The sequence below is a fragment of the Anolis sagrei genome, chromosome 2 (genome assembly GCF_037176765.1).
Source record: "Anolis sagrei isolate rAnoSag1 chromosome 2, rAnoSag1.mat, whole genome shotgun sequence".
NCBI classification, from domain to species: Eukaryota; Metazoa; Chordata; class Lepidosauria; order Squamata; family Dactyloidae; genus Anolis; species Anolis sagrei.
In genome coordinates, this window is record NC_090022.1 from 138,244,322 (window position 1) to 138,532,679 (window position 288,358).

At 41.7% G+C, this 288,358-nt stretch overlaps 8 protein-coding genes and 1 non-coding gene across 27 annotated transcripts in view; 5 read left to right on the forward strand and 4 right to left on the reverse strand.

The window, feature by feature from the left end:
• Positions 1-643: 643 nt before the first annotated feature.
• SMARCC2 (SWI/SNF related, matrix associated, actin dependent regulator of chromatin subfamily c member 2) lies at positions 644-35,333 on the reverse strand. 10 transcript variants are annotated; one of them, XM_060764097.2, is made up of 29 exons: positions 35,135-35,333; positions 30,495-30,614; positions 27,472-27,557; positions 26,356-26,437; positions 26,179-26,271; positions 24,615-24,684; positions 22,539-22,608; positions 22,213-22,288; positions 21,739-21,870; positions 19,978-20,093; positions 19,184-19,308; positions 18,837-18,896; positions 18,076-18,113; positions 17,366-17,496; positions 17,199-17,270; positions 16,835-16,948; positions 15,912-16,065; positions 15,400-15,492; positions 14,714-14,833; positions 14,571-14,633; positions 12,752-13,010; positions 11,208-11,531; positions 10,643-10,707; positions 9,913-10,042; positions 8,616-8,782; positions 8,123-8,257; positions 6,698-7,073; positions 4,132-4,503; positions 644-1,134 (listed from the first exon to the last, which is right to left on the reverse strand). In XM_060764097.2, the coding sequence occupies exons 1-29, from the start codon at positions 35,243-35,245 to the stop codon at positions 1,058-1,060; spliced, it is 3,831 nt and encodes a 1,276-aa protein (XP_060620080.1). In that variant the 5' UTR covers positions 35,246-35,333; the 3' UTR covers positions 644-1,057. The 10 variants fall into 10 exon arrangements, with proteins under 10 accessions (XP_060620080.1, XP_067320002.1, XP_067320000.1 ...); XM_067463901.1 differs by having other exon boundaries at positions 4,420-4,503; positions 10,649-10,704; positions 11,370-11,531; positions 35,135-35,324; XM_067463899.1 differs by having other exon boundaries at positions 4,420-4,503; positions 10,643-10,704; positions 11,370-11,531; positions 35,135-35,324.
• Positions 35,334-40,049: 4,716 nt separating this feature from the next.
• TRNAS-CGA (transfer RNA serine (anticodon CGA)) lies at positions 40,050-40,131 on the forward strand. Its single transcript has one exon. It is a non-coding gene; the product is annotated as a tRNA-Ser (tRNA).
• Positions 40,132-45,999: 5,868 nt separating this feature from the next.
• On the reverse strand, positions 46,000-76,569 carry RNF41 (ring finger protein 41). Of its 4 annotated transcripts, none has more exons than XM_060764096.2 (8): positions 76,277-76,569; positions 69,306-69,451; positions 62,299-62,387; positions 60,300-60,412; positions 53,432-53,703; positions 52,665-52,800; positions 50,504-50,607; positions 46,000-49,125 (listed from the first exon to the last, which is right to left on the reverse strand). In XM_060764096.2, the coding sequence occupies exons 4-8, from the start codon at positions 60,387-60,389 to the stop codon at positions 48,774-48,776; spliced, it is 954 nt and encodes a 317-aa protein (XP_060620079.1). In that variant the 5' UTR covers positions 60,390-60,412; positions 62,299-62,387; positions 69,306-69,451; positions 76,277-76,569; the 3' UTR covers positions 46,000-48,773. The 4 variants fall into 4 exon arrangements, with proteins under 4 accessions (XP_060620079.1, XP_060620078.1, XP_067320004.1 ...); XM_060764095.2 differs by having other exon boundaries at positions 62,299-62,390; XM_067463903.1 differs by lacking the exon at positions 62,299-62,387.
• Positions 76,570-85,190: 8,621 nt separating this feature from the next.
• Positions 85,191-98,692, forward strand: NABP2 (nucleic acid binding protein 2). Of its 2 annotated transcripts, XM_060764093.2 has the most exons (8): positions 85,191-85,334; positions 86,711-86,797; positions 89,708-89,812; positions 91,293-91,431; positions 93,471-93,542; positions 94,306-94,387; positions 95,257-95,323; positions 96,592-98,692. In XM_060764093.2, the coding sequence occupies exons 3-8, from the start codon at positions 89,734-89,736 to the stop codon at positions 96,792-96,794; spliced, it is 642 nt and encodes a 213-aa protein (XP_060620076.2). In that variant the 5' UTR covers positions 85,191-85,334; positions 86,711-86,797; positions 89,708-89,733; the 3' UTR covers positions 96,795-98,692. The 2 variants fall into 2 exon arrangements, with proteins under 2 accessions (XP_060620076.2, XP_060620077.2); XM_060764094.2 differs by lacking the exon at positions 86,711-86,797.
• A 3,286-nt stretch (positions 98,693-101,978) lies between these two features.
• CNPY2 (canopy FGF signaling regulator 2) lies at positions 101,979-114,758 on the forward strand. Of its 4 annotated transcripts, none has more exons than XM_067463904.1 (6): positions 101,979-102,338; positions 104,341-104,468; positions 106,722-106,837; positions 108,588-108,785; positions 109,890-109,986; positions 113,643-114,758. In XM_067463904.1, the coding sequence occupies exons 2-6, from the start codon at positions 104,369-104,371 to the stop codon at positions 113,684-113,686; spliced, it is 555 nt and encodes a 184-aa protein (XP_067320005.1). In that variant the 5' UTR covers positions 101,979-102,338; positions 104,341-104,368; the 3' UTR covers positions 113,687-114,758. The 4 variants fall into 4 exon arrangements, with proteins under 4 accessions (XP_067320005.1, XP_067320006.1, XP_060620073.2 ...); XM_067463905.1 differs by having other exon boundaries at positions 101,979-102,334; XM_060764090.2 differs by having other exon boundaries at positions 101,979-102,306.
• A 3,885-nt stretch (positions 114,759-118,643) lies between these two features.
• CS (citrate synthase) lies at positions 118,644-158,600 on the forward strand. The gene is made up of 11 exons (XM_060764087.2): positions 118,644-118,908; positions 140,717-140,764; positions 141,659-141,766; positions 146,491-146,556; positions 146,660-146,791; positions 147,056-147,244; positions 149,862-150,061; positions 153,132-153,261; positions 153,369-153,470; positions 154,991-155,200; positions 157,161-158,600. The coding sequence occupies exons 1-11, from the start codon at positions 118,855-118,857 to the stop codon at positions 157,329-157,331; spliced, it is 1,410 nt and encodes a 469-aa protein (XP_060620070.1). The 5' UTR covers positions 118,644-118,854; the 3' UTR covers positions 157,332-158,600.
• A 3,625-nt stretch (positions 158,601-162,225) lies between these two features.
• On the reverse strand, positions 162,226-182,509 carry COQ10A (coenzyme Q10A). The gene is made up of 5 exons (XM_060764088.2): positions 182,318-182,509; positions 172,440-172,601; positions 170,650-170,842; positions 170,164-170,265; positions 162,226-167,985 (listed from the first exon to the last, which is right to left on the reverse strand). The coding sequence occupies exons 1-5, from the start codon at positions 182,395-182,397 to the stop codon at positions 167,818-167,820; spliced, it is 705 nt and encodes a 234-aa protein (XP_060620071.1). The 5' UTR covers positions 182,398-182,509; the 3' UTR covers positions 162,226-167,817.
• Positions 182,510-204,278: 21,769 nt separating this feature from the next.
• ANKRD52 (ankyrin repeat domain 52) lies at positions 204,279-268,513 on the forward strand. 2 transcript variants are annotated; one of them, XM_060764113.2, is made up of 29 exons: positions 204,279-204,485; positions 213,235-213,318; positions 223,665-223,743; positions 225,039-225,109; positions 227,706-227,906; positions 228,338-228,425; positions 231,597-231,739; positions 236,715-236,927; positions 237,050-237,128; positions 237,558-237,672; positions 238,023-238,105; positions 238,369-238,486; positions 239,382-239,450; positions 240,127-240,267; positions 240,858-240,935; positions 241,518-241,629; positions 242,683-242,754; positions 243,043-243,244; positions 243,402-243,489; positions 244,262-244,345; positions 244,764-244,881; positions 246,095-246,314; positions 246,484-246,571; positions 247,056-247,139; positions 247,832-247,977; positions 248,729-248,811; positions 249,484-249,566; positions 251,455-251,546; positions 252,674-268,513. In XM_060764113.2, exons 1-29 carry the CDS (start codon positions 204,459-204,461, stop codon positions 252,916-252,918), a joined length of 3,306 nt encoding a protein of 1,101 aa, XP_060620096.2. In that variant the 5' UTR covers positions 204,279-204,458; the 3' UTR covers positions 252,919-268,513. The 2 variants fall into 2 exon arrangements, with proteins under 2 accessions (XP_060620096.2, XP_060620097.2); XM_060764114.2 differs by lacking the exon at positions 244,262-244,345.
• Positions 268,514-269,231: 718 nt separating this feature from the next.
• SLC39A5 (solute carrier family 39 member 5) overlaps positions 269,232-288,358 on the reverse strand; it is a 26,700-nt gene continuing 7,573 nt past the window's right edge. For both annotated transcript variants that reach the window (XM_067463907.1, XM_060764085.2), the window contains 11 exons: positions 288,305-288,358; positions 286,503-286,934; positions 284,250-284,466; positions 282,321-282,495; positions 279,970-280,139; positions 279,123-279,281; positions 277,469-277,544; positions 275,541-275,795; positions 274,160-274,240; positions 273,556-273,746; positions 269,232-271,017 (listed from right to left, as the gene is read on the reverse strand). The exon at positions 288,305-288,358 is cut by the window's right edge. In XM_067463907.1, the coding sequence (XP_067320008.1) occupies positions 270,865-271,017; positions 273,556-273,746; positions 274,160-274,240; positions 275,541-275,795; positions 277,469-277,544; positions 279,123-279,281; positions 279,970-280,139; positions 282,321-282,495; positions 284,250-284,466; positions 286,503-286,924 (1,899 nt within the window). In that variant the 5' untranslated portion in view covers positions 286,925-286,934; positions 288,305-288,358 and the 3' untranslated portion in view covers positions 269,232-270,864. The remainder of the gene's footprint in view (positions 271,018-273,555; positions 273,747-274,159; positions 274,241-275,540; positions 275,796-277,468; positions 277,545-279,122; positions 279,282-279,969; positions 280,140-282,320; positions 282,496-284,249; positions 284,467-286,502; positions 286,935-288,304) is intronic.

Here is a 288,358-nt window from a genome sequence, read left to right on the forward strand (position 1 = left end):
TCCTGAACTGGCTAGCTCTTCTGTATTGGGATTGTAAACTCATAAAGATGAAAATACACTCTAAATGCATTTCTCACTGGCAATTAAAAATACTATATCTTATCAGATAAGTCACACTTTTTCCTCTTTTTTTATCAAAAGGGGGTGTGTGACTATTATGCGAAGAAAAAAATCCTGAAATGGCATTATTTGGAGAAATGAGGAAAAAGGAAAGATCCGAGTTCCAGAGATCTCCATTCTGGGTTTTGTAAACAGTCTTGACTTAAAGGAAAAAGTGGGCTCTAGTTACCTCCATTTCATAGTTTTTAAATTGCCTTGGCTTTCAGTGAAAGAAAGGGGGAACCAGCCTCAAATGGTTCTGCGACTATTATGCGAGGAAAGGGAGGGGAAATAAACCTCAAATATTTCTGCGACTATTATGAGAGGAACACAAAAAGTACAAATTTTGCCACCCCAAAAACTGGGATGCGACTATTATGTGGTGGCAAATATTATGCGATAAAATACAGTAGTTTGGCTACTTGTACCAGCCAAAGTTTATTTCACCATTGTCTCCATGCCTGATAATACCTGTCTCTGTAACTTACCTCCTTCCCCTGTAAGAAACATGTTTTTTAAAAAATCTGGCAAATTAAAGAAAACATTTGTTGTAATATTTCTTTATTGTTTTAAAAAAAGAGCAAGACAGACACATACAGGAGGGGAGGAGTCAAACTCCCGCTTCAACCAGGTTTAAAATCAAAGCCCTCTATAAATAGCAGTGGCTGTTTTGATATAGGTTCTTGCCCCCCTCCCTCCCCAATTAGAAACACCTTTAAATAAAAAGTCTTGGTACGACCGGATACAAAAAAAGCATTGGGGAGAAGGAATGGGGTGGAGACACACGGGGAAAGGGAGTCAAAAGAGCGAAATCCTCTTCTGCCTAAGATTGCTGTTTTGAAGCTTTTTAAAAACCCACCCAAACAGAATCCATGTTTAACACGATTTGGGGTTCTCTGTCCTTCCAAAGTGACGAGGGCTCAACCTGGAGACATCACGAAGAGCAGTTCATAGCTTCTCACTGTGTGGGTGGGACTGGTGTGGCCGTGCTGGGGCTGGGAGCAATTGGATCTGATTGTAGTGATGGTCCTTGATCTGGGTTGAAGTAGAGAGGATTGCGACACATTACTGACAGTCCTGATGAAATAAAGAGGGCACACACCTACTGCAGAAATGCCTCGCTCTCATGTTCTTTCTCCTTTATCAATACAAACATTCTGATATTTAAACACTTGTGGTTTTCTCTCCCCCCCCCCCCCCCACCCCCAAACTGGGACAAAATGTCTAATGCAAGAGTACTTGATAATTGTAGCCCGGCAAGGGCCAGAGATTTCTGATGAGGATGATGGTTTTCAAAGTGAAGTGTCTGAGAGCTTGTCGGGAGATTTGCAGCAAACAGGCCAGTCTGAGGCAGGTTGGCCTGACCATGAACCTCCAGATGTTGTGCATACTGGGGAAAGTGAACTTTACCTGGATAAAAGATCCTGGGAAGAGACGGGGGCACAGAGGTCTCAAGGAAGTGTAGAGTAGCTTTTTGGACTCAAGGTGTAAAAACCAGGCAATTAAAACATTCCCAGAGAATTAGATAAATGAGTCTCAGGTCCAGATGTGGCACGGATGTATCATAAATTCTTTGGTGGGTTTAAATTAGCTGTTTTGATTCTCTGCAAAGCAGATAAGACAACTTTGCCGTGGGAAAACTGTCTTCTGCTCACGCTGCCAAGGTACATAGGCAAGACATCAAGATTCTTGTTTCATGTTGATGTCTTGTTATGTACCTTGTAAGTTTGCCTGGATTACGCTTCCTGTGTACATGTAGTTTACCTTGCATTATTCTACATTCTTTGATTTCTAGTTCCTGTGAAGATTTTTAAGGACTTTTACTGAACTCTGACTGCTTTTGTATTTTGCTATTTATATCCCGCCTGCTGCTTTTGGATATAACCCCTTCCCCCATTTTTATTATTCTTTATTTAATAAACGGAGCCCCGGTGGCGCAGCGGGTTAAACCCTTGTGCCAGCAGGACTGAAGACTGACAGGTCAGATGTTTGAATCTGGGTAGAGCACGGATGAGCTCACTCTGTCAGCTCCAAGCTCCCTATGCAGGACAGGAGAGAAGCCTCCAAGGATGGTAAAACATCCCAACATGCGGGCATCCCCTGTGCAATGTCCTTGCAGACAGCAACTCTCTCAGTTTCTCGAGTCGCTCCTGACACGAAAAAAATCAATAAACTTCTTATATTTGAACCATTGATTTCCAGTGAGGTGCTGGGTGAAAAGGTGCCTCAGGGCTGAGGTGCAACAATCATCAAGACGCTCTCCTCCTCATCCTCCCTGGCCCTCTCTTTCTTTCCATCTTGCTCCCATGTCTCACCCTTGTATCACCTGCCATTCCAGTATGACTTAGTCCTACAAGAAGACAACAGGGAATAAAAACCTGACCGTCTCAAATTTCTTCTCAAATCCATTTCCAAATAGAAAAGGAAAAGACTTGACACCCCTTGACAGTTTGGAAGCATCTTCTTCCCGTTCTATACTGAATCGTAAGGACACAGACTTTCAGAGAACACCTGGTTTGCCAATCTCAACTAGATCCTGAAGGAGAGGATTCAACAGGGATGAAAACCTGCTGAAGCCCAGCTTGATGTGCTGTCAGCTTCCCTGATGGCATGTTAGAAACAGAAGAGGTAGCTATTTTCTTTGACCTTCTTTAGCAGACTCTGTCATTAAAGCATATTGCAGTCTAGTCCTGCCCCCTATCTAAGCAAGGAGGTGTCCAAAATTCCTGATTTTCCTGAACTCTGAAAAGGTTACAAATGAAAAGCAAGAAGAAGCAAGCTATCTGTGGTTGTAGGGAAGGAATTCTAAGTGAAATGGCTCAAACAAGCAAGCCATGCAAAACCATGCATAGGAGGGGCACATTCAAGAATTGGCCACTGCACATTATTTACAGCTGTGGGCACCCCTAATGCCTTTGCGTAAAATTGTCTTTGAAAATCCATACAAGATTCAGTAACTTAAACAGGATGAACATAGGAAATGTTATAAATCCTCTGTAAATCTTAGAACAGTAACCTTTTAAAAAACAGCAACCATGTTTCTCATATATGTGCACATTTATCACCAATGTACATGGCATCTACGGTAGTAACCCTGAAAATGTGCACACATTAAAAGTTTAATAAAGGAAAAATATATGCTAACAATCAACCAAACACTTTCTTTCACTCAATATGGCCTCTGTTCCTTGCTCTGCTCTCTTTATTTCCAGCTTTGAGAGCCTTTTCCTGGAAAGATATTTGTCAAAAAGGAGAACACAAATCTCCAAGGTCTAACTAAAGAGGCGTTGGATTCAAGATATGACAGTTTACATCTGTCATATCTTGAATCCAACTCCTCTCTAGTTAGAAACATTAATTTAAAAGCAAAATGAACTTGTACCTAGAACATTGCACAGTGAAGTGCAACTCTTTTTCTTTCCTAAAGAACAGTTTTTATATCCTTTTATTGAGACAAAGATAAGAAAAGTGTGCTGATAGTAATTAAAGTGGTTGGTTCACTTTGCAAACTAGAGCCCCCAGTGGTGCAATGGGCTAAAGCCTTGTGCCAGCAGGACTGCTGACTGAAAGGTCAGCGGTTCAAATCCAGGGAGCAGCGTGAGTTCCTGTCTGTCAACTCCAGCCTCCAATGCAGGGACATGAGAGAAGTCTCCCACAGGATAGTAAAACAGTAAAGCGTCCCCTGGGCAACGTCCTTGCAGACACCCAATTCTCTCAAACAAGTCGCTCCTGACACACACACACACAAACTTTACAAACTCTAGTTTTAAGATATGTTGGGATAAATAAAGGAGCACTGTGGGCATAAATTCTCAGTAGGGAACAACAAACCAAGACAAATACATATCCCCTTCCTGCCACAAAATGTGATTCATTTATTTTGCAATGAGAACTCAAAATGGGGCAATCTCTTCAAATGCCAAAGGAAATATCTTTGAGAACACTAATCACAAACACCCTCTTGGGAATTCCTAATGTGCAATAACAGCTCCCCCTCTCCCATTCCACCCCCAACTCTGGGCGAATTCTCACCTGATCCGAGACCAGCATTTGGAAGGAGGCTGCCCTGCATGGCTGCCACAATAGCTGGGCTCTGGGCAGCTGCGGAGCCGGGAGGCAGCGGGGCCCCGGCCGGAGGGTGCAGGGTGCTAGAGACGTTGATGATGGGCGGATTAGCCATGCTGCACGCAAGGTTACCATGCACTGGATGGATGGGCATGTTAGCAGGGAAGTTAATGCCGATGGAGTCTGTTACGTTACTAGCCATGCTAAATGGGATGGAGGCAGGCATTCCAAAAGGCAGGGCTGAGGGGATATTACCAGCCATGGCAGGGTGAACGGCTGCTGGGGCTGCCCCGGGGAGGATCTGGGATGGAGGCTGCTGGTTGGGGAACGGAGGCTGGGCTTCAGAGAGAAACAGAGGGAGACACAGAGAGAGAAAGCAGCAGTTGAGTGTGATGGTTTAGCAGCAAGCAAAGACTCAACGTGACTCATTAGCATTCACTGGGGTTGGGGGATCTGAAACATTTGATCACATAACGCATACCACATATGACATTTCCCCAAAAGCATCGACTCCAGGCATGTGCCATCATGACAATTACTATGTGTGATGTCTGACCTCAGCTGGCTTGCTTATCTAGTGTGAAACCATCATCAGAACATGAAATATTATCTCCAGTCATAAAATTATGTAAGTTCCCCAAAGGAAACATATGCCCAGAATTAATAAAGGATTGACAGTTATGTTGTTGTAGGTTTTTTCAGGCTATATGACCATGTTCTAGAGGCCTTCGACAATAGATTGACAGTTACTTAATCTTTGCTATCTCCACATTTAAGTCAAAGCCAATTCATTCTTTGCTACAGAAACAAAACTCTATGGTCAGTTTATATGCTACCCAGTAAGATTCATAGCAAATAAATTATCTGTTTTTTTCTTATGCGAATTTCACTTACAGTAATTTTAGAGCTAGGCCTGGATGTTCTGGTAGCAGCAAATGAACTGGGCCTTAATCTTTTATATTAATCCCTATAATCTCCTGTGGATTTGGCTACCATTAATCCTGTTCTGGGGACAAACTGAAAGACATGAAATTGTTCAAAGCCATTGGAGCACCATGACACTCATCCTAACCCAGAGTGAAGCCTTTTGGAGCAGAACAGAACAATTTATTGGTCTGTGCAATCCAATTGCCAAAGCCCCATTCAAACAACAGTTCTTTCTCACACGGATACCTAAAATGTGCTTAGGATCATAGGATCACACAATTGAGCCCCTTGTCCACACTTGATCTCCACAGGAAAAATACATAACAAGATTTCCAGCACCAGCATATAGGCTACATACACCTGTTGCATTCACTCTGTGTGTGCATGTGTAGAGGTAAATGCAAGGCAAGAACAGGGATGGCAATATTGGAGCAGAGCCCTATTTCCCTCCTCAAGGTTGAATCAGTTCTAGATATTGGGATGCTGGGTTGTCCAGCATTGTTTTCTCTGGTTGCCAACCCATCAGAGTTGTATAAAAAGTGACACTTCCTTTAATAATAATGCCTTCAGCACTTGGACTTTTGGAGGCAAAGAACAACTGAATCTCTCTCTGCTGGAATTCTTCCTTTACTCTAAAATGTAGACTTGATAGAGCAAGCATGGGCAAACTTCAGCCCTCCAGGTGATTTGGACTTCAACTCCCACAATTCCTAACAGCTAGGAAATAACGCTGTGACCAAAATGTAGGGGCACAAACCATTTCAATTTAGAGGCCTGGAAAAAAAGGGTAATTCAATTGTATTATCATCAACACACTCGTGGTGACAGCCACAGTAAGATCCCCTCTTCTTTCCATGGAAGTGGGATGAGAACTGACTGGGTATGTTCAATTAATTTCAAATTTATTTATCTATTCATCCTCAGTGACCATATGAAACATAAAACATAGAATGACATTTGAATATAAACATAAAATTAAAACATCAAAAACACAATAACATTTATATTAAAACCCACCTGTTAAACAACACAATTTAAAAACACTTAATAACATCATGCCATCCAAAATCAAATTTGTAATCTTTCCATTGGTCTGTTCACAATTCCTTATAATCTCCAGAGAAGGAACTTCCACCAAGTATTTTCATGGTAGGGAAAAAGATTTGCTGGGTCTGTCACCTCTAGTCTGCTGACAATCACACAACTGAAAAAATCCACTTGAGTACACAACTTTCTTCTAAATACCTACAATATCACCAGCAATGCTAGCCCAAATTTTTGAAGACCTCTAAGGACGGAAATTCCATACTAGCCTCAATAAGCTGATTCCTCTATCGGTTTCCTGTACAGTTGAAGTTTTAGAGCCCAGTGTAAAGATGTAGCTGCCTCAGTCCTAATGGAGCAGGCTCTTACAGAGAGGAGGACAAATATGGCATCTGGGCAGCAAGATCCGCATCTTACTGTCTATAAGGCTATAAGGAAGACCACACTGATCTATTTGTCTATACAGTCTTGAGGTGTGAGAGACTGAACTTAGAGCCACAGAGCCGTTTTAAATTTCCTGACCCATTACATGAGCTGCACGAAAACAGCTGCTCTCACTTACCATGGGAACCCGTGGAAGACTGTCCGGTCTGACCTGCACCAGTCTGTGCTGCTCCAGCCGCTGTCTGCTGTGCCTGGCTTGCAACTGCCTGTCCAATCTGTTCGGTCTGAGCCATACTGCTGGGCTGCCCTGCAGTGCTGGAGGCCGGCACAGGTGTTTGGGAGACAGGCATGGAGTGAGCGGCTGGTGCCAGAGGTGCCCCCGAAGAAGGGAGGGGCTGTGAGGCCCCAGGAAGAGAAGACGGGGGCTGCTGTTGCTGCTGCTGCTGATGCATCTGCTGGAAATGCTGCTGGCGAGCACGCATCTCGGCATACTTGAGCTGCTCCATGTGGAAGGCCTGTCGGTCGGCCAGGAGCTGCTGCCTCTGGTACTCCAGCTACAGTGAGAACAGCAAATAATGAGCAAGGCATGGCAAGCTTCTTCCCTCAATTCCCATCATACATTGTTCCTCTTCCTTGAAGAACGCTCTCTTCCAGTAGGCCTACCCAGTCAATTCTAACTTGTGAATTGTAATCTGCATTTCATCAATGAATTTTAACCTGAATTTCAACTACTGTATATACTCGAGTATAAATCGAACCGAACATAAGCCAAATTTAACATAAGTACCTAATTTATCACAAAAAACTGGGAAAATGTATTGACGCGAGTATAAACCGAAGGTGGTGAATGCAGCAGCTACTGGTAAATTTCAAAATAAAAATAGATACTAATAAATTACATTAATTGAGGCATCATTAGGTTAAATGTTCTTGAATATTTACATAAAACTAATTTAAGATAAGACTGTCCAACTCTGATTAAACCATTATTTTAACCTTCTTCAATGTAAATGTGCTTACATAACCTTCCAATAATAATAGAGTAAAATTATAAATGTAATAAAATAGAGTAAAATTATAAATGTAATAATAATAGAGTGAAATAATGGAAATGTAATAACAGTAAGAATAGAGTAAAATAATAAATGTAATAATAATAATAATAATAATAATAATAATAATAATAATAATAAATAGAGTAAAATAATATAAATAACTTTGATTCAAGTATAAGCCAAGGGAGGCTTTTTCATCCTGAAAAAGGATGGAAAAACTCGGCTTATACTTGAGCATAGACAATATGTGAATCTTGATATGTGTATTAGGCTCAGGCGCAGCCTGCTCAATACATAAACTGTGTAGCATGAGCCTTCAGATTTCTCTCTGGGTCTATAATACAGATCACTGGTTGTTTGCAAACCGTAAGAACTACAGTCAAGTTCCAATGTAAATACTTCCTATACATATAGGGTGGTTGTGGTAACTTCAATGTGAGTAGCCAATCTTTTTAAAAAAATGTACACATATATCAAGGTGCCACTCTGCACTTGGCATTTGTGCAGAGTAAGTGCATTTCACGCTGAGAGGACACAGCTCTACTCACTGCCTCACGTTCACGATCCATGATGGTTTCCAGCTCTTCAAAGTGCCTCAACTTGATCTCAAGCTTCTTCATCTGCGTTTCCACCAACAAGGCAACCAGGGACTTGATCTTGCGTTCTTCCACTGCTGCCAAATGCTGCAGAGAAGAGAAGGTAAAGGGAGTGGATCAATGCTCCAGCAGTGCCATGGCATTCTGAAAAGATCCCTAGAGAAAATGCCCAACAGATAATTGAAGCAGGATTATTCTAAGACACCTTTACATGTTCTTTAGATGTTTCCAACTATCTCATGCCTTATACTCAAGATAGAAATGAGAGATTGGTAGATCAGGTTTAGAATGTCAATCAATTATTTAAAAGGCTGTTTACCCAAAGGACTGAAGAAAAGAGGAGTGCAGTAATGGGAACGTGACTGATTTACTGCCCCTTCTGGCACAAATACTAGCTGGACGCCCAAAAAGACAGTAAGCATTGGCCATTCTCCAAGCCACTCACCTTTGCTTTTACAGCTGCAGCAGCCAAAGCAGCAGCAGCCGCAGTGGAGAGATTCCCTTCTCCAATGTCCCTCTCCACCTTCGTCTTCCGTTCACCCTCTGCCTCTGTAATATCCTTGGGTCCCTCTTCCTGCCCATCCTTGGGTTCTTTCTCCTTTTCTCCATCAGCTAAGAGACAAAAACACATTTAGCCTGCAGTTACCTGGGAGAGACTTGGGGAGGGAAGACTACCGATTAATGTCTGGATTTTTTTCCACTTTTGTTCATGCACTAAGAGGCTGCCCAGAAACTCCTAAGCATTTAAACTCATTGTTTTCTCCTCTCAGCCCCATTTGAAACAAAGCCTTTTCACTCTCCTCTTCATACCTATTAATTCAACTGGTTACAGCATCTTGATTTTGCAATGGCATCTGCCTCAGAATTAGGATCTAAAAAGCAAGTGGTCTACTGTATTGCATGAAATCAAACACATCTCTCTTGGTTTTTCAATGGCAGCGTTCTGTCAGAAATATTAAAAATTAACTAGGTATTTTTAATTACAAAAATGTGAGTCAAGCAGTAGGCCGAAAATGTGAGTCAAGAGTAGGCCGAAACCTGTTAGAGTCAGTGGGCCAAAGCTAGTGTTGTCCTGAGGAGAGTGAGTAGGCCGAAGCCTTTAGAGTTAGTGGGCCAAAGCTAGTGCTGTCCTAAGGAGTGTGAGGTAAAACTCTCTGTGTGAGAGTTTGCCTCAGTGGGAGAATAGGCCTCATTGTTAGTAGGCCTGATTGTGAGATAGGCCTTAGTCTATGAGAAGGTCTGGTGTGAGAAGCTTCAGTGAAAGAAGCCCCAGGTTAAAAGCCTCATGAGTAAAGCTTCAGTATAAAGGCTGCTGTGTGTAAAAAGCTTGTGTGTGAAGCTCCAATGTAAAGAACTTTGTGTTACCCTGCTATTGTAAATAGTGCGACTATACTATTTTACTACAAAGAAAAGCCTCCTAAAGAAGAGATATCATTGGTTTGTGTGTTTTTGTTCTTTTTATAACTTTGGGCTACTGGTGCTGGGTCACGCTGCTGCTAATAAGTACTCTGCTATATGTTTATGAGGACGGTCTTTTGTTAATAAGCACACTCGCCCAACAAGTTCCACATCTGCCTCAGAATTAGGGTGAAAGAAGCAAGTGGCCAACTGTATTGCATGAAATCAAACATATCTCTAGCTCAGGCATTGGGACACATAGCTATAGGACTCCAATCCCATTAAAGCTTCTAGTTAACTAGTTATGGCACAAACTCTGTTATTTCCTGGGAGGTGGCACTCACCCATCGTGTCCCCATCTGTCTTGTCCATTTCCTTCTCGCCATCAACCTCTTTGCTCTTATCCTCCTCTTTCCTAGGCACCTCCCCAAGCTTCTCCTTCACTTCTTCCTCCAGGGCTCCTTCCCTTGGCTCCTGCATCGAGGGAAAGAGCTGACTGTAATCACGGGCTACCTTGCTTCTTTGAAAAATTGTGTGTGTCTCAAGGCACATAATCAATGGCTATAGATTTGGGTTAAATAAAACATTGAAAACTAAACTGGGAAAAGTCCAAGTTGTCTACAGTTTATTATTCAAGAAGCCAGGTAGCCAATTTTTTTTGTATCAGAAGCAACTTGAGAAACTGCAAGTCTCTTCTGGTGTGAGAGAATTGGTCATCTGCAAGGACGTTGCCCAGGGGCTGCCCGGATATGTTATCATCCTGTGGGAGGCTTCTCTCATATCCCTGCATGAGAAGCTGGAGCTGATAGATGGGCGCTCACCCCATCTCATGGATGCAAACCGCTAACCTTCAGGTCAGCAGTTCAGCTGGCACAAGGGTTTAACCCATTGCACCACAGCAGCTCCCTATGCAAAATAAAATAAAGGACTTGGAAAAAAGGCTATATAAGATGAACAATATGATGCAATCATATTTCATGAACATATTGTGACATGCTCTCAGTTTGCCCTGTCTCTGCTTTTGGGATTGTTATCCCCATTACTGTTCAAGGGTATAGCCAAGCCCTCCCGCACCTTCACCTCTTTCTTCTCCTCAGAAGCTGGTGGTTCTGTCCGGTTCTCATCTGGACAGCTTTCTTCTGAAATAAGGTGGGAGGGGGGGAGAGATCCAAAGATACCAGCATTAGTTTCTCCATGTAAGGCTCCAACCCACACCCTACACAAATAAAATGAATGGGAGTGTAGAAGAAATATTCTTCTTCCACACTCAATCAGAGGTACCATATGTTTGGATCATCAGACACTGCTGGACTGCAAATCTCATCAGTCCTCAGTACTGCCCAGTGCTGATGGGAAATGCAGTTCAGCATCTGCATAACCAGATACTCCCCAAATACTTTTCAACCAGACACAGAATTAGAACTGGGACTTAATGAGGGGAAAAGATCCAAAAGCTAGTCTCCCTCTTCCTTCAAAACTCAGATTGTGCTTTAAAAGCGGTTCCCCTTCTCCAAAGAAGAACATCCCAGAAACAGTTCAAATGGCAATAGGGTCAAAGTGTAAGCCACATCCCCAGCCCATGAAGTGCCCCTTGCCTGATAGGGTAGGGATGAAAGGGAGTAACGCGAAGGCCCCTTACCCTGTGCCAGGCGATTGAGAGTGAGCTCCAGGCCGGAAGTCAGGCCGGCTCTGGTCTCCTGCGTCTCGGCGGCCTTCTTAGTCCCCACCGCACACTGGGCGAGGTCCAACGAGGGCGCTTCGCGGGTGGAAGTGCGGAAGGCACCCCGCTCACCCCCCTCACCTATTCTCTCCAGCTCGTCAGACGTGGTCCCTGCAATGCCGCTGCTTTCCAGACCAAATGCTGGGTCTGCCTTGCCTGTCACCTTGGCTGCTTCCTCCACCTTGCGGACATGAGCTTCCACCAAGGCTGTGGGCACCTCTTCCTTCATCTTGGAAAACTCCTCTGCGGAAAACGGCCTCAGAGTCAGGGCAAATGTTCCGATCGGAGTAGTAGTCAACAAAGTGGTGCATACAACAGTATGAGGATATCAAAAGGGCACAAGGGTGCAGATCCAGTAAAGTACTACTTTTTTCCTCCCCCGCACTAGAAAGTAACTAAGATTTTCAAGTGTTACAGATGAGAGTTGTGAGGAGGCAGAAGCTCACTGGAGACACAAGAGCAAAATAACTGGATCTGGCTTTGATAAGTCATTTAGGTACCCACAGCTCTGTTTTGCAGTTAAAATACCAGCAGATAAGGTGAAGATAAAGGTAAAGGTTTCCCCTGACATTCAGTCTAGTTGACCTCTGGGGGGTGGTGCTCATCTACATTTCTAGACCGAAGAGCCAGCATTGTCCGTAAATGCCTCTAAGGTCATGTGGCCAGCATGACTGCATGGAGCGCCGCTGCCTTCCCGCCAAGGCGGTATCTATTGATCTACTCACCCTTGTATGTTTTCAAACAGCTAGGTTGGCAGACACTGGAGCTAACTGTGGGAGCTCACCCCGCTCCCCGGATTCAAACCGCCAACCTTTTGATTAGCAAATTTAGCAGCTCAGCAGTTTAACCTGCTGCACCACCAAATACCAAAGTTTTACAACTTTTTGGACATTTCACATACACTATTTCAAATGCCAGGTTTTCAACAGATATCTACAAAAGATGTGCTAAAACATTAACATATACTGTTGATAAATATTTAAATGCAAATACATGTTAATGGATGCAAAGGCCCACAAAGCAACAAGTCCCACAGCACATACTGCACTGTGTTTTTGTTAAGTAGCACGAAGTGTCCTTTCCTTGTAAGAGGAGGCTGCAGAATGGAGCATTTCAACAACTTGAGAGACATCAACCCAAATTAGGGGATAAGAGGAGGGGTTGTTTGAGAGCGAAAGAGCGTGTTTGGGAATTTAAGTCTTAGTTCTGTTTTAAAACAGTATCAAACACAAACGGTGCAAAATCTCCTTACTGACTCCCGGGATGCCGCCCAGAATGTGGCATCCCGAGACCCTCCGTTACTGTTTGTTTGCTGGTTCTTATTTCCCAGTCTTAGCAACCCTTCCATATGTCTTGATCTGGGCCCCAATCTAAAATTCTATTCATAATCTTGGAAAATCTGGGCTTCCTAACTAGGGATGGTTGAGCAGGTTCAATGTGCTTGTGGACTCCCTGTTAATTACCTAGGGCTGACTTGGCTGCTGCCGATGCCACTCGAGGGTCCACGACGGAGGCGAGGAAGGCCACGGTGCTCATGACCGGGTTGCCCGACTGGCTGAAAGGAATAGGTTGGTAAGCGAGGGGCCCCAGGGAGGCTTCAGAGTCTTCCAGGTAAGGGTCCTCAATGGGAAGACGGAGAAAATGCAAAATACACTCGTCCTGCGTGCGGCTGCCCACGTGCTCAGAAACCTTGTTCCAGTCATCCTTGTACATCTCCAAGGCCTAAAAAGCAGGTCAGAGAAATAACAAAAAGGGATTTAACCTGAATTCAGGGATTTAACCTGAATTTGAGCTTCCTCTTCTGTCTAAACTGCATTTTTCTTTTGAGTTGAGACATGCTTTTACTTATAAACACAGAAAAAATAAGAATATGGCATTTATGTAGAAAGACATTCCATTTTTTAATGACAACCTCAATTGTCTCTCCTCTCCGATCTGTTTATAAACTACAGAACTAAATGAAGCACATGCATTATTCATGTTGGGGTGGGGGCGAATGGGTCATCAAATCACAACCAAGAGAAAGGAAACAGGACAGAGAGAAAAGCAAACCATTCTTTAAAGTGACCAAAATAAATATAAATTAGAAGTTATATTATTAAGATTTAGAAAAGGCTAGAAACTGTTAACTAGAACCATTTTCCTTTAGCCTAGGCCAGAGCAGATATAACTCAACTGTTTTTTAGCTCTCAGCTATGATTTAATCCCACAAGATCTGTTAAGATTCTAAACATTTTTTTGAATTTGTATCCTGCCTGTCTCCCAGCTTGGGACCCAAGGCAGCTTACAACACAGTTAAAACAAGACACAGCAAGAACAACAACAACAACAAAAAAACCCTGGAAAAACAAAAGTTTTTAAAACCAAATAATTTAGCTATCACATAAAGCTCTACTCCTTCAAAAGATGCCTAGCTCTATACTGCCTACTCTGAATCAAATTGTTTCCAGGTGACTCCTAGAAATTGACCCTGGAATCCTTTTTCATATAAAACTATTCTAGCCACTGAACTAGGGCTCTTACTCAGCCCTTAGTCGTGGACTGTAATTTCGATGTTCTATTGAGTTTATCCTTAGCCTGTAGTTTAATTTGCATAATCACAGATAACACAATATCTGTATAAGTTTTCAATGCTAACTGAAAGTGGAAAAATCCTAAATAGCTTTTATCTAAGTATCGAGGTAGGTGCGGGCCTTGAGATCTGCTGGGAAGGCCATTTTCTAGGTCCCACTGTTAGAAGAGTGGTTGGTGGGGATGAGAGAGAGAGAGCCTTCTTGGTGGTGGCTCCCCGGCTCTGGAATGCCCTCCCTAGAGAGATTAGATTAGCCCCAAATCTCCAAACTTACAATTTGAGCCTAAGAACATAGCGATTTACATGGGCCTTTGACCTGGAATAATGTAGTATGGTCATGTGATGATGTCGGCCATTGTTATTTGATACTTTAGTTTGTGTTGAAGAAACCCAATGATCCACAGGTATGACTGTGTTTTAGAATTTTTAAAATTTTTAATTTTATGAACTGATGTTGTCCATTGTTTGTATTTAGTCAAACTGTGTATTGTTTTGATTACATGTAATTCTATTTTGTGTGGCACAATACATCATTCAACATAGATATAGAACACATCCATTTCCAGTTTATTTTAGCTAGTGAAAATACAAATGAATGAAGAATTTAGCAATAAATAAACTGGGGCAGAATCCCTAAAGGAAATGTGCAAGTAATTGTAAGGGACCCCCTCAGAATTCACTGCCAAGCATCAGTTTCTTTGTCCACTCACCTCTAGAAGCAACAAGGTTTCCTGCTCTGTCCACTCGCGGGTAGCACTGGCAGCAGCTTTGCTCTGTAAGGGAAGGACAGGTGTTAGAGCGGATCTGTCTCCGGATGAAGGTGTGAGAAAATCAATTATTGCCCTCTCTTTACCTTGGAAGGAACATTTTTCTTCGTATACATGTCAGTACGAAGTCCAAAGTTTTGCATATCAGGTGGTTTCTCCTTACTCTTGTCAGGGAAGTTCAGCATCTGCTGTGAAGCTGTGGTTTGCTAGGAAGAAAGAATAAGAACTTTGTGTGATATTGAGTATTTTGGATTGAAAGAAACCTTACACTTTTTCAGTGCCAGTGTATACTAAACCCAGAAAGAATGTCTTGTCAGCTTCTCACATGAGTCTACGCTTTCCATGATAGAGATCCATTTTATCCCTTGATACATTTTGACTCCCAATCATGAATGTTCACAGTGGTATGGATGCCATCAAGAAATTATACCAATTGACATCTAAGAAGCCTCTCAAGGCAGTGGTTCTCAACCTGTGGGTCCCAGATGTTTTGGCCTTCAATTCCCAGAAATCCTAACAGCTGGTAAACTGGCTGGGATGTCTGGGAGTGGTAGGCCAAAACATCTGGAGACCCACAGGTTGAAAACCACTGCTCTAAAGTGAAAGGAGCCACAATTCTTTTTTATCCTTAAAAACCTCACAAGATAGATGTAGATCAGATTTAGGCTACCTGGAACTCCACAATTATCCATGGGAAAGTGTACAAATAACCTCATTCTCTTAGCTCCCATAACTACTGAAAATCTATTATTTTCTCTGAAAGCCATCATACCATTTCTGGTTTCCCCTTCACGGTCTCTGTGACAAGGTCTTCAATCTCCTTGCTCTTCCGTCCAGCCTTAGTGTCACTATCAGTCTGACGACCCTGAAGAATACAAGTAAGATTCTGCTCTAAGTCCCATTCTCATTTAGATCAATATTTTACTGTGGGAAAACCAAAAGGGGAGGGGGGGAGATGTTCTAAAGAAGCAGGGAGAACTTGAAGGTAAGAAAGTGGTTCAAACACGTGTTTCATTCTCTGTACAGAAGTTCCTTTTACTCATCATGTTTTTCTTGTTTCTGCTTCTCAAAATATGGCTATTAATTTATTTATTTTTATCAAATCTTTTTTCTAACTTTTCATTGTGCTTATGTATGGTCTTACCTTGTATTTAACACTTGATTTTACTGCTAGTTTTCCTGGAGACTTTTAGTAAGTTGATTAACAAAATTTTAACTGAATAAATGCCATTAAATAAAAATGTTAACATTTCTTCTCATGTTTGAAAAAAAAATCTACTCAACCTGGGGTGTTTTGGGTTGCAGAGGTACCAATCCCGAAGGTGTATCAGCCAAAACGTGGAAATGAGATGTTGGTGGTGGTCCCATTGGTGTTGGACGGCTCTCTGCATCCACTTGGTAATTGATCAGTCCCCACTGTTCCAAGAAGGCATGCACTCTGCAAGAGGCAGAACCCGAGCTCAGAGTCATATCAAGCCATCTGGCAAATTATTTCTTTGCTTTTAAGAGATAAGATATAGTCCCCCAAAAGGGCACAATTATGCCCCACAACTGGAGGATGCACCATACATTTTTTGTTTCTTCGTCAGCAGTTTAGGTCAAGTCTACCACCTTTTCTACAGATAGAGTTATGCTGTTAAATACAATGAGAACAGTAACAGTTAAATAACTCAAGTGGGGGATGATCCTGTTAGTTTAATTGCAGTACTTTATTTCAAAGAAACTACAGCAGATAGCCTCTTTCCTTTTCCTTTTTCATCTATTCCAGTGATTCTCAACCTTTTTCTGACCAGGGACCACTCTCCAACATTAGTACCAAAAGGATTACGAATCAGTTTTTGGTCAACTTTAGATTCATTTTGGTTATTTGAGGTGCCATCCAGTAGTCGCCATCTGCTTGCCCACAGAAAACCATATTTAATAATCTAGAGCTGATGTGGTAGTAGTAATCTACTTATTATAGTGCCAAGGCAACAGGGATGTCGGAAGAGGAGAGGCTGACTACATTGCCTCTCTCCTCCCGACATCCCTGTTGCCTTGGCACTATAATAAGGTTTCATGAGACCAGTCATTCTTGTTGCCGCATGGTTTCGAGGCAACAGTGTAGTAATGGTGAGGGCGTAGACCATAATTTTGTTCTTGCAGACCACTGGTGGTTCACGGACCACAAGTTGGGAACCACGGATCTATTCCGTGTCTTAGCATACCTCATGATGGCACAGACATCCCCAGCCAGGTTCCGACGGCAGGCAGTCGAGGTGAGGTACTCCTGTGGATTGAGCCGGTACGTGTCAATCATAAAATTACGGTATGCCAAATAGCTAAAGTGTAGCAAGAAGAAAAGAGGAAAGAGAATCACTGTTGATTCAATTCATTCGTATTGTAAAATCTTCCACAGAGATCAAGCATATACTTTCTCTGTTTACAATAATCACAACATCAAGGTTTAGAACTTCTACATCTAACTTGACTGAAGCCCTAAACAATAAGGAAATAATTCCTCCAATCCTCTTCTTATCTTAAAGAAAAACACTAGGCTATTTCTGTTGTTATTGGTAAGTGCAGCCTTACATTTCTGGAGTCTTTGACTTATTTTTGCCGTTGAAAAATTCTGGGAGGGCTCTCCGCTCAATGGCATGAACACTACAAAGGACATAAAAAAGAAGTGTTTAGAGAAGAACTAGAGAAATGAGGAACTGAGGGGACCACCTCTCCTCCCCATTCCTACTCCAGCACACCTGTTGTAATCAAACCAGGCAGCATAGCTTGGGATGATAATATGATGGGTCTGCTCAGTCACATTGTCTTCATGCAAGTCAGGGTTTTTGGTCTGCTCTCCTTTGTTCCCAGCATTGCTCTCCTCTTCATCCTGAAACCAGAAGTCTCTTGAAAAGCAGCACTGACTCCCGTGATTTTTCCTCAGTCATTGTTCCTAAGCTTTGATTTAAAATGGATGTCCATGGATGAACTGTTCATCCACAAAAGTACAAAAAGCCTGGGTCCTTGATATGACGCACTCACCCTTCAGTCCAAACACAACTTATAGAATAGGCAAGTGAACAAAGTGAGGCGGAAAGAATCAAGGGACGGTTGCTACCTGAGAGTACTCAAAGTAAATGGAAAATTATGCAAGAAGAGGTTCCTCATTATATTCTCATAATGGATTTATATCAAATTCTGTTGAATCTAGGCTAAATGGAAACAAACAATAATAATATTGGCACACAAGAAGCAAAGCAAAAAAAATTAGCCAAAGGTGCCAAGTGCACCATTTTGCAACTGCCAGCTTTAGGACGTAGTGGGAATGCTGTTCTACCATCAAAGCAGCTAAAATTGGGCAGAAGCATTGCGAGTGCAAGGGATAATATCCCTTTTATGCCACATGTTCTCTGACTTCAGATAATGCCAAGAAACAACAAAGAGACTGCAAAAAGCCTACTCAACTCACCTTGCCTACAGTCTCCATGCTCTCATCCTCTGGTTCATCTGAGAGGAAAAAAGCATAGGTTATCTATATCAGGAAAAGAAACATCTTTATATTCCATTTGCCAGTATATTCCAGCAGGGAAAATTTATCAGCTGTTCTCTAAAAACTTATCTTCATATCTCACAATCGCAATGAGGGAGTTATACTTCCTCACAATATATCATTTAATTTTTAGTCTGCAGCCTACTGTATATATGGCACAGACAGAATTATCAATGTAATATACAAAAATAATCTATGATTCCTATTCATATAATATATAAATAGAACTATGCTGGGAACACAAGCAAAACATTAATGGGTTGCTGTGAGTTTTCCAGGTTGTATGGCCATGCTCCAGAAGCATTCTCTCCTGATGTTTCATGCTGAAAACCTTTTATTATATTCCTCTATCAAGATGGAGGCCAGTTCTTTATACATAACCGCAGAGCTTTGCAAAGAGATATTGCAAGTGAAATAGCTTTTAGTACAGCACCTCAACAAAATGGTCAGAAATCAGTGAAGATTAGTCAAAACAACCACATGTCATATACCCCCAGGGATACAAAATGACACTTGGTTCCTACCAACACATAAACGTTACACAGGAGAAAAGCGTTCACAAGGAGGTTTCACGGTTTAATTCAAGAAACCAATGGCTAACAAAAGGCTGAGGAACTTGTCCTTTCTCCCACTACCAAAAAAAAAAAAAAAAAGATTACGGACAGAAAAATATTTCTTACCCAAATCAGTCATGGTGCCACCTTTCACAGGAGCAGATTCGGAATCTTTCTTGGTATTCACTATATACAATGGAAAGAAGAAACATTTATCCAGGTCAAACTTTGGCTGGACTGTTACATACACCTTGCCAATGACTATGACTACATCTACCCAGCAGATTCATATTTCCCCGCACTAGAGAACAGAGGAGCACTCATATGGAAAAGAAAAATATTGTTTTTTACATCAAAATGTGGCACAGAGCAGTGAAGTCGTTCTTCTTATACCTAAACCCTTGAACTAACAAGATCAAGGTATGGGGTTTGGAAAAGAGAAATGACTGTGGCATGGATCCAGAGGTCCTGACCTGTTTTTGGTAGTGTCACTTCTTCAACATTGGGGACAGGAGAAGGCTCATCCATGTCTTTAGTGAGGTCTTCTTGCTCCTCTTCACGGTAACCACGCTTGGATTTGGTATAAGGAGTAGAAGGCCTGCAGTGGGAGGAATATGAGGAGAGATGCAATAAGCCTTGTTAGAGGGACCTAATACATCCAGAAAAAACTAGGAACCATTGTATCTAATATTCCCAACAACAGACTGTGCCAAGCCACGTTATTTTCAACCAAGGGAACAGAATCTATCTTGTGGCTTAAATATTAGCTCTAGTGAGGAGACATCTAGCTGCTTACACCAAAGGAAGTAAATTAGAGTTGAAACATTAGACGGAAGATGAGCTTACTTGCTATTCTACACAGAGACAGGCACAAAGTAGAAATGTTGGCTAAACCAGCACATGGAGAGTGCACAGGAAGGGCAAAGTTTCCAAATGTGGGAGATAATTCCAAACCCTCATAAAATCATAGGGTTGGAAGAGACCTCGTGCGCCATCCAGTCCAACCCTCTGCCAAGAAGCAGGAAAATCAAAACACCCCCAACAGATGGCCATCCAGCCTTTGTTTAAAAGCTTCCAAAGAAGAATCCTCCACAACCCTCAAGAATGTAAGAAGAGAAATAACTGCAGAAAATTGTCCTGATGGTCATAAACTCGAATTTTTCTTAAAGAGGTAATTTAAGGAACACAGCAGAAAATTCACAAATATATAGACAGAAGGGACTTAGGGTGGCTCATGTCCAGGTGGCACAGGAAAACCTGTCCTCACCCTTTCTTGGCATTCTTCTTTTTAGCTTCTGGAGTTGGTGAAGGGGAGGGAGAACGCTTTCTTTTCTTATAGTTCCCTCCTTTCTTGTCCCGCCGATCTGAGTCAGGGCTGTTAACCTAATGAAATTGAAAGAGGCATCCATATTAGCAAGTTGTGATTATTAGCACACACTGAAAGAACCAGTAAAAGTTTCTCATTTCCTCATCTTCTATTGTAAGCTGTTTTATAACTGGAAGGCCTCAGTTTTATGGATCTCATAGTCAGAGAAGCAGTGCACAGGCATTAGTCTCAAAGCATGCACCTACTGCTGGATTATACCACCAAGATCATTTGAGTGTTTTATTGTGTGCTAAAACTTGCTGTGCATCTTCTAAACAAGCACGATATGGAAAAGATATAGCATAGCTTTCTTGCCGACAGGTTGTTTTCTATATGTAGGAGATGTTTTACTTTTAGTCCACCCTGCATCCCCTTGGGGAGAGAGAGCGGAATATAAAGTATATTATTATTATTATTATTATTATTATTATTATTATTATTATTATATTGTTGCAAGGGGTGAAGTTCAACATCATACCTAATGTCTGACATAGTACATCTCATCAACAGATCCTGCATAAAGGCTTCTGATCATGCAGAGCTGCTCTGTCTAGTTAGAACACCTGTTTTGCATAAAATTCTTGAAATCGACCTATGTATGAAAGTCACTCCGCTGGCTGCCAATTAGTTTCCAGGCAAAGTGCAGTGTGTTGGTTTTGACCTTTAAAGCCCTACATGGTTTGTATCCAGGTTACCTAACAGGACTGCCTTCTCCCATACAATCTGTTCTCTGAGGGTCAGCTACTCCAGCCTGCCAGAACCACATTGATGGCCGCCACCTGGAGGACCTTTTCATTGGCTGCCCCAAGACTGTGGAATGACCTGCCGGAAGAGATCCAACAGCTAAATGAGCTGTTAGAATTTAAAACACACCTAAAGCTCTATCTCTTCCAGCAAGCCTACCTAGCCAGATTTAATCATGAATTTAAAACTCACGTCTTGAATCTGCTATATTTTAATAATTATTTTGGGTATTTTAATATACGTATTTGGTAGAAATATGTTTCAATATGTGTATTTTATATAATGATTGTTATTGTTGATGACGTTGTTATTATATACTTGTTCAAATGAGAAAAAAAACTAAGGCAAACTGCAAAGTTGTCCCTGATTAAATCATATATACCAGTATTATCAAAACCAGGTTGTAAGACTACTTGATTATGAATATGGGACTTCAAATCCTAATCCACAAATACCATCTCTCTATACTCGTAATCTAAAGGGGAAAATATGAATATTGCTTTGTGGAGATTGTGTTTTTTCATGTAATCCCTCTATTCTCACTGATATTTTGAAATGTATATATAACTTTGTAGCCATTAAAGCATAAGTAATCAGGATTATGTAGTCTTGACTACCACCCTCCTCCTCCTCCTTTTTCCAAAAACAGCAATCATCTTAATGGATATCTGATGAAAGTCCAACTAGGCCACAATTCAAGGCAAGACTTTCAGTAACCATCAGGTACTATAATGAAGATGAATGCAGGAGTTCAATTGTTTCCTGGAAATCGGCGTATAGTTCAATAATGAATCATAATCTGTGTTCTGTGCAGCCCCCAATGTATAAGCTGCTCATATTTCAGAAGAGGAATGGATTTCTTTGCCCACTGTCCTTCATCCAACTAGACCCAGAGACTTCTCTGAATGGAGTATCTACCTCATCAGTGAGAGTTTTGGCAGATATTTTCTTCCTACGTGAGACAGGACTCTTCTCATCATTGACTTCATAGTCTTCTTCGTTCATCCACTCGTTAAAAGTATCTGTGTCCAGAATCCACTTAGCATGAACCTGTGCATCAAGAGAAAAGAGGGTCACAAGTGGGCATTTTACACTGCGAAAGAAAGGACCTACCTCCCAGACATAAACAGAGGTTACAAGGAAGAGAACCAAAGGCCTCCTCAGGCTCAGAGAACATAAACTATTCATACAGGAGCTTCACCATATGCTTAAAGAGAGTTATGAATTACCAACTTTGCTTATTGATACATAAATCAAATTCACAACTGCCACGCTTGATAAGAGAGGCACATTAGTTGCTTCTCAAAGTTTCTACCACCCGAGCTTTTACCTAGGAGGAAGCTTCAACAAGCTCCATCTATACATAAGCATCAAATGAAAGCAATCCTTTACCTTACGGGGCTTCTCTGGGGTCGGCGCATCCTCCACAGGGGCTTCAATTTCACTTGCTGGGATCCAGGTGTCATAGCTATGAAGCAAAGGAGGAAGCAGCCAAGCCATCAGTTATAACACTGTAGTTATAGGCACAGCAAGCAACTCAAAAGCAACTTAGACCTCCATCATCCAATAAGGGAAAGAATAGTAAAACTCAAATCAGGTCCAAATTCTAAAGGTTTATTTTCATTTATAAGAACTAGAATGAATAGCAGGAGAGGAAATAAACTGAAAGAGAACAGTAAGGGAAGGAAAGTTCGATGCCAATGTCAGAAGCAGCTTACCTGTCTGGGTAGTAGCCCCAGTGCAAAAGGACCTGCTTGTCTCTCTTCATAATAGGGCGGACCCACTCTTCTAGAGTGAAAAAAAGAAACTTAGGGATAAGAGTCTAGAACTGTTTGGCAAATATTAATTAAAAACAACAACCCCAGGGCCGTCTTATTTACAGGTCATTGAGAGTAATGTATCTTAACTGCTATATATATAAAAAGGAACCATCCCCATCTCTGAGCAGAGCGGCAAAACTCAAGGGCTTAGTCTATCCTGGGAGAATCTCAAAGAAGCATCATCTGCCTCTACCCTCTCTGCTATGGTACTGCTTTTGGCCTTCCTCAATGTCTGTGTTGGGAAATGGCAGTGATGACCATGGGTGGCTGTTCCCAAGATGACATTGGAGCTTTCCCTTCTTCATGGAATTATATATGAGGTTAACTTATATGTTAGTATATATGGTAGTCTTTAAGCATCTATATACTCTGGAAATGCTTCACTTCATATCATCTACATTATATTTTGTTACAATGAGTTGCTATAAGAAGAGTTAAGCAAAATCTCTTTTTGCCCTCCTGATCAGAGGGATAAAGACGTTAACTTAAATAAGACTGAGCCTCATCCATAATAATCGAGTTTTGGATGGTGTGAAAGCCAAGACAGTTCTGAGTCATTGACTTGAAATGAAGTCTCCACCTTCCTTGAAGCAGGTGGCACAGAGGAGGGCTTGGACCTTTCTCGCAGTAAGTAAGGCAAAAAGGGCAGGTATATAGCAGGACAGGCAGCCTTCTGTGCATCTCTACACAGAGGGTCATGCACCACTTAGGTAGGCTGTTTAACCTGCTGAACCAGGGCTGTGGCCATTCAAAGGACCCAATTCCTGAACAATCTCAAATTGTCCATAGGGGATGGTGCATCAACAATCAGTACCCTCATTTCCAGCAAGTGGTCTAGGAAGCAATAGCTTGACAACACATAAGAACCAGTCTCCAATCACGGAAGGAAACAAGGCTCATAGTCCTCATCCACAAACTTCCCATCAAAGGAGTAGGCAGACCTAGCAGGGAAGTCATTATCTGCTAGAGGCATACAATAATGCTTGTGGGGGAGGTGTCGGGTCCTGGTCATTCCTTTCATGGTATTGAGCTACTAATTGGGTCTTGTGCTGTCCTGTCCATTAGTGGTGCAATGGTATCGGAGGGGCTTCAGCTCTGACAGAGAGGTCCAGAGAGGCAGTACACAACCTGATGGGACAGGGACACATCCACAACAACCAGAGATATTGTAGATTGCACCTCAGTGACTACTGCAGGAAGAGTGAGCTCCTCATCCTCAGAACAAGCCTTCCTTCCAGAAGCTGGGTTGATGTGAGACACATCAGGGGTTCACCTTTGGGCCCCTGGTAGTTCAGCAGTTAGGACTGGTGGTTCATCCTGAGACACTCGAGATTCGCCTTTCTTCACCAATTTTCTGGACATTTTCTTTCTAGCCTCTTCAGCTTCATAGGCCTTCCTTCGTGTCAGGAGTTTCTTAGGTGAAGGGGTAGGCTCCTTAGTTTTCTTTGTGTGAGAGGCAGCCTCCTCAACCAAAAGTCTCTCGGGGGCCTTCAGTAAGACCCAGGTTGAGGCAGAAGCCATGAATGATGGCAGCAAGGCCTGCTGGTACAGGAAGGAATGAAGCCTTGCCTTCTGATTCTTCCTCAATCATGCCATGAAAGCCTGGCAGTGAATGCAGGTTTGGATGGCATATCCCTCACCGTGCAGTTAGGAAAGTGGAAAACACCATGATATTGTTGAGCCTCTGTCTCTAATTGTGATTGTTATTGTTTTTGGGAGTTTTTTCCATGTCAGGAGTGACTTGAGAGACTGTTATTGTTGATGATAACTGGCTTCATCACTATCTGGAAACAACATCATAGGCATGTTTGCTGAGGACAGTAAAATCTAACAGTAATGCATTCTCTTTACTGTTCAGAAGCATGCCTAAATGCAAGACATAATCTATCAAACAACAGCCAATTGCTATGCAAGGTTAAGATAAAAATCAAAATTTCACAGTTTCCCTGCCCAAAAGACATACTGAAGTCTCACCTTCTTCCAGGCTACCAGGAACTGGGAAAACAATATGGGAAGCATTATTCTTATCGTCAGTTACTGTTCCCTGAAAAGAGATTGAAAAGGTTCAGACCCAATTAGGACCAGATTTCTAGGAGAGTATGCCTCAGTAGCAGAAAAGTGACAAGAATGGAAGACAACTGTGGTTGCAGCTACACTGCCATATAATGCATTTTCCCACTGAAGTGCATTGATGTGCTATTAATACGCCCCCCCCCCCCATTTTTGTTACATGTTTAAAAATAAGAAAATGTACTCTATAAATAACAAATAATGTATAAATACACATTCACATGGAACAAAATGGTAGAAGCACAAAGTTATGGCAAGGAAGCTCAAAGTGAAGAAGCAGAAGCATCATTTTCTTCATACTGTCCTTATATCAGACTCCCTCCCTGTCTTGTTCTCTCCCCTTCTTTCTTCATGAAGCCAGACATACCAGGAATAAAAACTAATGATAGTTCCTCACAGCGGACAAGAGCAAAGCAGACAGCAATCTCCCAAAGTGGACAAGAACATGAGGCATGGAGGCTGCTCCATTGAAGCCCTAAAGCCCTGTACTCTCGCACGAGCATGCCCTCTGGAGCTAGCTCTTAACTAAAAATACTGCTCATATGTCAAAGCAAAACTCGGGCAGAGCAACAGCTTTTGACTCAAAATGCTCCCAAGTTGGGAAGCTCTTAATTAGGGGTTCACTATACCAATGTTTATGCTTCATATAGAATAAATATTTGTAATTAAGAACATCCTGCTCTGAATGAGGAACTAAATGAGGAACAAAACAAAATTTTAGGTTGAAAAATATATTGTATTCAAATTTTATTCATGTTTTTGCTGTTGATATTGGGAACAAATTTACAAGAAACTCAGGATCCAATGTTTATTTCCTTTGCCTTAAGTAACGACGAAAATAACCTTTACCTGTTTATTATCTGTATTTTCTATTATTAATTGCTTCTTTATAAGATTATATTTTATGTTACTCATATTAATCTTACAGCTTTTGTTTAGAATTGTAATACCAGTAAACATTTGCTTTCAAAAATTTGAAGTTGAATTGTTTGACAATGCTCATCTTTGATGGTGTAAAGAATAAATGTCTCATTATTATTATTATTATTATTATTAAAAGAACATCCTGCTCTGCTCCAAATATTAGAGCTTCAATAAGCTGTTGTGAAGTTACCTGTCTGTGTAACTTTTAATTTCACAGAGAAATAGGGAAAAGATTTAAATGACCTTTAAGTGACTAATCAGCAGAAGAAGGCTACTGAATGATTATGTCCACTTCTGTGAATCAAGTTAGTTTTTTTGTGTTTAATTTTATTTTAAGAAGAATTATGGAAAGGAGGATTCTTGGGGCCCTCTTCCCTCCATGGAAAGTTATTGAAGTGCAAGCTCTTTCTCAAAAGAGAAGTAGGTTATGTTAGAAAACACATCAGTATTCACTTATATATTTTGGATCTCAAAGCCAACAAGTCTGCTGCAAGTTCAGACATCTCCACCTATGCACACTTCACTATTCTACAGTCTCACTCACCTGGTGTCGTTTGATGATGTCTTTCAGCTTGGCCTGCAATTTAGGGTCAATATCTTGGTGCAAATAGATGTTAGGCCTGGAGAGGCAATTGTTCTGGAAAAAGGAATAAATGACACAAATGAGGAGAAGGAACTGATTCTAAACAGTAGGTAAAGAAAGAAAACCAAGTCAGCTTACCTGCACCAGAGATTTTTCAATTGTCATGAACATCTCCACATTGCGGTCCATCCGTGATGGATTCTGGAAATCGAAACGCCGCCTTATTGAAAGAAAATAACATAAAAACTTCGTAAAAGTGAAAATCCACACCTCACAAATAGTCTACTTTATAAATGAGCGGATTGCCACAGAGTGTAATACCAGAAAATGAGAAAAGCAAATAAAATCACAGAGTGGCACTTAGTACTATGCACCCTAACTGGAAGATCCATGTATATAAGGCTTCACTCCACACTCATGGCATCACCTCCAGGCTTACTGCTTTATATATTTAACACAGCAACGTTCAGCATAAAATATGCAATGACACTGTCGCAGCACCACTTTCACTGATTTACAAACTCAACTCAAGTTTATATATTAGAAACAGGAAAAGATCGAAGCGCACCAAATATATTATATAAATATATTTCATAGATTACTATCTAAAATCTTACAACACAATGCATTTGTTGGGTTTTTAAAGAGCTCTAAAACAGGATTGCTGTAACTTTTTCAGGCTGTATGGCCATGTTCTTGAAGCATTCTCTCCTGATGTTTCGCTTGCATCTATGGCAGGCATTCTCAGAGGTTGTGAGGTCAGGAGAGAATGTCAGGAGATAATGCTTCAGGAACATGGCCATACAGCCCAAAAAACTTACAGCAACCCAGTGATTATGGCCATGAAAGCCTTCGACACCACAGCCCTAAAACACTGCAACAAGTTTAATACATCTACTGCTCTTGAAATGGTGAAAGTGGATGTCTATATATTATTAGCCACTAGAGGGAGGAATGTATATTCATTAAGGTTTATTAACAGAATAAAGTAACAAGTTTGATTAAAATGCACAATACAGTATTATATACCCCTTCCCTATGGCAAATTGAAAGGGTGGGAGTGGGAGATAAACTAGTATTAGCAATTCCCTCAACACCTAACTTTCAATATTTGGAAGTCCTTTGCTTGAAAAAAAAAAACTAATAATGCACTTATTCATTTTTGTACAAAACCAACAAATGTAGCCCTGTAGGTATACATAACAAAGCTCCCTGACCTACCATGGGATGTGGTGAGAAAAAAAGAGGGCTTACCATCCTTGGTCACTCTTGAATTTATATGCTGCTGCAAGGATGTGACACAGGGCACCACCAGCTTTGAAATCCAAGAAGCATTTTATCTATAAGAGGCAAAGGAAGCCAGGTTAGATCATATGTTTCTGTTTAACAGAAAACCTCATGAATTACCCAGTAGGGAGCAAAACATAATTCGGAGTACCTTTGAAAATGGGTCTGATGCTAACTATGAAGGATAAATATGTGGCTCAAAAAAGATCAGCATTTTCAAAGCAAGAGGGAGATTGTAAAGCCTAGGAAAGCTACTTGAACAGAGCTGTATTATTTGATGATTGACAAAGTAATAAAAGCAAAACTGTTTTAAAAAGAAACTGAAAAACAGAACCCAACATTTGAGAACTAAATTATCCCTACTGCCTAGAAGCTACGAACTGGTACTTAAGGAGTTAAGAATTATACCCTCACTGCATTCTATACTGTAATGCCTTCCTTCCCTCTGACACACATCCATAAATTTTCTTGCATTTTCTCCTCTCCATTTTTCACTTCAAATCCCCATTTCTTTGGCCCTGCAGAACAAACAGACTTACAAAAAAGTTTCCACTTGCACAAATTGAACTGTTTTTTCCTCTAAGTTTAATTTCCTAGAAGAACAGATAGGGCGTTTTAAGACAGCGTTTCTCAACCTGGGGGCTGGGACTCCTGTGGGGGGGTCATGAGGGGGTGTCAAAGGGGTCGCCAAAGGCCATCAGAAAACATAGTATTTTCTGCTGGTCATGGGGGTTCTGTGTGTGAAGTTTGGCCCAATTCTATCATTGATGGGGATCAGAATGCTCTTTGACTGTAGGTGAACTATAAATCCTAGCAACTACAACTCCCAAAGGTCAAGATCTATTTTCCCAAACTCCACTAGTGTTCGCATTTGGGCATATTGAGTATTTGTGCCAAGTCTGGTCAAAATCCATCATTGTTTGAGTCCACAGTGCTCTCTGGATGTAGATGAACCACAACTCCACCTGACATCCGCTGGGAAGTAGCAGCCAATAGTGAAAGGACCAAGGCAGAGACATCTCCAGCTCATCCCCTGTTTGGGTATCAGCCAGCACGTCAACGACTTAAATCTATAAATAGTTTTCTAAGATCTACAGAGACACTCGCTGGAACACCTCAGCAAGCGAGAGTCCAAAAGTGGCAGGCTCAAACCCAGAACCTCAACCAATGGCTGATACCAGATGAGAGACCCCCCTGGGCACACAGAGGACTGGGCGACTTGGAAGGCGCTGAACAGACTGCATTCTGGCACCACGAGATGCAGAGCCAACCTTCAGAAATGGGGCTACAAAGTGGAATCCACAACATGCGAGTGTGGAGAAGAGCAAACCACTGACCACCTGCTGCAATGCAACTTGAGCCCTGCCACATGTACCATGGAGGACCTTCTTGCAGCAACACCAGAAGAACTCCAAGTGGCCAGATACTGGTCAAAGGACATTTAATCAACTACCAAACTCATAAATTTTGCATTCTGTATTTTTGTATCTTGTCTGTTTGTTTGCTTTGTTCTGTTAGAAATGTAATATAAATGACTGGTTGCTGATGACTCGATAAATAAATAACTCCAAAACTCAAGGTGAGTGCCCACCAAACCCTTCCAGTATTTTCTGTTGCTCATGGGAGATCTGTGTGCCAAGTCTGGTTCAATTCCATCACTAGTGGAGTTCAGAATGCTCTTTGATTGTAGGTTAACTATAAATCCCAGCAACTCCCAAATGACAAAATCAATCAATCCCCCCCCCCCCGCCAACCCCACCAATATTAAAATTTAGGCACATCAGGTATTTGTGCCAAATTTAGTCCAGTGAATGAAAATACATCCTGCATATCAGATATTTACATTACGATTCGTAATAGTAGCAAAATTACAGTTATGAAGTAGCAACAAAAATAATTTTGTAGTTGAGGGTCACCACAACATGAGGAACTGTATTAAAGGGTCGTGGGATTAGAAAAGTTGAGAAACACTGTTTTAGAAGAAATGCAAGACAGAGGGAAAGGGAAGTTCCATTTCCTGTATCCTGAAAAGTCCTACTTGCAAATAGCATGAAAAAAGTTTCCATTTGCACAAATGAAACTTTTCTCGCTAAGCCCAAATGCTCCATGCATGGAAGAGAGAAACAATGGAGGATATGAGCGATATCCACGCACAATGGAGGTTAAATCTGACCTATAGGCCACCCGCTTCTCCTCTGGTGTAAATGTTGGCCCTTGGGAAAGTTGTGTTGCATTAGAATGGTCTACTTTTATTACAACAGAAACAGTTAATCTCAAAGCTTTGAAAGAGGGTGAGAAGCAAAAGGGAGGGGAATGAGAACAATCTCAGATGGTGTTAAATAATAATTCCCACCCTAAAAACATTATAGGTATCCTGCTGGATTGGAACAATGAACTACTGGCCCAGAATTCTGAAACCAGACCCTACTAGAAGGTGCAAGAGGAGCAGGTACCATGTAATCCCACAAAGCTCCAACAAAATGTGTGCTTTGTATGTTCAAACCTTCATTACCTACAGTTACAGGGGCTCAGAGCTGTACATACATTATACAGATAGTAGTATGTTGAGCTGCTAGATTCTGGACAGCATAATGGAGTGTCATGTTTTCTTTTAAGTATTTCCTCATATAATTTTCCCCCACGTGTATTGAACTCTAACATCAGCTAGAAAGGCCACCCATCCATGTATTCATTTTCTGAATGCTAGAAGGTTATTTTTAACTTTGGATAATACTGATAGCTATTGTAAGTATTGCCAAAGTCCAGACAACAGCCTACTACCCCATTCTTACAAAAATAAAGACCAGGGAGAAGATCCATAGAGATTTCTTTCAAAGATCGTAATCTGCCATTCCTCAGGCTTGCTAGGAAAGGGCTAGATGATCCTTTACTCTGTTTAAGAACATAATCCAGTTCCTGATATGATTGACTCAGTAAAAGATGCTTTTCTTCCTCTACCACACAGAGATTAAAAAGACTGAAGCACTCACCGGTAATTTTGTGAGCGGTGCATTGCTGACGTGCTTTCCAAAAACTTCCTCTTGGAACTGTAGTAGCTGCACCACTAGGCTGGACAATGACTTATTGGTAGGTGGTTCTGCTTGGATGTACTGTGGGAATAAGGTTTCAGGCTTTAAAGGAATCCTACCTAAAGCCCCTGAACAAGTACTCACTTACAAGACAGGGAAACATGTATGTGCCACAGGCAGGCAACATGTACAGCGCCTCATCATCAACTATAGTTCAAGATCAGAATATAGAATCATAGAACCATAGCGTTGGAAGAGACCTCATTAGCCATTCAGTTCAACTCCATGCCAAGAAAAAGGAAAATCACATTCAAAGCACACCCGACAGATGGTCATCCAGCCTCTGTTTAAAAGCCTTCAAAGAAGGAGCCTCCACCACACTCTGGGGCAGAGAGTTCCACTGCTGAACAGTTCTCACAGTCACGAAGTTCTTCCTAATGTTCAGGTGGAATCTCCTTTCCTGTAGTTTGAAGACATTGTTCCATATCCTAGTTTCCAGGGCAGCAGAAAACAAGCTTGCTCCTTCCTCCCTATGACTCCCCCTCACATATTTATATATGGCCCTCATCATGTCTACTCTCAGCCTTCTCTTCGGCAGGCAAAACATGTCCAGCTCTTTAAGCCACTCCTCATGCAGCTTGTTCTCCAGATTCTTGGTCAACAGTCTTTCCCAAAGCTGAATCTTGGGAAAGTTTCTTTTTTAGAATATAGTTCTCAAAATTCTCAGTGTTGACAATTACATTTAATGACTAGATTATATTATGACCTAAAGAGGATGACACTAGACCTGCTACCACTGCTTTTTCCTTTGTATTTTGGGTAGGGAAATATGAAAGGGAAGGAGAAAAAACATACAGCACACATAAAAAGGCTATTTCTAGGTTAGAATTAAATGTAGAGAGAGCCTGTTACAAAGCAGGAATCATTTTCCTTTCCTTCTAACATTTATATGTATTAAGTACTCTAAGGCTTCAATCTGAAACACACTTACTGAGGGCAGGAGGGGAAATAATAACTTAACTTCAGCCCAGAGTACAAGTGCTATAATTGTTGGACACAGCTGGTTTCAGCCTCCAGTGGTTTTAAATATGGACTTCCAGCTCTAGATCTGCTCCAGCTCTCTTAGAAACTAATGTCCGGTATGGTGGCACATAAATCGGGACATTTCAGCATTCTTAAATAATTATATAATACTACTATGAGAAAAAATGATGCAGGAGTAAAGCTTTTATTTTCATTTCAATGATAGAATTGTAAATAATTTGACATAATTCAAATATTATTCTTTGAACATTCTGAGCCTAAAAATTGTGTTCCTTCTGCCCCAAAAATTACTTTGGAGTCTCAGGACTCAAAACTCACCAAGGTAAGAGATAAGTAATTACACAAATATAAATGGTTGCATATGAAGATAACAGATGGTGCAAGCACTTCACCACAATCCTGTTGCTTTCATATTTTGCTTTTTCTGCTGCCCTACTATTTCTAGTCTATATCATCTGCATGCTTATTGGAGCAATGCTGGGTGGATGGGAGATTAAGATCTTCCCATCCCTCCTTTCTTATTAAATGGCATGGACACAATTTCAGCTTTGGGGGGAGTGAATGAGATTATTAGCCAAAGCCAGCCACATTCAAGATCAACAATACAATCCCATCCAAAAGAAAGTTGTGCTGTACTCCAAAATGTTTTATTCACATATAATGGTTCAACACACAGCAACCAATTAAGAAGTATTGTTTTTAAAGCATATTTCTTTATCAGCTCATAGCAATATTTATAGCAGTACGTATCAATACTGTATAGCATTATAATCAACATAGACCATCATCTTTCTTAGAGAGGTTTATTTTTTTCATGCATAACTAGTAAATGGGTCCCACTTGTGTCCATAACAATAATGGAAGAGTTTTTTATTAGTATCAGGAGCTACTTGAGAAACTGCAAGTCGCTTCGGGTGTGAGAGAACTGGCCGTCTGCAAGGATGTTGCCTATGATAAGTGCATATGTTTTACCATCCTGTGGGAGGCTTCTCTCATGACTCCCATGGGAAGCTGGTGCTGACAGATGGGAGCTCGCCCCGCTCCTCAGATTCAAACCGCTGACCTTTCAGTCAGCAGTCTTGCCAGAACAGGGCTCCTTAACTCAAGCATGGGGAGGAGCAACCATGGAAAGAAACCCACTACCCTAAATAGCCCTCATTTAAACTTCCTTTTTAATTTGTCTGGAAACACCATCAAAACAGGAAAAGTTGCTCGCTGTAATAGCACAGGGTCTACAAAGGGACTCCATCTTGAGCTAGATCTACACTACTACATAATACAGTTTTAACTGCATGATATGGTCAATACAGACCCATATAATGCAGATCAATGCAGTTCAAACTGCACTGTATGGGTCTACACTAACCACGCAATGCATTTCAAACTGTATTATGTAGTAGTGCAGATTCAGCCTTGAGTTTTGGTGCAAATAACTAGGGCAGTTGACAAGAGATTCAAACTTGCTAGCAGGGAAGTGGTGAGCATGGGGTCAGAAGCTGTCATTCCAAACACAATGAATTGTCTGGGGACTGAGGCATGCGCTCTCTCTCTCTCTCTCTCTCTCACTTGAAAGGTCAAAGGTAAGAGCCTGGGAATCAAGTCCTGGGCAGCAGCATGTGGAACGGAAGCAGCTGTCAAAGTGCAAAGCATTTAAGAGAGGAAACTTGCTGGACCATGCTTCTTCGTGTGACAGCAACTGAAAAGGCTGTGTGGGCCCCATAACACAGAACCTAGCCACCCAAGTCCCCATCTCCTCTATGGAGAAGTGCATGTCTATAGGGGGAATTAAAAACAGCTTTCACATCAGCTTCTGGGCCTTTGGCTCCTCTTAACAAATTACAGAGATTTTTTTTTCGTGTCAGGAGTGACTTGAGAAACTGCAAGTCGCTTCTGGTGTGAGAGAATTGGCCATCTGCAAGGATGTTGCCCGGAGATGCCCGGATGTTTTACCATCCTGTAGGAGGCTTCTCTCATGTCCCTGCATGGGAAGCTGGGGCTGACAGATGGAGCTCATCCTGCTCCCCAGACTTGAACTGCTGACCTTTTGGTCAGCAGACTTGCCGACACAAGGGAGATTGAGAAATACATTGATTCAACATCCAATGACACTTGTTGGCAGAAAACAGCAGACACATTTCCAATACAACCCCATTTGTAAACTGTAATACACAATGCATTTCTGATTTCTGTTGACATTAGAACAAATAAATGAAAGCAAGGTTGGATGCCCAAAAGAGGTTATTGAAACATCTCTCATAAGGGAATAAACCAGCACATCCCATTTCAAAATTGCAAAACTGCTAAGTTTTCTGCTTGCCAAAGAGCACATCTCCAGCAGGAAGGAAAGGGACTGAGGCTGCTCCAGGAGAACGAAAAGCAATTTGAAGGTACTGGGTGGGCCAAAAGTCATGAAAGGGTTTCAATACTTTATTGCTCCTTTATGTTTTGTTTTTAATATACAATAACATATATGATGATAGGTAAAGGTAAACATTTCCCCTTGGCATTAAGTCTAGTCGTGTCCAACTCTATGGGGTGGTGCTTATCTCTATTTGTAAGCTGAAGAGTCAGTGTTGTCCATAGACACCTTCAATGCCATGTGGCCAGCATGACTGCATGAAGCGCCATTACCTTCCCACTGAAGGGGTATCTACAGATCTACTCACATTTGCATGCTTTTGAAATGCTAGGTTGGCAGAAGCTGGGGCTAACAGCAGGAGCTTACTCCACTCTCTGGATTCAAACCACCGACCTTTCGGTCAGCAAGTTCAGCAGTTTAACCCGCTGTGTGCATATATTTAATTTATATATACATTACACAAGAAAAATTCAATCTCATAAATGGAATCTCATAAATAAATGTACATGACGTGTGAAAAATCCAATCTCATAAATGGCAATCCAATACCCCTGCATCACGTACAGGATGCAGGACCTCTTTGTGACTTTTGACCCACCCTGCACTAAAATCAAAAACAAAAAATGCAAGGTCAAGTAAACGCCTCAATGAATGAAAGTTTCCGTGTCAGGTCCTGAAGGGATCTGTAGAGAAGGGTGGGAACTAATGAATGGGAGAATAAGAAGGGCTTGATCTTGGGGCAAAGGACAATAGGGCACCAGGCGCGAAGATGTCAAAGAAACGTGCCTGCCACCCTGCAATTGAGATTATGGCCATTTCTCAAGAAAAAAGGGGGGATCTGTTTTCTAGGAGGTGCTGGTGATCCAAAGAGGGCTGATTCCTGATGGAAAGGGAGTAGGAATAATAAATGGAGGTGCTGCTCGTGGGGCCAAGGGAGAGACTTTGATGTAAGACGTGCAGTTTTAAGGATCCCCTCCTTCCCTCCCTCTCTCCCTCCGTCCCCATGGAAGGCAGGGTGGGGAGGGGGCCCGGTGCCCCTCCGATGCCCATCACCTCCCTCCCTTCCTCTTCCCCCTTTCCTTAAGATCTCCAGTCCCTCTCTCTTCCCATTCTGCTAGCAGGCCGGCCGTGATCCGGGGCGGAGAAGCCCCGAAAGGCCTCTCCGATGGCAGTCCGGCAGGCCCAGGCCCGGGCCTACCTTCTTGTAGTTCTTGCCCAGCCAGACCCGCGCGCTGTCGAACTGGCTGACAGTGTCGGAGGCCTCGTAGTACTTGACGTTGGGGCCGCCGTCCTTCTTCCGCACCGCCATTTTCGCAGCAGCAGCGCCGCCGCCGGCCTGGGCCGCGCCGCCTTCGTCTCTGGACGCCTCTTCGGCCGAAGGAGCAGCAGCCCCGCAGCGCCCTCTGCCGGCACAGGCCCCACCGCGCGCCCACCGCGCCAGCGCGCGCCCAGGCCTTCTCTCCCTCCCTCCCTCCTTCCTTCGCCCAGGCGCGGCCCTCGAGCACAGCGACCCCTGCTGGCCCCGAGGCGCAGGCTCGCCTGAACTAGCCTGAGCGCCTTCTAGCGGTGGAAAGGCGTCAGCATTATCATAGCTCAATGCTGTGGAATATAGGGAGTTGTATTTGGTGACCCCCCCCCCCAGTATGCTGATGACAACGTTGTCTGTGCGCATTCAGAAGATCTACAAGCCACTCTGAACACCTCCGCAGAAGCATACAAGAAGCTCGACCTGTCATTGAACATCAAGAAAACCAAAGTCCTGTTCCAGCAGACACCAGCCAACCCCTCTCCAATGCCAGCGATACAGCTTAATGGTGTAACATTAGATCATTTCCGCTACCTTGGCAGCCACCTCTCTACCAAAATCAACACTGACACCGAAATACAACACTGCCTGAGCTCTGCGAGTGCAGCATTTTTCCGAATTAAGCAGAGAGTGTTTGAGGACCGGGACATCCGTAGGGATACCAAGGTGCTTGTCTATAAAGCTATTGTCCTCCCAACTCTGCTATATGCCTGTGAAACGTGGACTGTCTACAGACGTCACATGCAACTCCTGGAACGATCAGCACTGCCTCCGGAAAATCCTGCAAATCTCTTGAGAAGACAGGCGGACAAATGTCAGCGTGCTGGAAGAAGCAAAGACCAACAGCATTGAAGCAATGGTCCTCCGCCATCAACTCCACTGGACCAGCCATGTTGTCCGAATGCCCGACCACCATCTCCCAAAGCTGTTGCTCTACTCCGAACTCAAGAACGGGAAACGGAACGTTGGTGGACAGGAAAAGAGATTTAAAGCACCGGGATTGTGGCGCAGCTGGCTGAGTGTCAGCTGCATTAAGATCACTCTGACCAAAAGGTCATGAGTTCGAAGCCAGCCCGGGCTGGAGTGGGTGTCCAGCCATTGTGTAGCCCATTGTCGACCTTTGCAACCCGAAAGACAGTTGCATCTGTCAAGTAGGAAAATAAGGGACCACCTTGTGTGGGAGGCTAAATTTAACTAATTTATGAGGCCATAAAGAAAGAAGACTCCGGGGAATGTGGAATGCGGAAGAACTTCATCGGTGTTGTTGATGGACGATGAAAAGCAGCAGCTCCCCTGGCGGCCAGAAAAAAGTTAAATAGCCTTGGTGTATTTGTGTGTTAAATGTTGTTTGTCAAACTGGCATTGAATGTTTGCCATATATGTGTTGACTGTAATCCGCCCTGAGTCCCCTGCGGGGTGAGAAGGGCGGAATATAAGAACTGTAAATAAATAAATAAATAAATAAAAGATGGGCTCAAAGCCAACCTCAAAAACTCTGGCATAGACACTGAGAACTGGGAAGCCCTGGCCCTTGAGCGCTTCAGCTGGAGGTCAGCTGTGACCTGCAGTGCTGCAGAATTTGAAGAGGCACGAATGGAGGGTGAGAAAATGTGCCAAGAGGAAGGCCCATCCGAGACCACCTTCAACCTGGAAACCAATGCCGTCACTGTGGAAGAAGATGCAGATCAAGAATAGGGCTCCAGTCACCTACGAACCCACCACCAGGACACCGAACTTGGAGGACCATCATCCTCAGATATGAGGGATCGCCTAAGTAAAGTAATAATAATAATAATAATAATAATTACTATACAACTTGGATTGATTACAAAAAAGCATTTGACTCACTGACACATTGTTGGATTATCAAATTTCTAGATGTCATCGGGGTTTGTGAAAATATTAGAAAGTTCACTGAAAATGCAATGAAACAATGGAAAATGGAGTTGTTTGTGGGCAGCGAAAGCTATGGAACTATTAACATCAAGAGAGGAATTTTCCAAGGTTACTCACTGTCACCACTGCTGTTCATCATTGCAATTATCCCACTGTCAGTAATTCTACAGAAAACAAACATAGGCTACCAAACAGCAAGAAATTCACCAAAAATCTCTCACTTGCTGTACATGGATGATCTAAATCAGTGGTTTTCAACCTGTGGGTCCCCAGATGTTTTGGCCTTCAGAAATCCTAACAGCTGGTAAATTGCCTGGGATTTCTGAGAGTTGTAGGCCAAAACACCTGGGGACCCACAGGTTGAGAACCACTGATCTAAAGCTTTACGGAAAATCAAAAACTGAAATCAAGTCATTGACCAACACAGTCAGAATCTTCAACACTGACATCAGTATGGAGTTTGGCCTAGACAAATGTGCCACAATGGCATTAAAGAAAGGGAAAATTACTCACAATGAGGGCATAGAGATGCCAAATGGACAAACCATAAAATGCAATCAGCCACCTTACTTGAATCTGCGCGCATCATTCAAAAATACATCACACAGTCCTAGGCGCTTGGGAAGTGTTTGACTTGTGATTTTGTGATACGAAATCCAGCATATATATTTCGTTTGCTGTGTCATACTGTGTTTTTGTGTCAGTAAAAGAATAATAATAATAATAATGTGAGGATATAAAGATCAAACTGCAAAGACTCTGGCACAAGCCAGTAAAGGTGGTCCCAGTGGTGATTGGCACACTGGGGTGCAGTGCCTAAAGATCTTGGCCTGCACTTAAAAACAATAGGCGCTGACAAAATTATCATCTGTCAGCTGCAAAAAGCCACCCTACTTGGATAAGCACGGATTACTAACCGATACATCACATAGTCCTAGACGCTTGGAAAGTGTCCAAAGTGTGATCCAATACAAAAGCCAGCATAGTGATCTTGTTTGCTGTGTGGTAATAAAATAACAACAACAACAACAACAACAAAGACCTTGGCCTGCACTTAAAAACAAACGGCACTGACAAAATTACCATCTGTCAACTACAAAAGGCCACCCCTTCTTGGATCTGCACATATTAGTCGCCAATACATCACATAGTCCTAGACACTTGGGAAGTGTCCAACATGTGATAAAATACAAAAGATAGCACAGTGATCTTGTTTTCTGTGTACTAATCTTGTTATGTATCAAATAATATTAATAATAATCTTTATTTATATTATTTATATTGTATCAGAAGCGAACTGAGGGTACAGTCGTAATGTATTTAAAGCCACAAAGTTAAAAACTTAGCATTATACTAAATGTTCTTTGACCAGTAGCTGGCCACTTGGGAGTGCCTGTGGTGTTGCTATAAGAAGGTCCTCCATTGTGCATATGACAGGGCTCAAGCTGCATTGTGGTAGGTGGTCTGTGGTTTGTTCTTCTCCACACCCTCATGTTGTGGAGTCCACATTGTGGCCCCATTTCTTAAGATTGGCTCTGCATCTCGTGGTGCCAGAGCGCAGTCTGTTCAGCGCCTTTTATTATTATTATTATTATTATTATTATTATTATTAAACTTTATTTATACCCCGCTACCATCTCCCCAAGGGACTTGATGCGGCTTACATGAGGCCGAGCCCACAATACATCAATATAAGCAATAACAACAACAGTAAAACAGATTAAATAAAACTCATAACAAAAAAGCAATATACAATGACAATAATACAACACACAATTACAATGTATGGCTGGGCCAAATGTAATTAAAGTTAAAAATAATGCTAGGCATGAATAAGGTAGGAGAGATGGGGCGTTAGTGGGAGCGTACAACAATCCTAAATCAATGTAAAGTGCATTTGGAGGGCACAATGCTGAGAATTCATTATTCTGGGAAGGCACACTGGAACAACCACGTTTTCAGGCTCCTCCTAAAGACTGCCAGAGTTGGGGCATGCCTGATGTCCTTGGGAAGTGAATTCCAGAGTCGAGGGGCCACCACTGAGAAAGCCCTCTCCCTTGTCCCCACGTCGCGCCTGCGATAGATGTGGGAGCGCAAGGAAGGCCTCTCCAGATGAATGAAGAGATCGTGTGGGTTCATACACAGAAATGTGGTCACGCAGGTAGTCCAAGTCGCCCAGTTTTCTGTGTGCCCAGGGGGGAGTCTCTCATTTGGTATCAGCCATGGCTTGAGGTTCCGGGTTTTTGGCTGACACTTTTGGACTCTTGCTTGCTGAGATGTTCCTGCAAATATGATCTTACAAAACTACTTCCTGATTTAAAGTGTTGGCATGTTGGCTGATATCCAAACAGAGGATGGGCCTTGGCTGGTTGACCCCTTCCTTAAGTTTAAGCGGCTGAGGGGGGGAAAGGGCCTGAGGCTGTTGGGAATGGTGAAAGTCCAAAACAGCTGGAGGGAGGGCCCAAGTTGCCCGGTTAAATTTAGTCAGTTGGATTCTTTACAAAGCGTCAGTTGATGGAACTCTGCACCTGTTCTGGAGGCCTTCCTTCACATGAGATCCCTCAGTTCCCATAACTAGTGACTTGAGGGAGGCCACAACCATGAGGAAGGCTCAAGTACAGTTCTCTGGGAAAGACACAGGCGACTGAGGGCGAATGAGAAGATGAGGGAAGAAAATGGAGTCTGTTGTTGTTTTTGTTGGGAAAGAGAGGGAGAGGAACACTTAAGAGTGGTGAAGACAAGGAGGTGATTCCCCCTCCATCTTCTCCTCGTCGTGAGGAGTCTGAGGCGTTTCTCCTCCTCCTCCTCCTCCTCCTCCTCCAAAAGGGAAGCGAGGGGGGGGGGGAGAGGGTCTGGCCCAACCGCGGGGCGGCTCTCTCTAGCTGAAGCTCCGCGAAGGCTTGGCCCGAGCGTCACGGTGGCCGAGTGGTTAAGGCGTTGGACTCGAAATCCAATGGGGTTTCCCCGCACAGGTTCGAATCCTGTTCGTGACGGCGCCCTCGTTTTTGTGCAGAGGGCGGGGGAGAAAAGGCGCCTCCTTTTAACGGGCGCCGCTGTGAGCTCCGGACGCAGGAGAGCCCGTTAAACGGCGGAGGGAGAAGCAGAACGCCGGGCCAAGGAGGCGCCACACCCGCTGCCCGCTTCAGGAAAGACGGGAGAGGAGAGGAGAGGAGGCGGTTGGTGGGCCCGCCCTCGAAGGCGGAGTCCCAGGCCCTGAGTGGAGCAAGTTCAGGTTTGGAAGGGGAACATCCCAAGACAGGCCGAGGGGGCGCGCCTTGGCAGGCCCTTGAGGACTAAAGGGGCTTTGCCATTCAGGCATCGTCCTCTTCCTCCCTCTCTCCCTTCTCCACCCTCCCTTTCTACTCTTCCTCCTCCTCTTTTTCTTCTCTTTCTACTTCTCTTCCTCACATTTCTTCCCCTTCCTTCTTTCCCCCCTTCTTTTCCCCTCCTTTCCTCCTTTCCTTCCCTTTCCCTCCTTTCTTGTTCTCTTCCTCTCAACTCTTCTCCTTCCCTCCTCTCTTCCTCTTTCTCCCCCACCTTTTCCTTCTCTTCCCCTCCCTCTACTTCTCTTTTTCTCCTTTCCCTCCTTCTTCTCTTCCTCTCATTTCTCCTTCTCTCCTCTCTTCTCCCCATGTTTTCCTTCTCTTCACCGCCCTTCCTTTTCTTCTCCTTTTCTCCTTTCCCTCCTTCTCTTCCTCTGATTTCTTCACCTTCCCTCTTCTCTTTCTCTGTTCTTCCCCTCCTTTTCCTTCTTCCCCTCCTTTCCTCCTCTTTTTCTCCTTTCCCGCCTTCTTCCTCTCATTTCTTGTCCTATTTTCTTCTCCCCATCTTTTCCTTCTCTTCCCCTTCCTTTTCTTCTTTCTCTCCTTTCCCTCCTCCTCCTTCTCTTCCTCTCTTCTCCTTTTCCCTTCCTCTTCTTTTTCTCCTCTTTCCCCCTTCTGCTCTTCCTCATTTCTTCTTCCCTCCTCTCTCATTTTTCCTCTCTTCTCCCTTCCTTTTTCTCCTCTTTTCCTTTCTTCTCTTCTCCTTCCCTCCTCTCTTCTCTCCCACCTTTTCCTTCTCTTGCTCTCCCTTTTCTTCTCTTTCTTCCCTTTCTCTCATTTCTTCTTCTCTTTCCCTCCTCTCTTCTCCTCTCCTTTTCCTTCTCTTCCCCTCCCTTCCTCTTCTCTTTTTCTCCTCTTCCCTTTCTTCTTCTCTTCCTATCTTCTCCTTTTCCTTCTCTTCCCCTCCCTTCCTCTTCTTCTTTTTCTCCTCTTTCCCCCTTCTTCTCTTCTTCTTATTTCCTCTCTTCTCCTTCCCTCCTCTTATTCTTTTCCTCTCCTCCTTCTTTTCCTTCTCTTCCCCCTTCCTCTTCTCCTCCTTCTCTTTCCCTCCTTCTTCTCTTCCCCATGTACTACCACAAAAGTTTGAACAGTCTTTAGTATTTCCCTTTTTTGGTATGGGGATATAAGTGGATTTTTTGCAAACTGATGTCTATTCTTGTGTTTTCCATATTTGCTGGCATATGGCATGCATCACCATGACAGCATCATCTTTCAGGATTTTAAACAGTTCAGCTGGGATCCCCTCATCTCCTGCTGCCTTGTTATTAGCAATGTTTCTTAACGTCCATTGAACCTCACTCCTTAGGATGTCTGGTTCTAATTCATTCACCACACCGTCAAAGCTATCCTTGATATTATTATCCTTCCTATACAGAGCTTTTGTATAGTCTTGCCATCTTCTCTTGATCTCTTCAGCTTCTGTTAGGTCCTTGCCATCTTTGTTTTTTGATCATGCCAATTTTTGCCTGGAATTTACTTCCGATGTTTCTAATTTTCTGGAAGAGGTATCTTGTCCTTCCTATTCTATTGTCTTCTTCCACTTTGATTTGTTTATTTAAAAATAGTTCCTTATCTCTTCTGGCTGACCTCTGGAATTGTGCATTTAATTGGGCATATCTCTCCCTATTTCTTTTTGCTTTTGCTAATAAACTAACTTTAAATCCTGCCCCCTCTCCCCGAAGGGACTTGGGCGGCTTACAACAATTAATGGATACAGAACATAACAACAATTCATGGATACAGAAAATAATATAAACATAAAACAACAGTAAACAGTGTATATATCAATCCCCCATTGCTTGCAATGAGTACCTGACTTTTTCCCTCCCACCACATTTTCCTTGTGAGAACCCCATGAGATGAGCCTAGGCCAAGTGTGAATGACTGGCCCAAGATTATGTTGTGTTTTGTGGCTTGGTTCAAAGAAGAACCTGGATGCTGGATTCACAGGTGCACCTAAGAAAAGGTAAAGGTTTCCCCTGACATTAAGTCTAGTCGTGCCTGGGTCTGAGGGATGGTTCTCATCTCCATTTCTAAGCTGAATAGCCGGTGTTGTCCACAGACCCCTCCAAGGTCATGTGGCCAGCATGACTGCATGGAGCACCTTTATCTCCATAAAGGTATCTATTGATTAATATTAGGTACCTTTAATATTAATCAATATTAGGATTGATATTAGGTACCTAATAAGCGTTACCTATTGATCTACTCACATTTGCATGTGTTTGAACTGCTAGGTTGGCAGAAGCTGGAAATAACAACAGAAGCTCACTCCATTCCCCAGATTTGAACCGCCAACCTTTTGGTCAGCAAGTTCAACAGCTCCACAATTTAACTCACTGTGCGACCAGGGGACTCTCAGGTGCATCTACAATGTAGAATTAATGCAGATTGAACACTTTAACTGCTATGGCTCAGTGCTATATAATCCTGGGATTATTAATTTAGTGAGGCATCAGGACTCTTTGGCAGAGAAAGCAAAAGAACTTGTGAAACTACAACTCTCAGGATTTTATAGCTTGAGCCCTGGCAGTTAAAGTGGTGTCAAGATGCATTAATTCTATAGGGTGCCCTAAGAAACATGACTATAATAAGGTTTGAAATTGGTGGACTTCTCAGTTCTCAAAGAGCTGAAATGCTTATTTTCCCGACCATAGGATTACACCTTCCTAATCCTGTAACTGCTCTGTTTTACCTATTAAGTATTCATCTCAGTTACCATTTTAGAGTGAATCGAGGCTTAGGCCCGTTTCACACAGCTGAATAAAATCCCACTTTATTTATTTATTTATTTATTTATTTACGACATTTATATGCCACCCTTCTCACCCTGAAGGGGACTTAAGTGCTTTGAATTGGAATATATGGCAGTGTGGACTCAGATAACCCAGTTCAAAGCAGATATTGTGGGTCTTCCTGCCTTGATATTCTGAGCTACATGCCTGTGTGGGAGGGCCCCTAATTGTCTGGTGGGAGTGGAAACATTGAAATAGTACAATAGGTGCAATGCATAATACACTCAGTGGAGGGCAGTAGTATGCATAAGCTTCGGTTGTCTTAATCACAATTATCCAAACGTGATATTACGTTGATATCTCTACCCATAGCAAGGAGCCATAAGTGCTGCAGAACAGGCGTATGCAACCTCTTTCTGCCTTGTAACACGTTTTGAAAATTTGAAGGGGCAGGCCATGTTGGGCTGTTGTAGCATGGAACACCTAACCTGTGGGAGTTTAAAGACTAAATCACATCTAATGAAGTGGAGTACAGTACACAAATGATTCTAACAGATAAGTTTTAGTCTTTGAGATGCTAAGACGCTCCTGATCACTACACTGGGTTGCCTCCCTTGTTGTATAAAAGATGCCCCAGCTCAAAAAAAAACATCAACTGATAGGGAACAGAACTTTTTAAACGCCATATTTCAGTCCTTCCCAAGTCCCACCAGCAGGCCCTTGGCCACAGTTTAGGAAGTTGAATTTATCAGTAGTAAGATCAATGTTCCCTAAACTTGGATTTTATTTATTGTAAATTCTAATGCCTGAGTTTATCGCCATCAACCAATTGGCAGGAAAGTTACCTGGTTTGGGTAGTGATTTCCCAGATATACAAACAGCTTGATGCAAGATATGAGACAAGATTGTGGAATGGCACTGAAATAAGAAAAGTTGATGTCACAGGTACACCCTTATTTTTTGTATCCTTTTTACCCAGAAATGGGATTTGATAAAATGCTCCCAGTATTCACGTTTTAATTGAGAACACAAGTGTGCTTTCTAAAATCAGGCTTAGAGGGAAATGACTTAAGCAACGCACTAGCTTCTGAAACTTAGCTATTTGTCCTCTCTACTGGCTTAACCTTGATCTTTCCGATTATTACAATTTAGCCTCTCCATTTCATAAAGTGTTGGTTTTATGACATATCTTTTATTTCCCATTTTTATTATAAAAGATGGGAAGGGAGTTTTGCAGAGTTAACGGAACATCCTGTTAGCAACAATACAAGAGTTATGTCCACACCAGTTTTTAAAATCGAAATGGACTTGTATTGGCATAGGTAAAGCAGTGCTACTCAAAGTGGTTGCCCCTGGAGTAGTTATGAACCCTGGTTAAGTTTCCAGGAGTGAAAGGACCTCTTGACCTCAATAGCAACACAATTGTTACTTACCATTCCCTGGTACAATGGAAAATCATTGTTTGTCCTTTACATCAGATAACCCAAGATTATAGGTGCAGACAGTAAATCCAGTTGGTTTTGCTATAAATAAGTTGGGGGGGGGGGGAGAAAACTATTTTGTATATTTTATAGACACTAAATAAAACTCACCAAAAATGGCTTGCCAGAAAGGTTTCTTGTGAGGAATCCAACCCTGCTCTTTCCCCTTTGGATTTTGGGCACAAATACAGCCTGTCAGCAAGTTTAGACAGAACTGAGATATATTAATAGAATCGTATGAGTTGGAAGAGACCATATGGGCCATTCGGCTAACCCTCTGCCATGCAGGAAAAGCACAATCAAAGCACACCCAACGGATGGTCATACAGCCTCTATTTAAAAACGCCTGGGGAAGAAGCCTCCACCACACTCCGAGGTAGCTCTTCTAGCCTTCAGATGGAATTTCCTTTCCTGTAATTTGAACCCATTGCTCCAAGTCCTTGTCTCCAGGGAAGCAGAAAAAAGATTACTCCATGTGATATCCTTTCAAATACTTAAACATGGTGATCATGCCTTTTCTCAACCTTCTCTTCTGCAGGCTAAACAAACCTAGCTCTTTTAAGACACTCTTCATAGGGCATGGTCTCCAGACCTTTAATCGTTTTAGTTGGCCTCCTCTGGACACGTTCCAGCTTCCAGGAAGAGAAAAACAGGTCAAAACATTAGAGCAGAAAGCTGATATTCTAGGTAGAATTCATTCAGTATCTATTTGCTAAACTCACTCAAGATCAACTAAAAGATTTAAGTATAGCAAACAGTGGCAGATAAGTGGTGCTCCATGTGTAGCAAACCTAATGTTTCTTTGTAATAGCAGGGCCTCTTTCTTTTAATGCACCATGTTTTAAATCTTTCGAAATGGATTAGCACTTTCCCATCTGCCTAAATTATATTTTAGTTATAAGGCCTTTTATCACTAGCTAAGGATAACCCTTTCTCACGTCCTTTTGTATCTATTGAAATTCTTAGACTTGGGGTAAGTAAAGGCAAGATAGGTCAAATTTCATCGTGTATTGGTGGAAACCAACCCATCACTCTGATCTAGAATTAATCTGAATCCCCTGTGCCTACCCCCCCCCCCACCCACCCACCCCAAATTTGGAAGACTAGGGAAGAACATGGCAAGCAAAATTTGGTAAAACACAGGCTAAACTGTGGCATGACATCCACCATGAATATCTACAGGTATATTTTACTCCTACTGTGTTACTGAGGAACCACATTAACTGCTGGAAGAGGTTACTGCAAAAAATAACTAAGCAGCTTTGTTAACTTTTCATGCAGGATGCAATGTGTTACAGAATCTGAAGAAAGCATGTAAAAGATTCAGGAAAAAGGCAATTTATTAGTGCAGTCAATGCAATTGAAACAGCAAAACACAAAATGCAGTCAGCAACTTGCATACTGGCAGTAGACATGACAAATCCTATGGTATACTTTAGAGCACAGGAAGAGTGACAGCAACACATCAAGGGGGAAAACAAAGTCTGAAGAGATGCAGCTAGCTCAAGATGCAGTTGTTAGGTTGGATTTAGCAGCTTTTTTTTTTTCAAATTCCTGAGCAACAGGGACTCAACTGAAAATTACTTCCAGCCAGAAGATCCCCTTTCAAAACCTGTCATATCACTGACAAGAATATGAGCACAACTCATTCCATCCCTAAAACTGATCTAGCTTTTGAAGCATGTTCCTGGTGTTCCTGGTGGTTTGGAAACATGACTTACAAAACGGACATAAACTGCAAAGTTACTTTAAGCAGCTTGCATTGTTACAAATGTGAAAGCTGAAGTACCATTATAAACAATACTGGAGACAAACAGTTTGTAAAGAAAAAATTATTAACAAGGAGATGGGCTGAAGGAGAGAAGCATAGAGCAGTGTGCTAGCACAGACTGAGAGCAAAGGAAGACTATGGCTGATACAGTTGAGTTGAAAAGCAACACCTAAACCTACTTGAACAGGTTTACAAAATGGTAAAGGCCACCAAACTGAATGACTGCTGCAGATTTAGAGACTCCAAAGCACAAGCATTTCCCACAGAATGGAACTTGAAACAGCATCTGCCTGGTGAATAGTTGAGTTCATAAGCAAAGCTAAGCTGCATTAATCATGCACTTTATTCATGGGAATGATGGACGTTTTGTGAGAGCAATGGAAATTCTTATTAGGTGAGTGACATTTATGAACTACACCTTCCTACTATGCCCTCATTTTCCCTTTCAGAAAACAGACCAAGTTGCTGGCTATCAATTGCTGTGAGAATTGTATTTCGATAAATATAGTTCCTCCGCAGTTGGGTCATCATGTAGGACTAGGCTACTCATGACACATATAATACATGATTGGATAAGCATTTCTCTCAAATTGTGCATTTTGCTGCATTTATCCATAGTATGGCAGCAGTAGTAGCATTCCCCAGGCAGCCATTACTTTGGCTGATAGGTTTCCAGGATGTCTCTTTGTCACAGAGATTTTGAAAATGCAATGTCTGTGAAACAGTGGAAATTCTAGACAGGAGACACTACAATTGCTCTGGTCAACTACTATGCAGATCCCGTGCGTTAAAGCATTAACAGCAACTATTTCAGCATGAATAATATTCAAAAGGAAATTGAAGTTTGTTTTGAAGTTTCTGCCTAATGATGTCCAGGGTGTCAAAATAAATGAAAGCTACCCAGAAGGGACTATACTGTCAATGTTTTGGTCAGAGCAAGTCAAACTGCTCCTTTTATTGATGCATTTATTCCTTGCACCACCAACTCCAGCACAAATGTTTAAAGCAAGATATATTTAAAGCAACACAAATGAATACGGGTTGCTGTGTAAAAAGACTGCAAAATAAATTAAATCTGACAGGTCAACTAAACTTGGTCTTGAAGACATTCCTGGCCACTGTATTTTAAAAAAATACAAGGGAAACATACAAAGACAAAAGTAGTACAAAAATACTGAACACAATCATCAAGATGTCAAAAAAAAATATTACACACAGATTTATCAAAAAGTCAACATAAAAGGACAAAGACATTTTCATCCAGGCTGATGTTCTTTTTCTGTTTTCTTTGCAAGGTTGTTAAAGTTGAGACAACCATAAATGGCACACACAATTCAGAGGAGCCTGTATTGGATCAGACTGAGTGAAGGTGTCTGCTTGAAGGCTTGCATCCTGTGATATAGGCATCATCAGCGGCATCATCAGCGGCACTTCAAGGATACAAGGAAGAAGATGATATCTGGCCTTTGTGATGAGAACTTCATTTAATTTGGCGGTGGCAGCAATGGGACAGTCAAAAGGTGCTGCCTCTTGCTGAAAACCACAGCCTCTGAAAAGGCAGGCCTGTCTCCTGTGTAAGGCCACGCATCCCACACTAGTTGCAGATATGGTCTTCATTACAGGTTAGGCTTATTTGGCTCCATCACACCTTGTATGCCAAAACATCACTACTGGTACTGTGTATTTTATTTGGCATTACTTGCACCACTAGTTTGGCATCTGCCTTCTCGTGTTTGTACTCTTACATCTCTTACTCCATTTCTCCCTCCCACCACAAAGGCTGCAGAATTGTGCCTCAGAGGTACTATGTGGAAAGTCTGATCCTAGTGGCCACAATGGAAAAGTGTGCAGCCTGCTCAGAAATACCTTAAAGAATAACAACGGAAGCCCGATGAGGAGAGCTGGGAAAAAGTATTCAGGGCAAACTTTCAGTTCTGGCATTTTTAAAAGTCAAAATCCATATGCCCTTCTTACCCTAGAACTAAAACCAAGCCACCCGGGCCACTTCAGTCATATCAGGAAATCAAACATTTCTTATGGCAGAAGCCCACTGCTCTTTCAGGAGCACAGAGGAATTTCTTGTGCTTTTATGCAGATACTTGGAAATGTGTGTCAACACAAGACCAGGAGTAACTTATCACAAAGGGGAAGGAATGCAGCATGGCATTTTGCATAAGTTGCTGGGCACCTGCCCAGTATAATTAGTAAGTGGTGTTTTAATCAACATAAAGAATAATGCCCTGATGCAGCACACCGGGGGGCAGGATCATTGGGCTTCGACACAGTAAATATTTCCTTTCAAGCAAAGTCTTTCAAGCCAAGTCTTTAGATTTCTTCCACTCCGTGTGCAAATATCATCACCAGGCCTGGCTCCAGCACCATCTCCTCACCCATGTGCTGGTTCTCACAGGCCATCACTACCACAGCCTGCTTGCCTGGGATACGTTTGGCCACATAGTTTTCATAATAGCGGCGGTTCATCTGGCGAGTTTCTAGGGTGGCCAGGCCCTGTGGCCAGTTCCGTTCATGAGCATTTTCAATCAGTTCATTGATGATAGATGTTGGGCAGCCACTTTCCACCAATGAACGCTTGATTACAGCCTGAAGTACAGCATCTGGTGTAGAGATCATACCACCCCATCGCGTCACCCGGGCTGGCTGCAAGGAGTTCACCCATCTAGAAGTAAATTAAGAAAGAAATCAATCAGTGGTGAAGACTGTGAATGAGTGTTATGTTTTTCAGTAAGTCACGTCATCTCATGGCACTATCATGTATGCTGGTACACAAGGAAACCCAGACTATTGCTAATCTAACCCGTAATCTTGAATATTCTCTCTCACATGTAATAACATTGTTGGCCAACTGTCAGATTTATTTAGATCAGCAGTGGCAGCTATGAGTGGAGGGACAGCATTCCACCAAAAGCCATACTGCGATTGCCGGGGGGGGGGGGGGGGGCACATCTTTCCATCAAAATGTTGGTGTTGTGGCATGTATGCACCTGTACATACGAAAGTAAAACAACAGCTTTAAATAACCCAGATAGTAGAGGCATTTAATCCTATTTTCCTAATAAAAATCTGCATACATATATTTATGCAAGCTAGTCCTGCTTTCTCTAATAGCAATGTCATAGTTATTTCATGGCTGCAATTAAAAGATAAGATAATGATCTTAAACACTTAATGAGCCTGTGTTTCCATATTAAATGGGGCCCACAGAATATTGTGTTCAAATAGCCAGGAAAGTCTCATTTACAATACATTCATGATATTTTCATTCCCTGAAAGATCTGTCATACAAAATTAGCTATATTATTTCTAGAGGTGTATAAGAGCTTGCTTCCAGTTTGGGCCTAGATTTTGAAGACACCTAGAATAGTAAGACAGCTAGAATAGTAATGGGAACAGGGAGAGATGTGTATACTGTATGTGTGTACGCACCCACACAAATAAATCAAGATAGTATCTGCTCAAAGCATTTTAAGTATCCACCTCTCTTCAGCTTATTGCTCCTTTGCGTTTTGACCGCCCAGGTAGCAATCAAGTTGTTTATAACAACTTAAGAATCTAAGAAAATCTAAATGTGCTTTATGAATATTTAAATTCATATTCAAGGGTTGTTGAGTTACTGCAGTATGCTACAAAACACTTGCAAACACTGCTTGTGTCTGAAGTATTCATAATTATGTAGCAAGGTCATTAGTTCTTTAAAAATCAATATATATGTTTACAACACCTTCTATTTAAGCTCAAAATCTATTATTTTCCTTAATGAAAATGTGTATAGGGAGGGATGGACACATCTTCCTTTACAAAAATAACTTTTAGTCATTAAAAATGTCATGCCACCCACTCTTCAAATTGTTTTATCCACAGAAGCAAATCTGTATTCCCAAAATAAGATCCTCCTATGAGATGACGCTAGTGATTCTTCCTCCACAGACTCTTCAAATTATTTCCCAGCAAGGTTACCTTGGCTGATACTTGCTCTGGCCATGACTGAATTTTCACTATGTTACCTCACCTAACATAGCCAGGAATACTGCACTTACTCTAGGATTTCATTATATTCAATAGTCTCTTCCAAATTCTGTAGGTTGGGGTTGACGCTACGTATTGCTCGCATGTATGCTTTCAACAGCTGGATGTCTCGTTTCTGTAAGAACCAGAATACAGGTAGATTAAGCAAAAGAGAAGGGAAACATAAAAGAAATCCAAGAATGGAATGCAGAAACAAATGCTTAGATAAACTCCTCAAGCTTTGCAATTCTGAAAGTAAATACTAATTTCAACAAAGAAAACTGAATATGGTGGAAATAAGCAAACATACAGCAACTCTAGCCAGCAAAGCAACTGATGAAAGATCATGGAAGTTGCAGTCCAAAACTCTCAGAGGACCAAAGCTGCCCATCCCAGTTGAAAAAGTTACAGCATTTCTTTTTTCCAGTGTAAAGTTGCACAGTGAGTAATGATCTAATAGGGCGCAAAACTAGCAGTTACTAGCTCTATATATAAAACTATAAAACTAGCAGTCATTAGCTCTTCATCATAGTGAACAACCAGAGGCTTTTGGAAAGTTTGTTAGTATGGCGTGAAGGGGATGCCTCCTACCTGCTTTTAGTCACTCATTTCCTGACCTTTAGCCATTTCTTCCAGTCATACAACTTTGGAAGATGCAGTAAGGCTCTCAGAACAAGTCTAGTCCTACATCACATTTACCCTTATCGTCTCTCCTGATCTGTTCTTTCCTCAATGTCTGCTTGCTTCAGCCTCTCTGGCTTCCCATCACTACTTCCCTCTCTTCACAGCAAGTCCCCTTCTTAAGACTCTATTGCTTATGACTCATTTCCCCATCTTTCTTTAACACTGTTAGACCTCGGGCTCTGGGCCTTGCTTTTCCTTGAAGGTCTCTGTGCCTTGTTCCTGGTTCATTTGGTGAGCCATCCTCAGGCTTCCTTGTCTTGTTAGTTTCCTATCTCCTGAGATAACTCTCAGTTTGTATACCTGATCAGCACAGCACTTATTGCTCCTTAAGACACAGTATGAGATCTTCATTCCAACTAGATCAGCTACTCAGAAGAGAGTGCCTGAGAAAGTTTCACAGAACTCCCATCCACAAGTAATTTTGCTAAAAGAATATGGTAAGCATCAGTGCTATAGGTATTGCTCATTCATACCCAACTTTACCTCTGAAGTTGGTAGTGGGGGGAGCACAGCACAAGACAGGGAGTCAAGTTTGACTGAGAAACATGTATGCACTCTAAAGAGTATTATATTACATTGGCTAATATAAATGCAGAGGCCTCACTGCTGAAACAGCAGGGAAGCAATTCACTTTGCACAGTACACAGTAACTGAATCCCTTTCTGTGCATCACTCTGCAGTACAGGACTGCATTCATGAAGATGATTATGTAGTTATACAGTTAGCGCAAAACTCAGCAGAAAGATTGCTGATTGGGGTACCAAACCCATGATATAAAACTAATTGGCACTAACTGCCAATTCACTCTTGGTCTGAATTCAAATTACTAGTGATGACACTCAAAGCCCAAAATGGCTTGGGACTTTAGATACCTGAAAAGCACTTCACCCTACATATTACTGCCCAGCTTCTGCTATAGGTACATCCTCTGTGTCCCAACAATGGGTGCAAAATGAAGAGTGGGTGCAAAATGCAGGAGTAGGTCTTTTTAGCTGTGACATCCCACTTGCAGAATGCCAACTACTTGAAAGCCCAACTAGTGCCAGTCTTCATTTCTTTCCAGTGCCATGTCAGGACATAGCCTTTTATTAAACATCATTGGTATCTAGTTTATTTTCAAGCATGTTCAAAAAACATCCTCTTTTAGTCTTTTAAAGCAGCTTTTAACTTGTTGAATTGTTAGTTATGTTTTTATCTTGGTTATTCCTTGATTTTAATCTGAAAGTTTAAATTGCTTATATTGTTTTATCTGTTTGCCATCCTGAGATCTCATGACCGAGAGGAAGGATAAACGTAATTTAATAAAAATTAAGTAAAAGTTCAGACCTCAAGATGCATTCAAGGAATGTACAGCGTCTGGGAAGTTTAAGTAGTACAGCAAGATATTTAAAACAGAGCAATTCTGAAGCTGTCTAGTAAAAACTTCAAGTTCTTCTCAGGGGGAAGGGGGTTGTGTCTTTAAAATCTAGCCAGTCAGATGTGTGGAAGAACAACAAATGAAGTAAGTACCTGCTCTGCCAGCTGGTGTTTATGCTCTGCTGATGTCTTCTCCAGCTCAGCTATCCTTGTTTGTTGCTGCTGTACCACTGACCTCAAGTGTTTGATGCAGTTATGATTCGGTAGCTCATCTTTGGGCATTTCCAAGCTGCACAAAAGTAGTAACAGAGACTAGTGAGAAAGAAGCACAATCCAAGTTTAAACTCTGTACTGGACATCTACAAAAGAGCGCTGAAGCAAGAAGCTATGCTCTAAGCAAACTGGGAGTGAATTTAGTTGTCTAAGTTACTGGATGCCAATGCTGTGCAACTGAATTACACATCACGCATCATAAAAGCCATCTCCCATTAAGCTTTGACCAGGTGGACCACACAGCTGCTGTCTCACTTATTATTCTTTCTAGATCACACAGGAAGGTGAAATGCAGTTTATATGAACAGGGTTTGGAACATCTGGCTTATGGGAGGTTCTCTTCGGACTGCTTCTCTGCTACAAAAAGTTATTATGGTCAGAGGGAAAAAAATATTCCCTTTTCTCTTTCCCACTACAATGAAAAAGACCCAAAAGGAGCATTTAATGCCTAACTGGAGCACTGAGGTGAGGACATTTCATGAGAGGGATTACTACTAGGACAGGAAGGGTTAATCCTTCCTGATACTTTCCTTGATAAATCACCCCTCAATGCAATTAAGCTTTAGTCCCAGCCTTAGACCAAGCAATGAATTATGATAATTCAATGGTGCCTTGGGTCAGAACTATCTACATTTGACAGTACTCACCCACATCCCTGTTCACATGTCACAGGCCGCTTTGGATTGTGTTCGCAGTCATTGAGGTGAGACATTAGGTTGTCTAGCCGTACTACAGCAGTACAACCAAAAACAGCATTGTCACATGTGATTTGCAGCTTAGACAGCATATTACGCATGATCCGGGGAACTGGACGCAGATGAGCCACAGTCACAACACTCCGATCCACAGGACAAGTCTGTTGTTGAGAGAACCACTGGGTGATACAGGCATTGCAGAAAGCATGCTCACAGTGAGGAGCCTGTGTAGAGAACAAAGTAAGGCATGCCAATTAAGATTACAAAAGGTTCATGTTACTGGATTGCTGTCTCTGGACACGTGGGCTCTTAATCTTTTTTCCATGCAGACTCTTTCTCCAAGCACTTTTTCAAGACCAAGAAGACCTGGAAGCGGGACAGAACACTTCAACCAATTAGTTTAGTCAATTGAAGTAGCAGTGGCAGATCATGATATTAGCCCACTATACAAAATTCTGAAGAAGCAATGCGGAAGATTTAATTAAAATTTCTGAAAATAACCTTCCACAATTCTTTAGCTACAGGAGAGAGAAACCTTTCTACTTGACATCAACTGTATTATAGATCAATGTTGGCCATTCCCACTCTTATGCTTTAAGGAATCTCATGGAAAACAGGTCAACGAAACAACCTGAAGGGCTTAAATTCAAAGAAGTATGATTTTGTACAATCTATCAGTATGGTAGTATATCTTCCAATTCCCCAAAGTGTCTTCCATTATCTCCAGGTAAAAAGTTTCAATATACTTTTCAATTTAAACAAAAATGTACTGCATTTGAACTACAGGAACACCATTTGCAGAAAAGGCAGAATAAGTTTGGGTTACAAGATCCTCATCTCCTTGGTAAGATGAAAAAGAATCAGTATGAAACCAAGTGATTGCATTGCTGCTATAATACAGCGATATTGTATCTGAAGATATAACAATAACTGTTCCTCAAACCTTTACAAAAATAGTTTGCAATTAATTATTAACAGAGCTCATATTTTGAGCCGAATAAGGGAATGGCCAGCAAAGTTGTCTTTGCTCACTGACCCATTCCCATGTGGGCAGAAATAAAGGCAAAAGACAAGTCGTTCATGTACACACACACACAATGTCCAAACCAACAGAAGATTTTGCTGAAAATTTCTTTTTTTAAAATATCCAAGATGTTGACTCCAGGACCTGCCCTAATATTAGTCTGACCAGGCTTTGAGTATCATGAAAGGACAACAAATTGTAAAGTATTTAATATATTACAGCATTTTCATTGGTAGAAAGGGTGTCAGGGAGCTGTGATATTTCTTCCATGTGCCAAAGGGTGAAACGTCAGGAGAGAATGCTTCTGGGACATGTCCATACAGCCCAGAAAACTCACAGCAACCCAACATAGATGAAGTTTTGATATTAATGATTTAGGAGTGTATATTTTTTGCTGCTCTACATTGGAAAGCCAAAATATCTTGGGCTGTTCCTGGACTTTTGCCATAAGTAAAGTATGCCAAATGTAAGCAAGTAGCAAAAGGCCCAGAGTGCAGTGGGGATGTCAAGCAAAGGATTCACAATGGGAAGGAAGTTAAAGAATGAGTAGCAGTGGATAATAAAAGAAGGGGTTGTCCTTGTGGCTGAAATCAATGTGAGGGTGAAATTAAACCACCAGCTGCAGTTATGTATACTGCTTGCAATATTAAGGTCAAATTATCACTGTGAAGGACAGAGCATTTTAGCTGTGTTCTATGAAATGCAGTGTTCTATTTATCAAGTAATTGGGTTGCTGTGAGTTTTCTGGGCTGTATAGCCATGTTCTAGAAGCATTCTCTCCTGATGTTTTGCCCACATCTATGGCAGGCATCCTCAGAGGTTGTGAGACTATGTTTTTGTATCAAGTAATTCTATCAAAGTAAATACTCCATTGCCTACTTTTCCATGGATTAAATTGTAATTCATCAGCTCATTTATAGCATATTTGTTAAAGAACTTTACTTCTCTCCAAAAGAAAAGAGAAGATACACATGAAAGTGTTGCTGAAAGAATTCCGAAAAAGGCACATTATTAAATTAAACATACAAATACATGAAAACGTTATCTATTCACTTTCAGATGTCCACTGAGCTATCTAGGAAAAATCTGGTTGTTTTTTTTGTTTTTTTGTGATCACAGAGGTCAAAGATGTCACTTCAATTGATACATTATTCAAGTTTATTTGTAAGAAAAATTGAAAATTATTTTAAATCCTAAAAACATTCTGTCATCTTTGCAAAGGATGCAACAATGCAAAGCATTATTGCTTAAGGCAAAAGAGCTGACAAAAATTACCATTATTATCTCAGTCTCTGGCAACCAAACACTCTTAGTGACACCAGGAAACAAATGTCTTGTGAGAATCAAGTGAATAGGATTAATGCTTTGTGTGTATACGTGCCTTCAAGTTACTTATTGATTGATGGAAGGCACAGTACTAGTTGTATACTTCTGCAACAAGCAAGTAACATATTTAGGGGAGCCTAACCATATTTGTTTCATTTGGTGCCTACCTATAAATCCAGGTGACTTCTAAGCAAGCTATTGAGTCCTCAGTTGTAAGATTTTTTCCAATGTTAAAGTTCTGCAGGACAGAAAAATGCCTCAACCACAGAAGTATTAACGAATACAGAATCAAAGAGAAAAATGGGGCCACATTAGGTGGAATATTTGTTTTGAATAGGCATAAGCCCTCCTTTGAAAAATATAAAACAAGGTAACCAATGTAATTTCTGTGCCTTAAAAGTCTCTGTGAACAGCACAGCAGAATCTCTATAACATTGTTAATTCCTCTTCAAAAGCAAATGCTATAAAATGCCTACCTTGTAATTCTAGTTCTTTGTGAACCCTGCAACAAAACATGACTCTCAGAGACTTAAATGGGCTATCTGACTAGACGAGGGTTAAAACAATGAAACATTAACTATTTCATTTACTGTCACTTCAACCACCTTTTGCAATAGGTTATTATATTCCTCAATTACATATGAAATTAGGGGAAGTTAGGGGAATATATGGAGCTCCATATATTGTAGTTTTCAAAACAGGCTGAACTGAAAGTAAAGAAATTAATCTGAAGGAGAAAGAAATTTAAAAAATGTAGACTAATACAGTAGTTCATAAAGACTGGAACATGATCTGGATTTTGAAAGTGTGTGCTTACACACTGTTTAATCCCAAATCTTTTCCATGAATTGAAGCCAGTATAATTGATTACACATGCAAACATATGAATATATATGTTTAAATGCTAACATAAGCTAGCAATCTGTTTGGTAGGAGGAAGGCCCTCCATGGAAACCATTGACCTTCAGTGTGTGAGCAAGCCCGTCCTGGATAAAAAAAAATCTCCATAGTACAGCAATTCCTGAATCAGCACAGAAATGTGACTGAGAGATCTGAAAACATGCTTGGAAGAGGAGTGGGGCAAGAGAAAGCCTCCTATAAGCAAAAAAAGTATCCAAACAGTGAAGAGAATGGCTCCTGCATCTCTGCATGAATCATTGTTCTAGTCTTGCCTCTTTCTGGCCAGCTTCTGCTGAGGGCAGTCATTTCTGTCCTCTTGACACCATTGTCATTATGTCCAACACAGTAGCAAATTAGAAATAGCCCATCTATAGAGGTCATGTTCTTTGAGCCTACCTCCTAGTCAGGAGACATGCTCACAAAAAAGAACATACACAAAGTCCTGTATATATCTTATATTTTAACTGCTTGTGTTTTGCAGCATTGTTATATAGTTTTGCAATGGCCTTTGACCAAAAGTAATAAACTGGCATTACATGTGACACATAGACAATTCTTATCTATCATCATTATAAACCTAATGAAGAATTAGGTGTGCTCCAAATGTTGAATTCAGAAGAAAGAAAGAAACATTTATTAGGCTTTTTGTAGGATACAGTACTACCCTATCTTCTTACATAGCCGAAGTCCTAAACCCAGCATGTAACATTCTGTTGAAATGCAGGTACATTGAAATTGTTGGCTGAGATTGCTAACAAGTGACTGGGGCTGGGGAATAACTGTTGGGTAAAGTGAAGCTTTCAGAAATAATTCTCAGGAAGCTAAAAGAGCCCAACACTTTCAGTCTGCTTCTTTCTCCATTCTGCAAAGCCCAAGATATTTCAGTGGCATATCCACACTGGTAGCTGAGTAGCATATGTGGCATATCGTTGTATAAACCAATACCACAGTGCCTAAAATGTGAAGTACTGTATATTCTAATGCAGTTTTGAAGGTATCACTTTGAGTTCAAACACAAGGCAGCCAATAGGAGTGGAGTACTTACTGAACACAGCGGCCTATCTTGTTAAGTTACAATGTTTCTAGTTTAATCAGAAAAACTAATTAGCATTGAGATTCTTTGTACATATAACAAACACTGCTACCTCTTGAACAATTTACATAAATGGCTGTAACACCGAGGTCATAGCTAGCACACCAATGTATTTTGCCAACAGGCAGGAAGCACCACTACAATTTGAAGGGTATGTTTTATAGGTCAACATGATTAGTTATCAAGCAAAAGGATTTCTTGGTTGTGAAAAAAGAATGTAACCTGGGAGCCATGCTGAGCTACACTGAGGGTTTCATCTTCTGAAGTCTCTTCTAGCAGATCTTCTAGCTTGTGTAATATTTTTTACTTCATTCAGGTATTTGTTTCTTGGGTTTGTAAATATTCTGCTGCCCATTTAAAAGTAAATATATCCATTTTTTAAATCTATATGCTAACTATACCAAACACATAATTTTGAAATTCAAAATGAGATAAAGGTCTAAATAAAGAGACACAGTTTCCTTGGGGAATGTGAGAAAATCCATGTGTTCAAATGGGCAGAAAGTAAGCCACATCACACGTAAGAAATATTTCTTGGTTCTACATGCAGATGTTATATAAGGAGAAAAACTAGGATAAGAATAGTCCCTGTCTGTTCCCTGTGCAAAAATGAGTTTATGCTCTATCACTTTCAGCTTATCAAGCAACAGAAGCTTTTTTCCTCTAAAAAGAGTGACAGCTCCCTATATAAGTAAAACTTGAAGGTCCACCCTTCGTTTTGGACAAAACTTCATTGCAAGTCATGGTTTTGAACTCTTTTTCACTGTTATCTACCTTTCAAATACATTTCCCAGAAGAATTTCTGTCACCAAATGATTTTTCATACATGAGCAATTAATATAGCACTCAAAAACGTACTACTCAGCTTAAATTCAGTGTTTTCCAAGGATACTTTCCCATTAGAAAAATCAATCTTTTACCTATCCAATTTTAGCTGCATAAAGAACTTATTCTACTAATAATAAATGAACTATTAGGGACTTAGGGCCCCCCGGTGATGCTGACTGCTGAACTTGCTGACCGAAAGGTTGGTGGTTCAAATCTGGGGAACGGAGTGAGCTCCTGCTGTTAGGCCCAGCTTCTGCCAACTCAGCAGTTTGAAAACATGCAAGTGTGAGTACATCAATAGGTACTGCTTCTGCAGGAAGGTAATGGCCTTCCATGCAGTCATGCCAGCTACATGACCTAGGAGATGTCTACAGACAAAACCGGCTCTTCGGCTTAGAAATGGAGATGAGCACCAATCCGCAGAGTGGAATATGACTACACTTAATGCCAGGGGAAACCTTTATCTTTACTTAGGAACTTAGCAGTGACTTCATACGTTACAAGATTGCTATACGAACACATATGTATTCACATGTGAAAATCATACATTGTCACTGCCTGAATATGCTTCCTAGAACATATACACATAGTGAAAAATGATATATATGGCTATAGCATACAACTACGTACAAATTGCACCAAATATCTGTTTCTCACAGGAATCTTGCAATTGTTTCATAGAATAGGAAACTGACCTGACATTTGTCAGAATAGCACTGCTTTCTGATTATGAATGGGTGACTAGACAAAATTCTACAGCATTAGCTTGTTTATGATCTTCTAATAGATGCTCTCATGCACCTAATAACTAGGAAAACTGATTCCCATGTTTAAAACTAACCACAATTTTGCATCATAATGGTGAATGTCTAAAATTTTCTTAATTTAGAAACTCCTTTTAGCCAATGTGTTCCTGTTCTAAGAATGTTAGGAAATGTTATTACACATTGTACAAAAACTAAAAAAAACATTTTGAAGATGTACCCATTACCTATATAAATTATTTATAAAGTATAAACTGAGAATCCAGAAGCTACGTATAATATATATATATTACAGTGAGATCTATCTATATCTGTAAAAAAACAACCCCACCCTCAAACCTGCTCAATACAAACTGGATCACACATGTGTATAAAGTGCTCACATATGCAGCTCTAGATTCCTGCAGCCCTAGAAATTCCCAAAAGGGATTACTGCAGATATTAAGAGAAACTGTGTCCTTTGATCATTGATATTAAGCTTCTCGTGAAGTGTTCTGTTTTAGTTTTCAAAAGCTTTGCATCAACTTTTATGACCCTTTAAGAAAGCAAATTGACTATCTACATGAAAAGTAGTCATTGATTAACATATGCTATAAAGATATCCCCAAGCTCTCAAATACCATGATGTTTAGCAGACTCCAATGGAATAATTTTTAAATGCATTTTAAATGTGCTTCTTTGGCTAAATCCATGCAGGTCAGACTGGATTACTGTAATAAAACTTAGCTTTAAAAGAAACAAACTTCTTAAACTAACATACACTTTGCTCAGCTGCATGACTAAGAAAAAATATTTTTAAAAGATATACCATAGAAAATTTCCACCAAACACAAAAAAAAAAAAAACACCTTCAAGAAACTTTTTAGGCTGATCTCAAACACCTACCTGCACTGGCTCCTCCAAGACCCCACTGCAGATGGGGCATATCAGATCTTCATCAACATCCCCTTGAAAACGTGCTACATCATACCCCATTTCTCATCACTGATGCCAAAACCCTGGAAAAAGCAGGAAGCAGAAAAACAATAAAAAGCTGAGCTAAGACATTTGCATTCTTGCCACAAGAGACCGGTACATTCAGAGTTCTGCTTCTGTGGAGTCAGTTAAAAGCCATTCTTCTGGCAATGCTAACCCGATATGGCTGCATTTTAACTCAGAGATTCACAGACAAAGGTCCAAGTCCCTGAAGAGCAGGGTGTGGTACAGAAGAGAGGAGAGCGTTTGACTTGGCCCCATTTCTGTGTGCTGAATTACTGTATTTTACTTGCCTGCTAACATCAAATTAGATACTTCCCTCCACAGTGTTATTACTCATCTCTTCACTTGCATTTTTTTAAATTTACACACCTCATTTTTTCCATTTTTGCAGAACTTGCATATTAGTTATAACAAGAAATACTCAGACTTCATTCCAGGTTACAGAGGGGACAGGATATCTCGCTAACCAGAACAGTGCTGGGGATTCAATGTAAAGTTAGCAAGTGTGTAAGCCTCACTGAAAAACACAGGCAAAGAGTGATCAAATAATTGCTGCATTAGATAAGATAACTCACCCCTAATGGAGATGCACAAGCTGCCCTCACGAGACTAATAAGAAAGCTACACCATGCTCAAAGCAGAAAACATCATCTTTTCTACTAAAAATAGACTACTGTGTGCAAAGAACCAAAAGTGACAGTTCACTGAGTTTTACACAATGACATTTACCCAGCTTGGAAACAAGACATATGCCTTATCCAAAGCAGACTATTGCTCTATTTAGCTTAGGAATTGCTTAGATTTACATCCAGCATTCTAGAAATGACTCTGTCTAAACTCAGTCTCAAAATACCACATCTGAACCCGAACCCCTTTATACAAAAAACATGGGTTCTGACACTGAGGTCTTTCTTGTTAACCACATATTAAAGAAACTTAGGTGCATGATCTAACTAAAGGCATTTTCATATGTCTAAGATACTGAAGTTAATTCACAGCACAAAACATTGATTTCCCTTCAGAGTTGATGAGAAAACACAAGATTCTGTCTGATCATACTCCATAAACTGTTGTGAGCCTTCAAAAATGGGATGCTCCACACACATCTCCATCTCCCACAACCCATACATGCTTAACTTTGTGGCCCATGAGTACTGAGCTCAACTGCAACCTATTCCATAGTCTGTGAATTAACTTCAATACATTAGAAATAGAAAAATGCTTTTAGTTAGGTCATGCACCTTGATAGAGACAAAATACAAATCGCTAAGATATGGGCTACAGTCTATTAAGTTAATGACAGTCCTTAAGGGAAACTTCTTGCCAACAACAGAATAGAATCAACTATCCAGCTTCAACCAAGGCTACTTTACTTGAATTGCAGAATCCCTGAGTACTTCAATAACAACTTTTGATAATTTCTGCTCACTCGGGGACTACCTTTTAGCAAAAGAGCTGCAGGACAGATTACATTGTGCTCTGTCTTACAAGTCATCTTGATGGATATATCTACAACTGTGTGAATTATGACATCAAAGGAGTAGAGAAAACTGACTAACTTTTATTTGCAAAATGCAGTCCTATTGGGCAAGCTGGTTCAGTTTTAAGATTCTAAACTAGATATTCCCAAATCTAGTCTTTTAGATGTTTCGCACTACAACTCCCAGAAGTCTCAGTTGCCTTGGCCAATGATCACAGATTCTGGGAGCTAAACCCTAAAACACATAGAAGACCAGAATTTGGGGACATTGTTCTAAACCAACATCATACCCTATCACAATAGCACAACAAAGCAAAGCATACCATTAGAAAGTAAACTGGGCATAAAACATACAGCACTTTCCAGATGAGAATATAATAAAATCGTGTTAGAGATAGGGAAAGAAGGCAAAGAGAGGTGACTTACCCAAGACCAGAAAGCAGATGGCAAAAGTAGTCCACATTATCAATTTAGCAGCATTATCACCAGTTTAATTTGCCTCTCGTAGTAACGCACTGCTAATAATCAGATATAAAAAGTTCAGTCTGTGCATGAATGGACATTGTTTGTATTGGATGTTTGGACTAAGAAGGAACATTTCTAATGGCTATAGCTACAAGGCTTGCTGTTTGATTATCAAGTCAAGCCTTTCAGCACTTCCTACTACATATCTCTGTTTATCACACATAGCACACTGATAAATATGAGCCCTGAGAGCTCACCTTGAATGGGCAATAGAGAAAAGGGCTACACAAAACAGCAGATAATCGAGCTCTGGAATATACTACTCATCATTAAGCAATATATTCTGGCCAGGACAATTGGTCTGGAAAGCAGGCAGCCTTGTCCAAATGATTAGATGACTTTTTTTTTTACTGCAAGACAGTGAAAAGTTAAAATGACAATTAAAATCTGTTCAACATTAGACTTAGCTTTCCAACCATAAAGAGTTACAAGGATTGCCTTACAACCCAAAATCTGGTCCTTAGAGTTCTTAAAGCCAACTAAAATGGGTGCAATGAAATTATTACTGCCAGGGGATTAACGTATCAACAATATCCTCATTTCCTCTCACAAGCCTTGGATACTAAGAACACAGGTAGTATCTTATCTAGACAGTTCTGAATGTAAGGTTTTGTAGAAAGCAAGTAATGTGTTGCCACTACAGCAGACACAAGAACAGCACTTGCAAATCTGGACATCACTGGCCTAGAAAAAGATATCTGCTTCCAACACTCATTAAATCTATTGCCAAAAATGATATTCTGAATGTACATCAGATGCAAGACAATGCCTGCTTCACCAAAACTAGAAGCACAGTTTAGTTTTGAGTAGATCAACAGGAAACATAAAGCTATAAAAAAAACACAGAGAAAATCTACCCTCTTAAATTCTCAAATAAACTGACACTGAGAAAAATGGGACATTCTTCAAATACTAACAAAAAAAAAACTCATTGATTTTACATACTATGTTTCCTTCTTCTGAAATCTGCAGGCTCTAATGACTCAATGAGCATTACAAAGACACAGAAATAGATTCTATTATAGGGTGAATGACTGTTACCCTCCAGGTCTTTTCAATCTATAACTCCCACAGCCAATGATAACACACTGTGGGAGTTGCAGCTTCAAAACATTACAGGAAGACCTACATTAACTTTCTACAGAAAGAAAGTGATTGTTTAAAATAGCAAAACAAGGAATTCCCTTATTAGTTCCAAAAAATATTTTTCAGGTTTTATTCCGAGCTTCATAGAAGATTCAATCATGCAACCCCCAAAGAAATAGTGCTTTGTTCTATTTTTAATAAGAGAATCTAACACTGGGATGATTATATGAATCCTAAATTAGAATGTATAGAGAAATTTAAGACAATCCAATAACTATCCTCCTGGCTTAGCTGTGTCCTAGGTTTACTAGTGAAAACCAGAGGAACAACAGAGTACAATGTGATGCATACTAAAAAGCAGTGGGAGTCCAAGTGGCACAAACAATACAAAACAAGAGAAACAAGTGTTGGATCAATTAAGTTTTGGGCTTTGAGGAAATCGATGTGAAAACCCTGATGGATGCCAGATAAAACACCTGGAAAGTTGCATTTTATCTGAAAAAACAAATCAAAGCTACTGACAACTGCTGCTTCTGGACATCTAGATATACTGCAAAATACTGAATGGTTTTCACATTAGAATGCACCCCATACAGACATTTTAAATAATGAAAACACCTGTCTAATTTTTCTGTACCCCGCACCAAGATTTCTGAATATAGAATAGGAAATAAATGTTTTAATAAATCAATATAGCTGCACTGAATCATCATCATACAAAAGATAGATTTTTTAGTTCACTGTTCCATGAATGAAGTCAACCTCAGTTTTACAAAAATGTGCTATATGTGTTGCATGTTATTGTAAAGTAGTACAGATAGGCTGCTATAGATTGTAAAATACAGATCACATTCAGAGCGATATTTTCAAAGCTCATTTATCCCTACTTTTTGTTGTCTGAAGCATATCTGAAATGCTTCAAGTACCTAATAATGTAGCATGGACCCTACTCCCCAACTTAAAGTGATTCACTCTTTCCTGGCATGACAGGCTTCAATATAATTTGATACTGCATATTGTCTAATAAGGAATTTAACAAAAACTTGTATTAACTTATATGGAACATATATTGCAATTCAGCAAAAGAAATATGTTAATGCTATTAGAAGAAATTAATCTCTTGATTTTAACACAGAAAAAATATTCTTCCCCAAACCATGAACAATTTGGCATAGCTTGGGCCACACTTATAGTTAAACTACCCCCACAAATGGTATTGTATTTCTCTGTTCTCTATAGTCAAGTTTAATCATGCGACTGCAATCACCTTGCAGTAACTAATGCAATTTAATGCTGGTGCAGCTTTTTGAAGCCTTTTAAATTCTATTTTCATGCCAACAATAGGAGAGAGAGGGATTAAAGAGCTACAATTAAAAACCACAGTCTACTTATAAGTGCAGGGATGCGGGATTATCATCTGAAATACTCATGTTCCCTGAATCTTCAAATAACTGCACTGTCAGTAACTTTAAATTCTAAAGGAAGAGTAGTGATTTGCTTGATCTTGTTAGACACTACAACACTATCGTAGGAGCCGACAGTTTGCAGACTGATGGTGATTTCACTGCATTAGGAAAAAGCTTGTAAGATAATATGATCAACATTCTGACCATATTAAAAGAACGGTTTTTTAAAGTCTAAAGGGGAAAAAAAACTCTTTTGGAACAGCTCTTTAGAAGTCAGACCTCTACAAATAGGAAGGTGCTGGCATCCATGAATACATGCCAAACCCATGATTCCCAAACCCTGATACTCCAGGCGCTTTGAACTTCAATAGTCGGCATTGGTTAATTGTCTCCCAGCCACTCAAGTTCAGATGGGATATAGTGCCTTCTAGGAGGAGGCTACAACCAGTTAATATTAGAAAACAGCCTGCCACAGATCTTCAACTACCTGAGAACATACATTTATTCTTCACATCACTATACTACAGACCAACATTCATACTCTGAAGTGCTAGGAAGAGATGACCTTGTTCAACTTGAGAACAAATCAGTAGAACAAGATGCAGAATAAAACAGCAATTCAACGAATACGCTGGACATGAGCAATTCTTATTCCATATATACATTGTCCACTGTATAACAATGCTTTCCTCATACTTTGATAAACTGACTCAATGCTGTGGAGTCCTGTGATCTGTACTTTAGTGAGGCGCCAGCAATCTCTTGCACAAAAGACTAAAGACCTTGTAAAACTACAACTCCCATGATGCCATAGCATGGACCCATGCCAGATAAAGTGACGTCAAACTGAATTAATTTTACAGTGTAGCTGCACCTCCAAAACATAGACAACATTATTTATGTATTCAAACATTATCTTTTATAAAGTAACAGTATGATTTATTCCCAAGCAGACAAGCATTCATCATTCAGTAGGTCCAGTCCACAATATCATGTCTGGAATGCAATAACAACACTTAGTTTAAACGTGGTCAATATTAAAAATCATTTCAAAATAAGATCACAGAAAGGTATATTCACCCCTGAAAATAAACTAATTTAAATAGTATAATCTTAATTGATGGTCTAGATTTAACACAAATAGAAATCACCTTAAAAGATTAGAACTGCTAGATGACCAATCTTGTGGCTAATTGCTTCCCAAGCAACAACAGAGCAGAATAATAGTTTATTCTACAAAAATAAATGCTCTCTAAGCAGAAAATCTCTTCCAAACATGAACTAGTCTCAGGTTCATTGTTGACAGCGAACATTTTTCATTACTTATTATCTACTTCCTCCATACTAAAAGTGAAGCCTGAGTCTTAATTTGCATTCTATTTGAAACAGAATTAATCCAGCAAAACTAAGTGGGGAATGTTGATTACATGTTTACTCATGAAAGCTTTAGCTCATCTTAAATGCACGTTGTAAAAACAGGTTATTTCTCTCTCTCAAGAAAAATATTGTTATTGAAAGCAAAAACCAGGAGGTCATTTTCTGAACAAATGAGAATTCATTTTAGTATTTCAGCAATCAAAATATTATTTACACAGTGACAAGAAGATTATTGCTGAAGAAAAAGCTTTGTTTTCTAAAACATCATGCTTCTAAACTAATTATGACACCCAAGTTGAAGACTTCAGAAGCTGGAAGGCAAACGAGCCTCTAACAGAAAAGGTAGTTCATCACTGCAAGCCTCTCTGCTTGAGGTTCTTTAAATATTATATATATAAACATATAGACATTAGACATAAGCATTCCCCAACCATCTGTTCTTATTTATATGCCTGTCCATTTCCAGGTACTATTCAAAATGCTGTTTTTGACTTATAAAGCTCTATATAGGTCAGGACAGGTTATCTGAGGGATTGTTTCTTCCTTACAAAATAGCCCATACTTTGAAACCTACTGGGGAGGTTTGTTTCTTTGTCCCACCAGTTTCTGAAGGGAATGTGAGAGGGCCTTTTCAGTGTCTGCCCTCCTATTCTGGAATTCCCTTCCCAGAGAAGCTAAATTGGCATTATTCCTGCTTTCTTTTCCCAGACAATAACGACTCTTCTGTTTAGATAGGCATTAACTATATTCAAGCAAACTATTGTACTGTATCTTGACAACAATAAAGGTTGTGTATAAGATCATCCTAAATTATATATGTTTTAATTTTTTGACTGATTAATCTTGTTTTAATTTTTGTATAAAGAAGAAGAACAACAACAACAAGAAGAAGAAGAACAAGAACAACAACAACTTTATTTTTCTACCCCGCCTCCATCTCCCCAAGGGGACTCGGGGCGGCTTACATGGGGCCAAGCCCAGGCAACATACAGATTAAAAGCAAGGCAACAGCAAATTACAAATTAAAATAGCACAAACAGCATAACAGTAATAAACAAGTATCAAGCAACAGCAAACCGATTTTGGAGGGGGAAGGAGGCCAACATATGAATTGATTAAAGGGTAAATAGTTCAATAAGGTGGATAAGAACATAAATGGCACAGGAGATATCATGGAAACAGAGCAATTAAACAGGATTAGGATCTTCTCAATTTAACTTACATATATGAATAATGATGTAATATAGGAATTCAGGTTAAATGGTGAAAAAAGATCATGGTACAATCATTTGTCATAGGGGTCATCAGTTGAAGGCACAACGGAACATCCACGTCTTTAATTCCTTACGAAATGTGGCTAGGGAAGGTGCCTGCCTAATCTCCCTAGGGAGGGAATTCCAAAAACGGAGGGCCACCACCAAGAATGCCCTCTCCCTCGTCCCCACCAACCGCGCCTGAGATGGGGGCAGGAGCGAAAGAAGGGCGTCCCCAGAAGATCTTAAGGACCGTCTGGGCTCGTAGGGGAGAAGGCAGTCACGTAGATAGGCAGGTCCTGAACCGTTTAGAGCTTTATAGGTGATAACCTGTACCTTGAATTGGCACCGAAAACTTATCGGCAGCCAGTGGAGCTGTTTAAACAGGGGGGTTTATTGGTAAACATAGATGTTTACCAATACATTTTTCAATTTGTTGTAGGTTGCTTCAAGTCCCCTTAAGCACTTTACTATCCCTGACCCTGTTTGAAGAAAGGGAAGTCAAGCTGAGGCAGGCAGTGAAAATGTTGGCACCTATGAGGCCTGGAGATGTGATAATGTTGGCAAAAATTATGGGTTTACCAATTTCAACCATCCAATTAGTTCCACAGGGAAGATATGATGGCAAGAGTCTACAGAGTCTTCTAATTCTGTATTAGATGGCCACAGGTAGGAAGAAACATTATGCAGTAAACTTGGCTGTACCAATTCTGAAAGCATTTCATACATCTTTTCACCAGCAGCATATTTCAAAGTAGTTCACTTTTCTACTTGTCGACATTCTTCATTATATCATATCTGTGCTCAAAAATATGGTGCGGATGAACCATGTCTTTAGTATTCAATTATGAATCTTTACAACTGAATATCTTGAGCAGTTCTTTCATGCCTGTCCTTCCAAATCTAATCCCTGCTTTCTGAACTACAGTTCCCATGCTGATTGATGAACAAACCGAGGTACAGAAAACCTGTTAACTACGATATCTTAATGTCTTCATCATCATTACTTTTAAAGTTATGCAGATTTTTGTGGCCATTATTTCCCCTTTTTAATATTCCTTCTTTCTTAACATTTATCAATCATTCTTCCAGATCTTTGCAATCTTCTGCTTTGAGTAGGGTCTTATCTGCATGTCTCAAAAATATGCAATGCAGAAAAACCAGTGCTGCTTGGTAGCCAACAAGTGAATGTAACTAGAATGTAGATTCTCAAAATACCTTACTCCATTCAGTATTTCCTGAGCTTTCAATTTTAGAAAGTTTTGATGTACACAAATACCAAAACAGAAACAGGACATCAAATACAGTGCAAGAAAACCCAATTTTCTTTAATACACCAATTTTTACATTTCATACATGCCACAAACAGGACCTATCAATCCATCCATTTGATCACAGAGGAGTTGGAAGAGACCACATGGGCCATCTAGTCCAACTTCCTGCCATGCAGGAAAAGCACAATCAAAACACCCCTGACAGGTGACCATCCAGGCTCTGTTTTAAATCTTCCAAGGAAGAGAGTTTCACTACTGAATATCTCTCACAGTCAGTAAGTTCTTCCGAATTCTTCAGGTGGAATCTCCTTTCCTGTAATTTGAACCCATTGCTCTAAGTCCTAGTCTCCAAGGCAGGAGAAAACAAGCATGCTCTCTCTTCCTTATGACAGCCTTTCAAATATTTAAACACCAAACAGACATTTGTGAATTGCAGACCTAAGCCAGAGTTATTTTCAGAAAAAATTAGTGGTACTTTGAATCTTGCAATAGAATAAACAAAGCTGATTTACCTTTTCTATTATAGAATTATTTCTTGAACAGCAACAAGACAATTTTGACCTTGGGTTGCTACTCTGAAAGAGTCTGCCACCGTAGTCCATCTTCATTCCTCTCTTCCCCATTCAGACTAAATCATCATCATTCTCTGCAACCAGACCTGTGGCAATAGGAATAAATAAAAGGAGTTAATATCAGTGTTGATATAAAATTTGACAGTGTGATCAAAACATGTCAAGACTTGTAGATACTCTATATTCTATCTTTAACAACCACAGGGAAGCATATTAAATATTTACACACTAACAAAATAATACCGTAATTATTCAACTTAATATCAGCCATGCAGACATAGCTTGCAAACCTAAGTTATGTTTCCATCTCTGTTTTGTACTAGCAATTTATTCTATACACAGACTTAAAAGGCAGTGAAATACTTTATTAAATATGGTTCATTTCCATGCCCTTGGGCTGTGCAAATTGTTTATAACATATTAATGTTATGTTGGTTTGTTCAAAAAATGATTTCTCAATGGCCTCCTCTGGTATTGAGGTTTTCCCTTGCATAATAGTTTATAGTAAAAACATTACCCTTACATTTAGCCTGACCACAGAATATTAAATAAAATTCATGTTCCATCTGTTAAGTCATATTTTCTGGGGACATAGCAAATTAGTTAGCACCAGAGCGACCAAACACAAGTCCCAAAATGTTCAGCTTCAACTTTAAGATGCCTTAGTATCTTAAAGTTGTAACAATCAGGGATTATGGGAGTTGTAGCTAAACTATAAATTGTCCCATAAGATTATTCAACTTGTGTTACTTGACTCTTAATTTAATAAAGCCTTTTTGCTAAATAGAGTGTGCCCCGAATTAAGAATGACTAAAAAGTCCAAGTTATAAAAGCTGCTGCTTGCTATTCTCTCTAAAAGAGCACCACCATTTCATTTTAAGGCAAAAAAAATCAAAATTCCAAGTTAATGCTCAGTTATGCTGTAAGGATTAGAAGATAAACTGGGCATTGGATGACCTGAACTGGTGAAAGGTGCACCCTTTTGCTTTAACATTTAGCATCCAAAATACAGCTCTTCTGTATTATATTTCTTCTGTAATCTCAGATAACAGCTATGAAATTCTAACAGGAAACTGCAAATCCAAACACACTGTAAAATTATGGAATAAGTTAAAAATGGCATCTTAACCTCAAATCTTAACTACTAATACAACAATAAGCAGAAGTCATATATTGTACTTTGAAACCATATCATGCAAAAATTGCTTTAGCAATCCACTGACTGTTATATTATTGGATCTTGAACAGCTTTAACAAAATAGCTTAGTGTAATTATATTGTTAAGGGATCGAATAAAAAGTGAACAGAAACTATTTATTCAAACAACACAATTATAAGCATGTTTACTCAAAAGCACGCCCCACCACATGCTATAAGGCTTATCCCTAGCAAGTGCATTTAAGATTATAGACCAAATGGCAATTTTGCTTCACTGCTTTCCATACTTACGGATTCTGTAAGTATGACTACAGGGGAACAACAGGACATGCAACAGTGTGAAAGAGTCCCACTTCCACATCCAGATTCTTTAGCTTAGGTTAAAATAGTGAGGCTTGAAATAGCTTAGTTATTCTGTGCTATTGACAACTACAGTCGAATTAAGGCAGAAAAAACCTGCTTTACACCACAAACAAGATTATCTCTCCTGTAGTCATCAGTGCCCTTACACCTCAGTAAAAACAGCTGCCTAAAGTAACAGAGAAATTCTTCGAGCCACCAGCTACAAGATTCTCTCTCCCAGCCTCAGGCAGTCTTGCCACAAGATTATTCATCAGGATGTCCTGTTCCATTCCAATAAGCAGAGTTTATGCGATCCTGCCTGCCATCACTCCAGATTTCTATCACAAATGCCTTCTTAAACAGAACTACCTGTGCCACATTGTTATGGGATCAACAGCAATTATGTCACACATTAAAATCAACCGTCTATTGACATTGTTTCTTCCCTTCCCATCCACATTATCAACTAATTCAGAGAAAGAAAACTGTCATAGCAGTATTTTAGAGCACAGGTTCTCAACCTTTTTCAGCCATGGAGCCCTTTATGAAGCAAAAGTTTATTATGGAGCCCCAATAATTGTTTATATATTACATTATGTGTATGTGTGTGTATGAGAGAGAGAGAGAGAGAGAGAGAGAGAGAATGTATATGTATATATCAGACATGGGCCAGGTCAGTGGCAGATTGATGGAGAGTGCGTGAACTCATTCATTCCAACAGTGCAAAAAAAAAAAAAGGATGAAAGAACAATAGAGTATTTAAAATGAAGAACAATGTTAACCAACATAAATCTTTACAGTATTTCAATGGAAGACCCCAGGGCCATCTAGTCCAACTCTCTTCAGCCATGTGTTAGGGTTATTTACCCAACCCTAACAAGTTAACAGCAACAACATGCAGTGTTTATAGTCAACTCTGCAAAAAATGCTTCAGCTGTACTCCACAAAAAGAAAAATCAGCCTGTTTAGCAAGCCTTGTAAATGCTGGTTTATTTTCAGTAAATGTTTGATTTTTATACCAGTTGAATATACCTATATACTTTTGGTCATATAAACATTTCATGGGTAAAAAGGAGAAAGGGTCATAAATGGAAAGTTTTAAAAGCTCTGATCTAGAGAAAAACATTGCAAGTGCATCTCATTCATGATGCTGCTGCTTCTGTCCTCAATTTCTGCAATACAAAGGAGATCATGGAATCCATGTCTCTAGAGGCACATAAAACATAAGAGTCTCTCTTCAACCTCTGTTCACACTCCGAAGCTACTTTCCAAAAAAGTAAAAAATATTTATCTCATAGGTTTCTTTCAACCCCTGCTTCCTATTAAGACCTATTTTTAACTTACTAGATTGTTAAGGCCAGTTTCCAAACTTTCCTGGTAAATTTCCCTCCATCAAATTTTAAAACAGTTTTATTTTCATTAGAAAATATCAACTATGACAACACGAGTGTATACAGCATCTCATATCTAGAAATGCAAAATTCAAAATTGACCACAGAGGGGGCTGTGATAGTGACACCCTTGTTTTCTGAGGGTTCAATGTATACAAACTCAATTTAAAGCACAAAATTATTAATAAAAATGTTTATCTCCTTTGCGGAGATAACGCAGGGTGTAAATAATAATAATAATCCATTCAGCCTATGTACAGGGTGTTTCAAAAGTTGGACCCAATTTGAAATTGCTATATCTCTGCAACAATTAACCTCTCATCAATTCAACTCTTACAATTTGAAAGAGCGGGGCATGGTTTCCAATGATTACAGCTGCTTCTCCCAGTGCACAAACAGCCTCTGGCCTCAGTCATTCACAAGTCATGCAACGTAAGGCCTAATAAGAGAGCCTCCATGTGTGGAGTTCTTTTTTTAGATTTGTTTCGGTCTCAAAGTGGTTAGTAAAACATTATAACTCATTAAATTGTTTGTAACCTTTTGTGTAATTGTAACATGTTGAAGCAAGAAATATACTGCTTTGAAACTGGGTCCATCATTTTAAAACATCTTATATATACAGTACAGTGCAAAGAAAATGCAAATAAATTTTATATTTAGACACGCACCCTATCTGCAAGATATCTTATTGTAAACACATTTGTAAATAGGTATTCAAATTTTTAAATCCAAATCATTTCTGATCCTAAGTATTTCAGATAAAGTGTACTGAACCTATATAAATGAAATTATTGGCACATAAATGTTGCAAAAATATTTTTCAGATGCCCAGCTAGTCAGCAGTACAGTATCCGGGGAACTGGAATCCTTTGTTTTAATGATCCACCTCCTAAAAAATCCCTTGTGTCTTTCTCTAGGCATCTTCTGGATCAGGCATGGGCAAACCTACCGGCTGTTAGGAATAGTGGGAGTCGGAGTCCAAAACACCTGGAAGGAAAAAGTTTGTCCATGCCTGTTCTAGATCCTCCAGCATGGCTTTATGGTCTTCCTGAGGAATAATTTAGTCCTTCATTTCAATTGGGTGCTATTATCCATGACTCTGCATATCCATGCAAAGTCTGGGAGTTTCCGCTGTGGATAAAGGGTGTGTGTGTGTGTGTGTTTGTGTGCACTGTATCATTAAAGGTTTCCCAAAAGGTCTGGTACATTTACATTATTGGTAAATCGTGCTAAAGTTTCTGGCAATACAATGACATCATCCAGTCTCCATCCTTGTTGCTCAAAGAGCCAATAAACCGGAACTATCTTTCAACACACTTATTGGCTGGTGTTAAACACCATTTCTATATATACTGTTTTTAGAGGGTTAAACAGTTTTTAAAACTGTTATTTATGTTTACACTATTGTGCTATTTTGTTTTATTAATTGATATTTGATCACTGTCTGTAAGTTGCTGAGGTCCTTTAGGAAGAGGGGCGGAATATAAATAAAGCTTATTATTATTATTCATTATATAATGCATTCGTTTGTTTTTCTGTAAGTTGTCCAGTCCCTTTGGGGAGAGGGGGCAGGATAGAACATTAAGATCATCTGGGGAGGCCCTGCTCTCGGTCCTACAACCTTCATAGGTGAGACTGGTGGGTATGGGAGACAGGACTTTCTCCGTGGTGGATCCTTGGCTGTGGAACTCCCTCCCCAATGAAATTAGGTCTGTGCCCTCTGTCTTGGCCTTTTGTAAAAAATAATAATATTAAAACCTGGCTGTGGGTTCAAGCATTTGAGCAGTAAATGTAGCAACTAGGAAGAGAATGTTTGACGTGACCGGCAATAGACTGACCTTGGACTATGATTCTGAACTGGCGGACTGTTTTAAATTGAATGTTTATAATTGTTTTTAATTGCTGTTTTCATTGTAACTGTGTATTTTAATGTATTTGTTTGGCATCTAATGGTTGGCTGTTATAAGCCGCCCTGAGTCTCCCTCCAGGGGTGAGAAGGACAGGGGTATAAATACTTGAAATAAATAAAGATAAATGATGCTTATTATTATTATTATTATTGGATTTCCTCTTAGATATTCCTCATATTCGTGGTCAGTTTGCCGTTTTTCAACAAACAGTTTCTCTTTAGACTAGGCATGGGCAAAACTTGGGCCCTCCAGGTGTTTTGGACTTCAAAGCAAATCTATATATATATAAATGCTTTGTGCATAATGATTACCTTAAAAACAAAAGAACCAATGAACAAAATCACACCAAATTTGGCAACAAAACGTCTCACAACACAAGGAGTGACCATCACTCAAAAAATTATGATTTTGTCATTTGGGAGTTGTAGTTGCTGGGATTTATATTTCACTTACAATCAAAGAGCATTCTGAACTCCATTAACGATGGAATTGAACCAAACTTGGCACACAGAACTCCCATGACCAACAGAAAATACTAGAAGTGTTTGGTGAGCATGGACCTTGAATTTGGGAGTTGTAGTTCACCTATATCCAGAGAGCACTGTGGACTCAAACAATGATGGATCTGGACCAAACTTGGCACAAGCACTCAATATGCCCAAATATGAACACAGATGGGAGTTTGGGGGAATAGACCTTGACATTTGGGAGTTGTAGTCACTGGGATTTACAGTTCACCTACAATCAAAGAGCATCCTGAACCCCACAAAGGACAGAATCGGGGGCAAACTTCACACACAGAACCCCCATGACCAACAGAAAATACTTAAGGTCATGCAATACAACTACCTTCATCAGGGCAAGAAAACGTAATCAAAGTCCTCCTGACAAGGAGCCATCCAGCCATAGATAGATATAGATAGATATGATTCACACAGAGAGAGATATAGTATCATAGATTTGAAAGAGACCCTTAAAGAAGGACAATGATATGTTGCATGGAGGCAAACCAGACACTCTCCACATAAACACTGACAAAGAAAAAGCAAGAAATACTCTTTACCCACAAGCATAAAGAAATTACATATAATAGAAACCAACACTTTCTCATTACTTTATTGTCCAGATCAACAGACTGGGCCACAGCAATGCGTGGCAGGGGACAGCTAGTAAAAAATAAAAATGTATTGTCAAAGGTTTTCATGGCCAGAATCACTGGGTTGTTGTAGGTTTTTTCGGGCTATATGGCCATGTTATAGAGGCATTCTCTCCTGACGTTTCGCCTGCATCTATGGCAAGCATCCTCAGAGGTAGTGACCTCACCTAGTCACCTCACTACCTTGATGCTTGCCACAGATGCAGGCAAAACGTCAGGAGAGAATGCCTCTATAACATGGCCATATAGCCCGAAAAAAAAAAAACTACAACAACCCAAGTAATAAAAATAATGCTTCTTATTATTATTATTATTCCCATTGAGTTTCCCCTTAGATATTCCTCACATTCATGGTCAGTTTGCCGTTTTTCAACAAACATGTCCTCACTGTTTCTATTTAGACCAGGCATAGGCAAACTTGGGCCCTCCAGGTGTTTTGGGCGCCAACTCCCACAATTCCTAACAGCCGGAAGTCCAAAACACCTGGAGGGGCCAAGTTTGCCTATGCCTGCCTTAGACATACCTTCTGCTCATGGTAGTTTCTCATACACTGCGGAGGCCAGAACTGCCTGGAAGTGCTTGTCAAGCCTTGGAAGAGGAAGCCCCACTGTGGGCGCGTCTACACTGCAGAATTGATGCAGTTTGATCTCACTTTAATTGCCATGCCTCAATTGCTGTGGAAGCCTGGGAGCTGCTATTCGGCCAGGCCTTGAGCCTTTGCTGCCCAAGGAGGCCGGTGCCTCACCACACTACACATCCCAGGAGCCATGGCCGCACAGGGGGCGTCGAACAGCCCCGATTGCCCAGCGGGCCTCCCTGGCAACAAGGGCGTCTAAGGCGCGACCGGCGGCGGCCCTCAGGCGCTGTGCCTCCAAACCACCCCCCGCCCCGTGGCCTTTCCCCGCTCTCCCGCTCCCCGCGGCAGGCCCCCGCCCCGCCTCGGCTCCGGCCTACCTCCCGCGGGGCCCGGCTGCGGGTGGGGGAATCCGCCGCTCCGCCGCTCGCTCCCCCACCCCTTTCTTTCTCCCTCACAGCCACCACCGGAAACACGCCAGCTCCAACCCGGATGCCCGTCTCTCTCTCTCTCTGTCTCTGTGCCCTCACAGAGGCGGGGATGGGGAAGACTGAAGGAGGGCGCGCGAGGCGGACCACTCTAGCCACCTGGAGAAAGACGCGACTCGCTCACCCCCGCCCACTCTATGTATCGCCCGCTGCCCGACGAGCCAGGCGGAGAGGCACGCGGCGGCCGAGTGGGAGGGGCTTTGAGGGGTGGGCGTGCCGGAGTGGGAGGGGCTTGTTTGTACAGCTGCACGCCGGAGGCACCCAATGGGTTAAACCACTGAGTTGTTGAACTTACTTACCGAAAGGTCGTAGGTTCGAATCCAGGGAGCGGCATGAGCTCCCGCTGTTAGCCCCAGCTTCTGCCAACCTAGCCGTTTCAAAACATGCAAATGTGAGTAGATCAATAGGTACCTCTCTGGCGGGAAGGTAACGGCGCTCCATGCAGTCATGCCGGCCACATGACCTTGGAGGTGTCTACGGACAACGCCGCCTCTTCGGCTTCGAAATGGAGATGAGCACCACACCCCAGAGTCGGACACGACTGGACTTAATGTCAGGGGAAAACCTTTTTTGCTGTCCTAAGTGCCCTGGCTGAATGCCATGGAAAAATGGGAGTTGCAATTTAAGAAGTTCTGTACCCTTCCCTGCCAAAAATGTGCCTGACCAAACTACAACTCCCAGGATTCCATAACATGGAGCCAATGCAGTTAAAGTGGTGTCAAACTACACCCATTCTACAGAAGGCATGGGCAAACTTTGGTCTTCCAGTTGTTTTGGATTTCAACTCCAATTCCTAACAGTCTACTGGTTGTTAGGAATTGTTGGAGTTGACGTCCAAAACACCTGGAAAGCCGAAGTTTGCCCATACCTGTTCTACAGTGTACATTTAACTCATTCTGTTATTTAGCTTCAGCAGACTGAAAGCCAAACCAAGGTGACAACATCTGTTATAGAACTGCAATATGCTGATGATAATGGAGTCTGTGCTCATTCAGAAGAAGGCCTACAAGTTACTTGAAACACATTTGCAGAAGCATACGAAAGCATGGTTTTTTCCACATTTAGAAAACAAAAGTGCTCTTTCAGCAGGCACCAGCCAGTCTCTCTGCAATGCTGGAAATACAACTTAATGATGTAACATTAGAAAATGTTGACCATTTCCACTACCTTGGTAACCATCTCTCCACAAAAGTCAAACATTGACACTGTAATGTAACACCACCTGAGCTCTGCGAGTGCAGCATTTTTCCAAATGAAACAGAGAGTGTTTGTGGATCAGGACATCTATAGGGAGACCAAGGAGCTTGTTTATAAAGCCATTGTTCTCCCAACTCTGTTATATGCCTACAAAATGTGGACACTCAACAGACGTCACATGCAACTCCTAGAACGATTCCATCAGCGCTACCTCCGGAAAATCCTGCAAATCTCTTGAGAAGACAGGCAGACAAATGTCAGTGTCCTAGAATAAGCAAAGACCACCAGCATTGAAGCGATGCTCCTACGACATCAACTCCAGTGGACTGGCCACGTTGTCTAAATGCCTGATTACCATCTCCCAAAGCAGTTACTCTGTTCTCAGATCAAGAACGGAAAATGGGATGTTGGTGGACAAGAAAAGAGATTTAAAGATGGGCTTAAAGCCAATCTTAAAAACTGGCATAGACACTGAGAACTGGGAAGCTCTAGTCCGTGAGCGCCCTAACTGGAGGTCAGCTGTGACCAAAGTGCTGTGGAATTGGAAGCGGCACAAACGGAGGGCGAAAGTGAGAAATGCATCAAGAGGAAGGTGTATCAAGCCAACCCTGACCAGGACCTTCTTCCATCTGGAAACCAATGTCCTCACTGCAGAAGAACATGCGGATCAAGAAGTGGGCTCCAGAGTCACCTACAGACCCACCACCAAGACACTGTGCTTGGAAGGCCATCCCACTCGGACACGAGTGATCACCAATGTTGACAGTGTAGATGCATCCTTACTCAGGGATTTTATATTAGGCATGAGTGGGGAGTTGTCTTCTGCTTCTGGAGTCAAATAGTTCGCCTGATGTCATTTCCCTTCCACTTTTTTCTCCCTTTGCATAAGTGTGCACAAAGGTATAACCAAAGGCAGAACAAAGCCAAAAATAACATTTAACTTGACAGCAGTACTTTTTGAGGCCTGAATAATCAGATATGATCAATGTTCTTTTTGAAAAGAGAATAAACAGGTTTTTCTGCCTCTTATATAACATCTGTTGCAAGTTAAGAAGATTCTCTGCAACTTCCTTCATTCCTTCCTTCTGTAAAGAAAATGCTCTTCATCCTACTTTCCCCCCCTGTTCTCATGTTACTTCAAGTTGAGGATGGAGTCCCTATCCCTTTTTCTTCTCAAAATGTGTTCAGAAGGGGTTGGCCATGGCCTTTCTCTGAGGCCCCTTCTACACTGCCATATAAAATCTGCTTTGAACTGGATCATATGTTGGTGTACACTATATAATCCAGGGCCTTTCCACACAGCCATATAACTCAGAATATCAAGGCGGAATATTTATTTACCTTATTTATACCCCGCCTTTCTCTACTGGGGGGGGGGGGGGCAGTAACTCAGGGCCGGGACTCAATATCTGCTTTGAACTGGAATATCTGAGTCCACATGCCATATATCCCAGTTCAAAGCAGATAATGTGAGATTTTATTCAGCTGCGTGGAAAGGACCCCAGTTCAAAGCAGATAATGTGGACTATCTGCTTTGATAATCTGGATTATGTGGCAGTGTAGAAGGGGCCTGAGACTGAGGGAGTATAATTAACACAGGCCTCTTCTACACTGCCATATAAAATCCAGATTATCTGTTTTCATAAAATTGATTATATGGCAGTGTAGAATGGGGCCTGATATAACCTATGCAGAAACAGTAAAAAAAAAAAGTAGATTGGCATTTACTTGTTTATCACTGGACACATTAGACTCCCTGTAAAGTTGGTCACCACCTAGGTTGCAGAAAAATTATGCTGGAAGGTGTGGAATTGGGGTGGTTATTTGAAACATCTTATGAACTGAGGCTGGATCAGCACTGCCAAATAATGCACTGTACTACATTATATGAGTTTCTGAACTGACCATTGTAATGCAGTTCAAACTGCAGTGTCGATCCAGCCTCAGTTCAGGTATTGACCACAAATTCCTGGGCAGAGAACATGCCCAGAGGTGCTCTGTTCCTTAGCATCTCTCTGTCTATCAGAGTCACCATCTGACTGGTTGGTGGCGCTTGAGGTTCTAGTAGAAAAAAGAAAAGGAAACCACAAAGTAAAACCTGCAGATTTGCATTCTGTCAACTCTGTACCACAAGCGGGAATAAATCAAGGACCTTGATTGAAATGGTTGAGTCTATGATATTCAGAGCTTGAGGGTGATAAGTTAAAAGCAGTGAAGAATCTCTTTGTGGAGAAAAGGGTGCCATGAGAGTAATGCCCCTTCTACACTGCCCTGTATCCCAGGATCTGATCCCAGATTATCCGCTCTAAAGTGGATTATATGAGTCTCCATTTCCCTATCATCTGGGGGCCCTTCCAGACAGGCCCTATAACCCGGGATCTGATCCCAGATTATCCGCTTTAAACTGGATTATCTGGCAGTGTGGACTCATATAATCCAGTTTAAAGCAGAAAACCTGGGATCAGATCCTGGGTTATAGGGCCTGTCTGGAAGGGCCCTGAGATGAACAAATAATCTGGGATCAGATCCTGCGATATAGGGGCAGTGTGGAAGGGACCTAAGGTAGCAATAATTTATTTATTTGTATAATGAGTTTGAAGTTACTTCCAAAATACAACTTCTTAACAGTCCCCTCCTTCAAAGTTCTGTGTCATTCACCTTCATGTGTGATGTGTCCTCAAGTTGCCTATCGATTTATAACAAATATAAACATATTCTTGTTTTATTTCACCTTAATTTCATAGCGCTTTTTAAAGACCAGGTACCCTTAGAGGTGGGTTTTTGAATTCCTTCCTCTAAATTTCATACATTTGTACCCTGCCCTTCTCACCCCCGAGGAGGGACTCAGGGCGGCCTAAAATACAGCCTAAAACACTTCTCACCCAAGTGCTTGTCCTGCTGAGCTTCCAAGATGAGATGGGATCTAGTGCCTTTGAACTATTTATTAATTCTCATATCAGGCTGTAACGGATTAGTCTACCTTGTAGGGTTGGTGTAAAGGCAGTAAATAGACCTGGCTTGGAAAAGCTAAGGAGAGTAGGGGGGTGGAGTGATCAGTCAGCCTCATAGCTGGAAGTGCGGTCTGATTGGCTGGTGAAATTGGAGGCAGTTGCTTAGCAACTGGAGATGGGTGGAGTCATAGGGAAAGGGAGGAGCTAAGGCAGCCATAGTTTAGTCAGTTGGGAGTTTGGTGTTTAAAGGTTAGGTTAGGAGATTTGAAGGGGAAGGAAGGAAAAGTTTTGGGAACTGTTTGTTAGAAAGATACCTCTTTGAGGAAAAATAGTTAAAGCCTTCAGGGAGAAGGAGAAGAAATATAGTAGGCCTCTATAGTATTAGATCCTGCAAGTATTAGATCCTGCAAGTATAGTATTAGATCCTGCAAGGAAGACTCCAGCAATACATGGAGCGAGAGTTGCCAGATGTTCAAGCTGGGTTTAGAAAAGGTAGAGGAACGAGAGACCAGATTGCCAATATCCTCTGGATAATGGAGAAAGGCAGGGAGTTTCAGAAAAACATCTACTTCTGCTTCATTGACTATTCTAAAGCCTTTGACTGTGTGGATCATAATAAATTGTGGCAAGTTCTTAGTGGGATGGGCATCCCAAGCCACCTTGTCTCTCTCCTGAGGAATCTGTACAAGGACCAAGTAGCAACAGTCAGAACTGACCACGGAACAACAGACTGGTTCAAGATTGGGAAAGGCGTACGGCAAGGCTGCATACTCTCACCCAACCTTTTTAACTTGTATGCAGAACACATCATGCGATGTGCGGGGCTGGATGAATGCAAGGCTGGGGTGAAAATTGCTGGAAGAAACATTAATAACCTCAGATATGCAGATGACACCACTCTGATGGCCGAAAGCGAGGAGGAGCTGAGGAGCCTTCTAATAAAGGTGAAAGAAGAAAGCGCAAAAGCCGGGTTGCAGCTAAACGTCAAAAAAACCAAGATTATGGCAACAAGAATGATTGACAACTGGAAAATAGAGGGAGAAACCGTGGAGGCCGTGACAGACTTTGTATTTCTAGGTGCAAAGATTACTGCAGATGCAGACTGTGGCCAGGAAATCAGAAGACGCTTACTTCTTGGGAGGAGAGCAATGTCCAGTCTCGATAATATAGTAAAGAGTAGAGACATCAGACTGGCAACAAAGATCCGCCTAATCAAAGCCATGGTATTCCCTGTAGTCACCTACGGATGTGAGAGCTGGACCTTCGGGAAGGCTGAGCGAAGGAAGATAGATGCTTTTGAGCTGTGGTGTTGGAGGAAAGTACTGAGAGTGCCTTGGACTGCGAGAAGATCCAACCAGTCCATCCTCCAGGAAATAAAGCCCGACTGCTCACTGGAGGGAAAGATACTAGAGACAAAGTTGAAGTACTTTGGCCACATCATGAGGAGACAGGAAAGCCTAGAGAAGACAATTATGCTGGGGAAAGTGGAAGGCAAAAGGAAGAGGGGCCGACCAAGGGCAAGATGGATGGATGGCATCCTTGAAGTGACTGGACTGACCTTGAAGGAGCTGGGGGTGGTGACAGCCGACAGGGAGCTCTGGCGTGGGCTGGTCCATGAGGTCACGAAGAGTCGGAGACGACTGAACGAATGAACAACAACAACATAGTATTAGAGTGCTGGTGTGGAATGAGGATTCAAAAGGTTCAAAACAACCTGTTTGTATTCCTGTGTGTTTAAGGAATTCAAGTAACAGAACCATTCTCCGTACATGTAAAGCCGGTCAGTTTATTGAAACCATTACGCATCTGTACTGTTCAAGAACAAAATAAACATTCTTGTTTTATTTCACCTGAAGAGTGTGTGTGGCTTCTTAAACATTCTAGTAAAGAGGTGGCCTGTGAACTAATAAATGGTGGCAGCAAAAGAAATCTTAATAAATATTTGGTGGTAGCAAGGAAATATTTAATATACAGTGGTAGCATCCCCCTTTCCTGCATTTGTGTGTCCCTTGTCCCTCACGGCCTTGGCTGGCCAGACCTGTCGTCATTGCACCAGTGTTGATCCAGCCCCAATTTCTCTCTCTCAATATATATATATATATATATATATATATATATATACACACACACACACACACACACACACACTAACTAATAATAAGGCAAAGAGTAACACTAGCTATATATATATATATATATATATATATATATATTCAGTATTACATTAAGTATGGAATAGCAATGGGTTATCTTATGGACATGGCAGTGATAATGTTTAAAAAATAACTTCTCAAGCTCCGGCAACAGTTTCTCAACCAGATTGTCTCTCCCAATACGAAAACAAAAGAAGACTTCTGGTTAGCATTCCCTTCACTATTCGCCATTTAGTCTTAGATACTGTGCATGTTCACATTTCATGTTGGTAGGAATACTGTATGAATCCACTCTGACCATCATTCAGGAAAAAAGCACAAAATAGCCACAACTATAAGAAATGCATATAATTTTCAGACTATGTTTCTTAGGCCTCTTCTACCTGCCATATAATTATCAAAACAGATAATCCACATTATTTTATTTGAACTGGATTGTATAAACCTATACTGCCATATAATTCAATTCAAAGCAAATAATCTGGATTTTATATGGCAGTGTAGAAGGGGCCACAGACTCTTCTTGCAGGACTAGGAGTGCATCTATAGTACATAAACCTATACTGCCATATAATTCAATTCAAAGCAAATAATCTGAATCTATAATTCAATTCAAAGCAAATAATCAAACTCAGTGCCCGTGGGCTGAATGTAGTCCACCAAGTCATTTTATGTGGACCTCCAGATGCTGGATTTCTCATCAATAGACATCATGATTACAGCTGATGGAAGGTGTGATACAATAACATCTGGAACGCTCCAGTTTGTTCTGTTTAGTCAAGATTGTGGTTTTTGGTTTTAGAAACAAGGCTTGAGGGTATGATGCCTGACTTTAAAATGCCCTTTAATTTGTCCCACTCCTTAGAGCCACAAGTGCTATTTGGTTGCAATTCCCATTATCCCCAGTCCACTTGGCAGATAATAAAAAAAATGATAGGAGTTGCCCTTCAATAACATCTGGGGACTGAAAACGGCTAAAAACTAAGGAGAGCTGTCCCTCTGTATCCACAGAACTTCCATCTTAACAGCCCTTTAAAGGCAACCATGAGACGCTCAATGAAAACAAGTTTGACAGTTTGACAGCACTTGAACCGGCATGGGTCAATGCTGTGGAATCCTGGGGAGATTAACACATGACACTGAGACATGACAGTTAAAGTGATGCTGAACTGCATTAATTCTACAGTGCAGATGCATCCATAGGTTTACATATGGTTTTAACTCATTTACGAGGAGCCCCCTGTAATGCTGTCAAAGACTTCAAAAGAATGTGATACTGTGACAGCATTACATAAGGTCCCTCCCAAGAAACCTCCAGTTTCTTCTTAGATCTTGGTTTTAAAACCAGGACCTTTTTATCAATAAACTTTCCTTGTTTATTTTAAAACTCAAAAAGCCTGAGTCAAGTGTGCCATTCGTGGGTATAGTCCATTTCTCAAACAATCTCAACTAGTTTTCCTTTAAAGAAGCAAATAAGAAGACACAGTGCTTGGTGGTCCTTGTAGAGAATAAGGTTGTTTTTAAAACCAAGATCTAAGAAGAAACTGGAGGTTTCTTGGGAGGGACCTTATGTAATGCTGTCACGGTATCACATTCTTTTGAAGTCTTTGATAGCATTACACCCCCGGTGGCAAAATGGGTTAAACCCTTGTGCTGGCAGGACTGCTGACCAAAAGATCAGGGAGTTCAAATCCGGAGAGTAGGGTGAGCTCCCATCTGTCAGCTCCAGCTTCCCATGCCGGGACATGAGAGAAGCCTCCCACAGGATGGTAAAACATCCGGGCGTCCTCTGGGCAACGTCCTTGCAGACGGCCAATTCTCTCACACCAGAAGCTGCTTGCAGTTTCTCAGGACGCTTCTAAAACGAAAAGAAAAAATAATTAATGATTCACTTCAGTTGAATCTACACTGCCATATAATCCAGATTATCAAATCAGATAATTCACAGAGGCATCCATAGCTTGCATGGTGTAATCCTACATTTTCTGCTTTGAACTGGAATATATGGCAGTGTGAACTCAGATAACGCAGTTCAACGCGGATATTGTGGGATTTTCTGCCTTGATTTTATGGGATATAGGGCTGTGTGGAAGGGCCCTGGGATGATCAGGTTGTGAAGCCTTTGGTAGTCTTGTGACAATCTACAAGGCAAATGTTTCAGACCACTCCAATATTGTCCTGATCTGAAAACGTACAGACACATATGCAATATTGGCATCAATTGAGTGGTTGGGTGGCCACTTATATACATCATACATTATTTTGTTAGATTTCTCTTCAGGGCATTTGGCATTTTTAAAGAGAATAGCAAAGGCATCCATAGATGTGGGCGAAACGTCAGGAGAGAATGCTTCTGGAACATGGCCTTCCTCAGGCCAGAGTGCACCACAGCGCCTTCTGCTGCCAAACCGATGAAGTCTGGGAGGCTGTTACTGTCACTTTAATACTCTGCCGGCTTCCCATTGGCTGGAAGATTGGAACATTCCTGCATGTCGAACGGCAACTGGAGGTTGTGATTGGCTGTTCTGAACGCTGCAGGATACTTCCTGGAATGCCTGCGAGCCAACGTTCTTCCAAGGCTGTTTCCCCGGAAAAGTGCTGGGGGACCCTCTCGCATTCAAAATGTGATTGATTGCCTTGGGATTGCTGGTAAGGAAAATGGGCTTCAATATATATGTGTATCTTTAGTATTTGGGAAATAGTGTAGTAGAAAGAAACGGGGATGGTGCAGGGCTGGGCGCAGGATCCATGTTCTTTAAGGGTCAATCAGCCTACCAGCAGGTTTGAATAAGTTGCTTCATTGCAGTTTTTCACCCATTCATTCTCTTATTGTGATTTTGGTCGGGGTGTAGGAGTGCATCTCCATTGCAGAATTAACGCGGTGTGACCCCACCTGAACTGCCATGGCACAGTGCTGTGGAATCCTGGGATTTGTAGTTTGGTGAGGTACCAGCATCCTTTAGCAGAGAAGGTAAAAAAAGCCATGTGAAACTACAGCTCCCATGATTCCATCACATTGAGCCATGGCAGTTAAAGTGGAGTCAAACCGCAGTAAATTCCACAGTGGAGATGCAGCTTCAGCCACTTGGTGCTTTGCACAGAGAGGAAACCTGGAGTCAAAGGCACTCACCAGAAGTTGCATTTTGTTTTCCTTCTGATCAGAATCATGTTGGGAAATTGATTAAATAACAAGGGAAGGTGTGTTGTCAAAGGCTTTCATGTCCCGAATCACTGGGTTGCTTTGAGTTTTCTGGGCTATATGGCCATGTTCCAGAAGCATTCTCTCCTGACATTTCACCCACATTTATGGATGCCTCTGAGGATGCCTGTCATAGATGTGGGCAAAACGTCAGGAGAGAATGCTTCTGGAACATAGCCATACAGCCCAGAAAACTCACAGCAACCCGAGGGAAAGTGTCTTTTTCTCATAGTTATATCTGAATTATCCCCTGAATAATGATGCAGTGATGATGATGATGATTATTATTTCTTTTCATTATATTTATATCCCGCTTTTCTGTCTTGGAGCCTCTGTTGGCGCAGTGGGTTAAACCGCTGAGCGCATGAACTTGCCAACCAAAAGGTCACAGGCTTGAATCCGGGGAGTGGTGTGAGCTCCCGCTGTTAGCCCCAGCTTCTGCCAACTGAGCAGTTCAAAAAAATGCAAATGCGAGTAGATCAGTAGGTATTGCTTCGGTTGGAAGGTAATGGTGCTCCATGGAGTCATGTCGGCCAGATGACCTTAGAGGCATCTACGGACAGCGCTAAGTCTTTGGCTTAGAAATGGAGATGAGCACTACCCCTAACAGTCAGACATGACTAGACTCAGTGTCAAGGGGAAACCTTTATCTTTAACCTTTTGTCTTAAAATAGAATCAAATCAGCAAAAATGCCACAAAAAAACCCAATACAATATATAACTTTAAAATCTGAAACATATAAGCATTAAAATAGAATTAAACTAGGAACTTTTCTCCTCTGAGATTTCTGTTAAAATAGCATCTTGTGTCCTACATTCAAAACAGGTATTTAAAAAATCGCAGTGCGGACAGAACTGGAGTTGCAGCTCTAACAAAATACCAGGATGGGTGTATAATTTGTATCATAACTATGTGAGTATAAATAACTACAGGAATAACAAGCACAATAATGTTTTCTCTGTGTCTGGTTGGGAGCATAGGGCGGAGAGTCTGGTTTTGCCTGTCTCCATCCCTCTGGAATCTGAGTTGGGATCATTCAGCTGACGAGAGCAGAGGGTTGTGACTTCTCCTCCTTTTTTAAATGACTCATGTCCAAGACTGTAAATACAGAACGAGGGAATGTGCAACATGGTTTGATCTTGAGTAAGGATGCTGATTTTGTTTTCCGTGTCAGGAGCTACTTGAGAAACTGCAAGTCGCTTCTGGTGTGAGAGAACTGGCCGTCTGCAAGGATGTTGCCCAGGGAATGCCCAGATGTGTTACCGTCCTGTGGGAGGCTTCTTTCATGTCCCTGCATGGGAAGCTGGAACTGACAGACAGGAGCTCACCCTTTTGGGCAGCAGTCTTGCCGGCACAAGGGTTTAACCCGTTGTGCTACCAGGGGCTCCTAAGGACACTGATGAGAATATGCATTGTTTCGAGTTTTGTAGCCGGATAGTGATCACAACTTCTGTGACACTGGAATGAAGTTCTTATTCAAACTAAAAATAATTCTAGACATTTGTTTTGTTTTACATTCCTTTTTGTAGAGGAATGCTTAAAAAATCCAGAGGTATAAGCTCTGCTGTTATTCTCTTTAAAAATGCCAAATGCCCTGAAGAGAAATCTAACAAAATAATGTATGATGTATATAAGTGCCCATCCAACCACCCAATTGATGTCAATATTGCATATGTGTCTGTATGTTTTCAGATCAGGATAATATTGGGGTAGTCTGAAACATTTGCCTTGTAGATTGTCATTGTGATTAATAAAGGTTTCACAAGACTACCAAAGGCTTCACAACCTGATCATCCCAGGGCCCTTCCACGCAGCCCTATATCCCAGAATATCAAGGCAAAAAATCCCACAATATCTGCTTTGACCTAGACTATATGGCAGTGAGGACTCAGGGCCCTTACACACAGCCCTATATCCCAGAATATCAAGGCAAAAAATCCCACAATATGTCATATATTCCAGTTCAAAGCAGAAAATGTGGGATTTTATTCAACTGTATGGAAGTGGCCCCAGACTGTGGAACTCACAGTCTGTACAAACTACAAATAAGTTATAGTTTGATCTTTGTCTTTTATCTGAATCTTGTTGTATTTGTATTGGAGCCCATGTTGTGAGAAAAGGTGGAATATGAACCAACTGGTATTCAGCTAGTTGCTATAACATCCAAAACAAGTGGCAGATAGTGGCAGTATTCTTTGCTAGATTTTGATTAGATTTCAGATTCAGGCCATCTGTAAAAGCTGCCAAAATGATCCTTGTGGCAAGTGTTTGTGGATTCAAAGTCCAAACTATCTGCAGGATTAAACATGCAATAACACCCAAAATCCACAAAGCAGTGACACCTTTATTGGGCCAACCAAAAATACACAAAATACACCATGCAAGCTTTTGAAACACCACTGACTTAGGGCCCTTCCAAACACACCCTATATCCCAGGATCTGATCCCAGGTTTTCTGCTTTAAATTGTATTGTATGAGTCCTCACTGCCCGATAATCTGGGATAAATAGTAAATCTGGGAGCAGCCCTTGGGATATAAGGCCTGTTTGGAAAGGCCCTTCTACACTGCCATGTAATCCAGATTATCAAATCAGATAATCCACATTACCTGCTTTGAACTAGATTATCTGAGTCTACACTGCCATATAATCCAGTTCAAAGCAAATCTTGATTTTATATGGCAGTATAGAAGGGCCCATACTTATTGAAGAAGCATTTTGAAAGTGTGCATGCTATATTTTGTAAGTGTTTGGTCTGCTGTCCAGATCACAGAGCTGGAGACAAATTTCTTCAAAATTCAGGGTCCTTCTCATGTGCCATTGCAGCATTATCTCATGTATCGGCCCTTCCAGACAGGCCCTATATCCCAGGATCAGATCCCAGGTTTTCTGCTTTAAACTGGATTATATGAGTCCGCACTGCCAGATAAACTAGAATAAACAGAAAACCTGGGATCAGATTCTGGGATATAGGGCCTGTCTGGAAAGACCCTACATTTTAGAAACTGTTTAGCCATCTCTATTTTAAATATAGAGAATTCAACATTTTAATGTATAACTAGACGGTTGGCCTATATTGTTTCCTGGTGATAGTAAAGTTACCATAAGTCAGACAGCTTTGAACTGGAATAAATGGCAGTGTGGACTCAGATGACCTAGTTCAAAGCAGATATTGTGGGATTTTCTGCCTTGATATTCTGGGTTATATGGTTGTGTGGAAAGGCCTCTGGACATATTTTTCATGAGTATTTTTGCAACAGATTTGCTGTTTGAAAAGGGGTTGGGTCCAATTTTGGTATTACAATTGGGAACCTTGTTTTCTTTGGGTGTTTTCAACCTCAACTCCCATTATCTCATACGGCTGGGAGGTGAGATTCCAGAACCTGAAGACCCAAAGTCTTCCTTTACTTTTTATTATTTTAAACACAAAGCAGATTATGAACAAATAAAATATTATTTTCAACCACCACTGTAGGCATACTTTTGAAGAGCTTATGATTCTGTCCAGGTTTTTTTATTGGTTTAGGTTTTTCCCCTGATAGATTAAAAAAGTAGTAAAACTATAGATACTTCAGTCTGCAAGCCAAGAGTACTAGCTGTGGTTGTGGAATTTGTGGAAATCTAAAGATAGAATGAAACACTCATATCTGGGCAGTATGGAATAGAACTTCTATGTCCTTAGTGTAAAAAAAGGGCTCAGGATGAAGTAACAATGATTCAGTGTTAAAATAAAATAAAAACATTGTCTACTGTAGACAACATGATTTTGTTTGTTCTACTTGCTGTTTGTGAAGTCTTTCAACAATCACAATTATTTGTTTAGACACTGGAAATCAAAAGCCATTCAACATGACAACAGAAACACTGGTGAAGGATATCAAACCAGGCTTGAAAAACCTAAATCTTATTTTCATTGTGCTGGAAACAGGTGAGTGCTCTGTGAAAGGAAAGAAGGTGGCTAGTAGTAGTTGGCAAGGTCGTTGGAAACCCAACGTGCTTATTTATTTGTATACTGTCTCATTTCTTTCCTTTATTAATTATGGTTTGCGTCAGGGCTTTTGTCTATCAATGTCATTTTAAGTACAATCATATGCATGTGTACTCTGACGTAATTTCTATTGAGTTTAGTTACCCCTAGGTAAATTAATATCATAACCTATGAGAGAAAGTCAGTGTGGTTTGATTGCGGATAGGATTTGGGAAAGCTAGGAAGCAGATTGGCATGTCATCATGTGTCAACAAGTGGACTACTTCTTACAGAGGAATCTAGATTTTTTTTCTTGTACAGTATTTGTATTTATGTATAGATAGACCTTAGGGAAGGCTGAGCGAAGGAAGATCAATGCTTTTGAGCTGTGGTGTTGGAGGAAAGTTCTGAGAGTGCCTTGGACTGCGAGAAGATCCAACCAGTCCATCCTCCAGGAAATAAAGCCCGACTGCTCATTGGAGGGAAGGATACTAGAGACAAAGTTGAAGTACTTTGGCCACATCATGAGGAGACAGCAAAGCCTAGAGAAGACAATTATGCTGGGGAAAGTGGAAGGCAAAAGGAAGAGGGGCCGACCAAGGGCAAGATGGATGGCATCCTTGAAGTGACTGGGCTGACCTTGAAGGAGGTGGGGGTGGTGACGGCCGACAGGGAGCTCTGGCGTGGGCTGGTCCATGAGGTCACGAAGAGTCGGAGACGACTGAATGAATGAACAACAACATAGATAGGTATAGTACCTATCTACTGGGCACCTTGGTGGTGTAGCAGGTTAAACTGCTGAGCTGTTGAAATTGCTGACCGAAAGGTTGGCGTTTCGAATCCAGGGAGCAAGGTGAGCTCCAGCTGTTAGGCCCAGCTTCTGCCAACCTAGCAGTTCGAAAACATGCAAATGTGAGTAGATCAATAGGTACTGCTTCTGCAGGAAGGTAATGGCGCTCCATGCAGTCATGCTGGCCACATGACCTTGGAGACGTGTATAACACTGGAAGATGAGCAACAACCCCCAGAGTTGGAAATGACTCAACTTAATGTCAGGGGAAACCTTTATCTTTTAGGTTTAGTACAGTACTTTACATTTTGTGTGTATGTGTATGTGCTACCAGTCATGACCCTCACTGCCTGTGAAAATATTATTCGGTTAGTATACATTGAATGTATTAGTTTTATCACATGCCTCTCTGTCTGGTTTTTTTTTGGGGGGGGGGGGTTGGTTTTTTACTTTTTCAGAGAACACTCTCTTCTCCATCTTTAAATAAATATGTTCTTTGTTGTTTTCTTTCTGGGCTAAAGTATGTCCCATGAAATCTTCCCATGGAATGCAATTGGGATGGGGCCATCGTTGCTTCTGCCTATCTTTCTGGCACAAAAGCAGAAATCCATTCTTTGCTGTCTTGACTTATGGTAACTTTACTATCACCAGGCAGAGTGACCAAGACCAAGGATGGTCATGAAGTGCGGACATGCAAAGTAGCCGACAAAAGTGGCAGCATAAACATCTCAGTGTGGGATGATGTTGGCAACCTAATCCAACCGGGAGACATAATCCGACTCACCAAAGGGTATGGATAATTTTGGGTAGGGGTGAGGAACTTCAGAAAGGGATGGGTGATACCATTCTTAATTTTGTTTTTAGTCAATTTTCAGCTATTTTTTAAAGGAAATTTATTGTTTTGGAGTTAACAAACAGGTTTGTTTGAGAGGAGAAAAAAAATCATCCAAATACTTTTTGAAAAATAGTTCAGAGACTGGGGCATTAATGACCCCATGCAACCCACAGCCAGATGTTGCCAAGGCCTGATAAAGAGGATGAAATTGTTCAGATACAGGACTGCAAAATTGGCATTTCCATCTTGCCTTTCTTCCAAGTTGTTTAATACTGTTTAATTTTGGTCAGGTTGAGTGGGATACTAGTCCAAGCGAAACGGGGATTTGAATTGGACTGTTCCTGATCCTATTCAGATTCACTGTGAACTGGCCTGTCTCAGGGCCAAAGCCAATAGGTGATTTGGAATGCAGCTTCCTTAAGGCTCAGTCACTACGGTCTGTGGCCAAGGGAGGTACCGATTGGCAGTTCGGGCAGGTGAAATAGGCAGCATTGTTGCCGTGGTGATAAGAACTTGAGAAGCTTCTTTCTTTTGCTACTTCAGCCTCCAGACTCTGCCAGCCAGCTTTGGTGATGACTGTAGCAAGTGCTTATTTTAAGAGCAAAAGTGTAGCTTGTTGGATGCATACAGCTCTTGAAGCCCCAAATGCAGACCTTGGGATTGCTCAGAAACTCCTCAAAGCCTCTTCATTAAATATTGGACTGATTTTAGAGTGATTTCTCCCCAAACCATCCAAAAGATACGCAGGCCACCCAAAATGTTCCAACACTGCCCAAAAAGGCAATAGTTTGCTCCCCTGGACTCCCCCACCTTTCCAAAACAGGAAAAGGGGGGAAATTGGTCAAAATGTCCACTGGAGGTAACTAATTGAAATGTGCTGCTGTGGTTGGCTAGGCAAGTGCAGAAGAACGAATGGCCACTGCCATGTTCCCAGTTGTCCACCTATTCTAGAGAGCTATCCTTGAAAAACCATTTTTCAGTGATTTGATGTCAACTCTTGCAGCAAGGAAGCTGAACAAAGCACTTCTAAATGTCTGCCCAAAAGCATGTCATACCGAATTCAATGATTCCTACTCCTAAATGAAGTGGCATAAGACCACAGAGTGACTCATCTTGCTTTTAGTGAGACTTAAAGACTTCTGCCTTATCATACACACCTTTATCCAGAACTGCAGAGAAAATGTATTGACTTAAAATGGGAATCCAGGTGGATTAACATGCACAGTGTAGGTGGATGAGAAATGCGGCCTGTGTGCCCTTCTAGATGCCATCCTTATTCTTGGCTGTGCTAGGGATGATGGAGTCAGTATGAATACCACTAACACAGGCATGGACAAACTTGGGCCCTCCAGGCGTTTTGGATATCAATTCCCACAATTCCTAATTGCCTACTGGCTGTAAGGAATTGTGGGAGTTGAAGTCCAAAACTGAAGTTTTCCCATGCCTGCAATAACATCTGGAGGACCAGATGTTGTTATTGTTGTGGTAGCGGTGTGCTTTCACCTCCATCTTTTGGTGACTCCAAGGTGACCCTATCATGGGTTTTCCTGTCAAGATTTGTTCAAATGAAGTTTGTCCTTGCCTTCCTCTGAGGCTGGGAGAATATGACTCGCCCAAGGTGGCTCTCAATGAGCTAGTGGGGTTTCGGTTTCTTGCAGTCCTAGTCCAATACCTAAACCACTATGCCATGCAGATAGGCTCATAGTTCCCTAGTTGTGATCTAGATAACAGTGTTCTGCTCATTTCTCAATGCACCTTGAAAATACATGCTTTGCTCTGAATCAGTAGTTCTTAACCTGTGGGTCTCCAGATGTTTTGGCCTTAAATTCCCAGAAATCCTAACAGCTGATAAACTGGCTGGGATTTCTGGGAGTTGTAGGCCAAAACACCTGGGGACCCACTGGTTGAGAACCACTGTTCTAAATTGAAGTAGCATATTTTCTCTATTAAAGGAGTTTCGTGCTGCTTTTGATTGTGCGTTTCTCCTTTATCAGGTATGCAACTGTTTTCAAAGGCTGCTTGACTTTGTATTCTGGACGCGGAGGAGACCTACAAAAAGTTGGAGAGTAAGTCCTTATCCCGATGTTGCTCAGCAGAGTTGAGGATTGGGCAGGTGGATTTCCACTGGTAGCCATCCTCCCACTAGAGGGGGACCTGATTTGTCATTAGGAGCTGAACCCACCCAGCCTCAGCTCAGATCACAGAATACTGGTGTGAGTTTTTTTTTAGCTGGTTCATTTAAAAGTTTTTAATATCCAAGGATCTTAGGGGGGCATATAACACAGTCAGTTTAAACAGGGAGAATAACTTTTACAGACTGAAATTAAATTAACAGTTTCAGAAGTTAAAATCTGACACTTGAAGAAGCTATTCAAGTAATGGACCTGTGCAGGTTTGAATTAAATAGGTTGACTGCAAAGCTGGAGTCTCAAGTACTAAAAAGTAATGTTTTAGGACAGACATAGGCAAACATCAGCCTTCCCTGTGTTGTGGACTTCAACGGCTGTTAGGAATTGTGGGAATTGAAGTCCGAATCACCTGGAAGGCCGAAGCTTGCCCATGGCTGTTTTAGGGGGTGCCAGAGTGACACCAGTGTGAGTGCTAGTTGGGCCTCCAAGGGGAGGGCTTCCCCCCCCCCCCCAATCTCCCTTTTATTTTATGTTGGGCTTTTTAGATTTGGAGTTTGACTGCAACGACTCTTTTAATGAATCCCTTTTGGCTGAAGTGCAGTGCAAAATGGCTTTAGTAAATAATGATGCATACTGAAAGTGGAAATGGTTTAAAAGTGTGATGGTTGCTTATGTAATTGGTGTTGTCTCTTTGCCTCAGGTTTTGTATGGTTTACTCAGAAGTGCCAAATTTTAGTGAGCCAAACCCAGAGTATGTTGCTCAGCAGTCACAAAACAAAAATGTGAGTATTGCCTTGAATGATGTTTGGGAAGTGGAATGCATTTTGATAGTAGGATTATTTATCATTGCAGACTATTCCTAACCCAGTCAGATAGATCTGCACCACTATTATTTGTATTATTATCATTATTATTATTATTATTATATTATTATTATTATTCCTTGCCCTATGGAAGGGAAAGTGATAGTAGAGTATTGTCGAAGGCTTTCATGGCTAGAATCACTGCGTTGTTGTAGGCTTTTGGGATTTTATTGCCATGTTCTAGAAGCATTCTCTCCTGAAGTTTTGCCTGCATCTGTGGCAAGCATCCTCAGAGGTTGTGAAGATGCTTGCCACAGATGCAGGTTCTGAGGATGCTTGCCACAGATGCAGGCGAAACCTCAGGAGAGAATGCTTCTAGAACATGGCCATACAACCCAAAAAACCTACAACAACTCTGATGGTAGAGTTTTAAGGATTATAAATCTTAACCATGTAGGAATCAGCTCAATGAAGCTGCCTTTTAGGTCCAGAACCTGAGGCTTTCCTAGGAGCTTGCCATGGTAGTTAACATGGATTCTCACACTATTCATGTGTAGTGTGAAAGGATCCAAGATGATAATTTCAAAATTCCCTGGCCTACCTATATTACTATGGACATTTAACAAGTATTTTGTGGATCCTGTATTCCTTTTCCTCTATATGCCCTGATATTCCAAATGGTTGTAAGCTTTTTATACCATTTATCCCTAACTCTGCACCCCATCCCTAATTGTGCAATTTATATTGCCATTCAAACCTATTTTGGTGAGACTTGTTTGTCCAAGTTTCCTCTTGTGTCTACGAAATCTGCATTAATAATGTGAGTAATCTTTGGCTTTCTCTCATAGACGCAGAATGACAACGCAGCCCCCACAGCCCCCCAGACTGCGCCAGGACCCTCCACATCATCGGCAGGTAGGCAGTTAGTCCATTCACCCCACTCATCTGAGGAGAACAAAAATCATGTCTGGTCAATTTGGTTTGTTTCACCATAAGGAGGAGGGGTCATTGTCCTATTGAACACGGTGGACTGTATGCTTACCAGAGAGTAAATCCTATTGTGTACAGAGAAAAGGTGAGCAGAATGCACCAACTGGACTATTTTCGTGCCCTCTAGAGCTTCAAAATACTTTTCTTTCGGCCCAGGGAAGTCCCTTTTTTAAAACAGGAAATAAAAATGCTCCCTGTGCTCCCTAGAAGGCATTTATGGGGGAAAATCTTGTTTTCTATGGGGAGTGCAGTAGAGGGTTGTATATTCCCACAGTTGCCTACTGTTTATTTACCATATTTCTACCCCACTCTTCTTAACCCAAAAGGGACTCAGGGTGGCCTTACGGATAGGCAACAATTCAATGCCATATAAAACAAACAATCAATTAAAATAAACAATTTCATTTTAAAAATAGAATTAAAATGTTTTTGCAGTAACATTTTAAAAAGCACACAGTCCAAAGCCATATTGTTGTCATACAGAGATATGCTTCTGAGCAAAACAGCATTGCATTCTGCAGCCAGAGTTTGTGAAAGTTAGTTTTTTGCACTACAATTCCCAAAATTTGGGAGGTATTGTCAGAAACGGTAACGTATCTCAAACTCTGGCTTTCAGTCTTGTTGCATATTGACCTCAAAATAAATCCCACTGAACCAGTAAACACTTGCCAGTAAACACTTTGACTTCAAAATGGCAGCACTCACCATTTGATGCAGTTTGAAGCTAGCTTCAAAGCTAGCTTTTATAGTTTGCTGTCTGGCTGCTCCGTTTGAAGCTAGCTTCAAACTGGGGCAGCCAGACAGCAAACTATAAAAGCACACGAAATAACACCTTTAATATACATAAGTGTTTCATAGTTTGTGCCGTCACTATCTGTGCCTCAAACTGGTTCCAGGATTTCCTTTGTCATCATCTACACAACCAAGCCACTTTCTTCAATACTGGTTTGAAACTGTTTTAAATGGTGAGTGTACATGGGGGCCATGTCACCATTTTGAAGGAGGGGGGAAACTGTTTGGAACCCATATGGGAAGAGTTGATGTTGCCAGTTGCGTCCACCCTCTGAGTCCAGTTATATAGGTATTGAACCCCCCCCACCCCGCTAAATCCTCCAAACCTATCAAAAACCTCAAATTTTAGAAAAGTTCAATGTTCTCCTTTCTTTTCTTTCTCTCTCTCCCCCTCCTGCCAGCTACAGACAACCAGAATGGCAATGGGTTGATCACCTCTGGCCCCAGCAGCTCCGCACACCCCCCTGCTGCCCCCACGCACCCCACTAGTGGCCGCATCACCCGGAGTCAGCCCAACCACCAGAGCGGAAGTTCAACAGGGACAGGTTCCTCTTCCAATGCTGTCAGCAATGGCAAAGAGACAAGGCGAAGCAGCAAGAGATAACAGGCGAGGGATTAAGGGGTGCTTTTATAGCTCTTTCATCCTCTGTCTGTCTGTTATGCTACCTTTTCTCACCTGCTGATCGGTACTGAGGCCGAGGAGATGGTATGGAATAGAAGAAATGGAACCAGGCTGGTGTGGAGACTGTGAAACCAACTTAAGTTTAGCCATTCAAATGTGCTTTGAACATGTGATGCTGCCCAGGGAAGATATATGATCTTCAATGTATTTCTACAAATGTTCCAGGTCAACTTTGTTATCTCCCCTCCCTGGATTTGCCATGTATGTATTGGCAGGAGAACAAAATGACTGCCCTGCCGTCTTCTTATCCAAAAATGTTTAATTCCTTCTGTGTACCTCCTGTGCTATGGGCATGGCTCCTTGAATCAGTTCCTGTTCCTGAATTTAAAATCGTTAAAACGTGACTCTGGATGCATAGCTAGTTTGCTACATCTATAAAACTGCTTTAGCGTGAGTGGTTTTAGAATTGTGGGCTAAGACGGTGGCGTTTGAATGTCCAACAGTGTCTTAGTCCTTATAGGAGGCCTTGTACAGAGGAGGTACACAGAAGCAAACAAATAGAATTTATGCCAGTTTTCCCAAGGCAGACTTATCAATTGTTAAAACTATGCCAGACTGGGATCATAAGAACACCCTGTGTTTTCCAAAGATGATACTGATTGGTATTACAAGCATGTTTCTATAGATGTAAGTATGTTAAAAGTACTGCAAAACTGCCAAGAAAAAGAATATTCGTTTTTTTAAAGAATTTGTCATAGGAAACACAACATTTTGTTGCTTAATGAGTGGATTATTTCGCTGAGAACTTGAAATGGGTCTCTGTTTTGATTTTAGAAGGCTTCAACATGGCTGGTGTTTTATTACAGACAACTTAAATGTGGCTGGTCTTGAGATTTGGCATTCTCTGGGGTCAGTGATACCATTTTGGTTCTCCTCCATTGCTAGATGTAATTAATCACAGGGGATGTGTGGGTTGGCCAGGTATTTGTATGAAATAAACCTTCACAGACTCCCCTGTGGCTTTATAGAAGTTTTGTGGGATATTTAGGTTTTATACTTCGTGCTCCTCACTGTGCTTCTCCCACACACAACTTAAGTAAAGTGCCCACGGTCCACCAGAAGTCTTGGTTTCAGTTATCTGAAAGATCACAGAAGAACTGCCTGCATCAGCAAAGAATATAATACATGTTTTGAAAGGAAACTACAGTAGAGTCTCGCTTATCCAACATAAACGGGCCAGCAGAACATTGGATAAGCGAAAATGTTGAATAATAAGGAAGGATTAAGGAAAATCCTATTAAACGACAAATTACATTATTATTTTACAAATTAAGCACCAAACATCATGTTTTACAACAGATCGACAGAAAAAGCAGTTCAATATACAGTAGTGTTATGTAGTAATTACTGCATTTACAAATTTAGCACCAAAACATTGCAATCTATTGAAGCAGCTGTGGATCCGGGCGGGAGGCAGGCTGCATTGGATAATACAGAACGTTGGATGAGCAAAGGTTGGATAAGCGAGACTCTGCTGTAGAATGAAATATTAACACTACAACTTTTGCCAAAGTAAACACAATGTCTCCAAAGCCAACAATAGGTCAAAATAAACGTCTTAACTTTTTTTGTAATTGTGGCTTAATAGCCAGTGATGAATTATATTTTAAACTATTCTGAAATGTTGTTTTAACTAGCAGTTCTGGTCCCAGCCTCCTCTGTTCTCCATTTTAAAAAATTCCTTGACTTTCTTAACTGAAGGGTTTTGCTTTTCAGCGTGTTTTTAAATAAAGAAATATCACTATTGTCTGATTCTGATGTGGATATTTGAATGTAGTATCTATGAATGTTTGGAGAATAAATATTTTAATTGCTCTATTGATCTGGTAAAAGTAAATGTGTGATTCCATTGAAACTTAAGGATATGAGTGTTCATGTTTGCTTATAAATCTAGGACAAACGGACATAATAGCATAGCTAACAATATCTCAGTTGATATTGCAGTTTGACATGTAACAACTGTTTTAAGATTAGACAGTCTTAAGGGAAGTAATGTGAGCTATATGCAGCCTCTGGATGGATTTACTCAGTGATATGGAAAGGGTGGGCACATTAGGGGCATATGCAGGTGTATCGCATTTTTCTTTTCTTTTTCTCAAAAGTTATGACATTAGGGACAGCTTGCCTTAGTCCTATTTCATATCTAATTTCAAGTTGGCATTGTGTGTTTGCTGTAATGAAATTGCATGGTGTTGTTTTCATGGGGCCCATTCACACCATATTATTATAGCACTACGATTCCACTTTAACTGTCATGCTTCCATCCTGCGAGATCCTGGTACTTGTGGTCTGGCAAGCGAATTCTGAATGCCTTTCTCTCAACTGCAGCTCTCAGGATTCACAGGATGCAGTCATGGGAGTTGAAGTGGAATCATAGCACTGTAACCGTGTCATATGAATGGGCCCCTGGAGATGGAAATGGTGTTAAAAATGTGTTGTTGAAGGCTTTCATGGCTGGAATCACTGGATTGCTGTGTGTTTTCTGGGCTGACTCTGAACTAGGCCTCCAAGCCACATGGATTTCTTTCAACTGTAAATTCAAAATAAGGAGGATAGCCTGTGTGAGGAGTCCATGCATCAGATGAAGTACACTCAGTCCATGAAAGCTTATCTACAAACTTCTTTCTCTAGTTTCAAAGGTGCGACAAGATCCCTTTGCATACTGATCCAGATTAACGTGACTAGGCTTTGAAGAATATTATACTCTTCAATTGTCCTCATTTGGCAGGGATGGTTCTCGCACTTTTTCAGCTGCTTCTTAAATGTCCACAGTTTCTCTATCCCCCACTTTCCTGCTTTAATTTTGGCCTACTTTCAGTGCTGTAAAGTGAAATCAAAATGGAAAGAAAATTATGTGTTGTCAAAGGCTATTGTGGCTGGAATCACTGGGTTGCTGTGTGTTTTCTGGGCTGTATGGCCATGTTCCAGAAGCATTCTCTCTTGATGTGTCGCCCACATCTATAGCAGGCTTCCTCAGAGGTTGTGAGGTCTCTTGGAAACTAGGCAAGTGAGGTTTACATATCTGTGGAAAGTCCAGGGTGGAAGAAAGAACTCTTGTCTGTTCGAGGCAAGTGTGAATGTTGCAGTTGGCCACCTTGATTGACATTGAATGGCCTTGCAGCTTCAAAGTATGGCTGTTTCTTGCCTAGGAGGGATCATTTGTTAAAAGGTGTTAGCTGGCCCTGATTGTTTCCTGTCTGGAATCCCCCTGTTTATTTACTGTCCTGATTTTACAGTTTTTTTAAATACTGGTAGCCAGATTTTGTTCATTTTCATGGTTTCCACCTTTCTGTTGAAATTGTCCACATGCTTGTGGATTTCAATGGCTTCTCTGTGTAGCCCGACATGGTGGTTGTTTAGAGTGGTCCAGCATTTCTGTGTTCTCAAGTAATTTGCTGTGTCCAGGTTGGTTCGGGTTTAGGTGCTCTGCTATGGCTGACTTCTCTGGTTGACTTAGTCTGCAGTGCCTTTCATGTTCCTTGATTCATGTTTGGGCAATGCTGTGTTTGGTGGTCCCTCTGTAGACTTGTCCACAGCTGCATGGTATCTGGTAGACTCCTGCAGAAGCGAGAAGATCCTTCTTGTCCTTTGCTGAACGTAACATTTGTTGGATTTTCTTAGTGGGTCTATAGATTGTTTATAGGTTGTGTTTCTTCATCGGCTTCCCTATGCGGTCAGTGGTTTCCTTAATATATAGGAAGGACACTTTTCCTCTGGGTGGGCCTTTGTGTTTACTCTCATGGCTTGTTCTCGGTCTTGCAGCTCTTCTGGTGTCTGAGGTGGTTTAGGTGGTTCGGTTCACTTGAAGGAGTAGGGGTTTGCAGATTCCTTTTGCAGAGTCTGCCAGGGCTTTAATTGTGCTTCTTTTTTTTACTTGGGTGGTAGTGTAGTTTCCAACAGACCTCACACCTCTGAGGATGCTTAAGTGGCTGAGGGGGAAAAGGAAAGGGCCTGAGGCTGTTAGGAATGGTGAGAGTTGAGTCCAAAACACCTGGGGGGCCCAAGTTTGCCCATGCATAGTATATACCTTCTACACATAGCCTCAAGGTCATTTTCCCTATGTTATGTTTAACACTTTGTGCACACTGAACTACCTGAAAGCAAAGGTATAACTACCTCGGCCACCCACCTGGATAGTTTCAGACTTTGGAGTATTTTGGATTTCTGATTAAGAGATGATCAACCTGTATAAACTATTCTAGGGTATATAGTTTAAGAGACAACTGGCAAGCTGAACCACAAAGTGTAGAATGGAACACGGTTTCTCAGGGTGCATCTTTGTTGTTCATTCGTTCAGTCGCCTCCGACTCTTCGTGACCTCATGGACCAGCCCACGCCAGAGCTCCCTGTCGGCCGTCACCACCCCCAGCTCCTTCAAGGTCAGTCCAGTCCCTTCAAGGATGCCATCCATCCATCCATCCATCTTGCCCTTGGTTTGCCCCTCTTCCTTTTGCCTTCCACTTTCCCCAGCATCTACACTGCAGAATTAATGCAGCTTGACACCACTTTAACTGCCATGGCTCCCTACGATGGGAGTTGTAGTTGGGTGAGATGCCATCCCTCTTCGGCAAAGGAAGCTAAAGGCCTTGCAAAACTACAACTCTCAAGTTTATTCCATAACATTGAATAACTCCAAAGGGCCTCACCACACTGGAGAAAAAAAATCCACTTCAAATCCGGTTTCTGCCTCCTGCAGAATTCTGGGGTTTGTAGTTTAGGAAAGAGCTATACTATACTAAGAGCTATACTATACTATACTAAGAGCTAAACTATAAACCCCAGAATTCTGCAGGAGGCAGAAACCGGATTTGAAGTGGATTTATTCTGTAGTGTGATGAAATTACAAGTGATATGAAACTGCGTTGATTCCACAGTGTAGGTGAGTGCCCAAAAGAGGAAGGTGAACGAGAGCACGGCTGTCTCATCCACTTGTCGATAGCCACGTTGCACTCCGAAAGGGACCAGTTGAGCTTTCCCAATTATGGAATACACTTTTTTTGTAAGTGGGCGGGAAAAGCCAGTCCTCGGGAAAGGCGTGGCCAACTGGGAGCCCCGCCCCCTAAATACAAACAACCCTTCACTCTGGCCACGCCTTCTTTGCTCTAGCCACGCCCACGTTCCATCGGCCAACCGCGCTGTTCGCCACGCGAGCCGAAGGGACCTTGAAGGGGTCCTCGAACAAGATTGAGTCGTCCTGAACGCGCCTGTATTGCGAAGAGGCCGCTTTTTTTCCTGCGGGAGTGCAACACAAGGTGTTCGAAAAGCGGAAAACCAGGGTGTGTGGAACGGGGCGGGCCATCTTCCCGTGTGGAGCGGATGAAGTCGGACTAGAGGAAGACGTCCGATCAGGCAGGAGTTAGACACCTGCGAAGGAGAGGCACCTCGGTGGCTCTGATGTAGCCGGCACTGAGTTGGGGATCGAGGCGGTCTCGCGGTGAGAGCAGCAGAGTGCGGGGAACCGGGCAGGTTACTGTATGAAGCAGCGGGGGGCATTCAAAGTGGAGAGGAGGCGCAGGAAGGCTGAGGGGTGCGCCCACACTGCACAGTTAACGCAGTTCGACACCACTTTCATGCGATGGAATAATGGGAGGCACCGGTACTCTTTGGCAGAGAAAACTAAGGGCTTGGGAAACTACAACTCCCATGATTCCATCGCGTTGAGCTAAATTGGCGCCAAACTGCATTAATTCTACATCCTGGGTTGGACTTCATCTCTGCCATGCATGGTCTCTGTCAAATGGGGATGAATCACAGTGGGCTCCCTTGCAGGGTTGTTGGGAAGGTCAGAGAGATCCTGCATTACATGCCTTGGGCCCTTTCCACACAGCTGAATAAAGTCCCATATTATCCACTTTGAACTGGAATATATGGCAGTGTGGATTTAGGGCCCCTCCACACAAACCTGTATCCCAGAACATCAAGGCAGAAAATGCCACAATATCTGCTTTGAGCTGAACTATCTGAGTCCACACTCAGATAATGTGGGATTTTTTGCCTTGATATTCTGGAATATGGGGCTGTGTGGAAGGGCCCTTAGATAACCCAGTTTAGAGCAGATATTGTGGGATTTTCTGTCTTGATATTCTGGGTTATATGGCTGTGTGGAAGGGCCCTTGGAAGTATTGTTAGAGAGGATGCTCCTATGGTCCTCTAAGAGTTTTGCACTACAACAGGGATTCATTCCCAAACATTGAGCAAACTGGCTAGGGCTTCTGGGAGCTGAAGTCCAAACCACCGGACGGACCAAAGTTTGGGATCAATTGCACTACAAGTTCAATTACTCCAGCTAATATGTCCATCGGAGGGGAACTGGCAGGTTAAGGCTGGCACAGGATCTGTCAGGGAGTACCAACACTTGCAGGGTGATGGAATATAGAAGAAGAAGAAGAACTTTATTTTTCTACCCCACCTCCATCTCTCCGAAGGGACTCAGGGTGGCTTACATGGGCCCAGGCAGAATACGATTACAATAAAGCAATAACAATTAAAACAGCATAAAACAACATAACAAAAATAGCTAGCAAATATAGTTTTTTGTTGGGGGAAGATGCAGGCCAGGGATGCTGATGGCTTAACAATGCAGGATTATTATACTTCTGGTGGAGCCCCCGGTGATGCAGTGGGTTAAAGCTGCGGCCCTTCAGCTGTTTGGTCCTGCTTGGTCCTGCAGAATTCCTGCTTGTTAAGGCTTCTGGGAGTTGGAGGCCCAAAAAGCTGGAGGACCACAATTTGAGGATGCCTGGGTTAAACCCTTGTACTAGCAGGACTGCTGACTGAAAGGTTGGCAGTTCAACCTCTGAGTGTCTGTCTATATATGTCGTGTGTCTATGGCGTTGAATGTTTGCCATGTATATGTACATTGCAATCCGCCCTGAGTCCCCTGCAGGGTGAGAAGGACAGAATATAAATACTGTAAATAATAAATAAATAATAAATAAATAAATCTAGGGAGCAGAATGAGCTTCCTCTGTCAGCTTCAGCTCCCCATGCAGGGACATGAGAGAAGCCTCCCACAAGGATGATAAAATATCAAACATCCAGGTGTCCCCTGGATGGCTGTCCTTGCAGACGGCCAGTTCTCTTACATCAGAAGCTACTTGTAGTTTTTCAAGTCACTCCTGACACAAACAAGAAATATTTTTGGTATAGAATGAGGAGAACAACTCAACATATATCCCACAGAGTCAGTAAGAGAAGCAGAGGGAACCTTCTAGGAACCAAAAATAACGGTTGCCTTTGGACAGTTGCACAAAGAGCACTTTGTGCTTTAGCCTTGGCAGCAAATGCTACTTTTCAGAAGGCTGCTTAGCATAGTATGTTGTGTTAAAGAAGCCCTGGATGAGCATGAAGGGACACAGGCACATAATTTGAAGTTTTGTGTGGTTTTTCCTTCTAATGCAAGCAATTTGCTTTGGGGTTTCAAGAAACAGCTTGAAATAGCTTCCACAACGTCTGACTTTCTGTGCAGATTGTGGCCCTTGCCCACACCCACAAAGATGAATAGCTGGATTTTGAGCACGGCCTGCCACTCCATAATCCTCCTACTGCTCTTGAGTGGTGCTTTTGCCCGGAGGAGCCAAGATCTTCGCTGTGGAGGTAAACTAGCCTATTTTTAATTGATTTCATTCATAATGTGGAGTACGTAAAATTTGGAAAAAAAGGCGTATACTAAAAAAAATGATTATGCCTGCTGTTTTCAAACTTTCTGTCCTCTGAAAATTCTTTCCATACTGGCCCAGTCTACTGATATTTCTGAGATTTTTCCTGAGCATAAAGTCTACACCAGATTGCCGAGAGAGACTGGTATGTTGGGAAAACTGTCTTTCAGGGAAAGTTATCCATAGTTACTACTAAGTCTCATTTCGAGAAATCCTTGTTCTCCTGAAGAACGTCAGAGCTACTGTACTTACACTACAGTATGAGCTCCCCAAAGGCCATTTAAGGGTCACTTTCCATATTGTCCTTTTCCTAGTTTTTAAAACGAGAGAGAATTAATTGCCTCTCCTAGAAGACTCCAGAACTGTCAATCATCTTTTAAATGTGATAGGCTTTTTGGAGATGGGGAAGTTGCATTATTCCACATCAAAAGGTACTGATATTTCAAAAGGAGAAGTGTACTTTGTACTTGCATTGTTTTGTTCTTCTTTTGAAGCATTTTTAGACTTTGAGAGTTCCAGAGGCAGCTCCCAGGCGTGAATTATTTCTTTTTGTGTTCTGTCTCTCCTCCCTCTCTCTCATTTCACAGTTGCATGGAGCCAAAAAGTAAAGCAAGGGAATGCCTTATGATAAGGATTTATGTATTTACTATATTTATACTGCGCTCTTCTCACCCCAAAGGGAACTCAGAGCTGATCACAGTAGGCAACAATTTGATGCTGCATAAAAATACATACAAATGAAGTAAAAACATTAAAACATGAAGTAAATACATTAAAACCAACAGGTTAAAAACATTTCAACTCAAAATTAAAAGCAATGATGAAAACCATAGTCCGAAGCCATGCCAGTCATCATTGCACTATTCCATAATCACTTATTGCACTGAAAAATTGTTGTCTGAAAGCTTGGGCCTACATCTACATTTTTAATTACTTTCTGAAAGTCAGGGGTGGGGCCGATCGAATATCACTGAGGAGGGAGTTCCACAGTCGAGGGGCCACCACTGAGAAGGCCCTGTCTCTTGTCCCCATTGACTACACCTGCGAAAAAAGCGAGATTGAGAGCAGGGCCTCCCCAGAAGATCTTAACCTCCAAGGATACAGAGCTAGGAGCAGCGGGCTCCACCCACCCACCTGTGGTCTCTCATCTAACTCTTACCATAGACCCTAATCCCAAGGATCTGTCACTTATCATATATATTGCCTGCTTTTTGCAGCAGAATTTTCTCACACTACATATACCTCAGCTGTATACAGTGTGTGTGCGCGTGTGAAGTCCTTTGCTTGTGTCTTGAAATTGAATATCAAGAGGAGGACTTCATTGCTATTCAGTGGAATGAAAAGAGCCCTTTCAGGCATGTCTCAGTTCTGAATATAGCTCCCATACATGCATGGAACAATGTTCTTTCCCTCTCCTAATTATTCAGCTAACTCACAATTATTTAAATAGTTAAGGATTAACTTCTGGGGAGACTGCATAATGGTGGTTTTCAAGTGGTGAGGTGGGAGACATGCATATTGTCCTTCATGGGTCATGAAAGTAGCTGAGGGGATGGAGATTGGCAAGTGGCTAAGCAGAATAAAACATAAAACAGGAAGTGGTCAAACCTCTGCTGAAACCCACTATACAGTAAGACCTGTCTCTCATAATTGATTTCCCCTCACTATGTACAACTCTTGTCTCACTAATGTAGGTTGTAAATCCTCTGTACAGGCCTTGCTTAAATAAATTGTTTTCAGACCTTTCCATGAGCTTCTCCCATATTGTGAGGAAAACATTTGCTTAGTGAACAAACTTGGGGAATATTCCTAACTTTAGTAGTAAATCTCAGAGTTAAAGTTTGTGTGATGGAAGGAAGAAAAGGCAGTTGGATTTATCCCTTAAGAGTCAACTAATGAGAGAAGTTGAAAGGATGAAGTGGAACCTATTAAATGCGAAGTTGAGTAGAAAGGGAATACTTGGTGTATTTTTCCTGAGATCTTTATCTTCATCAGCCTAGGTAGGAGATGAAGTTGATGAGGTTTAATTTTGTGGTAAGGTGGAAATACATGGAATGTTCTTTTTTTAAAAGGTCTATAAACAATTTACCTTGAATGTGCTTTTTATATTATTGCCCTGGATTTATTTTATTTTTGACTGTAACAGCCTTGGTTACTTCCTACATTTTTTTCTTTTTCTTTGTGCTTTAAGCATGCCGGGCCCTGGTGGATGAGCTGGAGTGGGAAATTTCTCAGGTTGACCCCAAGAAAACCATCCAGATAGGTTCCTTTCGCATCAACCCAGATGGAAGCCAGTCCATTGTAGAGGTAAAACTTCTTATACTTGCATTATAATTGAATTTTCAAAGCTTTTAGCTATAATTCTCAAGATGGGAAGTCAGAGACATGGGCCCCATTTCACCTATTTGGATTCCTTTTTAAATCGATCTTTAGTGTGGCAAGAAAGTGCTTCTACTCAGAGGGTGATAGGATAATCCCCAGTACTTTCTATTTAATGTTGTTAAATAGAAATATTTTCCTGTAGTGCTAACACTGCTGAAAACTCTGGTTCAATAACAGAATCCATAAAATTTCAGCATAGGTGTGAAAATATGTCAAAACTGTATTCTATATGCCCCTTGGTTTTAACCGATTTTTAAAATTGACTGATGAATTTGTTTTTAAAGAATTTAAAAACAGATTTCATGATAGGTAGTTTAGGAGCCTTCGTGTGCAGAACAGTGATTAGTAAATACTCGTGATGAATAAATTAATAAAAAAAACAGTAAGGTGAAAATTTAGCAGATACATATTTACTGCAAACGAGCAAAGCTACAAAATAATACAAACTAAAGCATGTTCCTGCCCCTCCAAGCTATATATAAATCGGCTTTTGCATGCTTTTTTAATGCAAACATACAGTTGTATTTGGATGTTGCTTTACAAGATCTTGATAAAATTTTCATGGACTGTGAGTAATAGATAACCTTTTTATTCCAGTCCTCCTAAGTACCTGTCAGACAGGTGTTCCTCAAACGTCAGAGCTCTGTTTGCATCAGTACTTTCATATCTGCCTCTGAAAAGGCTAATAGAAAAACAATTTTAGCTCTTTTTTATATTACTTCTTAGACAACTAATTACATAAGCTTCGAGCTGGTTTCAGAAGGCCCTGCCTTCTTCCTTCAGCAATTACAGGACGCCTTTGATGAGATGTATGATCTTAAACAATGAAGATGTTCATACAGTGATTGAAATGCTCTCTGAGATCTACAAATCCCAAGGGAAGAAGTATTTGAAGGCCAACATTTACATCATGAATGGTTGTACAAGCAACAATTGGGGGTGTAGCTGAATATCTTCAAACTTTAGAGGCAAAGCTGAGAGCATAAGGCAAAGCTGGAGTCAGGATTTCTGGAGTTTTATTCCTTACACTGTATTGTAAAAGTTTCAGCTGGGTTGCTAATGCATTTGTCTACAGCAGAGAAATTAAAAGTTTCATAAGCTCCTGTTGGCTCCTGTTTTTGCGTGTGATGACACTGTTTTTGTGTGATTATGTTCATGTCCAGTTTCTCCAAATGATTGGCTACTCCTCAGTGGTAGGTTGCGTGAAACCGCTCTAAAGGTCATATGTTGAACCTCCAGCAACTGGTAGTAGAGTGGGAAAATGGCTGGATTTGTTTTTATAATGGTAGAGATGGTGAGGAGCCCCCGGTGGCACAGTGGGTTAAAGTGCTGAGCTGCTGAGCTTGTTGACCGAAAGGTTTCAGGTTCGATTCCGGGGAGCAGCGTCAGCTTCTGCTGTCAGCCCTAGCTTCTGCCAACCTAGCAGTTCGAAAACATGCAAATGTGAATAGATCAATAGGTACCGCTCCGGCGGGAAGGTAAGGGCGCTCCATGCAGTCATGCCGGCCACATGACCTTGGAGGTGTCTATGGACAATGCTGGCTCTTCGGCTTAGAAATGGAGATGAGCACCACACCCCAGAGTCAGGCATGACTGGACTTAATGTCAGGGGACAACCTTTGAGATGGTGAAGTTTTTTCAATCTGCCTCTGAGGCTGTGTGCTTTTCCCTGTAGGTGCCTTATGCCAGATCTGAAGCTCACTTGACAGAATTGTTGGAGCGTGTTTGTGAGAAAATGAATGACTATGGGGAGAAAGTAGATCCTTCCACCAACCGGAAAAATTATGTGAGAGTGATCTCTCATGACGGAACCAAGATGGACCTTTCTGAAACCAAAATTGATGGTGATGTGACATCCAGCCTGACGTTTGCAGTGAGTAAGACAGGGAATGAAGTTTGGTTAGGGACTATCCTTGTAGATGTGGGTTACTAGGGAAAATGCCTTCTGTGCTGGATCTTCTTGGTTGTGTGGTCTTTTTCCTGGATTTGACTGTACATTACTTGGGAATGTACAGTCTGTGATCCATGACTGTGCTGGGTGCAGCTGAGGAAATGGTTACAGAAAACAGGATAAAAGGAGTCTATAAAGCAGAGATGGAAAATATGTGGCCTTGCAGACATTTTTGGGATCTGTGTCCAGAATCAGAAGAAATTGTAATTCAATAAAATCCAACAAAATCAGCAGGCACAAAGGCTTTTTCATGGCTGCCAAAAGAACTGCACAAGCATGGGTTACATACAAAGATTGCCTAACTCTTCTGAAAATATAGGGATAGTTTCAAGGGTTATTTGTATTTATTGTGTCAGAAACAAATTGAAAATACAGTTATAATGCATTATAAAAACACAAAGTTAAACTTGGCATTATATTAAATGTCCTTTGACCAGAACCTGGCCACTTGGAGTGCCTCTGATGTCGCTGTAAGAAGGCCCTCCATTGTTCATGTGGCAGGGCTCAGGCTGCATTGTACTAAATGGTCTGTGGTTTGCTCCTCTCCACACTCGCATGTCATGGACTCCACTTTGTAGCCCCATTTCTTAAGATTGGCTCTGCATCTCGTGGTACCAGAGCGCAGTTTGTTCAGAGCTTTCCAAGTAACACAATCTTCTGTGTACCCAGGAGGGAAATTCTCATCTGGATTTAGAGTTCTAAGGGTAATAAGAGACGAATGCTTCTTGCAGTGATTTCAGCCCATTTAAAACGTGAGGGAATCTCTTCTTAATTCAGAGGCAACATTCAATGTGTCTGTGACTGCATATATTTGGTTCCTATAAAGGCTGAATAAGGTCCTACCCAAGCTTTTCCTGTCCTGAACAGTCTCTTATATGTTCCTTTGTGCCCCTTTTTGGTATATTGAAATTCTGATCTGACCTAACATTGATGGGTTGAAAAATGGGCTTGCTTAGTATACCCTTTGGATGGGGAGCAGGGATGTGAAAAAGCTGACTGGCTGATCTCCTTGGATCTTGTGTGCAGTGTGAGAGTATAGCTGAAGAGTATGAAGATGAGCTCATAGAATTCTTCTCCCATGAGGCAGAAAATGTCAAGGACCGACTATGCAGCAAACGAACAGGTAAGCATGAGATCATCCACTGAAAAAATTGTTTGTCCATCATTATGAGTAGAAAGCATACACAGTCGCTTATAGTACCATCTATGTAGTTCAGAGGATAGGAAGTATGGCTGCATTGCTGAGTTGATTGGTCAGTTAAAAACCTCCTGATCAATTTTAAAATGTCACCCAATTAATTTAAATACACACTTGCAATAACAATAACAAAATCTTGGCTGTCATATAATGTGAAGGGAAAGGAATTCCCCTGATTCAGAGAGAAAATAATTATGTTCTAAAATGGCACCTTGTGCCTAGAATAATGTGTCTTGTGTGCATAATATTACATGAAGTAAAGAACATTCTTCTTTGTAGAAGTGTTGTTTGATACACGTGTTTCAAACTTGTCTGTTTAATGGACTAAGATTTCTTTCACCCGGGTGATGGTACTAGACAAGCTTGAGTTCATATTTGAGTTTACACAAGTGAAAGAAATCTTATTTCAATAGATGTGTACATTTCCCACAAGAAATATCTGACTCAAGAACACTGAATAATATATTCTGTTTGTTAGCAGACAGAAATAGTACATTGTTAGCCAAAAAGTCAAATCTGAGCCCTTGCATGCCCTACAGCAGAATGGGCAACCTATAAAATACCTCTACCTAATTTCTTGTTGCCCCCCAGCCTTGTGTGAAAAACCCTTTGCAAGTGATCAGTTCACATATCTGCTGAGTAGTCCACTAGTTAGGAAAGGAAGGTGGTTACAGTGGAACAACAGCTGACAGTGGCAGAAACAAGACCACCAGTTTCTCCAGTTGGGGTTAATTCCTTACCCATCACTTGACTTTGACCTCACCAGACCACAGCATGCAGCTTCAAAACGTTACCATGAGGGGCCTCTAGATATTGTTGGGTTGTAGTTGTCAGTCCTAGCCAGCACAGTTGGGAGCTACATTCCAGCAAAATATGAAAAGCTGTAAGTCACCCAATCCTGAATTACTTGTGGAGAATGCAGCTTTCGGGAGAAAAGAAAGGCTCTCCATTGCTGTCCTTTATTTTTGTTTCTATGTCTAAGTTTAGACATTAAATTGTTTCTACTAACAATAATTTAGGATGTATACTGTGGTTTTGATTTGTAAACTTAAGAATGACACAAGGCACCAATGTGTAATGTTACAGCTGTGGGCTTAAGAACAGGGAAATGAAGGTTTAAATCCTTGTTTGGGCTAACGTTGAGCCAGAAACTCTGGCAGCTTAATCTATATACAGAACAGTTATGAGTATAAATATGGAGGAAGACATCTGAGGTCCTTGGAGGAAGGACAGTGAGATATAAATATGACAAGACAAACAGACACGCCTTTCTCTAGAACACCTTTTTTGGCTTCTGTAGTTTATCCTTTCTGTACTCAGTTTTGTGTATTACCTCTGATGTCCATACTGGGGCTGCCTCTGGTGGCACAGTAAAGTCAGGGCATTAGGATTTTTCAGTTCAATGAGCACAATTGTGGTTTATGAAGCTGCTTCAGGTTGCGGTTTACAATTTCTATTTGCCAGTTAATTTCAAATCTATGATTGTATCCCAAACAATAATACAATCCAACCAAACAATTTGTTTCCTTGGTGTCTTAATTTTAGGACTGTTCAGAAAATTGCATTGGATAGACCAATTTATAATTTTTTTGTTATGAAATAAGTAGATTTTCATGTAGTCCACTTCTTTTATTTTTAATATGTTTCCTTCATACTTAAAAAAATATTAATATAAACACTACATTAAAATATCTTGATTATTTATAGGTGAGCAGAGTGAAGAGTGGTATATGGTATATCTTCTGATGGGGGAAAACTGTTGCAGGTTTTGGAGTTATCAGGTCAAATATACCCAGAAACAGATCTAAAAGTTGAGACACCAAACTGTGTGTTGTAATTAATCTTTGACGGTTTGATGTGATGTTTGCATACTTTCATTTGGAATACTATGGCCTGGTGGCGCAATGGGTTAAACTGCTGAACTTGTTCAAATCCAGGAAGCAGGGTGAGCTCCTGCGGTTAGGCCCAGCTTCAGCCAACCTAGCAGTTCAAAAATGCAAGTGTGAGCAGATCAATAGGTACTGCTTCTTCTGGAAGGTAACGGTGCTCCAAGTGGTCATGCTGGCCACATAACCTTGGAGGTGTCTATGGGCAACACCAACTCTTTGGCTTAGAAATAACGATGAGCACCTCCCAGAGTCGGGCATGACTACATTAAATGTCAAGGAAAACCTTTACCTACTTATGTAAACTGCCATATCATTCTGTTTTGCAATGCAGTTGAATTGCATTAGATGGTAGTGTAGACGGGGCCTGTGACTGAATTATTTGCTTGCCTGGCACTGCAAGCAATACACTTTAAGTAGTGTAATTAAAATATTGCTGTTGAAAAACAGCTTCGTATTCTGTTTTGGGCCTTGGACAGTTATACTTCTTTTATTGTCTCAGTGTGTCCAGGAGACCTACATTATTTGCAGTTGAAAGAATGCGGAGATATTATTTTCTTTTATAAGCCCCTGCAGATAATTTTATGTTGAGTGCCTTTTTCTTCTCCTTTTTTGTCCACATCTCCATATTTTCAGTGCCTGCGAGAAGACTGTCCAGCGGCCAGTTGCCAGCATGCTGTTCAGGAAACTGGCTCTTCCTGTAGCATTGAGCTATTTTTGGACAACAACCCTGACTGTGCTGGTTTCTACCTGACCTTTCCCCTCCAATGTTTGAGGACTGGAGGCATGTGGTGGCAGTACTGCCAAAGTGCATCACCTATTTCTGACACTTAGAATTGTGTGTGATGCTTTCTGTTTCATAATAGGCCTCCTAGAGTATCCAGCCAAGGAATTAACACACAAATCCTCCAGTTTTAGGTGAAAAGCTGACTTAACTGAGGAGGTCTAGACAAAGTCACTTCTTAATAGCCATTAATGCTGTTATAGATCAACAAGATGAGGCTGGCAGCTGCTGTTGGCAGACAGAAGTGGCCTTAATGATTGGCTGGCAGCCAGATCAATTGCATATTCACCTGATCTGTCCATACAGACTGTTTGCCAAAGCTGTTGGGATTGCGTAGCTAGCTAGTCTCATGATGTTCATGGTATTTAGATAAGTTAACCCTGTACAATCCCATGACCTCAATGCAATTGCTAAGTCATCGTTGGCTCAAGTTTCTATTCAAAAGAGAGAAGGGAGGTTAAGCCATATTTTTTCCATCAAGTGAAAAATGATTTGACCCAAACAGCTTTGAGAAGAGGAGCCAGATTGAGAGAAGTGTTTTGATGAAGACAAGAGAATGCATCTCTTAAATATATACACACTTTGAGACCTACTGAAATGAACATAGGCTTCTCTCGCTATCTCTGTTTGGCTATCAGGTATTCAGAACATCTTGTATTTGCTCTCTTGGGATTTCCCACACATATAGATGTGAATGAAAAAACTTGCAGGACACATGACTGCAGGCAGGCATTATGTGGATTAGCAGGTCATACATTTGGTAGGCATTGGATTATGCAACATATAGTCATACTGCTAGTTCATGTTACTATGATATACTGTGACATTGTGTAAACCTGAATCAGCCTGCCTGTCTAGCTGGAAGTTCCAGTACTTGAACTAAGTTACTTGTTTTTCTGCTTCCTTTGTAGATCTTTGTGACCACGCCTTGCATCTCTCACATGATGAACTGTGAAATGCAAAGGCTTAATGGATGGGTTTATTCGTTCTTTGAAGACCACCTCCCCTTTTCCAGCTCCTTTAAGTCTGTTCCAAAAACCTCCTTTCCATTTTGGGATGTGCTCGCTACATTCGGTCTGGAAACCCAACGACTGGACAGGCAAAAGAAAACATGAGCAAAGCTTCTTTGTAGACTTTCTTTAGGAAAACAAAAGATGCTGTGTCCCCACTTGACTTTTTGTAAAAGTCTGCAATTATAAAACCTCTCATTTGGAACAGAAGAAACTTCCATTTCAGGACTGCGGTTCATTTTTTTCTACTGCATTGACAATGATTCTGTGACACGTATGTTTTTTTTAAAAAATGCTATTGTCGTTCTGCAGATGAATTAATCTGTATGTTGAGTCTGGAACTAGCCACACAATACATGGATTCCCTCCAAAGTTCACTAAAACTTGAATTATTGAATATTATTAGTTCTACTATTATTCTGCTACTATTTAATCATGACACTAGGCAGGTGATTTCATTTCTCTATGTAACCTCTTGCATAGGAAGAGTATAATAGAAGAAGGCCCCCACGTATTCATTCCAAACAAGGAGCTGCTGTAAAGAAGATCAATCAATGGCATAAGAGTGAAAAGGTTGACTAGCCATGTGGAGGCCCAAAAAGTTGTTGTCCAGTAACTATTTGACATTGTTGGAGCAATAGATAGATTGCGTTACTTCTTGGATATGTTGTGTGGAAAGTCTTCATACAATATTGCAGTGGCCTTCAGGAATTGTTCACTGTGATATGGGAACCTCATATGAACCAGCTAGGCTAGATTGCAAGCCAGTCTGAAACTGTTTTGTTGGGTTCCTTTTGAATCAATGGGCTGACCTTTGGGGAAGTCCAATGTCCATCTTATAGAATTCAAGAAGGTGCTGGTTTGAAGCATCAAGCATTTGGAAAATTAGGGAAAGGTGGGTCAGATTATATTCTTCAAAGGGCTTTTAAAACATTTGATATCTTTTCCTCTTATTTTCAGAATTTTGGATTAAAAGTCTGTCAGTGATGGCAAGAAAATAAATCATGGTGTGATTCACCTGGAGTTGTAAAAATTATTAAGATAATGGATGGGGTGCATTTTGGATACTCAAAATGCAATACATAAATGCAGCATATTACCATGTAACGAGAGAGGTTTTCAAGTACCTTGCAGAGCTGGATTTTCTTACTGCTTTCTTCCATTATGGGCGTGGTGGTGTTTAGATTCAGAAAACATGTATCTTTGAGTGTAGAAGGGCCTGATTGATCCATAGCTGGGAGCCTTAGGACTTAAAATGTTTGGAGGCAGAAAAACAAATGTGGTTAAATTCCCTTTTCTCACCTATTTATCATTAAGTGCCTGGTACAGCCTGGCACTCTCTGCTTCCTCCACCTTATTTTCCCTTCTCCTAAGCCTTGGATTACAACTCTTGCTACCTAAGCATGTTATGCCTTACTATTTTGCTCATGGAATAGTGTAACATATCTGGTTTCTTTTTAATGTAGGTTGTGAAGGAAGATTAGAACAAATCATGATTGCAAATTACTTATTAATAAGAAACCTAAGCACAACATTTAATACATTTGTATAACTACTGTGTTGCTACAAGCATCCCTCCTCTTCTGAATATGCTCATTTCCTTAACAATAATTGAAACAGTGTTCTTTTAAATGTTAGCTCTCAAAATGCTTCAGGACTGCTGCTTTTGGAGTAAATAAGAAAGCTAATGGAAAAAGCCGATAGTGAATGGATGGTAGGGCAGGTTTGGTAGCAAGAAAAAGTGATTTTTTTTGGGCATATTCCTAAAAGTGACCTATTGAGACACAATTGGAAGACTCATAAAATAAAAATCTGAAGAAAGGTGGAGGAGATCCTATATTGTGGGGATAATTCATTGCTGTAGAAGACTAAATTGCTCTTTAAAAGTTTCCAAAATCTTTGGAAACTTCCATTGGTTCAGAATGCACCAGTCAGGATACTGTTTTGTGTTAAATATTCTACTCATGTGATCTCACTATTGTTTCAGCAGCTTCGGAGTCACATGTCTACTCCTGAGCCCAATTCAAAATGCTGGTCTGGATGTAAGGCTATAAATAGCCAAGGACCAGGATAACCTGAGGGCAGCTTCTTTCCATGTTCAGGAATTTCACCTCTACTCTCAGAATCACACTTGATGTGCATTGAAGCTGTGGATAACATACCTTGGAAGAAAAATAAACTTTCAGGGTAAGATTGATTAACTGCAACCTTCCAGATGTTTGCATTGCAACTTCATAACTTCTTCACTTTCGGATATGCTGACAGGGATGAGAACTGAATTAAATTATAGCTGCCACTTTGTTAGAGAAGTAAAATATTACTTTTGAAGTAGTTATTTGCTTTCTCTTTAAGACTGAAGCTGAAATGGGATGACTACCCCTCCCACCCCACTCCACCAAGTATAGAAAGTGTATAAAAACAAAAACACTTGTCTTCCATACAGAAAAAAAAAACGTGTTTCTATAACTGCCTCAAATGAGACAAAGAGTGAATGAAAATGCCATTTGGACAAGGAATGCTGCTAGAGTGACCTGGTTCTGGTTCAGGTTGAGGACTCTGTACTCTTGTCACACATTCGCGGCATGAGGGCCATCGGGACACAGACTACCAGCAGGATATGTGTTTGAGGATTGGCAGGGAATGCCGCATGGGAAGGCACCGGCCCAAATGGCAGAAGACAGAGTTCAATAGTGTGACACTGCCTGTCCAGCTCATAGAATATTGTTCATTGTTTAGTAAATTTTGTGTTGTCACTCTTATTGACATTTTTATTTCTGCTATGCCGAGCAAGGGGTGGGGGTGGGGAGGATCCAGCATTATGTCAACATTAACATAGTGCCCTCAGTGCTGTTCCAAGCTAGAGCAGTGCTAATAGGTATGTTTTGTATTCCCTTTTATAAAGTAGCCCAGTCTCAAGACTTTTGCTGCCATGAGGAAAGAAAGAATGTAATGTCCACTTGAAGTAGAGCAGAATGGAGGGGCCCATTTTCTTACTTCAGAACTGACAATGGGATTATATTCTTCAGAGAGCTACATACCTACAGGATTCGGGGCAGGTTGCATGCCATACACAGCTCTTGAGTGTTTCGGGTGTTTTGCATGAAATGATTAACCTGCAGGCTAAGCAAGGGGCAGTTCCAGCAGCTTTGTATGAAGTGGAGCTAACTTTCTGTGTACCTTCTGTGCGACATTGCAGATATGCCAGGGCATTATTGTACTCTTCCTTTCCAGTAATACCTCCACAGCCCTTCTCCACTACTAAAACAATTTGCTGAGCTATCACTCCTACTAGAGTAGGCTTCCCTGTAATCACTCATTTCAGTGTGGTAAATGGGTCAAAGGATTGCTAGAACAATTCTGTGGGATGCAGCATATTGATGTGACTAATAGTACAAAACATACCTCTGAGACTGTTCAAGTCTGAGCATTTTAAAGTCTTGTTTCTCCATGCAACATACAAAATCACAGTGAATGTACACTAGTAATACAGAGGAAAGTATTACTAGCGTATATACTGGCATTGATCAGGTGTTGGAGGGGTGGCTGCTATCCTGCTTTCTCCTTTGTCCTTTCTCTCGCCTGATACCTTTTCCCTTTCCTTTCAATTTCTTCCCTTTTTCTTCCCCTTCTTCTTTCCTGTATTTTTCTTTCTTTCCTTCTATTCCTTTTCTCTCTCCTTTCTCCAGCCTGCCTCACAATGTCTCCATTGTAACATGGCTCTTTCTTTCCTTCCTTCATTCCCCTCAAAAACTCCCATCTTTCTATCCCAATGACATCAGAGGGCCACTTCACCTAGCAACCGCTTTTGTGTGACAAACAGACAAGACAAAGTGTTATTCAAGGCTTTAATGGCTGGAATCACTGGGTTGCTGTGAGTTCACCCACATCTATGGCAGGCATTCTCAGAGGTTGTGAGATCTGTTGGAAACTACACAAGTGGGGTGTATATATTTGTGGAATGTCTAGGGTGTGACTCGTGTCTGCTTGAAGTAAGTGTGAATGTTGCAATTGGCCATCTTGATTCGCACTGAATGGCCCTGCAGCTTCAAAGCCAGGCTGCTTCCTGCCTGGGGGAATCCTTTGTTGGAAGGTGTTAGCTGGCCCTGATTCCAGACAAGAAACAATCAACTAACACTTCCCAACAAAGGATTCCCCAGGCAGCAACAGATCAGGCTTTGGAGCTGCAAGGCCATTCAATACTACTCCAGGTAGCCAATTGCAACATTCACACCTGCCTCAAGCAGGCAAGATTTCTTTCTTCCACATATATATAAACCCCATTTGCCTTGTTTCCAACAGACCCCCCCCCCTCAACCTCCATAAATGTGGGCGAAACGTCAGGGCAGAATGCTTCTGGAACATAGCCATACAGCTCGGAAAACTCACAGAAACCCAAATATACGTTGACTTTTCTATATACAAATTCACAGAGATGTTTTTCAGGCACTTAGACCCGAAATCCTATTTCTGAATTCTAAAGAGGTTTCATTCAACTCAGTTATTTACTTGGGAACAGGACTGGACCACAAGGATTCCCCAAGGGCTTTTATTTGGAAGGATAGCGTTTCACTATTAGTCCTGAGCTAACAACTCTACACATTTTAGTCATCATAAGCTTTAACAATACTAGAATTGCTATTAAAAGAGGAGGAAAAAAGCCTTCTCGGAGTGTCACTCCCAGAATCCAGCGATGGCATGTGGGCGACCCTTGGAGTGAAGCGGGGCTTTCAGGCACCTGAATTAGACGCCTAACTCCCCCCCCCCCCGCGCGCCTTTAGGGACCCCGCCCTTCCAGTTCCCGCCTGGCCCCGCCCCTCGCGCCACCGCGCCCAATGGCGTGGCCCCTCTTCCGTCAGGGGAAGGGGCGGGGCTATTCAGATGAACCCGAGCGGCTCTGGGAGTGATTGGGGCCTTGGAGGCGCGCTCCGCCTCGCGCTGCCGACGCTGCGAGGAGTGTATCCGGCGCCGTCTGCTCTGTTCTCCCCCTCCCCCTCCTGCTCTGTTCAACCTTGGTCTTCGCAGCCTGCTTCCTTCCTCCCTCTTTCCTTCCTTCCTTCCCCCTCTCTCTTGAGGCGGCCGCTGGACTCTCCTTCCGCGCCAGTCGCCGCTCGCCATGACCTTGTTGACTGCAAGCAGTAGGGCGGCCGCGCGCCTCTTGGGAGCCAAGGTGAGGGTGCCCCACCTTTCCCCCAATATTGGTCTTTTCCTTGTCCGCCCCCCCTCGATTTCCTTTCTTAGAAGAGAATGGAACAGGCCGCTCTTAAAGGGGCCGCGCCCATTAGAGGGTTTCGGCTCATGTTATCTTAAAGGGGTGGGCGCCTCAAGTGGGTTTTTATGGGAGCCTGATAGTGTGGCGGAGTTTATTATTATGTTCATTTATTTATTATTATTAAGGTTGTGCCTTGCATAGGATTGTGTAGCTTTGGGCGCAGCTTCTCATTTGGCAGGAGGAGCTCTATGCAGTGGTTGGGCCGAGCCAGGCGGGTACATGTGTATTGTACGTGTGAACACGGCCTTGTCCTTGGGCCGGGCCTGTCTTGTGCCTCCTATTTTTCTTCTTCTAGAATCGTTTCAATTGCCTTTTCTAATCCTCCTCTGCCTGTTCTTTCCCAAGTAAAATTCTGCGGAAAGAGGAACAGTTGCAAAGGGTGTATCTATACTGCAGAATTAACGCAGTTTGAGATCACCTTGGGCCCTTTCAAACAGGCCCTATATCCCACGATCTGATCTCAGGTTTTCTGTATAGCCCAGTGGGTATTCATATAATCCAGTTTAATGCAGAAAACCTGGGATCAGATTCTAGGATATATATAGGGCAGTGGTTCTCAACCTGTGGGTCCCCAGATGTTTTGGCCTTCAACTCCCAGAAATCCTAACAGCTGGTCAACTGGCTGGGACTTCTGGGAGTTGTAGGCCGAAACATCTGGGGGCACACAGATTGAGAACCACTGATGTAGGGCCTGTTTGTCAGGGCCCAAGTAAATCTCAAACTGCATTAATTCCCTTAGGAACTTAATAAAATCCCACATTGTCTGTTTTGAACTGGAATATATGGCAGTGTGGATTCAGATAACCCAGTTCAAAGCAGATATTGTGGGGTTTTCTGCCTTCATATTTAGGGTTATATGGCTGTGTTATAGGGCCCCTTGACTGTCATGGCTCAAGAATGTAGAATCCTGGGAATTATAGTTTGTTAAGGCCCCACCACTCTTTGACAAGGAAGGCTAAAAACTTTGTAAACCGTGGCAGTTAAAGTAGTGCCAATCTGCATTAATTTTACAATGTAGATGCAGCCTAAGTTTTTTTTAATGCTGAAAGGAGGGGTTGGGAGCTGGGGCAATAGTCAAACTTCAGAAGCGAGGGTGTGTGCTGCTCTGCCACCCAGTGCAACCAGGACCCTGTTTTGTGGTGTTTTAGGAAGTTTGGGGTTCCTGTGGTAGCTAGGCCTTAGCAGGGCCACACTGACCTTTTTTCCTTTTGACCTCTAAATGGGAAGGCCCTGTCTTTCTCTGGGAGGGTCAGTTTACATATAATATAGAGACAAGTTTGGTATTTAGGGAAAGGTGCATCCTGGGTATCTGGTTCCTTTTTTTAGCCTCTGATTGAATCAGCTAAACTCTTGCCTTAGTGGAAACAGTCGGTGGGACATTGTATGCCCCTTTGCTTCCCTTTTGTTTTCCTTTCCAGTCCCTTCTCTTACTACCCAGCCTGGTGTCTTGAGGAAGCGGTATGGTGCCTTCGTAGTAGGGTGCTATAGTAGGATGACCTGTCTTTCCTTGCTACAGAGCTGGGAAGAGGCTTTGGCTGCATCTACATTGTAGAAATAATGCAGATTGACACTATGTTCACTACCATGACTGAGTTCTGTGGAATCATAGGAGTTGTAGTTTCGCGAGAGACCACAACTCTTTGGAGGAGAAGATAAAGGACTTAGTAAAACTACAACTCCAGTGGTTCTATAACATTGAACAGTGGAAGTAAAAGTGCTGTCAAACTGCATTGATTTGACAGTGTAATAATAATAATAATTTATTTTTAACCCACCCTCTCTCTCCAAAGGGACTCAGGACAGCTTCCAAACATAAAACTGGCAAATATTCAATGCCATCAAATCAACATTAATACGTTTATACCTACAGTTAAAACAAAATAAAATACGTTGTCTGATAATATGAATCGATGAGTCAAACATCGTGAACAAACAATCAGGCAGTTAAAACTGTATACGATATGAATATATAGCTCTACAATAAAATACACCCATTGTTCAGCCTGTGCTGCTTGCTCCATAGTTTGGAGTGGGAATGGAGTATTCCATCACATTAGGCTTGTTACTATGTGTGTCAGGAGGAACTTGAAAAACGGCAAGTTGCTTCTGCTGGAAGTGGTCATAAAAATATCTCGAGACACAAAATCTGTGCAAATCAATTGCTCTTGACTGGCCTGTATCCCAGGGCGATGACACACTGTGGGGTAAAGTGGGCCTCCAAGGATGTTGCCGTGTTGTCTGACTTGCTTGTAAAATAGCTTCTGCTTCCTTATTGTTCTTGTTCTCGTAACTGCAGACTGGCAGTATCGAAATTGGGGAATGTGTCAGAGACATTTAACTCCACCCACCCCATACCCTGCAGCAAGTAGCAGCAGTAGTGGGAAGCATGTTCACTAAAATGGAGATTCTCCTGTTTCCGTTTAGGCCCTTGTGCTTTGTGAATGGCTCTCTGTCTGCCTCCTGCTGATTATTCAGCAGCCACTTTGCTGCTATCTTGCTGGGAAATCTGCCCATGACCTCTCCATAGGGCAAAGGGCCTCATGACAATTTTATTTGGACTCCAGACCCATGAAAGTTCCTTAACATATCGATTGCAAATGCCGGGTACCAAAAGCGTTTATTTCTAGCTTATTTGCTTTTCCCCATTTCTGCTGAGCCAATTCTATCTCTGACAGATATCGTTTATTCATTTGGATGGTGAAGTTAAAATTAGGACATACTTAGCTTGTGTCTGTAACAAAAGCCAGATGAGCTAGACATGCAGTGACCCAAGTAAGCTGTTCAGGGTTTTGCTTCTAATCACATCTCCAAGCTCCCTCCCCTTTCCTTTTACATCACTGTCTTTTTTTTCCTTTCTGCATTAAAAATGGCTTCTTGATGTGCAGCCTGTTCTTGTCTCTTCTAGGACTAATTGCATTGCTGGTGCCCCTAATTCTGTTATGAGGGATGTTTGGAGATTTTCAGCCTTTTCATTGTTGTTGTTGTCTGCCTAGGACATTAGACTTGGACTTGTGGTAACTCTGTCCTTGGATTTTCTTGGCAAGAGACGGGCAAGTCACTCTATATCCTAGGTTCTTGTGAGGGAAAGAAAGAGTGTAATTTGCCCGAGGACAACCACTGAGCCTCCTTGGATGAATGAGAACTCAAATTATGATCTCCCAGAGTCCTAGTCCAACATTCACACCACCAGAATCCTTGGCCCCCATTTCAGGGGATTGAGAAGAAAATAATTATTGTGGGTATTTTACAGCTCTTGGGCTTTATGTGGTATGAATGGATATACTGTATATACTCAAATATAAGCCGACCCGAATATAAACCAAGGCACCACATTTTACCACAAAAAAACTGGGAGAACTTAACTCAAGTGTAATATCCAAGGGTGGGAAAGGCAGTAGCTACTGGTAAATTTCAAAATAAAAATTGATACCAATAAAACTACATTAATTGAGGCATCAGTAGGTTAAATGTTTTTGAATATTTACTGTATTTCAAAGAAAAACAGTAAACTAGCTCTGTCAGTGGAAAAGTAGGGTCAACAAAAACAATATAGTGTCAACAATAACTTTATAATAATAATAATAAAACTTCATTAGTATCCTGCCCTATCTCCCCATGGTAACTCAGGCCAGCTTCCAACATAGTAACAGGCAAACATTCAATGCCTATATAAACAATGCAGAGCTAGATATAGATCTATAATTATATATACTAATTTCACATATGCATTTCCCCTTGAAATGTTTGCAAACCCTCTCTCTATATATGTGCATTTTCCTCCTGCAGCATTTGCAAGCCCTGTATATATGTGTTTGTATCTATCTAGACATCTCTGTGTGTGTGTACATTTCCTCTGAAAGCCCTATAGATCTATATTAAAACTATCTAGACATGTCTATATATGTGTGTGTGCGCATTTCCCCCTTTAATATTTGCAAGCCCTATATATCTATATTAATATCTATCTATCTATCTATCTATCTATCTAGATCTCTCTATATATATAGATAATTACATCTATATAGGATTTGCAAAGACTTTTTCTTCTTCCTGACTTGCAAGGGCTTATCTTTTCCCTTTCCAAAACATTTCCTTCCCTCTCACTTTTAAAAAAATAGTTTTCAAAATAGAAAACTCCGGCCTGGGAGAAGAAGTGGAGTGAGGGAGGCTTCGGAAAAGAAAAAACCCTGTTAAGGGTGTTGAAGAGGAGAGTGAAATATATCATATATTGCAAGCAACAGCTGGAAAGGGGGTGGCGGCGTCAGAGCCTTGATGCCATTATAAGATGAGGGGGCTCTTTCAGCCCCAAAAGGTCTGAAAAACTCAGCTTATATTCGAGTATATACAGCATTTAAAGACTCCAGGAAATCCATTTGGTTTGCTCTAATTTGAAGTGGTAATCTGCCAAAGGGTCTCCCTGGGTGTGTCTTCCTGTAATCTCACTCATTCAGCATTACGTGTTTTCCTTTTTTGACAGGTATTTTGTTGTAGCAGTATCTACTCCAATTACAGGAACAAGGAGAATTGGATTTAGTTAGGTATTTAGCTGGACAGAAGGTTTTACCAGGCCTGCTCTTCCAGTACCTTTGATAGTGTTTCTGAGCCACTTGGAAATATTATTTCGGTTTGTGAGCTGTGTCTACTGATAATTTGTTTAGCAGCAGAAGAAATGCTATTAGTGGAACATATTTTGCAGCCATCATGATGCAGTGGAGGTCAGAGTCTGAGGCCCCACTCAGCCATGAAACCCACTGGGTGACCTTGGTCAAGCTACACACTCTTAACTTCGAAGAAAGGCAATTGCAAACCTCGTCTGAATAAATCTTGCCAAGAAAAGCCTGGGACATATTCTCCTTAGTGTCACCATAGGTTGGAAATGACTTGAATACACACAAGAATAAAACTATATTTCAGAGGATTCTCCAGCCTACAACATCAATGGGATGGAGTGGACATTATTAGGATTGCAGAGGGAAGAGTGGAAAAGCAATTCCGTGACAGAAGCTCGCCTCTGCTCTTGAAATACTAAATGTAGCTTAGTTCCCTGTGCATTTGCATGATCATATGAATGGCCTTGACAAGTAAGAAAGAGACATTGTACATAAGAATGACTCTGCTTGGTACTGTTCTTCAATTTTAAGATGCATTTTTTCCTTCTTGAACATATCTAAAATATGTTTATAAAGGGTCATCTATCAGAGGTGCTTTGAATGCCATTTTCCTGCTTATTGGGAGAGGGTTGGACTGGATGGCCCATGAGGTCTCTTCCAGCTCTATGATTTTATGTATCTTATATATGTTTGGTAGTGGTGGTTCAGTGGCATCTAATTTGAAGAAATATGGTAGTTTTGATTCATGATAAAAGTTGTAACCAGCCAAAATGACCTTTGAGGCACATTTCCCTTGTGCAAAGCCAAACTTTTAGTCCTTGTAGCCCAGTATTATCAATGCGGACTGCCTGTGGCAGTCCAGGGTTTCAAACAAGATTGATTCCTTCAGCTATTTGAAAGAGGCAGATGATGATTGAAGCTAGGACCTTTTTCCTTCAAGGCCAGGGCTTTGTCCCTGAGGTGCCCCATCCATATACAGTTCAGTTGGTTTGGGTCAGTTCTGCATGGGGAGGCTCTTTGTCAGCTCTTTGACTTCATACTCCTTATCTAGCTTGTTAAGGGGCTCCCGGTGACGCAGTGGGTTAAAGCCCTGTGCCGGCAGGACTGAAGACTGACAGATCACAGGTTCGAATCTGGGGAGAGACGGATGAGCTCCCTCTATCAGCTCCAGCTCCTCATGCGGGGACATGAGAGAAGCCTCCCACAAGGATGATAAAAACATCAAATCATCCGGGCATCTCCTGTGCAACATCCTTGCAGGTGGCCAATTCTCTCACACCAGAAGCGACTTGCAGTTTCTCAAGTCGCTCCTGACACGACAAAAATAAAATCTAGCTTGTTTTCTCCAAACCCCATTTTACTTTTCCTTGTTGCTCTTTCTGATTTAAGCAGCAACTAGCAGCAGTTTTGGCTCCTAAGTCTCCATGTCCCATTCCCTGTCACAGCCACTCCAGTGGCAAGAACAGCCAGAACTACATTTTCTGTTCTTGTATTGTTGTAGTTTGTTCCTTTACACAACTCAGAGAAATGTTGGGCATGATCACTGGAAAAAAGGACATGCTGCATTTTGTGTAGTGTCAAACTTTAGTATTGAATGCTTAGAATCATAGAATCAAAGAGTTGGAAGAGACCTCATGGGCCATCCAGTCCAACCCCCTGCCAAGAAGCAGGAATATTGCATTCAAATTAAGCATAACAATGCACAATCTGTATCTTCAAAATTATGTGTGGTTTTTAAAGAACCTGCCAGCGTCAAGAGGTTTCATTCAATTTTTTAATTTGGTCATTGACAGAAATAAGGATTAATTTATTTAGTTCATGGAGGCAGGTGAAGTCATTGTGATCTTCCTGCTGTGTTCTCATGTTCACAAAGATTTATCATATCTTGCAACCCATCGCTCCAGTTGCAAGACCGGTCTCACCTTACCAGACTTTTGAATTACAGGTGACATAGGCAAAATGAGTGGAGTGTAAGCTTTTGTTCCCTGAAGCAATAATGGAGGAGGTAAGCACTTGCTTACCTAGGGTTTACCTAAGATCATCTTCCTGATCTTGTGATCATAGCCTCTGCTGTAAAGATGTGGGAGAGGCTGTTCGTGTACGTGGATAATATCTACAGCTAAGTGTACCTCTTGAGCAATCATATACATATATGATTCAGAGATCCACCCAGTCTCATTCAGTGACTTATGGGTGTGCACCCACCATTTGGAGTGAAATGGCTGAAATTGCAGCTTTGCAGCTGTGCCTCTTTTAAGAATTCTCCCACATATTCTGGTCATCACTCCTCCATTAATAATCCAGTCCTTCACTGTTCTCCTTTACAGGATAAAAAGGTAATTGTGAGTTAGTGCTGTTGGTCTGCAACTAGAAACAGAGGTAACACAAAACTCTTTGTTACTCCACCTGTGGACATTTTTTCTATGCAGGTTGTTTAGCTTCTAGGGGCCAGTATTTAAAAGAAAAAAAATGCCAGGAATCAGCCAAGTAGGTTTGTGTGAGCATATGCTGCGGCATAATCTCATAGTGATCTCTCCAGCTGTTTTACTCTGGAGTTCAACATGAAACATGAAACAAGTTTGACTGCTTTATTTATTGTAAACTTCAAGGCACAGTGATATCTGCGTCCTGTGACTGTAGCAAACCTTGGCTGGAAGATCAAAGGTATGCTTTTACTAGGCCAAATAAGAAACTTCACTTTTGCATTGTTTCTTCAAACAAACAAAAATCACATCTTCACTGTAACTCAGGGCCCTTCCAGACAGGCCGTATACCCCAGGATCCGATTCCAGGTCTTCTGTTTATCCCAGATTATCTAGTGGTGCAGACTCATATAATCCAGTTTAATGCAGAAAACCTGGGATGAGATCCTGGGATATAGGGCCTGTCTGGAAGGGCCCTCAAACTAACAGTACTGCTCTCAAGAGCCTTCTTTATTTATGGCATTTCTGTATTGTGGGTCATTGATTCTCTAAAATGCCTTTTGTGTCTATATCAAAAAAAGTGGAGTAGAAAATAATAAACCCAAAATAAACAAAACTACACAATTTTGCAAAACTGATATATCTTTCAATTGTGTGAATGTGAAAAACCCCTGCACATTCTATTTAAATATCTACATGTAGTCAAAAATATATTGTCACAGCTAGGTAAGACTAACTCCAAGCAAGTTGAGCTTTGTGGGGCACAAGTGGTTGCTTTGATTTTGTTTATTTGTGGGGACTCTTCCATTGATTGAGAGTTGCCTGTTAGATGTTATAGATACCTCATACAGAATTTGTGTCTGATTTCATCTTGGATCAAGCGTTTGTAATCTGGATCTGCTGATATCTTCAGTTAGTGGGACTCAGTGTTGCTGCTGTAGCCAATGATACAGAGGGTACCTTAGGATAAGCACAGTCATGGCATAAGCAGTGGAATGTTGTTTGATTTGGCATCCTTTAAATGAAAGACAGCTCCACGGTAGCACTGTAGGAAAGTGTTGTGATGAGAGAACTGTGCAGCAGTGAAACTCCAAGGTGACTCTTCTGACTCACGGGGGTTCCTCCCATGGTGAGTTAACAGTCTTGTTGAATTGTGCCTAGTAAGGTGGCCAATGGCTGGATTGCACCACCTGGATGCTGATAACAGGGTTGAAATGACATGGAAGTGATTCATTGGCCTTGCCACCGTAACTCCTTACTGTTGACTGAAGGGATGCATGTGATGCTAAACATTAAGGTTTGCCAATAATCAAGAGCGGGGCTAGGAATCAGGACATTTTCCACATGCTTTTGGACTGCAGCTCTTCACCACTAGCTGTGCTGGTTAAGGTTGCTTGGATTTGCGGTCCAACCACACCTGGGAGACTACATTATTCCCACTCTTCATCAGCATCTTTTCCATGTAATCTGTCATGGCATGAGTATAGCTTCAAGTCACTTGTTGATTTATGATGACTTCATGAATTTTGCAGGGTATTCTTAGGAAAGGCGTATCCAGAAGTGATTATGCCAATTCCTTCCTCTGAAATATAGCCTACAGTATTGGGTGTTTGGTGGTGGTCTCCAATCCCGGTACTAACCAGAGCTGATCCTGTTTATCTTCCAAGATCAGATGAAACTGGTGCCCCTAAGGCATTTAGCCCAGGCTGACCTGAGAAGGCAACCTGAGTCCAGGAGTTTGTCTGCACTTTATGGGTTTGAGGAGAAGGTAATCAAAAGGTTAGGTTGCAGAGGTTAGACGCAGCTCTCTCTGGGTCACAGCATTTCCATTTGCTTGTACCTTAAACAGATTTGTCTTTGAATCCCTTAAGTGGATTTGACTCCTGCTGGTAGGTTAATACAGAAGGCAACATTATCTTTGGTGAAGTCTTTTACCTCCTATCTTTCTTGCAAGGCCGGAGTATAACTCTTACCTATTTGCACTGTTATTCTAGCTTCTTTTAGGAACTGCATGAGAAGAGGGTACTTGGGCTGCTAGAATGTTTTTCATTCTGACATTAAGAAAACAGAGCTCCTAGAGAGCCTTCCGCCTTATTAGAAGTCTTCTGTGTAAAACCTAGGAAGGCTATTTTTTCTTGGATTACATATAACTACTTGGATCCTCACTAAAGGACAGAAGAATACTCAGGGACAGGGAGATACTAAAAATTAACGATTGTCCATATATTGTCAGTCAGTGCAAGGTGGCTTTTTAATACTTAGATGGTGCAGAATGATTTGCTGTACTTCTGTATGTGGTTGGCTGCAACTGCCAGCGTTGTTATTTGGGGTTTTTCACTCTGGTGATTCTAAGGAGGGAGCCCTCTCCATGAAGCTTCCTGGAAGGGAAATGGATAGTTGGTACCAGTTCCCTTTACCAAAGGGAATGCTGGTCATTGCAGAAGATGCCTAGGGACATGTGTCACTCACACAGTCCTGTTCCTGGCCTTCTGCAGTTCAGCAGCAGCAGGTATTATTGCATTTAGACTAAAAAAAAAAAAGATGATGCTTGCCATGATGGTTTTGCACCCATGTCCTTCTATCTTTAATCATTCTGTGTATTGTACAGGCATTCTCTGCATATAAAATGTAGTTTGATCCTTATTCTGTGTTTTTGAGGGACTGTTAGGAGGCAGTAGTCATTGCTAACCTTGTCAAGACCTGAATTTTTATCTCTCTAGCTGATTAGTAAATCCAATATAACCCAGACACTCCATATTCCTCAAATGACCTGTTCAGCTTATAGTTTGTTGTCTTTATTTCCATATCCTTTGGAACATTCTTTTATTAGGATTTTTTTAAATATAAAGAATATTAACTATATATAAGTGACTGAAGTTTCTGATTTGCCAGATCAGCAGATTTCACCCATGACTTTACAGTCAAAAATACAGTGAAGCTCTCCTATCATTTGCCAAACAAAAAAAAAAAGAAAGGGGGGGGGCAATGTTGATTTAAAAAAAAATATGATACATTTCTTTTCTTGAGAAACTGGAGGAGTGATCTAGAATTCAGGCTCCATTTCACTTGTATCACCTGATGGATTACTTTAGTTTGCTTCGAGGACAGAGTTTGCATCTTTATAATTCTAAAGCACTGTGCCAAGCTCATGTACCTATAAATATAAGAATATCTCATACATAAGAATAGATGCCTTTCCATAAATATATTTTGGAATGTTTCTTGACGTTTGTTCTTCAGTGAGCACAGCATTCTTTAAAATTGCTTTAAAATTTGCATTGGATGGCTATGAGTGTATTTGCCCCTTTTGGCATCTGTGATGGTTATCTGGTTCTAATTTTGTCTTGATAAGACAAATGAGAAATGCTTAGTTACCCATTGTGCTGTTTTCACCCTTCTAGATCTGAGGGAAAATTGAGCCTTTATTACTAAATTCTTTCATCTAAAATTTGCTGTTAGGTATGTCTGGACTAGGTAATATGCCGGCACTCGTCCCTGTTCGTTTTTATCTGGAAAAATAAGTTTTTAATATTGTACGCCATCTGGTAGTAATGAGCACTTTGGAAGTGTTTGTAAGAAATTAATTTAGTAAGCAATCACTGACATCTCCTTTTATAGTATAAGTGTGTGCCTTGGCAACGAAGAGGAAGAAGGAGGTCTCCAGAACACATAGGCAATTTTAAGACAGAGGAGTAAACAACCTCTGTGGTGTTGAAGCTCATGCTTCTCCCAGTGCTTACAACAGCATTCAGAATGGATACCTAGTTCAGTTAAGTAATTGCTTGAGGAGTTGGGACAGAGATTTAATACCATGGAAAGGAAACATTTTTGGACTACAGTTCCTGAAGTCCTCCTTTGATATGGCCGTAGTCGTACTCCTTTGTGACTTAGCACTTTGTGGGAGATATCCTGAAGAGAGGTTCCCTACTTTGTTTCTCAATTATCACTGTATGGTTTACATTAGCAGCCAGAGTTGGTAATAATTGTACCAGTGGGGAATATGTGTAGTGGCAGAATAGGTCTGTGACAAATGTGTGGCATAGCTTTAACTCTTCATGTTCAATGCGGTTTTTGGTTCTAGTAAAGGTCCTACAGGTCAAGGTTCTGGTATATTGGAAAAGCAAGTGTGAAACAGGTACAAGTAATTGGAAGAATCTTGAAGTCAGAGATGGGTCTGTTACTACATGCATGTGTACACATTTAATGCTGAGCTTTTTCTGCTTCCATTGTAGAAAATCCTGAAAGTAAATACAGCTGGAAGTCATTTCCTGCACTTGAAACAATCTGAATATTTATCCATGTGACTGGCTCACAGGAATCTTCCCTCTGCTGCCCTATTTGTGATTTTTTGTGGTGCTTTTTCAGTATGAGGATAGTGTGTGTGTGTGTGTGTGTGTTGGTTTCTTTTTTCTTTTTCTTTTCTTTTTTTGCACTGATGGATCTATGGACTGTAATAAATTGTAGTAGTATTCTTTCTTGTTTATTTAAAAAGGAGCTGACTTTTCAATGAATGTATTGGGGCTTGAATCCCCCACTTCTAGTTCAAAGCCTAGCCTTCTGTCCTGAATACTTTAGGGAACCACTGGAGAGAACAGAAAGAGGCTACTCCTGTCTGTAGATCTCCTTCTTCCACCAGGAAGGGAGGTTGGCTGCCTTTACAGCACAGCTTTCCATACTGTGTGTCACAGCACAATTGGTGTTTTGGCTGTGGTGTGTAGGTGTGCTGTGTAAATGCAATGAGAAATGACAAAATTCTTGGAAATTCATAAAATAAATCACATTTTTGTAAAAAAAAAAATCTGAATGAAGTCTTTATGAGGTGTGTTGTGTCCTCATACATTTTGTTATTACAATTTGTGTATGTGTTTGAATCTCTTATAAGGGATTGGCTTAATCTCCAGTTTGCTAGTAAACTCAATTACTGTGCTGCGAGATGATGCATGCCTAAAAGTGACTTACCACATAAAATGTTCGGAAAGCTCTGATTTACAGAATTGGGTGGCAAAGTGGGGAAAAGCTTTAGCCTTGAATTGCTACTCCTTCCTTTATCTGTGGTCATTGTCCAGGCTGCTTGAGGCTGACTGGACTTAAGAGACCAGACTTACAGGTGGTTTTAAAGCTGTGCGGATGGTGTGAGTTGCAGTGTTTTGGGCTCCCAGACACACAAGTTCCCCCAGGTTTTGAACATCATCTTTCAGCAAGACTGCCTATGTGGATCCACATGCTGAATCCAAGTATTTACTTAGGCGATCCCTTGTTGTCCGAGTAGGATAATCCTCCAGGGTCAGTGTGCTGGCGGTGAATCCAAGTAGAGCACACTGAATGGGATTCATGCATATTGATTTATAATCCCACGGTTGCTTCAGAGGACCTAACAATTTAGGATCAAGTCTCATCTTTACAAACGAACAGGAGATGTGTGTTATACAGGTGTCTTCGATTGAGAGGGAGATAATAAATTAATCCCTTTCAAATGTTTTCAGTAAGCAAGTATAGTGGTTCATTAACCTAACTCAATTTGTTTGCACAGTGGCTTTCTTATGCCAAAAATTTATCCCAAACCAAAGATTGGAGCACTTCAGAGGAAGACAAAGCCATCAGAGTAGATGAGAGAGAGGGAGGGAGAGCAAAAAAAGGTCATAATGTACTTGGGGAGACGTCTTGTGGTACAAACAGGCTTCTGTAACTGTGTCACAGTGTACCCTGTCTTTTACTGTTCTAGTATTGGGCTCAGCTCTGTGTTGTTGTCTCGCTTCCAGCTGCTGGCACGGTCTCTTTATTATATTGTCTAGTATACCTAAGCCTCTGAAATGAATTTCTGCTGACAAATGGAGTATCACCGCTATTCCTGTTGCTCTTCAAATGTATACACGTTTGTTGTGGGTTTATGAGCTCTCTAAAATGGAATGCCTGCTAAGTTGGTTACACTCAATAGACATTTTCATTTAGGTAAGCAATACGTGGTGTGTGCGTGGGGTGAAAGTGTTGGAATGGAGAAACATTTTGTAGGACTGCTCCTCCTTAAGAAAAACTAGCATCTAGCCAAGATTTGTACATGTACATAGATCTGTATCCGAAACATGTGATTGCTCTAGGTCCATATTAGCAGTGGGAAGGTTAGGTTAAAAAAAAGAAGGTCATGTGAAAAGTACACAGGCTTTCTGACCCACTGAAAACATCAATGTCATATTAACGTAAAATTTACTTGCCATATTTTGTAATTTGGTGGCTAATAAAAATTATTTTCAGGATTTGAGTGGAAACCTGGTGGGGCCTGTTTGAACTCTCACAGTGGGTGGCATGGAATGGCCTTGAGAGGGTTTGGTACCATACAGTCTCTATTGTACTACGAAACACGGTTTTAACAGGGCAGCTTCACCTTTCTCTTGTGATAAGACTACCTGCATGGAGAGTTTAGTTTATATGGTTTTATATGGTTGCTAAATATGGCTGTAACAGTGAATGTAATGATCAGGGGTAGGGGGAGAAATAGGAGGATAAACTAATTCAGAAAGAAGGAATCTCCAATCCGTATCTCACAATAGGCAGTCATCCTGTGCTGATGCCTCGCTGTAATGTAATAAATGCGGCTGGATCCCAGTGCCTTGCTTTGTGGCCAATGCAACCGCTTAACAGGATGGCTGGAGAACTGTTTGAAAGCGTAGCTTTGTGAAAGAACCATATTTCAATTGAACACCATTTGGAATCGGAAAATGTGTGCATGGGATGTTCGGTCTTTTAAAAAAACGGTCTTGAGATTAGCTTTGACTTGGTGCTCCTGACTCCTAATAAAACTGTATTAGTGGATCCAATGGAGCCCCTGGTGGCACAGTGGGTTAAACCACTGAGCTGCTGAACTTGCTGACCAAAAGGTCAGTGGTTTGAATCCGGGGTGAGCTCCTGCTGTCAGCACCAGCTTCTGCCAACCTAGCAGTTCAAAAACATGCAAATGTGAGGAGATCAATAAGTAATGCTTCGGTGGGAAGGTAACGGCACTCCATGCAGTCATTCTAGCCACATGAACTTGGAGGTGTCTACGGACAACGCCGACTCTTTAGCTTAGAAGATGTATGTTAGTTTTATTAAGGGACCTTGTTTAAATTTAAAAAAATGTGTTATTCCTTTTTTACTATAGAAGATCACTAACTGAATAATTTTTTTAAAGTCTCCAACTTTTTTCTTCTTCTCATTGGTTATTACCATCTTTATTTTTAAATGTATTTTTTTCATTTTTCACTTTTTATTTTATTTTCTCTCATTTTTACAAAATTAACAAAATTGTTCTCCCACTTTACTTGGAATACCAACCCACTTCCCCTTCCCCTATTACTATAAATAAAATAAAAAAATATTTTTTTAAAAAAAAGTGCTGGCTTTTTCACTTCTAAGCTGGTGTCTGGAAGCCAGCCCATACAGATGGGTGTAAGGCAGATGTTGCCCACACTTTGCGCATTTTTAACCTAATAACAACCACCCTGAATAAAGTTGCATTATTATTATTATAGTAAAATTTCATTGTCAGCCCCTTTCAGGTCTTACCTGCCTACACCAACAAATATTAAGCATCTGACAAAACATAAAACCACCTTCTCTAAAAACTTCTTTTTTGGGGGGGGGGGGGGTGGTCACCTGGCAGAAACTCTTACGTGTCACAAGGAACAGATGCTTCAATATTTGATAATGCCCGTTCTATGAAAAAGTGGTTAGACTTTTACAGATATGTCTTATGTTGAGAACATACTGGCCTAATTTATTTAATTTTTGTAAAACCCGTAATGTATGCATATTGAAAAGATCAGTGAAACCTATAGCAATTGAACATTGCCAGGATGTTGTATGCAGTATTGAAAAAAACTGGTGACCAGTATTCTTGGTCTGTCAGGAAGGCAGTGAGTTATACAGGTTTGCAACACAAAGCATGTTTGGTTCTGAAACTTACAATGAAAAATAACGATTGCCTTAAGTTAAGTGCTCGATTAGCTCTGTAAAGGTTCCTAATTCAGAAATTTCTGCTAACCCACCTGCTTCAATATCTCTGTATATTTCCTTTGTGTCAATATTAGAGAGAATTTTAACCTGCCCTGGTCTTCCAGGTTAGTGTCTATTTACAAGTCTCCTTGTGTTTGGCTTCTTAATGGGGACTTTTATTGGATACCTAGATACCAAATCCTGAAGCACGTCATAAAAATTAATTTGAAACACTGAATTGTTCCCAGAGAGGAAATTACACTATATTCATGCTGGCGTGGAATTGTAGATTAAATGACTACCGCCCTACCTGAACAGTTACCTAACTCTCACCTCTGAGGATGCTTGCCATAGATGCAGGCGAAACGTCAGGAGAAATCAAGGACTCAGCCCACTTCATAGAAAAAATCAGCAATCTCAAGCTAAATACAAACGACAAACTGATCAGCTTCGATGTGGTATCTCTATTTACCATGGTCCCGGTAGCAGACACCATGGCACTCATCAACCAGAGGTTCCCAGAAGACATCACGGCTCTGTTTCACCATTGCCTCACCACCAGTTACTTTCAGTGGGACAATGAATTCTACGAACAGAAAGATGGAGTAGCTATGGGGAGCCCTCTCAGCCCAGTCATAGCTAACTTCTACATGGAACACTTTGAAGAACAAGCCCTGGAGACAGCAACCAAAAAGCCCACGATATGGTTCAGATATGTGGATGACACCTTCACCATTTGGAGCCATGGAGATGAAGAACTCAACAGGTTCCTGGACCATCTTAACAGCATCCACCCAAACATCCAGTTCACCATGGAAAAAGAAAATGAAGGAAGACTGCCTTTTCTAGATGTCCTAGTCATCCGCAAACCAGATCAACAATTGGGTCACACCGTCTACAGAAAACCCACACACACAGATAGATATCTACATAAAAACTCCAACCATCACCCAAGTCAAAAAAGAAGCACCATCAAAGCCTTGGCAGACCGTGCAAAAAGAATCTGCGAACCCCACCTCCTCCAAGATGAACTGAACCACCTCAACTGGGCTCTCCAGGCCAATGGATATTCCATCTCAGACATCAGAAGAGCTGCAAGACCAAGAACAAACCACGAGAGTAAAGATGATGATCCACCCAGAGGAAAAGTGTTCCTGCCATACATCAAGGGAACCACTGACCGCATAGGGAAGCTGATGAGGAAACACAACATACAAACTATCTACAAACCCACCAAGAAAATCCAACAAATGCTACGTTCAGCAAAGGACAAGAGGGATCCTCTCACCTCTGCAGGAGTCTACCGTATACCATGCAGCTGTGGACAGGTCGACATAGGGACCACCAAACGCAGCGCCCAGACACGCATCAAGGAACATGAAAGGCACTGCAGACTACTTCAACCAGAGAAGTCAGCCATAGCAGAGCACCTGATGAACCAGCCTGGACACAGCATATTATTTGAAAACACAGAAATGCTGGACCACACCAACAACCACCATGTCAGACTACACAGAGAAGCCATTGAAATCCACAAGCATGTGGACAATTTCAACAGAAAGGAAGAGACCATGAAAATGAACAAAATCTGGCTCCCAGTATTAAAAAACTCTAAAATTATAACAGCTAAACAACAGAGAGGAAGAAACCAGGCACAGATTAACACCTCCCAGCAACAGGTTTTCCCAGGTTCAAGCAGGCCTTCAAATGCTAATGAAGGTGATTAGCCAAACACTCACACCTAATTGCAGCAGGGAAGAGCTCCTTGCCCCACCCCAGCCATTCCACAGATATATAAACCCATTTGTCCTAATTCCAACAGACCTCTGAGGATGCTTGCCATAGATGCAGGCGAAACGTCAGGAGAAATGCCTCTAGAACATGGCCATATAGCCCGAAAAAACCCACAAGAACTGAGTGATTCCGGCCATGAAAGCCTTCGACAATACGTCAGGAGAAATGCCTCTAGAACATGGCCATATAGCCCAAAAAAAACCACAAGAACTTAGTTACCTAACTGTTATTCTAAAATAATTGTAGCTTATGTGCCATTGTTTTGATCCTCCAAATAACATATTCTCAAAATAGCACAGATATCTGCCTGCAAATAAGGTAGGTGATGACTGTCTTTAGTGTATTTTCCATTGAATATTTGTGTCTCTTCTGAGTTTTTTCTGAAGTCCAGAAGGGAGAAGAGAAACGTGTTGCTTAGATACTTCTCTGGGAAGCACATCACTTGTTCTGTTTGCATTGAATATTGACCGAGTTCTTGATGATTTACTCTGGGAATAAAGCCATTTCCTTTCCCATGCGGAAGCTGAACCACGTTGCAGCCTTTGTTGACACAATCTCAGTTTTGCACTTGTTGGATTCTGTAGCAGTCTTAAGTCAGAACCCTGGACATTACTCTGTGGGACATCGTGTGCCAGCAACAACATGCCTACTGTCCTCTTCCCCTCGCATGGATGTACTGTGCCTTCAAATCATTTCTGACTTATGGTGGTCTTAAGATGAACCTCTTTATAGCATTTTCTGGGCCTAGGAGTGCATGACTTGCTTGGTGGATTTCTATGGCTGAGCAGGAATGCGAACCCTGCATTACTTAGCGCGGTTTTGGAAAAGTTGAGATAGCACTCCCTACTAATCTTCCAAGAGGCCCCAGGACTGTTTGTTAATGGGATTAGCTACTAGCAATCTATATAGCAGAGTATCTGTTTCCTGTTGTACATGTTAAACCAAGGAGCTCAGTTTCAGTATGGGCAACCCAGGAAAGGAATCATGTTTGCATACACTGCTCATAAGGAGTCACAAGGATGAAGAGTCAAGCAGGTGGAGGGGAAGATATCCTGAATCTATACCTACCTCCAGGACTTGAAGGAGGATCTGCTCACCAGGACTGGCCTCTTGTAATTTGTCTGGGCCTTAATCTGCATTGCTTGCATGGCCTGCTCTTTGGGGGACAGGAGCCTGCGTATTCTCTGGTTCTCCAGGTGTTTGGAAGCTTCTCTTCCAGGAGCAACAACCATCACAGTTGGTAGCTGCTGAGGAACTGAACTGAACCTGTATCTCTTGTTATGGCAGTAGATCTGGAAATCTGACTCTTAGAGAATTGAGAAGCAACTATGAAATTTCATGGAATCCCTAATCAGTGGTAGATGGACATAGGTACTTTACTGGGCCTTTTTATTAGTGCCGTGAAGCCTACCAACCAGAGCTTAGTGAAAAACATGTACACTTAGAATTAAATGTTTTATGAGGCTGGATTTTTTTTTCTGAATTTACTATGTTCTGTAAATTGGGTCTATCTCCAAACTCATTTGCACACGCCTATACCTCATTCATGTTAGGTTTCTTCATTTCTGTATCTATTATAATTTTCGGCAGTGGGGAAAGAGGAACATAATGTTGCTGCTATTGCTAAACAAATTACTGGTGTTAAATCATCCCTGCTGGTCTATTGTATGTTACTAATAATGTTATAGTGTATCTGCCTCTCAACCTTTGCCACGATCAAGGTCCTTTGCCAGATCGGCAGTACTGCTAGTCATGAGTGATGCTTTCATTTTTTATTGTGACTCTGCTTGCTTGCTTGTGTTTCCTGAACAGATACCAGCAGACTTTCTTAATTATACCAGTTCGGTTTAAGAACCCTTCATCTTGATGGGATAATCTCGTATTCATATGAATGCCTACCTCAAATCACCTTTATTGCTAGCAAACCATACTTAGCAGAGACAGAGATGGGCTGGTTCTTGTAACATGAAATTCTCTGCCAGATCTCTTTGGTTTGTTTCCTGTGGAACCACCACTTGATTTTTCTACTATCTTAAACACATTCTCGAACCTGTTTCCTGTCAAGTAGCATGTTGCCCTTCTGTCGCAAAAATGATAGAGACCTGGAGAACAAACCCTTATTTGAGGTGACGAGTTTGTTATTCTGTACAACAGAGAACAGGAGGAGAGATTAGCTTTCAGTGATGTTTTAAATATGCCAAAACTGTCAGATTCAATGTGTGCAATGCATTAGTTGATGTTCTAAGGAGCACCGTGTTAGGTGTTAAGAACAATGTGCTTCTGTCCCTCGGTGATTGATAATAAAAAAAGGCAGATAAGCAGTAATTGCTAAAAACCTTGAATCAGATAGAAAGCCAGTTTCCTGTCTCTTTTTTTCTTTGCAACAGGGGACTTTTTGAAGTCTCCCTTCCCTCTTTTGTTTCTTCTTCCCGTTGGTGGGTATCTGAGAGTCCTATTCCTCCATCTGGTCTTCTCCTGAAGCACTTTGTTTAGAACAGTGCCAGTAGTTTCTGATTATTCTGATGAGTTTCAATCTGTACTTTAAATCAGCTGTCGAAGGGTGCTAAGCCCTTTCTCTGACATACTTCTGCATGTAGGGCATTTAAAGTTAGGGCTGAACTCTGGAGCAGAATAACTACTCCATTGACATTTGTGTCACTAGACACTATGAGAAGAGGTTTAACCTGGAATCTTACTTCATGATATGTTACATAGCTTAGATCCTTGTTTAATGAGAGCATTCTAGCATTTGAGTGGCAGTGAACTCCTCTCAATGCATGTGCATGTATGTGATTGCTTGTCTAATGTATATGCACCCACCTCTTTCTTGGATTTGCTGCACTTTGTGTCTTTCCTTGAGATGCTCCATGTAGAGCAGTGGTTCTCAATCTGTGGGTCCCCAGGTGTTTTGGCCTACAACTCCCAGAAATCCCAGGCAGTTTACCAGCTGTTAGGATTTCTGGGAGTTGAAGGCCAAAACATCTGGGGACCCCGGGTTGAGAACCACTGATGTAGATGTATATGTGTATAGTTTGACAGGCCATTGCTTATTCTCCCCCCCCCCCCCCCACGTCCCAATGACTCAAATCTTCTGCAAAACACAGCAGTTTTGCTTCACTTTCAATTACTCCAAAACATAGACTAAAATTGGTATCAGCCCAGTGGGAAAGGATACGTTGGTGAAAATTGACCCCACTACAGTTGACCAGATTTACTTTAAAATGATGCTTATCTGGAATAATTCAAGTTTGCATGTAGCTAAGAGGTTTTCCATCCAAGAAGCAGGCCCAGGTTATCAATTCCTTATTTATATGACACATGCTAGCCTTTAGGTCTAGAGGACCTAGAGAGGCCTGGCCCACAAATACTTCTGTAAAACATTGGATATTGAATCCATGCATAAGGAGGTCATAATATAATGTATACCAAAAACAACCTGGGAAATGTAAATATTTAATTATCAAGACCAAAGTGCTGTAGGCATTTGGTTACTCCTGTGAAGTGTGAAAATTAAACAATCCCCATGTATTTTTCTGCAGCATGCATCATTTGAGACCTGTAGGGACCCACAGATGCTACACAGGTCTGGTTATGGCCTGTGAGCATTTTTGAGTTGGGTAGATAGTGCTATGAATTTCCAAAAATATCACTTCTCACTTTGGACAACTAAAGCTTTGTTGTCACTGCTTTGGTAATAGATTAATGATTTCTGTTAGCGCCTTTGAACATTGTTGTCATCTGTTTAAGTCAAGCTTGTCTAAACTGCCACATGTGGCCAATACAAAATGATAAACTAAAGCCTTATGAGTTTAAAAATAAACTCAATCATGAACTTCGTAGAAAACAACAGAACGGGACAGAATGATCAGAATATGTTATATCTACAAATATTGGAGTACTATTTGAAGTTCACATAATAGTTGCAAACTATTTAGCCAAAAGACTTGCACAACAATTTTGAAAGACCCTCTGAAGAGGGTAGTGCATAATTAGGATTATTAAGTGAGAACTTTTTTTTGTTTATTTGTTTATCCATGTGGATTTTTGTTTTTGCTCATCAGTTATTGTTAGCATTTTGGTGGCCCAAGACCATTCTTTTCCATTGTGGACTAGGGAAGCCAAAAGGTTGGATATGCCTGATTTACATTTTGCCCATTCTGATAATGGTTTCTGTGCCTCTCAACACAAGACTGGAATGAAACTGCAGCTCTGTCATTCTAGTGTTGACCCTCGTCAGTTTGCAAAGTATCCAATGCTGCTAAGCCAGCAATATTACTGGACTGTGAAACTGTAGCACACTGTGCTTTTCCCTCGTGAGAGGGACTCGTGGCGCTTGACCAGAACTCTTGGCTCTCTGTCTCTACAGCCTTGGTAGCAGGATCTGCAGAGGAGAAAAGAGAACTGTACAAAAGGAAAATGTGTGTTAGTGAGGAGAGTACCCTGAGAGGGACAAAGTATTACTTGTTTCCTGTAGCCAAGGAGTGGTCAATTTGTAGCCACCCAGTGTTACTAGATTGCAACTCTCATGAGCTCAGATCTCACTACCTCTGAGGATGCATGCCATAGATGCAGGTAAAACGTCAGTAGAGAATGCTTCTAGAACATGGCAAACCTACAACAACCCATTGATTCCGGCCATGAAAGCCTTCAACAATATATCATTCTTTTATTCAGTAGGAAGTCTGACATACAAATCTTGAGTCAGTAAAAAATCTTTAAAAACATTTCATAGATTCTGGAAAGGAAGCTATTTCATCATGTTTTTGTTTGTGTTCCCCAAAGTTTCCAGGTTTTTCTCTTTAAATAATGGAACAATTGTGTTTGAAGATGGGATCTATGTGACTAGGTTTTCCTCCTTGCATTTTGTTACGGTGAAGCAAATATTTACCCACCTCCTCTTTTTCCTTACAGAACTCATCATGCATCATTTTTGCTGCAAGACATGCCAGCGCTTCCACGGTAAGCTGTGAGGATTAGATCATAAAGATCCGATTACATTTTTTGTTGTGCTGCAAAATTAATAATAGCTCAAAATCAGTCAAAACTGGATCACGGGCTGATCTGCTATTAAACTGGAAACCTGCTATTAAGAATATTGGTAAATAGTACTTGTGGAAAAGCTGGCATCTACTGTACAAGATGTCTGAAATAGCTGGCCAGCACTAAGCTTGTTTTCAGCATGTTTCTTTTTATTGATTCTATCTATAACAGTTCATACCTCCTCCATGGTAACATTTGTATCTATGGAAAAATGCTTAAGTTGAATGGTAAAGTTATAGTTCAACTTAAGGAGCCCCCGGTGGAAGGAGCCCCCTGTGGCACAATGGGTTAAACCCTTGTGCCGGCAGGACAGCTGTCCAGAAGGTTGGCGGTTTGAATCAGGGGAGCGGGGTGAGTTTCCATCTGTCAGCTCCAGCTTCTCATATGGGGAAATGAGGTAAAACAGGATGGTAAAACATTCAGGTGTTCCCTGAGCAATGTCCCTGCAGATGGCCAATTATCTCACACCAGAAGCGACTTGCAGTTTCTCAAGTTGCTCCTGACACACACAAAAAAAATCATTTTCTCAAGCTGTCAGCTAATGAGATAGGTATTTTATATAAACCATGAAAATCTCACTTTGGAGGTAAAATAATATGCAGTATGTTTATTTGTTCTGCTAAAAGCAGTTACATTAAGCCACTATCTCATATTGCTAAAGAAGAAGAAGAAGATAGAATCCAGTCTATTTGGTTTTCTTCCCTTCCTCTCCCCTTCCCCCCCCCCCCCCCCCCCCCGGTTTTCTTGGTGATGTTCACATAGTGGTTCAATGTTTGTTTTGTAGAAGGTCTGACTTGATTGTTTTGTTTTCAGAATTTGAAAGATGTTCTTGCAAACATGATCCCCAAAGAGCAAGCAAGACTGAAAGGCTTCAGACAACAATATGGGAGCACAGTGATTGGTCAAATCACTGTGGATATGGTGAGTTTACTGGCATGGCTTTAGAATGTGCGTGTATGTAAACATCCTAGTGGTTGTTGCTTGCAAATTAAATTGTTACGACCAGATTAAAGTTTTAAAGAAGCCTCTGTGTTATGCTCCCTGTGTTTATTTCCTTGCAAATGCTTGTAGGCAGATCTGGAGGTTTTGGTCATCTGACTAAATGCCTCAAGGGAAGTGGTGAAAGATGGCCTGGGAGACCTACAGTTCTTTCGGATGAGACCTGAGACTTGTATCGAGGCATTGTTTTTGGTTTATTCCTGGCAGCTCTCCATCCAGAGTCACCTCTGTGCTCTATCCCCCAGATAGCCCTCGTGGCTGCTATAAAATGAGACATTCGTATGAAATCTAGACAAAGGATCACAAAGAACTAGGATGTTTGATGAAAGTATTTTTGACACTAAAGTACAGCTAACAAAAATAAGGCCATGACAAGAGGACATGGTTCAATGCCAGATGGCAGGATGTGCGTAAGAACACTAGCATCTCAAGTGAAAAACTGTCAAAGAGGTTGAGGGTAGAAATGACCTCTGCCAGGTAATTTGAGAGCTGCTATCAGTTGGAGTAGACAGTATGTATCAGATTCAATGAATTAATTGTCTGTTTCACGTATAAATGTTCTTAAGCTTTATTTGTAGTAAAAGTACCTGACTTCAAATGGGTTAGAGTTGCCTTTGGTTTGATACACCAAAATTCTGTTATGGTAAAGTTATGCTATGTTGTGCCCGTCCTGTGCCACAAGGAGAAAGTGACAAGTATCACCTCATAATAGCCCCCTGAAGTCACTATTGTTCCTGTGTTCAGCGGTTGCAATAGTAAGCTTTAGTTAAGGAAGTCTGGTGCTTAGTGACTGAAATTGCTGGAGTCTTAAAATACAGGCATGCTTAAATTAGTTAATTAGTGTGTTTTAAAAATCAAATAGCCCCAAAGTGCATGGTCCTAGGGACTTGCTCATATATATTGTAAGTTTTAGGTATCTTATTTTCATGATCTCTGGACTACTGCTCTGTACATCCTTTTTTTATCAGTACAGATCAGGATTGGGGAAAGGGTGGCCTGCATGCAGACTGCTTGAGTATAATTTATGCAGCTCCTAGAACCCCCAATTTCATGTTTGTTGCAGTGTTTAGAAGAATTTCCACCTAAATACTGTCTGGTTGCTGATGACACAATAAATAAAATAAATAAAATAGCCCAATACTGTGATTAAAGCTCCAAAATGTGTGAACATGTGCAATACATTCCCCAAATTTTAACTGAGATGTTGCTGAAAGGTGCTGCAGTCTTACACGTGAGAGTGGTGGGAGGGGGGAATTGCCTTCCAGCCCTCATGAGACTGACCACCCTTACAAGCAACCTCCTGTTGAGTTAGGTCTTTTCCATTATATATTTATTTCATGCTGTTTTACTTACTGCTTGATTGGCTTGTTCTATCAAGGCATGAATGTTTGCCATTTTTTAATTGGAAACTTCGTTGAGTCTCTTCGGGGAGATAGGATGGGCTATAAATAAAGTATTATTATTATTGTCATGATTTTATATTTAGGCTTTTGAATTTGGAGAGAGGCACAAGGAGCCAGCTGGTGAATTAATCTTAATTTGAGATGTATGTGCCTTTGGTTTTGGTTTGTTGTTTTTTTTTAAGCAAAAAGAACTTCTGCATCTGTTTCAATATTCATCACATTTTGAATTGTGACATGTTCACTGCCAGCAACTGTAATGCAGTAATGTAACTGAGCAAACTGTCAGTGAAGGTCACTGATGTGGGTGGTTGTTTCCTGGTCTGTACACCTCTGAATTTGCCATACTGACAGCCTGACTTTTCCAGGCAGTGATTCAGCTGCACAAGGTCTTGCAGTAATATCCTGCTCTCCCTTATCTCAAGGGTTAGCAGAAATGCTCCATCTTTAGCCTGCTAATCTGCAACCTTCTGCAGTAAGTTCCTCTCTTTTTCCTCTTTTGGCTGTACATAAGGGTTGGCAACTCATCCTCAGAGCTGTGACATCTTCTGGCCGATAACATTTTAGGTACCTGTAGAAGATGTTGTCTTTTTCCTCCTGCAAGGATAACTAGCATAAAAGGAAGGCTTTGGTAACTAGCCTGAGAAATCCACCTACACTTATTTTTTCCTATCCCATATCTTCAAGGCACTTATAAGTGCCAAATGGGCTCCCTGATTGTGTTAGGTGCCAAGTTTTACTGAATGTTCTGCCTTGCTTGTGAGTTAGTTCACCTAGTGAATTGGCACTTTAGTACCCAGCACTAAAAGATTTATGGAATGCTGGCTGAAAATAACTGAGTCTTATTGAAAGGTTACTAGATGCTGGCAGAAAGGAAAAGGGAATTCAACCAAAGCCAACTTTTTAAGAGATATGTCTCTGTTTCTCCTATGTGCTGTTTTTAGAGTCCTGAAGGGGGTGTCAAGGAATAAAGTTATCTTTTTGCCAGACAAAGGGGGCTTTGGAAACAATTTGGTGACATAAGATACTGAAGTCAGGGGACAGGATGTGAGGCAGATGGTCCCTGATGTGTGAATGATTCAGGTTGTTGTTCCTGGAGGACCGTTCCCAGAAGGTGTTGCTGGAGGACACCTGCTCAGTCCCACAGTCTTTGTCTTGTGGGATCCTGCATGGCTCAATATTGTCCTCAATGTTGAAGCTGCTGGGGGAGATCATCTGGAGTTTTGGAGTTGAATGTCATCTGTATGCAGATGACGTTCAACTCAATTACTCCTTTCCATCTGCTATTAAGGAAGCTGTTCAGGTCCTGAACCAGTGCTTGGCAGCTGCGATGATCTGGATGAGGGCAAACAAATTGAAATTGAATCCAGACAAGACAGAGGCATTCCTGGTCAGTTGTAAAGCCAAACAGGGTATAGGCTTACAGCCTGTGTTGAATGGGGTTTCACTCCCCCAGAAGACACAGGTTCGCAGCTTGGGGGTCCTCCTGGATTCATCACTGAGCCTGGGTGGTGGCCAAGGGAGCTTTTGCACAATTCTATCTTGTGCACCAGTTGCGTCCTTACCTTGGGAAATCATACTTGGCCACGGTAGTCCACACTCCGGTTACATTCTGAATAGACTACTGCAATGCTCTCTACATGGGGTTGCCTTTGAAGACTGTTCGGAATCTTCAATTGGTCCAACAGGGGCCAGCCAGACTGCTCTCTAGAACGGAGTACAGGGAATACACAACCCCCTTTTACACCAGCTCCACTTGATGCCAATCTACTACTGAACACTATTCAAAGTGCTGGCTTTAGACTATAAAGCCCTAAACAGTTCCGGCCCAGCTTACCTGTCCAAACGTATCTCTCTCTCTATGAACCATCTAAGAAGTGAAGATTATCCGGAGAGGTCCTGCTCTCAGTCCCACCTTCCTCGCAGGTGCAACTGATGGGGGCGAGAGACAGGGCCTTCTCAGTGGTGGCTCCTCAACTATGGAACTCCCTCCCCAATGAAATTGGATCAGAACCCTCCCTCCTGGCCTTCAGAAAAAAAGTAAAAACTTGGCTATGAGACCAAGCCTTTGGGCATTAAGCAATACAAGGAATGGTCAGGGATTATGTGCAGTTGACATTTGACATTTGGAACAGCCTTGAACCCTGATTTCTTTATTATATGATTTTAACTTTTATATTAACATGTTTTTAATTCCACATTTAATTGTCTAAATGTTGTTACTTTTTATGATCTAGTTGATATTTATATGTTATTGTTGCTATATGTTACATTTTATATGTATGTGAAGCATTAAATTTTGCCATAAATATGTTGGAAACCATTTTGAGTCTCCCCAGAGCGAGAAAAAGTGATATACAAGTGAAATAAATAAATAAATAAATGTGGTGGTGTAACAGAGCTTTGAATGGCACAGATATTCCCTTTCCCAATGTTGCTTTCTCTCACTCGTCTATTATTTCTGACTTTACATGGTTTGTATAATAAAAAGAGAACGTGTGTAGGTGTAGTGACTCCAGATCAGGAGAAATTCACTTGTGAAAGATACATTTATATAAATTGTATGCAGGATATCATGACACATGCTTTCAGAGGCATAAGATGGTTACTTTGGATGTAGTGCAGTCACTACAATATCTGGGTCAAACTGAGTTTCTCACCCTGGTGTCTGGCATTCCAACAGATAAAATGTTTCACACACTCATTGAAACTTTCATCCACCTTGCCCCAGTTACGAGAAATAAGAGAATAATGTAATGTTAGCTGCCAATTTCTGAGAGATTGAAGAAGCATATAAAAGCTCAGTTGGGCAGCTGCTCCCATCTTTCCCTCTAAGGCAAAAATGGTTTGTTTGTGGGCCTTGGGGGGCTCATTCTCTCCCCCAAATGATATGGAAGAGATGTATTATGCGGGAAGGTGGATATGCATCTCTCTACTCTTCATCTTAATCAAGTGATCATCAACGTAGTCAGTAAAATCTTATTTTGCAATAACGGCCCCTTTTGGTATTAGCTGTTGCAGATCTACTGGATGGATGATCATTAAATTGGTACTGCCAGATCCAAGTGGGAAGCTTATCATCTGGACATAACATGTATCTGAGGGGAGCAAAATGTGTGAGAATGGGTACATGTTGCCTGCAGTCTATGTAGCAGAGCTGGTTCTACTTTGTCCATTAGAGATGGCTTGTGTGTTGTCATAGATGCAAGGTTTTCCACTTATTTATCTAGTTCCCTTTCTCTTCAGCTCTACGGCGGCATGAGAGGCATGAAAGGGCTAATATACGAGACCTCGGTTTTAGACCCTGATGAGGTAAGGCACTCCAAGCTTTCTAAGAAAATACATTGAATAAATAATTTAACAGGCTTGTCTGTGAGATGTAACTCCTTCCCATACTTCTTCGCCGTGGTTTTAGGGCATCCGTTTCCGTGGCTACAGCATTCCTGAGTGTCAGAAGCTGCTGCCCAAAGCCCCTGGAGGTGCAGAACCTCTTCCTGAAGGGCTGTTCTGGTTGCTGGTGACAGGAGAAGTCCCCTCACAAGAACAGGTAAGGAGGCAAAAGGGTCCCTTGAATTCTCACTATACACCAGGGATGGTTGGGAAGCTGCCGCTTGTATCTTCTGGCATTGCATCTCGCTTCAATGGTCTTTTAAATAATTATGAAGAATGTTTCTATATCCCAGAACAGATGGGGGTGGAGGGTGAAGCGTTGTTTGTGTGTTTAGAGCTGAGAAGATAACAAAAGAGCTTGGAAGACTTGCTCTATTCCTTTTCAGTTACAATGGCAGAGCACTGTACTTTCTTTGTCCAGGTGAGCTGGCTGTCTCGAGAGTGGGCCAAGAGGGCAGCCCTGCCTTCCCACGTGGTGACCATGCTGGACAATTTCCCCACCAACCTTCACCCCATGTCCCAACTCAGTGCCGCTGTCACCGCCCTCAACAGTGAGAGTACTTTTGCCCGCGCCTACTCTGAGGGAATCAGCCGGACCAAGTATTGGGAGGTTAGTGTGGCATGGAAGGTCAGCGGGTGGTGTATAACCTTCCCTTCTCTATCACGGGTGGACAATTCTGGTGCATCAGGTGGCCATTTTCCACCCTTGCTATGGATTGTACAGGGAAGGAACTAGAGGGCAGCTTCCAATTCTTTGAAAAATGGCTGGCGGGGTTGTGATTGCATTTTGCTAAGACAGAATCGGGGTGGGGGGGGGTGGGACTTGTTTTACAAAGTGACTTATGCCTCATAGAAGTGCAATTTTCTCCTTGTAGCAAGAAACAGATGTTTGGCGGAAGAGATGGGCAGCTCATTGCCATGCTTTTGCCATCCATTTTTAACAAGTTTGTTAGGGAAAACTATTCTAAAATAGCAGAGCATCCAAAAATCAAACAGGATACTACAGTTGAGCATTTAGCTCATTAGCGAGCAGAGTGTAAAGTATCGTAGGTTGTGGTTGTAAAGAATTTAGAGCTGAGGCAGGCAAAGATGCAGAGTCCAATCTTTAAAAATCACAAAAGGTTTATTTACAATAATAAAGAACTAACTACATTTCTTAATAGTTAAAGAACTGGGTCTGAACTACTCTAACACCCATCGCTTCTAAGGTTTCAAAGAGAGGGAAAAATCATCCAACACCACATCTACTTAACTGCCTCCTGCCTGATCTACTTATTGATTTGTCTGAGTCAGGAGGCCTTATCATCCCTGCCTCTCTTCTCTAGCGTGCAAATCTGGTGGACACAGAGCAGATGGTGACAGATGAGATAAACCTGCCTCAGTCATAAATCAGATACTGCTCTGCATCATACCTGCTATAATAACTCCATCCATTCACACTGGCCTCTTTGTGTGCAAAAACCACATTGTTTGGCCTGATTGAGTTGCATAATTATATCAGCCTTGCAATTGTGTCAGGGCACCCAGCTTGGAAAATAACCAGGCAACCCAGGCAGTACACCAGGTATAGACATTACTGAGATGCAATGCCCAACCATGTGGGATAGTTTTGCAACAGTAATAGAACTAATATTGATTGGACGAACCCTGCATTTGAAACTGACGGAAATGTATTATGGGAGAGGATGTTGCCCAGTGAGAAACAAGTTCAGGATTACATAGCTGTCTGGACTCAGTACTCACTAATACTGCGGATCCACATGAGTTTGCTTCTGAAACCCTCCGTAGATTTGCAGAAACACAGATATCCACATCCCATGTTATTAGATGGCCATCCACATCCGTGTGGATGCCATTGCTGCCATTTTGGGTAAGGGCCACAATGATCCATGATCAGTTGAAACGAAAAACTGGGAGGATCCGTTTTATTATTTATTGACTTAATTTATACCCCACCTTTCTCACCCCACAGGGGACTCAAGGTGGCTTACAGACTCCAGCAAAATTCAATGCTTCAGGTGAACATAACAATAAAAACATATCCCATCAACTATAAACAATTAAAATACATGAGCAATGAAACTCATAGAAAAATAAATACAGATGAAAACATTTAAAGTGCTTGATTACATTCATCCATAATCCTTGTTTATATTTTAATATTATAGAGGGGTAAGTAATATTATAGAAGGATAAGTATGGAAGTGGGAAGGTAAGGGATAGGATAGTTTCCCTTGCACAGAGTTTTTACTTTTTGAAATCCTTTCACAAAAAATCCCAAAAGAGGAAATCTAAGGTCCAGAGTGATGGAGTTTTTGATGTTGAGCCCCTAGTTGTCACTACAGAAGAGAAATGCTAATAATAATAATAATAACAACAACCACAGCAACAACAGCAACAACTCAGGGCGGCTAACATGAGGACCAAGCCCAATATAAACAAAGGTTACAAAGTAACACAATTAAAAACATATAGCAATCAACTATATTAAAACATATATATATATATATATATATATATATATATATATATATATATATAATATTTCGACCAATCCGCCACAGCTCTTATTTTTCAGGGCTGAACCCCTTCAATATATTGTGCACTTTTCCTTTCTTTCCTGAAACCTTTTGAGGGTTTTTTCCCCCCCAAGAATTAAAACCAAATAATGGGGGGGGGGGGATATAACATGTAAAACATTATAAAACATAAACCAAGCAAATCAACCAATAGCTGAGAAAAGTTGGCATGTTCAGATTTGAGACAAATAGGGCTAGTACAAACTCAAACTGTAGGGCCGGCGGCTGGGAATAAAGTGCTGGAGATCTTACCAAAAGATGAGGGCTACGCAGACTTGATCAGTAGCTGAACCATTATTCGAAGGCACATTGGAACATCCAAGTCTTCAGGTCTTTCCAAAACTTCTAAACCTATTAGACTGGGTGCTTAGGTGTATTTGCTTCCAGAGCATCTGCTTATCAAACAAGGGTTTTGTAGCACCTTGAGGACATATTTATTTTGTTACAGATATTTGTAGACTAGTATCCCTCTATTCCAGAAGGCTTGTGCATGGAAACAGAGTTAGAAAGAATCCTATTAAAGGCTGACTCATGTCTTTATATTAACTGCTAGCTGTGGCCGGTTGACAAGTAGTGAGCAATTATCTAAGGTGGAATTGGAGTGGGAAGAATTCACTTTTTCTCTCCCCTTCTTTTACTGCTTTGCAGTTCATCTATGAAGACTCCATGGACTTGATTGCCAAGCTGCCGTGTATTGCTGCAAAGATCTACCGTAACCTCTACCGTGAGGGCAGTAGCATTGGCGCCATTGACCCTGCCTTAGACTGGTCACACAACTTCACCAACATGCTGGGTTACAATGATCCCCAGTTCATTGAACTTATGCGACTCTACCTCACCATTCACAGGTAAGTTGCATGGTTTGTGCATTCACAAACATGTCTTGTACATGCATGGACTTGAAGATTCTGGAAATCTTAGGTTCTGTGGCACATGGGAGAATCTTGCAGCTTTCTGAAGTCATTGGAGTGCGGCTCCCAGCATTCATTACTATTACGAGTTGTGTTGGCTAGGAATGGGAGTTGCAGTGCAAATTCCGAAGCATGTGTTATTCTCAATCCTCCAAGCCCAAACTGTGGAGGAAGGAGGATAAGAACAGCCAGATCTGGGGCAGAAAGAGCATTGCATGTACATTGGCAGGGATGGGGAGGCTACAAATGGAAATATTGCCAATTGGTGCTAAAGCATTTACAAAATCAAAGCACTTCAAATGTAACCAGCTCCTGTCTTCTACAGAGAGTCCTAGAGAGAAATGCTGTAGCACAGAGCCTCTGAACTTATTATTTCTGCCCTCTGGCTTTGCCTTTGTTTGAATTGTTCTTTGGTTCATGTACAAAATGAAGGCGCTTTTGCTGGTGGATGAGGAGACAGCAGTGCATACTTTTGTGTGTGGGAACCTTTGTTTCCTCCTGTGTAAAGCATGGATTTCCATGTTGAGCTTTTGGCAATAACAGGATATTCTTCTTGTACAACATGTATCCAACTTTTGACACTCCAGGCTTTTTGGACTTTATCTGGCCCATGATGTGAGTCCTAAGGTCTAGTGCTTTGGGGAGATGGAGATGGAATATAAGATTAAAGAAGTAGTAGTTGTTGTTGTTATTGTTATCACTTCCCTTCTGTTGTGACAACTAGGGGCTCAACATCAACAATGCCATCACTCTGCACCTTAGATTTCCTCTTTTAGGTTTTTCGTGAAAAGATTTCAAAAAGTAACAACTGTGTGCAAGGGAAGCTACTCTATCCTTACCTTCCCACTTCCATATATATCCTTCTATAATATTAAAATATGAACAAGGATTATGGATGAATGGAACCAAGTACTTCTTCCTGTTCAGAGCAGCTTTTGCACAGCTTTTCCAACAAATTGTCTCTGTTCCCAGGTTTGGACACAGGGCTACTGGAAGCCCTTCTGAGAAATTCTTGGGCAAGGAGAGGTGGCTGTTTTGCCAACAGGCTTGCAATGTAGCTAGCTAGTGTCATCTATAGCCTTTCTGAGACACTGGAAATGCTTGGAGAAGCACCACACACAGCTCAGTAGCTATGGTTGCATAAAACCCCACGAACAGGCCACCACATACTGTGATATGTAAAGTGTTTTCAGGAGATAATTCTAAATCTCTTAATTACCAGAACTGGATTTTTCACAGCAAGAGCTGTGAGACCAGAATTCATATTTCCACAGAACCTTGAGTTCACTGGCTGGTCTTTGGACACTTCTCTTGACTTAGCCTTCCAGATAAGCTGAATTACAACTGCCATCGTCTCCAGATAGCATGGTCATTTGTTATGATGGCTGGAGCAGATAGGGATCAAATAAAAAGTGCCAAGTTGAAATAAGGTTGGACTTGGATATTGTTTCTGCCTCAGTCGTCTTCTACCCATCTTTAATTTAGAAATAAGAACAAGCTGAAGATCAATCCTGACAAGACAGAGGTCCTCCTGGTCGATCGTAAACCGGATCGGGGTATAGGGTGGCAACCTGTGTTGGACGGGGTTACACTCCCCCTGAAGCCACAGGTCCGCAGTTTGGGTGTCCTCCTGGATTCTTCGCTCACACTTGAGGCTCAGGTGTCGGCGGTATCCGGGAGGGCCTTTGCACAATTGAAACTTGTGCGCCAGCTGCTACCGTACCTCGTGAAGGCAGATCTGGCCGGGGTGGTCCACGCCTTGGTCACCTCTAGAATGGATTACTGCAATGCGCTCTACGTGGGGCTGCCCCTGAAGACGGCTCGGAAACTTCAATTGGTCCAGCGGGCGGCAGCCAGGATGCTAACCGGGGCTCACTATCAAGAGAGGTCTACCCCTCTGTTTAAGGAGCTCCACTGGCTGCCATTTATTTTCCGAGCCCAATTCAAGGTGCAGGTGCTCACCTACAAAGCCCTGAACGGTTTGGGACCACCCTACCTGCGTGACCGCATCTCCATCTACGAACCCACACGCTCACTTCGATCATCTGGGGAGACCCTGCTTGTGATCCCGCCCTCGTCGCAAGCGCGCTTGGTGGGGACACGGGACAGGGCCTTCTCTGTGGCGGCCCCCCGACTTTGGAATGCCCTTCCAAAAGATCTCCGACAGGCCCCTACTTTAGCAGTTTTCAGAAGGAACCTAAAAACCTGGCTGTTCCGATGTGCCTTCTCAGATTAGGAATCCCCATCCCAAGTCCTAGAAGCACTTTATCACAACCGATGTTACTGCACACAGCACTTTTACTCCTACGTTCCTCCTGCCATCTCAGCATTTTAACCCTGTACCCCATTACGCCGGCCGAACCAGTTTTAATAGTGTCTTGATGTAGTTATTGTTGTATTTTGCTTATTTTGCTTAATTGTTTGATTTGCTTGTTTATTGTTGTGTTATGTTCTATTGTATTGTGTTTGAGGCTTCAGCCTGTGTAAGCCGCATCGAGTCCTGCAGGAGATGCTAGCGGGGTACAAATAAAGTTAATAATAATAATAATAATAATAATAATAATAATAATAAATAATGCATTTTAGATATTTGCCTCACATCTAAATGTGTGAAGTAGTTCAGGAATAAATTCATTTCAGTAGTAATGTACAAGCACTTTATATATGTTTATATATATCTATTTATTGCTCTATGTGTTTATTTGCCCATGTGTTTTAATTGTTTTTATTGTTATGTTGTATGTGGCATTGAATTTTGCCAGAGTTGTAAGCTACCTTGAGTTTTCTCAGAGGTGAGAAATGTCGGTTATAAATGAAGCAAATTAAATAAATCTGCAGTCTTGTCTGTTCTTGTTCAAACTGCAATAGAAAAGGTTGACAAGATGTTCAGTCTGATACATGTGAAAACTTGGATTTGTGCCTCTGTCTACAGTTTTGTAACTCTGTGTACACACTAGGCTGATTTCTCTGCTGATTTCCCCTCTTCCCTTTTTTTCCCTTTCTACAGTGACCATGAGGGTGGGAACGTCAGTGCACACACTTGCCATTTGGTGGGCAGTGCGCTCTCCGATCCTTACCTGGCTTTTGCTGCAGCCATGAATGGTCTGGCTGGGCCACTCCACGGTCTTGCAAATCAGGTAGGGCCCACATTGCTCAGCGTGAACTTTATGTGAAGGAGGAAGACTTTGGAGAGGTGTTCTCTTGTTCTTGCATAATAGCAGCATATTTCATGGGTCTCTTGCAGGAAGTGCTGGTGTGGTTGACCAACCTGCAGAAGGAGCTGGGGGCCGATGTGTCTGATGAAAAGCTGAAGGATTTCATCTGGAATACCTTGAACTCAGGCAGGGTGAGTGGTAGCATCCAGGTCTCTAGCAACTGAAAGAAGGTTTTCGATTAGAGAAACAAGCAGCTTGGTCTGCAGGGTTTGTCAGAAATGGACCTCATTTACTGAGTGGGGCCATTCTGAAATGAGGAGAGACTGTATTTGGTGGTAGGGCACTAAATGACCTCTTTCCACAAAACCTTAGAGTTGGAAGGGGCTGCAAGCGTAACCTAGTCAAACACACTCTCTAATCCTCCCATGTATCAAGTTTTAGGTCAGGGCTTCTTAAACTCTTTCCACTTGTGACCACAGGTATATAGTTATATAAAATAGGTATGCAAACCAATGTAGTGATGATAAATCTGCAAAGCTTGCTAAACAGACTGATTTTCCTTTTTGTAGAGTACAACTGAAGTATCTTCTGCATAGTACACTGTAGACATTGCATGTTGTTGCATGTTTAGGTAGAATTCAGAAACCTTTCATTGTTGCCAAAGTTTTTGTGAGCCCAGAACTCAGTTAATGGGATCCCATTTGGGGTGGGCACCCATAGTTTAAGAAACAATGGCAGTATTGGCTGGAGAATTGCGTTTTGACTGGAGCATACAGTCCTGGACTTAATAGAGCCTTATCTGGTGTGAGACATCTTCCTATGCACCTAAAATGTTCAAGCATGTTCAGCAGGCAGGTGGCAAGTGGAAACAATGTGGATATGGTGGCAATCGAATAGACAGTACAGAAAAAAAACCCTCCCAAGATGGATTAATGAGAACCAGAGTTTGGAAATGTTTACTTTTTTTTGGCCTACAGTTCCCAGAATCCTATTAGCCATACTGACTATGAGGTTCTGGAAGTTGTAGTCTCCAAAATCTTCTCTCTGTTCATTACTATAATTATGTGAGTAAAGTAAAGGTAAAAGTTTCCCCTGACATTAAGACTAGTTGGGTCCGACTTGGGGGGTGGTGCTCATCTCCATTTCTAAGCCGCAGGGCCGGCATTGTTCGTAGACACCTTCAAAGTCATGTGGACTGCATGGAGTGCCATTACCTTCCCACCAAAGCTGTTCCTATTGAACTACTCACATTTGCATGTTTTCGAACTACTAGGTTGGCAGAAGCTGGGGCTAACAGCAGGAGCTCACCTTGCTCCCCGGATTCAAACCGCTGACCTTTTGGTCAGCAAGTTCAGCAGCTCAGCGGTTTAATTCACTGTGCCACCAGGGGCTCCTAATTAATTATATGAACATAAGGAATAAAGACCAAATCAGTGCTGGAATTGTAAAGGCTCAAAATTTCATTTCTCCTGCAAGGACCACTAGAAAACAAAGATTGCAGAGAAGAGTTGGTGGCTTGCAAATAGAGTCCCACTCTAAGGATGGTTCAAGTTGACTTAGTAATATGGAATCAAAAATCCCCAGGGTTTGGGGAGAGAGAACACTGCCAACCTGTGCTAATGGAGAACTTCTGTTTAGACACCATCTGCGTGACTGTCTCTCACTCCCTTTTCATTGTACCAAGGGCTTCTGACAACATCTTGCATTGCAGGTGGTTCCTGGCTATGGCCATGCAGTGCTGCGGAAGACGGATCCCCGCTACACTTGCCAGAGAGAATTTGCCCTCAAGCACCTTCCCAAAGATCCCATGTTCAAGCTGGTGGCCCAGCTGTACAAGATTGTCCCTAATGTGCTGCTGGAGCAAGGCAAAGCCAAGAACCCTTGGCCCAACGTGGATGCACATAGTGGGGTCCTGTTACAGGTGAGTTGCCGTCTCCAAGGAGATTCAGAAGCCCTGTACTCCCTGACTTAATGTGTGCACTGGGATCCGGGTCTCAAAATGTTCAAGAAGGATATGGGCTTTTCTCCTGTTCCTCACTCTTCCATGCACTTATCACTCTGCAGCAAAAGTCCTGTTCGTCATTCTGCCACAAGCGATATTTTGTAGAATGAAGCCTGCTGTCCTCTGTCCATTGTAGAGAACGTTTGGCAGTTATAGGCAGGCTGCTTGGGATGCATCTTGTCCAGTTTCCATTCCTGTGGCTGGGGATCAAAAATCTGTAAAGCACAGGCTGAGAAGTGAACTGGCAGAAGAAGAAGCCAGGCAGTGGTGGTGTGGGGCTCCCCCTAGTGGTAGCAGCCAGGTTCTCCCAGGGCTTTCTCTGTATGGCCACTCAGGAATCAGGCAAGGAAGGCTCTCAACAATTCAAGACCAGGAGAAATATTTCAGGTTTGAGTTGGAATAGGACCCTTTAATCATGGAATACTAACTTGAAAGCAACTTCTTTTCCTTCCTCTCCCTTCCTTTTTTTTTGTTTTGTTTTTGTTTTTGGGAATTGAACTACTAGGACTGTCCTGTACAACCATTATGTTTTTCTCCTAGGGATTTTTTTTTCTTCCATAAGAATATATTTAATCTAATTAAAGAACAGTATATGTTTTGTGGTCTCTTGGTAGATTTCCATTCACCTAGAATTTTTTCAACAATCACCTGCAATAATCTAGGCCTCTTCATTTTGAAATCTGATATCTTCATTGTTTTACTTTTATTTCAATTATAATGATTTATATAGATTTTTAAAGCTTCCCAGTGGACTTATGTTATATATGGCTAATCTAGAATATATTACTGAATCAGATTAAGATCCATCAGTGATGTATTTTATAGCTGTGGCCAAACAGATTTTGCTGGTAACCTCCAAAGCTGTATATGTGATGCAGATACTATGCCTATAGATCAGGGCCAAGTGATTTCTCACTCTGTGGGCCTCCGGGAACTTCTACAGAGCATTCTCGACATAGAAATTAGCAAATATCTTTTTAAAAAATCTAACCTGGAAGTAAAATCCAGGTTTCAACTTGTTTCCATCCAGGATGAAAGGAGACTGGAATTTCTTTTGTGGGAATAAAACAAAAAACAATTTTTCAGAAGTACATACACGATAGCAGAGGACTCTGCTATAGATGGACATTCAATTTTAATTATTTTGGCTAATGTTTTGCATTATGACAAGGACAAAAACCTTTTGAGTAGCTCAAACTGATAAGATCCATACAATATCTGCAAGACTCAGCCAATTATATTTAAAATAAAGATAGTCTCATTGCATAGTTTTACAATTATTTCACAACAAAGAGCCAGAAATAATTCATGGGGATGTTTTGTTTTATATTGAATCACCAAAAAAAATGGGGCTATCAAATGACTTTTCCATGGGACTCCAGGGGTGTTAGTAAATAAAATAAATGTGACCCATTTTTCTCACCGTGGACGTAAAGAGTATGTGTTTGTAGTTTTAGAAAGATTAGGATAGCTTGCTCAGGAACTTTGAGATCCAGGTGGATTTTATCACTTGGGGTTAGTAGTGTTTTCAAAGTGTAACAATTAACAGGGAATGAGAGGATATTTGTCTCCTTTATCTCAGCCATAAGATTGTTTTGTGATAATGTTTATTTCCATGTTATGTTTGTATTTGATTTTATTGCGTTTTGTTTTTATCTATATTGGGCTTGTCCCTTTGTAAGCCGCCCCGAGTTCCCTTGGGGAGATGGGGTATAAAGTAGTAGTAGTAGTAGTAGTAGTTATAATTATTAGCTCTACAAGGCATACAAGGGTGTATTCTCCATAGTTATATATACATATTAGTCTCTTGCCTCCTTTGACAGTTCCTCTTAACCTCTAATTTTCATCTGTTTCTTTCTTTCTCTCTCTCTGTCTGCAGTACTACGGCATGAAGGAGATGAACTACTACACTGTGCTGTTTGGTGTGTCTCGGGCCCTAGGTGTTCTCTCGCAGCTCATCTGGAGCCGATCCCTTGGCTTCCCGCTGGAGAGACCGAAGTCCATGAGCACAGATGGGCTGATGGTGCTTGTGGGTGCCAAGTCGGGTTAGAGCAAGGGAAACAGGGCAAAGGTTAGCTATTGAGGGAATGATAGAGACAATACAACTTGTTTTGTGTTTGTTCAAAGGGCCTTGCAAAGATCCTTCCGTAGAGGCACTGACCATCACATTTTTTCAGGTTATTTATGGGATAAATTCAAATATGTCAAGGGTACTTATTCCCCATCCTACCCATTACCTTAAATACCACCTAAAGTTAGATTCCTGATCACAGGGACCCCCAGGCAACTCTTCCCAAACAGAGCTGATGCCCCAGGCTAGAGGGAGGGGATTGCTTACTAGCCCAGCTTCTTCATAGTTGCCCCCTGTGGCAGGCCAGGAGCAGAGGAAAATGCCCCCCCCCTTTTTACAATCATGTCATATCACATACTTTTTGGTTCTGCCTTTCACCCCCATGCAGATATGTTGTGCTTCTGCATTAGAACAATGCCCTCCTTTTCAGCCGTACTGAGCTGTAGGGGAAGGGGGCTCTCCTTCCTTGCAGATGCCCAGCCCCCTTTTCCTTTTGTTTCTTATGTTACAGTGAAAATGGGATTTGTGTCCTCTAGAGCAAATAGGGCTGCAGCGGAAGTCACCCACTCTATACCAAACAGGGATAGCACACCTCTAGACCTCCCAGAGTCAGTGCTCCCCATGCGTTCTGCTCCCTCACCCCAAACTTGCCACCTCACTTTCTTTGATGCACTCAGAACCCCGTTCCCTGATGTGAGTTGGGGTGTTGCTCCCACAGGCAAAGCAGTTGCAGACTGCTTCTGCCATGAACAAGTACCTCTTTGCCCCTTTTCTGTTTGCCCTGAGAGAGTGAGAAGCATCTGTTTTCTCCTCCCCTTCCTTGAAAGAAAAAAAAAGAGTATTTAAACTTCATGGTCAGTGCTGTGGTATTTAAAAGGTGATGTAGATCCAGTTTTAAAAAATTAAGGAAAGGTATTAGTGTCATTTCCAAATTGGCAGTTGTGGTAACACAGCCATCTGGCCACTAAAATTGACTATTTACATTTTTGAGAGCAGTGATAGTGAAGGATGAAATTTGTCTCCTGGCCTCCTTTCCTCTCTAGAAAGGACTTAATACACTCCTACCAATGTTTTTTTTTCCTCTGTGTGTTTGTGTGAAACCTTCTGTCCTATTACTACACAAAAAAAGGAAAACCCCAATATAAGTTGAAGGCACAGTGTAAGTGGCTGTGTAAGCGTCAGCGTTCCGTTGCAAACTTCAGGTGGTTCTGTACAAACTGCAAAATAAATGTTTTTATTAACAAGTTACAGTGATGGGTTATTTTTTATTGCCTTCAAGGGGGACTGGGACCAAGGTTTTTCAGAGTAGTTTCTGGCAACTGTGCATATCCTCCAGTTTTGATCCCATTGTATTTTATTGGCTTGGAATATTTAAAAGAGAGTCTGCAGTGAAACAATAAACATCACACTCCATCTCTATTGGCTAGTCAATGGGAGGAGCCCCTTATTGTTTTATGTTCTCATAAAACAATAGTAACTGGTGGTATTGCTTCCTCACTGGGAAGGGTGAGATACTTACACAGGTATTTGTCACAAATGTAGGAGAATAATCCTAAAGTTTTAGACATGAGTTGAAATAATGTAGCCTTCCAGATGTTGTTGGGCCTCACCTCCTTTCCTTTCCATTGGCTGTCCAATTTAGGACTGTCAGGAACTCCTCTTCTGATCTAGATTTGCCTTGCTTTCGGCCCTTTATTTATGTATAGTGTTAGTTTATCCAGAACAGCTCTAGGATAGGAAGGAATTATATCTTCAAGCCCCCATTTTATGTGATGGTGGGTGTGAAAACTGGCCAATCAAGTACATCCCTTTACTATACAAGGCAATGGCACAAGTATCAAGAGTTCACAAACATAACAGTGTAGTGGCCACATACTCACTGTATTTTTTCAGGGGGAGTGCACCATATTTCATGTGTGATGGGTCCATTTGGTAAGTACAGGTAGTTGGAAGTTACAAACAAGATAAGTTTTGTAGGTTTATTCTTAAACGGAATTTGTATGTAAGTCAGAACAGGTACATTTGAGTGTCCTGTACATAAAAGTAGAGATTATGATGCATCGAAGTGCCCATGAGTCCAGTGAGTTGTACATAGCTTAACTTTGCATCCAATTATGTTTTGTCAGCCTATATTTTTATATAGGCAAAATATTTAGAGCAGCTGCTTAGCTTTTATCATCAAAAGATGTAATTAGAAGTCTCACTATTTAGGGAGAGTTGTGCTTTTGTATTTCTTATCTACTTTGATTGTGGAGATCAATCACGGAGATGAAACCCTTGCTCAAACTTGGTATTACACAGACTGCTGAACTTCGACATCTGTAAACACAACCAGGGCTTGAGACTACAGTTCCTACAACATTTAAGTGACTGAATTCCATCAGGCAAGATAATGTAAGCTAGGGAACACGCACTACTGACAGTTCCAGAAATCATCTCGCTGCAGACCTCTAGAGCAGAGCTTTCCAAACTGTGTGTCGCAACATGTTAGTGAGCCAGCTGTAGTGTGTCAGGTGAATATAACAAGAAACCTCTCAGTCTCTGTGAAATAAGCAATAAATTGTAGATTTTAAATATATAAATGAAAGGTTTCCTTGAAATATGTTGTTTTCCTGTACATTTTATTACAATTTATGTATGTGTCTATACCTCTTTTAGGGGTTGGTTTAATCTCTGGTTTACCAGTAAAACTAAATTACTGTGTTGGGAAATAATACATGTCTTAAAAGTGTGTCATGAACTTAACATGTTTGGAGATGTCTCTGCCTTGGTCCTTTCACTATTGGCTGCTACTTCCCGGCGGATGTCAGGTGGTGCAATACCGGCTAGGCAGTGTAATTTCTCCAGTGGTGTGGGTCGCAGACACCCCGTGATAATGCGGCATGTCTCATTAAGAGCCACATCCACTGTTTTAGTGTGATGAGATGTGTTCCACACTGGGCATGCATACTCAGCAGCAGAGTAGCATAGCGCAAGGGCAGATGTCTTCACTGTGTCTGGTTGTGATCCCCAGGTTGTGCCAGTCAGCTTTCGTATGATGTTGTTTCTAGCGCCCACTTTTTGTTTGATGTTCAGGCAGTGCTTCTTGTAGGTCAGAGCACGGTCCAAAGTGACTCCCAGGTATTTGGGTGCGCTGCAATGCTCCAGTGGGATTCCTTCCCAGGTAATCCTCAGAGCTCGGGATGCTTGTCTGTTCTTAAGGTGAAAGGCGCATGTCTGTGTTTTAGATGGATTAGATTGGGTATCAGCCAGCACGTCAACGACTTAAATCAAGACATAGTTTTCTTAGAACTACAGAGACACTCGCTGGAACACCCCAGCAAGCGAGAGTCCAAAAGTGGCAGGCCCAAACCCAGCACCTCAATTCATGGGTGATACCAGATGAGAGACTCCCCCCTGGGCACTCAGAAGACTGGGCGACTTGGAAGGCGCTGAACAGATTGCGCTCTGGCACCACGAGATGCAGAGCCAATCTTAAGAAATGGGGCTACAGGGTGGAATCCTCGGCATGCGAGTGCGGAGAAGAACAAACCACTGACCACCTGCTGCAATGCACCCTGAGCCCTGCCACATGCACGATGGAGGACCTTCTTGCGGCAACCCCAGAGGCACTCCAAGTGGCCAGATACTGGTCAAAGGACATTTAACCAAATACCAAATTTACAAAATCTGTGTGGTTTTTTTTTCTTTTTCTTTTTAATCTCTGTGTTTGTTTTGCTCTGTTAGAATTGTAATTCAACGGTTGCTGATGACACGATAAATAAATAACATGTTTGGAAGGCTCTGCTCTAGAGTTCGAAGTCAGGAATCCAAGCCCAGCCTTATTCTCCCAGGTGATGTGGGGCAAGCTCTCCCTATATTTAAGGACACAGAGCACACGCAGCCTTCAAGGGGAAGGGAGACGGTTCTAAGTCCCTCAAGAACAGAGTTCCCAGAAGCATTCTATAAATAACTTGATTGCCTTGTGGTTGTGCCAGGAAATAGAGGCTGTGCTTTGAGAGAGCAGAGCTCTTTCCCGGTGTCAGCCCAGGAACATCCTCACAAGGCCTGCCTGAGAAGCATGCAATGTAGCTTTCAATTCACACTGAAAGCTTTTGGATTTTCTCCCATCCTCCAGCCAGTCTAGAAAGCAGTCAAATGAAGCCATCATTAATTTGAATGACCCTTGTAAAAGGAATATGCTTTATATTTTCTGCATAGAAAGATTAGGTCTTACTGTGAGTTACTCAAAACAATTTCCAAAATTATTCAGCCAGATTTACACAGAATTATGCTGGATTTTGATTCACTTAAACATGTCTCACAACTGCACAGCACAACATATTTGTGGCAAATAATATTAATTCCTTAGGATAAAGGCTGAAAATTACTGGAGCTGGACTTTTCACACTTCAACCCTAAAGCCACTTGGTGATCACTCGTATGTGAGTGTAATTACGGTATGTCTGTATTTCAGGTAATTTTGTAGTCACCTCTGCTCCCTTTCACATCCAGTGTGCTTCCTTTGGTTTTATTAGCATACTGACTACCATCACCCATAGCCATTTGGAGAAGCTAGGTTTGCAGCTCTCCTAACCCAGTATTCCATGCATTGGGACAGACTGTGATTCGCTGAGTGGGAGTATCTTCTTTCCTGGATGTAAATAAGACTAATACAACAGTACTTCATATACTGCTATTCCAGATACAAGGGATATTAACCACACAAGAAAATGCAGTTGTGAAAGGTTAGTGAATGCAGATATTTCTGCTAAAGAACTATGCAAGGATAGAGTCTGTCTCATTTTCAAAAGGCCTAGATCTTTCTGCACCTTTTCTTATTACAGCCCAGAAAAAAAACAACTCGGCCATAAGAAATAGTCAAGCATCTGTATCCTTTTGCAAACAATTTTAATTGGTCTATAAAAATGTTGTGGGATTGGTTCAATCTTTGAACACTCTCAGAGAAATGTCTGCAATTTTCAAATAAGGTTCACAGTTAAAGGGTAGAGAAAAAAACCCCGTGATTCCCTCCCACTGTGCATGACTTCATAAACACTCCATTTTCCCCCAGCAACATCCCCTTTCTTGCAAGCTGAGGTAGCACATGCCAGTCTAAAAAGCCAGTGGCAGCTGGGATTGGTAGGAAAACACACACAACTGGAAGCAGAAGGCACTCCAATATTTGAGACAGAACTGTTTTGCCTATCAGAACAGCAAGACCAGGAATTTAACACAGTGCTGCATAAGAAGCTTAGAGCTCCAGCCTGATGGGAGGAGTGGTTTGGGGATTTTTATTTTTTTTTTTGCAGGGTGGGGGAGGGCAGATGTATTAAACACCAGCTGGCTTTTGAGGGAAGATAATTGCATGAACAAACCACAAAAAGTCTTCATGGTTTCATGCAGTGGGAAAGTAGTTGTGAAGTTCCAGCATGAATTATAACTAAAGCAAATTGTGAGTCAGATCTTAAAAAGCTGAGCAAGGGCTAACAATCTTGAATTTGGAGCCTTCAACTTGGACATGTGTATGTACCACTGACAATTATGTGCCCTACAGCAGCTGAAGTTCACTGGCCTTTACCTAATTTCCCATCACTTTTCATTATACTTCAGTCAGATCAGCATCATGAACTATTTTAATTTGTTTCAGTGCAAATGACAGAAAATGCTTAGGTTTGCCATAATTTGGAGGAACAGTGCAGCTACTAGCCTATCTTCTGCTAGACAGAAAAGATTAATCTGTGTTTAGATCTAGTCTACTTCCCATATTTTCCAGTCGCCAGAAATAACTTGCTGTTTCTTCATCTGTAGACAGCTGGACTGGGTTTGTATCCAGCAAATGATTAAATGTATCACTCCCCCCTCTCTTTTGACATTAGGTGATACTTTAAAAGTTCTCTGAATGATGTTGATCACCCTTCTGGAAACAAAGCTCAGCGGCAACTGACTAGTTCTCTTAAGAACCACAAAGCACAAAGAAATGGTTAAAAGACATTGGCAATGAAACAGTAATATTCAGCAGTCTTTCAGGACAGATCTGCACCAAAGGAATCAGCATCAATAGTACTGAGAACATGGTTTTCAATAATCTACTTTCCAACAAACTATGCATGCAGTGCAACTATGGAGAAAGCAGTGTACAGAAGACTAGGGTAGTTTTGCCAAGGAGCTGCTGGTGGTAAAGGGGTTGCCTCTAGATCACGCATGGGCAAACTTCGTCCCTCCAGATGTTTTGGACTTCATCTCCCACAATTCCTTTCAGTTGGTAGGTTATCAGGAATTGTGGGAGTTGAAATCCAGAACACCTGGAGGGCTGGAGTTTGCCCATGCCTGATATAGATTACATTCCTCTAGGAAGGAAGGGGGATGAGAGAAAATATGCATGTGCATACACTTGTACTGAAAGGTACATTGGAATTTTTAACTGCATAACATAGTCTGATACTCTTACTGATTTGAAAATCAAAAGAACAGGAGCAAGCTGCACACATCATCAGCCCCTGGAAATCTAATTTAACCATCTCTGTCCATTGAGATTTAATGAGGTACTACCTACGTATTTAGTAACAAACTTGTTTTTTGAAAAGTGGAAGTAAGCTAAGACTATCCAGAAACTGAATTCTACACACACATTCTGGAATATGGGAGAAGGGGGATTTGGCATTTCTGTGGAACGCTGCCATAAGGATGTATCACAATCCGGGGAAAAGCAGGACCCCTGAACCTACGTGCTGACAAGCAACCGCTAATCCCTGGCAAGTTCCAGCCCAGTGTTTGGCACAGCTTGACAATTAGTCTGAAGAAGCATAGCCTCAAGCAGTATGTTTACACAGAAGGAAGTCCAACCAAGTTCAATGGAATTTGCTCCCAATTAAACATGACTAAGGTTACAGCCTTCAGTAGAAAGAGGAAGCATCAGTCCCTACAACAAGATTGCCAAAAGATAGGAGAAAGGGATGCATTACTTCAATAAGTTTCAGAAATAGGATTGTAGCTTCTGCCCATAAAGCAGTGATGCCTCTGCCAGCATTATTCCTATGATAAAACAGTATACCAACTACTTTGAAATGTCTGTTAATCTTCATAGCCACTCTTCAGATTTGGTACAGATTTGACCCAAAAACCCCTGAAGTTCTCAGACTTGAAACAGATCTGAAGCTGCAGCTTTGCCAGCCAAATTGAAATTCTCCTTCCTGAATAACAAGAGCTTTACAAGAGTTCGAGCTTGTTTTCATTTCAAGTGTGCACGGGGGAAACAAGATTTTTTTCCCTTTCCTCATGCAGTATCTCTATTCTAGGAGGTATAAGCTCGGGACTGGTTCAAGGGTTGCTTTCCCATATTCACATGCATCCTTGTCCATGCTAGCTACTCCTTTTCCTCCACTTTAGCTCACAAAGGCAATGAAGCCAGAGGCTTAAACATTTATGGTAGAGAAGGACAGGGATGATGACCTGAGGCAACTTTCTGCTCTAGACCCAGAGAGCATGTTTCCTACTTTTCAATGAAAGAAGCTCCTTGCTTGGACAAATATAACAGGGAACTGGGCTTAAAAATACAACACCTTCATTTCCAAAAAAAAAAAAAAGTTAAGAAGAGACTATTGTTGGCTATTATCTTCTACTGTTGGTCTTTCTGCATATAACTGCAGAAACTAGGGTAATGAGCAAGTAAATTGATTCAGTGCCCCCCCCCTCCAAAAGAAAATCTGAAGAAATGGAACCATGTTTCTTTCCATCACTTAGTACCGTTTGGGAGGGAGAGGAGCCTCCGTAAATATGAAATGAGCGATTACAGAAGGCCAAAACAACAACTTAGCAAAGGGCACACCAATGGTAGGGCCAAGTCCATGCAGCTCATGTGACCACAATGCAACTCTGCACAGTGATATCTAACATTCAAAGCCATCCCAGGGGAGCTGTTGACTGACTTGTGGAAGCCACCTTACAACCTCAGCATAGCAAATGGGGATGTGTTTTCACAGCTGGACCACACTTGTAACCTCAACTCTACAGGGGCAGACATAACTAGCAGAGACCCCTGGAAAGAAAGCCAAGCGTAAGTCCACCCTGGCTAATGACTAAACAACAAGTATCAACTTTCTTCCGCTCCATTCATAATAGTTTGGGCAGAGAGCAAAGAAGACTTTTACTGTACAGAAATAGTTTACCTCCCATTACCCAACCAGTGTGGAGATTTTGGTCCCAAAGGAGAAGGCTCACAGAAGCATTGTTTTAGTCACCTCTGCTAAGTAATCCACTCGTGAGAACTCCCCTGGCCCATTTCACTAAAGAGCTTTGCAGCATTACTCTGAAGCAAATGGGGTGGCCTGACTGCTAAAGAGGGTCTCAAGGAGCAGGGTTTTGAACATCTAGGTTCCCCTATAGCAATGCTTAATTACTCTTTATTTATTAATGACATGTATACCACAGCTTTACACAAAAATGTTGCCACACATTCCCTGAACATTAGGCAGAAAGCCTCAGGAAGCCATAATAAATGGGAGTGAAGGGGGGGGGGGAAAGCTACAGTGATTGCTCTCCCTCCCTCATACTTACCCAATATTAGAAAAGCAAACATGCTTAGGCACACTGCCCCAGAATCCCACAGCGCCCCAAGCCCACACTGCATGGGCCAGCCCTTGATCTGGTCTTGCGGGACACAGTGGGAAAGGGGGGGTTGGACTGCCCCTCTTTCTGGGCACCGAGCAAAGATAGAATTCATGCCCAACCCTGGCAATCATGTGCGTGCATGCGGCTTGTGCAAAGTGTGCATCTAAAATAGATAAAACTTCTTTGCAAACCAAAAAGGAGGGCATTCAAATTAAAAACAGCATAAATGGTTCTCTCACATGGGAATGGGGAGGGGATGCCTACAACAGGATCACTGCCTTCTCCAACAATTCTCAGCACACCATGGACAGTAGAAAACACACCGAGGAGTTCTGGGAATTGAAGTGCAATAAATGACTTGTGCTACACAGCTAGTTGAAGAGCTCCAGTTTTCTGGGACAACTATTGGGCAAATAGCAGGCATGTAATAGCCTCGAACTAGAATTTACAGGATACATAACTGTATCAGATCAGGAGCCTCTAGACTACTCTGACCCATGATATGAATGAGGCAGACATACTCCACATTGTGGAAACTTCATTTCTAGAAGCATCACAAGGCATAACGCTTATAAACCATGATTCTAAGGAAATGTCCCTCTAGTCCCCAAAGCTGCTGTCCCAGACTACACTGTTCAGGCCCAAAATATGGAAGAAGTCAAATGAACATTGTATTTGGTTTCACTATGGAATAGCTCCCAAGATGTTCACTGAAGATCCTGAGAGGACTTCTAAGACCTACAGCACTTTAGGTCCAAGAAGCATTATGTATTTTGAACTTAGATTTAAACAAACCAGGAGGTTATGCTAAACTGGATTTTACAGAACATTGTGGTGGTATGCCAGAAGAAAACGTACTAACTGGGGATTTCCATTATCTCATTTCTAAAATAACAAAGGCTCCAAGAGCCATCTCTTCCTTAGCCTTAATTTGGCACACATCTTTCCTTCCAAGCCTCAAAGCTCCTCTGAATTCAGCTATTAGCCAAAAACAGGAAGGCAGACTAGGTGCCAGCCTCCTTTATACAGCCGAATGCTGAGCAAAGCTTTTGATACCACATCAGGTGAGAAAGTAGAGTCCACACCCAATGGTACAGTCTTTATATAATATTTGCTTAATACAGTGTCGGGGCAGCAACTGCAAGACAGTGCTCCATCACTTCCTGTAATGAAGCCAGACCCTGCACTGTTACCCTGCCTTCATTCTGTTACTTTTGCATTCCCTCCACTTGGCTCCAATCCTTCCAGAGCAGTCTGGCAAAACCAACAACCAATGGGAATGTCAGGCAACGGGTATAGATTCTTCCCATTCCTCCATCCCTCCTCCTATTACAAAGAAACAATCTTGGCCAGGTACTTGTTTTTTGCTTTGAACACATGATTTAAGAGGCACAGTTCCCAACAGGCCCTTCATTAGGCACAGAACAAGATCTAGGTGATACGCAAGGGTTTTCGCCGTCTCTCATCCACAACACAGGATTGGCACCGTCTGCATCCGAAGGCAGCCATGCAGGGATAGATATATGACAGGGAGGGATGAAAGGGGAGATCATCTTCAGTGTGGGGATTTTAAAAGAAGGACATTCAAATAAAACTGTGCTACAAAATATATAGATGTATATGGTATATGTATGACCTAGCATAGAAGCATGGCCAGGCAAGAGACAGCAGGTGGAGAGGTTGCTCCGGAGGTAACACAACAGCCTGGCCCCTTCCTTAGGAACAAGTCTCTTTCATCACACCAGGCCCAGTGGATAAATTAGACAGGATAACCAGAAGAAACCAAATAAATAGATAAAAACAGAAAGGCTGGGGAAGCCCCACACTTCCCCGGCACAAAATGTCAGTGCAGCCTCCATAGCAGTAGGGCACGCCTTCACGTCTGGTGCACCTCGTGGAACATGAGCTCTCGAGGAATGCGAGTCTCCGGACCAAAGTTTTTTCCTGCCCGGCGTTCAAAGGCTGCTACCATTTGCTTGACCACCTCATCGAAGAAAACTGTAGCCAGCTGTGAGTGCAGCAGGGAGCGAAACTCAAATGAAATCTGGACAGAGGGAAAAGGAAAAAAATGTTATGACAGAGGAAAGAAAACTGGGCAGACATTAAACTTTGAGTGAAAGATCCAGTAGTTACACTGGTGGAGGGTCACTCTGTCCTTATGGTTACATTGGTGGTCTTGGGGAGACAGCTCCTTCTCTGGGTGCAAGAGGAAAGTCAGCAGCTCCTAGGTGCAGTTGTGCCACCTGCCTCACCACAGCCACTCATTGATCATTTTTATAAAACCAGCAGAAGAATTGTATTGTCGAAAGCTTTCATGGCCGGAATCACTGGGTTGTTGTGAATTTTCTGTACTGTATGGCCATGTTGGTCTGACCTCACAACCTCTGAGGATGCCTGCCATAGAATGCAGGCATAGAATGCTTCTGGAACATGGCCATACAGCCTGGAAACATCATAACAACCCAGCAGAGGAGTTGCAACTGTTTCCCCCTGGGGAAAGATAAGAACTGCTGCTTCATTTTCAGATATGCAGCTAGATAGTTCACACAGCCAGCCAGTGGCTGAATGAAGGATGGAGCTGCATCTGGTGTGAAGGTGTTGTGCAAGGAGGTTCAGAATGCCCCCTTGCACAATTACTTCAAAAATACCTATGGTGGCATGACTCAGGTTTCTGGATAAGATCTCAAAGTCCCATTTTCTGAACAGGGGACACTTGCTGAGATAAACATGACAACACCAGATCTCTGTGGCTTGTAGTTTAAAATGATTAATAATCATCTAGATCCAAGAAACTAGGCTCACAAACCCCTTCTCCCCTCAAATAAATAATGGCAAGAGACAGGGTTACATTTTTCCTTAAAAAATGATCCAATACAGGATATTCTTAGGTCAACCAAAGAAAGTGTCCAATGAAAGGAGTGACTATGGCATTGCTACTTAGGGCAACAGGCAGGAGTCTATGCCTGCTTAGTTCTCCCTTTTCTCTGCTAGATGAGGAAGAGTCTACCAGATAATACAAAAATCCTAGAGTGACAAAATGGGTGACACCATTTTGCTTCACCTTAGAAAAATCTGACCAATAGTTCAAAGATGCCAATCTGACCAAAATAATAATAGTAACAATAATAACTTTATTCTTATATCCCACAACCATCTCCCCGATGGGACTCTGGGGCAGCTTACAGGCAACACAAAGTGCCTAAAAGCAAACAAAGAAGTGAACACAATATAAAATACAATAAAATAAAACACATGCATATATAAAAACATCAATTCAGACTCAATCAAGCTGCGATCCTCTAACCGACCCTGGGGACTCTATCTGAAGAGGAGACGTGGCAGACAGACAAGAAAGGAAAACTCATCCTCTCACTCTCCAGCCAAGAGGGCGTTACCTTCTTAGTGGTTCCTCTCAGATGATGGCACCATCTTAGGGACCCAAGAAGCACAAGAGGAACAAGGAAGCATTGGTGCTTTGTGGATAGTGAGGAAAAGTGGGATTCACAATCTCTCACATTTTTATCTATGAGGCAGGCAGTATGCAAGGCTCTGTCTGAAAATAGGGCTTCATTTCATGAGCCCTGGAGTGTTAAAATCAGTCTACCAAGAGGAGATGGACCAATTAGCTTTTGTCCCACAGATTTGAGTCATTTCTGACTGGAGGAAGAAAGCCAAGCTCATCAACATGCATTACTTGTTCAAGGAAGCTGTAGGGATAGGAAGAGCCTGAGTGTCTCATAGTAAGTATGCACACCTTCACAGAAGGCCACACCTTAGGGAGCAGATTGCTCAAGAGCACACCTAGGAAGCCAAACCAAGAGTTACAGCTCTCAGCCACACTTAGTCTCTATGAGCCAGGAAATGAATCCCAGAGGCAGAATCCTCATTTATCTTATTGTGTTTTAGACTACTTGGGCACAGGAGGAAAACATTTGCTTTTTCGGTTGAATATCATTTTGCTAATAGAACTCTGCTTCCCTCAAATAAGCAGGAATGGGATAAGTTACTTTAAAAAACTTTATCTTACAGTCAATATGGCCATTGACCATGCTGGCAGGGAGGAATTTGGGATTCTATGCTAACTGATTCAAGGTCATTCACAGTGAAGTAATCTTCCCTGACCTGTTTTACAGGGGTATGTCTACATTCAACAACACAGATTTGGGATGCTGTATGCAAGAGATTAAGAAGTTAGAAAGCGTTAGAGTCCCTGTGTGCTTACTGAGAAGTCCACTGTGCACGTGCGAGGATAACCTGGAATGCCTGGGCTGAAACGCCAGTTTGTTTCTAGGTGGTTGAAGAGTTTTCCATCAGTGCAGATTGCCTGGGTGGAGGGAAAATGAGAGGCAAAATCAGTGGTGGCCTTGGCTAAGCAAGCCCGTACCTCCCCTCAAAGACTAACAAAAGAGCCCAGAAGCCCCTGACCTCCCAACTCCAACTGCACTTTTGTGGTTGCAGAGAAACTACACCTGGAAGGGATGGCTCCCTTCTTCCATATTATACTTGAGCAGGAAACAGGTGGGGCTCCTGAGCACCTTAATTTTTCAGTGAGTTCTTGAAGACTGGGTCTCCGAACAGATCCTACCCTACAGGTTCCCACAGCCACTGAAAGCTGTTGGATTATATGGTGGCCTTCACTGCCAACTACTTCTTTTAATGTTAAAGATTCCTCCTTAGGACATGGTCAGGATCCCAGCATCTAGCTCACCTTCACCAAATGGGGCCGCACCAGCGTCACGATGGAAGTATAACGTTCCACAACTGGAGGGAATCCGACTTCCAGCTGGGCTTTCACGTGGCCTGTACGCTTAGAAACCACTGTTGATTTCTTGCACCAGGGAACAAAGTCCTTGTATTCGTCCACATTAGACACAACATCATACATCTCCTGCATAGAGTAACTGCAAGTAAAACAAGAGGGAATACAGAAGTCAGATTCACTCTAATAACTTGAAGACAATATGATGTTGTATTTCATCACTATTATCTATCTGAATGGCTGAATAAATGTGGTGACAAGAAAATATTCAAACACAGAATGAATTAAATAACAAGTACAGATTTGCATGTAAATCTATCATAGGAGCTTAAAATTCTTTTCACACTCTGAATGATTATATTAATAGCATGCCTATTATAATGAGGACTAGTGTTGCCTTCCACTAGGATACCTCCGTTCTTGGAGGAGAAGGAAGGGAGTGGAGAAGAAAAGGCAAGATACATGTCTTTAACTTCGTTCACACAAACAGAGTTTCAGGAAAGGCAAGCAATGCATCAGAGATGGATGGGTGATATCAAATTGCTTGAGGAGGAATTGTAAAGGCAACAGAAGTATAATGGGAAAGGCAGAACCTTCTTCAGAACAACATTGACACTCTCTCATACCCAGTTTTTTGACTTGGATTTGTAGTGAGGTCCCACACAACTAATATGTTAACCTAAACTGAATGATTCCTCTTATGTCACCTTCATGAATGTTTGAGGCCTTCTAGTTTAGAAAACAGTAATGTTATTCTCCCCTCCCCCCACAAAAAATAGCAGAGGAACATGAATGAGACAGAAAATGGAATATATATTTTCTTTTAAAAATTCATTCTCTTTCAGAAAATCCTTATCATTTTTCAGTAATAACTTGTTGGGGTGTTTGGCTTATTTTATTATTTTCAACATATTTTAAAACATTAAGATAGTCTAAAACATCTTCAATCCCCCCAAATACTCTACCAAAAGCAGTGTTTTGGAAGTAAGAAGTCCATTTGTTAATGTAGTGTGCCTTCAAGCTGTGTTCCATTTATGGTGTTCAGAAGATGAGATTTATGGGGTTGAGCGGACGTGCTTTGCTGAAGGTCACCCAATAGGTTTCCATGGTTGAGTGGGGATTGAATCTCTGGTCTCCAGAGTTGTAGTTCAGTGCTCAAACTATCACATCACCCTGAATCTCAAAAATTAATATTACTAGTTAAACTAAAATACTAATATTGCTACCCTATGGCAGTAATTATTTCCAAACTCTGGACAGAGGTGTATAAAATTGTACATGGAATGGGCTACATTATACATGATACCAAAACTCAAGTGTTCTCTAATGAAGCTGAATGGTGCTGCAGAAAGGAAATCCTTCACACCATATACAGGGTTTGGTGATAATTATGTACTGAAATTGTTTTAATAGAAGATTAAACTAACTCATCCAAAATAAGGCTGTCACCAGCTACTAGTAATGACAACTATAATTTACTTCCATTATCAGAGATAGGACAGCTTTGTAAGCAGGACAGCACTATTATGTTCATGTTCTACTTGTGAACTTCCCAATAGTAATCTGGCTAGATACTGAGAGAATACTGGGTTTCATAGGGCTGATACAGTGAGGAAAATACTATATTGGCTAGAAAAGCAAGTTACAGATATTTGGGACAGTCTTATGGAGTGATCATCCAATGTAAGTAATTTCTCTCTAAAAATCTATTCATCCTCCAGTGAAGAGCATCTGCTCACCCAATGATTCTCCTTTCAGAGTATTCCTTTCGTTTGTTGGTGAAAGGTGCTGTGAAGTTGATAAAGCTCCTGCTGTGCTGAGTTGCAAGATCCAAATCAGGACTGCTGATGACCCGGGGGGCTCGGACCATCAAGATCCCACAGGATGGCACGTACCTGAAACTGAAAGAGTTCCTGCAGTTGGTTTGACTCAGTGGTTAGAAAATTCACTGCACCTGCCCAGATCAATTCCAAATACCCAAATCCTGATTGTTTAAAACCAAAACAGAATGATTCATTTGAAGTTTACTCACTACGAAATTGCAACTTTACTTTAACACAGTCTTCTGGATTTCACATCTCCACAGATATAGTAAGGGGAAATTCAGATACCTCTGTCATATTACAACTCTATAATTGAAATTGCCAATAATTTCATAGTTCCAAAAACTTACCCATGGGGTAAGCTATTACTAAATACAAATGCTCCTGCTCATCGGGGAGGGAGGGGGACACGCTATAAATCTCCCAAATTTTGGGGCTATAATTCACAGCAGAACTAGCTACATAACCAAGGGTAAAGAATTGTGAAAATCAAAAACATAAGGAAGGCCAGAGTTGCCTACCTGGGGATGTCCTACACTTTTGTGCAGCCCCTGTCCATTTTGCTGTGGGCTTTCACAACACAGCTTCCTAGTGGACCTTATGCCCTGTGTTGGTCAATGGAGAAAAGAGGAAACATGCATTGGGACTTACATTTAAGCCAATGTAAGTAACTCTTACAATGTAAGTAACTCTTATAAAGCCCGACTGCTCATTGGAAGGAAAGATAGCAGAGGCAAAGATGAAGTACTTCGGCCACATCATCTGAAGAAAGGAAAGCTTAGAGAAGACAATGATGCTGGGGAAAATGGAAGGAAAAAAGAAGAGGGGCCGACCAAGGGCAAGATGGATGGATGGTATCTTTGAAGTGACTGGCTTGACTCTGAAGGAGCTGGGGGAGGTGATGGCCGACAGGGAGCTCTGGCGTGGGATGGTCCATGAGGTCACGAAGAGTCAGAAGTGACTGAACGAATGAACAACAACAAAGTAACTCTTAGGCAGGCCCTTGATTACTCACTCACTTTTCTTTTAGATCAGGCCAGATAAAGTATCTGTACAAAGAATGGGCATTAGATGCTTTGTTAAACTGAAGGTGCTAATGTCCATTTCCACTTTCCCCAAGCCTCATTAAAAATATCACAAGGAGAAACGCCAGATAGGGGTTTGTACTTCCTCCTACTTCAACTAGCCACCATCTCATACGTATACAGTGGTTGCAAATATGCCCTCCCATGAGGTCAGTTGAGTGGCCTGTCAACCTATCCAATTTCAAGTCTTCAGCTGAACCAAGTTTATCCATGGAAGTAGGCATAGGGTGTGCTGGAGGGTAAAGGAGGAAATGTTCCTTTATCCTAATTAACTAACCAAGGCTACAGGAGACTTTCAATCATCATATCTTGATCAAAGAACCAAACAATGAGCTCTACAGTTCTTTCTCCCTGCTAAAGCCCTAGAGGCTCACTGCCACCCTACCTCATTTCATCATGCTCTGCCTCTCTCCAGAAATAGTTAGTTCCACTAGGGCTTCCTTAAAGCAACAGTGCTCAACCTTTTCTATCTCAAGAGACACGTCTGGTGTAGTCTAAGGAGGGTGTACATTCATGTGCATGCATACAAATGCAAGTACACATGTATACAAAACACACAGACATGAATACAACCTCATGTAAAATGCCCAGAGACTCCAATTTACCCATTGCTAAAACAAACCAGGAACAGCAGTCTTCCCTCTCTTCCCAGCACAAGATCCTTTCACAATATACAGTTATAGTGCTATGATCCCATTTCAAGTACAATGGATGTATCCTATGGATTTTTAATTTGACTAGTAGAGGTCCCTTAACTGCAAACCATTATAGGTCAAGTGCAATTATAGCATCATAGTTCTGTAGCTTTGGAAGTACAACTAGTAAAATCCCATTAGCTTTAGGGCTTGCAGAAGAAACAGACAGTTACATCCTCATGAGGACCACAAGCTGTACAATTCTTGGCCTTCAAGCTTTTTCCAGAAATGAGAGAAATGAATCAAGGTATCATTGCTGTGACAGTTCCACTGGTCCTTCAACACATGCTATATGCAGCAAAACTAAGGGAGGCATTTCCAGTGTATCGACATGGAGCATAAACTGGTGGTAGGAAGTGCAAGAGAATGACCCCAACCGAAGGAATGGGGGAAAACTGCACAGCTAAGTCAACCAGGGTCTATTTACCAATGTGACTCAACCCACAAGGAGATGATTGTGGCTTAATCAGGGACAAAGGAGCTCTGGAAGTAATAGGCAGTTAATATTACAATAATAGCTGTTCAGCAGGTTAGCTGGGACACATAGTGTGGATCCCTGCCAAGGAAGTGCTTGTGAGCAGCATTATTACGTAAGGAAATAAAGACCAGGAAATCCAACACACTGTGGCTGAAACTTGGTGCTTTTAATCGGGGATGATACAACTATCAGCCCTTTCTAAATTAACCCTTTCCAAACCCATCAGCCAAGAGTCAATGAAGAATTTGAGGTTCCCATCCTATCCCTCCAGATATGTATGCAAAGCTTTTCCATTTCCGACCTCAAGCCATGCGTCAGAGCTCATGAGAGTTTTCACTGGACCTTGGCCCTTGTTACAAAATCTCAAGCTGGTGCCTATAGTACCTCAGACTTCAACAGACTGGCACAGCAAACACGCACAGGGAAAGACACATACATTGCAAAGCCACTGTTTACCTACCCAACAAAAACTGCAAGACACACATTCCAGCACTTCAGATATTGAAAGCAGATATTGCATACATAGGCCTTTTCAATCTTTATTGACGAACTGTATGACCCGTTCCGAAGTTTTCAGCATTTAGGGAAAGCAACTAGTTCCAAGCAGGATTTCCAGTGCTGAAGACTGACTGATAGTTCTCTAGCTCTCATGTAAAATAAATGGCATTGTTCATCACCACCGCTTAAGCTACTTTCAAAGAACAACTTATACTATACTACAAAATTATTTTGCTCATTTCTTGCTCTATCACTTCCTTCACAATATTACCTGATATTTGCCATCTATTTTTCAACCCATCTTGTTAGCTTAACAGGCTAATGTAATGTAATGTAAGTAAGCTGACATTAAAACATCCAATTTAAATTCATAATACCACCTTTAAAAATGAATGACAAAATCTATCCAACTTTGATAGCTCTGCCACACCTCCTGAAAGATGGACATCCATATCTAGATTAGGAACAAAATTTGTTGTGCTCACAAACTTCCTCACAAATTATTTAACTGTCTCCATTTCATTCTCACAAGGGAGGAAAGAGCAAGAAAGCAAAATCTTCAGGACAGCATCTGAACCCACCAGGTGGGTTATGCAATAAGCTAGTCTGGCCACACAGAACTCAAAGCCTTGTAGTTCTACCACAAAATTCAGGGTCAGGAGAAAGGGACAATTTTGAAAGCCTAGAGTGCACTGGGAAACCAAAACCCAAAGGTGCACCCAGGATAGGAAATCCCCAGCCAACATCATAGTAACTACCATGCTGTACAATCACAAAGTCATACTCATACTGTAGGGTACTTCTGGACAATCACACTCATTTTTTCAATGTGTGGAGATGCTTTTGTGTACAGAGAACAGGGTGTCAGTTGTAAAAAAAAATCCCTTCTTCACTAATATTATTAGATTCGAAGCAGGCAAGCCGCTAATGGAGTGTCCTTCAGGTGATTTCTATTTGAAATAATATTTATTGATTCTGTATGTTTATTGACAATTTATTCCAAAGACATTCACTCAAGGCTAACAATAACAAATAGCACTGCATTACATTAATTATTATTTTGTATGTTCTATGATAGAGAAGAAAAAAGAAGTTCTTATTATGGTTTTCTATTTGTCCAAATGAGTTACTAGAGCATTAATAATCTATTTTCTTCAGTGTCAAGCTATCGATGGGTGCCACTTTCCACCACTCAAGTATACTGGAATACAACTGTTATCATCCCAGGCAGCATGACAAATGATCCAGGATGGTGAGAACAGGGTTCCATAATGTTTTCAAGGCACTGTAGTGGGGAAAAGTGCTCCAATTGGAAGATATGCACTACAATGGAAAATAAATCCTCCCCCAAAAGGAGGAATTTCGGTGTTCCTTTTCTTGTATAATAAAAGAACAAGATTTTTGATTGCCTGGGTGGGGCAACTCACTGAAGAGCAGCCTCTGCTTAAACATCACTCCAATTCCTTTCTAGGACAATACAGCAACTACTCACTGTGGTTGCAACCATCATATTCTATTGCAAAAATGCACAACCTGTGTCCCTCCAGGTGTTTTAGACTTCAGCTCCCAGATCTCCTGACTTTTGGATAAGCTGGCAAGTGTTTCTGTGAGTTGGTCCCAAACACCTGGAGGGTCACAGATTGTGCAGGACTGTTCTACTGCATGCTTTTAATACAAATGCAAACAAAATCTTTCACCAAACAGCATTCCACTATCACAACTAACAGCATGCGCTTCCATACCTGTCCTCGAGACAAGTGGCTATTACTGGGACGAATGCAGAAAAATGGAATGGTTTCCAATTAGCAAAAGGGTATGGCAAGGTTTGTTTATTTATTTTATTTATTTACTTTATTTGTATACCGCTGTTCTCAGCCCTTAGGCGACTCACAGCGGTTAACAACAGAACAGCAAAAATACAGTACACAGTAAAAAACAATAACATCATAACACCTAAACAATCCTATATAATTAACAACAATAGCCATTCACTGGCGTCTCATCACTGAAAACATGATCCAAATCCGTCATCCATTGTTCCATTCCTATGTTCATTACACTCATTGCACTAACTATTCGAACACCTGCTCGAACAACCAGGTCTTCACTTTTTTGCGGAATACCAATAATGATGGAGCTAGTCTAATATCTGTGGGAAGGGCGTTCCACAGCCGAGAGGTTGAATTTTATCACTTGATATGTTTAACTTCCATGCTGAAAATATCATGTGTAAAGCAAGATTATACTCAGAGGAAAGAGAATTGAAAATTGGATGAAGGATGGAGAAAAATTGGAGGAAGGAATATCAACTGTGTAAGATATTTAAATGACACCATACTATTAGAAGAAAATAGCAAATTATTATTATTTCTTGCTTTTTTCTCTTAAAAGAGACTCAGCTAAAGATTTGGAATGATTATTGAAAAAATCAAGGAAAAAAGGGCACAGTTGAACAAAACAAAACCCTACCCTAACCCTAATGACCACAGATTATTGGCATAATTTTAAGCGGATGATTAGAACATTTAAGTAATTCATGATTTTTCCTACTTGTATCAATCATTAATCAGAATGGAGATGCAGTCAAGAAATCAAAAGAAGATTTGGAAGGACAACTATGAAGAAACTAGAGAGGATTCTGAAGTATAAAGATATATCACTGAACATTATAGGATTGCCCACAACACTGTATTTCAAATTTCTACATATGGCTGTGGAAGCTGAAAAGTGAAGATAAAAAGAACATCAAGTTATTTGAAATGTGGACGAGAGTTCTACAGATACCATTCATGTCTATAAAGACAAATAAATGGGTCCTAGAACAAATCAAGCCTGAACTCTCAAGATGACTAAATTGGAACTGCCATATTTTGCTGTATCATGAGAAAACATGACTCACTAAAAAAGTCAATAATACATGGTACTTTAGAAGTCAGTAGGAAAAAAAGGAATGCTGCATTCCCAATCAACAGTCTCAATCCAGAAATCCATGGCTGCCCTGACTCTGTAAGATTTGATGACAGGGTGACTTGGAGGTCTCTGATTTATGGAGTCACCATATATTGAAGTCAACTTGATAGCAGTTATCAACAACATATTGCTCTGGGATGACTCTAAGAAAGAAGAAACTGGATATCTAAGCCTTTGTTCTAATCAAGCATAGCTAGACTGTTCATGACAGGTACACATTTTCTTTGTCATCAGAGGCAACATTCCTCTGGATTGCTGGTCACTTAGGATCATACATTGGACAGCAGTACTACCTTGATATTGTAGCTATGGGTGTCATAGAGGCAAATGGTAAGCCACTGTGAGTAGAGTGCTGGGCGAGATAAAGCTTTGGTCTGATCTAGGCCAATGCTTTTCACATTCTTACTGCACCTTCCATGGATTGGCCACTAGCACCGTTACAGAAAAAAACCCTCTGTGTTTCTATTTACAAGTTTCTATGCATTACGCATACATTTACATTGCAATCTTTCTGTTTACATGCATGTTTATGCTAAAAGTCAAGGTTAAAAAAAACACCCAATCCTAGGAGAATATATTTTAAAAGCCACCAATGATACCAATGTCTTAACAACAGTCCGTTTAGAAAATGCACTTTTTGTACTCCAGCACTCAGGATCCCACAAAGTTTACTGATGATACCAGGGGCTGTGACCTCAAAAAGATCATTGTTTAACCAAGTTCTAGTTAGAAGGAGCAAAAAAATACAATAAAGTATCAGATTTTCCTCATGTCTGAACTTCCATAAAGTGGCATAGCTGTTTACTAAAGTACTAGGCATTATCAGTCATCCTCAGCAAAAAGGAGAGAAACGAACAAAGCAGCATCAAATACTCAGTATTATATGCTAAAGTTGGGGACATTTCTTCTTCATTCTTGCTAGAACCAGTACAAATGTAATGAGCCCTACATTCCAGTGAAAGCGCTTCCTTGAAAAAAGCTAACAGTGTCAAAATGTTAGCTGTCCAAATGTTAGATATTCTCCTTGCTTCCATCTTGAACAGGATACCAATAAGCTAAAAAGAAACCACGCATAAAAGTCTGTGTCCCACATCCCTCATCAGAAATGACATAACTTCAAATAAGGAGTGGTCCAAGGACCTTCTGCAAGTTACATTCTAAATTGTACAGCCTACAGCACAATATAGGTTTACATTTACCCTCCATCAATATAAACCTCACTGTCCTTTTATGCACCTTAATTTTGAGAACAAAATCCACACAAAACAACAAAGTGTATATTGCAGAGCAATTACCAGAAAGACAATTGTTGATGGTGAGAATGTTACTTCTGGCGAAAAGGAGAGAAAAAGATGTGGCATAGCTAGCTCTTCAGAAGTTGCAGAACTACAACTTTCATTAGGTCTAGGAGAAGCCAGGCACTTCACCAATGTCTGGAGAACATGATCCCTATTCCTGCATGATGGTTATGACACATTTGTAAAACACTACCAGTAATAGCAAGTGGCAAAATACCCTCTTTCAAAATAGCACCAGGCTATCATGTGCTAGGGACAGCATCAGAGTAATATGCTTAAAGGAGAAAGATTTCTACCAAAGTAAACACACACACACACACAGAGAACTTAGTGGCTTTAAAAAATCTCACATGAGACATATGTACATTTTTCCATGCACATACTCTATTAGATCAAAACAATACTTAGCCAAACTTTCTGTAATTATTTGAGAAAAATTACTGTCTTTCCTCACTGACCTCTTTGTCCTTCACTCTTTATTACAAATGGTATTCATCTGAATGCACAACACACCACCTTTTGCTATAATTCCCTGCCAGACTTTATTCAATAAATCTCCACAAACTACCATTATATTCTTATACTTCCTTATCCACATATTTAAACCTTCCCTTTAAAAAAACCTCTCCTTTGGCCATCTGCTCCTCTGATGACCTAAAAGCCACACAGACTTTTCTCTCCAAACTTCTTCAATGCCATCCAATCGAAATAGGAGGAATAAAGCACAGCTGCCATTTTCTCTACAGGATGAGTATCCCTTGTCTGAAATCCTTAGGGAATAGTTTAGATTCCATGTTTTGAAATACCTGTATCTACCTATATGAACATAATGAGGTATTTTGGAGACGGCAACTAAGTCTAAATACAAAATTCACTTATATTTTGTGCACACCTCACACACACATATATAGCCTGAAGGTGATCTCATACAATATTTTTAATCATTTTGTGCATGAAACAAGGTTTGTGTGCACGGAAAGATGTCACTATCTCAGCCGTCCATTTTGGAATTCCAGCTAAAGGATGCTCGGCCTGTACTATCCTTCCCAGGTGGCAAGGCTCTCTGCACAATGTTTATAAATGACCCTTCTGATATCTATTTCAAGAGGTTATATAGAAGGAATGCAGTTTGGCACCACTTGAACTGCCATGGCTCAATGCTTTTGAATCGGAGGATGTGTAGTTTGATGAGGCCTCAGCAAGGGGCTAAAGGCCCCTTGTAAAACTACAGATCCTAGGCTTCCATAGCTTTGAGCCATGCCAATTAAAATGCTGTCAAACTGCATTAATTCCACCTGGTAGACTCGGAAGAGATTGGAGGCTGCTGACTCCCATGCTCTTCCTGGGCTTTCAATAGTGGAACTCTCTGCCTCAAAGTGTGATGGAAGCTCCTGCCTTGGAAGCTTTTAAACAGAGGCTGGAGGGCCATCTGTCAGGGGTGCTCTGATTGAGCTTTTCCTGCATGGCATGAATTGGACCAGATCAGCAGTTCTAAACTTGTGGGCCGTGGAACACCAGTGGGCCACAAGGACGAAAATCTGGTTTGTGAGCCTTCTTTATTTTATTTTATTTCCACTCCTTTCATGCCGGCTGCCACTCCTTTCCTGTCGCTGACCAACCCCCACCCCATGGATAGACCACATCAGCTCTAGATGATTAAATATGGTTTTCTGTGGGCAAGCAGATGGCAACTTCTGGATGATATATGTTCTGTATCAGAAACTAGAGCTGATGTGGTCTATCCAATGCAATTTTCTGAATCAGCACCCCAAATAACCAAACCAAATCTAAATGACCAAAAACTGATTCATAACCCTTTTGGTACTGATGTTGAAGAGAAAAGGTTGGCCACCACTGGACTAGATGTTCCATGGCAGGCATGGGCAAAATTGGGCCCTCCAGATGTTTTGAACTTTAATTCCCACAATTCCGAACAGCCTCAGGCCCTTTCGTCTTCCACCTCAGTTGCTTAAGCGGAAAAGGGAAAAAGAAAGGGCCTGAGGCTGTTGGGAATTGGGGGAGTTGAAGTCCAAAACTCCTGAAGGGCCCAAGTTTGCCCATGCTGGTACATGTGGTCTCTTCCAACTCTGGTTCCACGAGTCTATGAAACAGCTGCCTGGCGAATAGGCCAATCCCTTTTGCTCCTGGGGATGGATCGGGGAGCAGAACAGGGTCGAACTGGGTGGGCCTTGCGGTCGCTCCCAACTCTACCATTCTAGGAGGCGAAAGGCAGAAGCTTCACCTGTTGAGTTTACCTGTCCAAAGTGTAGATCGGTGGTTCTCAACCTGTGGGTCCCCAGGTGTTTTGGCCTACAACTCCCAGAAATCCCAGCCAGTTTACCAGTTGTTATGATTTCTGGGAGTTGAAGGCCAAAACATCTGGGGACCCACAGGTTGCGAACCACTGGTGTAGAGCGATTCATAAGAGTTGGAAGAGGCCCCATGGGCCATTCTGCCACGGAGAAGCAAAGCACCCCCGACAGATGGCCACCCTGAGGCTCCGCCACACGCTCTTTTCTTGAGGTCCTTCTACACAGCCCTATAACCCAGAATATCAAGGCAGGAAATCCCACAATATCTGCTTTGAACTGGAATATATGGCAGTGTGGACTCAGTTCAAAGCGGATATTGTTGGATTTCCTGTCTTGATATTCTGGCCTATATAGCTGTGTGTAAGGGCCCTTGGAGAGAACCAAATCCGGGCGACCCCCAGGCCCCTTTCCCCTCCCTCCCGCCCTGCCCGCTTCCCCGGCCCTCCTCCCTCACTCACCCGCCAGCCGGGCCCGCCCTCGGCCTCAGACCTGCCCGCGCTCCCAGGGGCACCAGGTCCCGGAGCCTCCGAGCCGCCATGAAGGAGTGGGGCGCCTGAGGGAAGGGCCCGCTCCCGCCGCCTCGCTCGGCCACCAACCAGGCAGGCGCCGGCTCCGGCCTCGTTGACCTTTCACCCGGCCTGCGTCACAAGACGTCAACACCTCAGCGCCGCCGCCCCGCGTCATCCCGGAAGCGAGCGCGAGGCATCCCGGGAGCTGGAGTCCGGCCTTCCGCTGGGAGGGGCGCGCGCGCCTAGGCGTGCATCGACACTGCCGCAGGAATGCAGCCGCGCGCCTCTTCCCCCTCAGCCCTGGCTCAATGCTATGGCGTCCTGGGAGCTGCAGTCTGGTAGAGAGGGCGCAGCGCCTTTTAAGAACACCACCTCCATGATTCCACAGCGCTATGGCAGTTCAAGTGGGGTCAAACTGCATTCCTTCTGCAGTGTAGATGCAGCGAGTTACAACTTTTGGAGTATTTATATTACTCTCCACCATTATTACTGATTTCTGTTCTGCTAGTACTGTGGTTCCCAACCTTTTTTTGACCAGGGACCTCTCTCCATCATCAGTACCAAAAGGGTTACAAATCAGTTTTTGGTCACCTTTAGATTCAGTTTGGTTATTTGGGGTGCTGATTCAGAAAATTACATTGGATAGATCACATCAACTCTAGTTTCTTATACAGAACATATGCCATCCAGAAAGGTCACAGGTCCAAATCTGGGGAGCAGGGTGAGCTCCCGTTGTTAGACCCAGTTACTGCCAACCTAACATTTCGAAAACATTCAAATGTGAGTAGATAAATAGGTACCACTTCTGCAGGAAGGTAACAGTTAGACCCAGTTACTGCCAACCTAACATTTCGAAAACATTCAAATGTGAGTAGATAAATAGGTACCACTTCTGCAGGAAGGTAACAGTTAGACCCAGTTACTGCCAACCTAACATTTCGAAAACATTCAAATGTGAGTAGATAAATAGGTACCACTTCTGCAGGAAGGTAACAGCACTCCATGCAATCATGCCGGCCACATGATCTTGAAGGTGTCTACAGACAACACCGCCTCTTCGGCTTAGAAAACGAGATGAGCACCACCACCGCCCAGGTCAGACACAACTAGACTAAATGTCATGGGGAAACCTTTACCTAGTCACCATCTGCTTGCCCACAGAAAACCATATTTAATAATCTATAGCTAATGTGATAGTAGTAATCTTTCGTCGGTAGTCAGCCTGTCCCCTCCCGACATCCCCATTGGCATGGCACTATAAGAGGGCTTTGTGAGACCAGTCACTTGTAGTTGTATGGTTTCGAGGCAACAGTGTAGTAATGGTGAGGCTGCGGACCATATTTTCATTCTTGTGGACCACTGGTGGTCCATGGACCACAGGTTGGGAAACACTGCACTAGTACTACTTGCCCAGGTGTGTATGTGGGGGGGGGGGGTTTGCTGCCCACCTGCTTCCTCCCTACGCCAGCTCTGAGGGAGCCTACCTCACAAGGTCTCCATGGCAACACTCCTCTGGCAAAGGTGGGCATGCTCTCTTTGTTGCTGTTTCCTTCCTTCCTTCCCTCCTTCCCCTCACTTCCACCTTGCTCTCCCAATGATTTCACAGAGAGTCAGTTTATCTTAGAACAGCCTTTGAAGTATAGACAGAGACCCCATCTACACTGTCATATAATGCAGTTTGAACTGCATTATAATGGTCAGTATAGGGTCCTTCCACATTACCCTTTCTCCCATGAGCTGATCCTAGATTATCTGCTTTAAACTGGAATATATGAATCCCCACTGCCAGATAACCTAGGATGAACAGATAATCTGGGATCACATCCTAGGATAAAGTGGCAGTGCGGAAGGGCCCATAGACTCACATACTGCAGGTTGAACTGCATTTAACTGGATTTGCCAGTAAAACTGAATTGCTGTATTTCAAAATGATGCATGTCTAAAACTTTGGGGAAGCTCTCTTCTATGTATAAGTGCATTATGAGTGCACATGATGCCAGACAAAGACTAAATCTAGAAAAAAATACAGTTACATGTATGGGAACTGACCAGTGTGCACCAGGGCTTGGAGTGAAGTGTTTGAAAGTGGTCAGCCTGTGCTAAAATCTCTGGCCAGTCAGGATGCTCACACTGCATAAACTTGGGATGCTGCCATCCACCCATCCTAATTGCCTGGGTTGTCATGAAACTATTGCTGTGTAAATCACTGTCAAAGACAGAAGTTGAAAAGATCCAGGTACCACAAAGAGTGTTGTCCTATCTTCCTGTATATCTTTATGCCTTTTCCTTTCTTCACTGCACAAAGTAATTGCCTTTCTTCACTGCACAAAGATTCATTCTAGTCTTTCTTTACTTGTCAAGCTAGGCAATGTTTTATCTCCATGAACCAAAAATAGTGAGAGATAGTACGAGGATTGAATGAGAAATATGCCTCCACCTTCGTTACTTGAGTTTGGATGGGAATATTTTAATAAATCAAGCACAGAAATAATCCTTAGAATGTTCTCTTTAACTACCACTATTCACTTTTTTCACATAATCACCAGACAATTGGATACATTACTGCCAATGATGAACAAGTTTCCTGAAGCTGTCACGGAAGACATCAACATTCTGTTTCCGCAACCCATCATGCACAGAACTTCCGATAGACAAGCAAAGCAATAATGTGACCTACACGTTCTTGTGAAATGCCGATTATGCTTGAAATTTCTCTCTGGTGATACAACAATCATCCTGAATCAATCTGTCAATCTTTTTCTTGTGAAACTCGGTGGTTGCTGTCACAGGACGCCCAACTCTTTGTTTGTCATGTAAATCAGATGTTCCCACCTCAACATCTTTAAACTTACTCACCCAATGACGCACAGTACTCACATCAACACAATCACCATAAACAGCTTACATTCTCTAATGAATCTCCTTTGGGGTGACACCTTCTGCTGTCAAGAATTCAGTGACTGCACGTTGTTTAAGTCGCTGACAGCCTGTGCAGGGTTCCATACTTTGTACTTTAACAACACAACCATTCAATGCTCAGGCTTCCTGCCAAAATGGAACTACTGAGGAGAGTCTACTGAACAAGCCAGTACCTATCGCATACCAGTACTGCCATCTGTTGAGGAGTTACGAAGGTGGAGACATTATTTTCAGCCATCGTATGTTGGGGGGCATACTTGAGCAGGTATGTACAGTCATTTGTGCACATTTTCATATCAATATGTTCACACTGTATACATACCCATGTGTGCACACAATCCTCTCCCTCCATTGTAGTAGACATACACGTAGAAATGCTACCATCATACGAGACAATGGGGTCATGTTGTTCCCATCACTATACCATTCCAATCTCAGTAAAGGTGAGTCATGTGATTTAAATTGAAATAATTGCACTTGAGAATTATTCTCCTTGTGTGCCCTCTTCCCCATTTAAATCATTTTCTGACAGACTGTCAAATTGCTACTTAACAGTCTGTCTTGGGAGTGTGATTATGCTTGGCCATAGGGCAGTGAGGAGAGTGATCCTAGTGCCTTCCTACTTCTGTGGGAGATGATAGAATTTGGGAGCTGTAGAAATGTGGGAACATTGGGCATGAAATGTCCAAAAAATAGTTAACATAAACCTTTCACACTGCCCTGAGAAGACATCCAGAACACATAATAGGCTTCGGAAGAGCCTATTATATTCCTGGGAGGATTTTTTCACCTCTGTTTCTAGATCAGACCCCTCCCTGGGGTCCCCATTGTTCTGGCTGTAACAGAAACATCAAAACTCACAAACACCCATTAAAAACCATTATGCTTTGGACCCAACTGAATTCCTTTCCGCACCCACCCTTCTCCTGGGCAGATCAATAAACAGACAAAGCCTTCAAATGAACCAATGACAGTTTATTACATTCCCCCCCCCCCCCCGTGCCTGAGAGCCAATCATAAAGAGCAATGGACTGTGTGCCTTCACCAATTGGACGACAGATTCTGGCTGCCAGTATTTTGGAACAATCAAAAGCCAATGTGGCAGAATGTCTTTATTTTTAATAGCTGTCAGGGCATTATAAATAAATCTGTATGTTCACAATTGCATTTATGTCAGTTTTTGGAGTGCTGACTCTGCTGGCATCCACTTTTGGCCAAAGGAAAATCAAGCCTTTGATCTTTGCCTTCATCCCATCTGTGTCTCATTTGATCCTTTAGGCTCTGAACCTTCAGTTCTTGTAGTAGCTGAAATCACTCAACAAGCAGACTATCCTGATTGCATCACGGCTTTTTCCTATCTTTATGCCATTTTCCCTATCTTTCTACACCCCTTTCCACACCTCTCTGCAATCTTTTCCTTTTCTCTGTGCCATCTTTCCCTTATCTTTCTGCAGTCCTTTCCTTAATCCCAGGCTATCTTTCCCGTTTCTTTGCAACCTTTTCTCCTATCTCTGCCTTTGAGAACTGGTGTGGTGTAGTGATTTGAGTGTTGGGCTGTTGATACTGGAGTATGAATCCCTTTTCGGTCATGAAACCCACTCGGTGACCTTGAGCAAGTGACATTTTCTCAGCCCCAAAGGAAGACAGTGGCAAACATATTCTGAACCAATCTTGCCAATAAAATCTTGTGATAGGTTCATCTTGGGCTCACCATAAATAGGAATTAATTTGAAGGCACACAACAACAACATCTTTCTCTTATCCAACTTCTGTCAGACAAGCCTCAGTTTTATATCCTTTCTTCCCCATAGGCCTCCCTTTATAGCCTTCCCTGGTCTGTGACTGACTGGTAATAACTAGGATTGCCTTGCTTCTCTCTTCAGAAATCTAAATCCAAATGCTAGTTCTAACTTTTTTTTATCATGTCAGAAACGACTTGAAAAACTGCAAGTTGCTTCTGGTGTGAGAGAATTGGCAGTGTGCAGAGACGTTGCCCAGGGGAAGCCTGGATGTGTTACCATCCTGTGGGAGGCTTCTCTCATTGTCCCCACATGGAAAACTGGAGCTGACAGACATGAACTCACACTGTCCCACGGAGTCAAACTGCCGACCATCAGATCAGCAGTTCAGCTGGCACAAGGGTTTAATCCACTGCAACACTTTGGCTCCTGTTTAAGTTCTAACTTAAACAGATCCACAGAATCAATTCAACAATTGAGTCCCCTTTGGACCACTAGCCAGATACAGAGACATGAGAAGCTGGAGCTGACAGATGGGAGCTCACCACGCTTCCCAGATTCGAATCGCTGACCATTTTAGTCAGCAGTCCTGCCGGCACAAGTGTTTGACCTATTGCGCCACCGGAGGCTCCTACTAATGTCTAATGTCAATTATGTATAGGTCAATAATCAGTAAACAGCTATGAAATATAAACTTATATTGAGTAGACAAGTACAAATTTACAAGTGTAATATTGATGCTCCATACATCAGAATGAGTAACAAACTAAACATAAATTTGCTGCTTGCAAAGTCAGTCAGTTGAGTCTGTAGAGCACACGACCAGTTTCAACATTTTTTAGTCTTCCTCGGGCAAAATTATACATTTCTGTGACAATCACTTAATATTTCTCTCCCAAGTAGTGTTCTATGTCTTTTTTCTTTTTTTCTCTTTTTATGAATTATATCAAGGCATGGTAAGTTTCTATGACTTTATATTTCAAAGATACTCTGCTACCTTCTTTAATTCTTATTGTGAATAAAGAAACAGGGATTCAGTCTCCAATTTATGGATTAACAAAGAATACCAAATGCTGAACTTTTCACAAGCACTGGTAAAGTGTAATTTCAGTTCCCTGTGGTCTGCAAATTTAATAATTTAATTCAACAGAGATTTGAAACTGTTTTCATTAGAATTCAGTTGTGTGAGGCAAGGGTGAGTAAACTATGGCTTACCAGATGTACCAGACTGTATGATTCTTAGCCAGGAATTGCCATCCAACAACATCTGGAAAAGCACCGTTTGCTCTCTCCACTCCTTTACTCAGCTGACCCTCCCTGCGTTGCCAAGCTCTTCTATGACATCAGAACAAACAAACTGAGAGCAGACAATGGGGCCATGAAAGGACCTGCCAATCCCCATTGTGACGTCAAAGCAGGACAGCCATTTCCAAACATTACAGCCTGTGGACATAAGACTTTGTAAAGAAATCAGTGTTAGTAATAAAAATAATACACGGTATTATTGTGTCTCCTGCAATATATGTTAGCTCAGAATAGGATGAACTAATGGTTAGGGATGTTTTGTTGCTATATGCTACTTACATTTTTCTTTCACTAACAACAGCCTTGATTTTGCAGTTCAAAGAGTGGTGTGCAATTCTAAAGGCTTAAGGATAATAATAATTTATTTACTTGACTAGTCATATGACCATTTCAAAATACATCATGAATAAAATACAAGGCAAAAGGAGTGGACAAAATAATCCAGTGATTTTACAAAATGACCAAATGCAACATTCCTGCCTGAATCTATCAAACGGATTATAATCCTAGACGAAAAGCCCCTCCCCTATACCACTCCCTTTCCAAGTAACTCTAGAGAAAAAGTTTAGTGGTGAATGAAAATGTCAGCAACTGATCTTTACGCTGCTGTCATGTCACCTTGATTTCACTGTTAGGTAACATGGGTAAATTCAGGTCCAATAACATGATTATAAATAACCTTGGCAGCACACTCCCTTGATCTGTCTCCCATGAACTCGCTTGAACCAATGTGAAAGCTGAAAGCGGTAGAGAGGAGCTGTCTCATGCCAAGTCACACTACAAGGTTACCATAACTGGCATGCCTTCCCTTGCCCACAGACAGCATCCAAGAAATGTAGGGAAATTTAGAGAAACATTTATATTTCCTTCCTTCCCTTTCTCTTTCATTTTCAATGACTTCAGCAGATGTACTATTCAACTAATGTAGGTATTTTTTCAAGATTCTTATTTGTTTGGGCCAGGCTCACTTTACAACCAGTTTTGTCTCTGAAGTTGAAAGTAACATATACAGGCATATACTTCCTTTAGACTGGAGTTTGTATTTCTAGTGACAGACAGAAATAGAAAATTAAGGGAGGAAAACAGGACTCTCTTCTGAATTTAACACTGTGGAACTGTTTTATCTTGCTTTAGAGTAGGTTTGGCTCTGTGTATAGCAAGCTTTCCAATGTGTTTCCCCCCCTTTCTTTCTGTGAGATAGATTAATCTCACACATGTTTATTTGAAATCAGATCCCATTGTGTTAACTAGTGTTTACTTCATGGAGATTATAAACAAGAATGCAATATCAAGATGTGTGCTCAAGATTATTTCCATTATCTTCTTTTGATCACAGCATCATAGTAATATCCTGCAAATCTCTTGGGAAGACAAGCAGACAAATGTCAGCATACTGGAAGAAGCAAACACCACCAGCATTGAAGCGATGGTCCTCTGCCATCAGCTCAGCTGGACCGGCCACATTGTCCGGATGCCTGACCACCGTCTCCCAAAGCAGTTGCTCTAGCCTGAACTTAAGAACGGAAAATGGAATGTTGGTGGGCAGGAAAAGAGATATAAAGGTGGGCTCAAAGCCAACCTTAAAAACTCTGGCATAGACACTGAGAACTGGGAAGCCCTGGCCCTTGAGCGCTCCTGCTGGAGGTCAGCTGTGAACAGCAGTGCTGCAGAATTTGAAGAGGCACGAATGGAGGGTGAAAGAGAGAAACATGCCAAGAGGAAGGCGCACCAAGCCAACCCCGTCCGAGACCACCTTCCACCTGGAAACCAATGCCCATCCAGCCAGGCTCAAAACTAGGGACCTGTCTCGGTTTTACCGGAAGCGTTCAAACAAAGACATCCCTCCTCCCCCTCCCGACGTGTCATTTTTTTCGTGCCAGGAGGACTGTAAGGAGAGGTTGGTGCTGCCAGAAACCTAAGCGGGGGGCTTTGGGGTGGCTAAATGTCATACCAATTTGACTCAGGATGGCATTTAGCCAACTCCCCCATCCAGAAAAGCCCACATTTGGGTTGGGATTTGGGGACTTATAACTCATTTTGGCGTGGGTTTTCAGTAATGTCTGAAAGTGCCCTGCATGTATTTTCTTCTTTCAGTACCTGCTTTTGGATAGAGGAAGTCCAATGCTATATATTTTGTTAGCTATTAAATATTTGATCTCCACCCTTTGATGTGTCGATCAATACATAGCTGACAAAATGTTACATAGACATCTTAAACATGCAATTGTTAGTTTTCAAATAAGTAGTTTGCACATAATTAGTCAGCAATCGCCAGTGATATATTTTGTTATTAGAGGAAAAACCACATTCTCTGAGGGAAGTGGACTGGCTGAGCAGTTAAAAAAATTTTTGTCGCTGTATAAAAAGCAAAAACTAGGCTTCTTAGGAAGATCAGAAATTTTGAATTACTTAAGATATGATGGAAATAAGGAGGAATAACAAAACAAAATATTCCAAAGGGAATACAACTGTTTAATTATCTGGGCAGAGGTCACAAGGGGTGCTAGAAGGATAGTCCTTTTACAGAGGTGGAGAGTAGGCTGAAGTAGTAAAACCATTTCCCCCATTTTTTTTAATATTCCCCTCACCCATGTAGCCCTCATGGAAATAATTGTCCTTTATTAAATGGGAAGTGTGGTGGGGAAATAACCACTGAAAATGGGGAAAATGGTTTTCCTCCTTCAACTCCCTCCCTCCAATAAAATGAACAATCCTTCTCTCTCTCTAGCGCCCCCTTGTGGCCTTCGCCCAGATAATGGAACAGAACCTGAAATTCATACCATGGATTCTTACCCCAGTAAGGTGACAAACAGGTCAATGGCTTCAAATAAAGGAGTACCTATAATTGTGATACTGAGAAATGGAAACTCCATATTATGAAATATATGTAATTATATTAAATAGAAATATTGACTACACAAAACCTATTGGGTCTGTGCCTTTTGTCTTATATTCACCTTATAGACAGATTGTCTATGGAATATTGCCTGGTTGCACCCAAAACCCCTTCTTTCAATTTCCATAATCCCTTTCCAATTAATTGGGAGATGAGGGGAAATTACTCAATGGATATACATCAGAGATCTCTGGGTACATCTCTTGCTCCCATTGGTAAGACTGAGGCTATCTGTATATTATTATTATTATTATTATTATTATTATTATTATTATTATTATTATTATAAATTGGACTGCTCCAATTACAGTTTATTGAATTTCCCACCACCACCAACCAGGACTGGACATGGATTTTGTAAATGGCTGTCAAATGAAATTAAAAAGATCTGTATTTTCAATTGTGTTATGTCAGTACTTTTGCAGGCCTGTTTCGGGGGGGGGGGGGGGGGGTAATGTTTCAAACCCTCCCCAAATGCTTCAGGTTAAAAAAAAACCTGGTTTACTCATGAATATTAACTGATTAGTAAATTTATGAGTAAACCAGGTTCTTTTATCCAGAAGCATGGGGGGGGGGGTTTAAAACCTTAACTCTCCCCCCCCCCCCCCCGGTCTACAGGCCTGCTTTTTAGTGTTTTATCTGCTGGCATCCTCTCTGGCCAGTGAGACTAAACCTCTGCTTTTGCCTTCTACCGTGTCTGTGTATAATTTGAAATACGGATTAGTGGGGTTGAAATAATTGAAAACATAAAAGGTGCTGGTCATGTCTTGCTAAAAAAGGAAATACAAGCAAGCAATGGGGAAATGTTGAGTCTGCATTTTCCTATAAGCCCTTTCTGATATCCTTGCTGTTTGCTTTTTCAAGGTGCAAAATGTACTAACATGAGCCACTGTGCTATAGTGAAAACAAAAGCAGAAAAGGAAGTAGTTTAGTTATCTGTTGGCTATCACCAGTTGACAAAGAAAGGCAAACACTGATTGAACAATTATCAGAGAAATGGGGAAACTCATCCCAGGGTGTTTAACAAATACTTAATCTGCCAAAGAACAAAGGATGGGTTTGTGGAAAGGGGCTGGGATGGATTTGCTTACATACACAGCAAAACATTACTTTATAAGACATTATAACTAAGACTTTGAAAAACCAAGAATTAACTGTTACACTTACTTTCCTAACATTGCAGTTTTACTCTTAAATGTTGCCACCACTATATACATATATGTGACTATGAAAGGCCATAGAAACTGGTCTCTGGAAGATAGAGGTCAGTAAAGTTTTGTTGACTTGGATTTCATGGCATCACATGGCAATGAAGATCCGCATAGTTAAACCAATGGTATTCCCCATAGTAAGCTTTGGATGTGAGACCTGGACCATAAGGAAGGCTGAGCGAAGGAAGGTGCTTTTGAACTGTGGTGTTGGAGGAAAATTCGGAGAGTGCCTTGGACCACGAGAAGATCCAACCAGTCCATACTTCAGGAAATAAAGCCCGACTGCTCACTGGAGGGAAGGATATTGGAGACAAAGATGAAGTACTGTGGCCACATCATGAGGAGAAAGGAAAGCTTAGAGAAGACGATGCTGGGGGAAATGGAAGGAAAAAGGAAGAGGGGCCGACCAAGGGCAAGATGGGTGGATGGCATCCTTGAAGTGACTGGATTGACTCTGAAGGAGCTGGGGGTGGTGACCGTCAACAGGGAGCTCTGGCATGGGCTGGTCCATGAGGTTACAAAGAGTTGGAAGCAACTGAATGAGTAAACAACAACATGCAGATAGTGAAAGTGGTGATGATAAGCAGAAGAGAATAAAATTAAGAAAATAAAAGACAGTGGGAGCCAGCCTAGTGTAGTGATTTATGTTGGAAATGCAAAAAAAAAAAAAAAAACTCTGAAAAGTGAAGAATACCCCAAAGTGGGCAGTAGCAACAGAGCTACTGAGTCCCCCCCTCTTTTGTCTATCTATCCTGCTTCCTTTGCGATGGAATAAGATACTCTTAGGAATTCTCTGTCTCCGCCTCTTTGCTTTCCTAGGAGTCTTCTCTCATCCTTCCAATATGTAGCTAGCTTTGGGAGGTTCTACACAGACACTAAATCCAAGTTAGAAAGAGATGAAAAGATACAAGTCCGACTGTGGAATGGCTACACAAACATTCCAATAACTGACTAAGGCTGGGATGGTGGCCACAGTATCCACTGATGTTTTTTCTTAACCAGTCAGCTGAGATGCATTGATGCACACTGCCATATCCGTTCCGGATCAGTGCTGGACCATGGCAAGACACAGGAAATGAGAACAAAGGGGAAGAAAGTGAGAAATTATGTGTTTTCCCCTGCAGGATGTGTTTTACCTTCCTGCCAGCTGTGCTTTGGTGTGTGTGTCAACACTAGCACTGCCCTGACAAGCACACTACTTTTTTTCCTATCCCAGTTTCAAGCTCTGGGTGGGATATACTCTGATTGGCTGCAGCATGTTTTCTGGTTAATCCTGGACTTTCTGGTGAGTTTCTTTAATGTGCTGTTTTGGACTTAATGTGCATTGTAGTGTGCATTGGGGACTATGTTTTGTGGATACTGGCTTTGTGTTGCATTATTATTTGTTGTTTTTTGGTTTTACTCTGGTTTCTGATATTTGTAATCCAGTCTTGTTTTTACAGAGGGAAAATAACTTCTCCATGTTCTGCTCATATGTAGTCTATCTGGTTTCTATTTTAGCCCTCAGAAAATGTTCATGTATATGTTGGGTAATTTTCCTTTCAAAAAGGAAAAAGCATTTAGAAATGTAAAGCAGCAACAACAGCAAATGTTTTAGCAGATCAGAAGCTTAATGAGCATACGGTTGTTGTAGGTTTTTCAGGCTGTATGGCCATGTTCTAGAAGCATTCTCTCCTGATGTTTTGCCTGCATCTATGGCAGGCATCCTCAGAGGTTGTGAGCATAGCAGTAGTGTGAATGAGATTCAGCAATTACAGGATGAGAGTCACACTTTAAAAGTTACAAAAGACTCTATTGAAATAACTACATTTCTAGCTAACTATGGGCCCTTCCACACAGCCATAATATCTGCTTTGAACTGGATTATCTGAGTCCACACTGCCATATAATCCAGTTCAATGTGGATTTTATACAGCTGTGTGGAAGGGGCCTCCATGCTTGCAGGAGAAGAACAAAATTGAAGACTCGGGCTTACCATGCAATCTACAAACTTTGAATAAAAAGAGGTATCAGTCTAACAAACAGAAATGGAAAGAGAGACTAGAGAGCCAGGCAGACAAAGAAGGCAATGGGGAAAGGGCTTTCCCTGCCAGCTCATTATTCTGCCTGTCTATTATAGATGAGGACTATAAATTTGTGCAAGGTGTGGTTGCCTGAAGAATATGTTTGCGATGAACAAACTGGTTTACATATTCGGTTTCTTGTTTTACTATGCCTAGGTTCCCCTGACACATGTGTCCCACATTCCATTTTCCTGCCTGTTGTACAGTTTCCAATGTTCCTTTCACCTTTGAACATATCCACAACTGAATCTTCTTTTGGCTTGAGTCCATTTGTGTCATTAGACACAGCACTATGCATACTTGTTCTCTCCTCTTCTCCAGTAGTTCAGTTAATACCTTGTCATCTCGGAGTCTCCTCTTCTGGCACTATCTCTTGTTTAATTTTTGCCAGTCTCAACATAGAGTTTCCATGGTAGAGGGCTTCAGGAGTGTTTTGGAAGACAGAAATGCACCCCCCCCCCCAAAAAAAACATAATTATACAGGAATTGCTGAGTCATGCAAAGAACTTTCAGGCTTCTGCCCTTCTTTCTGCTTTATAAATTGGGTGTCCCAAATAGTGGCCAGTGCACGATTGATAGCTGCTTTTTGCCTGAAATGCTCACATGACCATATTTAGAGAACAGGAAATAATGTGATCAAGCAAAGCCATGCCCTCCTGACCGGACAAGTCAGAGAGAGACAAATAACACACTTTTCATTAGCTAGAAGGGTTGTGCAATGATGATGTTAGCTGGTAGAGATAAGGTGAACTATAAAACCATTGTTCTAAAAGGTGCCATTTGTCCCTCCTATACAAATAGGCTGGTACCCACATGTGTGTTTTGTTTTTCTGTATGTTTTGCTTTACTGTTAGCCTAAAATAAAACATACTCTTGCTCCAAGAAACATCTAGTCGTGTTCATCTATCCTTGAAGCTTCTGAAGCTGTTCATCCTGGTGTGGGGTGACAGGTTTACCACTGTGCTCTTCTGCACAGTACTAACAAAAGATCACTGTGGTGCCATTCTTGTCAACATAACCGTTCGCCTCACAGCAGCATGCAATCATTTCATCAGTAATGTCATCATATGCTTCCATTCTTGTATGCTAGACAAAGGTCCTTATGATACAGTATAATTATACTGTTACCCACTTTGCCATGGTTGCATCCTGTTAAAACAGGGCTTGGTAGTTCAGCTCTCTGGCTGAACATTAGAAATCTTCCTCCCTAAAGTACAAACCTCAGAATTCCATTGGATGGAATCTTGACACTGCAAAGTGGAATCTGGGTGCTTTAACTCTGCAGTATGATAGGGACCTAAAGTTCCACTTTTTGAATTTATTTATCGTGTCAGGGGCAACCAGACTATTGTATTACATTTCTAACAGAAAAAAACCCAAACAGATAAAAAAACACAAAGTTTGCAAGCTTGGTAGTTGATTAAATGTCCTTTGACCTGTATCTGGCCACTTGGAGTGCCTCTGGTGTTGCCGCAAGAAGGTCCTCCATTGTGCATGTGGCAGGGCTCAGGTTGCATTGCAGCAGGTGGTCAGTGGTTTGCTCTTCACACTCACATGTGGTGGATTCCACTTTGTAACCCCATTTCTTAAGGTTGGCTCTGCATCTCGTGGTGCTAGAGCGCAGTCTGTTCAGCGCCTTCCAAGTCGCCCAGTTTTCTGTGTGCCCAGGGGGGAGTCTCTCATTTGGTATCAGCCATTGGTTGAGGTTCTGGGTTTGAGCCTGCCACTTTTGGACTCTCGCTTGCTGAGGTGTTCCAGCGAGTGTCTCTGTAGATCTTAGAAAACTATTTCTTGATTTAAGTCATTGACGTGCTGGCTGACACCCAGACAAGGGATGAGCTGGAGATGTCACTGCCTTGGTCCTTTCACTGTTGGCTGCTACTTTCCAGCGGATGTCAGGTGGTGCAATACCGGCTAAACAGTGTAATTTCTCCAGTGGTGTAGGGCGCAGACACCCCATAATAATGCGGCATGTCTCATTAAGAGCCACATCCACTGTTTTAGCGTGGTGAGATGTGTTCCACACTGGGCATGAATACTCTGCCTATGATGCATTTGACAAGCGTCTTAGATGCACAGCTCCTGATAAGGAACCCATTTCCACCAGAAAGCATTGTGTTCTAATTGTAATGAAACATAATCCTGTATCCTGGAAATTAATACAACATTTCTTATAATTTCCCATATTTCACCATAGTAGTAGTAGTAATAACAACAACATTTCTAGACTGCCTTCTCTCCCCAAAGAGACTTAGGATGGTTTATACATACAAAAAGGCAAGCATTCAATGCCTCGGGTAAATACAAACGTATCAAAATAATTCACAATAAAGCAACAGTACTAACAGTGAGCTTACGACAAAGAATTAAGCATTTTGATGAAAAATGAAACAAAACAATCCAGTAAGACATAGTTAACTAAAACATAAGTAAACATTACAACAAATACTCTAAAAGCATTTTAAAATACAGTTACATTAAAAATGGCTGGCACAAGTGCTCATTTGAAACGTAACTTGGCAGCCATGCTGTACAAGTGGGACTAGCCAGCATTCCAAGTAGTTAAAGTGTTTTAGTCCTCCTCCTCTCCATACACTAAAGTGCATAGGTGAGTTTTTAGAAGTTTCTCAAACGAGAAGACGGTGCGGGGCATTTTTATGTCTTTAGGGAGAGAGTTCCAGAGATGGGAGCCATCACAGAGGAGGTCCCCTGTCTTGTTCCCACCAGCCGGGTTTGTGACAGAGATGGGACCGAGAGGAGGACCTCTTCTGTTGACTGCAGTGCATGGGATGGTCTGTATAGGGAGATGCAATTAGGGCTTTATAGGAAAGCCCTAATTTTTAGGGCTTTATAGGAAAGACCAGCACTTTGTATTTAGCTTGAAGTGGACCAGCAGCCAGTGGAGCTGCCACAGTATGGGAATTGTCCTCTCACGATACGGCGCTCCAGTTAGCAATCTAGTATTAGTCTCTATTGAATTTACACAGCTATATCTAACGGGTTATTATATGAGCAAGTGGAAACGATAACTTACTGTAGTTTTCTTTTGCTTTATAAAGGGAATGACAATATCAATATGAAAAATGTCTCTTAATTCACATATTTTCTGTTTAACGTTTTTTTACTCAATAAAGTTAGAAAACTAAAAAAAGGCAAATATTGTAATCAATATTTTTCCAGTCATTTTAGTTAATCAGCATAAAATAAGTTACAAAAAATTGTCAAATTATACATTACAAATAAGCATCAAATTCTATCAATGTTCTTTGCAAATGGCAATAGAAAACTGGTGAGAAGGTAGCATCACTAATGTTTATCATCATCCTGCCAGAAACAGGAATTTCTCCTAAATTTCATATTGCTCTTGAGAAACATTATATCATTTAGTAGCCTACAATTAACTGAAGAATGTGAGAATGATGTGCATTTATGGTGTTTGATCTGTGGTGGCTAGACATTCACACCATTGCTAGATATCACAGTCATCCGGTGGTAAAAGTGCTTCTATAACACAAAACTGGTGTGTGTGTGTGTGTATTATGGGGTATTGGACTGTAACTCTCTCAAATCCCCACAAGTCACTGTGGCTGGTGGGGTCTGCAGTCCAATAACATATGGAAATCCACAGATTCCCCATCTGTGGATTAAATCATATGACGTAAAACAGGAAACACAATGAAATTTATAGCTGATGTGATTTCTTTTAACATGTCCTTTTCCGGCAGGAACATTCCAGTGGTATTATTAAATGGAGGCCAAATGTTACAGTGTAATTTGCAACCATAGAAAGCAATTAAAAGCATTTCTTTCTCAGTTCAAAAGCTAGTATTTCTCTTACATGAGGGAGGATGTCTCCGCGAAGTGCTGCTTCATACCATCAATAATAATATTCTGCCAGAGAATGAGGAAACAAGTCCGTACTCTTACCAAATGGTTGCAAAAGAGAAAGTCTAATGCTAACCAGTGAAAGTGCTCAATTTCTTATCAGATCATAAGCTGAAAATGAGTCAACAGTGTGAGATGGCAGCTAAAAAAACAAGTGTGGCTCTAGGCTGCATCAAGAAGAGTGTAGTGTCTATACCAGTGGTTCTCAACCCGTGGGTCCCCAGATGTTTTGTCCTTCAACTCCCAGAAATCTTAACAGCTGGTTAATTGGTTGGGATTTCTGGGAGTTGTAGGCCAAAACACCCGGGGACCCACAGGTTGAGAAACACTGGTCTAGATCAAGGGAAGACATAGTCCCGCTCTATTCTGCTTTGATCAGACTTCACCTGGAATACTGTGTCCAGTTCTGGGCATCACAATCCAAGAAGGATGTTGACAAGTTAGAATGTGTCCAGAGAAGGGCAATCAAAGTGGTCAAAAGCCAAACCCATGCCCTAGTTTAGGGAGCTGTGTATGCTTAGCTTGGAGAAAAGAAGGCTGAGAGGAGATGTGCTATCCATGTTTAAATATCTGAAAGGATGTCAAATGGAGGAGGGCACAACCTTTTTGTTTTGTTGATCTGGAAACTAGAACATAGAGTAATTGATTCAAATTGCAGGTAAAGAGATTCCATCTAAATATTAGAACTTCCTGATAGTCAGAGCTGTTTGATTGTGGAAGGCGCCGCGCTGGAGTGTGGTGGAGTCTTCTTCTTTGGAAGTTTTTAAGCAGAGGCTGGGTCGCCATCTGTCAGGAGTGTTTTGATTGTGTGTTGCGGCATGGCAGAAAGGGGTTGGACTGGATGGCCCTTGTGAATTATTCCCACTCTTATGATTCCTTTGTCTATAGTTTCTCAGATACCCATAAAGTGAAGGAGAGGTAATTAATAGGAAGCATAAAGCAAAAACAAACAAACAAAACAAAAAACCCAAAATTTTGGGTGAAAAGGGGTTACAAGTGGGATGGGAGTAGATTAATTGAGGCCCCTTCTACACTACTATATAAAATCCAGATTATCTTCTTTGAACTGGATTATATGGAAGTGTAGAAGGGGCCTCAGACTCTCTCTGGCAAACTGGAATAGCTGAAGGGAATGCAGGAACTCACTTATGCTTTACATTAAATACACCAATCATGGTGTTGCACATTTCTGCATTGTGCAGTATGTATATATTCTGCTGTGTAATTGTAACTTATCTGAGCCTCACAGTCTTACTGTAGAGCTTAGAAATACTACTTTTTGTATTAATGCTTTCAGAACCTCTCAGACAGCATGGCAACCTAAGCCAGATTTACAGTCAGCTAATGACATAATCTTTAGGAAAACACCCTTTGCTCTGAGCTGGCTCATTTCATATTCTAGATACTTTATGTCTGGTTTTAAGATGCTTTATATTATAGGAAGGGTTTTGTTCTTACTGAAAGGCAGTGGTAAAGAGTTTGGGGGAAATTCCCAAAAACAAACTTTGATTTTTCTGCCTCCTGATATGTAGACATAGTTTGCTATTACTTCCTGCCATTTCACAGATCCATAGGTTCTCTCTGACATTCATCAGAGTTGGTCTCCAGTTTAAATAAGTTGTGTTATTCTACTACATCATTGTATGTAAGGACACCTGAGCATCCATGGATTTTGGTATTCACGGGGGGGGGGGGGGGGGAGACGTGCCTGGAACTAAATTCCAACAGATACAGAGGGCTACTCTACTTCAATATTGAACAAAATAAGCACAGAAGGAATATGGGATCTGTCCCGCTGAGGTTGCCCAAATCTTTATTAATTTATTTTATTTTTTTATCCTGCCTTTCCCTTGACAATAGGGATTCACAGCATCTGATATATGAGGCTTGCCTCTTTGTGACTAATGCTGGAGATAGTCTTGCTCCCATTTCACAAAGCAGGCCTCACCCCATCTCACAAGGATATGGTCAAATTGCTCAGCCAACTGTGCTTCAGCTCTTTTGTCTTTCTTCAAAAAGGCCTTCTCTAATATAATTTAATGCTAGAGTTAGCCATGGAAAGCTTAGCCTTCCCATATTAATTGAATAGTATCTTAATCCCAAAAACGATATACGAAGCTTTCCACAGCATCAAGGTAAACACCACTGCTAATATCTGGATAATATGAAAGCGAAAGCTGGCAACCTTCAATCTATTGTTTGCAGTACAGTGGAGTTCTCAATGAGGAGCGGAGAATGCCAATGGAGAGGTATAGCACCCTCTACTGGGTCTCTGCAATAAAGGTAACTTCAGGAACACATCTTGTAAAGGCAACACATGTATTTGAGGATGGGTACTTTGTTGCCAAATAGAAAGGTGTAATAAACACATGTAAATTATTGAAAGCTTGAGTCTGAGCTGAAAAAACACCTCGTTGTTGTTGTTGTTGTAAATGACCCAATGAATGAGAGTCCTCTACATCCACATTGTACAATTAATGCAATTTGATACCACTTTAACTACCCTGGCTCAAGGATAGGGCATCATGAGAGTTGTGATTTCACAAGGTCTTTAGCCTTCTCTGCCAGAGTGCTGTTGCCTCACCAAACTCCAACTCCCAGGATCCCATAGCAGTCAACTAATGATGGGTTTTTTTTGTTTTTGTTTTTGTTTTGCCGTGTCAGGTCTGATTTGAGAAACTGCAAGCCGCTTCTAGTGTGAGAGAATTGGCCGTCTGCAAGGACATTGCCCAAGGGACACCCGGATGTTTTGATGTTTTACCACCCTTGTGGGAGGCTTCTCTCGTGTCCCCGCATGGAGAGCTGGAGCTGATAGAGGGACTCATCCACACTCTTCCTGGATTTGAATCTCTGACCTGTCGGTCTTCAGTCCTGCTGGCACAAGGGTTTAACCCACTGCGCCACCAGGGGCTCTATCAAGGCTGTTAAAGTGGTGTCAAACAAAGTGCAGATGGACATCAACATCCCTGCTCAGATTTTCAGACTCAGGGCCATGGCTTTCTTGACTGAGTTCACCCATCTCTAATGTGGCTTTTCATGGACAGCCATCCAAGGCCTCATAGGGGGTTAATGTACCCACCATCACCTTCCAGAGCTGCCCTCTCCTGCAATAAAACATGGGCAGAATATCAATAGCATCCTCTTAAAATGTCTTGGTTGGTGGGCTCTTCCCACCGATGTTTATACAGTATGTGAAAGATAAATACAACAGAGAAGAGCATCTTTCCCTGCAATAAAATTATGTAATGCATACATTTTCTTGGAAGATATTCAAGTTTCAACATGGTGCAGTCAGCCCTTCACCTTCATTGGAGTTAGGGGCTTCCTGATGTGGGGGAATAGCAACACCCCCCACGTGTTTCAGGATTCAGCAACATATTTGTGTTCATTGGTTACAGCTCTCTTTCTCCTTTTGTTCCAGGAAAACTTGCAGTGGTACGGGAGATGATGGCTTGCAGATTGGCACTTTGCCCCATACTACCATTTTGAGTAATACTGGGTAAAACAATCACTTTCCCCTTTGAAATGAAACACCGAGCCTTATAAAACCTTTCTCATAATTTCCCACTTCCATAGCATTATATCAGACATTGTATCATACATTGCCAGCCAAATACAACTGTGATGCCAGCTTTCAATTTGTAAAGATATATTTTCTTCTTCACAGTATACAGTGTAGTCTGTACAGCCTAATCCTGTGAATGTGTACTCAAAGTTTGTCTTTAACATGGGTAATAGCAGACAATATTAATAGCCCTATATTGTTGTTTATTGCTTTCAGGCCTATGTCTCAAGTATTCACTCTTGAACTGAACATTAGGACCTCATCTGGTTAGGCACACAAAACCTTGGGATGTGACTGTTGATTAGGCTCCATCTACACTGCTATATAATGCAGTTCGAAACCATTTTATATGGTAGTATAGACCCATCTTAATAGACCCATATTAAGATAATTGGGGGAGGGAGTTACAAAAGAAGAAAGAAAAAGAAAAGAAATTAAATAGATTATAGATTTATAGGCTGTTAAGGGTTAGGGAGGAGGGAAGGAATTGCAAAGAAGAAGAAGAAGACCACCAACATTCTGTTTTCCATTCCTGAGTTGGGATTATAGTCACTGCTATTTTGTTGTTGATTCATTCATTCATTCCCTTCCAACTCTTCGTGACACCTCCCCCAGCTCCTTCAAGGTCCAGCCAGTCACTTCAAAGGTACTATCCATCCATCTTGCCCTTGGTCGGTACCTCTTCTTTTTTCCTTCCATTTTTCCCAGCATCATTATCTTCTCCAAGCTTTCCTGTCTTCTCATGATGTGACCAAAGTACTTCTTCTTTGCCTCTAATATCCTTCCCTACAGTGAACAGCTGGGTATTATTTCCTGGAGTATGGACTTCTTATGGTCCAAAGCACTCTCATAATTTTCCTCTAGCACCACAGTTCAAAAGCATCTATCTTCCTTCGCTCAGCCTTCCTTATGGCCCAGCTCTCACATCCGTAGGTGACTATGGAGAATACCATTGCTTTAACTATATGGATCTTCGTTGCCAGGGTGATGTCTCTTTGTTGTTGTTCATTTGTTCAGTTGCTTCTGACTCTTCGTGACCTCATGGGCCAGCCCACGCCAGAGCTCTCTGTCAGCTGTCACCATCCCCAGCTCCTTCAGGGTCCAGCCAGTCCCTTCAAGGATGCCATCTACCCATCTTGCCCTTGGTTGGCCCCTCTTCCTTTTTCCTTCCATTTTCCCCAGCATCATGATCTTCTCCAAGCTTTCCTGTCTTCAGGATGTGGCCAAAGTACTTCATCTTTGTCTCTACTACCCTTCCCTACAGTGAGCAGCTGGGTATTATTTCCTGGAGTATGGACTTCTTATGGTCCAAAGCACTCTCTCAATTTTCCTCCAACACAACAGTTCAACAGTGTCTATCTTCCTTATGGCCCAGCTCTCACATCCATAGGTTTCTATGGGGAATACCCAGGGGCGGCTCAACCCATTACACAAAGTAAGCATTCGCAGTATAGTTGATTTTGGCCAGGGGCGCTCTTGAGGCGCTCTTGGGGGAAAATAGACCTTGACATATGTGAGTTCGGTTGTAGTTACTGGGATTTATAGTTCACCTAAAATCAAAGAGCATTCTGAACTCCACCAATGATAGAATTGAACCAAATATGGCACACAGAACTCCCACAACGAACAGAAAATATAGATCAGTGATTGGTTGGGGTGGGGGGACCAAAATATTGTTTGCTTACGTTGAAAATTACCTAGGGCTGCCTCTGGGAATACCATTGCTTTAACTATGCGGATCTTTGTTGCCAGTGTGATGTCTCTACTCTTCACTATTTTATCAAGATTGGGCATTGCTCTCCTCCCAAGAAGCAAACGTCTTCTGATTTCCTGGCTGAGGTCTGCATCTGCAGTTATCTTTGCTCCTAGAAATACAAAGTCTGTCACTGCCTGCACGTTTTCTCCTTCTGCTTGCCAGTTATCAATCAGTCTGGTTGCCAGAATCTTGGTTTTTTTGATGTTTAACTGCGACCCAGCCTTTGCACATTCTTCTTTCACCTTGTGTATGCAACTTGCCAAGTGTATGCAATTTAACAAGAAGGCTGCTCAGCTCCTCCTCGCTTTCGAGCATCAAAGTGGCATCATCTGCTGGAAGGAGCACAATACACAGATTTGCCGGGTCAGCGCATGCGCACAATGGCTGTTCTCCGAGGGCCGTGAGCTCAGACTCGCCTGCCTCCTTCTGCTCCGGGGCCTGCAGTGGCGGGGCCGGCCCGCTAGGGGCGCTCTCCCGGCGGGGCCTGCTCTCTTTCTCGCCCGCCTGCCTGCCTGCCTTCCTGCGAAGGGAGGGCGGGCTCAGTCCCTCCTCCTCCTCCTCCTCCTCCTCCTCCTCCTCCTCCTCCCTCTGCTGCTGCTCCTGCCTCGGCGCTGCCTCTCCGGGAGCCTGCCTGCTTGCTTGCCTGCGTGCCGCGGCGGCCACTGAAGCGCCATCGATGCCGGGAGCGCGGAGGCGGCGGTGGCGGCGCTCCTGCTGCTGCTGAGCGAGGTGGGGGCGGCCCCGCCCGGAGATGGGGATCCTCAGCATCACGGACCAGGTATCCCGCGGGAACGCCGAGGCCTCCCCCTCCCTCCCGGCCGCGCCCGCCACGCGAGCCTGGGGATGCGCGGCCTAGTCCGGAGCCGCCCCTTCCTCGCTCGGCGGGAAACTCCCCTCCCCGCCTCCCCCAGCCTCCTTGGCCCCGCCGCCCCAGAGGAACCCCCTCCTCAGTGGGGGAAGCCAGGAGAAGGAGAGGAGGAGGAAGGCGGGCCTCGGCAACGCCCGCCTTTCCCGCCCAAGGAGGCGCAGCAGCGCGGCAGGCAGGCAGGCCTCCCTCCTCCTCCTCCTCTCCTCACTGTGGATGGACGCAGTTTGGCCCCGCTCTCGCGGCCATGGCTCGAGGCTAGCGGACCCACTTTGCAAGGCCTTCAGCCCAAGAGGGATGAAAGCGCGTCAACAAAAAGCCACAGCTCCCAGGATTCCATAGCATTGAGCCCTGGCGCCCCAGGGAGAACGCGGCGTCCCTTCTCTTGCTCTTCCTTTCTTCCTTCCTTCCTTCCTTCCTTCCTTCCTTCTTTTCCAGTCCTTGCCGGGTTGCCTTCCACGGCGCCCCCTCCCCCGGCCATGATGCCAAGGCCGCATTCGGGGAGGGAGCCTCGTCGCCGCCACCGCCGCCGCCTCAGGGCGCGTCTGCACTGTCGAACTAATGCAGTTGGACACCGCTTGAACTTCACTGGCCCCATGCTATGTCATCCCCGGAGTTGTAGTTTGGAAAGGCACCAGTTTTAGGAAAGCATGATCTTTTAGAGATCAAATTACTAGAGGTTGTAATTTCCAACAACTAGTATCCTTTGGATTATTTAAAGAATCACGGAATCTAGGTTGTAGATTTTTTTTGGGCTGTATGGCCATATTCTAGAGGCATTCTCTCCTGACGTTTCGCCTGCATCTGTGGCAAGCATCATCAGAGCCTCAGGCCCCTTCCTTCCCCCCCTCAGCCGCTTAAGCTGAGGCTCTGAAGATGCTTGCCACAGATGCAGGCGAAACGTCAGAAGAGAACATGGCCATACAGCCTAAAAAACCTGCAACAACCCAGTGATTCCTGCCATGAAAGCCTTCAACAATACATAATCACAGGATTCCCCATGGTGCAATGGGTTAAACCCTTGTGCTAGCTGAATCCGGGGAGCGCCCTCTGTCAGCTTCAGCTTCCCATGCATGGACATGAGAGAAGTCTCCCACAAGGAGGGTAAAACATCAAAAACATCCGTGTGTCTCCTGGGAATGTCCTTGCAGATGGCCAATTATCTCATACCAGAAGTGACTTGCAGTTTCTCAAGTTTCTCCTGACATGGAGGGAAAAAAAAGAATTACAGAGTTGGAAAAACCACAAAGGTCATCCAATCCGTTCTGGGAATCACTGGGTTGCTGTGAGTTTTTCAGGCTGTATGGCCATGTTCCTGCAGCATCCTCTCCAGCAGCATCCTCTCCTCCGTGATTGTAGGAATCACTAAGTTGCTATCAGTTTTTCAGGCTTATGGCCATGCTCCAGCAGCATTCTCTCCTGAAGTTTCACCTGCATCTGTGGCTGGCATCTTCAGACGAACCTTCAGATGTGGCTGATATCTTCAGAGGCTCATCTGAAGATGCAGCGGAACGTCAGGAGAGAATGCTGCTGGAGCATGGCCATAAGCTTGACAAACTGATAGCAACTCAGTGGTTCCTACAACGGACTGGATGAAGGAAACAATGAAAATGAACAAAATCTGGCTATCAGTATTTTTAAAAAAACTCTAAAATCACATCAGCAAATAAAGAAAAACACTTTGAAAACACAGGAATTCCAGACAAGAAAAATCAGGCCTCTCAACTAAGGATTCCCCCAGGCAGGAAGCAGCCAGGCTTTGAAGCTGCAAGGCTTTTCAATGCTAGTCAAGGTGATTAATTGCACCATTCACACTTGCCTCCAACATACAAGAGTTCTTTCTCCATCTCTGGATCTTCCACAGATATATAAACCTCTCTCACTTAGTTCCAATATACCTCAGAACCTCTGAAGGTGCTGCTGTAGATGTGGGTGAAACGTCAGGCGAGAATGACCATTGGGGGTGCTTTGAATGCAGTTTTCCTGCTTCTTGGCAGGGGGTTGGACTGGATGGCCCACAAGGTCTCTTCCAGCTCTATAATTCTATGAATGCTTCTGGAACATGGCCATGCAGCCCGGATAACTCACATCAGCCCAGGATTGGATGATTTTTGCAATCTTTCCTACTTTGTAATTCTACAAGCTGTAGTTATCTGCAAAACTCACAGTAACTCATCATCCAGTCCAATCCCATTCTGCCATGCACATAATCAAAGCACCCCCAACAGATGGCCATACAACCTCTGCTTAAAAACATCCAGAGAAGGAGACTGCACCACACTCTGAGGTAGCACATTCCACTGCTCTTACCTTCAGGAAGTTCTTCCAAATGTTCAGGTGGAATAATTTTTCCCACAATTTGAATCCACTGCTCTGTGTCCTAGTCTCCAGATATGCAGAAAACAAGCTTGCCCCCTCCTCAGTGTAACATCCTTCCATAGCATTGAGCCATGGCAGTTCAAGTGGTGTCAAATGGCATTAATTCTGCAATGTAGATGCATGCTCTCTTCTCCAGGAAGTGGAGCAAGGAAGATTTTTTTTCTCCAGAGGTCGTTTCTCCTCTCCGCTCCTCTGTTGTGAAAGGAAAATTCGGTACAATTCCTCTATCTGTCTTAAAGGCAGGCTTGGGATCCAAGTGGCAACACTATTTCTTGGGCACTGTCTAGTGCTGCACCTCGCTCTGCCTCTCCCTCCAGATTGAGGGGCTTCCTCTTTTGTATTCCCTTATTTACACATGCCAAAATGAACCAAGTCTGTCATTTCCCAAAATACCTTCTTCTATATAAGAGTCCTTTTTATAGACAAATCATTTTCCCATGATGTATATGTGCAGCATATTAGGTTGCATTTCTGCTGATCGGCAAGTCAAATTTTGGATACTGGTGCATGTTACATTTGCAAAGCTTACAACTTGCCCTGTCTGTAATCTCTCTGTGTAGACATTTATGGGTTTGTCTCAAACTATGTAATATGGGGACAGGCAGTGTTTTTTAAATTGTTGTTATTATTATGTTCTATTCTTACTTTATTTCCTTAAAAGTAGATCCAACACAACTAACAATAAAGGCAATACAATGTATAATTTCAAACCTAAAAATGTACAAACATTAAAATAGAATTAAACATAGATATATTTAAAAGATATAGGTAAAAGCAGTCGAACAATTAAACAAACCTATTAAAATAAATAAAACACATCACCCCCAGGCTTGGTCTTAAAACTATCTTGTTTAAAAGCCTTCCTGAATAGAAAGGTTTTTGCCTGCCACTGAATGGGCAGCTGGGAGGAATTAATTTTGATTTCCTTAATCAGAAGGGAGTTCCAGACTTGAGGGGCAGCCACTGAGGAAGCCCTCCTTCACAAACCTGCCAACTGTGTTTTCGATAGTGATAGGGCCGGGAGAAAGACCTCTTTTGAGGATCTCAGGGCCTGGGCAGGTTTGTACTGGGAGATGCAATCAGCAGAATAGCCAATTTTTAACATTCCAGGGATCGAACCCAAGTTTGTACCCATTGGCTGCATTTGTTTTTTTCCCCTGATTACTCATCAAAAACCATCACCCAATGACTGGTGGACTTCACAAACCACCATTTTGAGCTAAACTTCATTAACTGCTTTGGTAATGGTGTTGGTAATGGTTTAGTAATGGTAGTGATGGCGTTGCCTTCCAGAAGTCATTGGACTACAACTCCAACCTGCAGTGGTAGTGGCCAGGAATGATGGGAATTGCAGCCTAATAACATCTGTAAGGCTACACAGTTCCCATCTCTGTTCTATTAGTACCATTACACCTTTGGGTTGCTGTGAATTTTCCGGGCTATGTGGCCATGTTCCAGAAGCATTATCTCCTGATGTTTGGCCTTCATCTATGGCATGCATCTTCAGAGGTTGTGAGGTCTTCATAACCTTTGAGGATGGCTACCATAGATGTGGGCAAAACATCAGGAGAGAATGTTTCTGGAACATGGCTATACAGTCTGGAAAACTCACAGCAACCCTGTGATTTCAGCCATGAACCCTTCGACAACACCTGATTACACCTTTGTTTGACCGTTTCTCTCATGATCCGCTTTACATTTTCTGACTTGAATATGTCCTGTGAGCATTATAAGATTTGAGCTGTGTTTCATTGATTCCCAGTGGCATGGTGTTTGACTTTCCTTATATGCACTTTTTGGGAGTTATTTTTTGAGTTTATCTTGTACCCTTTTTTAAAAGAAGATTTTTTTAAAGTAATGTAATGATAAAGTATTGTCAAGACTGAGGGCATCAAAACTCCTGTTCATCATTATATTATGCTGTGTAACTTATTGGATGTAATATTCCGAGGTCGTGGCTGGATGCTTCTGTAACATAGCTTGTTTTTCTTATTGTAAAAAGGACTTGCAGTCTGGACCCTGGGTGGCGCAATGGGTTAAACCCTTGTGCCGGCAGACTGCTGAATGAAAGATTGGCAGTTTGAATCCATGGAGTGGGGTGAGCTTCCGTCTGTTAGCTCCAGCTTCTCATGCGAAGACATAAGAGAAGCCTCCTATAGGATGGTAAAACATCCAGACATCCCCTGGGCAACATCCTTGCAGACGGCCAATTCTCTCACACCAGAAACAGCTTGCAGTTTCTCAAGTTGCTCCTGACACACACACACAAAAAACCCAGAATGCCTGGTTTTCATTCTTCCAAGCACAATGCAAATCCCCGTTCTTTCAGCATCACACCCACCTGGAAGAATCCATTCTCTTCTTTGTTTGCAGGTTATTGGTACTTGGCCAGTACAGCTTCCTTGCAGTGTTTGAATTTTAAACTGTTCATTTCAGTTAAACTACATTCCTTTTGTTGGTGCAGTGCCTCTTGGGATAGTGGGTAAAGTGGCCTTTTCATTCAGATTGTCCCAGGCTTTTTTTTTTTACAATGTTAGCCTGAAGGATAGCCTACAGAGATGGCTCTTTTCTTCACACCACCTTGTTTTATAAAGTAGTTTTCTGGGACCTGTGTAGATACATAAACTGGTGCAGTGTTGCTTCCATTTCTAGGAGATGGAAGCAAGAAATTGGAGTGTGTTTGAGAGAGATTAATAATCACCACTATTGTATATTTAATTGCTGAATATTTTGAAATAAATATCATTTATCTTTATGTCAGCTCTGTAAGATAAATAATTGCTCAGTGCTGGAAAATTTCCAGGTTTTTAAGAGACTGCGTTAGAAATTTTATATGATTGGAATTAATTTTTTCCCCTTCTGAATGGATTCTGGCTGGTTGAAAATATTTAAAATTGACTCCTTAGAACTTGCAGCATTTTTTCTAAGATCCCTTAATATGCCAGTTCTTTTGCATTGAATGCTGTCATTAGACTTTCCATGTCCAGGACTTGAACATTCATTAGACACACAGATTTGATGTGGGCTTTTGTAATCAAAGCATCTTGTGAACATTGTGTGGGTGTGTCCTCCTAGTTGTTCAAGGAGCAACACCAAATTGCAGGGGCATGATGATCTTTAAGGAAAGTACTCTTTTTAAGAAGGGATGCTAAGTTCCCTGCATTCCATTAGGCTGATGCATCTCGTCCTTGTCTCCCTCCTTTTGCAGCTTTATCCAAGAACTTGAGTAAACCAGGGGTTATTTCTTGTTGCTGTATGCTCTCCAGTCATTTCTGACTTCTGACAAAATTTATCAGAGAAAGTTTGCCGTTGCCTTCCTCTGAGGACAAGAGAGTGTAATTTTCCTAAGGTCACTCAAGGGGTTCCCATGGCTGGGTGGGATTCAGACCCCAATACTAAGACCATTACATCATACTGGCTCCAAACCAGAGGTTAGCTGGACCGAAAGGTTTCTGTGGGAGGAAGAACAAAGATTGAAGGTTTTCCTGTGGAAGATGAGCTGAGCCGATGAGATAGGCCTTAGTGCTGCCTTGTACTAGTCTGTATTCATGTGCATAAGAAAGCCTACAAGGGCACTGAGTACCACTCTGTGCACGATTTTCCTTTCTCTTATTGGGACTGCAGTTTTTAGCTGTGCCAAGAGGATAAAGGAACGGTTTGGCTTGTGTATTCCTGTTAGATATATGCTTTGCACTCTAGAGTGCCCAACAATGACTCTTAAGTCTTTCAGATCTTGTGTGCTATGTATTGTGCCTGCGTTAAGAAAGGCTTGGTCAAGTTATGCAGTCAAAATGAATTTACATTTTAATCATCATACGGAGAAATAAGCAGCAGGATTTTGAAGTGTGTTGGTATGATGCTGGGTGGTGAAAAGAGGTGTAGCTTCTGATGAATTAACCAAATGGGCATTGTATTCCTGGGTCAGTGTACTTTCTTCTCAGATAAGTTGAGTATTTTTAAGTCAACTTCTAAGCTATCTCAATTTTCCAGACTTAGGTATAAAGAAGAAGATACTTTGAAAAAGTACAGATGTGGCAGATTTTAGATTTTAGTGGTTAGGTTCCTGATGCTCTTTTGTTTGTTTTGTTTTGTTAGGTAGTCTTACCCTGGTTAATGAGATTGAGGTATGGAATCAAGCTGTGTCTCAGCAATAGGATCCCTGTGTAAACATCAGATTTGATTACAGCAATTTTTACACCTCTGAAAAGTCAGAATACAAATTGCCTGTCTACCTTCATGCATCATTAAGAGAAAAAGGAAGTCATTTATTGCCATACCTTGTTTGCTTTTCTCGCAAATAATATATGGTAATCTAAATGAAATTTAAACAATTATATAAAATCTAGAATACAGAGGCTTTTCTTTCTTGGGTTTCTCAATCAAATTTAATTAGTGTAAAACAATTTAAATGTGATGTAACATATTTGGGTCATGATCTTGAATGCAACATGTTTAAATGTGAACGCGCTGGTGAAGTTTCTTGATTGTTCAAGCTATATTTAAACTACATGCTCCCTGTAATAGGTAACTTTTCTTATCAATAACCATCTGATATGTGGACTTTTAAGATATTCTCCCTAGATTCTGAGAAAAAAACTCGGTTAACTTTGGGCTTGAGGCTGGTGGTTGCCATTTTCTCTTTTTCATCATGTAGAGAATCTGTATGGGATGAGCTGCAAGAGCTCTTGTGGAAGGTTCTTCAAAGCTGGTTGTTAAGGCAAAGGTGTCTAGTCTTCTGTGAGCTATAAGTGGACCGTTTTCACAGGAGAACTTCTGTGATGGACGGTGGAGTCTGGTCCTGGAGTCCTGGCTGTCAGAAGCATGCCCAAAACTCCAGCACCAGGGTAATGCAGTGGGGGAGATTCCTTGGACATTTAGCAGACCATCAAAATTTTAATGATGAAAGAGACCATATAAAGCTACAACTGAAGCAGTTGAGAAATGAGGTGTTAGTCCACCAGTGCTTTATCACCCAAATGTAAGAGAGATCCCCCTACATTTGATTAATCCTTACATTGGGTTGCCTTCTAGAAATTGGGAGACTATTACCATTACTAAACATATGTACAGCAATATCAGTGGGTTCTTTATCTACTTCAGAAGTGTACATCACGTGGCTTCCCAGGTTTGGGACTTGCAATTCCAAGAAGCCCTAGCCACCTTGTCCAGTGATGAGGAATTCTGGGAACTGGTTTCCAATACACCTGGATGGACACAGATTTTTCAGGCCTGATCTACTGATTCAACCAACCACGGCTTGATAATGCTTTTAAAAAATCAATCCTTGATGTTATCATTTTATAGAATGGGTTTATTTATTTATTTAGAACATTTATATTCCACCCTTCTCACCCCGCAGGGGACTCAGGGCAGAACACAACATATATACATATATGTGGCAAACATTCAATGCCAAGACATAAATCATAAATATATACAAACATTAAAATCACTTATATCCAGTTTAAAATCAGTTGCTTAAAATGAAACTTGAGCATGTACAGATTTTGGTATCCATGGGGGGTGAGGATGGGGTTCCTGGAAACAAAGCCCAGTTGATACCAGGAACCCACTGTTTTATTCAGGGGCATCCTCATAGAGGACTTAACTGGCAAAACCATCTCTGGATATTACTTGCCTAAAAAAAACCCTATGCAATTCCTAGGGTCCATATTAGGTGACAGGTGATTTGAAGTCACACGCACAAGCTGAACTTTTGGAAGAGCTAAACTAGCCACTTTGTATCTGAAATGGGTGGGTGTGTAGCAGCACTGGGACGGATTGGAAGAGCTCAGGCTGCCTGTTCTTGGCTGCTTGGAAAACAATCTAATAACAGTGGAGCCAGAAGTAGCAAGGAAAATGGTTGCGCACGTTAGCAGTTAAATCAGGGTTGAAAATCTTTGGTCCCGTCAGGTGCCTTGGCCTGTAGTTCCCAGTATACCCACCCAACCAACATGGCTTATGGCAATTCATTATGATAGTGTAGTCCAGAACTTCTGGCAGTCCAAAGATTCCCCACACCTGAACGTGATAATGCATTATGTGAATGAATATTTATAAGTGAAATAAAATATGCATTCACGTAACTAATCTGTAATGAGGAGAAAGGATGAATTCCAGCTACTTGTAATGGCAAAATATAAGCCATTATGTTTTGGACTACAACTGCCATGAGACACTGTCGGGACAATAACTACAGATTATGGAGTTGTAGGAGAAAGCATAGCACATTATGGTATCGCCTTTTTGCATATTAACAGTACTTCATTTTCCCCCTCTATAGCCTCCTCTGGTCCAAGCCATCTTTAACCGCGATATAGAGGAGGTGCGGTCACTGCTGAGTCAGAAGGAGAATATCAATGTGTTGGTAAGTATTGGAGCAATAATTTTTCTTCCACCTGCTGATTCTGCTTCTTTGCTACTTGCCTCACTTGTAACCATGTGGAATGCCTTCTGTCCACAATGTGAATAGAGACGGAATGATCGTTGAGCTGGTGGGGCCCTGCTCACCCCACCAGCTCAGTAGATATCTTGAGCAATGATTAATCAATTTGCCACGAGGAAATGGGAAATTATTGTTTCCATTCAATGTTTGATGTTTTGCCTTATGTCTGTTATAACAGGCTGTGCTTTTTATTTAAGTTTACTTTGTTAAGTTATAATTTGTGTTTATATGTTGGGTTGTATAAATTTTGTTAGTATGGATGTATTGTTGTTATATTTGGGCATTGAATGTTTGTCTTTTATGTTTGGAATCCTCCCTGAGTCCCTTTGGGGAGATAGAGCAGAATATAAATTATTATTATTATTATTATTATTATTATTATTATTATTATTATTATATTCCTCCGACATAAATTTGTTACATGATCAACATCCAATTGCAGTGTGTTGTTTTTAGTGTGTCTTCTCAAAAAGTACATATACAAATACTTACAAGCTCAAATGTTTAACTATTTTTGAATATGGTCATTTTAATGCAGAGCTTGTTTATTAGCATTGGAGAGATCTCTCTTTAGAATTCAGTTCAATCATGCTCTTAGTCAGCTTCTTTCAGTGTGATTTGATTTATTTTGTCATCTGCTCCCCATTTATGAAATAGGAATAGTTGTGGACACAAGGTTGTTCTAGGAGTGTAATTAGGTTGATGAAATACTTTGCATGTTCAGAATTTATACATACAACAGAAAACCTTGCATATCATTAGTAAACGTTGACTTCATTGGGAATTGGCTGTGCCATATGTAGTGGTATAACTACGGAACAAGTGGGTAGCACTGCATCAGCTGTTGTCTTTGGAACTGAATGTGTTCTGGATTAGTCTTGTGGTCTCTGAGTGAGAACAGCATGTGTTAACAGTGGCTTTGAAAAAACCCCTTTCTTGTATTGTCCACAAGTTAGTAATTGGCTCTTTGTATCCCTTTGGCTCATTCAGCATAGGCATATGTAGTATATACCTTGCGCTATCACTAAGTAGCACAGTTGGTGACAAGGCTTATATTATTATAAATTCATTTGGTATGAGAATTGGGGAGGACCAAGAACATGGAGAATCTCTCAATGTCTGCAACAATCCAGGAGATTTGACACTTATGAATCTGAGCTTGTCTTCCTGGCATGCGAATCTAAAGTCTTTTTGGGGGGGGGGGGGTTGACTACATTAGCAGTACTCATGCTTACATATACATATTTGGAGACTATTTCCAGTAGAGTATGGAGGTGGTTAATGTCTTTGTAGAAATCATCAGTAAAACCTCATTTGCATTGATTTATTCTGTTTTGGACTCCATTGTTTCAAAACAATCTAGCATTTGGCTTTAGAGACAATTTCTGTGCAAAAGATATTTGGGTATTTTCTTAAGTGGATCAAATTACCGTACATTGTAAAGTATGATTTTGTGATAAATGTGGTTTTGAAGAATTGGTGCATAGCTTTTTTGTAGCTATATAATTGTCTTTTATATGGAAATACGTGAGCAGATGAATGTAAATAAGATTTTATAAAATATGTTGGTTGCACTAGCTACCCTTCCACACAGCTATATAACACAGAATATCAAGGCAGAAAATCCCGCAAAATCTGCTTTGAACTGGGTTATCAGTTCACACTGCCATATATTCCAGTTTAAAGCAGAAAATGTGGGATTTTATTCAGCTTTGTGGAAGGTGCCTAAGAATGATAGGGTTAAACTGATGACATATAAGCAATCAAGTGAAAAGACTGGCAGCTGTTAAATCTAGTAGGATAATGAGAACACCCTGTTTTAAGACAGCTTTCTAATAGTCAGGATGCAGTTGGCTGCTTATTAAAATAGGAAGCCAGTGATTCATAAGGACAAGAATACCTAGTCCACTTCTTGATTGTAAAGGGGCAAATCATCTCCACATTCAGATAGCAAGTTCACTGGAGGACATTGTTAGCAAAACAGACACATTTAGATAATAAACACGTGAGCAGAGAAATAAACCTACATGGAAAGTAAAATGTTCTATCTATTCTGTATAACATATTTTTTTGTTAGATTTAACTGTGATGGAAAGAAAAGTCAAACTTTAAGGCTTTGCATTGCTTGTATCCTGGTATAATGAAATGATAGAATTTCAGAGGTGCATTCACCTGTAACATAGAACAAGCTGGAATTGCTTAGGAGTTGGGATGAGGAACCAGAGATTAATTGAGTGGGAAGAGGAGAGTGGAATAGCAGTGCAGTGGGTGGGTAGATTGATGTTGTGTGCCTTCAGGTTGGTTCTGACCAGTGATGATAATGAGAGGCTTTCTTGGGAAGATGGGTTCAGAGAGCATTTACCTTGGTCTTCCTCTCAGATGGACAGAAAGTGACTTGCCCAAAGTATGGTGACCAGTGGGTTCAACAACTGAGCAAGGATTTCAACCTTGGTCCTCAAAGTTTTCCACTGCTCAGACAACTACATCACACTGTAGATGAATGTCAATGGATATTTGAAAGCTGAATTTATTCTAAATGGTTTACTGATCAAAATTATTTAGTAACATATGTAGTTTGTAATTTAGTTTGTAATTCATGGCAGTCATTGACCTTGCAAAGGCATTTGACACAGTGAATCGCAGTGTTCTCTGAACCATCCTCCAAAAAATTGGTTGCCCTGACAAATTTGTGAATTACTTGCGGATCCTCCATGCTGACATGATGGCAACAGTCTTGGACAGCAGTGACTCCCAAAGTGACCAATTTAAGATGGAATCAGGTTTCCAATCAGTGATGTGTTATTTCCCCAACCTCATTCTCCATCTTCATCACTATGATACTGCACTTTGTTGATAGCATGCACTTTGTTGATAGGAAGCTACCCACTGGCATGGAAATCATCTGTCGGACAGATGGCAAGCTATTTAAACTCAGCAGATTGAAAACCAAACCAAGGTCACAACAACATCTGTTGTAGAATTCCAATATGCTGATGATAATGTAGTTACACTTGTTTGGACATTTCCCTGAATAGAAAAAGTTGTTCTGTAGCACAACTATTGTTGTTACAACAGGATGGGTACTATAAGTTATCCTTTGATTTTGCTTGTTCACTCTGCATGGTGTGGGGTGGCAGAAAATTGAGAGAGAGTGTGAGAGAGAGAGAGAAAGTGAGTGTATTGGAGAAAAGCTAGTGCCTAAGAAAATAATTAGCAAAGTAAATGGCTAAAAATGGATTGATTCATCTGTACTGAATCATCTTATGACTGTGAGGCTGAAAAACAAAACTACACAAAGTTCGATCTTGTTGGTTTAATTCCAACTTTCTGGTTCTTTTTAACAATTCAACATGTCAATCCATGTCTCAGTCAGTTTTGGCCCATTTCTCTAACAATTTTACCCATTGGCCGATCAAAAAAAAGTTTTGTTTCATATCTTACCATTTTACCAATTTTGCTACTCGATTGCCCAAACTTGGCACCAAGCCCAAAGGAGAAATGTTGGTTAATTTGATTTGGGTTCTAAGTGGTTCTTTCTGCCTCTTGTTAGCCTTTGGCAAATATTTCATGCCTTATCTTAGTTACTTATATTTGGCATGAAACATAAAAGCACACTGAATTGCAAGATCCATATGCTTCCAGATCAAAATTGCACAGCATTTGTTTTTGAAGATGTTTTTCATTCAAATGTCTTGAATCCTTTCTCAGTGTTTACTTGACCATTCAGCCTGGTTCTTTATGCTTTTTACAGTACTATAAACATTTCTGACTCTGAAGGGTAATGATTTTTGGGATAACGAGTGGGCACTCACTTAGAAATCTAGTGTTAATTTAGTTCTTCTTGTTGTAAATGCTTATGCTTGCAGCCCTCAGGCAGTGTAATATTCCTGGAAGTTTTGAAGTTATGGATATTTTTCCCCCTCAGTGGCCTAATTCGTATTATTAGATTTGATTCGAGTAAACCAGTTGAGCTAATAGGATTTACCTATATCTTGATTCACCATGCATCTTCAGTTGATTCCCCCCTCGATGGACTGTCACCTTGTCATGGTGAGGGGGCTTGCGCATTCCGATGAACCTGTAGGCACAACAACTGGAGTCGTGCACACCCAGGAGTGGCCGCGGGGGAGGTTCCAGACCAAGCACAGTCCGAAGACCCAAAGACCTCAACAGCGGAGCAGGCGGAGGATAACATGGCACATATTACAACGGCTGCGAAGGCGGAAGAAGGCTGCAACAGACTGAGAAGCCACGGTCATTGTGTTAAACTACATCACCAGTGGAACCTCACTCTGTGAAGACTGTGTGTTGATTAGTTGTGCACTGACCTCCACACATTAAAAAAACCCACGCACAGGCGTCTTCCAAAGAAAATAAAAACAAACCAACCAAAGCCCCATGGCGATCAGCGAGTGGCGACGGGGGCAGGACTGTGAAATCTGGAAGCCCCTAGTCACAGACTGGCACATGGGCGGTGGGTACGGACTCAGTCGTTCTACCTCAAGGTCCGAGGCAGTTGAGTAGTTCGGCAGCTGTATCCGCGACTGAGCAGCCCTTTTTAGGACCCACTCTGCTCACCCCACACAGGGAGGGGGCTAGAAAAGGTGCCCTAAACATAGTCTGCCTCACTTATCCCTGACTGGACTGCCGCGTCCAGTGGGGTCACCACGCTGCGGCCAAAAAAGAAAAATGAACTTCGGTACGTGGAACGTACGGACTCTGATGGACAACAGTGGCAGTGAACACCCCGAACGCAGAACCGCCATCATTGCAAGGGAGCTGGGACGCTTCAACATCGACATAGCAGCACTTCAGGAGACCCGGAGAGCAGGAGAGGGACAGCTGAAGGAAGAAAAAGGAGGCTACACCTTCTTCTGGAAGGGACTGCCCGAAAAAGACCAAAGAATGCACGGAGTTGGCTTCGCCATCAGAAATGATCTGATGAAACATCTGTCCGAAGCACCCACTGGCATCAACGAACGACTCTCAACCCTCCGAATCGATCTTGCCAAAAACCAATGGGCAACCATCATAAGTGCCTATGCACCAACACTAGATGCTGATGAAGACATCAAGGAGAAATTCTACTGTCAGCTGGACACCATCCTATCGGGGATACCTAAGGAGGACAAAATCATCCTCCTGGGGGACTTTAATGCAAGAGTCGGGCAAGACTTCGACCTGTGGCCAGGGACCATAGGAAAAGACGGGGTTGGAAACAGCAACTCAAATGGCATCCTGCTTCTCACCAAATGTGCGGAGCACAACCTTGTCATCACCAACACGCTCTTCCGCCAGAAAAACAAGTTCAAGACATCATGGAAGCACCCCCGGTCAAAGCATTGGCACCTCTTAGACTATGTAATCACACGCGCCAGAGACCGCCGTGACATGCTCCTCACAAGAGCCATGACAGGTGCTGACGACTGCTGGACTGACCACAGGCTAATTCGATCCTCGATGGCTATCAAGATCACTCCCAAGCGCAGACTCCAAGGAAGGAAGACAAGGCGCAAAATGAACACCCAAGCCCTTCAGGAGCCCTCCAGACGAGCCCATCTCCAAACAGCACTCAAGGACCATCTACCCACAGTACACCCCGAAAATGTTGAGGAACATTGGAACAAACTGAAGACCTCCATCATCCAAGCCTGCGAAGAAACTATTGGATACCAAGCCAAGAAACATCAAGATTGGTTTGATGAAAATGACATCGAGATCCAACAGCTAATTGACAAGCAAAGGAAAGCCTTCCAAACATGGCAGAGAGACATCAACAGTGCTGCTAAGAAAAAGATCTACGCCAGTGCAAAAGCTGAGGTCCAAAGAAGGACAAGAGAACTCAAGAACATCTGGTGGACAAAGAAGGCTGAAGAAATCCAACACCTGGCAGATACCCATAATGCTCAGGGATTTTTCAAAGCCACAAAGGTCATCTACGGACCAAGAAACCATGGCATACAGCCTCTACGCTCATCAGATGGAACCAAACTCCTGAAGGACCAAAACTCAATTGCACTACGTTGGAAGGAACACTACCAAAGCCTCCTGAACTGCAGCTCCAATGTGGCCGAAGAGGTCCTCTCACAAATCCCACAACAACAAACCAGGGACGAGCTTGCAGCACTGCCTAGTTTGGAAGAAGTCAGCAATGCCATCAGCCAACAGAAGAATAACAAAGCCAGTGGACCAGATGGGATCCCTGCTGAAATCTTTAAAGAGGGAGGACCTGAGCTGACACACCAACTCCACCAGCTCATAGAAAAAGTGTGGGTGACCGAGAAAATCCCAGCAGATTTCAAGGACGCCACCATCATCACCCTCTTCAAAAAAGGGGAAAGAACAGACTGCGGAAACTATCGAGGTATCTCCCTTCTAACCTCCGCTGGGAAAATCCTCGCAAGAATCCTTGCAAACCGCCTTCTGCCCCTCTCAGAAGACACCCTCCCAGAATCCCAGAACGGCTTCCGCCCCTCCAGAGGAACTGTGGACATGATCTTCACTGCACGACAGCTCCAAGAAAAATGCAGGGAACAAAACCAACCTCTGTACATGGCATTCATCGACCTTGCAAAGGCATTCGACACAGTGAATCGCAGCGCTCTCTGGATCATCCTCCACAAAATCGGGTGCCCAAGCAAATTTGTGAACATCCTGCGGCTCCTCCACGATGACATGATGGCAACAGTCTTGGACAGCAGTGGCTCCCAAAGTGACCCCTTTAAAGTGGAATCCGGTGTCAAACAGGGATGTGTTATTGCCCCAACTCTATTCTCCATCTTCATCGCTATGATACTTCACCTTGTTGATGGGAAGCTTCCCACTGGAGTGGAAATCATCTATCGGACAGATGGCAAGCTATTCAACCTCAGCAGACTGAAAGCCAAAACCAAGGTCACAACAACATCTGTTATAGAACTCCAGTATGCTGATGACAATGTCATCTGTGCGCATTCAGAAGAAGATCTACAAGCCACTCTAAACACCTTCGCAGAAGCATACGAGAAGCTCGGCCTGTCATTGAACATTGAAAAAACCAAGGTGCTTTTCCAGCAGTCACCAGCCAACCTCTCTCCAATGCCAGTGATACAGCTTAATGGTGTAACATTAGAAAATGTTGATCATTTCCGCTACCTTGGCAGCCACCTCTCCATCAAAGTCAACATCGACGCTGAAATACAACACCGCCTGAGCTCTGCGAGTGCAGCATTTTCCAGAATGAAGCAGAGAGTGTTTGAGGACCGGGACATCCGTAGGGAGACCAAGGTGCTTGTCTATAAAGCTATTGTCCTCCCAACCCTGCTCTATGCCTGTGAGACGTGGACTGTCTACAGACGTCACATGCAACTCCTGGAACGATTCCATCAGCGCTGCCTCCGGAAAATCCTGCAAATCTCCTGGGAAGACAAGCGGACAAACGTCAGTGTGCTGGAAGAAGCAAAGACCACCAGCATTGAAGCGATGGTCCTCCAACATCAACTCCGCTGGGCCGGCCATGTTGTCCGGATGCCTGACCACCGTCTCCCAAAGCAGTTGCTCTATTCCGAACTTAAGAACGGAAAACGGAACGTTGGTGGACAGGAAAAGAGATTTAAAGATGGGCTCAAAGCCAACCTTAAAAACTCTGGCATAGACACTGAGAACTGGGAAGCCCTGGGCCTTGAGCGCTCCAGCTGGAGGACAGCTGTGACCAGCAGTGCTGCAGAATTCGAGGAGGCACGAGTGGAGGGTGAAAGAGAGAAACATGCCAGGAGGAAGGCGCGTCAAGCCAACCCCGACTGGGACCGCCTTCCACCTGGAAACCAATGCCCTCACTGCGGAAGAAGATGCAGAGCAAGAATAGGGCTCCACAGCCACATACGGACCCACAGGGAAATCCATAATGGAAGACCATCTTACTCGTCCAACGAGGGATCGCCTAAGTAAAGTAAGTAAGTAAGTTCAGTTGATTCAATGGGTCTGTTCTCATGGGGACTAACCAACAGAATTTAGGTCAATATGATGACTGGTGTAGGAACAGCTTTGATTCATTACAACAAAAATGTTAGTTTTGAGAATTGTAATCATAAAAGCAACATTCCTAAATTCTAATATTGGAATCTGGCAATCCAGAAGTCCATGCAATCACAGGGCAGATGTGTTACATCCATATTCCCTTCTGTTTCTGAAGCGGGATCTAGAGTTGTACAGTTTTGGGACACCTGTGGCATAGATCCCCAGCCGACAGAATCTTTACTGGAATTATTTATTTATTTATTTATTTATTTATTTACTGCGCTTATATACCACAATTCTCAGCCCTAGGGCGACTCATTGCGGTGTACAACAGAGAAAAACAGGTGCAAAATACAAAACATAGTGTAAAATAATCCACAATTCAACATTATCAGAAAACATCTCATCAAAACATCAACATTACTACAAAGCCATTCCGAGTCGTCTCATCGTCAAACCCACAATCCGATATCATTTCCGTTGTTCCATTCCTATGGTCAAATTACCAGTCATTGCACTTCTTGATCAAATGCTTTCTTAAATAGCCAGGTCTTTAACTTCCTGTGGAATATCAACAGGGAGGGAGCTAACCTGATGTCCACGGGAAGGGTGTTCCACAGCCGAGGAGCCACCACCGAGAAGGCGCTATCTCTCGTCCCCGCCAGACGTGCCTGTGAGGCAGGCGGGATCGAGAGCAGGGCCTCCCCGGAAGATCTCAAAATATCTGGTACTTTGAGTTTGCATTATGTGGTTGTGTTTGCAGGCTTTGCGTGTATTCTCTGAAGATAGGCATCCACTTCTGATTAAGTCTCAAGTATGGATGGAGGCAGAGTTTTGAGTTTTTATTCAGCCATTAAGATTATTGTGTATTGACTGGTCTGGAGTGTCTGTGTCAGGTCAGTCTTTCTAGGAACCTAATTGCTATTCTATTAGCTCCATGGAGGACATGTCAGATTAACTTGTTTGCTACCAAACTTTACCTTTAGGTTAGCCTTTGTTGTGAACTCATCAGCTAAGGAACTCAGACTCCTCTGTCGAGTCTCGCTGTGTTGCAAAGAATGATGGGACACACACTTCCTTAATGTGGGGCCATGGCTTCACCCCTTAGACCTTGCCTTTGCCTCATCTGAATGTCATCTCCTACATCATACCCAGTATACCAGAAATTACACAGCAACATCAGTGGTTTTACTGAGCTGTTTTTCAGGATCTATCTGCCATTGTAGATCTTTCTGTAGATGAACCACTGACAAGCTTCTAAGAAACCCCGTAATATCTCACAGAAACACAGTTTAAAATGCCTCTTGGTTCAGTACTTGTAGTCCTTCGTAGTTGAATTATCTCCAAGATTAATTGGAAAAGGCAGCATCAAAGTAAAAATAAGATTGCATGTCAGGATGGAAGATGACCACATACTTTAACACGATATTCTTGTGAGTTTACAGAGTTAATTTAACCTGGATGTAGTGAAGTGTAGCCATTCCGATTATGATGTGATGTAAACCTTGTGAGCCAGTGTCTTACATAGGTCAAAATGATATGTCAGTATGACCAAGTAATGAAATCAAGCAGGCTGTCTATATTTTGTATTTTACTGGAAATATTGTTAAAAGAACAGGACATATATACTAACATTTTGTAAGTTGTACAGAAGTCACAGGTGTATAAGTTGAATGCATTTGTGATTCCATCTCTGTTCCACTTTTTATTAGAATCATTGGGGCTTTATGGCTTTGCCCAGATTTATGCAGGCACATGGCTTTAAACTGTTATGTTGTAAAAGCTGAGTGGGCATTTATACTGCTTAAATTATTTCTTAAAATCAAATTAATTGATTTATTTTATATGTGATCTTGAGATTTTATGGTACAGATCAAGATGAAAGCATTTTAAGGGTTAAATTCATGTGTATTTTTTGGGGAGGAAACAAGTCTTGAAGAAAATTCATTTTCTAATAAAACACTCTGCTTACAGCAGACAAATTCTTTATGTATAATGAGATAAGGCAAAGGGTGGGATTGGGAGTAGCGGCTCTGTATATACACAGGTTTACATTTATCCTACTTTCTGTTTAAATTCAGTTGTTGATTCAGGCTGTAAAAGTCTTAGGTCACAGTATAGTTCTCCATAGCCATAAACCGAAAGAGTTCACTGTAGAAAAGCACAACAAGATTGTAATTTTTACATGGAAGGTGATCTAAATTATGAAAGGCTTATCTTCGGGATTCTGCTGAAGTACATTCTGATTATCCTTGCCTTGTTTCCCAAATCAGGACCAAGAGAGACGAACCCCTTTGCATGCAGCTGCATATTTGGGGGATGCCCCTATTGTTGAACTCCTTATTCTATCAGGTGAGTATCATTTGTGTATGACTTCAACTTGACAATATATCTTAAGTGTTTTGACAGCAGAAAGCCATACATTGAGGAAGAAAACGAAGCATACCTTTAATTTTCGTATAAGAAATAGTAGTATGCAATTCAGGGTTAACATTACTAGGTAATGACTTCAGGTCAAAGTGAGAAGTTGCTCTGCTTTTTCTAGAATGGAAGAGGAATACTGGATTTTTTATATTGTGATAACCACTGTATTTTTTGGACATATTTTAATATCACTGACTAAATTGTCAAAGATGGCTGGAAAATGATTGTGATAGAGTTTGTGTGGTTCTACAGTTGGTTTCTGGTTCAAACATCAGACTCAAACTCCCATTAAGTTGTAATGGTTCATCAAGTCAAATTCTTTAAAGGGGGATTTGCAATCTGATTTGCATGATTGCAAGAATGAATGAGAAGCTATAAAGTATTTTAGCACTTCAGTCGGGAAAACACTACAGTTAGCAGATTGCTGGTAGTAATATTATTAGTGCTAGCATGATTTTAGAACACAGATTTATGGAAATGTTCTGATTCAGTCAAGTCATTCTGTTTTGAAACTGAAATCTCCATTCATTCTAATTCTTCTGATGTACATTGCAGGACAGTTAGCTTTTCTTGACAAGCACAAATGGTTCTTAATGCATGGCTAAGTTTTCTCAAATTAACTGAAATGGCATATGTTGGCTACTGCTGGTATATAATTTTAAAGCTAGTTTTAATTTTTGAAGACCACTGGTTCCATCTTAAATCTCTTTTCTTCAAATATAAAGATCAAAATGGTTGTGAAACCTAATAGTTAATGCCTAATGAAATCTGTATTTCTTTCCCCCCTTTAAAGCTGTTTTTGTAAGCATTGTTCTTTAATGCATTTCTGCCTTTGAGAGAATATCACATTTTCTACTCCGCTAATCAATTGGGTTGTTTTTGACAATTGAATAGTTATTGTTACTGAAATGAAGCCGAACTTTTCCACTTTCAGAATAGTAACCTTGACATGCATATGATAATAATATACTATGTCTATTGGTTGGGGGAATAATGCCATCAGTAATGTCGTATTTTCACTTCTCAGATAATTTGACAGATAATTTTAAGAATTTAGTGTTAATGTTCCCTACCTTGTAATTTGTGTGCTACAAGAAAGCAAGCACTAACTCTCAAGATATGCACTGTGATTAAGAGGATCAAGCAATCCTGGCGTTAAAATACAAGGACAAGCAGTGCTTACTTTCTGTTGTCCAATAGTCTGTACTTACTTTATCCCTTAGGTGCTAACGTTAATGCAAAGGATACCCTTTGGCTAACCCCGTTACACCGTGCTGCAGCTTCTCGTAATGAGGTAGGTGTCATACTCTCGACTTTGGTCCATCATTAACACAACAGAGGAGATTTGGTCTCCCACAGTAGTATTTTGAAGAAGTTTATTTGTCCCTCGAACTCAATCTCACCCTGAATCATGCTAAAAGCCATGAGGCTTGAGAAACTGGCAGAGCAGTCCAGAATGGGGAGAGTAGTATGGTACTGAAAGAATTCTCTGTAAACTCCATCTACAGAAGGAAACAGAGAAAAGGAGTGTTTAATAAAGTTGAATGCTTGTACATGTTATTCTTGCTTGCTATCAGTGATGAAGTTTATAGTTAAAGGCAAGTATGGGCTAAACTCTGTGCCTGTCAATCTTATCTGATGCTCACAACCAAACTTTGTTGGTGGGACTACAGTGTGAAAGGACAGGTTGGTAGAGTTATGTGCATATTTTCATTTTGATCCTTCTTTTACAAAAAGTTCCACCCATAAGTGATTAAAAATAATTCAGTAAATGGCAGTTAATTTCTCACATAGACTGTCAATGTCTGTCAGGGAATGTAGAACAATCCCTTACTGACACTGACCTTCTGTGCTCCTGTATTGATTCAGTGAATGAGAAACTTGTGTTGCAGTTAATAGGATAACATCTATAAATTGATAAAATAGGATATCTGGATAGTAAATATGATGCTGTAACATCTTACTGGACTTTTCTGTCAATGCAGCAAATACGTTTCTTGTAAAGAAGATTATGGAGTAAGTTTCTGCCATTAATTGCACAAAGGCTGTGGTCCCTAGAGAGTATCCTCCTGGAAAAGCTTCCGTTCTTCTTCACCCGATTCAGTTAACTTGTATAATTGCTTTTTCCTGCTGGCCTCACAGCTTCAGGCCATTTCCAACATCTGAGAAGCACCACTTAAGCTGGCTCGATTAATTCACCTCTTTGCTCTAAAACAGTGTCAGCAACTTTACTGATGGCTGGCTTCCCTCAGTAAGTAGGGGCTTCATCTCAGGCAGAATTTGAGGGAGAGTGGGGGGACTGTGGTATATTATCTTTCTTTAACAGCAGAGGCAGAGAGCAATGTCAAAATGTAGGGCACTGGGCCACTTTTGCCTCGTGCCAAGGTTCTTATGCCTCACGAGTCACCAGAGAGCATTCATTAGCTGTGGCGGCAGCATCTGAATTCCCCAGACAGATTCTGATAGCTTCTTTTGCATTATTTCCTCTTTACTCAGTCATCCTGACCCAAATTTATTCTGGGTTTGGTAAACTATACATTAGCAGCATGTTCGTGTAACTGAAATCACTTCTGATCACATATTTACAGAGCCTTGGAATGATGATGGTCTTGACTACTCACATTTTCTGCACATGCCCCATTAGGGTGTTGTCAAACCTTGTTGCTGCCCCTATTGCCTTTCATGGTATTTGCCAGTGTTCTTACTCTGGATGTCGGGATCTTGAAGCTTTGACCTGACAGTAAGCTGCTTTGAGAGAGCGATCTTCCCTAGAACTCAGACTAATCTCATTAATACAGAGCCTTGACTTTTTGAAGCTAAGAATCCCCAACATATGTGACACATTGGAAGTTTGGACTTATGGAAGTCTTCTTGGTTGTTACTGTGTACTTGCTGTGCCAGTTCGGTGCTTCCCTTAGTCCTTTGTGGGTAGCACTTTTCCATACTTATGAAGTTAAGACTGCCAAAATATTGTGCAGTTATTGGCAACACAACTTACCGCAGTGTATTTCCTACACTTCCTAAATCTTCACTCCTAAATATTTAATTTCTTTGTGCCCATATCTATTCCTGTCATTCTATCTGTTTCCTTTTTTTCTGTTTTATTTACATCTACATGATTTTAGATTTCTTTACTTTTAGAATAATTTCATACTTTTAGAATAATTTTCAGTTCCCTTATCCCTCATACAGGTTCTATTAATATTGCTGTTATATCATCTGCAAAGAGATTGGTTTAATATGTTCTCTACCTATATCATATCCTTCTATTCTTGTGTTCCTCATTATGTCTACTAAGTCTTCTATGCCTAGCACAAATAGTAATGGTGAAAGCGGACAACTTTGTCTAACTCCTCTTTGTACTAGAAATTCCAAGATTGCTTCACTTACTCTCACTATTGCTTTACCTTTTCTATTGGTTTACTTTTTTTTTTACTTTAAAGTGCATTATGGTGATTAATAAGCTTTAGGAGAAGCATATCAACATTTGGGGAAACCCCATACAAAATCGGGAAATCCTGAAACAGTAGTGGCACAGGATGGAGATGTAGCTGGGTTGGGTTGGAACATGGATAAAGTCATATTCAAGTTCCAGGCTTTGATTTTTCCTATCCTTGTTTAGATTGTCATTAAGTTTTCCCATGTCTTCGTTCATGGTTGCCAGGTTGCTGCATGTTTTAGTATCTTCTCTCTTGCAAAGGCTCACTTAGTCCACATCTGTGTAGCTGGGCACTTGGCATTTCTCTCCAAATTCTTCAGGCCACAAGGCTCTTTCCGAATCTCACGTCTGTTGTCCCCCAGCATTACACTGTTGCCTTACTCCTTATTGTGTCATTGTCCCTACAAAGATCCCTTGTCCTGCTCAGCTGTGTCTCTTCTGTCCCTGGCAGAAGGCACTTAACCTCCTCCTAAAGCACTCGGCAGATGTCAACGCTCGTGACAAGTATTGGCAAACACCACTACACGTTGCTGCTGCCAACAGAGCCACCAAGTGTGCTGAGGCCATCATCTCCCTGCTTAGTAGCGTTAATGTGGCAGACCGCACCGGCCGCACAGCACTGCACCATGCTGTACACAGTGGGCACATTGAGGTGAGTTGTGACGTTCTCTTTCAGGGATCTCTGTGTCCAACATGACAGAATAGTAAAGGACAGCTGTTCTCCTTAGGGGAAAAGCAGCTTGTAAGGGGAGTTATTTGGACAGCGAAAGCAGCAGGGAAAAGACAGTTCTTAATCCTTTCTTCTTTTTTTTACTGCACTTCACTTACACAAGTTGCCATTCTGACCTCCCCCTGCCCCTTGTCAAGGATTCAGGGTCGAGAAGAGACAAAAATGGCTCTCTCTCTGCCCATGTGCACTCAGTATGCTGTATGACATGAGTTGCTATATTCCAAAAAGTAGAATGGCTAGTTCTACAACACTTGAGAGGTCGGAGTGCACCAAATAAATGAGTTTGTATATTGACTTGATATAACATTTGGTTTTTAACTTTTGTGACCCTTTGTTCTCAATCTTTTTCCTAGATGGTTAACCTCCTGTTAAATAAAGGGGCCAATCTGAATACATGTGACAAGAAGGAGAGACAACCAATACATTGGGCAGCCTTCCTTGGTAGGTCTTTTTTTGTTCTTATGATCATCCTAGCTGACCTCCGTATTTTGTTTATGGTGTGCAAAGGAATAGAATATTCTAGGCACATACACAGCAAAGAGCATGGAATACCTTTGTCTTGTTATTGTATTGTGCATAACAGAATGAACAGTGAGACAGAATATCTCTACCGTTTAGACACTGAGCAGCAGAGCAGCAGTGACTCATTCTTGTCTTTTCCTGCTCCTGTCATCTGCCCCTTTCTCATTTGGCAAGTTGTCCAGGATTTAGATGTGCTGCAAAGCTAAAGAGGCAAAGGAGCAAAACACAGGAGAAGGTGATGAAATTGGCAGTGGCCGACTTTCTGCATTAGAATGTTTAAATCCATTTGTAATTCTTCTTCCTGGTCTCTGTGAAATCACATAAGGAGTTTTAGTTTCCTACACAGTGACATCTATGAAACATTCTTGAGATATGAAATTTGGCAAGGAGTCTCATCCCCCCCAAACTAAATGAACATGTTGCAGCACACCTTCCCCACATCTCCTCAGTTCCTTTTGTCCACCACATTAGCGCTTTTAGGAATGTTCTCGGGGTTTCTTTTCTTTCCCTTTAAACATATTTCTTTTTGTATTTCTTACTCTGTCTTTTCGGCCATTGTAAAAAGAAAAAAATACCAAGAAAAGAAGGAAAAGTGAATACTTCAGCATCTGTACAAGTTGTTTATTTATTATTTACTTACCCTTTTTATACCTCTCCTTTCTCTACCCCGAAGAGACTCAAGGTGGCTTACATGTAGGCAATTATTTAATGCCTTAAAACACATACAATTCCAGAAACATTAAAATTAAATTAAAATTAATACATATTAAGCATGTTCTTCCCTCTCAGGGGCCTCTTAGATGGCCTCGACAGCATTTTTAAAGTTCCACAAATCAAGGTTCAAGAAGAACATGCAAGTTTTCTATTTCACCACCCTGCTCCCAATTCTGTCGTTGTTGAGGCTTCTTAGCCAAAAAGTGGCAAATCATCTGACTATTCCATTTGCCAGAGAAGGAAAAAATCAGACTGAATGGTGGAAGGTTGTAGTTTTCTGCTTTATTGATGCATGTAAGCAGTCGAGCTTGCACGGCTGCCTATCAGCAACTTATCTGAGGGAAAGTACACCATTGTTTCAACACTTACCTCAAGGACATAGACATGTTGCCAACATTCTCCAAGCAGACACACACCAGTTGGCTACAGCACAAGTTCACACAGCTAGGCATGTGGCTGACTGCTCTTCAAAGGCAATGTCTGCCTCCCTTGTTCTTCACCAACCTATATGGTTTCGCTCCATCACCGTATCTTCTGACACTAGGTCTAACCTTGAAAATCAGCCTTTGAAGGTGAAAACGTATTCCATACCAAGACTGAAGAAGCGCTTGACCACCTGCATAATGCAAGATTGAGAGCAAATAGTCAATGATCTGATATGTGATTTATCACATATGTCAAGCTTCCATGTGACTGGAAGCCACACATACTTCCTTCTTTTGCCAAATATGTGTTCAAATATGTGGAAGAATTCCCTACAAATCTAATGCATTTCCCACATTGAATTTAGATTTGTCTAGAAAGTTGTGCCGTTTGCTGTAGTGACACTGAACTTCCCAGATATGCCTTGCTAGACATTGCTGATTTTTACTCCTAGCTTTGATGCTTCAAATATGCTTTCATTAGGTAATAGCATAAGATTTTATAGGAGTCTCAGACTGAATAACATCAGGTCCAAATATATACATTCTCTCAAGTTTTGACTTATGTTGTCTTCTCTGCCATTCACTTGAAGATTTACTTTTTCCTTCCATTTTTAATGACTCTTCTTCAATGACAGCTTCTTCTTTCTTTTTTAAAAAGACAAATGCAGTGTAATTTGGAGCACAGATGTATATTGTAATGCAGATACTGATAAACCTAATCTATTATTGGGGCTAAATCACATATATTTGTAATGCAGGCGCTCAGAAAATATCTTCTGTGAAATTTACTCTATATGAGGGACCTGGTGGCTCATGGGGTTGGAGAGGACAGGCATATTTCTAAGGCGCAAAGCTATAGTAAATGGGTATCCATACGATTGTACCAACTTATTTACTGTCTGAACTTCCTTAGCATATCAGACTGTATTTACAAGCATATTTTGTCTAGCTGGTCAGAACTAATGATGTCACAACAGCAAAGTAATTAATGATGTCTTATAATAGTTGGCATTTTGGATCAGACATAATACACTTTTACTTACACTTAATAGCCAGTTTGGGTGGTGATCTACTTGGTCATTAGGGGGTTAGTTTTTTGGTTTTTCAGTCCAAGGTGGGACTAACTTTCTAGTTTTAGATTGTAATGCTGAACTGTGGTTTAATGTTACATGTAAGACCCTTGCATTTGTATTCTGCCCTTCCCCTCTCTTCTTCTTGCTCTGGAATCATGGAAGAATTTGGAAGCATGCACTTCCATTTCTTAATAAACCAGAGAGTTCTCAGTTGCTGAAATTTATATTTAGCTCGTTTTGTTTCGCAATATTCTGTAAAGTTCCTAAGTTGGTGTATGACTCCTGGTCTAGCCCTGGAGATGGTGGCTGTATCATCTGCATACAGCACGATGGTGACTCTCCTTTTATTCAGTCTGGGTGTGGGTCCATCATGGCTTCCTCAAGATCATTCAGGAATACGTTAAACAGAGTAGGAGCTAAGATACAGCCCTGCCTTAGCCCTCTGGTCATTTGAATTGTCTCTGAAAATTGCCATGGGGGCCACATCTATCTCTGTAAAGTTTTCTTAGTTAGGTACTTACCTAATTTGGCCCATAGTTTGGGTTTGAAGTTCTCAGTTCTGATATGAAGGGAATTCTGGTTAGTTTAAAAGTGGAATTAAATTCTTTCTATTTCCTCACTGATTGGATCTTAACAAGATCCTTGCAAAACAATGTAGCAAATTGTTGCAGGGATCACTATGTCAGGATTTCCAATGCAAGGCTGGTATTTAAAGGTTGTGGCTTGGGCAACTTTTGGAGGTGGCATTCCAATATGTAAACTGAGAAAAACCTCATCTGCCATAGCAATGAAGACAGATTGCAGAGCTGTTTGGGAAATGGTAGTCTTTTTTCAAATTTCATTACATTTCTGTGTTTTTGTGCCTTGTCTCTTCTCAGGGCATTTAGAAGTCTTGAAGCTGCTTGTGGCTCGAGGTGCTGACGTCACTTGCAAAGACAAGAAGGGTTACACCCTGCTACACACGGCAGCAGCCAGTGGCCAGATTGAAGTGGTGAAGCACCTGCTGAGGCTTGGAGTTGAGGCAAGTCTTGCCATTGGACAAGTGGGTCTTGTGGCACAGCTGGAGTCTTCTTTGTTTCATTCCCCTTCTTTTTGAGCATCTATCTTCAGACACATACCTGGAAGCACCTACAGGAATTATTTGTTTACCCTATTGTATACCCAACTTTTCTCTACCCAAAGGGGACTCAAGGCAACTTACATACAGGCAATTATTCAGTGTCTTAAAACACATACAGTTCCAATGGCATTAATATTAAAAAATTTTTTTTACATATTAAGCATTTTTAAAACATTTCATTCTGTATTAAAACCATAGGGTCCATAATTGTAATTTCAATGTGTTTTGGCTCATTGTGAGATTAGAACAAAACATGGGAACAATTTAGTCATGTATATCTTCATAAATAAATAGATACATGTAACCCTTCCCCAAGAGCCAGCACGATATTGTGATCGAAATGTTATACTATGAAGTCTGGAGACCAGCGTTTCATTTTCCCCTCAGCCATGGAAACCCACTGCGCAAGTCAGATACTCAGAGGAAGGGTAAGGCAAATCCCTCTGAATTAATTGTGTCAAGAAAACCTTGTAGTAATCACCTTAGTCTGAAATGACTAGAAATCATACAACAGTCTCCTCTCTTCCAGTCGATTGTGAACACCTTACACTATGAGCTGCGTATTTTTCAAAATCAATGTTGGAAGTTACTCCATACAAATATTAACTGGCTGGCAATGTGGTTTGGATGTAGATCATTTAACTGCTGCTCTCGTATCAACAAATATTCATCAGCAGAAATCAGAAATGTTTATACTTGAAGTGAGAGAAAAAGGCTTGACATGAGCAAGAGCCTTTCATATGGGATGTAGTAGTTTCCTTGCCCTTTGAATATTGAGGCACCTTGATCTTCAGAACATAGACATCCCAGTCTCCTAGGGCCCACGTTTATTTTCCTGGGGTTCAGCTCCAGTTCTCTGTTTACACATTAATTACAATCCATCTCCTTCAATTTTTGGAATTATGTGTGGATAAAATCATTGGATTGCATGTTAGAGGACTCAAAATAATACACCAGACATGTATGGACACAGTGCACTATTATGTTTCACCAAATAGGTCATGATTGGCTTGCACTAGAAACTAGTAATATATATTGGCTTGGGTACAGTTTATAAATGCTTGGAAGAAATGCCAGCTCTAAGCAAAGAGCTGTTATAGTGAAATCCTGTGCCATGGGATTGGGAAATGTATGTGCTTATGATACTATCAGGCTAAATCTCCCACCCATCACAGATTCTGTGATGATGACTGCTGGGTGTTGCTCCTGAAAACCATTTGATCCCTTTTGCACATGTCTGTTTAGAAGGAAATCCTGTAGATTAGAAGGTATCTGTTTCCAAATGGAGGCATAAAGTGTTAAATGTATCCTCCAAAGGATGTGTGTGTATGAGTGTATGTGAACACACATATATGCTTACTATATATACATGCTCAGTCTTAAAATGAAACCTGAGGAAAAATTATGAACAGCATAGCTATTGGAAGCTACCTTGGTATCATCTGGTAGATGTCATAAGGGCCAATGTGGCAGGTACTATTTTGCGGCCTTGGGGAGTTGAAACTGCAGTCCTTGGAGTCTGTATCATTGAACTCAGTTGCTCTTACTTTTGAATAGCGCTGTGTTGGCTGTCCACAGTACTGAGTTATGCAGACGAGACAAATCCCAGATGTCCAAGGTTGGGACTCCCAATTTATTGTGGCCTTCAACAGCATATTGAACCAGTCTGGTTCTCATATGCATGGAGTTATTGATCTACAAAGCACTAAGAGTTACCCTTAGGAGGATTCAAAAAGAATATGCAGCAGATCTATTGAGTAGGATAGGTCTTTGAGCTGTTGACTATAATAGCCTAAAATGGAACAACAGCATTTGAGCAGCTTGTCTCTTATGCCAGGTCCCGTGAACCAGCAATAAGAAAAGGTTGTTGGCATCATACCCCTCTGGGTTCTCTGGTGGCCTTGATGGCCATGTTGCAAATAGGCCCTGTTACAGGGTGCTCCTCTTCCCTTGAGAGAAGAGTGGCAAAAGTTGTGACTTCCATGTTGACACCATCTCCTTTTGCTGTGTGGGTCAGCAAAACTCAGTTAAATAGTTGATAAACAATGTAGTCAGGCTTTGTCAGTGTACTTACAAAAGTTCTGTTATTACAGCTTCATCACAGCAAAGGTGTACAAACTTCTTCCTTTCTTCCTCTCCCGGTTTCCCCATGGTCCCTCCTTTTCTATCCCCCTCCTGATTACACAGCTGCAAGCCATCAACATGTTTCCAGCCTTGATTTGCAAATCTCTCTATGTAGTTAAAGGGGTGGTGCCCTTGACACCGCTCACACTCTTACAGGCTCTTAATCTGATCATGCAGGGATGTTTTTAAGTTTTTTGGCCTTCTTTAAAGGCATGTCTGTACCCCAACAATTTTTACATCTAAATTCTAGCAATCGAGGATACAATAACTAAGAGAGAAAGAAGCACACGCGGACAATGGGAAATGACATAAATTGAGCCTTAAATCCAGGCCTTTTGTCTCACTTTTTCTATCAATAACTCACGTCAAGCAGCATCACCAGTGTTGAGGGATATTGGGAGACAAGGAACATTATAAGAAGCAGAGGTTCCCCAACCCTTCAAATACTTCTTTGTTGTTTTTGAATTTTGTTTTATTGAAGGCCTTCCTTTCTTTGCAGATTCTACGAAACCTAATGATATAAACAGGAAAATTGGCTTTGTGTTGGCTGCTGTTGTTTCAATATTTATGTTATTTTGTATATACCGTATTTTCCACCATATAAGATGACTGGGCGTATAAGATGACCCCCAACTTTTCCAGTTAAAATATAGAGTTTGGGATATACTCACCATATAACACTACCCCTCTTTCAACGCACACCAAATATTTTAAAAGCATCAGATTTGATTTCACTATGGTAATTTTCCATATTCAATATGGTAATTTTCCCTCTTTCAACGCACACCAAATATTTTAAAAGCATCAGATTTGATTTCAATATGGTAATTTTCCATATTCAATATGGTAATTTTCTCCAGCAATACATGGAGCGAGAGTTGCCAGATGTTCAAGCTGGGTTTAGAAAAGGTAGAGGAACGAGAGACCAGATTGCCAATATCTGCTGGATAATGGAGAAAGGCAGGGAGTTTCAGAAAAACATCTACTTCTGCTTCATTGACTATTCTAAAGCCTTTGACTGTGTGGATCATAATAAATTGTGGCAAGTTCTTAGTGGGATGGGCATCCCAAGCCACCTTGTCTCTCTCCTGAGGAATCTGTACAAGGACCAAGTAGCAACAGTCAGAACTGACCACGGAACAACAGACTGGTTCAAGATTGGGAAAGGCGTACGGCAAGGCTGCATCCTCTCACCCAACCTTTTTAACTTGTATGCAGAACACATCATGCGATGTGCGGGGCTGGATGAATGCAAGGCTGGGGTGAAAATTGCTGGAAGAAACATTAACAACCTCAGAAATGCAGATGACACCACCCTGATGGCCGAAAGCGAGGAGGAGCTGAGGAGCCTTCTAATCAAGGTGAAAGAAGAAAGCGCAAAAGCCGGGTTGCAGTTAAACGTCAAAAAAACCAAGATTATGGCAACAAGAATGATTGACAACTGGAAAATAGAAGGAGAAACCGTGGAGGCCGTGACAGACTTTGTATTTCTAGGGGCAAAGATTACTGCAGATGCAGACTCTAGCCAGGAAATCAGAAGACGCTTACTTCTTGGGAGGAGAGCAATGTCCAGTCTCGATAAAATAGTGAAGAGTAGAGACATTAGCCTGACAACAAAGATCCGCCTAGTCAAAGCCATGGTATTCCCTGTAGTAACCTACGGATGTGAGAGCTGGACCTTAGGGAAGGCTGAACGAAGGAAGATCGATGCTTTTGAGCTGTGGTGTTGGAGGAAAGTGCTGAGAGTGCCTTGGACTGTGAGAAGATCCAACCAGTCCATCCTCCAGGAAATAAAGCCCGACTGCTCACTGGAGGGAAAGATACTAGAGACAAAGTTGAAGTACTTTGGCCACATCATGAGGAGACAGGAAAGCCTAGAGAAGACAATTATGCTGGGGAAAGTGGAAGGCAAAAGGAAGAGGGGCCGACCAAGGGCAAGATGGATGGATGGCATCCTTGAAGTGACTGGACTGACCTTGAGGGAGCTGGGGGTGGTAACAGCCGACAGGGAGCTCTGGCGTGGGCTGGTCCATGAGGTCACGAAGAGTCGGAGGCGACAACAAATGAACAACAACAAAATTTTCCTATGACTGTACCTCCTTCTCTGCCTCTCAGATCTCGCACATGTGTACCTGCACCGCTTCACTGCAGGAGCAAGATCTGAGAGGCAAAGGAGGAGGTATGGTAAGAGGATACAAGGGCAGGTCAGACAGGTAAAAGAGTTGTGTTTTTCTGGGCCCAGAGCCACTCTTTCTCTTTTTTCCATACTGCGTCAGGAACCCAGCCATTGCCATTTTTGAGCTCTCTCCACCATATGCGGCAACCACAGATTCTCCAATCCGGATTGGAAGTTTCAGCACCCGCTCTATAAGGTGACTCCCGGCGTATAAGACTACTCCAGCGTCTAAGACGACCCTGTATATAAGACGCTCTCCCGCATATAAGACGATCCCTGACTTTTGAGAAGATTTTCTTGGGTTAAAAAGTAGTCTTATACACCAGAAAATATGGTAGTTCTTTTTTAGTGGCTGCCTTCAAGGATTTGCTAAATAAAATAGGTAAATGCTAGCATTTATTAGAGAGAGAAGAGACTTGAATATAAATTGAAATTGAAGTTGAGCAGTAGTTAAAACATCTGTGGTCACAGGCAGCCAAAGCCCTTGGAGTTGCTGGTTCCCATTTTCACCAAACTCTCTGTTCAGCGTTAAGTACGGTGTATTCAAGCGCTCTCTTCATTTGCTTGTTCTTCTAGATTGATGAACCAAATTCCTTTGGCAACACTGCACTTCACATTGCCTGTTACATGGGCCAGGATGCCGTGGCCAATGAACTGGTCAACTATGGCGCCAATGTCAATCAGCCCAATGAGAAGGGCTTCACCCCCCTGCACTTTGCTGCCGTCTCCACCAACGGAGCCCTGTGCCTGGAACTTCTCGTCAATAACGGAGCGGACGTGAACTTCCAGGTATTAAGTTGGTTTCACCCAGCATGGGAAATGAAGACTACTACTACTTTCATAGGATTAAAGATTTTTGTATTTTAGGAAGCAAGATAGAACCCTTTGCTAACATGTTTTAATGTTTGCAGAGCAAAGAAGGGAAGAGTCCTTTGCACATGGCTGCCATTCATGGACGGTTTACACGCTCCCAGATTCTCATACAGAATGGTAAGTGGTCAGATGTTCTCTAACCTTTGTTGAAATTTGATGTTTTATGTTGTTCCTTTGCTTTTTTCTTGCAGTGGTTCTTCAACATTTAAATAATTCTGATACATGTATTTTAATCTATTTGTACTTGACAGAACAGTTAGATGCTTCAGTAAAGACCAGATTTAACCTTTTGGATTTTCTGAATTCTATTTCATAGTTTTAGTACTTGAATTCAGAAGTATCAGTTGGCCTCGTTTTCTGAAGGCTAAGCACAAATATAAATGAAGTTACTAAAGAAATTCCTAACGGAACCAGAAGGACTGAAAATCATTCATAGCTTAGTACCTGCCACACTCCTTCCTGCTGAGCCACAGTTTCCTGTTGCTTCTGGTCAGCCTGAAGTAAATGGTAAGCCAGGTAAAAACTGAGTTGTGTTTTTTTTAATAGGCAGTGAGATTGACTGCGCTGACAAATATGGCAATACCCCCCTCCATGTTGCTGCTAGATACGGCCACGAGCTGCTAATTAGTACTTTGATGACGAATGGTGCTGATACTGCAAGGTGAGGACATTTCTCTTTTAGTGGCACCTTTTGATCGATATGATAAAAATTGTCTGTTTAAGTTGACACGTACCACACTTGAACTCCTCTGTCACTGCGCTTGGGATGAAAAGTGGAAGCATTGAGATTTTAGGTTTTTTTAATGGAATGTACATAATGAAGATAAACTGTGTGGGCTTATAGTTGGTTGGAACTGATACAGTTCGCATGAAGTGACGTAAATGGGAGCCATTGGGCTAGCTGGGGTAGGAAACCTATTTTCCACTTGCTCCTTGCTGTGTTTAGTACTTTGGTGTGTTTTCTGTATTTGGGGACAACATTACAATGTTTCTGTTCTTCTGTCCTTCCAGGCGTGGGATCCATGACATGTTCCCCTTGCACTTAGCTGTTCTCTTTGGATTCTCAGACTGTTGTCGTAAGCTACTTTCCTCAGGTAAGTCAGGGGTACACTGTAATTTGCCTCTTCTGGTCAAATCAGTTGTTTGATGTGAGATGGATTCACAACAAACCAGCCCTTTCATGTTCCCGAATTCCTTCATCCAGAACAATAATTTTTGCTTAAGAGCTTAATGAGATTCTCAGGAAGTCAAATTGTGCTACTAGAACCGGATTTCTCATGGGGGTCTGTGGGCAGGATCCTAGTATGTTGGGATACCTGACTACTTCCTCCTTATTTTGTTGTCTCCTAATTTATAGGTCAGTTGTACAGCATTGTCTCCTCACTCAGCAATGAGCATGTGCTGTCTGCAGGCTTTGATATCAATACGCCAGATAACCTCGGGAGGACCTGCCTCCATGCTGCTGCTTCCGGAGGGTGAGTAATAAGTCCAGAATGTTATTTTACAAGGTAGTGCTCAGGATTGAACTGCTGCCTTTAGGTAAGTAAAGAAGGAAAGGTTAGAGGTTAGGCATTTCTCTTCAGTCATTGTTGTGTGTTTTCAGATCAGTTTTGATATGCCAATCCTAAAGCAAACCTATTACAAGGGTTCCTTAGCAGAATTTATTCAGAGTGGGTTTCCCCTGGCCTTCATCTGAGGCTGAGAGGGTGTGACTTGCCCAAGGTCACCCAGCAGAGTTTTGTGGCCAAGCAGAGAATCAAACTCTGGTCTCTCGGTGTCCTAGTCCAACAATCAAACTGCTGTACCCTGTTGGCTCATTTAGAGGCGATCCTTACTGATTAAGAAGGTATCTGTTTCTTGGAGTTCAATCGTAGTGTTGTTTTGAGTATTCAAAGAAATAGCCTTGTTAGTCTATCTTGTTAGTCTAGGATAATAAGAGATAGGCCATATAAAATCCAGATTATCTGCTTTGAACTGGATTATATGGCAGTGTAGACTCATATAATCCAGTTTATAGCAGATAATGTGGATTCTGCTTTGATAATCTGGATTCTGTGGCAGTGTAGCAGGGGCCATAATGAAAATCCAGTAGGACCTTTGAGATCAACTGGGAAAAATAAATTTCAAACGTAAGTGTTTGTGGACTCCAGTCCACTTCCTCCGATGCATCAGAAATATCCACATAAGCTTACACAAAGAAACTATTTTTCTCAGTTTGTCTCAAAGAAACTGCTGGCTTTCTTAGCAGCTGTTTTGTTTTGATGATATCTGTAAATCAAAAAAGTCTTGGCTTTCAAACAGATCTGATGTTTTTGGTTTCTTCCGTGGCATTGTTCAAGTGTATCCTCTGCTTCCTTTGTTTTTGTCTAGGAATGTTGAATGTCTTAACTTGCTGTTGAGCAGTGGAGCTGACTTGAGGAGGAGAGATAAGTTTGGAAGGTAAATTTGGAACACGGTGCCGTCTTTTTCTATGAGCATGGAGGAGAATTGTAATTAGTAATTAATATTATCCAAATCTGAAGCTCTTAGTCTGTGTTCATATTAGGATTGTGATTCAAAATTACGTTTATAAAGTTAAATATATGTTTTTGCTTCATTAAACACAAGTGCTGTTCCTTCTGGAGCTATGCAATTAAGAAGGAAATTACTTATACATTGTTCTTTTCCTTATTGCTGAACTACATAAGAACTCAATGTACTTTTTGTTACATTGCTTTATAAACAACAAATATTATTCTGAGTTTCGTTCCTTCAGCCTAGCATGCTTCAAAAGCAAAGCCCTGTTAGTCTGGAATATTAGTGGGCAAAGAGATATTATGGCACCTTTGAGACTAAGTGAAAGAATGAAGTTGGTAGCATAAGCCTTTGTAAACTACAAATGTATGCTACCAACTTCATTCTGTCAGTCTCTAAGGTACTTCAAGATCCCTTTGCACACTGACATTCCTTCCGCCTGTTCACAAATTGTCTTTCATGGGATGACTTCCTTTCTTTAACCCTGCTTTGGCTATTTTGGTTAGATAAGTTTGTGATGTGGGGCTGTAATCTCTTCTTGTGGAGTTCTTCTCAGTAAGCTGCAATCTCTCATGCCTCCTTTTCTTCTTTTTCCCACCAGGACTCCTTTGCACTACGCAGCCGCAAATGGCAGCTATCAGTGTACGGTGACTCTAGTCACTGCCGGAGCCAGTATTAATGAAGCTGACTGTAAAGGCTGCACCCCCTTACATTATGCTGCTGCTTCAGATACTTACAGGAGGTAGGAGAAAGGTCTTTAGGATTTGCCTGGCATGGCATCAGTCAAGGGTTTGTTTTCTCCCCATAAATACCTCAGTCAAAATTCATTCTCATTTTCATTCCCTCTCTCTGTCTCACTGGGTTTCTGACATCTAAATCTAAGGACAGAGAATCAGTTCGGCACTTAAATTTTCATTGGGAATTCTATAAATTCAAAACAATGATTTACATGTTCTTGCTTAACAATATATCTTGTGTTCTGAGATATTCCGAAGTAATAAGGTTTATAGCACTACTAACAAGTTTAGAAATCACAAATCAAGCCAAAATTACGTAACATCTGTACATTACAATCAGTTTGAGTTTCCTTTGACTTCAGTTTCCTTCTGTTTCTGAGGACTAGAAACCTTCCCCCTAAAATAAAATGTGGATGTTTAATTTGCATTGTGATACATGTTTGAGTTAAGGAAATGCTCTTAATGTCTATGGAAATGTATTTGATTTCCTAGTGTAAGATGACTTTGGAAAGTATGTATTTTGATATATTCTATGCCTTTAACATTTCTTCTACCGCGTCTTGGCAAAACTGATTTATGGTTTCTGCTCTTGCAGAGTTGAGACTCATTCAGGAAACAGCCATGACACTGATGAGGAGCCATTGAAGGAGTCACGACTGAAGGAGGCAATCTTGTGAGTAGCAGCTCATCTCAATCCTCCTTGGCCTCTCTCTTCAGGGGCTCAGCTGTTTCATATAAACACACTGTTCTTTTTATCAGCTAATGGCAGGTTAGACATCACAACACAATTGGTTTTTAGTACCTTTAACATGGTATTGAATCTCCTTTAAGAATGTTTTTCTGTCTGATTTGTGCTTGAATAGCACCCGCTGTTCAAGGATTGCTTTCAATCATTCGGCCCACCTTTTGTCCAGACATGGAGTGGGGAATTAAATAAACCTCTTATGTGTGTCATCCTTTCACTGATTTACATGGTTGGTGCAAGTAGAAAACAAGAGTCTCTCTTTTCCCAGATATAGTCTCAACTTTGGGTAGAAAATAATGTTTTATTATGAGTCAGCCTTGGAGTACAGCAATTCCTACTCTGTCAAGGAGTATGTTTTTGTGATGGAATGGTGGCTGCACCAGGGTTTCTTTCTTTATTCACTAATTAATGTTTGTGGGGCATTTTTATAACCAGACTGAATTTGTACAAAATCATTTAGGTTTCTTGCATACATTGAATTCCTCCCTAATCCGATCTTATGCCTTCCAGTTGTTTAGAGTTCTTGTTGGATAATGGTGCTGACCCATCTCTCCGGGACAAGCAGGGATACACCGCTGTCCACTACGCAGCTGCCTATGGCAACAGACAGAACCTTGAGTTGGTAAGCTTGAATTGATTGTGGAATCGCTGAGTCATGGTTTGGAAGTGAGACTGACCAGTGAAAGTGTTGGAATTCAATCCCACACTGCCCAAGTCTGCAGTCCTCAATGAGGTGTAGTTAATAGCTTAGAATAGGCTGAGGGAAATCCCTTCCCCCTGACTCCTGAATGACAGTTGGAATGTATCTATTTCTGCTCTCATTCTAATTGGTTTTGTAGAAAGGATACTTTGCAGGTGCATGCCTTTCACTTCTGACTTTCTACTTTTACATCGTTGTGTATGCGGTGTGTATTGAGACCTCTCTCTATTTGTGTGCCAGGAGAGATGTAGTGTTTGGATATTTCGCCCTCTCTTTTGAACTGTAAAGAGATGGGGTTATAGAATAGCTTGGACCCAGTTATTTACTATTAAGAAATGTAGTTACTATTTTTGTAATTAGTAAAGACAGAACTCTGCATGGTTGCTGCCTAAGCGCTAAATTCTTTCCCAGCCACAACACTTAACACTCTGCTTGCTGTGAGCCGATGCTCAACTAGAAGTATCCTGCTTTGTCTTTTTGGATGCTCTGCTTTGTTTTGGGAGTTTTCCCTAAAAGAAAGGATCTATAGGTTTTTGAAAGGATGAAAATCCACCTTAAACCTGTATTTCTTTTCTTCTTCAACTTAGTAGAACATACTTTTTCCCTTGTGCAGTACTTTGTGCTCCTAGCATGTTACTAAATGTTCTGATAAGACGTGGTATGCTCATGTTCCAATGCGATTATCCAAAAGTTAGTGGCTAAACAAGTCCTTAGAAGTCTGATTATAGAAAGTCCGCTTTCTTAAACCATCTTCCAATCAAGAATTTAGTATTCCATGTGAGCACTAGGTTATGACTGAGATAACTGCTACAGTAATCTTCCAGACTATCATGATCTTGATATTTCAATAATGCATTTGTGATTCGATGAAACACTGTTTTCCAACACAGAAAATCTATATAGATTTCTTGCTGGTGAGTGGTCTGAAACCTAGGATTGCTGAAGCATTTCTATGGTTGTTTCTCTTAATTACAGCTCCTGGAAATGTCTTTTAACTGCCTGGACGATGTGGAAAGCACCATTCCAGTCAGCCCTTTGCACTTAGCTGTAAGTATATCTGTCATAAACCTAGTTCTATTTTTTTTTCAGTGTGGTATTAATGTTTGATTAGGGGAGATTCAAGAATGTAAGGCAAAGCCAGTTTGTGGAATCTTCTGTTGTTCATTTTAGATTGCAGTCTCCTGTTTTAGTTTCTAGATTAAGTGACCTTCATTGTAGGTCACCATAATAAGGAGCACATTGATTGAAATAGCAGGCTTCTCGTTTAAGTAAGCATGTTTAGGACTGGAGTCCAAAGAAGGCAAGACAGGCACTAAATGTTGGTGCTTCTTCCAGGCCTATAACGGTCACTGTGAAGCCCTGAAGACACTTGCCGAAACCTTGGTGAACCTGGATGTGCGGGACCACAAAGGGCGAACGGCTTTGTATCTTGCCACGGAGAGGGGCTCCACAGAGTGTGTGGAGGTACTTACCAGCCATGGTGCATCTGCTCTGGTGAAGGAGAAAAAGAAGAAGTGGACACCCCTACATGCTGCAGGTGAGAGAGTGATGTTTTCTTTCAGGGATGCTTGCTTTCCTTACCTTGAAAATAAATGTCGAGGATATAAAGGACTATTTGAGAAACCACTACATGAGAAATCCGTGCCTAAACTTTTCTCCACCCCCTTTCTTCTCTCTTCTTCACTATGTTTCAGCTGCCTATGGGAACACTGATTCCCTACATCTTCTCATTGACAGTGGGGAGAGAGTCGACATCACCGATGTCATGGACCTCCATGGACAGTGAGTTTCTACTGGCTGATATCAGCCAAGTGTTCAACTCATTTGCGGTTTTTTTGAGGAAGAATCCCTAATTACAATATCAATAATTACAACCAGGGCTGAGTATGTCCCATGAAGTCATAGAAGGTCACACATACCAAAGCCCCATCTCTACATAATGTAATAATCCTGAAGTTAATTTCCTGAGATTTCTCCTTTAACTTTAAAGTAGGATCAGATTTCCTCATCCATATGATTAGAAACACAGACTTTTGAGAGAATGTGCATAGTTTTTCCTGAAGTCTTAGAAAGCGGTGACTGAGCAGATTTTCAGCTTGTGGGTAGATGGGAATTATAGCTTCTTGCCCCTACCCTCTTAACCTAGCAAAAACAGTAAAGTATGTTGGCTCATCTGAATACTTATGAGATTTCACCGATTTAGTACATCTTCCCTTTTAAAAAAGAGTGCATACCTTTCCTTATCTATTGTAACAGCCTTCCATAACCTGATGCTCTCCACATTCATAGGATTGCAACTCCCATCATCTCAAGCCAGCAAAAGTGACAGTACTTTTGCTTGTTCCAGATAGAGATGGCCCATTGAATCAGTTGGTTTTCACAAGCATTTACTTACATTTCAGCAATTCATTTAGTGGTTCTGGTCTAGTTTGGCCTTACAGTTTGGATTTTGGTGCTGGGAGCATTGGGCTGGGGAAGCTAATCTGTGATGTAGTTCCGTGGAAGACTCTGTGATTCTGTGATTCTGAGAGAGACTTGTTCTTCTACATATCAGGTTTGGGTGTCGGTCTACCGTGAAGATACTGTTGAACTGGAGTTCCATGAGACCTAGACAGCATAGCCAGTGGTTAGGAATGCTGTGAGTTGCAGTCCAGAACATCTGGATTGCTGCATGATTCATATCTCTGCTTTATATAAAACCGTGACACATATTAACTATGCACCATTCTTTTCCTTTCTCTCCTATGGGTGATGATGGCAGCTAAAGATCTATGTTTCTACCTTTCTTTGAGTTATAAGAGGTATTCTAGACAGTGCTTAGAGCTAGGCCTGTTACCTCATTCTTACTTGAATAGCCACTCCTATCCTGGTCATAAAACCACTATTTTTTTTCTAAATCCAGATTCAGTCCTAGTCTTCTTTCTTCTCTTTATTGAATCATCAGGATGCTATCTCTTCCTCTTACCCTTCTTAAGCTCTCTAAAATAGGAATGGGTGGTTTGAATGACACCTTTGTTAGTTGTATGTTGCCTGAGCTGTCTTTGCTTTCTTTGCAGGACCCCGTTGATGTTGGCAATCACAAATGGCCATGTAGATTGTGTCCACCTCTTACTGGAGAAGGGATCCACAGTAGATGCAGCAGACAAGAGAGGCAGGACTGCACTGCACCGGGGGGTGAGTGGGAGAATGTACTATGTTCACACATGACTGGTATATATCCAAATGTGGTCACATATGTCCTAAGTAGTCTTTTAGTTACCTTTGTCAAGAGAAAAATTGGGTACTTAAAGGATTCCAAATTTTCAGTCAGTCTGAACACATAGTTGGTCCATCAGTGTATATTCCAGTTCTTTTGCCTTGCCCACTGATCAAGTGATTCCAAACAATCAGCTTTCAGAATTGTGTTTGAATGCTTGAGGAGCCACTCATTCTAGATCGATCTATTCCAAGGCAGTTTGTGCACGAGAGCAGTTAATCCAGTTAAAGTGCATTTTATATTGTTTTTAAGGTATTTGTTGTCATGTTTACTTACGTTTTAGTTAACTATGTCTTGTTGGATTGTATTGTTTTATTTTTCAGCACAATGCTTAATTCTTTGTCATAAGCTCACTGTTATTACTGTTGCTTTATTCTGTATTATTTTGATATGTTTGTACCCACCTGAGGCATTGAATGCTTGCCTTTTTGTATGTGTGAACTGCCCTGAGTCCCTTCGGGGAGAAAGTGCAGTCTAGAAATAAAGGATTATTATTATTATTATTATTATTATTATTATATGAAACACAACAGGATGAGTCCACAGCAGACACTCTGCTGGCTGTTGAATTGGATCACACGTCGGACACTTCCCAAGTGTCTAGGACTGTGTGATGTATCCCAGTAAGGTGGCCTTCTGCAGCTGGCAGATGGTAATTTTGGCAGCACCGATTGTGTTTAAGTGCACGCCAAGGTCTTTAGGCACTGCACCCAGTGTGACGATCACCACTGGGACCACCTTTACTGGTGGTATTATTATTATTATTATTATTATTATTATTATTATTAATCCAGTAGCAGAAAGGGAAAAGGGCTTTAGAAAGACATCTCTGTTTTTGGTAGTCTCAGAACTTACTGTTATCTTTAATGTTCTTTATTGGTTATTAGTAAATAAGAGAGAATCTTCTCATCTCCCCCCAGTCAATATTTGAAAGTGTGATTTATTTGACAGCCACTGTTTCTATCTTTTCTGTAAGTTTGAATTGTGAATTATTACGTGAATCTCTTTTGTGGATCTTAAAGTGTTACTAAAAGTGAATATCCCTTCTGTTGTGCTGGGCTTGGCATGTTACTTCGCAGAACTTGGGTTTAATACATTTTCCCACTGTTTCTTCCTGGTCTTTGGTCATAGGCTGTGACTGGCTGTGAAGACTGCCTTGCAGCACTGCTGGACCATGATGCCTTTGTATTGTGTCGGGATTTCAAGGGCCGGACCCCGATCCATTTTGCCTCGGTGTGTGGGCATTCCGAAATCCTGAGGACCTTGCTGCAGGCAGCGCTCTCTACTGACCCTCTGGACTCTGTGGTGGACTATAGTGGCTATTCACCAATGCACTGGGCTTCTTACAGTGGTAAGGATTTGGTGATTTAGGCACCATTCCCATTGTGTGTGTTTTTCCTGTGGCAGATTTGAAAAGTGTTCTGATAGTGTTAAAGGATCTCTTGATTGTGATTATACCATTTTCATGGAGGCAGAAGGTGATTCTATAATGTCTCCTCCCTTTTTCCCCTCATTTTTAGGGCATGAAGATTGTCTTGAATTGTTACTTGAACACAATCCATTTGCATACCTAGAAGGAAACCCTTTTACTCCATTGCACTGTGCAGTGTAAGTCCCTCATAACCATTGTTATATGGTGTTCATGTGTACAAATCTGTAGTAACAAGAGTGAATGTTTGCATTTCTGTGGAAGATGTAATTTACTGGGATATTATGTTGGATGCTTCAGAATTTGACTATTTTTAATTGTCATCCAAGTTGCAGTGCTGCTTCTCAACTCAAAATTCCACATAAGAAGCGGCCTTACCTTGAGACAATTCAAGACTTTTCTAACTGTTCTGACTAGTATTTAGGTTTGTGGGAAGGCTTTCCACATTCTTGATGGCCATTTGGCTGGGGATGAGGGGAGATTGAGTTTGCATTTGGAGGAGACTTGGGACTTCTGCATGTAGATCATGCACTTTGATACTGAGCCATACACACTTTTTATATGACTTGTCTCATTCACTATACTCCTTTCTTTTTGATACCCTGCAAGTGAAAATAAAACCAGTCTAACTCAGTTGCTTCCCACACTTTCTTCCTTCTGCAGAATTAACAACCAGGATGGCACTGCTGAAATGCTTGTGGAAGCATTGGGTGCCAAGATTGTTAATAGCAGAGATGCCAAAGGAAGGTGAGTGAGGATACTGTCCTCTTGGTTGCCTCTGATGGGCATGGGATCTGTTCTCATCCCTCCAGGCACCCATCAGCTGTCACTGCCCAGGCCATTGCTTAATAGGAAAATTCACCTCAAGAAGTTATATGGACACTTGCTTAGCAGGATGGAGAATAGAACTTAAATGCTTGGAAAGGCAAATGGTGGATTCAGGGCAAGCAAAAGTTCCTTAATCAGTGTGTTCATAGTTAAACTGTGTATGATTCAATTTTTATATATATATATATATTGTAATGTTTGTTTGTGGGACGCACATAACTCAAAAACCACTGGACAAAATGACACAAAATTTGGCCACAAGACACCTACTAACCCAAGAAATGACCATCACTCAAAAAAATCACCAAAAAACCCTCATCCTCAGAGGTTTCACATGCCTCAACAGTTTCAGACCAAGATGGTAATAAATTATTTTTTGAGCAATGTGGAACTAAGCTATCCCACTGACACTGGGTTGTAATTTTAAAAAGGGAAATTTTGACATCTCTTTGATGGGATTTCCTTGAGGAAAAATGTCAGGCTCTCTTGCAGTTGCACTTTTGAAACAGAGGCAGTCATCCCTAAAGATGGTTATTCACAACCATTGTGGCTGATTAAATTAGGAACAGGCCAGCTCTGTTTAGTTTTTTTTTTTTTGGTTGTCATTTTAGGACCCCCCTTCACGCTGCTGCCTTTGCAGACAACATCCATGGTTTACAACTGCTTTTGCGCCACCAGGCTGAGGTAGATGCAACTGACCAACTGGGAAGGACTGCTCTTATGATGGCTGCTGAGAATGGCCAGACGGCAGCAGTCGGTGTGTAGTGAATCTTCTGCCTTCTCTCCTTGTTCCTCATCCTATTCTTTTTTGGGATCTGGTCTGTAGAGCAACAGTCTTGAAAGATCTTGCACGGTTCAAAGGCCAGGAAAGTATAAGATTTATAATACTGGCATTTCCAAGGAGCCAAACTGAAACCCTAGGATACATCTACACTCTAGAAATAATGCAATTTGACACCACTTTTAACTGCCATGGCTCAGTACTATGGAACTTGTTTGGTGAGACAACACCACTCTTTGGGAGAGGAGGCTAAAGACATTGTAAAACAAACTCCCATGATTCCATCTTCTGGCTAAGTTTCCTCCCATTTGAACGCGTTTTTGACTTTGAAATATAGACAGAGAAGACTTATGAGAAGGCAGTGGCATCTTGTGTCCTTGGAAGAAAGTCGCTTAATAAAAGCATAAGGAAAGGATCTAAAATATTTTCATAATCCTGCCAGTCTAAGTAGGACCTGTTCTGCTATGGTGCTGGAATCCTAAAACTTCCATTGAACTGTGTTCTTTTAAAAGAATGAATTTGGACCCTATTTCCCATGTATGTGTAGGAATATGCACAGAGGGGATGCTTTTTCTTTTCTGATATTCTGGACTGTTTCCAAGTATTGATTTTGATTATTTCCTTAACTTCCCAACAATAACAAAAGGCAGGATTTTAATGATTAAAAATAAAGAAAGTAGATGGTGGATTTTACAGCCCCTTACTTTGCTTCTCCGCTCATTTTCAGAGTTTCTGCTGTACAGAGCAAAAGCTGACCTAACTGTGCTGGATGTCAACAAGAACACAGCTCTTCACCTGGCCTGCAGTAAGGTATAGTGTCCATGGGTGGACCTGCAGGAGGTGCTTCCGCTGACTTCCTTTTGGTTTACCTTTTAGGTTTATGAGCCTTTTGGTCTTGCTATTTTTTACTTGGGATTTTTTAGTCTTTCCTTAGTATTGCAGAGCACAGAATTCGTTAATAGCTATTTTTTTTAACATAAGGATTAAACATACACGGCTCTCACTTTGTATCAAATGGCAAAAGCTAAGTAGAGGATCATTTAAAAGACCAGACAGCTAACTTAAAAGACCAGACAGCCTATTTAGCTACTTGAAAGTGTGTAGGATACAGAAGACTGCAAAGGTGTTAATGGCAGCTGGTATCTCTCTGTCTATTCCACTTAAGCAAAAGGTTTTTGAATTGCTCCTGCTCAGGAAAATGTAATCTCTGTTTTCCCCACAGGGAGACAATATAATACAATTAGAAACAGAAGCATTCCTTGTCAAATGCGTGTTCTTGTGTAGCCCGGCTTTTTTCAAGGATAAGATATGTGTTCCTCCCTCCCTCTCATGGCCAGTTCCCATCATCACAACCTTAGTTGCTCAACATGCCCAATCCTACTTGGAGAAAACTAATGCGTGAGAGGGAGGAGTGCAACTTAAGAAAAGCACCTGTTTTCAAAATAAAACATACCTTTTAATCATTTAATCTTTTCTGTCCAGGGTCATGAAAAGTGTGCCTTGTTGATTCTGGGGGAAACCCAAGACCTTGGCCTTATCAATGCAACTAACAGTGCTCTGCAGATGTGAGTATTTCACAGCTGGTGGAAATGAGTTTTGATTCTACCTTTCTCTCTTTCCTCAGATTTTATGTCTATAAAACAGCATTGTACATGTCAAGAAATAATTCAAGGTGAAGCCTCTTTATCATGCAACATTTTAAAAAAAAGCATATCTCCTACTTTTAGAAGTCAAGTACATTTTGAGTAACTAGGAGTAGGTCTACCAGTTGAGAATTTCAAAAACGAAGGAACATTTGGGAGCCCTGAAATGCTGGAAGAAATTACATGGCTTGTGCTTCCAAGAGTTAAAATTAGATTCTATTGGACAATGTGTCAGATAAGCATTATCTTTTTAAATGAAATGTCTCACAGACATATACTGAGAAAACATCTAATACTAATACATGTTTAGTTTTCCTTTCCTATCTGCTTTTTGCCAGGCTAATCCATCCTGGGTTATTTAAAAAAAACAGGGCATTTAACATGGTACCTTTTGCATGCAAAGTACATGTTTTATGTCCTCAAAGTTTAAGGTTGTTGACTTATTGTGATGCTTACCAGGGTTTCTTCTATTGTGTCTCCAATTTCAACTACATCTTGAGAAAATGCCTTTGGCTACTAGAGCTGTGTAAAAACATTTGCTACAACAAATGTGATAGTCAGCAACAGTACATTTATATAAAGGGTTGATATTTGTAATATAGTCTCATAAAATCAGCTCTTCCAGCTCTTCTTCTACAGCAGCCTTTAGCTAATTACATTCCCTTAACATTTTAAAAATATTTGCCATTTTGTTTTGAAAAGAAAAAGTGAAGAATTCTTATGTGTTAGAAATAGCAACCTTCTCAAGTCTGCTACACTGGTTATTTGTTATGTATATAATTCAAATTGCTTACTGTGTTGTATGTGTATATTGGTATGCAGTTTTCCTTAACTCTTTGTTGTGGGAGGGGCTGCAGACCATGTGATAAGAACTGGGACTGGACTGTTCAGGACCCAGACTCCATTTTAGAAAAGAAGAAGTCATTAGACTTTCAACGTAGAGACTTCAGTAGAAACAATATGCTTTTAGAAGTCAGTTGAAACAGAAGACTGTACAGACACCATTAGACTCTCAGAGCAGAGAGATACTTTAGACTATGGACTCTTATGATTACAAGAAAGCTGACCTGTGTTACCTACACAGAAAAACTACTTCAAATCCTATCTGTAATTGGATTGATATACAAAGTACCTGTATGCTGAATACATGAAGTTTGTGAGTCAATCAGATATGTTACTTTTAAAGAAGTCTGCTTATTTTTGGTCTCTTGAGAGCATGATTTAAACCAAGATGTTTTAAAGGAGAGTAGATGTTTTTTGGGCAACTGAAAAGAATACTTCTGAATGTCTCCTCTGTGTATGTGTGTGTTTTGTGCATTAGCATATCTTAGTCCCTAACAGTTCAAATAGATATCTAGGTATATTAGTTTAACAGCGGAGAAACCTAATTGCTTTGCATGAATACTAGTGGATATTTACTACTAAGGAGAAGATTGACTCGAGTGAGTTTTTAACTCTTCTTGGGGAGATTCCATTTTCCAAAAGGTTATGGTGAATGCCATTTTCCAAAAAGTTATGGCATCATTTTTTCAAAAGGTTATGACTTTCAAAAGGCTATGATGTTCCAAAAGGTTGTGATTTCTAACAAGGCCATGCCTTTCCAAAAAGAAAGTTAAATATCCTTTCCAAGTTTTACAAAATTCATTGGAGGAAAGTCTCAGGCTCTTAAGACACATAGATTAAATGGCTGTGTGATCTTCCTCTATTGGAATATGAGTCTTATGACCTATGACTGCTCTCAAGAGACAAGTTCTGTTCCCTCTTCCAAGGTTTGTCTAGTAACCTCACTTTCTCTTCCTGCAATGCACAGGCCGCTCCATATTGCAGCTCGAAATGGACTGGCCTCTGTTGTTCAAGCTCTGCTGAGCAGAGGTGCCACTGTGCTTGCTGTTGATGAAGAAGGTGTGTATTTTTCATGCCAGGAGACTTCTGGATGAGTAGGGTCAGGTACAATGCCATATTTTCCTGGCAGGTGGGAAAGAGATATCCAATCCTTTGATCAAACAGTAATGAAAGGTTCACATGGCAGCAATTTTTGGAGTAGTATTAGTGACTCTTGGCTCATTCTACACAGCTCAGGATAGAAGTGTCTCTGAAGACTTCTGGCCTAGCATGTAGAAACAGAAATGAGGAACAAATGTTGGTTAGCAACTCCTATCATCTGTCACCATGAGTAACACTTGCTGTTGATGGTTGCAATCCAGTAAGATCTGGAGAACCCCATAATTCTCCATTTCTGGCAGAAAGAAGAACAGGGAACTGATTGAGAGGCCAAGACCAAGGGGCTTCTCCTGTCTATGTGACTCTAATTAGGTGAAAAATGTAAGAGTGAATAAGGAGGCAATGTTGCTTACAGCTGGATGAGGCATGACATCTGCTGGCTTTCAGGGCAGTCTTTCTTTGTTTCTTAAGACCAAAAGAATATCTCCACACTCCTGATCTATTGCGAAAGTTGGTGATGGAGCAGGGATTGTAAAGATAAACTATGGATGATGCTTTCCCTCTGTATGTGAGAGGAGGTGGTACTCATGGTAGCAAATGCATTTCCCGGGAAGGAAAAGTGCAGACTATCTTGTCCTTATGGCGGAACAGCCTTTTGCTATGTGGGAATAAGGAACAGGGTATAATAGTTTTTAGGACCAGGTCAGTAATGTTAGTAATAGAATCTACTATTTTCTTTTAATTCACAACCTTGCATTGAGAAGAGGAGAGTTTTAACTCTCTCTCTCTCTCTCTCTCGCTCTCTGTCTTCCTAGTTTATATCCACAAACAACAATGGATGAGGAGATGGGAACAGGGAAGATGGGTACAGGGATGACATTAGGAAACTCAGAGTGCCCTTGACTAAATATTTCCTGTATTGGTACAGGAGGGAAACTTGAATCTCTCTAGTCATGGTACAATTAAAGTGTTTTTAAAGGTGTGCTCAATACTTGGTCCAGTTCTTGGGGTACTTCTCTTGGGGATGGGAACTTAACCATGTGTGGGATTAGGATTGAGCTTGTCTGTCTGTCTGTTTGTTTTTACAGGCCATACCCCAGCCTTGGCTTGCGCCCCCAACAAAGATGTTGCCGACTGCCTGGCACTTATCCTTTCCACCATGAAGCCTTTTCCACCTAAAGACGCCATCAGCCCTTTCAGCTTCAACCTCCTCAAGAACTGCGGCATTGCTGCCAAGACGGCAGCTTGCAGTGCCCTGCCCAACGGCAACAGCTGCCCCTACACCAAGGATAGGCACAATGCCATCGGCTTAGATGGCTGTTACTCTGAGTAGCTTAAAGAAACCATGATGGGTGATCTAATATCTTCTATTTATTTAGGAATTCTATAAATATAGGACACTTTAAAGGAGAACAAGACTGGGATAGGTCATCCAAAGGAATGTGGGTGGAGGATCTCAGCTTCTGCTTCCCATCGAGACATTGGCATCATTTGTGTTGAAATTAAGTCAACTGTGTGGCTCAAAAAACGAATTGATAGTTGTTTCTGCTTTATTAATCCTGGCTTTAAAATTTTCCGTGAAACAATCCATTTGATTTCTGCTTTCCCCTGTCCTTCATCCAACCATTTTGTCTGTTGGTTACCAGCCTGTGGCTTGGTTAATTTTAAAGTGGCCAGCTTTTGAAATCCCAAATCCTTTGGCTTTGATGCATTCAAGAACTGAACAGAGGGCAAACCTAAACTAATTTTATTTGGCATTTGCTGCATTACAAGGCCCAATTTTTATTTGGATGGGGCCTGAAATTGAAATTTGGAACCTCTCAAAGTTGCCCATCCCAGGCGTCGTTCTAGTCCTCGGTCACTTTGCAGTACATTTCTCCATGCCTTACAACTGAGAACAGATTTCTGTTGGCCATGAGGTCTAGGTGGGAACAGAAGCCTGACTTCCTCCTTATTTTCATTTGGCATTAGTGTTTTGGTAAACAAGAGGCCGCAAAGAAGGGCAGCAGCTCCTGGCAAAGTGCCACTATAACTGCTCCTTCCTTTCTAGTAATTTTGTTTGTTTGTCATGCTTGCCCTTTTTGATTCCAGTGAAAACACTTGAATTGAGAACTACTGTACCTGGGACACTAGGATACCTTAGGCAGCTCGTATTCCCTTGTATGCAAAATGGGTGCTGTTGCCCGACTTTGACTGCGGCCCTGTCTGATAATTTATGTATGCGCTGCCAGAATTATCCCCACCACCATATCAGGCACTTTAGGGATTTTCTCTTTTTGGAGGCTGATTTTTGTGTTTTTGGGGGAGGGGGGCGCAGGGGGGGGGGCAGAGGGATTACAAACTATTGGATCTCCAAAGAGAATTTCCTTTGTGACTCCTTCCCTTCTCTGTGTTGTGCAGTGTTTCCACTTTAGACAAGTCAGTGTTGCTTTTAAAAAAAGAAAAGAAATTATTTATAAGGAAAATGCATTTATCCTTTAAAAAAACAGCAAAAAGGAGCTTTTTTTGCAAGGAAAAATGCACTTCAGAAACCTTAACAATCCTCCATTTGTATTTATAATTTGTCCCACTAGAATGACATCTAGCAGGTTTCATTAGGGCTTGTCTGTGTTTTGTGTATGTAGATACATCCATGGATTGGGTTAGTGTATTTGTTTTTATTTTAAAAATTGTATTTATTACACATTTAAGTGTATGCACTGTTTTTTTCCCTTTTTGTACTGTAAATTGTATCATGCGTAGAATCTTATTTTTAAAAAATCATATCAGAAGTACATTCAAAGCCAAAGATTGGGATGTAGCAGTTGGTTGAGGGCTGCCAGGGCAAGAAATGTTTGATCCAGCAATCTTTTCCTTCTTCTTTCCCAGTTCTGCAGTATTGTGCTGGTTATTGGACCAGTAGTTGGCAAAGTGTAGGGGATTTGCAGAATGAATTGTTTCTGGATGTTGGATGTCTAGACCAGTAAGCTGTTAGGGCTAAGTCACTCTGTGAAACAACTAGTTTTTTTATATTCCTCAGCCACCTCCCCTTATGGAATCAGTAAGACTGTTAAAGGAGAAAATATGAGCCAGCTTTATGCTTGGAACCATCCTGCTTCATGGTGCATTTCTACACTTTAAAATGTAAATATATATATTTATGAATTACAGTTTCTTTAACCAAAAACGTACATTGAAAGCCAGTCCCTCCCTCCCTCCCTCTAGTTTTGCGCTGATTTTGTAAAGTGGGGTGAACACAACTGCTTTTTCCATAGCCATGCTTGCTTGGGCATTGCCTAGCTTCTTTCTCAGAAAATAAGAGACTTTCCAGCTTTTGGGTGTGTGGCTGGTGGAGTGGACCTTATTTTTAAAGGAGCTTAATCCAGAGGCAGAAAAGACAAAAGTAAAATGAGATTTCCCTTCCTTTTGGCACTGTTGAATTTACCAAAGCCAAACTCCTAGAGCCAAATATTGAAGCTGTAATCTCGTCCTTTGGCTAACAGTGCATTTTAAAGAAAGTTTCCCCGTCTTCATTTTATTTTCCTTTTGTTTACTCCCAACCAAATGGACTCTGTCTTCCCCACAGACCCTTGCATATCGTACTGAATCAGCTGTTTAAGCATTAGCTGAACGTTTTGTTGGTTTGCTGTATTGGATTGCAAAAACTGGGGGCCTTAAGGTAGCAAGTTCTAGTCTTCTAACAAGCCCAGCCATTTCCTTCAACTAAGCCTTCCACAAAGACTAGGGTGCTACTAGCTTAGCTGTTTTTCTTTCTTTGATGCCCAAGGGATCTTGAGAGATCTTTTCCCTTTGCAGCTGCTAGACATGTGCACACTAAGGTTTAACGCACTTGCCAAAAAGCACAGCAACAGCCTATTTCAAGTTGGCCATGAGTTTCCTTGCTGCACTATGATCAGGTTAGTTTTCTCTGCCCTCGGTTGCTTCAAGTTTTCTACCTTGAAAGAAAGTATTAACCTTTCTACACCAAATACCTCACGTTGAAATAGAAATGAACAAAACTTGAATTAAACATCCCCTTTCCTCACCATTACCCACAGTTTAATACAGAAAGGTCCTTTTGGGGGGCACTCTTTAGTGAGAGAGTTGAAAATAATTTAAAACCTTGTTTACATTGTTTTTCAAAAGGTACTAGCAATTTGCAACTTAACAAATTGCCTAAGTTTAGTTTTGCCTTCGAAGTGCATTCCTCTTGCCCTGCCACACAAGAGGGGAAGGGAGATTGTTGGGAACTGACTCCGAAACCACATCTTATCTTTTTTTTTCCCCCAATTCCCCTTTAAGGGCTACAATTTAATCCTTTTCTAAGGGCCAAAAACCTCTATCTAAAGTCTTTTGGACTGAGATATTTAGAAGAAAGTGGCAAGGGAAGGGGATACTGTGTGCTAACTGTTGTGATACAGTTTGGATCAACTGAGAAATCTTCAGGTCCTTTGGATGTTGCTGTTGACTTTGCACTCTCACCCGTACCAAGCAACAGAAACCAATTTTTGTTACCCAGTGGCATGTGTATTTCTGTTGAAACAGCATAGCAGAGGTATAGCTATGCCTCAGAATGGAAACCTTTGTGCTCCTATGTTTTCAATGGAGATTTGTGAGCCTCATGATTTATAGCAGTTTTCTGTGTTGGAGATCCGGTGTTGTTGGTTGTGGAGTGTTACGGAGATATAGAGTTAAGGAGATCAAACTCCCTCAGTACCATCATTTTGAAACAGCTGGTGTGGCTTTAAAAATGCAAAGGCTTTGGGGGAATGGGGTAGGGGTGTTGAAATAGAGATAGGTTTTCCAAGATCATTTCAAAACAAGGGAATTTCCTAGCCCTTGAAGACATGGGTTGTGCTTGCATTTCCTTTTCTTTTATTAGGATTGTAGCGGGTTATAATGCATGTTTTACTTTTTATTAACTGAAGAAAAATAATAATCTAACACTTGATCATTTCTTAAATGCATTCTTGCTAGTAATGTGTTCCTTTTCTCGTGTATAAACATAAAATTCAATATATGACAATCAATGTGATCTCTTTAAGGGCTTCAGTGTTCTTAGCTCTGTAGCATCATGCATTAATATTTTTATGCTCTAGTTTTTCCTTTATTTTCCCCTTTTCTTTTTCGAAATAATGATTATGAAGAAGAAAATGGAGTGGAAAAAATTCCAGCAGCGCATACCTGAATTATTATTCTTATTATTTTTAAAAAAACTAAGTAAATAAAGAGCCGGTGATAGGTGGGTGGTGAAGAACTGTGGCTAGTTGTGTTGTAGTTGCCAGTCTTGTTCTCTTTTATTGTTGTTAACATGTACATTTTGACAGCACAGCTTGACAATTTAAGTAATAATCAAAGTGTCTGGTGGTAATAACTTGCATTATTGTGCTAAGATGAGAGTTGATTTTCCCTAGTGCATTGTTAAAGAGGGCTGGAGGCAAACTTCCTTTTTTACTTCCTGTCTTCTCTCTTCTTCTCTTCCCCTGCCCTTCTGCCCAGTATTGTGCAAGCGCATTTTTGATTAAAAATGTGCAGTATTTCCTTTTTTCTTTTTGCAGGGTTGGGGAAGTGGAATGTTGTTTCCCTTTGCAGATATCTTGCTTTTGGTTTGTTCCTATTGCCACCCTCCTTAGAATGGCATAGATTTTGAACATTTTTCTCTGGATCTCAGCAGACACTTTCAGATTTCTCTGTCCTCTCCCCTAAACAATCTGTTTTAAGAGCAATCATTGAGCTTCCCTCCTTAACCAAATAAGGAAGTTTCTCTCCAACCATCTTTCTCCAAAGCACTTGTTTTACAAGTAAAATAAGCACTTTTGTTTAAAAGCATGAGGGTCTAGTTCCCCCTTTTTATAGCAACCCATAGGAAAAAGGCCAGCAAGGGGAAATGGGATCAGGAGGAATTTTGTTTTGGTTTCCCCCCCCCCCCCCTCTTTTTGTTTTGTTTGTTTTTAGTGGGGTGGGAGGGGGGGAATTCTTTTAATTAACTTCATGTCTTTAGAGAATTAATGAACAAAGGGAAGTTGTTTTTAAAAACAGCACAAATACATTTCAGCTTGACAAGTGTATTTGCACTGCCATTGTTAGATAAATGGGCCACCTACCGGGAGCCCAGCTGAGCCATATAACTATTGACAAACACTGAATGTAAATGTCCTTGTAGAGGGCAAGTACTGGGAAGCTATAAATTGATCTTATATTCCTGAATGGGCACTTCAGCAAATTTGAAATAACCAATCCTGTTAAGATGATGCTGTTCTCTCTTTTCTTACTTTTTGTTTTGTTTTGTTTTTTGTTCCCAAAGTTGCTGGAGATTAAGGAAAAAATCATTTGTTGTATTACTATTATGACTGCTATCATTTTTAAATTTCCTTTGCCCCCAAGGAGTGGGAAATCATGAAAAATCTCCCTCTCCCCTGCTTTACACACACAGCTCCAAGGTAAGAGAGGAATGAGGTATTCCATACCTAGAAAAGTGCTATGTAAATTAGCCTCCAGAATATCCGCATGCTGTCCATTATAGCCTTGTTGTTTGTTCAGGGCAGTTGTTTTCAAGATGAATTCCATGGCACCATAGGTTAATCTTTATCAAGGCTTTTTGAGGAAAATGTCTGTGGTGGGTGCCAAGATGGTATACAAGGCAGAGTTGGCTATCTTTGTCAAGCTTCTCCTTCATTGCCCAGTTTTAAAGAAGGGCTGGATTCCTCTTGGAGCCAGGCCTCAGTTTGTGCCCAACAAAAGGTAGGCCCAACAAACCTGGCTGGCTCTGAGCATGAACCGAGAGTAAATCCAAGGACATAAGCCTTGTCATGTGTGCAGTTGTTCTGTGGCCAGTGTGCCAAGGCATCCTTGGCAGACAAACTGATGTGAAACAATTCCTTGCGAAGGTAGGACTATTGAATGCCCATCTGGTTTGAGATACTCCAGAGCATTTGAAAGCCTTGGTGTGTGTGTGTGGTTCTGTCCAGCTTTTAACAGAAACAGACACTCCCCCCATTACGTCCATTGAGTATTGGAAAATGTATTTCCATAGTTTCTTCCTTTGTCTCTCCCTGACCCCTTTACCCCCAAATAAAATACTTCCATACAGACATTTTGTGTAATTCAAATCGGATCAGATATTATCCCCCCTTCGTGCCAAAGGAATCACAAAGTCAAGGAAAAGAGGGGGCAATCTGTTGGTCCCTGATGCAGATTTCCTTCACAGTCCAATTCAGGTTCCCAAAAACAGGAGAGGAGAAATCTCTCTGGAGTTCCGAAAACCTTGGATTTAATTAAAGTCCCTTTTCTGGACTATGTTCTTCTGAGGGATTCAACAGTGTGCATGGAGCATTGTAGAAGCAAATTTGTCTTCAGCGCCATTTACTTCAATGTCTATGGAAAAAAAGTTAGAGATATGTAGAAATTTCCCATCTGAAGAAAAGAGGACATTGCTGCTCATAGAGAATTGTGGAGTGGTGGCTTCACTTGAATCATTAATACTGGGTCAATGAAAAGTCCTCAAGGTAACATTAGGTAGAAAATAAACCAGGGTGGGGTGGGAGGGGTTTGAATCTTTAAGGACTCTTTTAAGGCATCTGTAGCAAGTTCTTGGTGTCTTTCCTTCAGTATCTTATGTGTAAATGCTGCACCTATGTATATTATGCACATAAACATTTCTTCGGAATAAGATAGGACAGACCTCATCACCAGTCAGGTATAAGAACTATTCTTCTTCTGTGTGTCAGTTTTCCTGTGTGGGTGTGTGTGAGAGTGTGTGGGTGTGTTTATCTGTCTGCAATGCACATCTTTCAAATTCACTTTCAGTGCAAAAATAAAAGGGATTAAAAAAAAGAAGAAAAATAGCCTTATTTTTAAGTCCAACTTTGTCTTATGAATTTGTCAACTTGAATATAACGAAGCAAAATTGCATGAAAGTCTTTGAAACTAGCTGAGCCTTGAGTGCACAGTGGAGGGAAGGTAACTTTTTTCTAAACAAAAAACAATAGTATGCAATTTTAGCTGCACTTGGCTCATTCCAAAAGTCCTGCTTTGTTTTTTTTAAAGAATGGTGCAGGGTGGGTTGACTATGCCAGCTTGTGCCTGCCTTGCCTTCTCAAAACATTGGGAAGTGGGTCTTCCCCCCATGCATTGATCAGAACAAAGACCCTTTTAGTGATCATTGGAAAGAAGAAGGATATCCTTTGCTCCAAGGACTTGTGAAGTCCAAACATTTTTGAAAAACATCAAGAGGTGGTATAGTTTAGTTCGGATCTCTTCTATTGTAACTTCAAGATACTTCTGAGTGTTTAATGTCATTTGATTTTGAAGTGAGTAGTTGCATATTGGGTAGACTTGCAGATCATTCCCCCTTACGTTAGTACTCTATTGGCAGACGATACTACCTCGGGAGAAAGACTTAATTGACCTGAGTTGTAGAAATGGTCTGTGACCTTGCCTTTTTTTTGGTGTGGGTCGTGGACCAGGTCACAGCCCACTTTGTCCACACTGAGTCAGCTTGATCATGGGGATGAAGAAACCTACTGTCATGAGATATGCACGTGTGTTTTGTACACACAACACAAATGCACCTGTATTTGTAGCCTGCCAAGCTATCATGTTATTGAAATATTTTCGCACTGAATACATTAAATCAGTTCTTTCCCATGGATTTACACAGAGCCATTGTGACAAGGGGAGGAGAGTAGATGTAAGGAGGTGACCTCCAAAAAGCAGATTTGGCAGCTTTGAGAGCAAGATTTTGTTAAGTTATGTCAAGAAGGACGTTTAGGCTCTCATTCTCTGGGCATTGCCTTAATTCCTAAATTTTGCACTTAGGAGTTGTCTGGCCAGTTCGGAGCTCTCTTAAGCAAATTGGAAGTGGGTGTGGGGATGGGGATATGAAATAATAAATTCTGCATGCTCTGGAGTGGGAGGAAAGGATGCAAATGTTGTCAAGTGACCAAAATCATATTTCTGTTAGTGGTAGCACTGAACACACATAGCCTTGTACTCAACCTCAGGTGGCAAGTGCAAACAATTTCCCTTTGGTCTGTTGAGTGAGCATCATGCTTGTGTATTTGAGACACTACCTGAGATCTCGCTGCACCTTTTGGAACATTGCAGTCGTTTGGGTGCATTTAAAAAAAACGCAACCAAAAAACTTTTTTGTTGCTAGCAGGCACAAATATAATTCACTGGCATCTCTGAGTGGAGCTAGTTTTCAAAATACAAGAGCCCAAAAACCTCAGCCTGTATGAAGATGATGAGAAAGAAAGAGCAGCAGTAAAAACTGAAGAGAGAACAGGGCATTATGGAAACCAGTGTGTTAGTTTCCAGCTATTAGTATTTTGAAAGGCATTTTTCACTGGTCCACTTGAAGGTACTTTCCAAATTAGCTGCTCATATTTTTGTATTTGCATGTTGAACTTGAGCTTTCTTGACAGTTGTAGCTGAGCAAAGCTTCCTGTGATCTGTTTGATGAGTTGCTGTTGATCCCAGGTTGTGCTGGCATCTATGGCTTTTCAACTTTTCTCTAGTTGGCATGTGTTTATAGGAGTTTTGTTAGCATTTCTCAACTTGCTTTTCTTTATCTGCCCATCTTCTCCGCTCAAAGTGTTTGTCCATTGTTACTATCCATTGGTTTCTCCTTACTTCAGATTTCCGAAGTGTCATTTCACAGGCTTAAGGTGAAACGTGGATCCTGTGTTGAAGGCTTGTGATTTTAAAAAAACAAACAATGTTAAACATTCCAGAAGCTTTAGGCATATATCATGCATTATGTCCAAAAAACATCAAGTGGGGTGATAAAAAATATAGTAAAAAAAGGTTAAAAATAGGTTGTTGGCCCTTTCCTAAAGATAGGTGTTAGGTGCATCAATATTAGGAGAGGCATTCAAGAAAAGAAGTGTATTACACAGTATTCACTCGCATAACCTGCCTTGCATCTCAAAACAGATGTGCATCGTCCCTTCCCACAGGATCTGGGCCAAAAGAAATTAGCCTTCCTTCTTCCCTTCTTCTGCCCCCAAGAAAGGGTTGGGAATTAGGGTGCTTTCCCCTCATACACATACATTTTGGTATACACAAAGTTCTCTATCTTGCACAGAAGGTGACTAATTTACATACCCTTCCTAAAGTGAACTATCCTTAGATGTAAAGCCTTACAAAGTATGTATGACTGCAATCAACATAATTATTTCAGTGTGTTGCATCTCAGGTGTAATGGAGAGATACAGCTAAATATCTGGTCTCTTCTGTCCTAAACCACCCTCCTTTCTGTCCCCAGGACCCATACATATTACCCCAGCATTTAGAAAACTCACTGTGGGCATCAAAGCTTCCCCCTCTTGTTTTAGTTTTCCTTTCTCACCAGTGCCAGTTCAAAGATGTTGACCAGCGAGGCTCTTGGCACCACCCTTTTGTCTTACCTGCCTTTATTGTACATAGAAATACTTGGCTGTTATTTCTCCTTGGGGACCATTGCAAGTAGAATTAGTGCACAGTTGTTTTGCATGTGGATTTAAATAACATTAAAATTTGGAGTGCCTGCAGCATAGGGACTTTCCTTCTGAAATCCTGACAGAAACCTGATGTTCCAAATACACACACACACGGGCAGTAGAAAGAGTATGCCATGTGCTTTGCATTGTGCTAATAATCTAATCATGCTGGTTTCTGACATTTTGGAGACCTCCTTTTCAAAATCATTCTATTTCCTTTACTCATTACCTGAGGAACTCTGTTACCTTCTTGCCTTGCAAACTCTGAAACTTCACATCTTTTGAAGGGGGTGGGGTGGGAGGGGGTGTCATTGTGTAAATAGGGTTGTGTGGCTATGTTCCAACCGCTTGTTAATTCTTATCTAGTATGGTTCTTCTCACACCCACCCTGCAGTAACCTGATGGTTGTGCTGCATAGTCTCAGCCTTTTAAAAATTGCACTAAGTATAGTTAGGTGCCACTTAGTAATGTTTCTTTTGTTTGGTCTTTATCCTCCTTTTTTCAAACCAAAAAACAAGTATATTCCATTACTGGAGGATGTGATAAGTATAGTGGTGGTCTCTTTTCCTTTTACATAGAAATAGTACTCAGCAAAGTGATAAAGATCTAGATGTTTTTTTTCCAATTTCAGAACCTTGTCCCTTCACTTCATCACCTGAGTGTGGTTTCTGTTTGCAGTGTTAATATTTGTAGTTGTCTTAAGACATAGGCATGATCCTTCAGAGACTAGAATCCTGTTGCTTAATCCCAACCAGAGTAGGCCCATTGTATCAACTATTGGCTAGTGAGTGGACATGATGGCATATTTTCTGAAATTAATGGCTCTGTGGGCTAACAGTAGAACTGCGTCTAGAGCAGGCATGGGCAAATTTTGGCTCTCCAGGTTTTTTGGACTTCAACTACCACAATTCCTTACAGCTGTTAGGAATTGTGGTAGTACCTAGAGTGTTATCTCAGTCTCAAAGCAATTTGATCCCAGGCCCCAAACAATTTGTTGTTTACGGTTCCACTTGAATGAAGACACATATGTAGGTAACTGATAAGATAAGCTTCTAGGGGAGCAGGATAAGACCTCCTTAATGGCCTTCTTCCTTCTCAAATGGTGGCTTTTCACCATTTGAAATGAGTCCAGTCCTTGAAAGTACCTCTGAGTTGTTGAAGGAAACCATTGTGAGATTATTTCTGACTACTAACTCATTGCAACAATATACCCGCTGTGAAGTATTAGAAAAAATTGAAATTTTTGATAAATCTGGCACAAAAAGTTCAATTTTTGGTAATTTCTTGATCCAGTGTTCCTCAGAGTCAGGGCCTCAATAGTCTGCATTTGTTTTTCTCTTGGCCCTTGTAGTTGAATACTATCTTGAGGATCATTGTGTGGTGTAGCTTTATTATCAAGGTATCAATTGTTTCTCCTGCTTTGAATAATTGGCACAATATTCCCCCCACCCCCAAAAAGCACAAATGGAGGTGTTTCCCCTAATGTCAACTAGCATAAGAACTTGACAATAAAACTAAGTTGCTCACTTAGTAGAGAAGCATGAAAACTAGAAGCAAAAAGACATTTCCATCTGTGAAGGTGTATCTCATCTACAAGATTATCATCTCTTTTAATGTGTGTGTGTTCTGGTGATCCAATGGAAGGATTTAAAGAAGCAGACTGTGTGGCTTGGAAACTCTTCATTAGTTAGTATACAGGATAGAAGGAGATTTGGTCCATATCCTACTGAGTTTCAGGCCTAAACTCCTGCTCCAGCATGGCAAGTAGAGATGGGAGAAGAAATGGAGATAAACCACAGCTCCAGGTCAGGAGTGCTGATTGCCTTAAATGTGAATTGTAAAATTTTCAAACACCTTTAAAAAGGGGGGAAATTAAGGTGACAGAATAAGCAAGTTTCTTCATTGTATATTGCTCAGAGATAAAGTTACGCCAAGATAGCTAAAGCACTATTGTACTTAGGAAGACTAAGAAAACCCTTCCTACCTTGTCAGTTCTGGTAAGTAGTCTGCTTTGAAATTGCTATTGGGGTGCCATTTTGACAATCTGACTTCAGAGTTTAGTATATTTAATGTCCTAATAATATAAAACCCCTTTGGTAAACTGCATTTGCTTCTTAGGTTTCTTGAGGTGGAGCTGTCAGAATTTTTCAAAATGATGGTTAGTGTTCTTGTTGCATGTTGTGTTTTTCCAATTGCCTGGCCATGCTGTGGCTGCAGCTTGAAGTCATGAATGTTGTTGGCTTGGAGAGTATGGTGGTAATTCTTTTGAAGAACAGCAGGGATTGCTTTTGTTTCCTTGTATTCTGTTCATTACAGCATGCCTCCAATAGTGGCCATCCTGCTGTTTTGCCGGGTGTGTGTGCTTGTCTTATAGCAATACTTGTTGGCTCTGACCTTGCAGGCATTTCAAAAACTACCTGTGCTCCAAACACATTTCTTCCTTGGGAGCAGCAATAAAGGGGTAGGGTAGGAAGGGGTGAGAGAGACCCACGGTTACATTGAAAGTTTTTAGCCTGTTACATACCTTGCACTACTGGGAGTTTTGTTCCATTTTATTTGTCCAAGGGAGTGTGGCTTGCTTGCTTTAGTTTTTCCTCTTTTCTTGCATTTTTACTGTAAATTGAAGGATTTGGAAGAATTGTGTTCAGAACTGTGTGAGGACTACCTCCACTCATAGTAGAGGCTTCATTCTTGGAAGTGTTGGTTATTCCCATGTTGTTTCTTACTGTCTTTGTCCTCCTTGCCAATTATGTTGTTTCCTTCTCTTTGCTTGGATTCTTCATAGACATATTCACACCCTGGTTACTTTGCACTTGGACACGCATATGGTGTGTGTCACTCAAGGGGCACTCTAATTGAGTTTGTGTTGTTTGCATGAGAGAGGCACCAGCAGCGTTTTTAGTCTTCATTAGTACAGGGTGATTAACATGGTCCATTCAGTCGGCATAAGCTGGTAACAGTTCTTTCTGGCCTCGACTTCCCAGCCATTCTCTTTGATGGAGAGGCACATCAGGACTGACTTGAAGACCCTTTATCTGTAGATAGTTTCCACCTTGTTTCCTAAAGATTCTCGGACATCAAGCTCTTGGTGGTAACTTGAGGCCTACCTTTACATGGAGCACAAGGACAGATGGAATTGCTTGTGATTATGAAAAATTAGCATACATAAGAACGATGTTATTTCTGCACAGGTAGAAATAATTCAAAAATATAATTCAAAGACTATCTTTAAGAGTTTGTAAGTCACTTTGAAGTGTGGTCTTTCAGAATTTCATCATAGTGGAATCTTTGAGATTGTACCTGCTGGAGTGGTTTTAATATATAGAAGACCCTGTCTGTACTTGTTGTAATGTTGGGGCAGGAAAGCTTTGGGCACCAAAGCAAGGGAAACTTAAATATATAGAAATACTATTTTCTTTGCTCTTTTTTCCCTTGGCTGTTGAATGTTTCTTGGTTCTTTCATTTTAGTCTGGGACAAAAAGGCATATAGTACAACCACAAAAACATTGGTTGCTGGTCCTTTTACTGTCAGTCTTGAAGAGAAAGAGAATCCCAACAAATCACAGAATCACAACTGATCACCAACCTGTCCTGTTTCCACTTAAAATAAGGGAGGCTCAGTAAAGCGTAGCCACACAGTGTTTATGCAGTAGGATTGTCCTTCAGGTCAAACCCTTTTTGGTCCAAGGGGTATTCAGAGAAGTGGATGTTTGCTGGTGTTGTGTCAGAATTGCATTCTGTTTTAGACACATACTCGAGGTTTAATTCTTTGTCAGCACTCAATGGTTGTTTTAATTTGTATCATGGCCAGTTATGTTTTAAAGATCAAAATAGTAGAGCGTTTTCTTTTGCTTCTATATGTGCCCTTTAGGTAGCTGATAAGTAGAGAGGCACACCACTTTAGAAAGCTTTAGTAACTGCCTTCCCCACCTTTTCTCCCTTTATGGTGGCATTCACCTGGCACCTGTGTGCCCTGATTTTCCCAGGGATGCAGCACTGCCTAATGAACACTCAATCAGCAATACACTCGAATTGGCAGTGGACTTTGATATTCTATCGTTGCCTTTGTTTTCATTCCCTGCCCTTACTACTTTTTTTCTCATCCTGGGTCATAGCCACAGAGATCCCAAATACTGAAGACCAGCATTTATGGTGTCATCCATATAACGGCGTGGGCTTGGGGAGGAGGAATGATATTTTCCATAGACCTCATTGTCTCTCTTTCATTGCCTTCCCCACGTGCAAGCACTTTACTCTGTTGTGTGTGTGTGTATGCATGTGTGCACGCGAATGTGCTGAGGTGTACAGTTTCCACATGTATTAGTTGCAAGGAGTCTTAAGGACAGAGGTGCATAAAATCACCTTGGTAGTGTTTTTTTTTTTAAAAAAAAATACTCTTTTCCCTATCCCCTGTGTATGAAAAATCTCTAATGCCATTCTAGGCAAATCAGGAGGTTGCATATCTTTCCTCCAGATATTTCATAAACTGACCTATTATACTTATCATAGGGGTTGACAGACAATGTGGTCTGTCTTCTGCCAGTTTGTCTACTACCACTATGCCTTGGTTGCATTATTTAGTTGGATCTAACCCCATGACAAGTATAATGTCTCAGCTAACCCCCACCAGAGTTCCACGCGGTGAAGGAGACGGGCTCTTTCTCCACTTGTGTCAGCATTATTCATGCTGAATGGCCAGTTCCTACAAGCAACCTCTGTGATGGGTTTAGCTGTGAGCTCACCCTATATTTTTTGCCCGGTGGTCCATTCAAATACAAATCTAAGTATGTTTATTTTTGGAATCTCTCTGTCCCTGTCCAGTGCAGAAGAACTTTGTAGGACTGAAAGGGTTTAGATGCCTCCCCAGGGAGCGGTGGGTGCCTCTAAATGTAGAATTCGATCCCTTCAAAAGTTCCTTTGGGGGCAGGGATGAACGGAGAGCAGGTCTTCATACCTACCTCTTGCAATAAAAATGGAGTGGATCAGGGCACTATTGAACCCTCTCTTGCTCTTCATTTGAAACAATAAGGGCAAGGACATCGTCCACACAAGAAACTCCTACTAGAGTAGGATGTCTGCACTGGAAGCATGCTTTTTGCTCTATATGAGTTTGTTTCCTCTTTGTCCAGTGATATAATCTAGTGAGCATAAATCTGGCCAGAGGAATGTACACTAGTTCTTAGATCAACGCCTCGTACTTAACAGATCTGCTTTGTGTTTGGTCTTTTTTTGTGTAATTGGGGTGGGGTGGGGAAAGAAGAGTAGTTGTATTTACTTCTTCAGAGCACTAAACCTACAACCTGCTGATCAAAAGCAGCATGCAGTCATGTTGTCCTCCTTTGAGGCAGGGGCCTTAATTGGGGTGGTTTGGCTAAGCAGGTTTTTTTTAGAAACAAAAACGAGATGCCTTTGTAATTTGGGCAAGTTGAAAGAGTGGGTGGGGAAGGGAGTGTTGTTTCTGCAATGGTGCCCTGTGTGAAGATGGTCATGGGAGTAAAAATGGAAGCACTACCTACTGAGCGCTCCCTTTCCACCCCACCACCCCATGCCTGTTGTTGACCCTTGGTCACTGTGGAGAGCCATTGTCTTGTTAGTGTTGGAGATCTTGGACCAATGTTTAGAAGACATTTAAAATGCACGTTCAGATCAGCTCACATGCCTGTGTTCCTGCTCACAGACACAAAGATCTTCCTTCAAACACTGGTTTAAAGCACAAAAGACCCAAATCCCAGAATGCTCACGGGGGTATTTTGGGGGGTTGGTTGTGGGAGGGAGCTTCTAAGGCCAGTTGAAACCCCCCAGATTCCAGTTTGAACCCCAATGCTGTAGAGAGTCCTTCTTTAGTGTTCAAATGTGCAATCAGAGTGTAACTCTTTTCTACGTCCCACCATGCAGCCTAGAGGCTTGAAGTACAGGTGCCTTCGTTGGCAATCTCCCTCATCCCTCTTCCTCCTCTGTTGCGGGTTTCTTGACAAAATGAAGCACTTGTCTCACTGCTAGGAACCGCTAAACCTATGTTCTGGTTTTGGAAAGAAATGCAGTTGCATCAAATACACCACCAACTCTTCTCCCCCGCCTGGTTGTTCCATGAAATAAAAATCGGTATAATCTATATCGGAGAACAATAAAGAAAACAGACAAATGTCACAAGCCATCCATTCCTCTTTTCCACACGCTGCACCCCACTCCTGCACAGTGTGGAAGCCACCTTGTACAAGCCTCTTTATGTGAACCCAGTGAATGGTTACCTTTTTTGTCTCAGATGTTATATATGCATTTTCAGAATTTCTGCATCACCTTTTGGGGGTTTGGGAAGGGAGGGGAGGGGTCAAACAGGAACTTAAAAGCTAAATTAAAAAAAAAACATTCAGACTTGATCTATTTTCTACAATGTATGCTGCGACCAGGTCCTGTTATTCATATTGTGGCTTTGAATCAATTATGTTTATTAAAATGCTGTTGCTTCTACCTGCTTCTGCCTTGTTTCTTCTTTCTCCAAATGTGGCATGGGAGTGACAAAATGCCTGGGAAAAGAGTAGACGGATTTAAGTTTTCATCCTAGCCCTGGAATGTGACTCAACTGAGCATTTTAAGCGCAATTAATTGTTTTAATATTGTGTTGCTGTTTTGATGGGGGAACCCAACTCTTCCTCTATTCCATCTGCTATCTATGAGTCTAGCTGCTGTGAAACTAATTGTCTTGATTTAGCTGGAGTGGAGTTACTCATGTTTTGGACTTTACTGAGTTCTACCAGGCAACCGAGATGCAGACATGATGTTGTTGCTGTTGTGGATAGCAATAAGGTCCTGCCCTTATTCTGCTGCTCAGTCTAACCTCCAATGCAGTGTGTGCCTTCTCCACTAACTTTACTTCATGTGAACAACAGCAGATGCACTGTAAATGTTTTTTTCCTCAGATGTTTTTGGTCTGCACAAGTCAAACCACAAGGCACATACCGTAATGCAGCTGCAGGGTGTGTGCGTGTGTGTGTGTAGGGGGGTAGGTGGGAGCGGAATTGTGACAGTCTTCTTTTTTCAAACTGGGAAGGGTGAGCAATTAAAAGAAGCTTCTTGGGGACAGTTCAATATTGCACAGTACCTCTGCCTTTATTCATTAAACACGCAATCCCTGTTCAAAATTACCCCATATTCTCGTGCATATAAATGTAGAAATTTTAATCAAAAATCAACTAAAAATCTGGGTCAACTTATCCATGGAGAAATATGTGTGCTGTACCTTAACACAAGATTGACACAAAAAGGAGTTATTCCTTTCTCTGAGTAGAGGAGTGATTCTCAACCTGTAGGTCCCCAGAAGTTTTGGCCTTCAACTCCCAGAAATCCTAACTTTTGGTAAACTGGCTGGACCCACAGGTTGAGAACCACTGGAGTGGAGTGACTTAGCCTGTTCTGGGAAAACCTAAAAGAAATACTGAATGCCTCTCCTCTCTCTGCTGTGGCATCACTTCTGGCCTTTTTTAATGCCTGGGAGGGGGAAACATGGCAGCAACAGCCAAGAGAGGTTGGCTCCTCCAAAGGAAGCATCCGTGCTTACCCCTTTCCATAAAATGGCTGGCAACTTATCCACGGGGCATATCAAGATCCCCAGTTTTGGCCCCAAACCTACCCGCAATTTGTACATGAGGCCAATTTGTACACTATATATGGTAAGTGGCCTTGGTTTTCAATGGTGAAGGGAGAAACTTAAAAGGTTTGGAGGAGATCACAAGGGCCATCCAGTCCAAGCTCGCTTTTTCCATGCAGGAATACACAAAGCAGTCCTGACAGAGGGCCAACCAGACTGTTTAAAAACCTCCAAAGAAGGAATAGCATAAAGCAATGCCTGCTTTGTTCAAGAACCAAGCAGCTGTGCAGACAGGCAGTCAGTGGAGGAGCTTTTATTATGCAAGGACTTTAGAAACAGGCAATAAGCAGTAAAAGAAAGGATGCAATGGTGGGTTGTGTGCTGCTTTCATGTAGGTCAGGAGCAATCCCTTGCGCAGTCCTTCAATCGAGAGGTCACAGTGGGTCCTGGTGCCTGGGGTAATTCTTTTTCCAGTGTTCTATGAGGGCAAATCCATTTCAAATACTTTGCCACGTACATCCACATCCCAGTATGTCTTAACAGAACCAAAGACTGGAGCAACTTAATGTGGGTCAACTTTGCCATCTATTAGGAATAAATGTTGGGTTGCCCGAAACCTCTTTAATTAATTTCACCCAATGGCAAGAGGTTGCATGATCTGGCTATATGTCAACTACATATGGGGTTGTATTTGCACACTTTGCGTTCCACCTCTGTGCATCAGTCTTAAATCATTCTTGTCTGTTGAAAAATCCTTTTAACCAATGTGCTGTGGAAACTTTCCCACTAGTACCAAATGCAGTCTGCTGTGTCAAGATTGCTACAGTTCCTTAAATAATCCGCATCCCACATTCTATTCTGAGGAGATCTGGAATCAGCTGCCTTCTGAAGACTGGTGCTCCCTCCCATTTTATAAATGCACATCACTTGTAGTTTTTAGCAATTTGATTTTTGACAACTGGAGTGGCAACTTGCTTCCTCTTACAGAAGCTAACAGGGTGGCAGAGACATTTACGCTGCCCAAATACACACAAAAAAGTTGGAGGTTCACAGGAATGGTGGGTTTTTGTAGCTTCTGGTCCTCATAATTGAGTTTTGTCCACAGCTTCCTTGAATAAGAATGTGGTACAATTCTGTAGGTCATCCTCAAGCCTAGTAAGCAGCCGGTGTTGTTAGGGAGCATGACCTCAATCTGTCATGTTTTCCGGATGGGTTTTCTTACTGAAGAGTAGAATTACCCATCCACATGGAAACTGATGTGGTCTTCAAAGAGAGCGATACAGAGCATGAGGGCTCCTCCACTGAGGAAGCCCAAGTTCTGGAGAAGAAAATGCACAAGGGAGCCCTTTCTGCCCTTGGGAGAACTCCTCTGCAGCATTTCAGGCAGCTAGAGGGAAACAAACAGAACTTGTTATCTCCTTGGCAGCAGTCATTACAAAAGCCAGTCACACAATACGGATAGAGGCCCTTGTCCTTGAGGAGAAAATGACAACTGTAGAAGTCACCTCACCTTTGTCTACCTGAGTCACTGAACTAAAAGAGGGTTCCTGACAGGCTCAATCACTAGCATCGCCAGATTGAACCTGGAACAGCCTCCTGCAGTTTTAAATGCCTTCTTGTTAAGTGCCTGAGTGACAAGGAAGGGCTGCTAAAATCCCCTCTTCTATGTAACCATTTTTTTCATGTCAGGAGCAACTTGAGAAACTGCAAGTTGCTTCTGGTGTGAGAGAATTGGCCATCTGCAAGGACGCTGCCCAGGGGACACCTGGATTTTTTGATGTTTTACTATCCTTGTGGGAGGTTTCCCTCATGTCCCCACATGGTGAGCTGGAGCTGACAGAGGGAGCTCATCCATGCTCTCCCCAGATTCGAACCTGTGACCTGTTGGTCTTCAGTCCTGCCAGCACATGGGTTTAACCCATTGCGCCATTAAAGCTATAGGAGCCCTGTCCAGTTTGGCAACAGTTTTCACTGCACTGTCAGAGGGAGGCTTTGCTCCCAAACCTACACATTTGTCCCAGTCAGGAATGTTTTAAACCAGGGGTCCTCAAACTAAGGCCCAGGGGCCAGATATGGCCCTCCAAGGTCATTTACCCAGCCCTCGCTCAGGGTCAACCTAAGTCTGAAACTACTTGAAAGCACACGACAACAACAGCAATCCTATCTCATCAGCTGAAAGCAGGTCCACACTTCCCATTGAAATACTAAGTTTATATTTGTAAAAATTGTTATTCATTTTAATTATTGTATTGTTTTTAAGTGTGTTTTTTGCACTGCAAATAAGATATGTGCAGTGTGCATAGGAATTCTTCCATGTTTTTTTTTCAAATTATAATCCAGCCCTTCAACAGTTTGAGGGACTGTGACCTGGCCCTCTGTTTAAAAAGTTTGAGGACCCCTGATCTAAACAGTAGTTAAAATTGAGTAAGGCTGTTTGAAGTATGCTACATATGCACACATCCTATTAGTCTGCCATCTACTTTGAACTATATAGCCCTGAGGGAAAGGGAGGCCACTCAAGAAGAATGCAGTTGTGTCAGAAGCAACAGCTCCATCTTTCCTTCAGTTCTGCTTAGCAGAGTGATGCTCAAGACACTTAGCTGCCTGAGGCAAAAGGCAAGGCAGTGCCTCTCATCCTCCAACCCTATTCCATACACAGAAGTTCACTGAAATGCATAAGAGCTTTGGTGATGATAAGGTGGCAGGCTTTCCTTCCAGAGGGTGCAGGATGGTACACACAACTTGTGCAATACCTTTTTACTGTTGTTCTATGTTCCCTCCCAACAGGCACCATGTGAAGAGGTTGTCTCATTTGTGTAGAAGTAGGGCCAACTCACTACAACTTATTAGCCAGTGTGGTGTTGTGATTTGCCTTTTGGACGAAGACTCTGGGAGACCAGAGTTTGACTCCTCTGCTTGTCTATGGTTGACTTTGGGCAAGTCAGATTCTCTTAGCCTCAGAGGCAATGGCAAACCCCATGAATAAACCAAGTCAAGCAAACCCCATGATAAGTTTGTGTTAGGGTCAACGTAAGTTGGAAATTACTTAAAGGCACACCACAAGAAGTGCTAACCACTATTCATCACATAACTGTTATGGAAAGTTGCACATTTCCTCCTTTGGAATGAGAATAGTCTCCCTCAAGGGAAGTGGATGGCAGACGCTAAACTGCCTGAGTCAAAGTTTCCTCCATGCAACTGTCTGCCTGCTGTGCCAAGAACATAAGGAAAATAAGCAGGTGAAACTTTGCTCGTAGCTTTTTATCTCTAGGGTAGGAAACATGTTAATTAGTAAACTAACTCTCCCCCCCCCCCCCATCTCTTTATATATAAAAAGGTAAAGGTTTCCCCTTGATATTAAGTCTAGTCGTGTCCGACTCCGGGGGGTGGAGCGCATCTCCATTTCTAAGCCAAGGAGCCAGCATTGTCCATAGACCCCTACAAGGTTATATGCCCAGCATGACTGCATGGAGTGCCGTTACCTTCCCACCGAAGCGGTACCTATTGATCTCACATTTACATGTTTTCAAGGCTGGCAGAAGCTGGACCTAACAGCGAGAGCTCACCCCACTTCCTGGATTCAAACTGCCAACTTTTCGGTCAGCAAGTTCAGCAGCTCAGTGGTTTAACCTGCTGCACCACCGGGGACTCCCTATAAAATTTTTGTTAGTATGGAAGTGTTGTTGTTGTATTCGGGCATTGAATGTTTGCCTTTTATGTTTGGAATCTGCCCTGAGTCCCTTTGGGGAGATAGAGCGTAATATAAATAAAGATTATTATTATTATTATTATTATTATTATTATTATTACTATAATATATGGAACAGAAAAAGTTACAAATCAATAAGGAATATTTAAACTTGGTACCCTTAAAAGTCTGAATTGTGGTGCCAGGTTAAGAGAAAGTAGAAGTAGCTGCCCTTACCATATCCACCAGTGCTACATAGAGAAAGATGCCAGCTGTGATGGCAAAAACCCAGGGAGTGACTTGGGAGCTGCTCCGGCTGACTACTGTCCCCAGCACTGTGCCCCAGTAAGCCAGGAAAGCAGAGAGCAGGTTAAAGACCAGCACTCGCCGGAGGGGCATGCCAGCCTGCAATAGCACAGCACAATCTCCTGGAGAGGAAAAGAGGAAGAGGAAGGTTAAGAATACAGTGGCCCACCTCTTGCGAGAAGAACCACTTAAATGAGCATACTTTTCCCCCAAAACAAATAGTATTTTGGATTCTCTAGACACTAATCTGTTGCCCCAGCAAGAGCTGTTTGCTGAGGCAACATTTTTTTGGTGGTTCCTCATTGATCTTCAAAAAGGGTGGGAATGATGCAACCTGCCAAATATTGATGAACTGCAAATCCCAGCATTCCTCCATACTAGCTATGCCGACTGGTTAATAGAGACTGCAGTCCAACAACATCCAAAGGGCAGACACCCCCTTCTCCATGTGAAGAACAGAAGCAACTGTGTATATAAATAGTTCAATCGGTCCAAAGCATAGGTGCTGATGGAAGCATCTCTTCCTTTTACTTACCAAGCTCATGGGGCAGTTCATGGCAGAATACGGCCACCGTTGTACTTAAACCACTGGAGATTCCATCTGAGAAGGCAGCTCCTAAGGGATAAGAAGTTTATTTTACAAAGGATAGCAACATGAAAGTGGCATTTCCAACACATCAGTTTTGGAGTCCCCAGTGGCGCAGTGGGTTAAACCCTTGTGCCAGCAGGACTGAAGACCAACAGGTTGCAGGTTCGAATCCAGAGAGAGTGTGGATGAGCTCCCTCTGTCAGCTCCAGCTCCCCATGTGGGGACATGAGAGAAGGCTCCCACAAGGATGGTATAACACCAAAACATCTGGGCATCCCCTGGGCAATGTCTTTGCAGACGGCCAATTCTCTCACACCAGAAGCGACTTGCAGTTTCTTAAGTTGCTCCTGACACACACACACACACACAGACACACAAAGTTTTGCCGAGCTGAGTTGTTTCATGTCATCTGCACTACTCAGTCTTCTTCAATCTGTCTGTGGCACAGGGGGCTTCAAGACTGTATGAAGAAACCTTGTATTTAAGATTTTATTTTGGGATGCTTGCTAGTTCTAACTGTTGTTTCAAGGTCTGCCAATAAACATCAATTCTGGAGTCTTGAACTTTCCATGCGTTGTAGCTGGACCATGGTACAGATTGAATTTGTAGCTGGTACAGATTGAACTTGGAAAAACTGGCCCATTCTGCTGCATTGATTTAGTGACTGACATTTTCTAAGGTGGATGTGGGAAGGTGGAAATAAATGGTACAAATAAATGTCACAACATGAGGAACTGTATTAAGTCATGGCATTAGGAAGGTTGAGAGCCACTGGTCTACATAGAGCTGGTCGGTATCTTTCCATGGCGCTGGAATTAATTTGAAAAAAAACAAAACAAAACGTGATGCTCTTGTAATCTACCTTGTTCCTACCTCTATCTTCGATAGTTTGTCAATTTTCTCCTGGAACATTTAGAACTTGCTTTTCAATATAGCATTTTAAACAGGAACACAAATAATGAAATAAACAACAATTAGTATAAATAAATGGTTCCCAAAGAGCCAAATAATAAATGCAGTTCTGAGTTGCAGGGCCTTTTTTTTTTTTTTTTTTTGCTTCAAAAACCCCTTGATCCCTTTGAGCCTAGATCACTTTGAGGAAAAAGTACCGAAAGAAAAAGTGAGAGGAGGAAAAGAGGTGAGTGAAGGTGAGTTTGTCATGATAAATGACACCTGTCTCAAGTCTGCAAAATAACAGCCTATCTCCAAATATTGCTCCATTGTGCGCACAACAATTTCCATTTCTCTGTGAAAATCGGTATTGTTGGGGTGTATTTTTTGTCCCCTAGCACAAGACTGAGCCCAACCCTGGTCCAAAATCTCTTACCTATGGCCAGTCCATCAGTGAAATTGTGTATTCCATCTCCCAAAATAACCATCCAAGCGATGTCTGCTATTCCAGCATTGAGGGCATCTGCTGGGCCGTGGGAATGGCCGTGAGGGTGGAGCTGTTCGGCTTGCCTCTCAGCGCTGGCCTCACAATCCTCTGAGCTGCGGATCTGGATGGAGCAGTCCTGGGCTTCACTGTAGAGATTCCCAGCTTCTTCTTCTGGCCCAGAAGTCAGACCCTGAGATTCCGCACCTGGAGTTCAGGGACCAGTACAGGGGAAATTTCTGTTCAAAATATGCCCTTCACCAACACTTTCTGCTCAAGAGATGCGTTTGCGCTTTTTACTCTAATTCCTAGGGAACTCAAAAGTTCTTGGTTTCACAGATATTCAGCATGTGTAATTTGGTGCTGGCAACTATAACAGATTCATCATGTGTAATTATTAACTTGAAAGGGAATCTCCACATACAGTATATTTTACTCCATTTTTAGTAAAAGCACTGTAAAAGATATAACATTGTTGGAGTTTTTTCTTAGTCTCAAAATAGACCTTGAAAGACTTGTGATGCTTATGTTAGTTCTTGAATGTTGTAGAGCTTTCTTTAGATATTGGGCAAATCTAAGAATTATGTTTCTATGTTGGGAAACAAATTTCAGGATTACTGTGACGGAGTGGTTTACTTGCTTTTAAAGTCCATGTCCAGACAGGTGCCTTTGATCCAGGTAAATATAAATAATAGTACTGCAGTGTGGATCACTATGCAGTACATAAATTGGTGTCTAGGTCCAGGGAAGTCATGTTAGCCCTCTATTCTGCCTTGGTCAGACCACACCTGGAATACTGTGCCCAATTCTGGGCACTGCAATTAAAGGGAGATGTTGACAAGCTGGAATGTGTCCAAAGGAGGGCAACTAAAATGATCAAGGTCTGGAGAACAAGCCCTATGAGGAGTGGCTTAAAGAGCTGGGCAGGTTTAGCCTGCAGAAGAGAAGGCTGAGAGGAGGGATGAGGAGGGCCATGTATAAATATGTGAGGGGAAGTCATGGGGAGGAGGGAGTGAAGTCTAGGACGCGGAACAATGGCTTCAGACTACAGAATAGGAGATTCCACCTGAACATGAGGAAAAACTTCCTGACTGTGAGAGCTGTTCAGCAGTGGAACTCTCTGCCCTGGAGTGTGGTGGAGGGTCCTTCTTTGGAGACTTTTAAGCAGAGGCTGGATGGCCATCTGTTGGGGGTGCTTTGAATGCGATTTTCCTGCTTCTTGACAGGGGGCTGGACTGGATGGCCCACAAAGTCTCTTCCAACTATATGATTCTATACTTTGTATCTTCTGGGATCCCCATCAAATGAATTTCCAAACATCACTGCCAGTTGTGAAGACCCTCAACTCTGTTGAGAAGTTCTTGAGATTGCTGTAAAATTTTGTATTCTGGCTTCGTGCAATGTTCCTTGCTGCAAGGTTACATTCACAGTATCCTCTATGTCATGAATATGTTTGATGGGGGATGAAAGTTTAGAATAGACCAGTGCAACAGCTAAAGCCCAAGCTCTGTGTAGATCTCTCACCAAATACTAACACAGCTTCACTAGTAATTCTGCTAACAGGTGTTGCTCATTTCCTCCTCCTTTGCTCCCTTGCTTTAGACTTGCTTCGTGCATGGAGTTTGTACACCCAGTGGTGTTTTCAGCTCTTTCTCTGGTGTGTAAAAGTCTGAAATTGGCTGATCCGCAAGTACTTTTTTCCTCGCATCAGGAGAGCTTTTTCGCTGTATTATTGCTATTTATTATATTGCTCCAAATCTGTTCTATTAAATAAGATCTCACACCACTTAAGCTCCAGACATCTGCCATCTTGGGCAGTCAGCCAGTCCACTCTGTATTACAAAGAATTTAAAGGCGAGGGCAATCCATAACTCATTCACCTTGGGATGTCCTTGAACCGACAGCGCCTCTCTCATCCATCTTAGTGGTAGCCTCCTCAGGGGTTTTGGTGGCCTTCTGCAAAAATAAATGCAGAACTGTGTTACATTGAAATTGGAATGGGAATCCTGCCCTGAATGTAGTTTTGTCCTGCTGGTAGCAGCAGTGGTATAACCAAGGGTGTGTCCTGTCTCTCCGGACAGGCCACTGCATAAAACACACTACAGTCTCAATGAGACAGGGGTTTTCTATCAGTCATGCTAAATCAGTACAAACCTGGTAATATCGAGACACATTTTGATTTGTTCACAATGACGTAATGATCACTGACTGCAGGCAGAATGAATGGTTCATTCCACAACATAGACTGTAATGTGACTGCACACAGCATTTGCGGACTTCAAATTTTTGGAACTTCCAAAAGGGTGGGCACAGATAGCAGTGAGATGGGGTTAGTAAATCTGCTCTGGGTTTTAGCTTGAGCTTTAAAGAATCTATCAAGGTACTGAACCCTGGTCTGACAATAGACTCACTATCTTAGTTGTTCCTGCAAGACCAAGAACAAGATACGAGAGTAAAGATAAAGATCCACCCAGAGGAAAAGTGTTCTTGCCATACATCAAGGGAACCACTGACTGCATAGGGAAGCTGATGAGGAAACACGACATACAAACCACCTACAGACCCACCAAGAAAATCCAACAAATGCTACATTCAGCAAAGGACAAGAGGGATCCTCTCACCTCTGCAGAAGTCTACCGTATTCCATGCAGCTGTGGACAAGTCTACATAGGGACCACCAAACGCAGCGCCCAGACACGCATCAAGGAACATGAAAGGCACTGCAGACTACTTCAACTAGAGAAGTCAGAGCACCTGATGAACCAACCTGGACACAGCATATTATTTGAGAACACAGAAATGCTGGACCATTCCAACAACCACCATGTCAGACTACACAGAGAAGCCATTGAAATCCACAAGCATGTGGACAATTTCAACAGAAAGGAGGAAACCATGAAAATGAACAAAATCTGGCTAACAGTATTAAAAAACTCAAAAATTACCACAGCAAGACAACAGCGAGTAAACAATCAGGCACATCAAATCACTCTCAACAAAAGATTCCCCCCAGGCACTTCCAAGCCATTAAATTCTAACCAAGGTGGTCAGTTGAAATATTCACACCTAGCTCCAGCAGACAAAAGTCCTTTGTCCCATCCTGGTCATTCCATAGATATATAAACCCATTTTCCTACTTCCAACACACCTCACTTCCTCTGAGGATGTTTGCCATAGATGCAGGCGAAACGTCAGGAGAAAATGCCTCTAGAACATGGCCATATAGCCCAGAAAAACCTACAACAACCCACTGTTCCTTTAATGTTCAGCTAAAATCCTAGACTGTATTCACTGCCCTGATATCAAGGAAGCCAACAATCACCCCTAGACACAGACTAGTTCACATGGCTATCTATCGCCTTTCTCTCATTTGGAACAGAATTCTCCATCTAGAGAAAAGGGGAGCAGGTTGAGAGGAACGACTGCCTTGAATGCAAAAATAAATTGGCTGCAATCTCTTTTCCACTCCATGAATTGCTCAGAATATTTGGAAAGCTGGAGGGAGGAGTGGGAACCAAACTGTGCAATCCTTACCCTCTTTGCACAAAGACGCTTCAGTGTCCCCATCAGATTCTCAATGAGGAACAGGAAGTAAATCCCTCCCAACACACACAGGCCCTTCAATACAGCATCCTCGGCCGTGGTGCCTGGCTGGTGTTTCGGTGACAGGAGTCCGTGGGCTTTGGCTTGTGCCTAAATGAAAACAATTCCTTTGAGCAGAGAAAGGGGGGATTCAGAAAATAAATGGATACATGAAGACAAATTTAAGAAGAGACCTGTTAGATTCCAGTGGTTCTCCAGATGTTTTGGCCTTCAACTCCCAGAAATCCTAACAGCTGGTAAACTGGCTGGGATTTCTGGGAGTTGTAGGAGAAAACACCTGGGGACCTACACGTTGAGAGCCACTGCTTTAGGGCAGAGTTTCTCAAAGTGTGCTCCTCCAGATGTTTTGAATCTCAGCTTCCACAATTCCTAACAGTTCATAAATTGGCTGGGATTTCTGCAAACTGAAGTTCAAGACACCTGGAGGAGCTGGGGCTGAGACTGTATGGCTTCCTCAAGGTTACCCAGTGGGCTTTTATGGCTGAGCAGAGATTTGAATCCTGCTCTCCAGAGATGTAGCCCAACTTTGAACCACTAAGCCACACTGGATCTCACTATGTCTGTAATACTGGAGAGGTTTATGATAAATTAGGTGGTTTGGGCATGTTAATGCATGGAAGCCGAGAAATGGGATGTCAAGGCCTTATTTGATGTTCTCAGGGCACTGACACAGGTTGCATGGATTGAGAGAAAGATGGATTGGGTAGTCATCTCCCCTATGGAAGGGGCAAAGGGAAATGGTACCTCGAGGAGAAAGGAGTGATGGCTGGTTACATACGTGTGGCCACAGGTGCAGCAGTGCATCCCCACACAAGGTCCCCACAGCCAATGCCACCAGGAAAGCCAGCAGGAAGCGGAAGAGCTTGTGGTTGAGCAGAGGAACCAAGACAATGGCCAGTGCAGAGGGCAAGCTGGTCAAGGTGATGGCCACAAATCCCCAGCCCAGGCCTGTAGGAAACGAGAGTGGAAACAAGGCGGGAGTTAGGAACTGGAGCCTGAAAACAGACACAGGACTGTACTATCGGGTCCCAATATTCACCTCCTCACCTCCCATTTCCACACAGTATGGTCAGTAGCATTCCTTTCTATAGATTCTGACATGTAGTTACTGGAAGGAAATAAAGGCATCAATAAATATCCCAAAAGTGCTTTACTCTTTATTCATGAAGTGCAAGGGAGTGAACTAGTGGCCCTTGGGGTCCCTTCCAAGATTTCAAGCAAATAAAAGGAAAATACCAGGGGTTGTATTTTTTTTCTTAGGCCTGGTCCTTTTCTTAGACTTGGGCCAGCCTGGTAAGGTCGCTTCCTCTTTCTTCAAGGGAAACAGTTTCCTGATTCCCTCAGTCTGAACCAATCCCCATAATGGTTGCTGGCCTAGCCCAATACATCAGAGACAAGTTATTGGGCACTTGGAAACCAAATATAGGGACCACGGTGGCACAGCAGGTTAAACCGTTGAGATGCAGAACTTGCTGGCCAAAAGGTCAGCAGTTTGAATCCACAGAGTGGGGTGAGCTCCTGTTGTTAGCCCCAGCTTCTGCCAACCTAGCAGTTTGAAAACATGCAAATGTGAGTAGATCAATAGATGCTGCTCTGGTGGGAAGGTAATGGCCCTCCATGCAGTCATGCAGGTCACATGACCTTGGAGGTGCCTACGGACAACGCTGGCTCTTCAGCTTAGAAATGGAGATGAGAATCACTCCCCAGAGTCAGAGTCAACTAGACTTAATATTAAGAGTAAACCTTACCTTTACCTTAAACCAAATATAGCTTAACTCTTTTTAATTGTATCTTTTTCTATCTTCAGATGAGTTCCATTAAAATAAAGTGTTTTTAGACTCACTAGGTCATCCAAAGTACAGAAATTGTTATTTTATTTGCCATAAGATTGCATTGATTTGTATTAGCCAATTTTAAATGTCTAATATTCCTACGGTTAATCCTTCTCACTAAAAGAGCAGAGGCACAATGCATTTTTGTAAACCTTATTAGCAATTTGTCTTCTTTGAACATTTGGCCTAGAAATTCAATCTGGAAATCCATTCAGAAGCTATTTACATTGTGTACTCAATTTGAATATTCATTTATTTAGAACATTTATACCCCGTCCTTCTCAACCTCCAAAGAGGGACTCAGGACAGCTTCTACAGGCAACTATTTGATGCCAACACAATATAACGTAACATAACATTAAAAAAATTAGCATACATTAGAAACAGTTATAAATATACATTAAAACAGTTTGCTGGTTCAAATCGTCATCCAAATCAGTCCACTGCAGTCCACTAAAACCTTATCTTCACCAGTAAATCAGTCTATTCTACAAATGCTTGATCCCGCAGCCAGGATTTGAGTTTCTTCCGGAAGATCAGGAGGAATGGGGCAGATCTAATCTCATAAGGGAGGGAGATCCACAGCCGAGGAGCCACTACAGAGAAGGCCCTGTCTCTCGTCTCCCACCAAATGTGACTGTGATGGCAGTGGGACCGAGAGTAGTGCCTCACCGGATGATCTTAAGGTCCTTGGTGGTTCATAGAGGGAGATATGTTTGGACAGGTAAACTGGGCCAGAACCATTTAGGGCTTTATAGGTTAAGACCAGCACTTTGAATATCTTTGCAGCAAAAAAGCACTGTGCTTGTTTTAAGGTGAAAACATAAATGTATTTTTCAATATGTACCAGATGTGAGTTTGCAAAGACACAGGACTCTTTCATAAGGAGAAGGAAATGTGAATGAAAGAGGGGAAGGACTAGAAACCGAAGGACGAGCAAAGATAACAGGATTGTAGGGCAAGGTCTGTAGACAATAGGAGAATAAATAAATAAGATTGCAAAGCATAGAAAACCCCCATGTTATTTCAACAGTAGGTGTCAGGCAGCACTTCCTCCTGATTCTCATGGTTTAACTCAGAGTTTTATTCTTTTAATTTCTTTCCCCCTAAAGGGGAAATTCTTTGGGTGCCAAAGTCTTCAGATCCCATGTTTACAAGGTCATCCTGCAACTAAAAGGAATGTGTATAGCCCTGCATTGGATTCAGAGCTGATTTGGGGGTTGGTTTTGGGTGGGAGGCAGTGCTGGGATTCAAGGCTTTTCCTGGGTGAGACTTTGAGGAAGGCAGCATGAGTTACCAGCCCAGAGATTGTTCCCCGTCATGCCAAGGGCCACTTCGTCATAGTGCTGGATGCAAACACGGCTGTCAATCTGATAGAGTAAAGCCGGGCAAAGCAGGGTGAACTGCTCAGGCGTGATCTTGGAGACCGAGTTCAGCCCAAAGTTGACCAGCAGCTGCGATACATTGAGGCACTGGAGACCAAAACACAAAAAGAAAATGAGAAAACACAGAAGGGGTTTATTGCAAGAAGGAGTAATTGTGCCCAACTGCCAAACGATGCTTAATTGAGTGCCAGAAAAATTGGCCATCCAAGGGTTTGATCAAAGTTGTTTTTCTATTTAAAACTATGTAGCAAGGAGAATTTTAAATAACCGGGAAAGGGTCATCAGCTTTAGTAGGAGAAGGGAATTCAGAATTTTTAGTATGAACAATAAGGTTGGGAATGCAATAAGAAACTGTATACAGGCCCTGAGAAGGTTTCCTCCAGTCTCTTAGTGCAGCATTAAAAGGGAAGCAAGCCCAAATATAACTCTATCACAATGGTTCCCAACCTATGGTCCGTGGACCACCAGTGGTCCCCAAGAACTAAAATACGGTCTATGGCTTCACAGTTACTACTACAGATAATAACATATCCAACCAAAAAAAAATCTTTCTTAGTGTCTTCATTTTTAGGCGTGTTTCTGGCGTTATTTGGGATGTTGGTTCAGAAAATGGCATTGGATAGATCACAACAGCTCTATTTATTATTAAATATGGTTTTCTGTCGGCAAGCAGATGGTGACTACTGGATGGCATATGTTCTGTATCAGAAAATAGAGCTGATGTGGTCTATCCAATGCAATTTTCTGAATCAGCACCCCAAATAACCACACTAAATCTAAAGTTGATCAAAAACTGATTCATAACCCTTTTGGTAATAATAATAATAATAATAATAATAATAATAATAATAACAACACTTTCTTTATATTTCACCCTTCTTACCTCGAAGGGCACTCAGGGCGGATCACAGTACACATACACGGCAAACATTCAATGTCGTTTTGTATAGACAATACAGAGACAGAAAGAACAGAAGGAGGTGTGTTGTTGTTTTGACCTAATGCCCAGCTTTTTGTGCCATGGAAGGCTGGGCTCGAATCCATGGAAGGCTGGCCTTGAATCCATGGAAGGCTGGGCTTGAATCCAGCCACAGGGGTGCTGTCAATCCATCCTCCTTCCTTTTGGTCGACTAACATTTTCTTTCTTTTATGGTGTCGTAAAACACCTCCCCTGCTTTTAACAGTACCTAATTTCTCTAATTACAGCTAAAGCTGTTTTAAAACTGCTTAGGTAAACAGTAAGCTGGGCTGACAGTCAGCAGCTTACGCTGACCCAGGGCTTCAAACTTGCAACCATTAGGTTACTAGACCTTATAATTCCTGGTGACTTACCAACTGTGCTAAACCCCCGGCTGTGCTAAACTTGGTACTAATGTTGGAGAGTCGTCCCTGGTCAAATTGGTCCCTGGACAAAAAAAGGTTGGGAACCACTGCTGTATCTCACAAAACCATGTATGCCTAAAACCAAAATGAATACAGAAATATAACGGCAGGAATCCTGCAGCCCATCCAGACATTTTTGGACTGCAGCTCCCAGAATCCCTAAGCTGGCTAGGTCTGGTTAGAGTTACAGTCTCACCACTTCTGAAAGACAGCACAGTCCTACTCCCTCTATTACAATAAACTCATCAAGGCAAATTTCATTACCAAGAACTCTTTAAAAAGAAGCTAGCCCTCACACTTTTAGGATGTATATATCCCTAACAGGCTTGAGTTCTCTCCTTCCCCAGATTCTCCCAAGGTATAGAAATTAGACACCCCATTCCTGTTTAATTCATCCAGTCTGATTCCTGCTGTATAGAAATAGCCATAAATCCAGTCAATAGTCAACTCCCACTTACATCCTCATGCAGGTGATTGTAGATGGAGTGGTCTAATGCAATCACACCCTCTAAAAAATTGAGCCCAGAATGTCCTTGGGAAGGCTTGAAAAGCTCTTCATTCTTCCCAGTCTTCTCTGGTGCTCCGCCAAAGCTTGGCTTGGTGACCTTTCTCCCATGAAGTGTAGGAGATACAGGTGGCTTCAGGGTAGCATGGCCCAGCGGAGGGATTCCTGGCCTGCAGAAAGCAAACAGTCACCATCATCATTCACTTAAGTTTTGAGTGATGTCCCTGAGACATTGCTTCCCAGTATACTGTATATACTTGAGTATAAGCCAACCCGAATATAAGGCAAGGCATCTAATTTTACCACAAAAAACTGGGAAGACGTATTGACTCGAGTATAAGCCGAGGGTAGATAATACAGCAGCTACTGGTGAAATTCAAAATAAAAATAGATACCAGTAAAATTACATTAATTGAGGCATCAGTAGGTTAAATGTTTTTGAATATTTACATAGAACTGTAATTTAGGATAAGGCTGTCCAACTCTGATTAAATCATTATCTAACCTTCTTCAATGTAAATGTGATTATGTATCTTTCCAATAATAATAAAGAGAGTAAAATAATAATAATAATAATAGAGTAAAATAATGGAAATGTAATAATAACAATAATAATAGAGTAAAATAATAACTGTAATAATTATAACAGAGTAAAATAATAAAAGTAATAATAATAAAGTAAAATAATAAATGGGTTGTTGTAGGTTTTTCGGGCTATATGGCCACGTTCTAGAAGCATTCTCTCCTGATGTTTCACCTGCATCTATGGCAAGCATCCTCAGAGGTTGTGAGGTCCTTGCCATAGATGCAGGTGAAACGAAACGTCCCTGTTTCCTACCTGCCTTTCTTTATTCCTTTCCCCCTTCCCTTTCTTTTTTTCTATCTCCTTTTCTTTCTTACTTTCTTTTTCTTTCTTTCACCACTCCATCTTCCCTCTGTTTCTTGAAAGGAGCAAGAAAGGGATGGAAAGGGTTCCCTCTACTTTGGAGGAAAATAGAGAAAAGACAGGAAAGGAAAAAGAAAGGAAAGGAAGGGAAGGGAAGGAGATTTGAGAGGCAAGAAGGGGGCAGAGAGGATCTCCCTGTTTTGGAGGGGGAGAAGAGAGGAGATTTACGAACTAAGAAGAAGTTGGAGAGGATTCCCTTCATTTTGGAGGGAGATAGAGAAATGAAAGGAAAGGAATGAAAAGAAGAGTTAAGGAGCTAGAAGAGGTTGGCAATATTAGTAGGGTGTGAATGATGGCTGTAGTAGCCTAATGTTTAGAGCTGGGGCAGGGTAAAGGACCTTGGGGTCCAGATTTGGCCCACAAGCCTTTAGAGCCCACATCCCTGCTCTAAAGAGTCCATGTACGTGTAGAACACTGGCTCCCACTAGAACAATGGTTCACAACCTTTTTTGACCAAGGGTCACTTGACCTTGGACTACGTGAACAGGGACCACTTGAACAGGGACCACTTTGACCAAAGACCACGCTCCAACATTAGTACCAAAACAGTTACAAATCAGTTTTTTGTCAACTTTGCGGTACTGATTCAGAAAATTGCATTGGATAGACCACATCAGCTTTAGTTTCTGATACAGAACATATGCCATCCAGTAGTCACCATCTGCTTGCCCACAGAGAACCATATTTAATACTCTAGAGCTGATTTGATGTAGTAATCTTTCGTGCCTCTCTCCTCTCGATATCCCCGTTGCTTTGGCATTATAAAAGGGTTTCGCAAGACCAGTTGCTCTTGTTTCCAGGTGGTTTTGAGGCAACTGTGTAGTAATGGTGAGGCTGTGGACCATATTTTTGTTCTTGAGTACCACTGGTACCACTGGTGGACCACAGGTTGAGAACTACTGCACTATTTATTTATTTATTTATTTATTTATTTATTTTTTGCATTTATTGACTAGACAATCTTCTGTGACAGACAGCAATTACATTCAAGTAGGTTTCACTTACTAATGGTAGAATTCAAGTACACAGCCACTTTAGTCTGGAATATCAATATGCAAAGGGGTCTTGTAGTATCTTAGAGAACAAAGTTGGCAGAATAACCTTTCTAAGATGCTAACTCGGCTGCATCTGAAGAAGTAAAATTAGTCTGTGAAAGATTCTGCTACCAACTTAATTTGAGAGAGTCTCTAAGGTACCAAAATAACACTTTATGTACATTTTCTTGCAGCATTTTCTTCTCTATTAAATGAGAATCATTACCTGGTGGGATGAATAACCTCTGCTTGCCCCTTCGTTCTGTGCTCCGTCTTGCTGAGGTGATCCAGTGCTGAGTGCGAGTGCAGGTGCTTATTTTCTTGGACCTCCAGAATGTCCAGGTGGGATACATGGCCATGGCCTAGCTCTTCATGCTCGATCTCCACCACTTGTACCTTCCCCAGCCCCAAGCTCAGCAGCAGGCGCGTCAGGCCCTCAAAGGACAATGTGCCATTCTCTCCATACTGCCCAAAGAGTTGCTGCAAGTAGTAGCCCTGCTCCTGAGTGGCATCTTCAGGCAGAGACCAGGCAGCTCCATGAGCCAGCAGTTCTGCAGGATCAGCTAATGCAAAGTGACAGGCGCTCTGCAGGCAGATCAGGACCACCCAGGTTCCAGCCAAGTGGAAATCTGACATCTTCTGGTCCATCAATGGAGACCTGAAAGGCAAAGAAATGTCAACCCTCAGCCACACTATTCTTGTAAGGAAGCATCAGCTATCATCTACACTGTGGATCTCAAAGCAAAAGATCCACAGTGTCTTCCAAAAGAGTTTAAGAAAGATGCTTTTTGGATTCAGAAGGGCAACATTTTCTTTACATAGTAGTTAGTGATATTTAAGTTTTTACCCAATTTGGGTCTCATTGAGCAACAACTTCCATCACTTTTAATTATCTTCCATGTGGACTGGTGATAATGGGAATTGCAACCCAACAGCACTTGTTGCTCTGAGGTTGGAGAAAGTTTAAAGTCAGACATTATATCCACACGCTTTGTACCAAAATCTAAACCCCACGCTCCTGACTAAACAGAACAAACTGCAGACTTCTAGAAGTTACTTCCCATCAAGTCTATTGATGAGGAATACAGGGGTTGTGGTCCAGCATCTGGAGGGCCATCAAAATGACATTGTGGACTGTATTTGGCCCGTGGACCTTGAGCCTGGCACATGTGCCATAATCCCTTCAACCAACATGGCTGAGTGATTCTGGGAATGATCTAAGAAGTGATGCTCCCCAGCCCTACTTATAATCTCTGGAGAAATGAAGATTTGTGCGGGGTGAGAGCATATACAAATAAAGTTTCAGGTAACAGCCATGACTTTTGAGAGAGCCAAGTCTTACTTTGACTGAGCCCACTAGAGATTATGTGAAAATTTCATTACTCTGTTTCAGCTCTAGCACAATGCTTCTTTATGGTCTTATAGCATAAGTACATATCACATGATGCATATTAATTACCAACCCCACAATTTAGAGAAAGTGGGATTTCCAGCAATTTGAAACACAAATCACTTGTGTGCAATATTCAGTTGGTCCCTCAGTTCAGTCCTAATGTCAATGTTTGAGAGGCAGAGGTGAGATGCTTCCTGACACAAAAACAAATGCCTTGTGGTACTTTAAGGACCAGTGAGTTTTATTGGGCAAATGATGAAGCGAGACAGAGTCCACAATCTTTTTACATTTAAAAAGGGACTTAATGTGGCTTGCACTAAAAATAATACAATACAACACAATACAGTTTTCAAGGTATTAACAAGACTCTGCTATTTTGCTTCCACATTTTATGGGACCTAAGGTGATTGACAACATAAATTAAAAGCCAAGTGCAGATAAAAACAATCATGATTAAATAGTAAAAAGCTATTGGTTTTATCCGGGATCTTTCTTAATTCAGTTTTTTACTTAGGACTCTCATTAACAGAACTATAGTGGGCTTGAGATGACAGCTGGAAAAACAAGCAAACAAACAAACAAATAAATAAAGTATATATTAAAAATATATTCAAAGAAAAATGATTCCTGCTTACCTTGACGCTGCCCAAATGAAACTCTGGAACTGCTCTGTTGCTCTCAGACCTTCT

Bases quoted from the DNA above. Each gene is read 5' to 3' on its own strand.
- SMARCC2 (XM_060764097.2), bottom strand. From the start codon at position 35,245: ATGGCGGTGCGGAAGAAGGACGGCGGCCCCAACGTCAAGTACTACGAG. The intron at 18,114-18,836 runs GTAAGAAATATT...TTTTCCTCTCAG, and splicing joins TGGCACCATGACTGATTTGG to ATGAACCAGAGGATGAGAGC. The intron at 10,043-10,642 runs GTGCGGGAGGGC...CCCTCGATGCAG, and splicing joins AGGAGAAGAAAGAGGTGAAG to GAGCCAAGGGAAGGAGCCCT.
- ANKRD52 (XM_060764113.2), top strand. From the start codon at position 204,459: ATGGGGATCCTCAGCATCACGGACCAG. The intron at 213,319-223,664 runs GTAAGTATTGGA...TTCCCAAATCAG, and splicing joins AGGAGAATATCAATGTGTTG to GACCAAGAGAGACGAACCCC. The intron at 227,907-228,337 runs GTGAGTTGTGAC...TCTTTTTCCTAG, and splicing joins TACACAGTGGGCACATTGAG to ATGGTTAACCTCCTGTTAAA.
- RNF41 (XM_067463903.1), bottom strand. From the start codon at position 60,389: ATGGGGTATGATGTAGCACGTTTTCAAGGGGATGTTGATGAAGATCTG. The intron at 52,801-53,431 runs GTGAGTACTGTC...ACTTTTGTGCAG, and splicing joins ACATGTGAACAGGGATGTGG to CTTGGAAATGCCCAAAGATG. The intron at 49,126-50,503 runs GTAAGTGCAGTA...ATTTACTTCTAG, and splicing joins GAATATAATGAAATCCTAGA to ATGGGTGAACTCCTTGCAGC.
- NABP2 (XM_060764093.2), top strand. From the start codon at position 89,734: ATGACAACAGAAACACTGGTGAAGGATATCAAACCAGGCTTGAAAAAC. The intron at 93,543-94,305 runs GTAAGTCCTTAT...TCTTTGCCTCAG, and splicing joins GACCTACAAAAAGTTGGAGA to GTTTTGTATGGTTTACTCAG. The intron at 94,388-95,256 runs GTGAGTATTGCC...TTTCTCTCATAG, and splicing joins AGCAGTCACAAAACAAAAAT to ACGCAGAATGACAACGCAGC.
- CNPY2 (XM_067463904.1), top strand. From the start codon at position 104,369: ATGAATAGCTGGATTTTGAGCACGGCCTGCCACTCCATAATCCTCCTA. The intron at 104,469-106,721 runs GTAAACTAGCCT...TTGTGCTTTAAG, and splicing joins CCAAGATCTTCGCTGTGGAG to CATGCCGGGCCCTGGTGGAT. The intron at 109,987-113,642 runs GTAAGCATGAGA...CTTCCTTTGTAG, and splicing joins ACTATGCAGCAAACGAACAG to ATCTTTGTGACCACGCCTTG.
- CS (XM_060764087.2), top strand. From the start codon at position 118,855: ATGACCTTGTTGACTGCAAGCAGTAGGGCGGCCGCGCGCCTCTTGGGA. The intron at 140,765-141,658 runs GTAAGCTGTGAG...TTTTGTTTTCAG, and splicing joins GACATGCCAGCGCTTCCACG to AATTTGAAAGATGTTCTTGC. The intron at 153,262-153,368 runs GTAGGGCCCACA...GGTCTCTTGCAG, and splicing joins TCCACGGTCTTGCAAATCAG to GAAGTGCTGGTGTGGTTGAC.
- COQ10A (XM_060764088.2), bottom strand. From the start codon at position 182,397: ATGGCGGCTCGGAGGCTCCGGGACCTGGTGCCCCTGGGAGCGCGGGCA. The intron at 172,602-182,317 runs GTGAGTGAGGGA...GAACTCTTTCAG, and splicing joins AGGGCGGGCCCGGCTGGCGG to TTTCAGGTACGTGCCATCCT. The intron at 170,843-172,439 runs GTGAGCAGATGC...TTTTACTTGCAG, and splicing joins TCTGAAAGGAGAATCATTGG to TTACTCTATGCAGGAGATGT.